Source organism: Neltuma alba, unplaced genomic scaffold, assembly GCF_004799145.2.
Source record: "Neltuma alba isolate B1F8T4 unplaced genomic scaffold, ASM479914v2 tig00004432_pilon, whole genome shotgun sequence".
In the NCBI taxonomy this organism is placed as follows: domain Eukaryota; kingdom Viridiplantae; phylum Streptophyta; class Magnoliopsida; order Fabales; family Fabaceae; genus Neltuma; species Neltuma alba.
Window position 1 is genome coordinate 1 of NW_021633704.1, and position 284808 is coordinate 284808.

Genomic DNA, 284808 nt, shown 5'->3' on the forward strand with positions numbered 1-284808 from the left:
AGAACATATATATCGATTGTAAGTTGCCTATATTTTGTCTTCCCTAAGTCACACTTTTAAACTCCTTCTGCCTTTCCTTTTCCCCCTTATCTTTCTATTTGATAAACCAACTTGTATTAATCTTCTGATACTTCAAAATTACCTATTTTATCTTGATGCCGTGTACGAACTGCATCCCTGCATGTTTTAAGGTTTGTTGAAGGAATAATTTGATATAATATTTGGTTTTGTTAGAAATTTTACTTGCAAAATATGGTTTTTTACATCCTGATCACCTAACAGATGAATTTATAAGATGCTGCTTTCATTGTATCAAATCTTTTTATTTGGGTGAAGGATTCTACTTATAACTATCTAGAGACTTAAGTTGGAAGTTAATTTACTCACTAGCATTCACGAAGGATTTGGCATGATGAATGCAGATCCCAGTTATTTGTAATTCTTAATTCTCAATACATTCCAAATTCTTGATCTAATAAAATTCTTTTCTTCCTCGTTAAGCTTCTGGAGGGAAACCTGTTTCCTTACAGAGATCGGCCTCTTCCAATTCTCCAAAAGTTGATCTCATGGAAGATTCCAAGGAAATTTGTAATTTGGGAATGCTGAAGCAGAGTCCTACAACTGGAGTTCACACAAAATCAAATGAACAAGCACATAGGAAGTCTTTCTTTGTGCCAAACATTGTACCTCGGGACATTTCTGGTGGTAATGACCCAGCTAAAACTGGGAAAGAAGCTATCAATTTTTCAAGGACAAAACCTGGGATGCTACTCAAGCCGACTCATATACGGAGAGCATCTACTGGAATAAGTGATGCAGAAAAATTTCAACAGATGTGGGTTCTGGAACTTTTGAGAATACGACAAGTAAATTAGACAATGTAGAAGATCTTAACAAGCTGCGATCTAAAGATGAAGTCAAAGATTCTTGTGAAGACAAATATCCTATCAAGAGCGTAGCAGACAAATTTGACAAGGCTTTTTCTCCACACAAACTCTCTGAACAGGATTCACGTAAGTTCTTGGTATTACATTAGAACAGGTCGACTGCTCCTATCCATGTCATTATTATCTTACCTTATCCTATTTACTTCTCTCTTCCTACACACATACACATCGTAAGTTTATTGTTACATGACATAATTGTCTAAAACTATTCTCTTGTTAATTTGATAACTGGTTATTACCATGACCCGAGCTTTATTTTCTTTCTAATTTCTATGAATTTTTTTCTACTAATCTATAATTTCTATGAAATATTTTATTTTATTAATTGATAATCAATAAAATAATAACGTTAATTAAATAATTATTAATATTTAATAAAAATAGAAAAATATTTTTTAGTGAGTTGCTACCCTGATATGGTGATATTTGTTTCTTGTGGCTGGCTTCAATTTTCTGTTGAAAAATTTTAAAAAGAAAGCTGAGATGCCATGTATAAGCCAACTCACAAGTCACAAGTATGACCTGTATACTCTGGCTGATTACTTGTTTTTTTTTTTGGTTTTACTCTTGGAAGTAATTTTCTCTTTTTATTCAGGTAATGAGTCCATCCCTTGCAATGAGGAGATTAGTCCAGTTAAATATGTCAATGGAGGTTTGCCATCTCTTACTAATGTGGCTTTGTATGTTAGAATGACCACTGAAGGTATAATATTAAATTTTGCTTCTGGCAGTTGCCGTAGTGCGAGGAAGGACCCGTTCTCTGGTTGAGAGGTTTGAAAGAAAAGATAGAACTCCCAACAACAAAGATCAAACTAACTCATCCCTCACTACCAAATGTGAAACGAGGGAAATAGTTAATAATGCCAATGATGGTCAAAGTAATCCCTCCCCCAACATGATGAGTGAAAGCAGGGAAAGAATACACATCAGTGAAGATCCAAAAATTACACTCTCCATGCCTGCCACATGTGAGGTTGATAACTCTCATTTGATCACGGTAAAACTCTTTCACCGCATGAAATAAACTTCATGAAATTTAAGAAAGTTGAATTAGTTGAGTTCAGTCAAATTAATCTTGTGCGATTTTGTCAGAAAGTTGAGCCTCAAATTTCTGAAAGGGATTTGAACTCTGCAAATGAAGGAGAAATCATTGAGGGTCTTATGCGAACTCATGATCTAACTTTAAGTAATCTTCGCTCACGTCTGACAAAAGTACAGGTAACTTTAGCTGCATGCTTGTGTTAACAATTATTATTCGCATAGTAGTTTACTGTACAATTTGTGGTTGTTGTCTGGCTGCATTAACATTGGCCTTGGAACAACAGTATTCAGCAGTATGCTTTTATGGTTTTATATGTTTGACAAGCTTCATTACAGGAGCAAAGAAAGAATAATAGACCTTTTTTTTGTTGGGTCTGAAAAGAAAGAATAATAGACTTGAAGACATTCTGGGCTTATAATCAGTGAGTGGTTCTAACGTGCATTTGCAGGTGGTGCGACATTTTTGGGAGCGGAATGATATTAAGGGTGCAATCAATGCTCTGAGGAAGCTGCCAGACCAATCTGTAAGTATCTTGAATTGTATGTGTTACAATTTCTTGTTGCCTTTTCCATATTTGTTGCTTCTAACTATGAGTTGATGGTTCCTCCTTGCACATATATTCCTTCTGAATCCCTATGCAGGTGCAAGCAGATGTTATTAGTGTTCTTGCGGAGAAGACAGACCTTCTCTCCTTAGAGTTGTTTACTTGTTTGTTTCCTGTGCTCATAGGATTGCTGGACAGCAAGATAGAAAGGTAATTCATTATAAATATAGTGGCAGGAAAACTCTCCATGATAGGTTTCACAATATGGAGGAATTGGGAACTCTTGTGTGACCCCATTTGTGGACCTTGATCCCGTAATAGGAGTGTATATATCTAAGCAAAACTTTTGCTATATATGGCTGATTATAGTTTCATTTAGAAACTCAGCAATGAAATTAATAGGAGCGTCCCTTTCCTTTAAATCTCAGCAAGATATGGTTTCTTGATTTTTCGATTGTGCAGGCATGTAAAGTTGTCACTAGATTTGCAATTGAAGCTTGTATCAGTTTTTGGACCAACAATACACTCAACTATTAGAGCACCTCCCTCTGTTGGGGTTGATCTGCATGCAGAGCAGAGGTGCTTTCCTTTGATCTCCACACACTTTTTATTGTCTCCTTTTGTTACTTGTGAATAAAACTAACTTGATGAGGTTCACTTTTTCCACATGGAATCTTGAGGGCAGACGGGAATACTGCAACCAGTGCTTTATGCAACTACAAAAGATCCAAAAGATTCTTCCGCTGCTAATAAGGTAATCGCGCAGCCTTTAGGGCTACCGATTTGTGCACTAAAAGCAATGCTCCAGACCAAGAGTTCCAATAAAGAATGAATTGAAAGTCCTTGCCACTTTTTACTTCATAACTTAGGGGGGTTTGGATGGAGTTGTTAAAAGTGCTTTCACGGTGTACGAAGTAAATATGTAGAGTTTGTCTCGTTTTGGAAAAGTGTTTTTGAGAAGCACTTTTGGGTGCTTCCAAACACTCCCTTAAAAGGTTGAACGTGTTGTTTTATAAGAACTGTATGACTATGAAAATGAAATTACTGTGTTGGAAAAAGGTTAGCATAGTACGGCTGTATTGCCCATGATCCTCGTCAATGGTCAATCCTTAATCCCTCAGTTTTATTTAAGTAAACCGGTATCTCAATCTTTCAGTCTGTTTCTTTTTATACATCAAGTATAACCTTCTATCCTTTTCGGTTTTGGAATTGGATGCATTTTACTCTAAAAATTCCTGTAAAATGATGTTCGCCAGGAATTACAAATGATCTGATTTCTGCTGCAGGAGAGGTGGTTTGTTGGCTAGGTCTGCCCAGGAGTTAAATTTAGTTCTTCAACAATCCTGAAGATTTGGACTTGATGAAACGTCAGCTAATTCATGAAGTGCCACTTGGCGCATTACTCTTTGGGAGCGCAGGATTACATAGACAAAACATGAAACCTGTATGTGTTATTTTTCTGTACTCACAAGTCACAACCAAAACAATTTGGCTTGAATTGTGCCTGTAGCTGTCATCTTTGGCTTTGTCCTCAGCAGAGCGCCGTCTTGTTATAAAAAGAGCTGAACGAGACATATCTCATATATCTTATGGACGTCTGAAAATGGCAGCATCTTTCCTCAGCTTTTCAAGGGTATATCTGTTTGTACGTATCTCTCTCTCTCTCTCTCTTCCTTTTTCTTTAGATTTTTTTTAAAAAAACTAGTTCCGATCCTTCATTGTTTAGTCAAGTGTGGGTTGAATCCTTACCAACAAATGTACCAGTCAGGTTCATGTAGATGCAATAGCAGAAGCCTTAGAAATTTGTATGTATTCTTGATGATCAATGAAATGAATTATCAGTTCTTCTGTTTAAACTGATTCAGTTCTGATTTTTGTTGGAGTTTGAATTCAAGAAATTGCTGTTATTACGATTTTGCTTTGACTGTGGTTTCTCGGCTAATAAATGTGACTGAAGGGAATGGAGATCCCTTTCCCAAATTAGTTATACAACAGTGTAAATATTAAATACTTGATCTTCTATATTACTGTTAAGGTTACGATGTATGAAGTTTAATATGATAATAAATAAAAATTAAATGTGAAGCCAGATATATATCTAGCATTTTAGGGGGAGAAAACTAATATTTTTTACGGATTTATGACAATGACAAGAATTATGAGAAATGATAACTATTGGCTATTGTTGTTTCCAATTACCTTTTTCGAGCCAGTTGTTTCCAATTTTTTTAAAGTAAATATCTTCATGATTGTTAACTTGATGGTCTTGCCCAACTTCATAATTGCTACATTATTTATGAACAATTGCAAATTTTGTGTTGGTGTCCTAATTCCTAACATAGCAGCCGAATTTACTTTATCCAAAAATACTCTACTTTTATTTTTTTAACAAAAAAAGGTTGTGTATGTGCGCGCGCATCACAGCTCTAAACTATTTATATCGCCAAACTTTTAGGGTTATTAATATATGGGGTAACTATTGATTTTATTTATATCTAGATATCTTGGAATGATAAGATATTACGAATTTTAACAGATCTCATGATAGATAAAATTTTATATTTACAAGATATATCTATTAATAAAATTTTAAATCTTTTAGTTTCTTGGGAAAATAAAAATTTATATGTCGGATCATTATTATATATATTATTGCAGAGATAATAATGCTAAAAATTCCCATAAAACGTAATATCATAGAAATCGGATGTTTAAATTTTGAATTTCATCCCCCGCTAAGAGGGAACATACAATACAATACAATAAAAATAGACGAAGGGGATATATATTTATCTATACTTGATATGATATTAGAAATCGAATGTTCGCAACAACAACAAAAAAGATATTAGAAATCAAATCACCAATCTTTTATAATCTTTTTTTTTTTCTAACAAATCCCTCGTCTTCTCACGCAAACCCTAACATAAATATTTAAGGACGCACTATTTTTTTGCATCAGACTTGTACACACACATTTACGCATACACAAACAGAAGCAGCATCCCCCCCCTCCCTCCCTCTCTCTCTCTCTCTCTATATATATATATATATATATAAAGAGACGATGATGAAGATAGGAAGATGGAATACGTGGGAAGAGCTATTGTTGGGTGGAGCAGTTCTTCGTCATGGAACTCAAAATTGGCACATCGTTGCTTCAGAACTCCAAACTCGAACTCCCTCTTACGTTTTTACTCCTCAGGTAACAACAAAACCTCCAAAAAGATTACAAAATCTCACATCTGATTTGTCAACTTATTAATTCAAAAGAGAAATTTTACGTCTTTTTCCCCCCTAGTTTTTGCTTTTGAGTCTTAACTGCTTCTATTTTTTTAATATTAAGGAACACCAATATAAAGAAAATATACATTAGAAGTAATATAATATTATAATCATACTATTTTAATTTTAGATTTAATTACATAGGATTACTTAATAATTTCTATTAACGTGCAAAACTTGTCCCTAATTTTAGAAAACATAGAGTCAACTTAATTCCATGAAAATGATCTTCCACAAAAACTATAAAATAATATATTTTAATAAATACATTGTAATTCTTCGCAGGTTTGTAAGGCTAAGTATGAAGATTTAAAAGAGCAATATTCTGCGGCTTGCTCGTAAGTATAATTTATACCTTCATTCATACATATCTATACATACATGCGTATTTGTGTTTATGCTTACTTTTCGCAATTGGGCGTTGTAGAAAATTATTTGATAATTTAAAAAGGTGAATTACTACTCTCATGTATAATTGACAATGTGTTAAAGGAAGATCATGAGACCCAACCAATGTTAAATTATTTCCAATGATAAATCAAATTCATAATTCGGTAACATATAGACATATGTATATAATACATATCTATCAGGCAAAAAATATATATTCAATACATATCTAGCATATATAAATCAAATATATATATATTGTATCTAATTTCTATTATTGTGATAAATCGTACGAACTTGAAGGACTTGGTTTGAGGAGCTTACAAAGAAAAGAGTAGCAGAGTTGAAGAGAGCTTTGGAACTCTCTGAAAATTCAATTGGGTCAGTTTTATATGACATCAAACTCTTCGGAAAGCTTCATGATTTTATATATTTCATTACAAAAACCTCAGTAATTTTACTAGAGCTCTTACTATATATTAAAACATTGATGCATATCTTAATATATTTTATGAATATTAATTCTACAGCAACACACACACACACACATGATTGAGGATGATCTGTCTTCATTAAAAGGAAAAAAAATTAAAACATCTTAATTTTCAGCTTTCTGGAATCAAAAATTAAATCCCTCAAGCCTGAGACCAACAAGAAAGAAAGCGATAGTTCTTGCGGTGGGCAAAATAATAATAATAATTATTGCACAGAAGAGACGATACCAAAAGATCATGAGTTATCTTCTGGGAGTTTCACGCACAGAAACACAGAAAACTTCTCTCCTGAGGCTGAGAATCAAGGATCATGTTAGAGACGAAGCCTGCTGGAGTTGCAGGCTGTTGTCATGAGTACGAGAAAGCTTCAAATAGTGCAGCAGACTTGTCGGCATGTTATTGTTCTGCCAACGTAGGCCAATTTCAATGGAGTAATCTGAAGACGAGGAGTGGGAAGAGGAAGAGGAAGGATTATAGCAGAAACTACAGCAGCTCAAGTTCACTCACACTTGGCAGTGTGAGGGACAGTGAGTTTTTGTCGGACACAACTTCATCAGATGACTATGATGATGTCGTGTCTGGTTTTGAAGAATTTTCAACCAGCAACAACTGTAATAATCAAAGTTTAACGACGAAATGGAATGCTTGCTCGCCATTTTCGACTCTATCATGGAAAATAAAGTGCTTCTGTTTTTAAACATCGCTTGTATAGTCAGGTGTGTGTGTGTGTGTGTTCAGTTCAAGTACTGAATCAATCTTACATGTTCATATGTTTCTGTTTGATCATTTTTAATTTCACCGTGAAACATACTCTATACTGACATCCTCGGACTGATGAATGAATCTCTGAAACAGAAGACACGCAGGTACGAGAAGATGATCAGGAGGCACATGGATTTGGATGCCATAAGATACAGAATCAGCACCAGAACCATAAAATCAAGAACGGAGCTTTTCGTAGACCTACTTGTTCTCACCAACAATGCTCTTGTCTTCTACCCCAAGACCACTGGTGAGTACCAATCTGCCCTAATTCTCAGAGACCTTGTAACCCAGAAACTCAGTAACTCACTCGATCTTCAAGATTTTACGATCAAATCATCATCCGTAGCGACCCAAAAGTATAATCATCATAAGGTCTCTGAAAAAGTATGTGCTGAGAATATTAATAATGCTTCTCCAAGGAGTGTAATAAGACCAAGAAATAATAGAAAGATTGCAGCATCACACATTATTGATACGAAATTGACATGTAAACTAATTTGTAATTCATCTTTGATTGTGAACGGAATGGAAAGAGCGAGAGTTAATTGATGATTAGGGTTTGGTTAATGATCACAGACCTTCCAAATTCCAAGGTCATCTTCGTACAAAAATTTCTATTCTTTTTTTTCTTTTTGGGATATATAAATGTCAATTGTCAACAAACTTGTACTAATTACTAGCTGGTTATGATCAATACCGCACCATTTTTTTCTCAAATTTACTTAATTTTATACTTTGAAAATTTTTTAGGGTATTTTAATCGAATTTAGACTATTTAAATCAAATTGCAAAATGATAAGTTTCTAATGCAACAAAACTTCAGATTTTGAAGCTTCCTTTGAAAAAACGGAGGAAATAAGATAAACAATATATTTTATAAATAACAAAAATATTTCATGTGCTTTCTAAAACATAAAGAATAATACTTGTTATTACATATATTAAATATTAAATAATAAAAATATAAAGAGATCATATCCCTTTTTTAAAATACAATTTTTCTATGTTGTAATCAATTAATTATTGCACACGAGACTTAAGAGTATCTTTTGTTTTCGGCTTTCCGGAGTTACCTAGCCCATTTACATTGGGCCAATTGTTGATTTGCTGGACTATAGTGTGAACTGCAGAGTGTTTAAGTAATGGAAATAACATGGGCTTGGACCTCAAGCCCAAATATCTATAAGTTTCTTGTAGAATTTTCCCGTAAATTTAATTTTGCAGTCCAGAAGGTAATTAAAATTTTTGTATCATTTTCTTTCGTTTAAAATTTATTTAATCCATTTTTACACATTTTATATATCTATTATTTCTAAAAAATTAATAAGTATCTGAAATTCAAATTTCTTTTTGATATGTATTGTGTTTTTATTTAATAAACATCTCAAAAAAAATAAAATAACAATGGAAAATATTATATTTTTATACTGATATATAGAAATGTTAAAGAAAAAAAAAAGATTAAATTGTTAGGGAGGAAATTTCTTTTGCTGGACTTGAAGTAACCATTCTAAGAATAAGAACATAAGATACATGGTTCCCTCCACAGCAAGCAATCATTTCTTGTTCTCACACACACACACACACACAAAATGTAATGGGAAATGACTGCACGAAAGGAAAGGAAAGGGACACGTGTGTATGATAAAAATGGCTAAAAACATTATTTGTGCAGAAGATTTAGGTGTGAGCAAAATCGGAGAATATAATAATAATGAAAGTTGCAAAAGAGTGCCAAAACTTGCTCCATTAGCAATACGAGACGATAGGAGAATCAAATGGACCAAAAATAAGGTAACTCCCACAATTGGAGGAAGTGGAGCTGATCCCTTACTTTTCATGAATAACTTTCAAGTCACAATTATTAGGTCCACTCAAGAGAAAAATTCAATTGCGGTTACAGAAGGTTCACCAACCTAAACCTAACATCTCATTTTATAAATGTTATATATATGATTTAATATCATTTTTAGTTTCTAATAATTGACCATATTTTAGTCCTAGTCCTTGAAATTTTGTTGAGAAATCTATTAGATAATAAACTACTGATTCTAATTTATCCCTGGCGATCAATCAACAATTTGAATCTGTTTGGAAAATAAGGTTTTAAGGCCCAAAAAAACACTGTTTCTGGAGTTTTTTTTATTTTAAGTAAACTAAAATGAAGTGAACTTTTAGAAATTAACAATGGTATTAACTATATATATATAGACACACACATGTAAATAACATCTCTTCTTTGGCAAGTCAATTGTCAAGTCACGTATGGATTTCATGTTCTTCTTTCTTCATCTCCCCCTCTAAACTTTTATTTAAACCGAGTTTTAGGTTAACTAATAATTGGAGGGTGTGTCAGAATGGTCAGTTACTCATATATTCACAAGATTTTGTTTCTCCTAATTATGCTTATCAAAACTAGAACTTTGACCCTGCACGATTAATTTAAAATCGGTCATCATAAAGATCTTAAGTGAACATAAAGATCTAGAAAAAAAAAATCAAAATCCAAATTTTAAGAAATCAAATGAATAGAGTTCAAGACAAAATTGATGTGTAACTTTATGAAGATGAATGCCTTATGTGTTTTCTTACAAAATCTGGTATATATTAGAGGGATGTTAAGTGTAAGTAAACTTAATTCAATATTGGGAAAACGGAGAAGTTCCACATCAAATAAAATCTGATTTAATAAGAGATATGTAAGTGAAAATACTTTTAAAATCTTGTGTTAAATTAGTTGTGGCGTGAAGCTCACTTTTATGTATTTTCTTGTTATTACTTGCCCAGTTAAAGAGATTTTTGATGAGCTGAGAATTAGAAATCCACCAAATTGGATCAAAGTTCTAAATACGTTTGTTTCGGCCAGAAGCAATTCCAAATATAAGGAGAATTACAATGAGGTTCCATGTAAAAAAAAAATTACAAAATAAATCTCAGAGATTGTTATTTTCCACTCTAGAACTTATCATTACAAATTGCTTTAAGTTGTTATTAGACCTTTTAGTAGTTATTTCTTTTGTATGGGATTTAATTGTAATTCTCCCTTCTAAATATTCACCTAAACTAAAACATATATATATAAAATGAAATAACTTGCAATATACTCAGGCGATAATTATACTTGTTATTTTGGAAGATTCTTATCTTGACTGGAGTGATTAGATGCCACGACCCGTGTTCAGTGGTGGCAGTTGAAGATCCACCAGATTGTGTTTACTATTAACTGTGAATAGTCAAAGTTTAATTACTTTGATTGGAAGGCTCTTATTAGCTATCACGATCATATATTTAGTCACCCAACCATTGAACATAAATTCTTAAAACGACGCCTCTCTTGTGATTTCATCAGGACAGTAGAAAGAAAATTAGGTATTAATGATCATATAGTAGTCATAAGCTACGGTAATTAAATAATTAACCATCTGGGATGTCTTTTTTTTTTTTTTTTAAACTATTCTCTCGCTCTTTCCTCGGATTAATTTTTCCCACCTCATCGTGCAGACATAATCTGACTAATGATATGTTTCACATCTTTCTAATCTTCATTGAATGTTTATATTGTCATTCCCCTCATTGCCCCGCGACATGCAAATAGTGAAATTGAAAAGAAAAAAATCAATTTCGAACTTGTCTAACAAATTAAGAGTTTATATAAATTAAGGGTTTATATAATAAATTAAGTTGAATCTAAAATTTGAGGATTTTAGTCCATAAAATTTAATTCATCTTAAAATGCTAGTACTTGGAGGTGCAAAAATGTTAAAGTCTCTGTTTAAGTGTTATAAATGATATTAAAAATAGAGATATGGACTCAACAGATGACACCTAACTAGTTTTTACGTGGATAATAAAAAAAATAGGTCTTCAAAATAGTAATATAACATAAAGAACAGTTACATATAGGATGATGAGTTCTCAAAATACATCGTGGTGAACAGTTTTGAAAAGAAACAAGAAAGAAATAGTTGGTGGGTGAACAAGATTCGATTAGGTATCATTTAGTAAGTTCCCATCACTATTTTATCACTGTTTATGACACTTTAACATATTTTAATACTAAAATAAACTCAAATTTTAGGACTAAAAATTATATGAGCATATAATTAATCACTTTTTCTTAATTTACGGCTGAAAGTGTTTTATATGCAGAACAGGAAAGAGCAACATGATAAACTAAAATAGATGCTATCTCAACAAAAATCTAAGTGGACAAATAATAGGAGTATACCAATTATTGAAGGATTGATTGCTGGAGGGAGATTAAGCCAATGGATGGCGTGTGAGTTGAGAATGGATAAGAGGGGATGAGGGTGGCGACTGAAATGGGGTGGCCATTTTTTTAAGATGGGTGGGACCCACTCCTCACTTGGACACTTGTCTCCCCCTTGACCTTTTTGCCAATGCATTGACCCTCGTGTCCATCTACCATACACCATTGTCCACCTATGAATTTAAAATTTTGACAAAAAATCATCTAATTTACTAATATTAGCAAATCACGTAATTCAAAAAAAAAGAAAAAAAGGAAGACTCTCGTTCCCGAGCTTGACAGTGCCACTTGGCTTTCGCATCCACTATTATATTAAATGCTCCCATCACATTTAACGAAGCCATTAATTAAATATTATCTAATTCACTCTTATTTAAATTTATTCTTAGTATATTTATCTTGAATACCTAAACATAGCTAAAATATATTTGTGTTTTAGCTTACCAACGCCCCTTGTGTTCCATATATAAATGATATAACAACAAAGATAGCCAGAGTTGCTACAGACTACAGTGTTCTTTAATTAGTATCTCATGTGCCTGCACAAATTATATAATACTCCTCCGGTCTTTAATATAAAACCCAATTGTTGAGTTAGTTTTAGTCTTAAATATAGGACTCATTTTTCATATTTATCAATTTTCTCTAAATTATCCCTACAGATACTCCTCAACCATAACTAAGTAAAAGAGGAAGAGGGGGTATTAAGAAAGATGATTATGGTGTTTTGGGAAAAATGTGTCACATTTCTTATAATTAACTAACTTACCTAACTTCCTTAATCTAATCAAATTAGTTAAATGGGTCTTATATTAAGGACCAGAGGAGTATATTAATTAACCACATCTGCCTTCTTTCCCATATTATTAATCATCACATATATATATATATATATATATATATAATAAGCGCCATTTTTTTGTTCAATCTAATAATAAACATAATTCAAAGTACATATTATTACCTGCATGCGTGTTGGGAAAAAAAAATTACATGCATGTGTTTTTCCCACCCAGTTGTTTAATTTTTGAGGTAATATCATATTCAGCTCATTGTTCCTCTTTTTTTTTAAAAAAAAAATTATTATTCCAATTATAGCAAGAAACCAAATACAGTATTATATATGCTTTTATATGATTTTTAAGTTGTTTAAATGATGAATATGCAGATATCGATGGGCACAGCTTCAAAGAAATACTGATGAGTATAGTATGGTATGGTATTAACAAATTTTTAACAACTATCCTAACAATCATGATCATCATGAGCTAAAAGTTTGCCTTTTGGATTATTAATTTGGTTTTTTTTAAAGTAATAAAGCCCACATTAAAAAGAAATAAGAAAGAAATAGAGAGAATGACTTGGATTCCATGATGGCATTTAATGTTGATCATTAAAGTGTTTTTAAAACATAAGGTCGGGTGCATGTATGATCATTTACTCATTCACATGACGAATGTGAATTCTTTATAATTACGCATTGAAAGCTCCTAATTGCGACAAACTACTCACATATCTTGTGTTAATATTAATTACTTTGTTTACCCAAAAGACGCCAAATTTGACTGTTATGTAACGACTCTAACGAGTACGTACTTAACCCAAAAAATTGAGAATTTGAAAAGTTAAACGCAAGAGGCAACTCTGCTTAGGGCAATGAACACTCGATTGGGTATGAGAAATAATTAGTAAGCACAAAATATTATATATATATATATATAAATAGATAAAGATTATAGAGTACCAAGACTTAATAATGAGGTTGGGGTAGGTAACGTGTGATTAATTCATTTTGTGGCATCAAAGCTTTTCTGTGGAATTGTTAACAATGCGATTAAAGAAAGAAAGAGGGAACTTTTTTTTTTATATGCAAAAGTTCTTGAGGATTTATTAGAGTCAGGTCCTACCTAGAAAGCATTTGTAAAGATACTTACAAATCGCCCATTAACAAGATCCTTACATCGATAGCAAGACGTGAATTCACGATATTATAAGTTATCAGTCGATTCTTTACCAATTGAATCAACTATTATTGACCAAAGAAAGGGAAAACTTAATCCATCATAGGATGGAATTATTTAATCTGCTAATATTCTACCAAACATTCAACTTTAAGATAGAACAAATCCAATAAGATAATATGCCGATCATAAATTTTGATTCCCGCACTCCCATCTTAATTGCGTTTTTTTTTTAATTGTGATCTATTTATGTGTGTATGTGTGTGTATGAGACTTATAAAATGTCACATTAATTATAAATTTTCAACAATGACTCATCATTAATTACGAATTTTCAACAATGACTCACTCCAAATTCCTTACAAAACACGAATAGGATGGTCATGGAGACTCACTGGGCATTCATTTTTGTCAAAATACGGCATTACATGTCTAATTAATGTATTTCTATAGTCAATAGCCTTTGTGCCAATATTTTCAACAAAGTAATAAAAACACAAATAACCGTTGTCCCAATTGACATTTTTAGCAAGGTCAAAAAAAGAAGAAGAAGACATTTTTAGCCCAGGATTCTTTTTGTTTAATCAGGTAAATTTCAAGCAGTGGGAAATCTAAAGAGAATCTCACTCTGAGCTAAAATCCTAAACATAGAATAAAGAATCAATAGTAATAATAATTCAATCATATATAGTTCAAACGTGTCATACACATTCAAAACCAAAGTAAATATTTTACTTTAGCAATAATAGGTAACTATAAAACTTTTTTTTTTGGAAAAAAAATAAGATAGCTCAAGCCTTTCCCCCTTTTCAGAAGCATTTTCAGAATATCTCAAAATAATTTTATAATTAACATATTTTAAAAAATTAAAATAATATTTCACGGTAGCAAACCTTGAATGAGACGCTGCCGGTGGGATCCATTGTAATTTGTCTGGCCTGATGATGATTCTTAAGGGCACTTTAGGTTGGGGTCACCGTCTTCTTCGTGGCTTTCAATCTCCTGGTGGCGGCCATTTTCGCCTTAGAATAAATAATTCCCCCATTTATCTCCACGCGGGGCCCTCCCTCATAGCATCCATCCAACTTGGCCAAACCAAGAATCGAATTTGCTTCCCCTTTCTTTTACTTTTCCATGAACGTTTCGGCATAGTTCTGTTTTTGTTCCACATTTGCCATTTACAATTAACATGTTAATGATTATTCAAAATTACCTTTTTTATATTAATAAATTGATATTATTGACACTATTTCATTCCTGATTTGGGTTTATACTTTAAAATACTTCTGCATTTGAGTCAGTATAAATGAATCTCAATCTCAACTAAAGCGCGTGCAAATTATTAGCGCAATATATTATGAACGATATTGACTACCGGTTGTGCTATAAAATACTAAACGCGAGAAAGCACTATGTTCTGGGAAGCCTTTATTGAATCTGCTAACGTGTTTAGCAATACTCTGTTTCTCCATAAACCCCATTTCACAATCGCAAGTTGTGCTCTGAATTGAAATTTGAATCGTTCCATTTCGTGTCCAATACTTCGTTGAAAATCTCTGCTGGATTTCAAACACGGAGCTGTAAGTCGTCACCTTCACTTGGCAAGCTTTTAGTCCTGTGAATCGCACTTAATTAATACACAAGTGCATTTGATCCACAGACATTGGAATTAAACTAAGGGTGTAAAAAAAGAAAAAAGGAAATCTATGGTGAAAGGGAATCAAGGTAGATCCTTTGTATTATTGTAGGAGTAACGCAAGATTAGATAAAAGGGGAAGCGTCAGGGGAAGAAGAAATGCCCGGATCAGCAAAACGAAGGGCTCGGTGCCTCAGTGGTGCAGACGCCGACTGTGTCGTTTGCCTAATAAAAAGGTCTCGAAGCATGGATCTTGCGAATAGTAGAGATTAAAGTTTTGATCTTCAGATTACAGATAATGGACAGGAGTACAAGAGAGGGTAAGGGTAGGTGTCATTGAACTGGTGATTGGTCGCTCGTCGGTAAACCAAAATATATACCCGTAAACCCAAAAGCCGTAGCAAAGCCACGCATGCACTTGAGAGTCTCTGTCTCTCTCTCTTTCCCTCCCCTTTAAACGTGGCTTTTCCGACGCCTTCGTTCTGTGGACTCTTTCTTACTCAGCCTTACAGGAGGGCCTTTCTCATCCCCATCATCCTCTGTCAATTTGTTTCTGCGTTCTGGTTTCACTCTCTCTGACACTTGTGTTTCGGGTCGAATCGGCGACGCCATCGTTTTGGATCGTTCGAGCTCTCTGTTTTTCTCTTTCCCTGCTGGGTTCAGCTGCCACGCTTCCTTGTCTATCTGGGGTATGTAATGTGTGATCTTTCTTCATCTTTGATGCCTCTGATATTTTTCCTTTATTTGGGCACCCATGAGAATTTTCTGGGCTCTTTTATGTGGGCATTGCCTTTTCCGTCTTTTCTTTTTTCCCTTCAAGATGCCGGGTGACAGAACATCCGGATTTCAAAACCGTTCCAAACGTCGTGAATTTTCAGTCCTGAGAAATGGTTGTTTGAATTTATCAATGAACAGCTGTCAATGAAGGATTTTATTTGTCACTGTTACGTGGGGGTTAAACTTTACTCTTCGCTGAAATGACGAGTAACGAAGTCAGAGAGTGGTTAGATCTGATTCAAATGGTTGAAAAGGTGTTTACGTGTTCTTTGATTTCTTCCTGTGAAATACAAGACTCCATGTTTTTCGTGACAGTTATTTGTGATCGATTATATTCCGAAGATTTCAGGTCTAGTTAAATCTTGTGGCCAACTTCTTTCTTTTTTACTTTCTTTCTCTTTTCTTCCCTCTTCTCTTTTAATGATTCCCGTTGTCCGGAGAATTCATTGCGGCCATGCCTGTTTCCTTGTTCTTTGGTGTTTATGTCGCAAGGCATTTGATTCCGGTCTTGGAAATTGATTTGGTGGTTTCGTTTGGATGGCCGGTGGGGTTTAATGTTATTTTATTTGCAAGTTTTGTTACTTTCGATTGCGAGTGCTGATTCAACAATCCGAAGCAAGCTTTCGATGTTTTTGTCTATACGTTTAAGCACGTTTTTAGTTTTCACTGACTTTTTTGTCTCGAGCCCCAAGCTTTCTCATTTTTTCTTTCTTGACGCACTTCACGTGCATCATATCACGCTATTCCTAGTGTTGATCCCTGATCTTCTGCACTAAAGGTGAAATTGGCAAATTCTATGTGTTCAGTCCAGTGCCAGTTGGCCAAAGAAGGAAAAGTTCGGTGCTAAATGGTTTAAGAGACGCTTGAATAGAATCCTGTGTCCTGTTTTATGCAACTGAAATTAGGATATGTTCTTTGAAATTCTGCATCTGACACCAGATCATGGTCACATGGGATTTGTATCATGAAGATATTTTGTCAATGATTTGATTGGAATATTAAATATGTTGATCTTTGTCTTGAACTGGCATCTAATACTCTCCACTACGGCAGTTTGTAATGAAGGCTAAATAAAAGATTCAGTTTTCTATGAAGCCGATCAAATCATGGAGGTGATGACCAGAAAAAAGAGTGGCTTGTCTGATGGGGTTGGTCTTCCTGCCTTACAATCATTTTAAATTTGATGGACTATTTCCACAAGAAAATTTGGATCCTGGAGACACGTTTTTGACTTTATCATTTGTGCATGCATATTTTTTGCAGCAGGGAAAATCAAGTTTAAAGATGAAACAGTTGCCTTTTATGGCAATTCTGTGTACAGTGATGTTGTTTATTGTGTATAGAACTACAAAGTATCAATATCATGAAGTAGAGGTACGTGCCATGAGAAATCTTTTGGATATCATTTTACGTCTTAACTAATGTCTGAAATGTTTAAGTGTATTTTTCTGATGCCTTATTTTGAAAATCCCCGTACGGTTTCGGTCTTCTTCTTATCAGAAAATGTGTCAAGCGGTTCCAAAACTGATAAACCGAACTCTTATAATCTTTTAAAAATGTTATAATGTTACTAACAAAGTATCTCGGCTTGGAAACCTTTGATGTTGTTTGTACATTTTCCCTCCTCTAGCTTCTAGCATGCTTTAGATTAACTTGAAGCCACTTTTCGTTTGATTGAAGTAGGCACATGGCTCAAGTTATGTCTTGTGTTGTACAATAAAATGATACATGAGATTTTTTGTTCCGATTGTGCTGATCTTTCGCCCTTTTTCTTTAAAATGATCTATTATCAGGTAGACAGAAAGTGGAGTCTTTGGGGAGAATCAGAGGTAAACACTCTGACTATAGTTTTACTTGCCGGACTGGATCCCTGATTTTCTTTTGCCCCACAAATTTGAGACTTGATGTGCTTAAAATGATATGCAATAATTTCTTTTAGAATTTGTGATGCATCTTGCATCAGTAAAATTTTTTTATCGATTTGGAGGCATGTGTTACTTGGATGTATTCACGTGGCAAATGTTGTGTAATTGTGCAGGATTATGCAGCTTCTGAAAAGTTGAAAGGCTTGCCACAAGGTATCAGACAGGCTAATTCAGATCTTGAGTTAAGACCTTTGTGGTCGAGAAGCAGTTCTAGGTCAAAGGTCAGCATCCCCAGGCTATGTCACCTGAGCTAATAAATAAGTTAAGCTGAATGATGTATCATTTTGTGAATTGATGGTGATAATGGAATTGCAGGTTAGTGATTACTCCAACCGGAACTTGCTGGCAATTCCCGTCGGTATCAAGCAAAAGCAGAATGTCAATGTAATGGTGCAGAAGGTATGGTATCAAATCATAAGATGGTCAAAATTATTTACATTAGCATAACTTATCTAATTTTATTGATTTCAGTTTCTTCGAGAAAATTTTACAATCATTTTGTTCCATTACGATGGTAATGTGAATGGATGGGGGGATCTCAAGTGGAGTAGCAAGGCTATACACATAGCTGCTCATAACCAAACAAAATGGTAAGGATGTGAATGACCATTGATGACTGCACTTTTCCATAACTTTTAATTTTGAATCACATGGCCGGTGGAAGTCTGAGAGAGGTTGCTCTACTTTTTCAATGGACCAGGAACACATATTGCATGTTAGTTCTATACCATGGAAGAGATTTTTTGAAATTCAAAACGTCTCTTAGACTTAGAATGAGCTGATCGGGCTATATAAGCATCAGAAATTGGGAGAATATTATGGCTCTTGTTACCTTAATGAAATCAGTCTTCACTTTTCTGACTGTGAAGCACTTCTGAACTTGAAAAAGTATCATGTAACCATATGATGCTTTAGATACGCTAAAGGATTCTCAGTGATCAAGGATGAAGAATTCTGTATTTTAGAACTGCCTGAATGGACGACCTTGGCTTGGCCATGTCATTGTTGTTACATTATGTATCCTTTAGGCTGTTGTGTCCTTGGTCATAGCAGACTACTGTTTTTCTTACAACACTTGCCTTAGATGTTTATTTTTCTTCTTAATGACATGGGGTATGCACATTTTACTCGTGTCTATACTTATATCGTTTATCTGTTTAACTGTGTAGTAATATTTGAGTCCCTTTACAGGTGGTTTGCTAAAAGATTTCTACATCCGGATATAGTTTCTATTTATGATTATATCTTTCTCTGGGATGAAGATTTAGGAGTAGAGCATTTTTCCCCTTCCAGGTCAGGCAGATTCTTTTGCACCTTATTGTTGACATATTGACACGTTTTAGCCTGTACTTTTTTTTTTGGGGGTGTTTGAAAATGTAATTTTTATTATTTGTATAACGTTGATAGTCAACCTTCTGGTTTGCTGAAAGGAGTTCATTAGATTGTTAAAACATTTCGTATACTATTTTGTTGAATCTATATTAAACCTCATTGTATGAAAGCTACAGATTTGATATTGGTCTTATTTTTTGCAGATACCTTGAAATTATAAAAGATGAAGGATTGGAAATTTCTCAACCTGCTCTTGACCCGAATTCAACCGAGATACATCATAGGATTACCATTAGAGCAAGAACCAAGAAAGTTCATAGGTTAGTTGCTAGAGACTAGTGATGGGCGCATCTTAAATACTAATCAATGCTTGTAATACAAAAAAACTGAAGTATGCACTGTGCATACATGCAGAAGGGTATATGAACGCAGAGGCAGTACAAAGTGTTCAGATGCTAGTGAAGGGCCACCATGCACAGGGTAAGTGGTTAGTTTGAACTTTCTAGAGAAGTTAATTTTAGCTATTCAGTTATCCTAACCAGATCGTTGAGTGGTTCTGTCCATCTTCTGCTGCTTTATCATGTTGACATAAATTACTTCACTTCATTATAATACCATTATATGTCAAGGTAAACATCTTATATTCATTTTTCTGTTTCCCCATGTAAATTGATATTTCACCTTTGAGATACTGGTGCTCTCGAACACATCATTGAATATGCTAGGCTACATGTTAATTGGAGGGGCTCATTTCCTTGAAAGTTAGACCTTGATGTCGGATAAGTTTGTCCTACCTTTGATTTGTTGGTCGAGGATGATCATGCGGAATAGGTTTGAAAAGATTGGTTTAAACCTTTGTTCTGTACCTTGATGAAGAAATGACCCTGGAATACACTATATTTGCGTTCAGTCCTGTTTATTTTCTCCTTCATCTCATACTTTCAGAAAAAGAATCAGAAAGAACAAGAACACTTTAAAACTGAGATCCTCTCTGGTTCATATTTCATAATGTGGTGGTTCATGACAGATTGTGGTATTTGGCTATTTACATATTCTATAATGACATTGTGATTGAAGCAAAACTTTGAACACAACTTTTATAGGTTTGTGGAAGGTATGGCTCCTGTTTTTTCTCGGTCTGCTTGGTATTGTGCCTGGCATCTTATTCAGGTAATATTATTCCCACGGTCCATATCAATTTTGTATGTTTTTGCTTGGGACAAGTCAATTGCTTTTAAACTTAATCATTATCTTATGATAAAATATGTCTTGTGTATTTTTTTAGTCGCACAAGTTCATTAGTTAATCATATGAATCAATCCAAGTCTGCAAAGGTGCCAAAAGGCTTTTATCTAAGTTTTTAGATGTGGGGCAATAATTTGATTTCTGCAGGAAAATAAAAATATTGGTTTGTTTTCAATTGGATATTTGCTTGAAATCGTAAACAAGTCCAAACTTAGTTTTGTAATTTTCAGGAGCTCAAATTTTCTTTCGCATGGTAACAGATAAAAACACATCAATTTTGTTTGGTATTTTTGCAAAATCATCATTATCATTGTTCTTTTGTCCAGAATGACCTTGTTCATGGATGGGGAATGGATATGAAGCTAGGATATTGTGCACAGGTGAGAAAATCATAGTTTTAGGACAAGTTTCATTGCTTCTGACGATGTGGAAACTTCTTTTCCTTCCTAGTTCTCTCTGTGATAGGGGCTGCTATGATTACATGAAGTTTGAAAAATGAGCCGCACTAATTTACAGTTTGCTACATTTCTCCTGCTTCCCTTAGCTTCATTTGCTGCATGACTATCATTAGGATTGAAAAAAACGTCATTTTTTCAGGGTGACCGCACGAAAAAGGTGGGAGTTGTTGATAGCGTGTTTGTGGTTCATAAGGGAATACAAACTTTGGGTGGGGATGGTCATGATACCCCAAAGGTACTCTGCTTCTTTCCCCACCTCTAATTTCTTTCGGTAGCACAACCAGGTTGCTGTAAACCATTAATACAGAGGAAGAAAAGTACCTCGATAACTTGATTGTCATGGCGTTTTTCTGCAAAATGATAGTTTCTTTTCTTCTCTTTTCACAGGGTTCAGATTCTAGGAAGCTAATCAAGGTACACAGTTTTTGGTTTCATTTAATTTTTTAGATGATTCTCTCTAGTACTCTTGTTTACTATTTCATCAACTTCATGGTCTTTCATTCATCTTTTGCTGATTGTCCTTCATAATCAGAAACAAAGCTCATCATCTCTCGATTCGCGAGGCGAGGTGAGGCTTATATACCACTCTTAGTAATTTGATTTAGCCTCGGGTATCTTCTTCAGTCGACGACAATTATGCTTAACGTTAAACACTGGGACTTTGCAGATACGAAGGCAGTCAACGTGGGAACTGGAAATCTTTAAAAAGCGATGGAACCAAGCTGTAGCTGAGGATAGAAACTGGGTCGATCCGTTTAAGGGGCAGAAAAGACTGATGAGAAGAAGGCGCAACCATCATCGATGACCCTGGCCACCTTTTTAAGCTATAAGCTTCACTTCACAGGCATTAACTCCACTACATATATATAGGTATACTTTAGTTTGGGTAGCTTGCCATGAATTTTTGTTCATTCAATTCTTGAAAAGAGAAGGGGAAAAAAAAATCACATTTTTGTCTTTTAATTATTTTTTATTTTGGCGTCCTCCTTCTCCATTTTCATGCTATATAATGGTCATGTAGATGCAGCCTCATTATAATGAAAACCTTTTACCACGTCTTTTTATTATTAGTACCTTTTGAGTTGGAGTTGCTTGCAGCATCTTGTTTTGTGTGTTAGAAATCTGGTAATTTTCACTGTACATAATCTAATCAAAGACACCTCAGGAGAAATGAGAACATCTATATAACAGTATCAGTTTTATCATATGCCCTTGAAGGCAAAAGGGATGAGTACATAATTTTTTCTAGAAAAAATCCCAAAAAATTTACTATTGAATTTCAAAATTCCAAATCAGGAATTACTATAAAAATATATTGTCATTTAGTCTTTTTTTTTTTACGAGTGTAGTAACTAATCCTGATTTAGAATTTTAAAATTCAGCAATGATTTTTTTTTTGTTGAGATTTTTCCTTTTTTCTATTGGTGTTTTTAAAAAATATTTTTGATATTTTATTCCTTTTAATTAAGTTTCTTAGTTTTGTGAAAGTAGTTAATAGGGTCTTGTTAAGGAAAAATATGAAGCATGGCAGAACGAGATGATCTAATTTGGAGCCGTCCTGTTGTGTCGTTCCATAATTTTGGTGAGCGAAATGCTTGGACCGATAGAAAAATGTCACCGTTTTTGTCAATGAGAACATGGAAAATCTCTTTCAAATTGCTTCTATTCTTGACCAACTCTTCTAGAATTTCTGAAAAATGTTTTTAAGTTTATTTATATCTAACCAGTCTACTCCCTGACCCCCCGCCCAACATTGCACGGGTTCAAATATGCGCGCGTGTTAAAAAAATTCACGACAACAACAAAATCTCATTACACTGAGGGGGTGTTTGGATGAGACAAAACCATGGTTTACAGAATAGCTTCTGGAGAATAGATTCTGGAGAAAATAGATTTTGAAAGAATAGATTTTTTAAAAAAGTGATTCTGATAAGGTAAGAGTGTTTGGATAATTAATGTCAGAAGTGTTTTTAGATATGTGGAAATTACTAAAAAGGACATAAGTTTAAATGATAATTACATATAAGATATATTTCATAATATATGTTTATTTTAAGTAACAAATTTATTAATAATATATATTTTGGCAACATGTGTAGAGATATTTATGGTCCACCTGATCACCCCACCAACAAAAATATCTCCCTTTCCATGCTCCTCCGATACCCAATTGTTTGTTTAACTTGCATGCTGTCAAATCTCACATTTCTCCCTCCTTTCCTTCAATGCTTCCGGCCGGCCGTTAACTCCTTTCACACTGTTACCCTTTTCATTTTAATTTATTGCATATATCATGTTCATATCACAATTCGTCGGCCTCCTCGCTCAAAACCCATACGAATGGATTCTCTTCACCGGCCCCTGCCCTTGGCGCTCTTGTTCATCATCCCGCTCCTCTTACTCCTCGGCCTCCTTGCTCAATCTCGCCGGCGCTTGCCCTTCCCGCCTGGGCCAAAAGGCCTCCCCATCATCAGCAACATGCTGATGATGGACCGGCTCACCCACAGAGGCCTGGCCAAGCTCGCCTCCCAATACGGTGGCGTTTTCCACCTCAAAATGGGCTTCCTCCGCATGGTCGCCATCTCTGACCCCGACGCCGCTCGCCAAGTTTTTCAGGTCCACGACAACATCTCCAACCAACCCGCCACCATAGCCATCAGCTACCTCACCTACGACCGCGCCGACATGGCCTTCGCTCACTACGACCCCTTCTGGCTCCAGATGCGCAAGCTCTGCGTCATGAAGCTCTTCAACCGCAAGAGGGGGGGATCGTGGCAGTCGGTGCGAGACGAGGTGGACACGGTGGTGCGCACCGTGGCCAGCAACACCGGCAAGCCGGTGAATATTGGACCTTTGCGTTAATGGGAGCTGAACGGACCTCTGCGTGCTTGTTCCCACACCATGAGCTAATGTACCGTTGGAGCCAATAATTCTCCCTCAGAAGCTACTCCCGCGAGCTTATCCCAAACCAAGGTTTTGTTGGCCAAAACCAAGGTTTTGTCACAAACCTTGGTTTTAAAAAAAAAGAGGGTGTTTGGCAAATTTTTTGTCAAACCATGGTTTGGGACCAAACCATGGTTTGGCAAAAAAGCCAAACACCCCCTAAATGAGAACTATCGCGCTTTAACCTTTTATCAATGACCAAAATTTTTGGATAGGTTGTTAACGGGAGGATTTTGCTCAATAATTTTATTGATTATTCTTCCATCTCTTTTTACAAAATTTCATATTGTTTTATCAACTACTCTTACCAGTGAATCCAAAAACTTTTGAACTAGAATTGGTAACATGAGTTGCACTTGCAGATTCAACTCACCAATCCATAAAAAATGACAGGTTAGGGTTGGTTAAAATTTAACTCGTTAGCAAACAAAACTTTTTAATCTGCACTGTACAACCCACAACTCGCTGTGGGTTAGCTGACATTTATTTTTTTTGTATTTTTAAATTTTATTAATTATTATAATTATATAATTATATTTTATATTCTATCTAAAATTTTTTTAAAAAATATCAATATCATTTATTTGATATTTTCAATTAAGTATTTGAAGGAAAAGTAAAAATTTTATTATATTGTATAAGAAAAAATATTTTAAAAATAAAAAAGTTAAAAAAAATAATAATAGTTGACGGGTTGGCATCAACCCACTATAACGGAAGCCAACTCACCATGGCAGTAGCGAACCCGTCATTATATGGGTCTTTTCAACTCGTACGGTTTAGCTCTAACCCGTCATGGGCCAACCTACAACCTACGGGTTGGCCCATATTATCACTCTTATTTTGAACATGAATAAACCATCTTGGCTGATTTTTTATCATTTTTTTCTTCAATAGAAGCTGTTCCAACCTCTTTGTGTTTATGTTTATTATCTTATTTTTTATTATATGACCGCCCATTCACTTCAATTTTCATCTCAGCTACCGTCATTTTTTGGTTTGTGTTATCCATTTGAAGCTTAGGATTCATTAGCATATATCATAACTGCTGTTATAACAGTTCAATAAAATTTTCGTTTCACTTTATTAGATACTTCGTTGACAAATAATTTTAATAGCTTTCTCAATTTAAACTACCTAGCTTTAATTCTATAATTAATATCTCCATCAATTTTCTCATGTTTTTGTATAATTATCTTAATGTGAAACGGCTTGATCTTCCAGTCTCATCTCCATGTCTTCTAAATTAAAATTGCAATGTATATTCTGTCTGGTACTTCCTCATGCCAAAACTCTATTACTTCGGCGTACCTCTCCATGACCGGTACCTTGTCATATGCTCATTAAGATATAGGATAATAAAGATATGTAATTTAACAAGCTAAATATTCCAAGTTATGATATTACTTACAAATTAAATTGGTATTTCGCACCAAAATCATCTAATACTCCCGCCTGTCCTTTTCTTTTAATGCTTGAATTAACTACTTTACATGTAAGCCAAGATGGTTAAAACTAGAGAAAATTGCAAATAATGACCCCATAATATATAAAATTATGATTTGAAACCTTTAATTTGAAAAATAGCAAATAGGGACGTGGTCCCACTTTTACAAATATGAAATCGTGATAAAATATCTGAAATGCCCCTCAGTCAAATGATAAGTTGACTATGAGAAATGACAAGTTCACTTTAGTGAATGACAATTTCAGTGAACTAAATCACAACTTGGTTGAGGATATGCCAAATAACGAGTTGATTATGAGAAATGACAAGTTCATTTTAGCGAATGATAACTTTAGTAGACCAAATCACAATTTGAATGAGGGGCACTTTGGACATTTCACCCATATTTCATATTTGCAAAAGTGGGACTCAGTTCTTATTTGTTATTTTTCAAATCAGGATCCCAAATCAAAATTTTACAGATTGAGGGGTCTTTATTTGCAATTTTTCCTTAAAATTATTATTTTTTAATTTCAAAAATTTTCTAATAGCTGTCATTAGTTATCGGTTTTAGGTTAATCAATTAGAAAATTTTGCCATTAGTTATGAATATTATGTAAAACATCACAAGAAGGAATAGTAGATACACCCTCGGTGTTTAGTTCTTTGGGATTTTTTTTTTTGTGGAATAAACAAAGAATATAAAAAAATCATTAAAAAAAAAAGGATTAACAATCCACAGCATTATGCTCCTCGCAATCATCAGCCCCTACACGCACCGTCCTTATCCATAGCCAAAAGGGTCATTAGTCATTTAGATTTGGAAGAGGGATTAGTTTCCTCCCCCATTTCATATCTAATTGAATACATGCCCCAATTAAAAAAAAATCTAATTAATAAAACCGATGTTTCTTATTAGTTTAAATAGAAGGATTACTTGTAGACAAAATAATAAAAATAAAAAAGAAGGATTACTTGATCGGAACCTCGATAGCTTTTAAATGAAGGCAAAGTACTTAACAACTTTTTTTTTAATAAAAAAAGCACAGTAGTTGACCTGTTATTTAAAAGGAGGATTTGGTGTGTAGTATGTATATTAATGATATGTTAAGGCCAAGAAGAAAATGACATTTCAATTAAAAAAATACAGACGCAGTGCCCTTTTCTATATATACATATGGGTTGCAATAATCTCTCACGCACGGCAAAACATAATATTAAATTAAATGTTTCAGCATGACGCGGTTTGAATTTCTTCCCTTAATAACAACAATAAAAACTTATTCCATTAAGTGAGACTGGTTATATAAATTGCACGATATCATTAAGCTTTATCAAAGGCTATATTTCTGGATATAGTGTTCGTTGAAAAATCTTGCTCAATAATTTTATTAAGTGTTCTCTTTGGTTTTCTTCTATTCTTTTTTGATGATTCAATACTGCTTGATTAATTCTTTTCACCAATACATTTAAAAGTCTTTTTTGTATGTGACTAAATTATCTCAAATGATTTTTTACCTTTTTTTTAATTGACAGTAGTTACTCCAAACATCTTATATCAATGTTCTCATATCGGCTGCCCTATTTTATACTGATACTGTACTTTTAAAGTCTAATATTCACTTTCATATAATATTGCTGGTGTTATAATAGTGTGGAAAACTTCCTTTTAGTTTTATTTTCTCGTCACAAATAACTCATATCGTTTTTTTTTTTTAATTTGAACTGCCCAACTTGAATTTTGTGATCCCTTCACCATGGATTTCATCCCTTAACAACCATGAAAATCACATCAACTCCAATGTCTAGTTCATCCTTTTAATAATTAAATAATTTTTATGCATGAAATGGGAAATTTGTTTTTCTTTATAAAATAGTACAACATTTACCCATGCAAATATTACTAAGCCAAAATAAAAATATTTGTAAATTTATTAGATATTAAGAACTCAATTTTTTTTTAATGTTTTGGGGAAAAGAACAACATTACAAAATTTGAATTCTCCAATTGTTTACCTTTTTGACAGCTTATGCATTTAAATAATCTTGTCGGTCACGAATGAATGATATTTTGTCTCGTTTCTGCAAATCAGGACTTGTTGATGAGAACTCACATATTTACACCTTTTTTTTTTTTTAACTTTCTTTTTGGAAGATGTTCTTTTTTTTCTTCATTTTTTTTAACTTTGGGTAATATTCTTTTTCTTCCCCTCAGTGAAAATGAAATGATTAATTCATGAGAAAATTGGAAATCTTGTTATTTGATTATTTTCAAATCATGAAAAATTCTTAATTCTTACAAATATTCAACAACTAATGCATTGATACTCATAAAATTCAAAACTTTTTCAAATTTTATATACTCGTGTATGTATGTTTGTTTATACATTGGCGCATAATTTATGCGAGCGACGACGAAAGTGAAACGTAGAGTCTCTCTGCCGCTGTTTCCTTTGTTTTTTCGAAATTTCGTAGAAAGGTGTATTATGCTATTGCTGACCGAGACCGAAGACATCTCATCTTGCTCCTAGGAATTTTTGATTTTCTCCGTCTTTCGCCTCTTCTTCTTTTGACCTTTCTCTTGCACTTGAAGAAATCCAAAATTCTGCATCTCAACATTCCTAAGCCCTCACCTTTTGAGCCTTGCTGATTCTATTTCCTCTGTAAACGTCCTGATCTTTGCCTTTTCAACTTCTGATTCTTGGGACTTGTACCTGTCACCGTTCACTTTTTTCTGATGGCTGGTCGGTACGACCGTAACCCCTTCGATGAAGAAGAGGTTAATCCCTTCTCTGTAAGTCCTTCTCTCCCTTCCTCGTATATTTTTGCTTTTCTGGTGCAGTTGTTTTTGAACTGTGCCATTTTTTCGTGTTAAATTTGTTCCTTTTTTTCCGGTGTTTTTGAGTGTGGAACAGTGTATAGATAATTTTAGAGATTTAGACTTTTGATATTCCTGTAATTGAGTAGCGGTTGACTTGTTTGATGACTTATTTCTGGGCCTTTATGTTCTCTCGTTTTGATTTATCTGATATTCGATTTAGGATTTAATGTTTTCAGCTAAAGTTTGTGCTGTCGAGATGGTGCCTTTGGGATTAAGTTCATAATTTGCGGCCGTAGCTTCTACCTGACCGGGGTTTTAGTTGCTGTTGTCGTCGAAGTTTAATGTGTTTCGGTGATGTATCATGAAGATAAGCAATCACGCCATGCTGGTCCCAAAAAAAAAAAAAAATCAATCACGCCAGTTTTCAAATTTCATTCGCATGATGAAAGCTAGCCATACTTTAAGACGTAGTGTCGAAAATTGATTACTGATTTATTGTCATACTTTTCTGATAATGATATGAAAAGAGAGTGCGAGGCGTTCTCCGCTGATCGAGTGTACCTTCGAAGCAGTTGTAAAATTCATGAAAAGTATACATTGTCACTCAGTTGAAGCTTAAGCCTATATTTTTGTGGAAGTGTAACTTAGGTTTGGGATAGCTGATGTACAAATGATCTATATTTAAACACTCAACAATCTTGTATGAGCAGAAAAATGCTTTGAGATGTTTGGTTTGCTGGTTTACGACTTATTTAGCACTTCTGGGCAGTTGGCATATCCAGTCCCACCGTTGGGCTATTGTTGCTCAGTTTTTGTGCCTCACCGCCTTATCTAGAATTGAATGTCTATTTAAATTTGATTGCTCAATAAATTTCATAAGTGTTCAATTATTCCAAAGCACCAAAAAGTAGTTAGGTAGCTCTAGGGGAGGGGAAATTGTTCCAATTCACCAAAGATTTTTTTTTTCAGCAGACTAATATTTAATATCATTTTCCATCTGCAAATGATATTGTTGAGCTAAAATGAATCGATGCTATTGCAAATTCCTCTGTGATATAAACTCGCAGGACCCAGCAGTAAGGGGAAAAACGTCAAACCAGTCAAACTATGGCGGAGGTGCATTTTACACAACTGTGAGTTTATAAATCGAAGGCTGCCAATACATGATTTTACTCATATGCTGTGGTGATTCTTTAAGCTTTAAAAAGCATAACCATTGATGGTGGTGTATAAGAGGAACAAATGAGCAATCTTAGCCATTCAAATCTTTTGAAGCCCACCACTCTTTTTTCCTCCCTTTCAACTTTGCACTAAATGTTTTCTGCCTCTATGTTTGCCCTAGCTATTTTGAAATATTCTATCTCTCAACCAATTCTTCATAATAGATGAAAAACCCTGTGAAAGGCTTCCAGCTGCTTGCCTATATCTCATGCAACTTATTTTTGTGACATTCTTAGAATCCTGGAAGCGTTGCCCCTGCTGCAAATTCAAGGCTTGCACCTCTTAATCCAGAACCCGCTGATTATGGCTTTGGCACAACAATTGATATACCTCTTGATAATACATCAACGGTATGAATAAAATTGAGGTTGTTGAAAACCTTATCCCTCTCTTCCCATCTGTTGCTCTCTTATATGTGTTGTTGAAGAATTGCCATCGGATTTTCTCATTGTCATCTTTTTCATCACCAGGACTTAAAAAAGAAGGAGAAGGAACTCCAAGCCAAGGAGGTTGAATTGAAAAGGAGGGAGCAGGTTTGCCATTTTGCTTTGCGTTTGTTTGCGGAAGCGCTTAATGTTTTTATGGGAGTTCCCTTAGTTGATATTCAATAAGACTGGGGTACTATTTTGTTGTATGTTGTCTTTTGTTTCCGCGTTTCATCTCTTCTCCCGGCCCTCTCTTATAACATTTTATTATGAGAGGGCATCTTATCCTCCAAAATTTTCTTCTATCTATCAAAAGTTCTTTTATCTGAAAGAGAGAGTGGAATACATTCTTCTTCATGGTCACTAATGCTCCTGGTGGATGCCACTACTGCTATTTTTCCCCTGAATTATGGATTTGATAAGGAAGTGTGAAATTTTCGTGATATGAAAGCAGGCTAATCCATGATATAAGCCTCGCATATTCCTAACTCTGCTTCATGATAATGCTTCATTCTATTCTTTAAACTGCATATGCATTTAATTAGTATTCTATCTGGAGAATATCTTATCTGCTGACTTTCTTATTAACCAATGATACTGGAAATTTGAATTGTATCTATTGTTTTCTCTTTTATTTTCATAACTGTTTATCTATCCATGAAAATGTAGGAAGTAAGACGTAAAGAGGAAGCTGCTGCTCGAGGTAATTTACTTTCCTTGTTTAAATGTATTTGAATATTGAGTTTGAAGATGTGGGTTGCCTCATTCTGGGCTTGTTGGAAGAGCATTACTCTTTTGTTTAAATCTTCATTGTGCATTGTGTTTCTGTAGGAATTCTTTTTTCTTTTTGTTGATTTTAGTGTTTATATTGGCGCGGATAGTTCATTTTTGAACATAAGCTGAACAGAATGTTTCCTTTGTTCCTCCTCTGTTGTAATTTCAGGAAAAAGTTTCATTGCCTTCAAAGTTTACCAATATTACATCACTCCTTGTAATTGTTTTTCTAATTTACATTTTCCTACAATTGTTTTATTGGTCCTTATTATTTCATACAGTTATTGATGGCATCTTGTATGAAATAGCAGAGAGACATATTTCTGCTTGCTATGCTGGTGTTTATAAAGTTGATCACTACATGCTAAGTCATTTTTTAGAGAACTTTGGAGTAATACTTTTTGTGCTTCGACAAAAAAAAAAACTATCTGTGGGGTAAATTTTTGAAGCTAGTCATGAGTCAATTTTTGTTTCGCAGCTGGTATTGTTATTGAGGAGAAGAACTGGCCACCATTTTTCCCAATTATCCATCATGATATTGCTAATGAAATACCAATTCATCTCCAAAGACTGCAGTACGTTGCCTTTACTACGTTGTTAGGTACAGTCCTTTCAATTCTATTATTTTTATTCTTTTTTACAATGACATTGTTTACTTGTCCAACACTTGGATATTATGATTGTGTAACGTATAAAACTGCTATCGGAACTTCAAGGAACAATATATTTTGGAAAGGCTCTTGTTCCCAAAAAAACTTTTCTTGGAAATTTTTGTTCAATATTGCATACATAGATGCCTACAAAAGTCTGATGGGCAATGGGTAAAGTTATTTCTAGTTTTTTTTTCTCCAGCTAAAGGGTTGTGAAACCCACACACCTCGCCAACTTCTGTGAATCTTAAATGTTATGCGAGAAGTTAGGAGGTGAAAAGGTTTAGTTATGCCCAGTGATTAAATTTTTGTTTTCTGTCCTGATTTTGAGCAGTTAAATTTTATTTTTCTTCTCAAGCACAAATTAAGTGCTGTTAGAGAAGTTTTGGGGGAAAAAAAAAAAAAGAGGAAAAAAAAACTCAAAGGGAACTAAAATGCATTGAGGTAAATAGTTAGAGACTGACGCTTTGTTTTTTCCCTGTTCAATTTGAATTCTAAGATGGCTTGAAAAATAGCCCATATTTAATGGCAAATAATGATATGATACAGGATTGGCGCTGTGCCTTTTATGGAATATCATAGCTGTAACTGCAGCTTGGATTAAGGGCGAAGGTTAGTTTATTTTATATGTGGAACGAGCAGCTAGTTTCAGGTTATTCAGCAGCTGGAACAAAAAATCTTATGTTTTCAAATTCTGTGATGTTGACCCTTTCCTTGCTTGTTGTAGGTGTAAAAATTTGGTTTCTTTCTATCATCTACTTCATAGCAGGGGTTCCTGGAGCCTACTTCCTGTGGTATCGCCCTTTGTATCGTGCTTTCAGGTACTTATTTCCTGTGTTACATGCATTCAGTTGTTTTTTTCATGTAACTAATTTCAAGCATCTTTACATGAATAATGTTGCAAGACTTCTTGGAGTAATATTCAGCTTGTATGAACAAGTTCAGCAAAAAAAACTTTGTTATTTGCTTAGTGATAGTCTGATAGGACCCTCTTCTAAACAGGCTTACAACAACACTAAAAATCAGAAATAAACAAGAGAGTGGGGAAAACTTGAGATCGACAATGATTTTACTGAATAACAAGGGACAATAGATGAATCTTACATACTGATACATAAGCTGCATAAGCTACGATGATGGTGAGGATTACAAACTAACAAGGAACAGAACAAGATACACAAACAGAACAAGATACAACCCAATAACTAATAGACTTGCTAAATTTTCGAGAGGGGCCAAGACCACAATTCAAATTCTTCACACCTCGTGCTCAACCAAAAGGGAAGATTTATAGTTTCACAGCCCCCAACTCGTAGACCCTGACCATAGCAGTCCTATAGCTACTCTATCGTCTACTTCTGTCTTCAAAATAGCCAGTCAAACTTCTGCCCAACAAAAAGTATTTTTTTCCCTTTTCATGCATTTCTCTAATTTTCCTTTTGCATGTCTGATCATCAAAAGCAGTCCTATCATAGTCCTTTGTTTCCTGGGATTATCTAGTCCTCCCCGCACATTTTCCTATCATTTTTAAATACGTTTTCTTTGAAAAAGAGAAATTCTATTTTTTGTGTTATTTGCCAGAGAGATTTATTATTTTTATTTCACATGCATATATGTGTCCACATGCATGGACATTTACATGAACAAAAATTTAGGCATGCGTGCTCGTATGCTCACATTTTGATATGCACATGCACATGTTGAAATATACAATGTATAATAATGTACATACATATGTATATCTATACTTGTATGTACACATGAATACATATGTTCATGAATACATAACATGTGCGTCTGGTCATACCACATGAATACTATCCACCCACAGACATGTTCATCCCACGCATGCGGGCAGTCATATGCCCTACCCATGTATTATATGTGTGAAAGTGGATGCATGTGTGTCTCTGCATGCACTTGTGGACACATAAACATGTATAGACATATGTGCATATTTGCCTGTGTTACACAAATGGATGTTAAAATGCTGCGAACTTAAATTGTGGGTATTCAGATTTCTTGCATCTTAAATCCCGTGGAATCAAAAATACCACATTCCAGACACTTAGTTTTATTATGTTCCCGGCTTCACTCAATTTGTGTATGTTGTTCCTTGTTATTTTTCCAGGAGTGAAGGTGCTATGAAGTTTGCGTGGTTTTTTCTGTTCTACCTGGTAAAGTGATTGTACTTGACACCCATAGGAAAAGAAGGGGAAAAAAGTAAAGCTAAAGCTTTTTTTTTTTTTAACATCAAAGTAAAGCTAATTATCTTCGTTCCTTTTTCTGGTTTCAGATTCACATCGGATTTTGCATATTTGCTGCTGTTGCCCCTCCTATTGTCTTCAAAGGAAAATCCCTGACGTACGTTGCTCCTTTAAAATATATATTTTCGAAGTAATGTTTTAACATTGCATAAGAGGAGCATAGTTATGAAATATCTTCTATGATCTACACACACACTTGTATTAAAAGAAAACTGCATACAAATTTAACGGAACTTGGATATAAGATGAACATAATAATCAGGTAAACCGCTTTTGTCTGTTTTTTCGCTTTATTTTCATCTGAAGTTGTTTTCTGTGTCATTCGTGCAGAGGAATTTTGCCTGCAATAGATGTGCTGGGCGACCATGTTTTGATTGGAGTAAGTATGCTTGTGCAGGAGCATTTCTTATTTCTTTATCCTCTATCTGTTTAATTATATACTTTTTGAGTAGTTCAGTCAATTTAAGATTTGTAGCAAAAGAGCTACGAAACGTGGTCTCTTGCAGATCATGCAGGAACCAAGGAACATACTCTTCCACCTTTTGAATGATTGATCTTTTTTTTCCCCTTTTCTTTGTTTGCAGATTTTCTACTTCGTTGGATTTGGATTATTCTGCATTGAGTCACTGATCAGCATCTGGGTCATTCAGGTTACATCTTACACTTGAAAACTAGAGCAATTTCCCTGTAGTTATAGGGCTTAAAGAATAAAAATTCAAAAACACGTAAATCAATAGTCAACTGTAATTATAAACTCAAATAGCCAACCTCGATATTATTTTGTCTGTTCATTACATGGTTCACTTGAGCTTGGAACCACCCATCTCTTACAGATGGGTGCCCCTAATAATTTATACTGTTTTCATGTTGATAGAATGTTGACCCTAACATCTTGTTGGTTGTGTATACAGCAAGTGTATATGTACTTCCGTGGGAGTGGAAAGGCTGCTGAGATGAAACGGGAGGCTGCAAGGGGAGCAATGAGGGCTGCACTGTGATGATTCACTGTGTCTTGGGAGTGGCTACCTTTTGCACGTATATGCGTTTACCCATCTTTGTTGTAAATCATCAGTGTCAGAAATTGCGGGTACGAGCACTGTATTGAGCGTGATTTTGTTTGTAACATGTTTTCGTAGCCTCTTTCATCCTTTAACATGTGGTTTGTTAGCTTTTAATTGTTATTATTATTATTATTATGCAGATCCATACCTAAATACCTAGTTAGAAAGATGTTATAAATTCGTTTGTTGTTGACTTGTGTGTCTATTTTACATGTTTTCTTTTTTAAATTTTTTGGTTGGCAGTCGCCTCTTTAGGACGTTTCCAAACCTGACGTCTAAAGATTCTTTCTTGGTATGTTTGGTTGGACCGCTGGAGGAATTTTAAGAGAAGTGGAAGAATTTTGCTCCCCTTCCTTCCTTGGTTAAATAAAATAGGAAGGATCAATATTCCCTTTTTCTTGTTTGGTTTTCTCCCCTCCTGACCCTCCCATCCAAAAGTGGGGATATATATATTGGGATTATCAAAATTTTCTCACTCTTATAATCATAACAAATGAGAAAATATTAAAATCTCTGTTCTTTCCTTTTTACCCATAAAATTCCTCTTGCTTTTATCCCTTAAGATCTCCTCCTCGTCATCGAACCTAACGCTATGCTCCCAGACGCAAATTGGGTTCCCATTTAGTGCTCATTTGATGAATCTGGACGGTCCAAATTAAATATTATTTTAAAATAGAAAAAATTATATTTTTAAAGAATGATAGTTATAAGATTATTTTTATTTTTTATCTTATACCTATTAAAATAATTATTTTTAAAAAATAAAAAAATTAAAAAATAAATCTGGACCGTCCAGATAGATGATGAGCACTTGTTTGGGTTGGCGATTATGAGTATTTATAAATATTTTTCAGGTTGAGATAAAATTATTTATAAGTTATTTTAAAAAGACTCTTGATAAAAAAATTTTAGAAACACTGAAGTAAATAGGAAATGCTCGGGGGAAGTTTGGGAACTTTTTAAAAGTATTTGTAAAAAAAATATTTACATGTCAAGACAAAACGTCTTTTTTATATATTTATCTTGTAAATTGTAAAATCACTTTCACGTCTTGCCGTAAAAACATTTTTATACCTCAAATTACTTCCAAAAAGTTAATTCAAGCTAATCCAAGCACTTTGTAAGGCTCCCTTTTTCATATTAAGAAAAAAGAGAAGAGGGGATATTTTCGGCTAATGTGACCTCTATTGATTGTTTTTATTTTTGGGCTAACAACCTGATGTTGAACTCAAGCTTTCAAATTTATTGTTGGTCATGAAAGCACAAAATCTACGTATTAATACCATAAACAACTTTATTAAACACAAATAGTATGATGTTGCGTTCATTCTTAAAAAAACAAACTGCAAATATGTAAGCTCTACTTTAGTGAGCTGAAGGAGGAGAGAATCCAGATTTGAACTGAACGCACGTGGATGGTAGATATAGACCAACACGAAAGGATTTAGGTTAGGCATTTCAGTGACATGATCCCTTAACACAGAAAGCAGATTTCAGCCAAACCTCTACGCACTTCACATCTAGCCTACACCATGAAAGCTGCTAAGGCCACTGCAACATGACGATTTTTCATAAGCAAATATGCACATGTATTGTTTTTGTTTAAGGCTCACGTTTGTACTTTTTATGTATAATTAATTTACTTTCTCTTTTGTTTTGGTTAAATGAATATACTTAAGTATACATATGAAAATTGATACAAGAGAAGACTGGGTCGAGAGAGATGAAACAGCAGATTAATTAATAGTAACATACAGATACTCTCTTAATTTATTATAGGCACAAATGAGTCCACAAACCCTCTGCCATCACATAATCTCCCATACACGATCTTCCTATAGAGATTATCATAAGCAAACCCCCAAAACAAGCCAACCTATAGATATAGATATATATATATATATAGAGAGAGAGAGAGAGAGTGATAAAGTAAGCCTAAGCGAGTACTAATAACGGTATATAACTCCGATAGTACCAGATATAAGCTAGGCTAAGGCCACTTTAACAATAAGCGGTGCATTTATTCTTGCAATCGATGGTACAGCCGCCGCCTCCGCCGCCGGAGCCGTATCCCTTGCCGGAGCGACTGAAGGAGGAGAAGCACTTGGCGGGGCACGTGACCTTCTTCTGGTAACAAGGGCCTTTCTCTTTGCACACAACGGTTGGTCTTATGACACCACCTCTGGAGGAGCCTCCGTTCGGACCTCCATAACCCGCCCCGTATCCTCCTCCAACAATTCCATCCCCGAATCCCTTCCCGAATCCGGGAATAAACCCAGCCCCCGGCCCATAATACCCTCCAGCACCGCCATAGTTGTCCCCTGCTCCTCCTCCTCCTTTGTCGCTGTTCCCCTTGAAGCGATCAGTAGCGGGTCGAGTTGCCAGACAGAAGGAAGATATGAAAAAGAGAATCAGGAAGACAAAGGCGGTGGTGGTGATAGTTTTCATTTTGGAGTAGCGAAGTTGAAATATTAGTCTGTGCTATATGAGAGAAAATGGAGTTTTGCGCGTGAGGATATGTGATAATGAGAGAAGAGAGGATAGTGGGACATGATCATATAATATATATATATATATATATATATATTAAATGACTGTGATGGCTAGTGGGATGATTAAGAAAAGAGGCTATGGAGCATTTATTGGGAGGGTGTGGAGGACAGTTGCTAGGGATTTATGATCTCAGGAGTTGGTGGCGTGCACTTATGGCACTCGCTCTTACCCATCTCTCTCTCTCTCTCTCTCTGTTCATGCATAATTATATATAGGAATAAGTATAAATTTGTGTCCAAGGTATGCTGTCAATGGCTACAGGTATCTGAAATTTTTTTTAAGAGTAATATCATCTAAAAGGATAAAAAACATCACAATTTTGACCAAATTACTTATGTGCTATGACATTTTGTCATCTATTTCTTTCTTTATTCCACGTCACCCTCACCTCATTATCTCCCGCTTTTTCTCTCCAGCTCGTCTACTTGGTGAGGGCAACAGTCAAAGCAACATTGCTATGTTGTTTATGCTTCCGGAGTAATATTGTTTTTAAAAAAAACTTTTGGATACCTGTAACTCCGATGGTATATTTTCGGACAAATTTGCTACTAATCTCATTATATATATTGAAAATTTATATGATGAAATGGGACGGACCATGACCATAAACTGATAAGCATGTCAAACTGGATCATGTGCGACGGAAAGCATGTCATTCTTTACAGATTCTTGGTTACGCGGATAGTTCATCGTTTCTGATATGTATATATACACATGGGTGTGATGATTGCGTAAAGCTTTAGATTTCCCTGCTCCTTCGATTCTGGTGGTTGTGAAAGTTTTTCGTCACAGATGGCAAATTGCTGGGATCTTCAATAATGCTTCAAGTTTGAAAATCTCGAAAACTTGAATTAAAATTATGGGATGGTATATAGCTTTGCCGTATGGTAATGCTCCGAGGTGAACTTGTGCAGAACTTTGGTGACACAGTCGTTAATTTATGATCAGTTTGAATTTTTCTGTTGTAAGGTTGACGTATCAGAATAAGAAAGCAAAAAAGAAAAGAAAAAAGAAAGATAGAAACTGAATGCTTTTGGGATTACAGATGGATGATGCAGCATAAGAATCGGCAAATGACATAAATGATCCTCCGATCCGTGAAGGAAATGGAGGACACTTGGAAGTTGCAAGTCAAATATTCTGATGATGTGTGGCATTATCAGCCAGAATCAGAGGACAGTACTGTGATATAATTATATATTATAGGTGATTTGGTCATTTTAATTACTTATTTAATTTCATCCCCCCGTGATCTTCTCTTGATTTTGTCTTCTGTCTTTTTCGTGTGTCGTCAGATATTGACAACCACGCCCGGTCTATAGCTAGTGCTGCGTTTTTCAACCCGAATTTATCTCAAGTTATTAATACTCCCTGATCCCAGCTTTCTAATTTGGTCTGTGATTTTCCATATATATTTCTATTTTTTTTTTTGAGGGAGATACTCCTCAAATTTTCAAGTATCACCACTTTGTCAACTTTGATTTCCAGGTGGAGCTGGCTAGAGGGGAAGGTGGGATAGAGAAGGTTTAGCAATCAATAACCCGGTGAGGTGTAGTAAATTTAGGGGTCAATTAACACCGACTATAGAAAATTGAGATGAGTTTATTGAATAAATCATCAGGAGGAAGAAGATGAAAGATCAGAAAGTGAGTTAATGAGTGAATGCATAGGGAGACAGGGATTAAATTCTCATGTGATGGTCAGGGACAGTGAGTTGAAACCGTCAGCACAGAGAGAGCAGAGGAGTTTTAATAATGTGAGGATGATGGTGAAGAGGGTAATCAAATCCATACATGTACATACATAGATATGTACTTCTTACCATCAGGTCCTCCTTATAAAGTATTTTTAACATATTTCACACGTACTAATAAAAATATTAAAACATATTATCTTTTTATTAAAATATAACAAAATTTCAATGTTATCTCTATTTAATATATACATCTTTTAAAAAAGATAATTATTTATATTATAATACATGAAGAATGAAACAGTATTGCATGTTTAAAATTTAATGAAATGACTTATAAATAGGATAAAAAATATTTTCTCTCTCTGTTTTATAAATAGGACTAAAGGAGTATGTTACTAAAAAAAAATCTTTCTCAAGTCTTCTTAATTTTATTGAGAGGGTTAGAGATGCCTTATGGAAAAAAAAAAAAAAGGATGGTCTTTGTCTGTGGGGTAAAGATGGTAATACAAGCCAATCGCAGTTTACCAATAGATTCATAACAAGTTGAATATATGCAGCGCGAGCCAAAAAACCCTATGAGTATTTTGCAGGTGGATTGGCTAACCTGCTATTTTTTATGGGTTAAACTTACGAGTCCAACTCATATTATCACGTCCATACTTTGGGGGGCAGGGAGGGAGGAAAACATGCATTGAAAGGTGGCCAAACGGGCACCTTGCATGTGTCATTCTTAACTTTCATAAAAATATGCGATAGAGAGAAGCTAGGATAACATGGAAGCAATAAATGATAGGCCTAACTTCTTAATAATGCAATAAATTCTCAGTTTCCAATTACGTTTGCTTATCTTCCTTGGCACATTCATTTCACGTTGAACTGTTCCCTAAGGAAAAGTGCTGGCCGGTGAGTTAAGTTTTGAGGGCTATGAAGGACCGAGTGGATTTCAGCTCAAAAAACATTTATTAAGACACTTACAAATTAAATTACTTCTAATATAGTTATTCTAAATTGATTATTTTAACCATGGGAAGGCTTGAATATTTGATCATTGTAATTTATAGGGCCATGTTTTATGATATTTACTTTACGCACACATATATCGATTATATAGTCTAGCGTTGGTCTCCAAATACAAAAACAAAAACAAATACTCATCAAATTCTAAATATAAAACCTATTTTATAGTATAATTTACATGACAAAATAAATCTTATTGGTGGGAGTGTCTACTAAAGTTCAATTAATCCTCCAAATGTCATGGATTCTGAATTTCTTGGAAAAAAAAAATGCTTTGACTTACAAAGAAAAAATGCTCTCAAAGTCTAAAGTCATGTCATTATTCTGTTAGACTTAACTCACCTAGACTTCTTTTGTCAACAAAAAAAAAAGAAAATCAGTATATCCATATCATTTTTAGGCCATCATCCCTGTTAGAATAGCTTATAAATAGTTTTTTTAACTATAATTTATAAAATACAAGGTAAATATGTGAGAAAAATTTTGTCTCGACTTATGTGAAACGTATATCAATTCATGAATGATAATAGACCTGTTTGGAACAGCTTATAAGTAGCTTTTTAATAATCATTTACAGAATACAAGACAAGTATATGAAATGAATTTTGTTTCAACTTATATAAAACATTCAGGGATTTTTTAAACCCTTCCAAACAGCCCAGTATTCCATAAGTTTCGGAGCAATTTTAGTACGCGTGTGATAATTTCAAAGAGTAATGACTTAACAAGAAGACATAAAATCTTATCACAACGATAATAAAATCTCTAAAATACTAAAATTAATAAGAAAAGAAAAGAAAACAAACTGTAGTAGCACGTACGGGGAAGCAATATTAATTAATGATCATTGAGCATATCAAGAATTAATGTTGAGGACAATGATTAAAGAACCGGACCGGACCGGACGGTCAGACCAGTTGAACCGTCACCCGGACTCGTTAACGGCTCGGTTTGGACCAAAAAACCGTTCACATAGTTGAGCCGGATTGGACCGGAGTTGAGCCGTTATTAAGCCGGAAACCGGAGTTGGATCGGGAACCGGAACGGTTTTCAGAAAACCGGACGGTTTTTTAGCCTGACTGAAAAATACTAAAAAATTTAAAAAAAATAGAAGAAAAATAAAAAAATTGATCCCCTTAAATATCCTAATATATTTTTAGACTATTTATAACCATATAGTATTATTTCATTGAAAATTTCATATATTGTGGTGTTAAAATCGTGAGTCGCTAGTCTTTTTGTTTTGATATTTGGTCTTTTTTTTTAAACATATTTTGATTTGAATGAATTGATAATTTGTAATATCATTAAATATTTTAAACATACATAAATTTAAATATATAAGGTTTTAGTCCTTTTTCAATGATTTCATTATAATTTTAGATTATTTAAATGCATTTCTAAATTATTTAATAATTTGATATTTTTCATATATACTAATTATATGTATATAATATTGTTTTAAATTAATTATTACGTCACCGGTTCGACCAAACGGCCTGATCGATCCGACCGATTGAACCATGACCCGTTGATCTTTCCGGTTCGACTTCTGGTCCGGCTTTTAAAACATTGGTTGAGGACATGTTTTCAAACCCGGTTGCATCAAACAACGCATAACCAAACCCTACCGAATCGCTGGCGGCATTTATTAATGATTTTTGAATACTGGACTCCACAATTAAAAGCTTGAAAACTGAATATTTTGTTTTTTTAAATCAAATATAGTAGTACATGTTTAAAATAATTAAAAGGCGATAATAAAATATATTAATATGTTTTTATTTGGATATTATCATCCAACTAATATATAACTGTTCATTTTATTTCTTTCCATGCCATATCAATATAAATTGCTTCATTCTATTAAACCTTATTTTTATAAAAATACCCCACTAAAAGGCATTAACCCAATGCAGTATTGATTAGCCTTTAATATGGCGAACATTTGATGTTTTGTGGGCTCTTAAGCCCAATTACAAAAGGATTAGGCTCAAATGGCTCACAAATAAGAGTAAAATAAATTTAATATCTCGGCAGTATTTAGCTGACCATAGTCTAAATATAGTATAATTTTTTAATCTCTCTCAGTCTGTCTCTTTTTATAAGAAATAGTTTAGAATTTTATGATATTTTAAAAGATCTTTTTAGGAACAGATTTGGAAAAAAAAAATTTGTTCAAACACAAACTAACTCTGTTTTTTTTTTTTTTGAGCACTGCACAAACTGACTCTTTGATTTGCATAATTTTACTATATATTATATATTTAGGGACGGTGGGAGGAGTACATTGAATTAAAGCTATTTTTGTTTCTCTTTAAACAGGTAATTGAAAACTTTGTCAAATTCTTCGTGCTCCGACAAGACATGATATCAAAGCAGATCATTAACCATGTAGTAGATTTCAAAACAAAAGAAAAGGTTGAGTGGAAATTTTTCATTTTTCCCTCATCTGGCATCACACAAGAAGGCCAATTTTTCAGCAATTTTGACATTCACAATAGAGTCACGGGATCCACATTCATGCATCTTTCTATCATTTCACTTTATGGTTCTATTTCCTTTTATAATTGCACTAAAAGGCCAGTCTCTTTAACTTCCTCCACCACTTTGTTTTTTTTTTTTGAAAAAAAAATACAATCATCAATTCATGTATTATTAATCCAGATTGCATGCCACTATAATTTTCATTAAAAAAAAAAAAAGAAGCAAAAGAAAACTTGATCTTGATCTTAACATTTTGTTCGCAATATAATGATCGATGACGTCAAGAGTCCATCTTACAAATAAAAAAAGTGGCACTCAACAAATTTAAAGTATCCTTTAAAATAAATCTAAAACAATGCAGATATAATTACAGAAACAGCATTGAATTGGTCGAAAACCAAGGAGGCCAATGCTGAAGGAAGGGCCCGCCTCTGATTCTTGCACTGTTAACATGACAACGAATCCACCATCCACCCACCCATCACCCTCCCTCCTTCATGTCTGTCAACTGAAGGGTTTAGACATTGCCCGTTTTATCCCAAAGCTGAGTCACACTGCTCGGTCACTCCAAGAAATGAAGTTTTTGACTTTTCTGTTCTGTGTTTCTCCAGAGGAAGAAGCCGCCCTCTCACCATTTGTTGACTCACTTCAGCTATGTGTCATTCCCAGATATTTAATTGATTATGCAGATCAAACGGAGATCATTGCTTGTTTGTGAATGTCTTGGTTACTTCAAAGTTTATGTTATGGCTTCTTTATGAAATACTATATCTGTTATTTTGCACTATCTACTTCCTCTATTGATACAGCTGGTCTTAACGACTGTGCCCAAATATCTGAATTCAACATGAATAGGCTTACCAAGTAGGTCTATCCATCTCTATTGATGAAGCATAAACCGCGAAATAATTAGTGAAACTATCCCCCGAGTTAGAAATTTTTCCCTTTGTATACATTTGAACCTATCCCTTAGATGAAAATTCTTATAATGTTTCAGTGCCTTCTCTCTGTATCAGGTATTGTTACTTCAAACCCCAGTTGATCTTTTGAAGCATCTTTCTTTAGATTTAGAGACATGGAGGGCTGGCTGGGTTTTATCTGTCATGAAAAAGTTTCGGTTACTATAAGGAAACAGAGATGCTTGGATATATTTTCAGTAGTATAGAAGTCCATAAAAGATATTTGAAATTTATGTCATTCAGAACTCGGAATGTAATGGAATTATAAATTCACAATGACTTCATTATCCATATAATGCCAAACAATAGTAATTGCAGATTCACAAACTGAAACCAGTAACAACACTCAGAAGAAAAACAAGGCTCACTTTATCTGATGTTGTAGAAGCTTAAGATAAATATTAGTACGTTCTGTATATACATTAGGTTTATAATAACTGCCTCAAAGGCAAGAAGAACCCCAGCTAGCATCCACAGCATCTATGATCTTTTCATGTAGTGAGGCTCCAGCACAAGCAACTATTCCCCTGTCAAGACCTTCTAAATATGCACCTTTTGAGAAGTCTAGTGGACGGCCTCTGGCATCTGTCACCACACCACCCGCCTCTTGTATGATAACGACACCAGCAGCATGATCCCATATCTTCTCCTTGTAACCAGACCTAGGAAACTTCATGAAAACCTCGGCATGACCACGAGCTATCGCAGCATATTTTACCATGCTGTACACTCTCAGTGGCTGCTTCCTGCATATAAGTGAATGAATGATTGATAAATTACAGCTAGACATAGATTCGCTGCTTGCCATCATGTCCTTAGAACACCATTGTTACTCAATGTGCATTTAACACCAAGTTAACATGGTTATTCTGAGAGATCAAAAGAGCATGGGAAATAAATCATGTGCCCTTATGGCTTGATACAGCCTAGGAAAACCCCACAAAGTTAAACAAGCCAATTGGGACGAATAGAGATGTACCTGAGACCAACACTATGGGCCAGTCCTTCAGTGAAAGAGTGGCTTGAATTGGCCTTCTCCACAGGTTCACAGAAAGTTGCCAACGCCGGATTGTCAATGGAAGAAACTGACACTTCTCTTGCATAATTTGGCCACACAAACTTGTTGAACTGGACCAGTGGTTGCATCCAAGCCCTGCCGCTTCCCTTTCTAGCATAGAGCACACAACCTTTGTCCCAAGTTTCAGATGTTGGAGGAGTCAACTTAGATACAATCCTATGATAGCGATGATGATAGGTTAACCATTCCTTTCTCATTGGGTAGTTAGGACACCCAAGAACTCCAAGTATTACTTCTCCATCCTCTATGAGTGCAAGAGCTATAGCATATTGATCTCCACGCACAAACCCCAGTGTGCCATCAACAGGATCAAGCGCCCAAAATCTTCCAGTGGGACCACCAACCGAGTTGCAGCGGCTGATGATTTCAAGTACCTCAGAAGCACCAAGAGCTGATTTTGGGGCTTCAACTCCGAATTGAGGCGCCTCAGCTAGACATTCATTCACAGTATAAACAACAGCTTCCAACAGTGCAGATGAACTAGTCTTGGAGAGAGTTTCAACATCTTCTTCAGCAAGAATTGAGATAGTTTTACTTCCTAAGCACTCAGACAATATCCAGCTGACAACTGCTTGGACACTCCAATCTGATTTAACAGAGATGATGCAACATGAAAGAGTCCCAAATGATCAGCATCTTAAAGTATGAAAATAAATACAACAAGCTGACAGAAAAAGTCTGATCAATCACGGCATCATGTGTAAACTGTAAAATAATAGAAAGAAAGCACACAGGATAAATTTTATGTTGCAAGCAAATATGGTATTTGTTGTGGCTGGGAGATTTATGGCCTTGCTTTTATGCAATAGAACGATAATTCTTGGCACACAAGCAAGAGTTATTTTGTATTAAGTTTTCTGCTTTGTCCGTAAATTTTTTGTTATGCCTCTTTATCTTTTTGAGGATCTAGATTAAGCAGGTACTTAGTTTTTCTTGGACTTCTGTACACATAAAGAAGAGCAAACAACTCAGCCCAAGATTCTAAAATAGGTGACATGGTATGGTAACAAGAACTGCTTTATAGATATATCAGAAAAACACTCCTAGTAAAGACATCCCAGGAAAAGAGTTTGAAGACAGTTTGTTTCACCAATAATTTTCCCCCCTCTACTGGAACTTGAACTTTCGAAAACCCGGGAAACCTCGTCAGTTTCCCAGCCAAAAATTTTGACTTTGACTTCAAAGTAGTTTAGAAGACAGAAGAACTCCTTAACTCATTAAACTATTTGTCCCTGAGTAGCAGACAAAGTTTTCATTTTCTCTTTTACTTACTGACCGCAAATGAACAAAGTTGCATATTATGATGAACAGACTAAGTATGAATGCAATTTAGGAACTTCTTTCTTCTATCCATAAACTAATTATAGAACTTTCCTGGAAAATCAGGTAACACGTGTTTGGATGGAACTTATACACACTACTGAAGTCCCTGCACTTGCATGCCACAGAAACCTCGTCCACTCCAAACTTCTCGTAAGCTAAAATAACACTAAATGCACATATACAAGCAACTCAAACGGCAAAAATGGGTTGAATTAAACCTATTAGCCTATAACAGAACATGTTTTGAAATAATTTAGAAAGTACTATTCCATCAAAATCAGAAATAGAACTTCAAAACAATATTCCAATTCAGAAACATGTACCTGCAACAGTGACTGGAGAATTGTCGTCCTTGGAATGGACCTCACTGTCACTCTTGGACTTAACAATCAAATTTTCCTGCACCTTCTGGCAGAGGGAGCAAGCCATCTGAACCGCTCTGACAGCAACATCCAATTCCTTCGAATATTCCTCTGCTTCGGACACAAAACCCAGGTTCTTACGGTCCTCCTCCATCACAGAAGAAGAAGTAGAAGAACAAGTCTGGTCGGATTTCGATACAAACCCAATGTGCCTTAATAAGTTATGGGGTAATTTATAATGGAAGGATGAGAAGCTCGGTGCTTCTAAATGACAGAAGCCCCTATTTCTTCTTCCTTTTCCCACGAGGGTACGTGGGATTATTGTTCCGGAGCTAGAACAACTTAAAGACATGACAATTATTGAACGATTTCTGGATTTCTTTGTAAGGATTGTTTGTTTCGTGACGTTGAGAAGAGGAAAGCAAACGGACTGTGAATGACCCCAATTAAGAGTTCTGAGAGTGATTTATTTATGGGAAAATTTTCGCTAATAAAAACAAGAATTGATGGATTGATGGTCCAATACTCCAATTAGGGCTTTGCTTTTGGGATTAAACTAATTAAACTCAACTTTTTCCCATTAATACCGAACTTAATTTCAAGTTTAGAAGGATGATTTCGCCCATATGTGTCCAAAATCTTTGGCACGACCTACAAAGTTTCAGACTTTGAAATCTAATGGATGGGAAACTCGGGAGCTGTTCAGGAATATTTTTCAGTAAAACGAGATAAATTTTTTATATATTTATTTTGTAAAATATAAAAACACTTTTAAAATCATAATTTAGTTTTTATCCAAACACCCTCTTGAATTTATGATTAATAAACACTTATTAGCACAAAACCTTTTTCATATATTTTGAAAATATTGTTAATTCAAGTTTCCAAGCGGCCCAACAAAGGAGTTATATGCCAACGCGTGCCTGTGGTCTGCGGACTTAGATGTATGTAAGATTATTATCACTATCTTTTTTTCTTTTCTGTTTCGCCAGCGTATTATCACTATATTATCTCTCTCTCTCTCTCTCTATATATATATATATATATATATTTATATACTTTCTTTTATTTTAAATATAAGATCCATTTTATAGTGTAAATTATATTACAAATTGGGTCTTATATTTAGAATGAAAAGAGTAGTATAAAACTTATGGAATAATTAATTCATATAGTACAGACAATTTAACTCATCTCATATATCCAAAATAATGGAGAAACTGTCAAATTATTGTGAATAATCGGACATATATGTAACTATGTAAGCATATTTGCAGGGCCTTTGGCCTTAGTACTTTAATTAATTATTAAAAAGATATGCCCACTAGTACAGAATTAGTACTACCTCTGGTTCTTAATATAAGATCTTGTTTAATTTTTATTTTAGTCCTAAATATAAAACCCTAATCTACTTTATCTCTTATATTTATTTATTTTTTTCAAGATGGTTTTTTAATAATAGTAGTTCTGGATAACAAACTTGATTATCAAGAATATTTTAAGAAAAACAACACATATTCATTACAAATAACTAACTTAATTAAGTTTCTTAATCTCTCTAAATTAGTTAATTGGGTTTTATAATTAAAACCGGAGGTAGTAATATAAACCTCCTTTTCACATGTCATCTAAAACAAGTCTATTTTTTAAACCTCTAGACTAGAGAGCACACCAAGTCTAAAGAGTAAACTTTTTTAGACCGGTTTTTTAAAAAAGAATTTTTTTAGATCGTTCCTATTTGAAAAATACTTGATTTTCTAAATTGTTCTTATTTAGGTCAGTTGTAGCTATAATCTAAAACACTATTTTTAATTGGTCTGAAAGCCTCCCCCCCCCCCCAGCGTCACTGCCGTGGAGTTAAATGTATTCGAACCATATATTCAAATCATGGTATGCGAATGTGCTTTTTTTTCTTGCTCTAATTCAGCATTTGGGGGTTTTTGGTACTGAGATTGACTTAAGCTTTTGTCTTCTTATGACTCATAGGGAAACACATGTTTGGGGGGAAAAAACATTTATTTATAAGCCACCTCTACCCCAAACTTGTAAATATAAAAATATATTACTCTTCCGGTCCTTAATATATGACCCATTTAACTAATTTGATTAGATTAAGGAAGTTAGGTAAGTTAGTTAATTATAAGAAAGATGACACATTTTTCCTAAAACACCATAATCATTTTTTTAATGACCCATCTTCCTCTTCTACTTGATTAGGGTTGAAGAAGTATCCATGAGGGTAATTTAGAGAAAATTGATAAATATAAGAAATGGGTCTTATATTTAGGACTAAAACCAACTTAAGAATTAGGTCCTATATTAAGGACCGGAGGAGTAAATTGATAATTTTTCCTACCTGTCGTCTTTGTTAAAGGAAGGGTAGCAAGAAAATAGTATAGTTTTTTTTTCCACTTATTTAAGTCAACAGATGTAAAATTAAAAAAAATCATGAATTAATTTATAAATAATTTATATTTATAAACAAAATTTTTTCCGGGACTTATAAATAAGAAGAGTGTACTTAATTTGTCGGCCTAAAAAGCCCAATCGGACATGTGGTTCATGAATGGAGCGCCTGCCATCACTTTCAGAATTTGGGCTACAAGCCTCCAATCACAAGTCAAGCCGTACTTCCCGTGTCCCCACCAACAAGTTGAAGCTTCTTATTGCTATTTTCCTCAATTATTTACTCTTCTAATTCTATTTATAAGTCACTTCTGATATATTTTATATAAACTAAAAAAAATCTTAAAATTCATTAACTCTCATTTAAAATTTAATAATTTTTTAATTTTATCCTTATTTAATATATATTATACTTCATACAAACAAAGTCAACACAATAATAAACAAAAGGTAAAATTATACATTCATACAAAAAAATTCTCTCAATCCTTTATAAATAGGATTAAAAAATGTCTCCTCTTTATCCTATAAATAGTATATCTCTTAAAGCAAATCATTTTATAGATACTTTGGTCCAAAAAAAATCATTTTATAGATATTAAAAAAATCACATTACCATCTTTTAAATTTTGCCCCCAAGATTTGGAGAGACATCTGTATCATATCCATCCAAATTACTATTTTCCAACTTTTTGCCTGTCGGCATATCCTAATGCGTTTATGACGATATAAAATATTCGCTTATTCTTTTTGCTTCTAAAATATTCGCTTGTTCTAATTTAATTGAAAGGATGTATTCTCAAAATTAATATAGCTAACACCAAATACTTTTTTTAATGTTATTTTATACATAGAGTTGTGAGTTCAAAATCTTTGAAGTATTATAAGCATGTGAGTTATGACGAAACTATAATATACTTATGGGAGTTATGTGCTTATTTACAAACCTCTTATTCCTAATATAAGATTCAGTTGATTATTTAGGGGAGATTAAGAAAGTTATTAAATTATTTTAAAATATTTATATTTATTATTTTTCTTCAAATTAATTTGCCTCACTTATAAATTAATATATAAGCTAGTGATAAGCATAAGTATTCTAAAGAAATCATGTAACATATGTATACTTTAGTCATCTAGTACTCCTTCTGTCTTTAATATAAAATCCATGTAACTAATTTGATTAGATTAAAAATGTTAGGTAAGTTAGTTAGTTATAAGAAATATGACATATTTTTTCTAAAATGCCATAATTATCTTCATAATATCATTTCTCTATCTTTTACTTGATTATGGTTGAGGGAGTATTCATAAGGATAATTTAAGAAAATTGATAAATATGAAAAATAGATATTATATTTAGGATCAAAATCAACTCAACAATTAGGTCCTATATTAAGGATCGGAGGAGTACTTTTTTTAATTTTGTCGAATTAGTCAACCGGATCTTATATTAAAAACTAGATAAAATATTATTTTACAGCAATTATTGGGGATAAAATAAAGAAATTAAAAGGGGAAATTTGTATAAATACACACGCACATATATATATGATGTAATAAGTAAGTCAGGATGAGATAAGCTAATAGCGCCTCTGTCACATCCACGTCAACCAAATGTATCTTAGTCATGTAGCAGCATAATCATAATGAATTGCATGATATTATTGAATCATGTTGTGTCTCAGCCTCTTTTGGTACCCTAAAACTTTTGAACGCTGTCAACTGAGTAGACTATCAAGTCTCCTCATATCACCTTCCCTTTAAAATGGATCTCAATTTTTTACAATTATATTTATAAATTTAATAATTAATTGTATTCCTTCGGTTCTTAATATAAGACCCATTTAACTAATTTGATTAGATTAAGGAAGTTAGGTAAGTTAGTTAATTATAAAAAAAAGTGACACATTTTTCCTAAAATATCATAATCATCCTTCTTAATACCTCCTCTCCCTTTTCTACTTGATTATGATTAAGGGAGTATCTATAGGGGTAATTTAGAGAACATTGATAAATACGAGAAATGGGTCTTATATTTAGGACCAAAACCAACTCAAGAATTGGGTCCTATATTAAGGACCGGAAGAGTATATGTTTAATTACATTCATAAATAAATATAGGTCATTCTTATAATTTATGTGATTAATTATTCCATTTATAAAATTCAAACTTCTAATTTAATTAGAGTTATTGAGTTCACACCGCGTCAGAATGACATTCTAACTAAGAATTCATATGATTTTGAAAGATCTGACTGCAAGAGATCGGGAACGGATAGCTTTCCCTCCTTCTATCTCATTATTGCTTATGTTAATCGTGAGCACTACTCTAACTTGAATAATACACGCACGCCTTTTGGTTGTGTTTTGATTGAGCAATGAGTGTGAAAGGAAGGAAAAGCAAAACGCAGCTATTTAGAGGAATCAAAGCTAAAGAAGGATTGATTTGATGGAAGCATATATACACCACAACAGAACACAACACAATCCCAAGTAATCATATATTCTGCTGAAAATATATGTTGAAAACACTGTTCGATTGGGCGGTGCCTATTTTTTCTTTCTTTCTTTGTTTTTAGTTTATTTTCTTTTCTTTCGTTTCTTTCGTTCTTTCTTTCTGTTTTGAGGTCAGTTCCAATATGAAAATGATATCACCCACCTTATCTTTTTTCAAATTTAACTGCTCTTATTGCCTGCTGCATGATGCCATCCATACTCAACTATGATCTCATATTTAATTTATCTGTCTCTACTTAATAAATTATGTATATAATTAGTTTGTTTGGATATTAATTAGGTCAGGTTTTGGTGAGCATGATGTGGTAGGATTTGGAAGAAACCAGAATTTTGCAGGTGCAAAGATCTAATCGGCTGCTTAACCAGCGTGGGTTCATGTTCCTTACTTTTACAAGTTTTGCTTTAGATCAGCTTATTGACTTGTTAATTAATTACTTAAAAGCCAATTAATTAGATTGATGTGTGCAAGCACAATTCATTACTTGCCTTCAAGTTATGCCTTTTCTCTCATCATAACTCTCACTCCCCTCTTTGATCAAGTTAATTAATTGTGACTTTTGGTTAATAATTACATATTTTTAGTGATTGCTTCAATCCAGAAGACACTGCAGTTTTGGCTTTTGGCTTTCCAACTCGTCACATATGTAATAATTAAGTTGAACTTTTGCGCTAAATTTTGAGCCGTTAATAATAATAATAATTAGTAACTGAAAATCGATAAACTGATGTAATGCATTTCTAATTGATTTAAGTGAGAAATAAATTTATTCAATAAATTAACTATCTCAAAATTTCTGGATAGCATAAATAACTTAATCCGATGGATTCAAGAACAGTTATCAGCTCTCCTAATGACACTAGAGTACTGTTTGGTATGAGGGGAATGGAAGAGACGAGAAAGGAAGAAAAATTTTAACTAGCTCTATTTAAAAAATTAGAGAAGCGGGGTTTTAAAATTTTAATAAAAAGAAGAAGCAATATAAAAAATAATAAAAAATTAATTAAAAGCTTTTAACCCCACTTTTTTTTATTTTTTAAATCAAGCTTATTAAAAAATTTCTTCCTGTTCCCTCCTCTTATTTTTCCTCATAGCAAACCCTAATATTTGTATCAGAGAGGTTGAGAGAGTTATTTAAATTAAAAAAAAAACTATATTATTCCAAAGATTAAATTGACACATTTTAGCTGTACAAGATTAATAAGAGACAAAAGAAACTAGGGGCAGTCTAGTAATTAAAAAGAGACTGTACCGTGAATGAAATAACAATGTTATTAGAACTTCTCCGCCTTACAAAATAAAATCTACGATACGTTTGATTCATAGTAGATGTGGCTGACGCCTGTATTTTATACAACATTTAATAAAAATTGTACAACTTTTGGTCCTTAATATTAAGAGCTCCTTTGACTTTTATTTTGATCCAAAATATAAGACTCCACTCATATTTATCTATTTTTTGATTTTTTCTTAAGGTAGTCTTGTAATAATAATAGTTCTAATTAATAGACTTGATTAACAATTATATTTTAGAGAAGAAAACACCTATTTATTATAAATAACCAATATAACTAGTTTCCTTAATATGTTCAAATTAGTACGTAGTATTGTTTATAACTCATGAATAATACAATTGGATATTATTTTACATATATTGATATTAATTGGAATGTTATTTTTATAAATTTTAATTTTAATTCTAATTATATATTTAATTAAAATAAATTTGGGCCGTTGAGCCACTCAAAATTCTTTATTCTGGATGTGATTAGAATGTACTTATATGTTGTTGGGTAAAAGTACCGTTGGACAATAGGGCTCACGTAATCAAAAACACCAACGTCATTACTCGGCTCAATGACCATTATCGGAATGATCTAATCCCGTTCCAATTTGGGCCTTCTTATTTTTTGGGCCTGATGGGCCTTCTAGAGTCTACCTGAAATCCTGAATCATTCTTTCCTACTAATATGTAATTTGAATATTTTATCAACAGCAATTAGGTTTAACAAAAAGCGCTAATCCTAATCAAGGTTTAAATTTTTATTAGAAGATTTATCTAATTCACACAGGTCAAAAAAATTTTTGTTATAACTAGTTGATATTATTAAAATAGTTCCGTCTATCCAAAAAAAAAAACCTGAAAAATTATTAATTGCATTATAGATTTTATAAACTCGCTTATAACTAAAGCATAAAAATGATCCATAAATATCAACTTATAACATGTAGAGCAGTAACGATATCCTTTCATTGACATAGAAACTAAAACACTAGAACTAATCCTATTAATTGCAAATTAGAAATGAAAATCAAATGTGTATCATAATTACAAGTTTTATCATCGCATTAATTATTTCTCACACGCATATTCTCCAGAAATAAAGATATTTTTAAAAATAAAATATAATTTTGACATTTACTATTCCCAACTAATTTTAAGTAATTTTTTTAAATTTATTTGTATCTTATATAAAGGATGAAAAGGACTAGATACATAGATGAATAATTAGTACCTTTTTTTTATAATGAAAGAAAATAAAGACCTACAAAGCTGTTAGACTGAAGTAGTCAAAAATATCATATTGATTATAAGTTATTTACACTCAAGTGTAATTCTAACACACATGATTAAATAAAGATAATTCAGAAAAGTTAACACACATATATTACAAATAATTAATTTAACTAATTTTCTGATTTTTTTAAATTAGCTATCTAATTCAAATATTAAAGACTGAAAAATCTACACAAGGTTTATTAGGTCTACCTTAGGACCCACAAAGATATGATCTTAGATTTTTCACAGGATCCACAGGATCCCATCCCTCATAAAATTTGCTAGTTGTGTTACAAGCTAAGTTCTTCCACGAGCCATATTTCTCTTCATATTCTGGCTTTTCCCCTGTAGACCACACAACTCAATTTAAATAACCTGCCCATAACAAGTGGGATTCTCTCACACTAACCTCTAACTACCACCAACAGAAAAAAAAAAAAAAAAAAGGCGGGGGGGGTCTGGACATACTATTAACACTACCTCCAGTACTTAATATAAGACTCTATTTGACTTTTGTGTTGGTCCTAAATATAAGACCCCAATCCACTTTGTCTCTCATATTTATACTTTTTTTTTTTCAAAATAGCCCTTCTAATAATGATAGTTCTAGTCAATATATTTTATTAGCAAGAATATTTTCTGAAAGACAACAACTATTTAGGACAAATAACTAATTTAACTTACTTTCTTAATCTACTCAAATTAGTCAACTGGCTCTTATAATTAAGACCGGAGGTAGTATTATAATCACATTGTCGAGGTTGAGATCCATCATTCATCCTCCCTGGATTATTGAAAAATAATGTCCTTGTTCAATGTAACGTCCTAATCAAACAGATAATGCATTTTTGTATATTAATTAATTCATCGAAACTCTCCACTTCTTTGTGGGCATTGCGTATTTAAGTGAACTCAGATCAGATTTGACATTTAATTACTTAGTTAATTAGTAGTACTAATTAATTATTTAATCAGTTTGCTTTGTCAGTGCTGCTGGGTTGTCGTATCGCAGAAGTGGTTTTCAAGAAGTAAAGCAAAGCATTGTGAATTGGATTTGGAAATAAAAACAAAATTAAGATTATCATTGTGGGAAGTGAATGTGAGTTGGCAGGTGGTGGGCTTTTGTTTCGACCAATGCAAATGGGATTCCCCGCGTGATTATTATCGCACTGAACACCAATATTATTGGATCTTTATAAAGCTTGAAAAAGACAATAATGTCACATTTAAATTAATCTGTTAATAACATGTGCTTAATTATTGTAATTATTGAACTCCTTAGCCTTAGCGCGTTGTCACCATTTAATTGCTATATATTACGTCACATTGTTTACGTACGTAGTTCATATCTTTTTCTCTCCACACTCGAGCATTAATTATTACTTTTTATATAAAAATAAAGGAAAAATTGGTAAAAAAAATTCCTGTTTAAAAATTTAATTAGTTAAAATGATTTAAATTTGAGTGAGTGCAACTATATTCTGTAAGTACAATATATCTTCTGCTACGTACAACACACTATCAATGATATACAACAATCATCAATATAGAAATTATTTGTATACAGCAGAAGATATATTATACTCCTCCGGTCCTAATTATAAGACCCAATTGACTTATTTGAGGAGATTAAGGAAGTAAGTTAAGTTGGTTATTTATAATAAATAAGTGTTGTTATTCCTAAAATATCCTTGCTAATTAAGTATATTGGCTAAAACTATCATTATTAGAAGGATTATCTTGGAAAAAAATGCATAAATATAAGAGAGAAAATGGATTGGGTCTTATAATTAGGACCAAATAAAAAGTCAAATTGGGTCTTATAATAAGGACCGGAGGAGTACTTACATATCATATTTGCACGCACTCAAATTTAAATCCTTTTAACCAATTAAATTTTTAAACAAGGATTTTTTTTACACCAATTTTTCTAAAATAAAATTTTTTCTTCTTACAAACCAGCGGCGTTATGAACATTAGACATCAGAACTTATTTACATACTTAAAGACTCGAGGGCCATTTCTCTATGCCGGGGAACTTTCAGTAATTAGTGTCCTTTTGTGGGACTCAAGACGGTAAGATAATTTTTTTCCCCCTAATATTAAACATATAAACAAAAAGAATGAATAAAAATTATTAATCATATTAGTCATCACGACATAATCTTAACTCTGAAGTGACATGGAAATGGGAATAAAACATAGATTCACTTTTTCAAGTGTGAAAGCCTATGTATTCATGTTTTGAGTTTAAAAATTATAAAGATACTGATAAGTGTTCAAATAATATACTTCTTTAGTCCTTAATATAAGACCCATTTAACTAATTTGATTAGATTAAGGAAATTAGGTAAGTTAGTTAATTATAAAAAATGTGACACGTTTTTCTTAAAATACCATAATCATCTTTTTTTTAATACTCTATCTTCCTCTTCTACTCTATTATGGTTGAAGGAGTATCTATAGAGATAATTTAGAGAAAATTGATAAATATGATAAATGAGTCTTTGATTTAGGACCAAAACTAACTTAATAATTAGGTCTTATATTAATGATCGGAGGAGTAACAAAATTAAGACTTTTTATTCTTACAATCTATATATACATATAATTGTTGATTATTTTTCCTTGAGCTGGTCATCTGCTATATAAACGTGCCAGAGGCGCAATGATCTCACAAGCGATTAATCAATAGTGTAAGCAAGAAAAAAATAAAACTTTATAGTTTATATAATAGGAAAAATCATTGAAAATTATGAAATTGTGGATTGTTATTAAAATCTGTACGTCTTGTCAAGTCAGTAACGAGTCATGATTTACAATTTTACAATTTTTGTTGTTGCAATGTTTCCGATATAATAAACTAAAAGTACAGAGTACAGGCAACAAAACGAAACCCAACACGTTTTAAGCCCATGGCAAACAGCAGTCAAGCATTATCTACAGCTAAAACATCCTTTATTGTAAATAAAATGGACACGATTTCGTCACAAACGATTTATCTGGTTAATGAGCAACCAAATTAGCTTCTTTGAGAATCCACTGAAAAAAGTGATTCCTACTCTAAATCCCTTCGGGTAAGCAATAATATGAACATTCTAACACACGCTATTCATAAACTCTGAAAATATGGCTCAATTTTTGGATGCTTACTGCATCCAATCTTTAATATAAGAGTTAAAGCACTAATTTAAAAATATCAAGAAAATTAATTAAGTTAATTGTTTATCACAATTACATATTGGTCTTCGTAAAATAGACTCTGTGCATTGAATGATTGGTAGAACTCCTTACAATCAATACAGATATTCCCAAATCCCAACTAGTTTTTATATTAAAGGCTAAAAATAGGACATACTTTTTCAGTTCTTAATATAAGAACTAATTAGGGAGTCGATATTGATCATATATATAAGAATTATTTCATATGTTTATCAATTTTTTCTCAAATTAAACATAGTGATATTTTTTCAATAATAATCAAGTAGAAGAGGGAGGAAGAGAATTAAGTAAGATGATTAGGGTGTTTTAGAAAAAATATACTTCTCTGATCCTAAATACAAGGCCCATTTTGTAGTGTAAATTACACTACAAAATGGGCCTTGTATTTAGGACCAGAAGAGTATTATCTTAATTAATTTAAATAATATATTTAATATACTCAAGTTAATTAAGTAGATGTTTATACTGCTCCGGTCCTTAATATAAGACCCATTTAACTAATTTGATTAGATTAAGGAAGTTAGGTAAGTTAGTTAATTATAAGAAAAATGACACATTTTTCCTAAAACACTATAATTATCTTTCTTAATATCTATTCTCCTTCTTTTATTTGATTATGATTGAGGGAGTATCCATAGAGGTAATTTAGAGAAAATTAATAAATATGAGAAATGAGTCTTATATTTAGAACCAAAACCAATTTAAGAATTGAGTCTTATATTAAGAACCAGGAAAGTATTATAGACGGGATGGAGGAGTACTATAGGCTGTATAAATGGAATACACAGGAACACTATTAATTTCAGCGATGAGGGACCCCAGATGCGCACACACGACACATGTGAAGAGTAAGCATCGTTGTGGATGGGAACCGTCCGAGTGCAATGTTTGGTGTGGAGGTCCAAATGGAATGAATTGAACACTTCCCATATTTGGAATCTTTTTAACTTATCCAACAAATCCATCGTCTTGATTTGAACCTCCAAACAGAGCAAGCACGCCCGCCAATGGGGCTCACATAACGCAAAAGTTAATGGGTTGTGACGGTGGGGCGACGGAGATGTAAAGGCGAATGATATGGATATGGTCTGGTCATGGAACATCATATGCCTATTTTTTTTAATAGAATAATAGTGATATTTATAGGAGCAGTAATGTGAGTTTTTTCAAATATCTGTGTGTGCATATGTAAGTTGGTACCAAGAATTTGCATTGTAAAATCAGAACATATCTCCGAAATTAAAAAATAGATGTCAGGGTTTGTATTCCGGCTAGCCCTAAATATCTTCTTTAAAATTTCTTCAAGTGTAGATTGTGAGTCTCAGGTTCATGCCTTTTTGGATGTCAGGATAAGGAACCTTCAGAACACCTCTCCATCTCACGCCTTTACGCGAAAGCTATATGGTTTGGATGCTTTTCAATCAACTTGTACAGTATGTCGTTTGCTGATTTCAAATGTCTGCTCAAGCAGACTATTATTAACATGTGCACGGGTGGACAAACTTGGATGTTAAAAGACATTATTATACTTGTCAATTTTTTATGGCTAGGCAGGAATCTAGCTTTATATATAAAGAAAAAATATCAAGCAGCCCACTTCGCTCATTCAAGAAATAAAAGGTTTCATAGCCTTTTCAGGCACTGCTTATCTAAGGGAATGCTCTTAAAGGGATATTGGCATCTATGGTCAAACTATTACTGAAAGCTAGGATCTTGAATTAGAAGAGTGGATAATCATTCTTCAAAAGCTTAAAAGTAGAAACAAGAAATTACATTGTAACCTCACAGTCTATTTACATGGAGAGATTTTCCACCAATTCCTTTGGAAAAAGAGTTTCCACTTAGCAGAATTTGTGTTCTTTGGCCAATGTCTTAGGCAGCTCTTTTTTGGATAAATGGTTATGCATCACACAACTGCATTAACAAAGAAAATCTTCACTTATGACGTGTTGGCAAAGCTCCTAGCTAGTAATGTAGCCTCTTTACAGGCGGAAAAATATGATGTGATGCTCCAAGATATCCAGTCTTTACTTAAGGATTTTAATTCCTTTGATGTTAAAATTATATTCTTTGTTGCTTTTGTAGATTTAGGACCTTTATCTTTCAGGTCATTCTCTTTTAGTTTATTATAACCTTTTTTTTTGGCCTTGTTTATTTTAGCCTTTGTAAACTTTATTTTTATTTATAATACATTTTGTTCTTTTATTTCAAGAAAAAGTGTAGATTGTGAGTTGGAATTTCATCAAAAAGTATAATGAATATCTGTTATAAAAAAAAATTAGAGATTTTTTATAAATAAAATTCTCACATCTATAATTAATTGCATAGTAATAATGTGGGTCTCACTTGATTCAAAAAGAGCCGTCCCTTCCCAATTCCGATTTAGACATTAATTTAGTGCACACGAAGGATGTTCTCCACGTGATTAATATAATATGACTCCCACACCTAAATTATTAACGTTTCACATTACAAAGCATAAAGTAAGAAAATGATGGGCCAGGCGGCTGAATGCCGTCAACAAGGTAGATATTGAATCTAACACCTTAGAAAGAACAAATAATTAATGCTACTTTGTGGTTGAGTATTTTTTACAGCACTTAAAAAGAATGGGACCAAAACTGACTGGTCTTGTTGACTGATGAGGGTCAGGCGGCTGAAAATTTGATCGCAATCAACGGGAATATAAAACAATCCTTGGAGCTACATGCCCAGAGGGAGTGTCTTTATTAGAATTACTTTGATTTTAAAAAAATAAAAATTAATTTAATTCCTTTTTTCAATTATTTGCAAGAAAATGATTTCATCGTGTAACATAAGATCAATATTTGAGCAGAATTTAATCTCATGAAACGTAAAAGTATTTATTTTAAGTTGACACGACTTATATTTTAAGGGAAAAAATGATTTTGATGCTTATCAACATGCAAATATGGACTTATTTCTCAACTGTGTCGGGAAAATATCATATGAAAGTAGTAATTGTTGAGTTTTGATGTGCTCGTTATATGAATAATTAAAATATTGTGTTTTGTAGGAATTAGGCCCAAATTAACCTACTCCAAATATTCCAAACTCGACCAAGCCAAAATATTTCAGCTTTTTAGTCTGGTTTCTTTTTCTCTTTTCAACTAAAACCGACACCTCACGTTGTAGCCGTCAACAATGTTATTTATATATTGGATATCAGATTCTGTGCTAGATAACTAGATATAGTGGGTTCATTCCATGTGCGTACTCTTAGACAAAGCCAACCCAACGCTTCATAAAATATACACAAAAAATGTACCGATCTGTTCCTCCTTTGTGCTTTCCCAGTTTCTCTGCCTGCCCACACGCTCTCACATCAACAATTAGTATCCGAGTTAATATTTTATTTTGCTTCTCAATTCCCAGGTGGTCCGTGGATCCGATGGATGAAGACAAGGTTAAAACCGTCAAAGTATTAGTCCTGCACAGTAAAGTGGCGGCACTTGTAATTTTAGGCTAAAGCAGTGGCATTTAGTGACACTGGTCCTATATAATCCTATCGTTATTCCCGCTTCCAGGACCACAGCCGTCCAGATCTCAGAAATCAGAGTTCGGAAGCGAAGCAGCGAACTCGTTCCCTTAGCTCCTTGCTAAAACCGATCAAGAGAAGAAGAGTAGAAGAAAGTGATAGAGATGGAAGGTGGAAGAAGAAGCTTAATCAACGGCAGGAACAGCTTTGGTCGGAGGATGCTGGCCGTCCGATTCCTCTGAGGGGTCAGGTGAAGCTCGCTATAGTGCTGGGCTTGGCCAATTCTGTGGTTTCCATCTTCTCCCGTGCTCGCCTGGCTTCTCATCTGGCCCGTTGATGTTAGATCCATAGATCGAAGGCAGTTCTTCTTCTTCCCCATGAGAACTTTTTTTTTTCCCTGTTGTTTCTCATGTACAAATTTGGGGGGTTTTCTTTCAGATTTCTGTCCATTAATTAATTTTTGTTAGTGAATCCGATCGGTTCCTTTATTTTTTATTTCTGACTCCGCTTGAATTTGTGAATTCCGCTTTTCTTCTTAGTTCATCGATCGTCGTCTTGATTGAAGATTACAATCGTCTTGTGCTGATCCTAATGAGAAGCGAAACAGAGAGACAAAGAAAATCGTTTACTCTCAATTCTGTGTTTGGTTTATCACCCTCAAAAAAAAAAAAATCTGTTTGGTATTCCGAAGTCCAATCGGCCTTCTGTGAAACGATGCCATGTCCATAACCTCGCCCAATTCTTCGCTGTTCATACGTTGCACTCCTCGGCCGAAAATACCCATCTGATAATTGGTTTTTAGGAATATTAATTTATAGTAAACTCATATTGTATGTATTTTTATTTTATATAATTTATGGGACTTAGGTGAAGCCAAGTGTTTATAGATAGAAGGTCGTATAATACATATTTCCTTTCCAATTCTTTAATGTCTGCTTTGACTCCACCATCATAGTCTTCTTTTGCCTTATTCATTCCTCTCCTGTTTTGTTACTCCGTATTTTCTTAACACCCATGGTTTTGAAATCTTCATTCTCACAGGACAGGGAAAAATGGAGAAGACAAAAAAATTACAGCATTCAATGCGCAAGTAAGATTCCCATGATTGCAATTTTTATCATGTGCTAATATATTGAATATTGGTAATTGGTACTTTCTGGTCCTCTTTCATAAGAGAGAGAGAAATGATAATTTTTTTTATCTTATTTATATGATACTGAAAGAAATTTTGTGTGTAATTTATTTTTAATTTTATGTGTTGATTTTGTTTAGATGATGTATAATATATATTAAATAAAAATAAAATAAAAAAGTATTAAATTATTAAATGAGAATCAAGTTTAAGTTTAAAATTTTTTTTATATATGTAAAATATATTAAAAATGACTTCTAAATAGAACTAGAAGAGTATTTAGTATTTGGCCGTTCCAAAAGTAAAAGGAAAAAAATTTATGGGAACCCGTCTAAGTACAACGTTGGATGTGTGCCGAACAGTCGAAGTGTGATCAATTGAGCACAACCAATAGCAAGCAACTTGTACATTTTGATATGAGGTTAACTTTCCTTCTTTCTTTGTTTTTTTTTATTATCTCTAAACCTCTTGTTCAAGATATAAAATCTAGTTTGTATTATAAATTATACTATAAATGAGATTTTATATTTAAAATCGAATGTAGTATAAGATTTAATTGACTTATTTAGAGAGACTAAGTAAGTTAGATAAATTATTTAATTATAGTGTATGTTATATGGATTTTTTTGAAACAGTTATACATATCATTAGATAATATATATTTTATAAATAGACAAATTAGTTTGAAGAGAAATGATAAATATAAATATTTAAAAGTAATTTATTTAGCTTTTTTAATCTTATTAAACTAGTTAATTAGGTTTTATATTAAGGATTGGAAGTATTGGATCTTTCTTATTAGAGTCTCTCTTAATTGAATTCATATTGTACCATTATATTTGCTTGGAGAAATTGTTGTCCTTTATTTATTTTAAAGTCAGCATAAGTGCTATTCCATGTTCAATGGAAGTTTTTTTTTTAAAAAAAAAAATTAATCGCGTGATTGTATTTTATTTCATTTGGCATGTGGTGTTTTACTATGCAAATAGTTAGATTGTACTAGTTTTAGCATGATTCAGGTGAATTGTATTTTTATTGGGAAAAAAAACTAATATCTAATTATTCGGAATCTTTGGCTTTGATTTGAGACTAAAATGAAAGGAAAACAAACAAACAAGTGGGGCTCACATAAAGAAAAAGATATAAATGCACTGTTGGTTTCACACACATGCGAGGCACTCAAGAGCGTCATTGAAGTTGACGTAGACATTAATTTAACCCACACAAAGATCATTCTCCACGTGATCAATATGACACCCACTGCCAAATTATATTAACGCGTTCACACCACAAAACAAAAGAGGCAGAAAGTAAAAGGCATCATACATTGAATCTCACATATCTTTCGCTTCAGCAGTTATTACAATTAAAAAATAGATTAAATTAATTGAGGATTATAAACAAGGCTATCTAACAAAAACTATGTACTAAACATGTTTCCAAATCGAGTTTAATATTTGGAGATAAGGTTGCAATTAGATATTATAGGAGCCTACATACATAGCCAGTCTATCTAACACTCAATAAAATATACACAACATGTCATATTTTATTTATGAGGAGCGTTGTTTATTGTAGTAACAACCTGTTCGTCCTTTGTACTTTTTAAAGGCTGAATTAAAAATTCAGATACAATTATTAATTTGCTTGTTTTTATTTTACAGGTGGCGGCGATTCTCAAGCGGCTCCAATAGATATTGACCCAAAAGGGCAAAAATTAGAAAGGGGGAAAAAAAAATTCCATTTTCCGATCCAAGAAAATGAGGTCAAAACCGTCAAAGTATTATTAGTCCGAAAGAATTCAAAAAGGAGATCGCAACCCGCCAAACAGTACAGTGGCAATACATGTAATTCTAGTTTATAAAAGAGGGCATTTTCGTACATAGCTCCTTATAAATCACGCGCCAATATCATTTACACCCGCCAGTACAGTCTAGTGGACTTCGGAAATCAGAACTGAGAAGGGAGGCGGTGAACTCGTTGTACTCACCGAAGCGGATCAAGAGAAGAAAGCAGAAGAAAGTGATGGAGATGGAAGGTAGAAGGCGAAGCATGATCAACAACAGAATCGGCTGTTGTCGGAGGGATTCTGGCCGTCCGATTCCTCTGAGAGGGCAGGTGAAGCTTGCGATCATGGTGGGCTTGGCCAATTCGGTGGCTTCAATTTTCTGCGGCGCTCGCCCTTCTTCTCATCTCGGTCGTTCATGATGATATCAGATCCAGAGAGCGGAAGAAATTCATCCGATGAGAAATTTTTGTCTCTTCTGTACAAATTGAGGGGGGGGGGTTGTTCTTTTCAGAATTTTGTATAATCAGTTTGGTTAATGAATCCGAGTGCTTGCTTCGTGTTTTATTGATGAGCCCACATGATGTTTGCGGATTTGATTTCTCTTTTAAATTCATCGATCATCTTCATTGAAAGGTTTAAATCGTCCTGTGCCGATCTAATGAGAAGCTGAACACAGAACAGGAAAGAAACAGAGACTTCGGACTGAATTCCGAATACGGCAGTTAATTCTTCATAACGGGGATGTTTTCCCTCAACCGGCTAAACCGCTGAAGTTTTACGAATTAAGAGGGTATTTTTCTTTTTCCCTCACCCTTCTCACGCACGCATCATGACGGTGGACGGGTGGTCAGTGTGATTGGGCAAGAAGGCCCATCAAGGCATCAACGCCGAGCTTTTTCTTTTTATAACCAACAAGCACATTTTACTAATGGGAACAGCCAGCACACCACAAGGCCAGCAAACGAAGTACTACTGTCAAATACGCAATCTGATCTTATAGATAAATTTTAAATAACTCATTCATAAATAATAAAAAATTAGTTAAAATTAGTAAATAGGTGAGAAATACAATTTTATTTTCAAACATGTCTTTATATAAATGAAAAAAAAAGATGAAAGAAAATGCATAAAAAACTACAATAAGAGATATTATAACAAATAAAAGAGAATATATAATTAAAAATAAAATTAAAAAATGTATTAAATTTTAAAATAAATTCAAATTAAAGCTTATAAATTGAAGTATACTTTTTCTTAAATTTAAAGCTTGCATATAGCACTAGAAGAAGTGCGAATTAACCAATGCCCCCACCATCTCCGGCACTAATTCCCATTCGTAAATTCTAATCTCTCCTTGTAGAAATAGCGTCGGTCATCAAAATCTCTCATTGTAAAAAATATATAAATTATATTTAAAATGAGCGAGTTAAAATCTTATCATGAAGAGCAATGAGCCTTATTAACTTTTCAAATACAGTTAAACCAAAATTTTTTAAAAAAGTATAAAATTAAAAAAATGCTCTTCATTTCACACTAATTTCAAATAACTCACGCCTAATAAACCTTATTTTTTTAATAAAAATATGAATAAAACATTTTTTATTAAAAAAATTTGTATATTATAAATCACGACATTACTCCAAAAATTATTACAAGTAAAAAAGAATGGAGTATTTGCCAATGAAAATGATCGATTTAACTGCTATTCATGATGTATTCTGGGACACAAGTTGCCTTGCCCTTAAATAAAACTAAAATAATCCAATTAGTTGTCTTCTCCCTAATATTATAATGCCACTATTTATATTAAAAAACACAATCCGACATGATTAATCTCTGACGATGACAATTCAATTCATAGCATTTTTTTCCTTTTAAATAGTGACATCTTTTAATTCGTGTATGCCTTTATTATATGTTCCCCACTTTCTAAAAACGTCAACAAGATGGAGATCTATATTTCTTGTTGGTGCCCACTTGTGTAAAAGAAAAGAATGATTTATAAATTGATGTTGTAGTCATCTATATGTATTTGTATAATAAATACATATATATATGGCTGGCAAAAAATATATAATAAATATATTATATTTTACATGCAGTTGGATGACATATGAACAATGTCAAGTTTTTCTCTTTTCTTCCCACTGTTGTTTTATTTGTTCTCTGTAATTTTTTATTTGCAAATAAATATGTTTAGAAAATGATATTGTCAGAGCGTGTGGGCCGTTCTTAATTGACCCTCTGCTCTTACGAATCGATGGTCCTCATCTTTTACGTTGGCTCTCCGATTTGTCTGGTGTTGACTGTTGACTGCGTGTTTCCCTTTTCCACTTTCTTTTTTTTTTTTTTAGTAAACAATCATTTTGTATCTAAAACATCTTATTAATTTGGCTGCGAGTAAGGCCAACATGTTCTTTAATCATAAATTACCGCTCCCTTGGCCCATAACCATAATGCGCGGTTTTTTTTTTCTTTTATAAAGTGAAAATTGTAAGCTAAGTTAGAAGTTGGGAGCATTATAGGATCAGTGTGTTCCCTATGAATTTATTTTAAATCTCTCTTCCTTCCTAAAAACCTAATTCTATAATATCTTATCTGTGTTTTTAAAAATTTGAGTATGCTTTGCACTTATCTTTCGTAGAGGATTTTGTGCACCAGAAAAAATTTGACCACGATCCATGAGGAGTAATATCTTTGCTCAGATAATATGATTTTAGTTTTGATGTCATGAAGTTGAGGTTCTAATGTGTGTTTCTAAAATAGTAAATTATTTTGCTTCTTTGGAAGTTTTCCTTTTTAGTATTTTCTCTTTTTATTTTCCTTTCACTTTTTTCTCCGTCCAAACATAATCTAACTTTTGTTAATTTCTTTTAAAATTTAATAATTTTTAAATTTTATCCCTATTTAATATATATTTTTAAAAATTAGTAATTTATGCAATAATAAACTAATAATAAAATAGCACATTTATATTAAAAAGTTGACTTATATATTAAAAAAATTTATCTCTTCGTTTTATAAATAAAACTAGAAGAGTAGAAGAGTATGTGACAAATTTATAACACATTCTAAAATATAAAAAGAGAAAAAATTTTAAAAGGTCATGTCAAGCAAGTGTCCTTTTATTGAAATAATTTTGTTTAAGATATTATTAAGTATTAAATATTGAGAGTTTGAAAATTCAAATTTTGCTTCGTGACATCATTAGATCCAATTTGGCTGATTGAGAAAAGAGAGTGTTGATCACTAGCAATCTGGCGGCAACTTTAATTTCACGTGTTGTCATGCCATCATCCTTGGACTTATCTATCGCTAGCAACCTAGCTACCTACCCGTTTTGCTTGCTTGAGTGGGGGACAAACAAAAAGATTATTACTATTAGAATACCGATATGCGTTGTAATTTAGTGACAGCATAAAAATACTTTCATAAATCAAAAAAATCTTTTTTTAATCTCATTGGTAACTTTAAATCATTAGTATCTGCCTCTTAAAATAGGGAAAAAAAGAAGAAGAAGATTTGATATCTCTATTGAGTATTGATAATGAATTCTTATTATGAATAATTAGTACGCACTCTATTGTATATTGCGTAATTGCTTGCCATTACTTATTTTTCTTAGTCACACTGAGATCAAGGAAATTTACTTATTTAGTGGCATAGCTACGATTGTTAAGATAACAAACTTGCAATAGTGAGTATTGGCACCACTTCTCGGTGGAGGTTGGTCCAGGAAGCGATGGATATCGTCTATATCATGAGAAGTTCTTTCCAAAAAATCAACTAATCCTATATGTTCCCTGTTAGTGTAACTATAACTAATCTACCAGTCTCAGTGGAGCAATAAATTTTTCTCTTCATCTTTGCCACTTACTTTTCATGGCCCATCTTTTTGTTCCTTAAAAAAATAATACTGCCTCTGGTTTTATTCATAAAATTTTGTTTGTAGATTAAAAACAAGATTTTATAAATATGACAAAAGAAAATACTTAGCTGTGATTGTTAAGAGAACAAACTTGCAATAGTGATTATTGAAACCACAACATTAATTCTGGAATCCGCCAACAATTTTATCTTTATTTTTTTCACTAACTTTTCATGGCCTACCTTTTCTTTTCTTTTTCTTTTTAAAAAAAATAATCTTAACTTTTCTCTTCCAGCCTGTCAAACGCCACCTTTAGGTGTTTATAATATTTTTTAAATCCCAACACTACACGTGAATGAATTCATTCTTTTTTGACCGGTGAATGAGTTCATTCAAACACCCAATTTTCAAATAAAAAATACAAATAAATACTAAAAGTTTTAATGATTCTAAAGTAGAATCTAATAATAAGCTTTAAAGTAATACACCTTCCTTTTTTTTTTTATAAGATCTAATTTTTTAAATGGGTTTATTTTTTTATAAGATCTTTTTTTGGTTTGTCTGAACATTTAATACATTATTACTTATTTTACTTTTAGTTTAATGCATTTAATACATTCTCTTTTTTTATATATCTTACTGTTACTCTCTCATATCCACCCATTTATAGATATGGATATATTTGGAAAAAAAATATATTTATTATATATTAATTGTTTTAAACTAATTTTAACTGTTTTTTTAACAGCGCAACTTAGTTAAAAGAATCTTATAATAAGGGACGGAGTATTAAGTGATAACTATTCACTTGTTATTAAGATATTAAATATGAGCATATCTTCCAACATTAAGATATTAAATATGAGCATATCTTCCAACAGAAATTTGAATATTAATTTATTATATTGTGAGAGATTAATTCTTTCTGTTAAATTTAACTGTTGGTTCACATTAATCAAATAAAACCAGGTAAGATGATCAAAACATGGATGTGCGGGGCATGTGGGCCTCTGACTAGAGCGTGTGGGCCGTCCTCACTTGACCATTCACTCTTCCAAAGCAATGCTCCTTATCTCTTATATGGTCCTTTAGCTTTTTCTAATTTCTTTTCTGGTCTTCACCCTTGACCCTTATCTCCCCCAGACTAAAACCCATTAATATTATTTTAATATCACTATCAACCTTAATTACGCGTGTGCTTACGCATTTCGCCTCGTGCTTATCTTATGCTCCCTAGTTCAGTCCACCAACTTTAATTTTCATCCATAACTTTAACTATATATCCTCAATCAGTGTTATTATACTCTATGATATGCTTTATTTATTGACCTTAATTTATAATTATACGTTTACTTTAATTTCATGCATCAATATTATCTATAATGTTGGTGCATTATGTTGATTCAATTATAGGCAACAATATATTAGGTAATTCCTATTGTATAATTTTGAATATATAATCCATATTTAACCCTACATGAGTTAGTGTATGGATATCTATGTTCTTTGTGAATAACTTTTAGACATTTGTATATTCTATTTTTGGTTTTGATAGAGTTAATTAAAAAGATCATTTCATATTTATTTTTATTTTCAAGTACTTTTTTTGTCAGTATTGACTATATATTTTAAGTGTTGTAGTGATGTCAATTATCATCCAAAACAAGAAGCGTCATCAATGACGCTGAACATGTCTTGAACAAAGGTTTTTGCAATATTACACAAATGACAAACGAGGATGATTCAACGGGCAGAGTCCTTGTTTGACTTTAAATTCGGGGAGTCTATACCCAGCAAAATGATACATGTGGTGACACGTCACAAGGACCGTTCCCAGGTGGCAAAGGATGGTCAGCATCGTCAGCAAACGGCCACTGACTTCACAATAGAATATACAAACAAAAACACAGTCAGGTGCCCGAATGAGAAAACAAAGCTACAATTTTTTATTAAGAAAATTTTAGATTAGATTGGTTTGGTGGCGTCTATATAAACCCTTCCCACTCATGAAGTTTTCTACAATATTTCTGAGTCCTTCGTGCTGCGAAAGAGAGAGTTATATAGTCTCTGTTTCGCTTTCTGAGATTGAAGCTAGAGAGAGAGAGGTCAGAGATGGCTGAAATGAGGACAACAAGAAGAAATGGCGGTGGTTTGTCGCAAAGATTCTCTGGACGACGTTTGATACCGCAGAGGGGTCAAGTTAAGTTGGGGATCGTGGTGGCTCTGCTTCACTCTTTCTCTTCGGCCTTCTCCTTCACTTCCAAATGTGTTCACTTCTCCTGATTCATTCCCCTGCTTCTAAGCCCATCCCCAGTTTTGTTAACAGAGAGATTTACACACACACACAGAGGGGGAGAGAGTTGTTTGTGTTGTATAGTAGCTTCTAGTTTTACTGTTCTAGCTGATATTTCTCTCTCAGGGGGACATTATGAGCTTCTGATAATGTTTGTCTTGTGCCTTTGTCACCCTTCACCTCTGGTTTTGTAATTTCTTTCGTTTTTTGGGAGCAAATGGAAGTTGACTTAGTGTGGCTCTGTATTTCTTCTCACGATCAACATCAAAGATTCTCTTTTGATCACCTTTGAGTCACAAATTAGCACTGCCAGATCTGATTCCAGCACAAAGTTTTATGGAAAGTAACAACAAATTGGAATATCAATAAGTTCTACCTCATCATGATGCATTGTGAATAGAAGAATAAAATAACTATGAAGTATGATGAACATTTGTGGCTTATTCTGTTCAGGAGAAGAGATAAACTTATCTTCTATTTTGCAGAGATGGGCGTGGTTGTCTAGTATAGGGACACGTAGCAGAACCTGTTCCTTCAGCTTATTACACTTACGTGTAGAGTGAGACTCCACAATTTACCTCTTCAATTTGCATTCTTTTTCGAGAGAGAGAGAGAGAGATTGTGGTCTCTACCAAACACAAGTGTGGTTTCCTAGGTAACATGTTCTTCCTTTGTAGTACACGTGTTAGTTAAGCTGAGTACTATATCAGTATACCACCCAACTTATTAATCCAGCAGCCCTCAATCCCATTGGATCCTATACAGTATATACAGAACTGAATAATCAAATTCTTCAGATCTTGGTAAGTTTCATATAACACCAACAATACAACGACGGGAACGAGAGGCAGAGAAAATTGAAAGCAAGTTGTAGATGAAACTTTGGATCTTTCTAATTGAAAATTTTCTCGGTTTTATCCTTAATTTCTTAAAACCAGATCACTAAAAATCTGTTTGAAAGAGGTATATATGACTATGTGAATGGGTAGTGCCCAAAACAGTATGAAGAACTAATCCTTCTGCTGCTTATATCAGCAGATTTTACGCACACTTGGAATTATCTTCATAGGATGCATGCACCTCTAAGACTAGCCCTAAGGTAATAAAAAACATACCTTAGTTAAAATACGCTATTTGTCTTCCACTGCATAACTTTGATGTTATAAGAATTCTATGTGAATGTTTATTGCATTAATTTTGAGTATGTCCTACATGTATTCTCTCCTTCATATAAGGCATAATTTTTCTCACTTTCATAACTTTAGAAAGTCGCTTATGATCTTCTCAAGCTGGTCCTGACAATCCTTGACAATATCATGGTTAGTACACCAGTTCTGATAAACTCTCCTTGAATTTTATAGTAGTAAAGTTAAAATTTTTCTTACATTTTTTATTTTACTAAATGATCGTTGCATGTCTTAATTCTTTTAGGCCAATAAGTTTAAGTTACATCTCTTATCTGAAGACAAATACAAGAATCAGGCATAATGACAACGAAATCATTGAAGTATTAATAGTACAAAAGAATCCCTCCATGTTTCAACTTGTTAAATTGTATAAAAAGTGGAAGTTCAAATCAAGTTCTACAACGTAACTTTTATTTGTTGCCTATGGTAGTGGCTTTATTTGATCAACTGCATTGAATTGCATCTTATGAATTTCTCATTACACGAATGAATCTGACATACTTTCTTTTTCCTTCATCCCGCTAAATGAAAACTATGATTCGCAAATACCAAATGATAGGAAATGACATTAGACAACAAACATTTGTAGTCGCTATCTGTGGTGGTTATTAGAGTGCTTTAAGTTGTAGCCACAAAGCCTTCTTGGGCGTCCCCGAACACCTGGTTCAAAATCATGGCCAATCGAATCCCACCTTGGGCTATTCGTTTCATGACCCATGGCATCCTCGTATTGAAGTAATCATCTGTATATAAAATTACACACACACACACACAGAGGCTTAAGTATCTCATAGTTGTGATGAATCTTTGTTCAGCTTTTGCTGATGTGAATGGAATAAAGATTGTGTGTGAACTTGACATTGTTAAATAATTATCTTACCTGCTAGAGTCATACCAGCTTCAACCCCTTTGTAAGCCCATTTGCAAGCTATATTTATGCTCTCTTTTGCCCACCTGTCCATTTAAAAACAAGAGCATATAAGTATGATGTGAGGGGGATCTAAGGTTTGTCTGGGAGAGGCAATATGTTGAGGAATCTCTCACCTGTCTACACACTTAGAGAGGTCATCACAGTGACTCCAAGATGGAACATCATCTGACCAGATACCCTGTTAACAATTCATCGTACAAGTGAATTTGAAGTGTTTGGTTAATTTTGTTCTATGGTAGCCCTAGTTAAGAGAACTATGTGTTGAAGCTAGTCAGGTTGTGTCTTACATCTGTGTAGTTCCCCTCTAAATCTTCCAAGAGAAGGTTCAAATCCTTTTCATAGTAATCTTTTAAAGCAGTGACAATGACCTCTTTGTCCCAGACCTGAGGTCAGACAAGAAAAATCTCCTGTCATTTGAAGTAACTTAAAAATTGGCGAAAGAATTAATGATTTTGACATTTTCTTCTTTGGCTCTTCCTCTGTTTTGGAGAAAAACTGATGATAAAGATGAAACTTACATGGTGGAGATTGGATTTGCGCCTGAACCAGCGGAGTGCTATGGTGTTGCCTCCTTCGTCACTGGTGAATCCAACATGCAATGTGTAATGAATGGGCTTAGCATTAAGAAAGATTTGGGCCATGAGAATAGGACTATTGGGCCATATGCTTATTTGAATGGGCCCAAGAGAGGTGGAATAGGTTAAGATGAAAGTGTATATAGATGGGGGGCGAAAGACTGCTGAAAAAAAGGAATTTTGCTGAAGAATCTACTCTCTCTGGCGTCTGCTTCTTCCCCTCTGCTTCTCTCTGAGTTATTTTCTACTGTCATTTCTTTTTCTGCTACTGTTTTCTTTTGTCATTGCTTCGTCTCTAGTTCATTGTCATGTACCCCAGTATATATATATATCTACCTCGAGTGGCAGTTAGTCTTTGAATCTGATTTTGAGCCCTACGAATATACTGTTTTTGCTGTCTCTTGTAAGGGTTCATCACATTGGTGCTTTCGTTGAGAGTCGGCCAACCGGAAAGGGCTACCTGCGGAGGGTTCTGACCGGTAAGAAGACCGAGTGAAGTGCCGTAGAGTGGAGCCGCCGGGAACGTCGGCTCTCGAGAGGGGTGCTCTGTTATGAGTCCCACATTGGGGAATCTCACAAGTGTTGTGGGGTTTATAAGTTCAAGGGGCTCTCCCTCCTAATAGGCTAGTCTTTTGGGATGGGCTCTCCCTTTGGGCTTATGCTCATAACATTGGTGCTTTCATTGACCTCTTGCTAAACGGGGATGGAGCGACTTTTTCCTGCAACTTACTCTCACGGTAGCCATAATGATCACCTCATTGTTGACCAGAATTTACAGTGGACCCGACTTGATGCTTCTGTTTTGCGACTACTTAATGCTTTTGATTCCTTGGTAGCGCAGATGGAAAAGTCCAACCTACCTTCAAACTCAGGCTCTGAATTGGCTGCGATACGACTGGAACTTCAAAGAGCTATCCGAGAGTATGACGTACCGTTGGCTTCGGCTGGTACACCGTCCGTGACTAACGACGGTGCCGCACCGATCTCTGTTGAAGTCCTTTCTTCCAAAGCCCGTGATGAACCAAACACAGAAGAACCGGAAGCTGCAGATGAAACTGAATCGAAAAGGGACGATACAGAACTTGCCCCAAGTAGGAAAGGCGAAGCAGATGGAGCTGCCGACGGCTTTATAAGGCCAAATCTTGCAGACTACGTGGCTATAACTACTCGCTTTGCCTTAAGTTCCGCACAACTTCACCATGGTGATTCTGTTCTAGATTCAATCCCAACCTCTGCAGCAAGAGTGACTATCGCATTTGTCTCTAAGCTTGGTAATGGAGGTGTCGATCTTAACATGTTGGTTGAGGACTCCTTGTGTTGCGAGGCAAAGGTGGCTCTGCACGACAGATTGATTCTGACGCAATCAACCCCTTACCATGAACAAACCTGGTGGACGTTGGAATCTTCAATAGGTGAGCCTCAACATGCTCTGTTCGTCCCATTTCCTACCTTTCACGGCTTCACAGCCTTGGGTGCTTATATTTTTGTGTTTGATCCTGGTGCGACATTTTGTTGGCCTTATCGCAATATTACTCGTTATTCTCAAATATCGCCAACTGTTTTGGATAGTATGATTTCAGTACTTTTGCTACAATGTGTTCAGAATGTGATGCTTTGTTTCATTTCTGATGGGGGCACTATACTTAATTGGCGCATTGAGATGCCCGCTTTGGGTTTGATATATGGCTGCCTCTCAACTTTTATCTCTGTTATTGGTCTTTCACTTTCTCATTTTCTATTCGATCTTGGAGATGCTAAGCATAATGGATTCCTGATTATCTTGGATTGGGTTTCCATGGAATGTGCTCAGATTATGGTTCTTTCTCTGAGCAAGATTCAAGGTGGCAACACTAATAAAACTATTTGTGCCCTGCACCAACCTTTTTTACGCACACAAGCAGATGCACATGAAAATATTATTGACGTGGCTCAGGTTGTACATTGGGCTGTTGATACATTTTTACCTGTTACAAATGATATTGCGCAAGTGTCACAAATTTATGCTTTGATGAGTGCAATTTGTCATGGTGACCTGTTATGCTATCTTGGCCCTGGTTTTTATTTCCACTTTCGAAGGCTTCCTGCGATTGCTCCTACGCTGCACTTTCTTTATGTTATTATGGTAGAGTGGCTCAGAAGCATTAGTAGCATGGAATGGAAATTTCTACTTGATACTACTATGGAGTTTCTGCAATCCTTTCTTCTACATTTAATGATATATGGCTTTTGGAGAAACTTGGCAAGCAAAACACTACTTGTGTGGCTCGGAAAATATGAGTATCGTTATTGGACTTGGGTATTTCATTTAGATTTTATCGAACCTACTTTAAGGCTACATGAGCATGCTTCTTTCATGCAGATACAATTTTCTATATTCAAAGGAGGATCCACGCTCTTCACCCTTGCCTTTACCGGTTGGGTTAATTGCATAGGGTGTATACTTTCAAAAATTATTTGGGATCCTTCTAGACAAGTCCTTCATTTGATCACAGTGCAGAGAGAATATCTTGGACACACAAATGCATTTTATAACGGGTTCCAAATATGTTCAAGTTTTGGCATAGTTGAGGCCTTTTCAACGCTGTTTCATTCTCCAGCTACCACAACTAAACCTTTCCATGTATTCTTCATGTCAAGGAAGCAAAGGTTCACGACTATACAGGCTACTACTTGGGAATTTCTTCACGGTATGCCAACGCAATCTTTTGACCTTGAGGACAAGGTCAATTTCGAAGGGGAGAGTAATGTAATGAATGGGCTTAGCATTAAGAAAGATTTGGGCCATGAGAATAGGACTATTGGGCCATATGCTTATTTGAATGGGCCCAAGAGAGGTGGAATAGGTTAAGATGAAAGTGTATATAGATGGGGGGCGAAAGACTGCTGAAAAAAAGGAATTTTGCTGAAGAATCTACTCTCTCTGGCGTCTGCTTCTTCCCCTCTGCTTCTCTCTGAGTTATTTTCTACTGTCATTTCTTTTTCTGCTACTGTTTTCTTTTGTCATTGCTTCGTCTCTAGTTCATTGTCATGTACCCCAGTATATATATATATCTACCTCGAGTGGCAGTTAGTCTTTGAATCTGATTTTGAGCCCTACGAATATACTGTTTTTGCTGTCTCTTGTAAGGGTTCATCACATTGGTGCTTTCGTTGAGAGTCGGCCAACCGGAAAGGGCTACCTGCGGAGGGTTCTGACCGGTAAGAAGACCGAGTGAAGTGCCGTAGAGTGGAGCCGCCGGGGACGTCGGCTCTCGAGAGGGGTGCTCTGTTATGAGTCCCACATTGGGGAATCTCACAAGTGTTGTGGGGTTTATAAGTTCAAGGGGCTCTCCCTCCTAATAGGCTAGTCTTTGGGATGGCTCTCCCTTTGGGCTTATGCTCATCACACAATGGCTGAAACAACAAGAAGAATTCCATGGTAACCGAAGAAGCTCACCAATTGGTAATAAACCAAGCAAGAATTAAGAGTTAAAGGGAAATGATTGAGAAACCTGATGAATATCTCCCACGAAGTGAGACAAGAACAACAAGGCCTCAGTCATATTCTCTGCAGAATGAAGAAGCAAACCATGAACAAGAACTGTGAAATTTTTCTTGGAAATTAAAGGAGAGAGTGAAAAGGGAAGAAGCATATACGTCGAGGATCGCCAGTGCCTTCTTTATAATGAAGAAGTTGAGAGGTGAAATTCTTGATGGCCCCAGCAACACACATGTCCTGCTCCCCCTTAGGGTTATGGCAATCCCCTATAAATTTGTGTGAAAGATACTGTTAATGAAAATTATATATGATCAGATTATAACTGATGTATGATTTTCAACGGATTGTTAACCTATCACAATGATTATAATTATGGTAAGTTATTAATTCGGTATTAGACCTGAGTTGAGATTGTTGTCTATTCCTCGTGACCTATTCATTACAGAGTGTTTACTTTGTCTCTTGCTCTTGTCGTTACAAGTACAAATGATTGAAGAAAGATTGGAGAAGAACATACGTGAATAATCAAAAGAGCATAGGTTATCAGGAGTATTGATGAAGTGAAGAGGGCTGGTCCACCTATATTTGTGGAAAATCCTGATCCTGTCTGGCCATAAGCACAGTTCTGATAAGTCTCCTTCCACATAATCAGGCAACAATTTCTTCACTGCTTCTTCTGCCTCTGCGTCTAGCAGCGACTGTTATTCATATAATGCCACTTATATTAGCAAATATACCCATTCCATTACATCTATCTAAGATACTATTTTTAAATCTATGGGCAGGAAGTTATGTGCTTATCATATTCATTTAGGATCAAACATGTATGCTTAAGTAAAATTTAGGGGGTGCTTAGTGTCAATTGAGTCAAACGACTCAATTGGGTCAATTAGCTTGAGTCTGAGACCTCATTCAAACATGAAGGGTGGCGTTGTCACTAGGATAACTTGTCATTGACAATAATTTCTTTCTAATTAAATAATCGAGTATAGAACATTTCTGCATGGAATTTGTCATTCCTTATTTTTAATATTGTTAAGATTTTATTTTTTTTCCTTTTTTTTTATAATTTCTAGAAGAGGTGCACTATATATCATCTGTTATGAGTACAAATTTAAAAGAACAACCAATTCCAGAGGACTAATATATTAGGTGGTAAAATTCCTTAGCCTCATAAACTTACAAACAATATGCCAAACACATAAATCTAACTTCCCCTTTTTCATTCACTTTTTAGGAAAGACTCAAGCATGAACTAAGGGAATAAAAACAACCTAATAGCTAATAGATTGCCACTAAAAAGACTTTGAAACCTTATCTCTGTACTAACTTCTTCAAGTAAATTTTCCAAATCATTGGAGAATTAGGACATCAGTCACTTGTAATTACTGGTCTTAAGACTGTTTTTGAGGAGAAACATTATGAGAAGGTACCTGTGCAATTTTGCAGGTCAACGTATGTCCTTCTTTGCTCCAGGCAAGAGCTCCAGGCACAGTCATGAGCAAAACAAAACTCAACACAAGAGATCCCCACACAAACCTACCCATCATTCTCTGTCTCTCTCTCTCTCTCTAAGATAAACTTCTATATCCTCTTCTTCTTCAGGAACTTCAGATGCCAGATGAAACAAGCTTTATGTATGGGAGTCCTAATTCATAGCTAAGAATATATATACATATTGAACGGTTTTGATTGAGTGCAAGTTTTAATTGTTTAAGTACTATCCCTCAAATGTTGACTTTGATGAAGGGCATATTCGATCTGGTACGTATAAGGCATCAGCAAACTAAATAATATATATAGTAGACACGAAATTCATGTGCAATATAATTATGTGTTGAGATGTTCATCCAAGATTCCCTTTGTTTAACTTACTGATCCATCATCATATGAAACTATCCGATCCAAAAGTATTTATATGGGGAAACTGATGATTAAATCATATTATATATATTATGATTATATTAATTTTTAAGCCACATGGTTAATTAATTTATTGAGGAAAAATTATTTTCTCAATTATTGATTGAATGAAAGTTTGAATTTTTTAAGTATTACCCCTCATTGTTGACTTTTGATGAGAGGCATATTCTGATACGTACTAAAACAAAATAATATACGTAGCAGACTAGAAGTTCATTTGCAATATAATTATCTCGTACAGAAGTTGAGGTTAGGTTTTAAAATAGATTTACATGTTGAGCTGATCATCCTAGATCCATATGCTTATATGCCACACTTCTCTTCTTCAATCAATATGATCATATTTATACATACTTTCTCCCGTTCTCAAGGAGAAACATTATTTTATCCTTTTTATTATTAAGACTACTACGGACGTGAGATATTTGTTACATCTTTCTGCACGTTACTCTTGTTTAATGTTGATTATTTTGCTTCGAAATTATAGTATATATGTTTATAAAATATGAAAAAAAATTGACGAGTGACTTGTGATAGTGAGATGCATGCCTTGGTTGTTATTTTTGATGTTGATAAGAATGAAATAGAATATTGTGCGAAGGAAAGAATAGAGTACCGTAATTAATTAAGACAATTAATGTCCTAATAATTCAGTAGGTGTGTAACATCCACATGTGAAAGAGAATAAATTATGTAAATTATTAGAGATAATGTTAAAACCCAACCTTTAACTTCAGTCGACCATTATTAAATGGTTTTGATTATTACAAAGAATATTAACTTATTTCAATCTAATTTGTTAATTGATTATGGCTAATCAAAATATTTGCTTCATGTGTGTGCAGTATTAAAAGAATTTGAGATTGACGAAGACATTGGTCAACGGAAGGAAAACATAAGAGGAAAATGTCCATTGCATAATGCAAAAGTAAACTTGATCAAATGCTTATCAATGCAGCGCCATGCGAAACAGAGAGAGGAAGACCGGATGATTCAACAGTGATATGCAATTTAGAACCTTGGTCTTGTATTATACTGCCTTGGATCCTAATTATAAGAGTCAGTTGACTAATTTGAGGAGATTAGGAAAGTAAGTTGAGTTAGTTATTTATTCTAAATATGTGTTATCTTTCCTAAAATATCCTTGCTAATCAAGTGTATTAACTAGAACTATAATTATTAGAAAGATTATTTTAAAAAAAATTAAGTAAATATGAGAGACAAAGTGGATTGAAGTCTTATATTTAGGGTCAAAATAAAAGTCAAACAAGGTTTTATATCAAGGACAGGAGGTAGTGTGTGTGTGTGTGTGTGTATATATATATATATATATAGTTTCTCGGGGTCAGCTGATTAATTTATCAGTCAAAAACCAGCCTCCAGGGGAATCATAGATCATCGCAAAAATGTAAACTTTTTATTGATACAATTTAATTGTCACCTAATGGAATGATGAGGAGTCTTCCAACCATCAGAGAACTACAATATATCAAGAACTTATTAACGCTGCAATCCGAAAGAGAAGAGAAATCAAAATAAAAAGCTCAGCAGAAAAGTGGAGATACTCATAGAGGCATTGAACTAATTAAGCGCGATGAAGCCTTTTTGGGGACGCTGCCTTTTTCTTTTGCACAGTTCCTTTTCCACAGTACTTGAGAAACAAGTCCACTTTAGTGGCAACGTTAAGGTCGATACCTAAGACGTTGGCTTTAAAGGCGGCGCAGAGGCACACGGCGGCTTCCAGGTCCAGACCCTGAATCAGGGAACACAGGTTCTTTGGTAGCTTCCCCAGCTTAACGTTCATGAGACCAAACAAGTCCACACGTCGGCCACGATCGGCTTTGGCGGAGCAGGTGGCGGAGGTGGCGGCTGGACGAGCAGGTGGATGAGACGGCGGCTGGAGGAGGAAGGCGACAACGCATGAACCGTTAAGAAACGGCAGAAGAGAAAAATTAAAAGAAGGTTTTAAGCGAGATGGATAAAATAGGTATGGCTGCGACAGATTATTTATCTCCCCGTTAAAAATCTCGACTTGGAATGAGAGAGAGAGAAAAGAGACAGATTTTTACCTTTCTTTCCTTCCATTTTTTCTAACCATATGCACTTGCTTCTCTTTCTCCCCTCCCCTGAATAAACCCTCCTCCAAACACTACTTTAACCTCATAATAAACCACATTTTTTTTTTTTGAGTGAGATTCCCAGGATACAACTTATAACAATGCATCTCCATTTGTCAGTTTTTTAAGATGTGCTCTTCTTTTAAACTTCTACTCACATAGTAGTAAATGAAATAGTAAATCTGTCAACTATTGTAGGATAAGATAAGTTATCCATCCTCATATCATACAATAGGCTTTCCTAAAACATATTTTGCTAACTATGATTAAAATTTGTATCACTGATTTCAGCGCACATCAAAGTCACAAGTCTAATTTACCTTTTTCACTCCCTTTTCAGAGGAAAAAGATCTTTTTCGCATGCCAAATATGAAATACCACTTAAAAGACCTAGAAGCCACCAAGTCAATTTCCCAAATCACTGGAGATATAGACATTACCTGAACGGTTTCAATCGCTTGTAATTACTGATTTTAAGACTTAATCAATTTATTGAGGAAAAGCATTATATCAGAAGTGTACGTACCTTTGCAATTCTGCAGGTCAGCTCACGATCCTCTTTGATCCGGCCAAGAGCTGCAGGCACAGTCATGAACAAAATAAACCCTACCAACGCAAGAGATCCCCACACAAACCTGCCCATCTCTCTCTCCCTCTCTCTCTCTCTCGCCACCTCTCTCAGCTTAGACAAACTTTTTATCTCTTCTTCTTCAACAAATTCATCAAATGCAAGATGAAACAAGCTTTTAGTATAAGACTAATTTATAACTCAGAGAACATATAATACTACATGTTGAAGGGTTTCCAATTCGCTGACGAGGGGGAAGCACGGGGCGCGTGAATTCTGGTGTGAATCAGTAAGCACCACTTGCAAGGCTAAATACACCAAAACTAAATATAATATACATATATAGCAGACTAGAAGTTCATTTGCGATATTATTATCTTGTATACAAAAGTTGACGTTTAGGTTTCAAGACCTATCTACATAGGTAGCCAATAAAATTCATTTATAGACGTACTCTTTCCGGTCCCTGAGGACACCGTGTGAGATATTTATTATCCTTTTTTTCCCATGTGATTACTCTCATTTAATGTCGGTTCATTTTTGAAAGTTACATCATGTGCGTTTAAATGATGATAAGGTTTGGCTTTTCTTTTTAATTTTCAGCTATAACTAGTGAGTTTTAAGCCTCTTATTGTTTCGATGATAATATCATAATCGTCTGATAAAAAAGATTAGAGGAGGGTTTATATATGCTACTTCTGGTTCTAATTATAAGAACTAGTTGATTAATTTGAGGAGATTAAGAAAATAAGTTAAGTTAGTTATTTGTAATGAATATATATTGTCTTTCCTGAAATATTCTTACTAATCAAGTGTACTGACTAGAACTATCATTATTAAAAAGATTTTTTTTAAAAAAATATAAATATGAGAGACAAAATAGATTGAAATCTTATATTTAGAATTAAAATAAAAATTAAATGAGGTTTTGTGTTATGGATCGGAGAGAGTATTTCGTGACTTACAAAAATGAAGACGCAAGCTAACCAAAAACGCGTTATTCTTTTTATCATCATCATCATCCAGTAATTCAGCTTGGAAGCATTTAGCCGCCTGGAAAGAACGTGGTGATAAACTTCGAGAAGTTAAAAATAAAATATGAAAAAGGAATTGACGAAAGACTTGTGAAGTTGAGATGCCTTATTGTCATTTTTGATGTGGACAAGAATGAAAGAGTATTCTCCGAAGGGGGGAACATGCTCAATTGATGTCCTAATTAATAATTTGGTCGAAACATCCACACAGTTGGCTGGCCATGTGAAAGAGAATAAATTATGTAAATGCTTAGAAATAGATAATGCTGGAATTCAACCATTGAATTCAGCCGATCATTAAATTCAGACGAGAGGGAGAGCAAAGTGAAAGCTGAAAACGAAAGATTGGAGCTTTCTGATTGAAAATTTTCGTGTTCTTATTCTTATTTTTTTTGTTAAAAGGAGATTAAATTAAACCATCTATTATTCCAGGCAAATTATCAGAGTGCTTTGGCCAAGAAGATAGAGGTTTCATCTTTGCTTCCATCTCTTTGTTAAGATTAATATCAGCATTTGATGAATTGGTACTTCATCTGTATTTTAAGTTACTTCATCTATATTTTAAGTTCAAAATCCTTTCATGGGAAGGCAGTAATGGTTATACTTGAGGTTTTCAGTTTTGACAGATATAAAAGATTAACTTGGTCAAGTGTTTTCTTGCAGATTGTTGTAGCTAATATTAGAAGAACATGAAAATATCTCATTCTCTTACACAACAGAAATTTGGGCAAAGGTTATATAAGAACATCATATTAATCTCTTTATACAGAAAAGATGTCAGAATCTGGAAACAACTTTGTTGCCTGTGGTAATTGGCTTTATTTGATCAACTACAATGAATTGCATCTTTTTATGAATTTCTTATACACGAATGAATACAACACACTCTTTTTCGACAAGGAATGACATAAGTATAAACTAGGTTAGACAGCTAGTTTTTGCAGCCCCCCTACCTGTGGTGTGGTTAGAGTTCTTAAGTTGCAGCCGCAAAACCTTCCTTAGAGTCTCCAAACACCTGGTTCAGAATCATGGCCAATCGAATCCCTATTCACTTCATCACCAAAGGCATTCTCGAGTTGAAGTAATCATCTGTATATAAATTACACATACACACGCATAAGCATCTCTCACGGTTTTGCTGATGTGAATGGAATGAAGATTGTGTAAGCTTGACATTGTTGAATTGTCTTACCTGCTGGAGTCAAACCAGATTCAACCCCTTTGTAACCCCATTTGCAAGCTATTTGTATACTCTCTTTTGCCCAGCTGACCATGCAAACACAAGCTCACATCATATAAATAAATACATAATTTGAGGAGATTTAAAATCTGTCTGGGAGAGACAATGTGTTGAGGAAGCTCACCTATTTACACAGCTAGAGAGATCTTCGCAGTGACTCCAAGATTGAACATCATCTGACCAGATACCCTGTTAACAATTCATCATACAAATTAATTCGAAGTGATTATGGGATAAATCAAATCAAGAAACTATTTGTTGGTGTTTGACAGATTGTGCCTTACATCTGTGTAGCTCCCCTCTATGTCTTCCAAGAGGAGGTTCAAATCTTTTTGATAATAATCTTTTAAAGCAGTGGCAATGATCTCTTTGTCCCACACCTGAAGTAACAAGGGGTAAAAAAGAAGAAGTCATGACGCATGAAGTAACTTGAAAGTCGGCAAAATCTAAGTTGCTATCAGATCCTTTACCAGATAAACAGAGGACCAATATACTCAAGAGTTAAGGGTCTTGACTTTTTCTTCTTTGATTGTTCCTCTGTTTTGGAACAAAAAAAGCTATGATAAAGATGAAACTTACATGGTGGAGATTGGATTTGTGCCTGAACCAGCGGAGATCTACAGTGTTTCCTCCTTCGTCACTAGTGAATCCAACACGCATTGGCTGAAACAACAAAAAGAATCCCATTATAACAGAAGCTAAGAGATTGGCAAGAAGCTAAGCAAAAATTGGAAGTCGAAGAGAAACAAGCCAGAAACCTGATGAATATCGCCCATGAAGTGAGACAAGAATAACAAGGCCTCAGTCATGTTATCTGCAGAGCGAAGCAGCATCGGAATTGAAGCAACCCATTAACAATAAAAGTCAAAATATTTCATTGAAACAAAGAAGGGAAAGCGAGAGTGAAAAGAGGAGCAGCATACGTCGACGATCACCACTGCCTTCTTTATAATTCAGAAGCTGAGTAGTGAAGTTCTGGAAGGCGCCAGCAACACACATGTCCTGCACACCATTGGAATCATGGCAAGAGCTCCAGGCACAGTCATGAACAAAACAAAACTCAACACAAGAGATCCCCCCACAGACCTGCCCATCATTCCCTCTCTCTCTGAGATAAACTTCTATATCTTCTTCCAAGCTCTAGATATCAGAGTCCTACTTCATAGCTTAGAATATGTATACATATAGAAGGGTTCTCAATTGATTGAGTGCGACTTTTAATTGTTTAAGTACCATCCCTCAAATTTTGACTTTGATGAAGGGCATATTCGATCTGGTGCGTATAAGGCATCACCAAAATTAAATAATAATATACAGTAGAGACGAAGTTCATTGCAATATAATTATATGCTGAGATGTTCATCCAAGATCCCCTCTGTTTACATCGTCACATGAACCTATCCAATCCAAACCTTTTTATAAATATAGGCAAAGTCAAATTAAATGATATTTTATATATTTTATGATTATTATTTCAATTTTTCAGCCACATGGTTAATAAACTTATGAAAATTGTCTTCTCAATTGTTGATTGAACGCAAGTTTTAATTGTTTAGTATTACCTTGCAATGTTGACTTTGATGAGGGGCATATTCTGATACGTACTAAAACTACATAATATTCGTAGTAGACTAGAAGTTCATTTGCAATATAATTATCTCGTACAGAAGTTGAGGTTAGGTTTTAAAATAGATTTACATGTTGAGCTGATCATCCAAGATCCATATACTTGTATACCATACTTCTCTTCTTCAATCAATATGATCCTATTCATACATGCATACTTTCTCCCGTTCTTTAAGGAGAATCATCACTTTATCCTTTTTATCATTAAGACTACTACGTACGTGAGATATCTACTGCATCTTTCTGCATGTTACTCTAATTTAATGTTTATTTGTTTTCTTCGAAATTATAGCACATGGATTTATAAAATATGGGGGAAAAAAAATTGACGAGAGAGTTGTGATGGTTAGATGCGTGCCTTAGTTGTTATTTTTTGATGTTGATAAGAATGAAATAGAACATTGTGTACGAAGGAAAGAATATAGTACCGTAATTAAGTGAACTAATGTCCTAATAATTGGGTAGGTGGGTAACATCCATCGTTGGCTATCCATGTGGAAGAGAATAAATTGTGTAAATGATTAGAAATAGATAATGTTAAAATCCAGCCTTTAACTTCAGTCGACCATTATTAATTGGTTCTGAGTATTACGAAGAATATTAACATATTTCAATCCAATTTATTAACTGATTATGGCTAATCAAAATATTTGCTTCGTGTGTATAGTATTAAAAGAATCTGAGATTGACAAAGAGATTGGTCATCAATGGAAGGAAAACATAAAAGGAAAATGTCCATTGCATAATGCAAACGGAAACTTGATCAAATGCTTATCAATGCAGCGCCATGCGAAACAGAAAGAGGAAGACCGGATGATTCAACAGTGATATGCAATTTAGAACCTTGGTCTTGTATATTATATATATATATATATATATATATATATATATATATATAGAGTTCCTCGGCGTCAGCTGATTAATTTATCAGTCAAAAACCAGCCTCGAATCATAGATCACTGCAAAAATGTAAACTTTTTATTGATACAATTTAATTGTCACCTAATGGAATGATGAGGAGTCTTCCAACCAGCAGAGAACTACAATATATCAAGAACTTATTGACGCTGTAATCCGAAAGAAAAGAGAAATCAAAATAAAAAGCTCAGCAGAAAAGTGGAGATACTGAGAGAGGCATTGAACTAATTAAGCGCGATGAAGCCTTTTTGGGGACGCCGCCTTTTTCTTTTGCACGGTTCCTTTTCCACAGTATTTGAGAAACAAGTCCACTTCAGCAGCAAGGTTAAGGTCGATACCTAAGACGTTGGCTTTGTAGGCGGCGCAGAGGCACACAGCGGCTTCCAGGTCCAGACCCTCAATCAGGGAACACAGCTTCTTTGGTAGCTTACCCAGCTTAACGTTCATGAGACCAAACACGTCCACACGTCGGCCACGATCGACTTTGGTGGAGCAGGTGGCGGAGGTGGTGGCTCGACGAGCAGGTGGATGAGACGGCTGCTGGAGGAGGAAGGCGACAACGCGTGAACCGTGGGGAAACGGCAGAAGAGAAAAATTTAAAAAAGGTGTTAAGCGAGATGGATAAAATAGGTATGGCTGTGACAGATTATTTATCTTCCCGTTAAAAATCTCGGCTTGGAATGAGAGAGAGAGAGAGAGACAGACAGACAGATTTTTACCTTTCTTTCCTTCCATTTTTTCTACCCATATACACTTGCTTCTTTTTCTCCCTTCCCCTGAATAAACCCTCCTCCAAACACTACTATAAAGTTTAACCTTGTAATAGACCACACTTTTTTTGAGTGAGATTCCCAAGATGCAACTTATAACAATGCATCTCCATTTGTTAGTTTTTTAAGATGTGCTCTTCTTTTAAACTTCTACTCATATAGTAGTAAATGAAATAGTAAATCTGTCAACTATTGTAGAGGGGAAGATAAGTTATCCATCCTCATATCATACAACAGGCTTTCCTAAAACATATTTTCCTAACTATGATTAAAATTTGTATCACTGATTTTCAGCGCATATCAAACACACGGTCTAGTTTTACTTTTTCCGCTCCCTTTTTAGAGAAAAAAGGCTTTTTCGCATGCCATGAAATACCACTTGAAAGATCTCGAAGTCATCAAGTCAAATTCCCAAATCGTTGGAGATATAGACATACCTTGAACAGTTTCAATCACTTGTAAATTGTAATCACTGATTAGGGAATTAAAAACATCAGATGAGAAGTGTACGTACCTGTGCAATTCTGCAGGTCAGCGCATGATCCTCTTTGCTCCCGCCAAGAGCTGCAGCAGGCTCAGTCATGAACAAAATAAACCCTACCAACACAAGAGATCCCCACACAAACCTACTCATCTCTCTCTGTCTCTTCCCCCCTCTCTCACTGAGATAAACTTTTTATGTCTTCTTCTTCCTCAACAAATTCAAATGCAAGATGAAACAGGCTTTTAGTGTAAGACTAATTTATAACTCAGAGAGTATATAATATGTATTGAAGGGTTTTCAATTCATTGATTGTAAGTATTAATTGTTATTAAGTATTACCACTCAATATGTTGACTTTGACGAGGGGGAAGTATCACCAAATTAAAACCAAATATAATATACGTATATAGCAGACTAGAAGTTTATTTGCAATATAATTATCTCATACAAAAGTTGACGCGTTTAGGTTTCAAAACCTATTTACATAAGTAGCCAATATATTCATTTATATACATACTCTCCTCGGCACTTGAGGAAACCGTGTGAGATCTTTATTATATTTTTTTTCCATGTTATTACTGTTATTTAGTGTTGGTTCTTTTTTCTCTTTTCAAAGTTACGTCATTTGGGTTTAACTGGAGGTAAGGTTTGGCTTTTCTTTTTTATTTTCAGATATAACTAGTAGGGCTGCATAATGGACGAACCGGACCGGACCAGAGCCCAATCCGAAGGCTAGTCTGATTTTTTGGTCTGACTGAGTTTGATAGTCTGTGGTCTGGTCTGGTCCAGTGATGACCCGAGGTCGGGTTGGACTGGACTTGGTCTACCAGACTGGTGGATTGGTCCAGACAGTCCAGTTGTCCAATTTTCTTTTTTTTTTTTTAATTTTTTTCTTTATGAGAAATAAGATTTCAACATGATAAGTACAATTAAGACAATAAAAAATACCTATAATCATATGCAAATCGTCCTAAAATATTAAGACTTCATCATAAATACATAAAAATATCTAAAAACATTAAAAACAATTAAAGGCACCATCTAAATTATAAATTATTGAAAAATAAAAAATTCACCTAGACTGGACTGGACCAATCTAGGTGATATGATCACTTGGTCCGAAACCCAGTCCAGCCCGACCAACTAGTCTGGTCCAGTCTAGTTTAATTCCATTATATAGTTAATTTGGACTGGACTGGACCGGACAAGACCACTTCGGGTTGGACTGGACTGGACCGGACCACCGGGTTTTTGCACACCCCTAATAACTAGTAAGTTTTAAACCTCTTCATCGTTTCGATGATAATATTAGAATTGTATTATAAAAAGGATTAGAGGGGGTTTATATATATTTCGTGACTTACAAAAATGAAGATGCATGCTAACCAAAGACGCGTTATTCTGTTTATTATTATTATCTGCAAGATTCAGTAATCCAGCTTGGAAGCATTTAGCCTCCTAGAAAGAAAATGGTGACAACTAAAAAAAAAAAAATTAAATATGAAAAAAGAATTGACTAAATGCTTGTGATGTTGAGATACCTTATTTGTTATTTTTGATGTTGATAAGAATGAAATAGAATATTGTCCGAAGGAGGGAGTATAGTCAATTAATGTCCTAATTAATGATCTGGTAGGTGTAAGCGAGCATCCATATCGTTGGCCGGCCATGTGAAAGCGAATAAATTATGTACCGTAAATGTTTTAGAAATAGATAATGTTGGAATTCAACACAGCAAGACAACACAGGAACGAGAGGGAGAGCAAATTGAGAGCTGAAAAATCAAAGATCGGAGCTTGCTGATTGAAAATTTTCTTATTATCATTTTTCTTAGTCTGTTATAAAGAGATTAAATTTAGCCATCTAGTATTCTAGCCAAATTATCAGAGTGCTGTGGCCAAGAGTTAGATGTTTTATCTTTACTTCCATCTCTTAATCAATCAAGATTAATATCAACGCTTGATGAACTGGTACTGCATCATTATTTTAAGTTTAGAAGCATTTCATGGGAAGTAGTAGTGCTGATTATATTTAAGCTTTTAGAGTTTTGACAGATATAAAGTATTACCTTGGTCAAGTGTTTTGTTGAGTATTGTCGCAGATAATATTAGAACATGAAAATATCTCGTTCTCATACTCAACAGAAACTTGGGCAAAGGTTAATAACACAATATTAATCTCTTTATACAGAATAGACATAAAAATATGGCAACAACTTTGTTGCCTATGGTAATAATGGTCTTATTTGATCAACTGAAATGAATTGGATCTTTTCATGAATTTCTTATCCGCGAATGAATACAACATACCTTTTCCCGACAAGGAAAGACATAATTATAAATAAGGTTAGACAGCTAGTTTTTGCAGTCCCCCTATGTGTGGTGTCGTTAGAGTTCTTAAGTTGCAGCTGCAAAACCTTCCTTAGAGTCTCCAAACACCTCGTTCAGAATCATGGCCAATCGAATCCCACCTTGAGCTATTCGTTTCATCACCAAAGGCATTCTCGAGTTGAAGTAATCATCTGTATATAAAATACATGTACACATGCATAAGCATCTCTCGCGGTTTTGCTGATGTGAATGTAATATTTGTGTAAACCTGACGTTGTTGAATAAACGTCTTACCTGCTAGAGTCATGCCAGATTCAACCCCTTTGTAACCCCATTTGCAGGCTATTTGTATACTCTCTTTTGCCCAGCTGACCATTCAAACACAAGCTCACATCATATAACTAAATACACAATTGTGAGGAGATTTAAGATCTGTCCGGGAGAGACAATGTGTTGAGGAAGCTCACCTATTGACACAGCTGGAGAGATCTTTGCAGTGACTCCAAGATTGAACATCATCTGACCAGATACCCTGTTAACGATTCATCATACAAGTTAATTTGAAGTGGTTATGGGATAAATCAAATCAAGAAACTATTTGTTGGAGTTTGACAGATTGTGAGTCTTTACATCTGTGTAGTTCCCCTCTATGTCTTCCAATAGGAGGTTGAAATCTTTTTCATAATAGTCTTTTAAAGCAGTGGCAATGATCTCCTTGTCCCACACCTGAAGTCGCACCAAGAGGGGGGGGGGGATCATGACGCGTGAAGTAACTTGAAAATCGGCAAAATCTAAGTTGCTATCAGATCCTTTATCAGATAAAAATCAGATAAACTGATGACCAATGTACACAAGAAATAAGGGTCTTGACATTTTCTTCTTGATTGTTCCTCTGTTTTGGAACAAAAAAAAACTACGACAAAGATGAAACTGACATGGTGGAGATTGGATTTGTGCCTGAACCAGCGGAGATCTATAGTGTTTCCTCCTTCGTCACTTGTGAATCCAACGTGCATTGGCTGAAACAGCAAAAAGAATCCCATTATAACAGAAGCTTAGAGATTGGCAAGAAGCTAAGCAAAAATTGAAAGTCGAAGAGAAACAAGTCAGAAACCTGATGAATATCGCCCATAAAGTGAGACAAGAACAACAAGGCCTCAGTCATATTATCTGCAGAAGGGAGCAGCATTAGAATTGAAGCGAATCCATTAGAAGGCTAAGAAGAGTGAAAATTTTTCATTGAAACAAACAACAGAGGGAGGTTGAAAATAGAAGAAGCATACGTCGACGATCACCCGTTCCTTCTTTATAGTGCAGAAGCTGAGAAGTGAAATTCTGGACGGCGCCAGCAACACACATGTCCTGCACATCATTGGAATCATGGCAATCCCCTGTACATGCGCGTGTGATAATTAAAGAGAGATTATGAGTAGTACAAATTACTGAAGAAGAACTGGGGTTGATTAATTAAAGTAATAAGAACATACTGGAATAATCAAAAGAACATTTATTGTCAGGAGTGTCGATGAAGTGAAGAGGGCTGGTCCACCTGTACTTGTACCAATGCCTGATCTGGTCTGGCCATACGCACAGTTCTGATAAGTCTCCCTTCACGTAATCTGGCAACAAATTCTTCACTGCTTCTTCTGCTTCTGCCTCTAGCAGTGACTGTCATCCCCATTCAATACCACTTAATTAACACCTCTCAAATAAATTATAGTCATTTAGGTCAAATATATGGATGCCCTCTAGTGCCTTACATTATGCCGTGGTCAAGTGTAGTTGTAAGATGGTAATGCTTTCTATAGTTTAGTCACAGGAAGCTATGCGAACTTATGAACTGTGCAGGACGTGGGACAGCTCTAATTTATACAATTTAGGATTTAGGATTTGCAAAGCATGCTACGCTGTACTGAGTTTGATTGTGATTCTGTTCACCTTTCAAACTATCATCGCCTGTTGTTTATGCAAAGGATTTTTTTTTATCTTACTATTTTTTTTTTGCAGGACCACCCTGTTAATTAAGAATTGCACGGATAACTCAGATTCAGTACCAATGGAGAGGAGTGGAGAGGGGATGTATATAAAGAAAAATGGCACAGAAGAAGTAAGCAATTTAAAAAAAAAAAAGTGCACAAATAGTCTAAGGGAATGGAGAAAACCTAATAACTGACAACTGAAAACATTTCTAAACCATAAATGCATACTATTTTCTTAAATTCAATTTCCAAAATCATTGGAGATTCATATATATATATATATCGAACAATTTCAAAAGGTACCTGTGCAATTCTGCAAGTCATCATGTGACCCTCTTTGCTCCAGGAAAGGGCTCCAGGCACAGTCATGAACAAAACAAAACTAAACACAAGACATCCCCACACAAACCTGCCCATTTCTTCTAATTATTCCTCTCCCTGATCAGCTACTTTTATGGTTGGTTCTTCTTCTTCCTCTTTGTCCTTCTTCTTCAAGTTATCCTAATGCTAGATGAAACAAGCTTTAAGTATCAGACTCAAAAGATCACAACTCACAGTAATATGCACATATGGAGTGGTGAAGAACACGTTGAAGGGACCTCAATTGATTGAGTGCAAGTTTCAAATATCAAGCGCTCACATGGATTACACCTTCAATGCTGATTTTGATATGTGGGTATATTCTGGAATATATAAAGCATATTTACCTCCAAAACTAATTAATATATATATATATAGAGAATAAAAGTTCATGCGTGATTATCTCATCCAAAAGTTGACGTTAGGTTTTAGAAAAAAGTTTATATGTTGAGTTGATCATCCAAGACCCTTCTTCTGGAGCACTTTTCATCGTCAATCAATATCCTATTGGTCCCTCATCATACCAACCTTTCCAAACCTATTTACGTATATAGGGAAACTCATGGGCTCATGGCTACATCATTTTCCTTTTTGCCCACTCATGACTCTATATATATATATGAGATGTATAGAGTGACTTATTATGCAAACACGAAGGGGCTAACCAAGACGCGCTATTCTGTTCATTTATCTTCAAGTTTCAGCAATCATGCTGCGAAACAATTATCAGCTTAGAAAGAAAATGATGATCAACTTTAAGAAGTAAAGATAAAATATTTATAAAAAAAAAATTGACGAGAGACTTGCAATGTAGAGATGCATTTTTCGTTATTTTTGTAGCTGAAGGAGAGAATATGATCAAGTGAATTTATGTCGTAATAATCTGGTAGTGGTAGGTGTAAGATCCTTGGCAATGTGGAAGAGAATAAATTATGGAAATAATTAGAAATAGATGACAACATGTGTTGGCATATATTGAAGAAGCTGCGATTATTCAATGTGGAAATTAAGAACACTTTTTTTTTGTTCAAAAAAATTAAGAACACTGCTATTTAATTATTCATCATGTGATAACTTTCGTAATTAGAATTATATATAGATGAGGCCACAGTCTTAGTTATTTAGAATTAATTGGAATTGATATTGGTCGATGTGTGTTTTATTTAAGTATATATTTTACATATAAAGTTAATTATCTAAAAGGAGTCTTTCTACTGTAGAAATGTTATAAATGAGGAAAAGCAATCATTTTTAATAAATTTATCCAAATTATTTATTTTGGTTAATTTTATATCCAAACATTTATATTTAACGTTTGTGTGTTTATGTAATTTACAACTTCCGTATTATCCATTCCAAAATAAAATGTTAAGAGTCGAGTACACGGTGCCATTAGCGAAATCCCTAAAAAATTATCCGAACTAAAAACTGTAAAAAAGCCCAGTCATTTCAACAGTAGCAAGCTAAAAATTCCCTTTCAATTTGAAACCCAGTTGTCAAATTCGACAATAATCATATTGAACATTGGAGGGAAAAAATCAACTTTAAATTTAAAATGAAGATATATCCTACCAACAAGGCCTACTTAGGGGGTGTTTGGATGTAATCAAACCATGGTTTGGAGAATAGCTTCTGGAGAATAGGTTTTGGGGAGAATAGATTTTTTGAATAATAGATTTTGTGAAAAAGTGATTCTGAAAAGTGAGAGTGTTTAGATAGTTGTTACCAGAAACACTTTTTACATGTGCAAATTACTAAAATAGACATAAGTTAATATGATAATTATATAAAAGATAGATTTTATAATATATTTTAATTTGAAAGAATAAAATTGTTAACAAAATAATTTTTACTAACATAATTAATAATATATAAGATAATATAATTAATAAATAATTAATATGTGTATATATATTTATAAATTATGAGATTAAAAAAAATTTGTAAAAAATGAATAATTTTTACCAACAGAAAAATATTATTTTATTCTAAAAACAACAAGACATTTATCCCATAAGTTCTTACACTCTTTCTTTTTCCTCCAAAAGCAGAAAATTTCTGCTTCTGCCAAAACCATGGTTTCTGGGCCAAAACCATGGTTTTGGTTTTTTCTATGGTGTTTGGGTAATTTTTTCCCAAACCATGGTTTGGGTCCCTAAACCATAGTTTGGGTAATCACCCAAACACCCTCTTAGAAATCAACGTGTGCAAAAAATAATCTATTAAAGCTAACTGTTTCTTCTTAACTAAACAGAAATAAGGACATTACGGACGGGACAAGCCAGTTAGGATCACTTACAGTTGCTTCAGTTATTTCATTTCAGTGAGCCGATGAACATCCGAAACACGTCTTCATTGAGTGCAAGTTTCAAATACTTGCCTATACTTGAGTATTCTTAACACAGTTTGACATTAAGCACAAGCAAGGTGAGCATATTGTGGCATATCCACTGGGCAATTATATCCACTTTTCCTTACACTCAACTGAATTTGTAGGTCAGCAATTAATTCCTTTAGGTTTTGTATCAAAGAGTTGGCATTTGGCAAGCAAAGAAGAAACATAAAAGCATTTGACACTATTGGTATCTGATTTACATAATTCAATAGTGAATAATATATACAAACATTTTTAGTTTTGTTGATGGAAGACACTGGTATTACATAATTCATGTAACCGATTTCACTTGATAGAAAAAAGCTTGTTCCCGGTCTCTAATTTGCCTAATACACAAATAAATGCCAATATCCATATTTATCTTTAAGCTTGAGCAATTCTGGCCTGAGGAGCAAATATACGGTTTAGGGTTGCAGCCAACCGCACCCCACTCTGAGCCAGTCTTTTCTCCACTATAGGAAGCCGAGAAAGGAAGTACTCATCTACGCAATCAGATACAATGACATATCAGAGTTTATCAAGATATGAGAAGATTTCTCAAGTAGACTCGTTTTACCCAAAACAGATTAAAAGGAAACAGCAGAATGTACAAACACGACTGCAAGGCATGGGACTTGGATTCCCATTCATAAAGTTTCGAAATTTCAGCATGAGGTTTATATGGACTTGAGGCTTCACCTTTTGAGGTGCAGGTCCATCCGAGGTTCTTACTCATAAGCCAAATCAATTATTAATAATATACATTAAGCATACTGCTATATTTTGCCAGGGAACACACCTATTAATGCGTGTACATTTCAAGAAAACTCACTTAACATGCACGAGATTAAACTCACAAAGAAGATAAGAAAACAAGCATATCCCACAAGGGGAAAAGCTTTCCGGCTAAGGAATCTGCCATTGTTTGTGATGTAGAGTAGATAGGTAAGAAAGCGGAAATACCTTCCAAAGTGCTTCCCGGCGTGGCATTCCTGTAAGCAAACTTGCATGCTAAACTAACACTCTCAGAAGCGTACCTGATTGATAGTTTATTAACCAAGTTACAGGATGTAAAAAATACCTCATATGCTTGCGAATCTATACAGAAACAAACATCTTCTTTCCATCACTTCAGGGTCATCAATTAAAATTAGAATGATATATAGAAATATATAACTCCCATAATCTTGTCAATCTCCCAGCTCATGAGTAGACTATAGGTTTGAAGTTTCAACTGCTCAAGTAAAGAAAAATGCAGCAGATAGTTGAGGCAATAAAATCTATTGAATGAGTACATGTTGGGAATGGGCTTTTCTTTTCGGGCTTTACTTAAAGTTCTTTTTCTTTATGATGTTTATAGATATTTATTAACTTCCTTATATTTTATTTATAAGGAAATATTCTGTTTTATTTTCAATTATTAGGATCCCTTGTTTTTAGGCCTTTTATAGGGAGTGATCAGGTTGTGATCAAACCTAGGGACTCTATATGTATCAATGCTGCTGAATGAGCAAAAATAATGCATCCAAGGCTACCTTCCATCGGTACATAATATCTATCAATACAAATTCACATAATAAAGTGCATATGAAAATATCTATAGCAGGGTGGCAATACAAAACATAACAAACATATTACCATTGTGAAAGTGTAACGCAATAAGCATTCATAGGGAAAAAGAGACAAGAAAAGTTGAATGGAAATTATAGTGTATATACCGATCAGGACAAGCAGTGTAGTTATGTGCACAGTGTCCCCAAGTTGACATATCACTGAACCAAGCATCCTTCAGAAAGCGAGTAAGAATAATAGTCAGTCTCTAGCTGTTTAAGAGCACTTACAAGTCGAGGCAAAATATAATCATGGTAATAAAACATGAAATTCACTTAGATTGTTTAGGATATTTAGTATTTTAGGACATGTGGAGGGATTTATTTAGTATTTTTAGTAATTTTTTTATTATGGCTTTATTTTGCTTCCTATCAGGTTCTTTTAGACTGTTCCTTTTTATGTTTTCTTTGACGTAAATTGAAGTTAGGTTTTACCTTGTTCTATTTAGGTTTAAGTTGTTATTATTTTAATACTTATGTTTCTATAAAGAGCATTAGGGTTATTTGCATGGTAGATCATTTGATGAACTGAATAATATTGAGAATATTTCACCATCATCAGCCCAAAAAAAAAAAATCTTTCTACCTTCTCCCTCCCTTCCCCACGTCCTCCACCAATAGTGTATATACTGCTAATTCTAGTATATAGTTGGCACAAATTTCTGCAAATAAAAAGGAAGTTCAAAATGAAATGCTGCATAGGCTGCATTCTGCAAAATAACATAGTGCAACTTGGGCTCCCTTTTCTATTTTTAGCTGAGGGATATAGAAATTGAAAGATTTTGAGATTACAATGGCAAAAAGATCAGGAACAGCCATATTGTTTTAGGATAAATTTCTAAGTATTAGTAAAGTCACACTCAGAAACACGCCCCCCGGGGGGGGTTAAAAAGAAAGCAATCCATATACTGCATATAAGCACTTGCGGACTTAAAGAACTAAAGCAAAGATGCTCTACATCTGAAAAATCTGACACCATGAGTCATTTAGGAATAATGGATTAATAAAATTAGCAGAGTGAAAAGGATCCCCAATAGCATGCAGTCTTTAGGTAGAAAGTTATCACATTCTTAAGCTGTTGTAATAAATGCACACAATATAGAGCATAAAACTTACTGTAATGTTCGTCTGGATGGCTTGTATCATAGTTGAAAGATCTGAGTTATAGAATTTTTTCAGAGCAGAATCAATAATCATGGTATCCCATACCTGGACCAAAATCAAATTTACTGAATTTGCAGCATTAATGACTAACAAGAAAGCGGACCACTCAATCCTAATGACCAACAGATCAAAAAGGTGAAGAATCAGAAGAGAGCTTGATGGAAAAGTAATTGACATGCTAGTTCAAAAGCAGATGAATCATTCACTACAGATACTTGAGCTACAAAACTTGGATCCACAACTTTTTTCCAACTCATTTTGCTCACATTCATTAAATAGGTAAATAAAATCCCAAAGCACTGACATAGCAAGATAACAAACTAACACTTACATGATGAAGATTTGTTTTCCTGCGGTACCAACGAACTATTATTGTGTTGCCGCCTAGGTCTCCAGTGAAACCAACATGTAAGGGCTGCAGCAGAAAATGGGAAAACAGTACATCCTTTAGAGCAGAAGTTTGGGTGACAACTGACAAGGATAGGCCAATCAAAGTAAATTATATTTTTAACAATTTGCAAGTAATTTGGACGTTGAGGAATAAACAACAATCCAGCCAAAAGACACTGAACTATGGTACCCATAAATTTCCTTCCATTTCATGTATAATATACTTTGCAGGGTTGAAAGCTGTCATTTTTTAACTCATCTACCAAATAGGTAAACTCAGAGTAAAGTATAAAGTGCTGACTAAGGGGTTTTGTTTATCAAATATTTTTGGCATTCTTATATCAGATTCCAATATGGCAATATGATGATGCCCAAACGGAGGGACAAACCCAGCTACAAAACAAGTCTGGTAAGATAATATACATAATCTTTAAAACAAGTATATTATGTTGTTCATTAGAGTTCCATTAATCCATTTTTGAATTGTTTATTTATTGAATACGAGTTGAAGTACTCAGCAGTCAAAAGCGCTAAGGAAATCAAACCTGATGAACATCTCCAACAAAATGTGACAAGAACATAAGTGCCTCGGTCAAATTGTCTGTAGTTGAGAGAGGAAGAACAGTAAATGCAAAGAAACTATCGGATTATTCAATGAGCAAGTTAAGAATCGTCCTCCACAGGTGCTTACATCTTAAATCTGAAGTATTGCCGACATAAGCTGATTTGAGTTGCATTGTATAGTTGTATATTGCTCCGGTGACACATCTATCTTTATGTCCATAAGAATCATGGCAGTCTCCTGTAAGAATTATGACACCGTCAGGTATTTGAGAAGCTCATTACCATTAAGCGGTTCAAATGAATAACAAAGTAGAATAAAAACTTTCAAACGAGATAAAGAATTAAAGGTCCTAACTTACTGCAGTATTTATAGTTGCATTTGAAATCCGGGGTGTCAACATAATGTAAAGGACTACTCCAGTGATAATGAAACCGAACCGTATCAGCCCAAGGGCAAACTGCAGCAAAATCGCCTTCAGCAGAATCAGGGAGCAACTGTTTCACTGCAAATAGAGCATCTTCACTAAGATACTCCTTCAAAACACCGGAAGATCTCTTTTTAGTATCCCAAATTCCGGAAATTCTTATAAAATGACCCATCCACACGAAATTTATCTAAAAAATCAGCACTCAATAATATCTCAAGTCCATATCTTCAGTATATCCTAGTCCCTTTCCAATCATCTTTAGAATTTCTAGAACCAAAAAATGATTGATAAAATTGTAAAATTTCACCACTACAGAACCAAAAGAATGGAAGATTAAGCTCACCTCTGCTATTTTACAAATCGCATAGTGGCCTTCATTTCCCCAACACAAAACCCCTGGCATCAACAACAGAAGCGTGAACAGTCCCCCATTCCACAACAGCAGTGGCCCTCCCATATCATACAAATGAACGGTAATCGGGGAAAAGTACTCCTTTTCAAAAGCAAAATAAAATAATGGCTTAGTTCAGACAACACCATATACTGCGCAACAGAGAAATACAATCAAAGGGTTTCTGCTAATCGCAGAATGGAATGTAGAGGGAAGAGAAGATCTGGTGATAAAGCTTGATCGACGTAAGTAGTTTCTTAAAATTTGATCATGATTGTATCTGACGCAGTAGTGGGAAATCGGACTCGGAGACTGGGAAATTATTCGTACATATCCTTTCTATATTTGTTTCTACAAGTAAGTTCCAAATAAAAGTTAATTATTTTTCCATCATATTTATAAGTCAAACTTATATTTACAGATCAAACTTGGATATTTACTAGTAATTGAGCCTTGTAGGTAATTAATTTTCTTATCATTTCTTACTTGAAATATATTACCTTCTGTCTTAAATATAAAAAATAGTTGATAGTATTAAATATAAAACCTCAACCTATTTTATTTTTTAAATTTATAATGTATTCTAAAAAATGTTTATGTTGATTATAAGATATTTTTATCCAAGTATAATTTTATTGTACATAATTAAATAATAATAATTTTAAAAAGTCAATACATATTTACTATAAATAACTAATGTAATTAATTTTTCCTAGCTTTAGTAATAAATGTAGTGTGTGTATACACACATCATTCCCCCCAAAATTTACGTGTTTTAGAGGAAGATTTGAGGGTGTCACTAATTATTACTCTTACCTCATTTTCTTCCTTAAGAAAAATCATTGAACGATTAAAAAATCTTCAAAATAATACTCCTCCGGTCCTAATTATAAGACCCAATTGACTTATTTGAGGAGATTAAGAAAGTAAGTTAAGTTGGTTATTTATAATAAATAAGTGTTGCTATTCCTAAAATATCCTTGCTAATTAAGTGTATTAGCTAAAACTATCATTATTAGAAGGATTATCTTGGAAAAAAATGCATAAATATAAAAGAGAAAATGGATTGGGTCTTATAATTAGGACCAAATGAAAAGTCAAATTGGGTCTTATAATAAGGACCGGAGGAGTATTAACTAACTTAATAGAATATACCTTATTAAAATACATATATATATATATATATATGTATTTGAAAATGCAACTCAATAAATCTTAATTCGTTATGAAAATTTATTTAGATAGAAATTAATGATAATTAATTGGCTAAATAAGTTACCAACAAAGATTTACAGAGGTTTTCAAATGACATTCATGGTTGTAATTAGTGTGTCCTCAATAATGCTCTTGAAGAATAATAATTAATAAATAATTGAAACCCACATCATCAACTCTTTTGAAAAAGATACCATGAACAGAAGAGAAACACTTAAAACACACGTACATAATAATTAGGCTTGTCCCAACATTTTCAGACATCCAACTACACTCTTCTCCACTCTATATTATATAGCATACTGAACTCTTAACCAATTTACCGAATCACACTGCGAACACTAATTTCTGACTACAAGCATTCAACCCACATAAATTCGCAGACGCAGTTTCACACACAAATGACAAAACCAAACTAGAGGACTCTAATACTCATTAGTTGATACAATAAGAACTGCCATATGCATATTTTGCTTTAAGCTTGAGCAATTCTTGTGTGAGGAACAAAGATGCTGTTTAAGGTTGCAGCCAAGCGCACACCACCTTGAGCCAGTCTTTTCTCCACTATAGGAAGCCGAGAAAGGAAATACTCATCTACATTATCAAATATACAACAAGTGAGAGCTTGTTAAGAAGAACCAGTTCACCCAAAAGGTCAGAACATGACGAATATATAGGTGAGGAAGTGGAAATACCTCCCAAAGTGCCTCCTGCTGTGACATTCGTGTATGCAAAATTGCATGCTAAACTAACGCTTTCAGAAGCATACCTGATTCATAGTTATTAGCAACCAAGTTACAAGATGAAAAATTTCTTAACACATTTCCTAATCTATAGAAATGAATATCTTCTATCTCTTTGAGGATTATCTAGCAGTAAAGGGTAGAGCATAGCCTTTAACTGTTGAAGTAAACAAAAATGCAGCAGATAATTTAATTAATGTAGTCCTTGAGTTAGTTATGAGACAAGGCAATGAAATCTTCTGAATGGACACATAATATCTATAATGGAAATTATATATACCGTTCGGTACAAGCAGTGATGTTATGTGCACATTTTTGCCAAGTCGCTACATCGTTGGACCAAACATCCTGCAGAAAGCAAGTCAAAGTGAAAGTCAGTCCTACGCTATTCATGAGAACATACAAGTGAAAGCGAAGTATTATCATGGTGATAAACTTCAATTTGAAAGAACTTGCATAACAAGATACTCGATATTTCTTATAGACTATATTTGGCACATAAGTCTGAAAAGAAAGAAGTCTAAAAATGAAAATCAAATGCTACATTCTGCAAAGGAATAAAGTAAGATTGGGCTTTTTTTTTTTGGGGGGGGGGGAGCTGAAGGATACTGAAATTGAAAGATTTTGACGTTACAGTGAGAAAAGGCCAGAAATGTCAATACTGTTTTAAGATACTGTTCTCTCTATCAAAAGTAAATCCACGTCCTGATAAACTCAGAAGGGGAAAGAGATAGAAATGAATCCGTACATTGCAGACAGGCATATCAAATCATTTAGGAAAAATGGGTTAAAGATTCACAAATATCTTGCAGCCTTTGATAGAGCATTATCACGTTTCTTAAGCTGTTCTAAAAAATGCCAGAAACTATAGAGCATAATACTTACTTTCATGTTCGCCAGAATGGCTTGTATCATAGTTGAAAGATCTGAGTTGTAGAACCTTCCCATAGCAGAACCAATAATCATGTCATCCCATACCTGGATGAAAAGCCAAATTTACTGAATTTCTGTAGCATTAACAAGAAAACAGACTGCTCAATCCTTATGATCAACTGATAAAAAAAGCAAAAGAATGAGAAGAGAGCTTGATGGCCGTGTGATTAACACTCAAGTTCAAAAGCAGATGAATCATGAATCTTTCACTATTGGTACTTGACCTACAACAAGCTAGATCCACAACTATTTTTCATCACATTCTAATCCATATATCAAGACAATAAACTAACAATTTTTTTTTTGGCCAGAAATAAACTGACACTTACTTTATGAAGATTTGTTTGATTGTCGTACCAATGAAGTTTCATTGTGTTCCCTCCGAAGTCTCCAATGAAACCAAGGTGTAAGGGCTGCAGAAGAAAATGGGAAACAGGATATCCTTTAAATCAGAAGTTTGGTTGACAATAATAAGCAAATGAAAGTATATTACGTTGTTAACCATATGTGTAATTTGTACATTGAGATAGGAAATAAGCAAGAATACAGCCAAAAGAAACTGAACTATGTAACCATTTAATTTCCTTCTATTTCATGTACAATCTATTTTGCAGGGTTCGAAGCTGTCATTTTTTGAACGCATCCACCAAATAGGTCAACTAATACAGTAAAATGTAAACCTGTGAAATGCCAACCAGAGGGTTTTGCTTATCAAATATTTTTGACATTCTTAGACCAGATTACACTCTGATGATGCCCAGAGGCAGGCAGTGGAAGGACAAGCTTGATTGTAGAACAAATATGGTAAGATAACATAAATAATACGGGTATATTACGTTGTTCATTAGAGTTCCAATTAAACCATGTTTGAATTGTCTGCAGAAGAAAGTGGCTTGAAGTCCTCAGCTGTCAAAAGGGCAAAGAAGAACAAACCTGATGAGCATCCCCAACAAAATGTGACAAGAACAAGAGTGCCTCAGTCAAATTGTCTGTAATTGAGAAAGGAAGAACAGTGCACGTAAGATAAACTATCTGTTTACCGGATGAGCAAGTTAAAAATCCACCTCCCATAAGTGCTTACATTTCAAAACAGAATTTTTGCCTGCATAAGTTGATCGGAGCTGCGTTGTATAGTTGTATATTGCTCCGGTGACACATTGATCTTTATTTCCATAAAAATCATGGCAGTCTCCTATAAGTATAATAAAATGTACCCTTAAGTTATTTGAGAAGTTCATTATCATTAAAGCAGTCTAAATGAGTCATAAAACCAAAGCAACACTGTCAAAAATAAAGGAGACACCAGATCTTACTGCAGTATTCATAGTTACACTTGTAATCAGGGGTGTCAGCAAAATGTAAAGCAGCACTCCAGCGATAGTCAGGCTGACGTTTAATGTCATCAGCCCAAGTGCAAAGTGAAGCAAGATCACCTTCAGCAGAAGCAGGAAGCAATTTTTTCACAGCAAACAACGCATCTTCACTAAGGTATGCCTTCAAAACACCAGAAACATCTCTTTAGTACCCAAATCTCTGAGTAAATAAAAACTTAAAAACTTCACCGCTTTGAGGCTACATTTGGGGGAAAAAACGAAGATTAAGCTCACCTCTGCTAATTTACAAAGTGCATAGTGGCCTTCATCTCCCCAGCCCAGAACTGCTGGCATAAACAGGAGAAGCAGGAAGAGTCTCCCATTATACCACAGTAGTGGCTTGCCCATGTCTAAAATCAAGTGCTCTCTTTTGGGGGGAAAATAGCCGAAGATTGAGACTGGCCTTGGCTTGATGCAATTTATATACTGCAAACCAGTTTTGGAAGGGCAAATTCTAGCCGCAGATAATAGGCCCACTTACCACATTTGGTTACAAAAATAGTAGACAACTCGTGACACACGTTGGCCATCAAATGGCATCAAACAGGACACGTGCGATCAATTGATATGTCATATAAATCTTCAATATCAATTTCTCTAAACACTCAACTTAGGTAGTTTAAAAGTGAATGTGATGCTTCTGTACTGCACCAGTGGTTTGGCTATGTTGAATGATTAATTAGCTGTCGAGAAACTTGAATTTTTTTTCATTATTTTTAATTTTAATTGTTTCTCACATATACTTCTGTCTCTCAGTTATCTTTTGTATATATAATCTCTAGAAAATCAATGCTGTGAAGGGCGCTCTGTCGAAAAAAGCACATGCGATCAAATTTGATACTCATCAAGAGAAGCATGTGGCGTGGGAAGGTATTTGAATGAAAACAAAATTATAGTTTACGGTTCACGGTATACGAATTAAATACGCAGAGAAATTTGTTTTGATTTATATAAAAATATTTTTCAAAAGTATTTTTATAACTTACCACACACTCCGTTCAGGCTAAAAGTTCATCATAGCCGAAGATTGAGACTGACCTTGGCTTGATGGAATTTATAGAGAAAATCACCAATAAAAACCTTTAAATTATCAAAATTACACAGAGATCACTTGAATAGGCAAAATTACTATAAAAGACTCAGTCTTATATAGCAAATATGAAATCTTGATAAAATATCTGAAATACCACTCAGTCAAATAACAAGTTGACTATAGGAAATGACAAATTCACTTTAACGAATGACAATTTCAGTAAACCAAATCACAATTTGATTGAATATATGCTAAATGACAAGTTGACTATGGGAAATAATAAGTTTACTTTAGCGAATGACAACTTCAGTAGATCAAATCACAACTTGACTAGGGGCATTTCAGACATTTTACTAAGATTTCATATTTGCAATATGAAACTAGATCCTTTATAGTAATTTTATTTATTCAGGTAATCCATGTGTAATTTTGATAATTCAGGAATCTTTCTTTGTTATTTTCTCTAATTTATATACTGCAAGCCAATTTTGGAAGGGCAAATTCTAGCCGCAGATAATAGGCCCATTTATCACATTTGGCTACAAAAAATAGGAGACAGCTCCTGACACACGTTGGCCATCAAATGACATCAAACAGGACGCGTGCTATCAATTGATATAAATTTCCCGGGTGTTTGGAAACCATCGAAACACTTTTAAAAAAATAAAAGGTTTTTACGCAAATTGAGAAAAAATTTTTTAGGGGTATTTGGTTTCTTTCAAAAATACTTTCTAAAAACACTTTTATGAGTCGAAATAAAACTTTTTTTATATACATATTTCGTATATCATAAAATTACTTTTAAAAATATGGTTTAGTTTTTATCGAAACAACTTTTGGTGTAGTTATTTCATATGTTACAAAATTATTTTTAAAACTTGATTTGATTTCACCGAAACACACTCTTCTTTGAACACTCAACTTAGGCAGGTTGACAGTGAATGTGATGCGTCTGTAATGCACCAGCGGTTTGGCCGTGTTGAATGATTCTTTAGTTTTCGAGAACTTTTTTTTCATTTTTTTTAATTTTAATTGTTTCTCACATATACTTCTGTTTATCACTAATCTTTCGTATATACTTTTTTTATCCTTATTATAAGACATATTTAACTAATTTGATTATATTAAAGAAGTTAGATAAGTTAATTAATTATAAGAAATATGACATGTTTTTCTTAAACTTATAATTATTTTTCTTAATATCCTCCCTTTCTCTTCTACTTGATTATGATTGAGGAAGAATCCATAGGGGTAATTTAGGAAAAATTAATAAATATGAGAATTATGTCTTATATTTAGGATTAAAATCAACTCAACAATTAGGTCCTATATTAAGGACCAAAGGAGTATAATATAATCTCTAAAAAATAAATATTTTGAAGGGAGTTTTGTCACACAAAAAAAAGTACTACTTTCAGTTCTTAATATAAGAGCTAGTTGACCAATTTGAGTAGATTAAAAAAACTAATTAAGTTAGTTATTTGTAATAAATAGGCATTGTCTATTGTTACAAGGATTACACTTGAAAAAAAAAAGAATAAATATGAGAGATAAAATGAATTGAGATTTTATATTTAGGATTAAAATAAAAATCAAACGAATTCTTATATTAAAAACTAAAAATAGTATGTGGGATTGAATTTGATGCTTACCGAGATAAGCATGTGGCGTTGTTTCTGAGACAAGATTCGGCTAATGGGAATAAATATTGTAACCTGGAACCAATAAGAGTTGATCCAGTTGATAAGGAGTCGGTTCATAATCCATAAAGTCATGAGTTCGAATCCTGCTGCCGATGTGAGGACCTTGTTGGTGGACGATCTGTAAATACCTCTATAAACATTCTTTGAGTCTGAAGGCATATCCTGATTCTAATAAGCTCTCAGATCCAACTCATCTAAACTTTACTACTCCCTCCGTTCCTTATTATAAGAGACATTTGATGCTTATGACATGTTCCTATATATAAGAGACACTTAAAAGTTGTCTCTACTTTTTTGTGTTGATTTCCTATTTTACCCATATTTATTGTCTCTAACTCACACTCTCTCTCCTTCCCACTTCTCTTTCTTTTAATAATTTACTATTATTCTCTCTCATGTTCTCTCTCCTTATTAATGAGGGTATTTTTGGGAAATTATACTTTTTACACATTGATTGTTCTTAACTAATTTTAACTGTTTTTTTGATCAACGTAATTCGGTTATTCGTCTCTTATAATAAGGAACGGAGGGAGTATATTGTAACCTGGAGGCCATTTTGGTAACAGAGGTTGGTGCCTTGATATGGGGAAAAGAGCCTTAAAAGCTGGGATAAATGAAGCTCCATATCCATTTATGGAACCCCATTCCAATACTGCCACCCGTTATAGAAAAGCATCAGAGGCCAGATAAGAAATTCATGATCAAATAACAATCTTCTCGCTTTAAGCATGGGGCCCTCTTAGCACGTTGGGGCATCATCAAAGGCATCAAGTCATCAACACAGATTACAATAAAGGCGCATAAAAGGCAATCGGGACAGAGAACACGTTCTCACCACTGTTGGCCAGTCCATAACAGTCATCACCAAGGTCAGTAATGCTGGTCCATACATTGGGCGTTAGTGCTGTATCCCTGTCCTCTTGTCCTTATCCATTGCTTTTCTGTTTGTGTTTGGCTCAAAAGGGAGATTTAAATGGAGAAGAAGGAAAGAAAGGAGAAAGATTTAAATATTATTTCTAATTTTTAATATAAGATTTTATTTAATTTTTATTTTAGTTCTAAATATAAGATTTTAATCTATTTTGTCTCTTATATTTATTTATTTTCTTTTAAGATAGTCCTTTTAATAATAGTAATTCTAATCAATAAACTTGATTTATAAGAATATTTTAGAAAAAATAATATTTATTTGTTACAAATAAATATTTTAATTTATTTTATTAATTTACTCAAATTAATCAATTAGTTTTTATATTTAAGATTAAAAATAGTATTTTCTTATTTGAATTGATAATGGGAGAGGAGAGGGGCTTTTTTACCGAAATACGATAAACAGTAAAAGTTTTTACCAAAATACTGCACTTTTAAAACTATTTACCAATATACTACACTTAAAATTGTTCTTGGCAAGAACGATTTTCAAATTACATACAAGTCGTTCTTGGCGTGAACGATTTCACTTTTTTTTTTAATTTTAAATGAAAAAGTGAAATCGTTCTTGGCGTGAACAATTTCAAAAATCGTTCATACCAAGAACGATTTCACTTTTTCTTGTTCACCCCCTGCGTCTGAATTGCTGCCAATTAATTCTCGTTCAACATGCCCTAGTTGTGTTGATTATCGAGATAGGGTTGCTCGCGACCAGCGTAACATTTTACTTGCACTTAGAGAACAACGTTTTAATGTAAACCCTCAGCTTGCTCCACCAACAATTGAGTTGCCTCGGCCACAAATTCCTCGTGATAGACCAAGCAAGCGACGAGGTGGTTACTTGTCTACCCAACCTATAATTGAAAACGAAAATGCAAGGGAACAGGAACCTCCAATTTTTACTCAGGCTTCTGACATATCACTGTCACCATCATCCCCCTTCATCTCTATCGATCCTACACAACTTGAGTCTCATTACATGGCACCCTCATTATCATCCCCTTCCAACTCAGCCAATCCTTCTCAATTTCAACCATTCATGACTTTATTAGATAATCCTGCATTATTTTCAGCTGAATACAATGCTTCTACTTTTGAACATGGTGGACCATCAAATGAAGCATTTGTCACTCCTCGACAATCTATACATTTAAATGAATCACCCTGGTTTGATTTGAACACGCCAACTACACAAACAAATGAAACATTTGAAGCTCAAGAAATTGACATACAACAACAACGCCCACAACGTATGAGAAGAAGGCCAAGATGTGGTACTGGAAGTCACTATCAGTAAGGTGGATAATTTTTTCTTTATAAACTTAAACTTTATTTATTACTTTTTATTTTAATCTTATACTTATTTCACAATTAGTTTTAACATCATTATAACATTTTTCTCTCATTATATAGTCATGATTTTGTCATTCAAATGATTGATAAATCATTATACTAATCATTTTAATCAGGAGAGAAGGGGAGAAGTCATTCAACAGCAGATGAAGTTTTGAAGTTGTTCACTAGAAGAATGATTTTCATTCACCTCATGCACATCAAGGACAGATTATGAAGAAGTCGTTCACCAGATAAATGACTTTAAAAATTATTCACCTGAAGACCGATTTTAAATGTAATATATTAGTAAATACTTTTAAAAGTGCAGCATATTGATGTATAATTTTATAATTTGTAGTATTTTGGTAAAAAAGCCTGTCGTGTGGTATTTGTTCGGTTTGACAAGAAATCAAGTATTGGGCATGGGTCTTTTATGCCTGTAATAATAATGTAGTCTTACAACTTAATTGCTACAATTAAAAATTTACAATCAAAACATAACTTTTTTTGTTACGTACTGTTTGGTATGAGATAGATAAAAAGAAGAGGAAATGATAGAAAATTTCATCAAGCTCTATTTGAAAAAAAAATTAAAAAAAACTGGGGTTTTCAAATTTTAATCCAATATAAGTCAGATGAAGTAAAATTTACTATATATGTTATATAGCCTTACTGGAGCATCATCAGGGATTCTTATTTTTGCATGCAAGAGTGAAATCGTTCTTGGCGTGAACGATTTCTAAAATCGTTCACGCCAAGAACGATTTCACTTTTTGATTTAAGAAAAAATTTAAAAGTGAAATCGTTCACGCCAAGAACGATTTCTGAAATCGTTCACGCAAAGAACGACTTGTGTATAATTTCAAAATCGTTCTTACCAAGAACGATTTTAAGTGTAGCATATTGGTAAATAGTTTTAAAAGTGTAGCATTTCGGTAAAAAGTTTTACTATTTATCGTATTTTGGTAAAAAAGCCGAGGAGAGGAGATGAATTTTTTATGACATGATATATGATATAATCTAATAAGAGTGTACCAGTGACCATCATTTTCCCGTGTAATGTGAGATTCAGAAGAATAATATGAAAATACAAAATAAGCTAAGATATTATATTTTTCTCCTCCATTTTGGCAGCAGAGGTTACGAGGGCAGAGGAAGAAAAATTTTAAATTCCCTCTTAAAAACTTCAGAAACCCAAACAAGAGCAATATCTCCCCCGCTTCTCTCCTCTCCCATCACTGCATACCCGGTCCCTGGATTCTGCACAGTGCACCGAGGGCTTCTCTCGATATCCTATTTTCTTTTCAATTTTTTCCCTATTTTCTTCTCTCATATAAACAAGTAAACCGACTTTTCCTTTTATTTTTTCCCCCTAATTTTCTTTTCTCTCCCATTTTCTCTTGATCCTAGAGTTCTCCTGCAACATCTCATGTAATTATATCCATATACGCAATAAAAATACTTTATTTAAAAATTTATATGTATTTCTAACATTCCAAACATGTTATAATTTCAAAATATTTTTCTAACATAAAGAAATAAACTATTAAAGTCTTGTAGTTGTGGCAAATAAAAATATAATATAACATGTGTTTAAGAAGTATAGAAGTCTTTATGGTTCACTCTATCAGTGTCTTTTCTTGATTCATATTAGATCCTTCACCTGAAAATGTTAATACAAGTGATGAGATCTAACGTTTCAGTAACTATTAAAATTCTAACCTATACAAACAAACCATATATGGCAAATAAAAATCTGATTATATGTGTATATATGTATTTGTGTATAAAAATCACAGATTTATACATTTAACTCAATTTTATTTTTAATTCAACAATATAATAACATCATTTTCCAGTATAATGCAATATGCATTATCCCTTATATCACCATCCATCCTTATACCATTAACTGGAGCCATATACTAACACATAATTTACTAGGAACTAATCCATTTTACTGCATTATTCCAAACTCACCAAAACTGGAGATATATTTGGCCAAAAATATAAAGCTCAAGTTCATACCATAGCACCTCCTTTTGCGAATAAAATAAGGAGGTGTCACATGTCTCACAGCTCTAATGAATTTCTAGCCAAAGAAAAACACGAAAGAATGAGCATTGACAAGTGCTATCTACTATGTACCGAGCGATGGCATATTACGTGGTAATTTTATATCCATGCAAATCTTTTTCTATCCTTAGCGCCACAATGCAAATGTCATATGCAAATAATATTATATCATAAGTACGCCCTCTATATTATTAAAAATAAGATAACAATAAAATTTATGTATTAATAACTATCAATACATTTAAATATTAATAATAATTAATAGCAATAAATATTAACAAATTAAAATAACATATGAAAACATTTATTAGAAAAGTCATAATACATACATATATTTCAATATGGTATAATAAAAATTAGTAAATCTATAACATAATCATACACAGTTCACATGTACATAAAAGAATTTTCAGAATTATCTACTACTCTTTAACTTACAAATAATCACAATACTCCAAAATTCTCAATAAGAGTCTACAAAATTGCACACAAATATTTATTAATAAACTCAAAATTATTCCAAAACTACTCTAAAATTCTAAGACTACCATCTAAATTAAAATTACAAAAATATATTAACTCTCCTAGATCTAGCTATTTAATAATAGATATAATATTATTTGCGAATAAAATTTTTTCATACCAAACAATATTTAAATTTAATAACTTAAGTATATATATTTTTTGCCCAAAATCAAAATACTTCACATTATAATTTTATTTATTATAGTCTCATTTAAAATTTTCCTCAAACTATACAACTTCTATGAATTATAAATAAACCTAAACTTTATTTAATTTCATAAAATTCTCAATTTATAATTTTTTAAATTTTCAAAAATTATTTCAACTATATATATTTGACTTATTCAATATTCCAACCAATTAAAACCTTAGTAATACATTAAATAACTCAAATAAATTATTTAACTTAAATTTAATAGGTAAAAACATTTTGTATGTCTTGAATGACAAATTTTTCAACTAAAATCTTAATTTAAAATTCTCAAACTATCAAGGAACAAATATAAACTGATTAAATTTTTTTAACAATGTATCTTTAAATTTCTACGATCATATATTGTCAAAACTCTATATTTATTTCATACTTAGATATTAAAATTTTCTCTAAACATTATAATGATACTAATAATATAATGCTCTAAATATATAGAAAATACTCATAAAGAAAATTTAATAAAAAAATATAGCTGTGTATCTAAATGATTTTTAAAACTTATATTACCCTTTAAAACACTAATAATTCTGCTTCTCTCACGCTCTCTCTTCCTGCGCCCTGCTCGGCTTTTGTCTCCTGCTCTTCATTTTATTCTATTTTCGTTTATCTTCCAACCACCCAGTCTCCATTTTTTCTTCTTTATCTACAACTCCTCTCCAAAATTCTTTCTTCCATTTAATACAATTCGGTGGAAAAGATGGTTTTTTTTAAATAAAATATTATTTTATTTATATATATTTTATTATAATTTTTTTCCTCAAAAGTATGTTACATCTTCCATTTTCCCTTGATGCTAGAGTTGTCGGCCTCTTTTCCATTCTAATGCTCTGCCCTCGCTTCACGTTGTTGTAATAAACAAACAACACGTTTTTCTCTGCGCTCCGGAATTTGAAATAACAGCGCAACAATGAGAACCGGAGAAAGAGAAAGAAGGAATCGGTTGCCTTGCCGTGCACTCTGCTACCATGCTCCTTTCATATTAACCTTGGATGACGCTTGGCTCTGCCATCGAAACACAATTAAGAAAATAGAATTCATTTGTCCTCATCTCTATTAATCCCAACGGAGTGTATTGAGGAAAAGATCTCAATTAAATCTAATTAAAATATTTATATTTATATTTATATTTTTAATAAATTTCTATTCAAATCAAGAGGTCCAATTAGATTTTTGAATAAAAAGAAAAGTTAGAGTGGATATAGATCTCATTTTGATTTTAATTATTTCAACATGATTTAATTGACTCTATTGCTTTGTTTTTACCTTTTAGCTTGTTTGTTTATTTTTGCTTATGCTTTTTTTTTTCCTTACTATTTTTGCCCATTTACCAATTATTTTGGACAATCAAATTACCACTTTTCATAATCAAACAATTGCAAATTCCTTCTTCTCTGCGTGATTTGATTAAAGTTATGCAGATTATATTTACATTTGTTATTAAAAGAGAATTAAGTGAATTTTATTTTATTTTTTAAATACGAAATGTATTTTTAATTGCCTATCCTCGCACTTACCCTTCAATTTTTATTTAACGCGAGACTTAGAAAGCTTGTACATTTTACATACTTTGGTACCAAAGGGACCAAGTAAGATCATTTATCCATAATGTATAGGGAGAGAAGAAGGAACATGACTGAAGTCCCAGTGAAATTGTTAATTGAACTGAGAGCACCGGTGGCCATGAGAAAACGGAGATACGCCATTTGGTTAATTAAGAAATAGCACACCATTAATGCACAACGCTATCTAGAAAGGGGCCAGCAAATTTAAATATTGGGACTCAATGCGGTGATATACACATTACACATACATAGATATAATAGTAGTTCGGTGCTAAATATAAGAACTAATTAACTAATTTGAATATATTAAAAAAAATAACTAAGTTAATTATTTGTAATAAATATATATTGTCTTTATCTTTACTAATCAATTATTAGTTAGAATTAGAATTATTACAAAGATTATTTTAAAAATATATAAAATAAAAAATAAAATAAAAATCAAACTAGTTTTTATATTAACAACAGACTTATCCTGTACTAATTAATCATGTCTCTCTGGCTCTTCGTTCATGTTAACGTACATTTAACAAGTAGCATGAAATGGCCCCTCTTGACTGTTTCATCCCAAGCTCTTCCCTACAGTAAGAGGCACAATCTTGCATTCCATTCCTACAAAAATAATATAAAAAAGAAAGCTTTGCGTGTGCGTAAGACAGAGGGGGTGGGGAATTCCATTGCTGAGGGTGTAGTCTGTTTTGGTGCGACACAAGCAATGAAGGCGGTGGTGATCACTAGACCAGGTGACCCAGAAGTGCTTCAGGTACGGGATGTGGCAGAACCATTAATTAAGGACCATGAGGTCCTCATAAAGGTTGCTGCCTCTGCTTTGAACCGTGCCGATACCTTCCACCGCAAAGGCTTATATGAGCTTCCAAGCGGTGACGCCCCCTTTCTGGGTATGGAATGCTCTGGCACCATTGAAGCCCTCGGTAAAAATGTTACCCGCTGGAAAATTGGTGACAAGGTACATTTTAATTTTCACTTGGAACTTCATTTGTGTTCTTGTTAAATTGACAATAATCTATGAAGCAAGACACTTCTAAAATAGGGTCGGATCATCCCATATACTAGATTGTAGTGCTTATTTGATGATAAGCTGGGACTTCCTTAGTGGGATCGAAGATAAAATGTCGTTAATGCGTCATCTCTGAAGGGACTGATTCGGGTTGTTCATGGTAGTGATGAGTTGCACTCAATTGACTCTTCATTGATGCATAAATACCATGGGTAATTCCTGTGTTTTCATATTTGCTAAGGTAAATCAGATTTACTAATGTAAATGATGTAATTTGAGAAATCACCGTGTGTCTAAGCTTCTTGATAGAACGATTGAAGCTGAGTCTTGTATACAGAATTCTGTTATAAATATATGTGCAAGACTTGTTGATATGTGCGAAGAGCCTTGTGATTCTTTGTTGTTTTTCTGCAGGTATGTGCTTTACTCCATTGGGGAGGGTATGCAGAGAAGGTAGCTGTTCCAGTAGAACAAGTTCTCCCTATCCCACCTGGTGTCTCTTTGGAGGATGCTGCTAGCCTGCCTGAGGTGGCATGCACTGTTTGGTCAACGGTTTTTATGACCAGTCGACTATCAGCTGGGGAGACATTCTTGGTAACTAATTGTGCCCAGCCCAAAGTAGTTTTTGAATGAATGATTGCATCATATGGCATTGGAAAACTGGGGATGAGTGGGGAATGTTGTAAATACCATGAATGTTTCTGATTTTCAGCATGTAAGGTTAAATTCTTATGATCAAATATCAGAATGAGCTGCTTATATATATATATATCTATATATATATGTATGTATATGTATAGCTAATATATATATAGATAGCCAAGTCTCCATAGTGCTGTCATTCGTGCCAAGTTTTCCTTTAAATAGTCTAAGGACTAGTAATCATCATAGCATGTTTGGATTTTGTTTAGAACATATCTTGGCGGATTATATTGAAATTGACATGCTAAATAAATCAATTTATAGTAGTCATTAGGACTTGACCCAATGACTGAAATGGTTAGGTTCATGGGGGTTCCAGTGGAATTGGTACATTTGCTATCCAAATGGCTAAATTTCAAGGAGCAAAAGTCTTCACTACGGCAGGTCCGACTCTGCTTCTGTTTTGTCTTATATCTTATTACACATGTTGAGTTTTGCATATACTCATGAATCTTAATAATTAAATTTCAGGAAATGAAGAAAAACTAGTTGCTTGTAAAAATCTCGGAGCAGATGTTGTTATCAATTACAAGACAGAGGACTTCGTTGCTCGAGTAAAGGAAGAAACTGGCGGGAAAGGTATATCACCTTTTTTTTTTGCATTTTTCTATATCAAATAGAAAAACTATTGAAGCTTTTGCATTTAGCCCAACTTTTTTAATCTTTTTCTTTACATTCTTGTTCTTTATCTACGAAGGTTACTTCCCTCGTGCTTGTTATGGAGAAGATTGAATACTGAAGTTACCAATTGCAGGTGTTGATGTCATTCTGGATCACATGGGAGCATCCTACCTGCAGCGAAACCTGGACAGCTTAAACTCTGATGGAAGGCTTTTCCTTATCAGCATAATGGGTGGGGCTGTAGGAGAAGTAAATCTGAATAGTTTGCTCACAAGGCGCCTCACAGTACAGGGTATGGTCCAAAATCTTCCATTGTTATGTTATATGGGCATCAAATCCTTTGGACCTGCATAGGTCATTATAAGCTCAATTCTAAGAATTTTCTCTGAGTATCACCTCAGCTTCGTTAGAGTATTCTTCCCCATAATATTATTCCTTATTCAGCATTTTTTTAAATATCACTTTAGCCTTACAAGATTCTCCTGCTTTCTAGGCAAGGAAAGTCATGGATATAAAGGTCATAGATGATTACCATAATTTGATTTCTTTGTTTGTTGCATAACATGTATCTCTTTATCAAATCTATATAGCAAGTTGTATTGTCAACAAACTGCAAACAGTACCGTTTCATGTGGTGATTTTGAACACAGCTGCTCGCTTGAGATTCAGAAGTCCGGAAAAGAAAGCAGAGATTATTAGAGAGGTGGAGAAAAATGTGTGGCCTGCCATTGCTTCAGGGAAGGTGAAGCCTGTTGTGTATAGGTACTTCCCATTATCTGAAGCATCAGAAGCTCATCGACTCATGGAAACCAGCAAGCATATTGGAAAGATATTGCTCCGACCATGAATTTGTTAAACATAAATGTTTGAGCTTATGGTCCCTACTTGTCACATAAACTAATCCCTTTTTATTTTTATTTTTCATGTCGGAACATCATCTCCTATGTGACGGAATATTTTTAATTTTGAATTGGTTTCTTTTTTCCTGAAAAAAAATAATAATTTGTACAAAATATATATTCACTAAAGGTCTAATAAAACTTTGGCACGGAAAAAAAGGTCTAATAAAAATATAAAATTAGCACGGGCATTGTTTTAAACAAACGTAAAGTATCCCGATCAGAGAAAACCGAGACGTCGTATGGCAATCAGGACGGCGTGATTGTTGTTGAGGAGACGACACTGTATTATTTTGCCATGATGCGTGCGGAGGAACACAAGTAACGCTGCTAGGAAGTTCTGCCTTCGGCGAGTGACTTTCCAGCGACAGAGGCGACGAGGTCCTCATCAGAATAACAGTAACCGCGCTGAATCGAGCCGATAGCCTTCAGAGGAAAGGTTCGTGTCCACCCCCCAGAGGTGCGTGCCCTTACCCAGGAACGGGGTGTTCCGGAAGTGTTGAAGCCGTTGGCAAAAAAGTTTCCAGGTGGAAAATCGGTGGCCAGGTACTTAACATTAATTCTTCTGAGTTTTGGGTTTGCAAGGTAGTGATATATCTTTAATCTACTTTTTTTTTGAGAAAATGATGAGATGCGAAACATATCAAGGGAACATTGCATCCCAGGTGCCTGGTTGTTGGGTCTCTCAAAAATGGAAAGTTATTCTATTGCTTGTTGTGATACCTTCGCCGTTTCCGTGAATGATGGACCTTTCTTAGTTGGAAACAAGCAGAGCATATGCCTTTCATAGGAATAACCTTTGTGTGTTTTTATGCTATAGTACGCTTAATTTGATAGCTTATTAAATAAGACAATACGTTTAACCTCAGTGATGACTGATGATCGAATATATGGTTATTGGGTTCCTTTATGTTCCTTTGATCAGCATTAACCTCAAGGTTCTGTTTTACTGAGGTGGTGGAGACCTGTTAGTCGTGTAGTGTATGAATAAATTAAAACTGATTTAATAAATAGATGGGGTTTATAGGTATGTACTCTTCTTGGTGGAGGGGTTTATGCTAATAAAATGGTAGTTCCTGCTGGGCTAGTTCTCTCCGTTCCACCTGCAGTTTCTCTGAAGGATGCAGCTGCTTTTCCTGGGGTTGCATGTACTGTGTGGTCTAATGTTTTTATGATGAGCCGGCTATTCAAAGGAGAAACGTTCTTAGTAAATTTTGAGTCTAATAATTAATCTATGAAGAGAAAATTATATTTTTAGTTAACATTCAAAAACTGTGTTGTTTTGAACCAAGTCATTGGATGCAGCATATCTTGTGACTCCCATCTTGTTAATTCTTACTACTCTGAACGAAGCTATGCAGCGTACCAGTACCTTTTTGTATTCTTCTGTTTAATTAACTCTTGTTTGGGTTAGTAGTATACATAGAACTTAGCAACTCGGGTGTTACGTTTGGTCTTCACCATTAATTAGGGAATGCAAGACATGCTTGAATTAGTTTTAAGACTCGCAAGGATGTAAATATAATATTGGATAACATCCATTCATAACTTGAAATATCTTCTATCAATGTATCTATACTTCCTGGAGTATCTTTGCAAAATTATAGATTGCTCAAGGTACAGGTAAATGGCCTGGATTTGTTTTCGTCGGCAGTGCTGTATGACCTTTCTGGAGTCTGTAGTTGTGACTTAATAATGGTTTATGCTAACTTGAATCCTTCAATTCTCAGGTACATGGCGTCTCTGGTGGAATTGGTATATTTGCCATTCAGACAGGTGAAGATCATGGAGTAACAGTATTTGTCACAGCTGGTCCAGTAGTTTTTATACAACTTTTTTCTTGAAAATTAACCTTTATACAACTTTTTCCCTGGAAATTAACTACCTTCAATAGATCCGTTAAAACTGGCCCGTCTCATGGAGCTAACCATGCATCTCTTTGATTGAAACTTCTGAGTAGTGCTTGCCAAGCACTCATTTTTTGAATATGGATTAGCAAACAGTGAAGAGAAATTAGCTTTCTGCAAGGATCTTGGTGCTGATGCATGCATCAATTACAAAACAGCGGACTTTGTTGCGAGGGTAGAGGAAGAAACAGGTGGTCAAGGTATCATCGTGGGTGATTTAATTCATTTCCCAACATAACTTCAATCTCATATCATTATGCTGCTGTTGCTTTATGAACTATGCACTTTGTCTGGGTTTATAGATGAGCCTGAGTTATATCACATGGTCAATTTCTATGCAGGTGCTGGCTTGGGAAACAAAAACAATGGATAAGAATGTGTGACCAGCAATGAATTATTGCCAGTGGTGTACAAATCATTTCCTCTCTCTGAAGCGGCAGAGGCTCATCGGCTAATGGAAAGCGGCAAACATATTGGGAAGACAGCTTCTTCCATGAACCTGAACAAGCCATTCCAACCCAAGCTCTTGACATTGTGACCTCTTTCTATCTATGATCGAGGAGACTAGTGCCGTGCACATAAGAATTTGTAATGCTTATAGCTACATGGTGGTTTTTTAAAAAATAAAGCATCCCGTAATGAATTGATTCTGTACGATACAGCAAATGTAACTACTGTATCCATGAGGATTCTCTTAGGTGATTTTATGTGCAGAAGATGATGGAGTTGTGCATATTCAAGAAAGAATGGAGTGCTGCTATTGACTTAAAAAAATGAAAATGAAAATTAAAGATATTTTATCAAAGATTTCAAGAACTCCAAGGATATTTTTATCTGCACTAGTTTCTCTTTTCCTTCATAACCAACATGACTCTTGAATGCACAATTTGTTTACGAGCTAGGCCATTCGCTTTATGGGTTAAATTGTCAAATTCCATCTTGGGTTTTAACTTCATTTGATCTTTGACTCTGGTTCAATGTTTTCCCCTTTTACTAAATCTAAGTCCACAAACATGAAACTCATACTAGTATCACCACAAATTATGTTAGGAAATGTCTATATAGAACTTGAACTGGACGCAATAAAATTAGTAAAATAAATATATCCTGACCATATAGAGCATTTTTTTTTATCATTATTTTGAAAGAATACTCCTTTTTGATGAGGCATTATTGTACAAAGTCATATAAAGTATTAACTCCTTATGCTAGGAAAGTTTTGAAGTTCTAGCAACAAAATTACTAAAACAAATCACTCATGATCATCAGGTCTTCTTATCTATCACTCGTACTTGTCAATCTAATTTCAATAAGGAAAGGTTGCAGGGCATTTTTAAAATCAGGTTGATCCCACTCTAATGAGTTCCACCATGTTCTGGTTGCTTTGATTTCTTCAAGAGCAGGCGTTGTTAACGGATCAAGAGGAAGCCTTTTTAAGGCTTCACAGGATGCTATTTCAAGACTTCTCAAAGAAGGGCAGATAATGGTTCCATCATATATACTCATCAAAAGGGGCATGAATTTCAGTTTCATCCTCTTCAACTTCGGAAACTCAATTCCAAAATTATTACCTCCCATGAAATCTCCCTCTTCTTCTTGCATCACATACTCCATACCAGTACAACTGCGGACACTAATTTCTTCTAGATTCTTAAGTTGAAGTAAAATCTGCCCTGAGAATAGAGTCTTCAGTTTTGGACAGTATTCCACAGTAATGCTCTTCAAGCTCATAAGAGTGCCAGGTCTCACTACGTCCCTACATATCATCTTCAAGTTTCCTAGAACTAAAAGTTCCATCCTTTCTAACATGGATAAAGTATTTTCCTCTTCCTCTGACTCAATTATGCATACGATGTCATCGCACCACCTGATTTTACAGGATTTCAATTGTGTCACATTCACTAGGCACATGCTTAGATTCTTAATATCAGCACAGTCATCCAAATGCAGCTCTAAGGTATTTGGTGGTAGAGAAACTGGATTTCCTCTTAGAACAAATCTTCCACTAAAAGCTAAGCTTCTCTCTTCACAAAACTGTACTTGGGGCTGCCCAATTGTTATCCTGAACTTATCCAGCTGAACCCAATGATCAGATTTGGCATATTGATCAAACACATCTGTATTCCACAAGTCTAGTTCAAGAGAAGACAGATTTGAGGAAATGACTTCTTCTATGGAAGCTCCACCGCTAATTGCTTTGACTGTCATTGATCCCCACAAGCTACCACAACCACCTATCAGCAAGTCTTCCAAAAGGGTGTATTTGGATATTAATCCAAATGGGAAGATTTCAATTCCAGTCTTGGAAAGGTTTAAGCGTCTCAAGTTTCCCAAATTTTGCATCCCATTTGGAAGTTCTTTCATCCTTGGAGAGCAGGAGAGGTCAAGGACCATCAGCTTATTCAATTTTGCTAAAGAAGGAACTGTTGATAAATTCCAACAGTTACTCAATAACAAAGCAGATAGATTCTCTAAATTAGAGACCGAGTTAGGCAAGAAATCAATCCCAGTATAGGAGAGATCCAGAACTTTCAGAAACTGCATATTTTCGAAGAATTCATGGGATATATTTTCAGAAAATGAGTTGAATTGCAACAACAGGGAAGTAAGTCTAGGGCACATGAGGTTGTAATTGAAGGGAATATATTTCAAGTCATTTCTCATAAGTGAGACCCTTTGAACATCTTCTGCCCATTCCTCCATCCATTGATGTTTTGTCATTCTAGTCCCCGCTTTACTTATGCAGTGAGGGCTCGTTCTCATGATTGTAATAGCCATATCTCTGATCAAATCGTGCATTCTAACGAATTCCACCGCATTTTGAGTTAGACCTTCTAACAAGCACGCATGTTTTAATTCATTCAATATCATTTTCCCCCTCCTCTTGATTGCAGCCATTCTTCCAACATAACCCAATAAACCTTCCCACATCCAATATTCCATCAGCTCATTAGTATCAATTTGATGACTTTCAGGGTATAAAGCACAAAAGAGGAAACAAGACCTGCTTGTGTCATCCTTTAGCTTGGCATAGCTAAATCTCAAATGTGCAAAGACTGCTTCTTCCATCCTTTCAATATTCGCTGTCGAGGCTCTTAACTCATCTAATGCACACTCCCACTCTGATACATCAGCAGCATTTCTTAAGGCTCGTCCTACTGTGACAATAGCAAGAGGCAAACCTCCGCACTCTCTTGTCACCTCCTTTGCAATCACCTCTACTTCTGCGGAATTTGACACTACTGGTCCAACTTTATACCTTAAGAGATCCCATGCCTCATCATCTTGAAGGGCCTTCACTTCCACGTCCTCATCTGTTTCCATACCTCGACAAACGCTCAACAATCGCGTTGTGATCACCAACTTGCAACCATTTTCGACTGTTGGTATCGGTATTCCAACCGTTTCAAGAGAGAAAGGCTCCCATAAATCATCCAGAATCAGTGCATATTTCCTCCTCCTGTTTAAAGCCTCAAATAGCTTGGCTGCTCTAGTAACATCATCATCAATCATCGAAAGATCTAAATCCAGCTTCTCTCCAATACCCTTCTGTAGTTTTGCAAGACTTGGCCCTTTTGGTGCAGAAACCCACATGACAAGATCAAAATCTCTCCCTTCTAAAAGACGATTGTTGATTTCTGTCATGATAGTTGTTTTGCCCACTCCTCCCATCCCATAAACTCCAATCCTTTTCACACTCTCTCGTGATAAGCATTCCAAGATCCTCGTTAAACTCTTCAACGTTGTGGCACACTCCATTAATGGAGATGCAGGAAGAGTGTACCCTACCTTAGGCAAGTTTTCAGCCACCGAATCATCCAAAAACTGACCCTTGTCAAGAAGCTCTTTAACCTCACTGATCTTCTCTTCTACTACTTCTCCGAATTTTATTCGTGAACAAACAAAGTTGAAGGAACATCCATTGTTATTCTCCGTGAGGCTGCTCACTTGAATTTTAACTCGATCAACACTTTTTATCCATAGCTTCACCTCTTCCCGTGGATTCATCCCTTTTCCCAGCCACATTTGATCTAGTTTAGTGTTCACATCTGATTTCCGAGCATCTAGCTGTTCCACTAAATCTTTTAGCTTGTTCAAATTCTTTCTTGGTTTTCTAAGATGCCTACACTGTCGTTCAAGCGATTGTTGCAGTGAGTTCTGAGAGAACAAGCAGCTCAGGATGCTTGCTAAAGATCCAACAACATCCATAATCAGTTGCAGACAATTCAAGAAGCATGAAACCTCGGGACCAGTATATAGCAAGGAGCTAAGGAATCATGTTTGTGTTAAAGCATGTTCTGCATTTTTAGCATCGACTGGATAAATGGGTCCTAAGTACACGAAGGTAAATATTCTTGGGAATGATCATTAAGAATCCTAGATGAACGAAACGTGAGCAAGCTCAGCTTTAAGCTTACTTGAGAACGTGATGTTGATTGTTGAAGAACATATCGAACAAGTTGCAGCAAATGGGTTGAACTTATCACTGGGCAGCTGTGCTTCGATTCTGAAATTTTCGTTAGCTTTCCTTTTAAAATATCTATCCCAGTCTAGTCGTCCAAACAGACTTTTCAAAACGTTGACTTCCAATCCCAATTTACCCACCATAGAAATTATAAGAGTAAACTAATACAAAGTTTATATAAGTATTGGATTTAATATATTTAAATTTACATGAAAAAATCAAATAAAAGGGAAAATCTTAAAAAGAATGGTTTTTTTTTGGGCGGGGGGGGGGTTGTTGGGGGTGCGGAGCATCAAGCATGCAACGTAAAACGAATAAAAGTTGTTCATATTTTGCGAATTCTTCTAAACAGAATGGTTTTAACAATTTTTTGACCAACAGCTTCAGCGAAATTAAACTATTGAGAAGTTACTAACATCACCAATCAACAATTTTATATAAAATCGCATGCAGTTATTTGTTTGTAATTTAAAAATAAATAAATAATTTTTGCTCTTAATATACATTGTTTTATCCCTTTGGATGTAAGAAGCTTAGTTAAGGAAAGTGGAATGCATTTCTGTGTTTTATAGGGGTTTGGATGGCTGAACCGTGATATTATTCATTCACAAGAAAAGATCAAGTACTTGATCTATATAAATTGCAAAGTGGTTTCCTGGCTAGTTGTTTATAGTAAGGAAAAATATAAAAGAAAATATTTAGCTGCCCTTTATCTTTAAAATTCAATATTAATAAAGAAGAATAGAAAAGTTGCGTTGGCCCCAAATAAAAAAGCAAAGGCAAGGTCAGTCAATAATAAAAAAAATTATGATAAAAAAAGTTCTCTATTAAATCATTGGATTTTTTTTTTCCTATGAAACTCAGGTGCAGTGTAAGGAAACTATTCAATTTTTTAGGATTAAAAAAAAGTAAAAAGTGCTTAATGTGTAAGTGTAAGAAAACGTTAATTTAATAAATAATAAATGAATATTTGATTTAATATTGATATAAATAATTAAAGGGTTAAAGTGCGCCCAGCACCCCGAACTTAGTACTGGGAAAACGGGCCGGTCCGGCCCTGCAGGGCCGGCCCGTGACGGCTCGGGCTTAAACGGGCCGGCCCGTTTAAGCCCGAGTTTCAAAAATAAGTCATTTTTCAAGCCCGCCGTGAGATGATGGGCTCGGGCTAGCCCGCGGGTTTCTGGTCTTTTTAATTAAAATAATTATTTTTATTTTTTTTGTATCTTTTATCAAATAATAAAAATGAAACAATAAAATTACTAATAAAAAGTATAAATATAAATAAAATTGAGTCACAATATAAACATTATTATGTCTAAACATTATTACAGTATAATAAAGTCTATTGAATAAACAAACTAAATAGAGACAGATATAAACAACTAAATAAGCATTAAGTTCAGTAGATAATTACAATGCGGATGATCTAGTTTGATTATAAATAATTAACAAAAAGTTTAACTAACAAACATAGTATACATAAAGAATAATCATTTATCATACGACAAAAAGAAAAGAGTCCATCATTCTTAGTTCTAAATTTGTTTCTACTATAAAAATGATATAGATCTTTATTTTAGTTTAAAAGATTTTTGATCAATTATATTTCAAGTATAAAAAATATGGGAGAATGATAAATAAAAACTGTAAAAATTATAGATACAGTATTTTAATAGGTTTTGACAACTTATAAATAACAATATATTTTTATGAATACCTAGTTTTAAATTTTGCAATTTTCATGTTTTTTTGGTTATTTTTCCCACAGCTATAGTGTTCTTTTTTTTCTTTTTGTGAATGCTATCTATGTGAGCTACCAAGATAAGTAAAACTAGAGTATGCTATGTTTAAAATGTTAGGGTTTTCTTTTTTAAGTTAAGAAAAAAAGACAGAAATTAAAAAAAAATAATTTGGCGGGCCTAAACGGGCCGGCCCGTTTATTTTTCGGCCCTACAGGGCTGGCCCTTTTAAGTCCGACTTCCCTTTCAAGGCTCCAAAATATAAACCCGGCCCTCGACTTAAATGGGCTTAAACGGGCCGGTCCGACGGGCTCGGCCCGTTTTCCCGGCTCTACCCGAACTATTTATCAAAGTGCGTTCAGTGGCCCAAAGTAATTTTGGGTGCATCCAGTGTCCTAAACTAATTAAAATGGTGCATCCATATCCCAGGCTAACAGAAATGTTATGTTTAACTATTACTTTCCTGACTCAGCTTAAAGTTGACCTCAAATATTCTACATGATAGACACATGGGCACCCGATGTGTATTATTCTTACTCAAAAGTCAATTTATTTAGAAGAAGAGGAAGGAAATAAATTCAATTTTGAGTAAGAATAATACATATCAAATGTCCATATGTCTACCATTTAGAATATTTGGGGTCAACTTTAAGCTGAGTTAGGAAAGTAACAGTTAAACATAACATTTCTGTTAGCCTGAGATATGGACGCACCATTTTAATTAGTTTAGAACACTGGATACATCCAAAATTACTTTAGGCTAGAGCCAGGAAAACGGGCCGAGCCTGTTTAGGCCCTGAAATTATGAGGGTCGGGTTTGATATTTTTCTCTTAAAATGAGAAATAAGCCCTGGAGGGCTGGCCCTGGAGAGCTGAAGGCTTAAAAGGGCCGGCCCTGGAAGGCCGCAGGCCAGCCCTTTTAAGCCCTTTTATAATTTTTTTATTTTTTAAATTTTTTATATAATATTAATGTTATTAATTTTTTACATTGTTAATAATATTTCAAATATTTAGTTATTATTATCATTTTAAAATTAAATTTAGTTTTAGACAATAATTTATCCAATTAAATTTTTAAAAAATGGATTAATTTGGACTTTAATAATGATTTGATTTATATTATATGCGTTGATATTTTTAAACTATATATATATTTGGTAATAGAATATTTTTATACTTATATGACTTGTGATTCTATAATTTGAATTAGAAATTCATGAGTTTCAACAACAATGTTTCTCACATTAAAGTAAAATAATAGTTAGATTGCAAAATTTAAAAATAAAATTCTTATAAAGAAGAAAAACTTGATATTTTTGTTACGAAAGAAAAACATACTTATAAAGAAAAGTAATTAATTATAGTGATGATGAAGTTTCAAAAGATTAATGATAGTGTTTATTTATTGCACAATTATATTATAGATAAAACTTTTAGATGTTGTTATCTTGTTAATGAATGTTTTAGATGTTCTTACATGTTGATGAATATTTATATATGATGATATTTTATATTTGTGACTTAATTTTATTCATATTTATGTCTTTTATTAATAATTTTATTGGTTTATTTTTATATTTTTATAAAAAAAATATGATAAATATAAAAAATAGTATTTTTTCTCAAACGGACCAAAAGCCCGCGGGCAGGCTCTGGCCCTGTAACTTAAGGACCGGGCCTAGCAAATTGGGATATTTTTAAAATTTCAGCCCTGGAGGGCCGGTCCTTTTAAACCCGTCAGCCTTGAAGGGCCGGCCCTGATTCCCAGCTCTACTTTAAGCCACTGGACGTACCTGAGTAAATAATTCAGGGTCCTGGGTGCACCTTAGCGCATAATTAAATTGACTATTACCTAATTTTGTATGGGAAAAAACAAGAATAAGAAGAAGATATATTGCAGAGGTCTTGACCAAAAACACTGCAGCGGAAAGAAGCAGAGCACTGTCAAATTTGTTCGATCAGCTCGGTCTGAGGGTGAGTGCGCTCCACTTACTTTAGAATCGCCTCCATCGTTTCATAGATCATGTTTGGTTTATTTAAGAGAAGCTGGATACAATTAACTTTATACGAAGAATTAGCCTGACATTTGACCTAATGGTTTCACGATTAAAAGCAAATCACAGCAGCTGTGTTGATGCTGAAAGGCAATTCTAATATTTTGGGCCCCTGTACATAATCTTCCTGTTTCTATCATATTGCGCATCATCCTCCTTCAGTTTCTGAGATGAAAGGGGCTTCTTTTGTAATCTTTTTGCAAACAATTCTCTCTAGTAATAGCAGTGATGGCAAAAACTCATTTTCTACTTGGTTATCTGATAAGCTCTGCATAGCTGAATTGTAAACGATTAAGTGAATATGAGGAATTCCAGTTGTTGAATATATTCCATTACATAAATCTCATAAGGAGGTAGTTGCGGGGTAAATATGTCTTTCTGTATAAAATTTGAGCTTGCGCATTTGATTCCACAGTAGGTTCCTGGCCTCTCGACCTGAATACATGGTCTGTGAGACTGTCTAAATATTTCTCAACTCACTTGATAAACTGAACTTTGGAACTGATCTTGTGCAGATTCTATCATTACGTTTCATCTTTTATCCAATCAATGGATCTCAGTTCGTTGAGTCCTGAACAACTAACTGTGATGGGGTCTGCATTTTGTGTGATGGCCTCCATGCATTTCACAGTGCAGCTATTATCGCAACATCTCTTCTACTGGAAGAACCCTAAAGAGCAAAAGGCCATCATAATTATTATCCTTATGGCTCCCATATATGCAGTTGACTCATTTGTGGGCCTCTTGGATGTCCAGGGAAGCAAAGTATTTTTTCTGTTCTTGGACTCAGTGAAAGAATGCTATGAAGCGCTGGTAAGTAACATTCCCTGATTAAAACATCTGGCTTTGTGACTTTCAAGATGCTACTTTTGTTGGCTTATCAGAACATGCTATGTGGTTCTTTCTTCAGGTGATTGCTAAATTTATGGCATTGATGTATAGTTACTTGAACATATCAATGAGCAGAAACATTGTGCCTGATGAGATTAAAGGGAGGGAAATGCACCACTCATTCCCAATGACAATTTTTCAGGTACATTGTGCATTTATGCACATAGTTGTAGTTTGTAAATTTGTTGAACAAGAAAAAAATCATTGAAAGTGTGTTCTGATTTGATTCTTTTGTTGAATTTTCTTATTATATGTAAGTACCATTCATCAGTAGAAGCATTTTATCTGGAATATTTATTGACACTTAAATCTTGCACATTTTATCAACGTTAATACCTTTTTATGATGAAAAGCACTATCAACCTATCAGATTTCTGTGCAGTAGATACATAGCAGTTCTATGTAATAGCTGATGTCATAGAATTTACTATATTATAATATTGACGTTCTGCAGCCTCGCACTGTTCGGCTGAACCACAACACGCTGAAGCTTCTGAAATACTGGACATGGCAGTTTGTTGTCATCCGCCCAGTTTGTTCCATATTGATGATAACATTACAACTACTTGGGTTTTACCCAAGCTGGTTGAGTTGGACATTCACCATCATTCTCAACATTTCTGTTTCATTGGCCTTGTATTCTCTGGTCATCTTTTACCATGTGTTTGCAAAGGAACTGGAACCACACAAGCCACTTGCAAAATTCTTGTGCATCAAAGGGATTGTTTTCTTCAGCTTTTGGCAGGTAATTTTGCTATCCTTTATTTTCGACATATAAACTGAGTTCAAAGACCACCTGGAGATGTGCAGAAGGTGTGTGTGTGTGTGAGAATGAGAGAGCTAACCTGTAGAAATGATGCTACAGAAAAGCAAAAACCACAAGGACCATCCTCTTTTAGTGAATTTTGGATAGGATGTGTAGTGGGAATGTTGGCTGCATGATGACTAGTATATGACTGTAGCTTCAACTGTTTATATGTTGTATGATGTCTGTAAGTAGTGAAGTTTAATGACTGCCTTTTTACTTTCGAGCGATAAATACAATGTAGACCACTACCTGCTAGCTACATTTTCCACCCTTGTCTTTCTTTATTCATAGTGGAGGGAGAAACTCTCCCAAGTAGTGAATAAGCAAACTTGCTGAGCATAATTTTAGCTCCAAATTGTATTTTCTATGAGCGCTACCGCTCAACTAGATGCATTGTGCAGTTGGATCTCTTTTAGATGTGAATCTGTAATTATTGATATGTCTGCAGTGTAATGGCATAAAAGTTCACTATAATTCAGCTTTCGATTCACCAATATCCGTGTCTCCTGTGTTTCCCTGTTATTGCTTTACCTTCTATCTAGCCCTTCTTCAGCATCATATCAGTTTTCCTTTGTTTGTTCGTAATGAAATCATTGCAGTTAATATGGCATCATCATCTGAGTTCTGTTTAACATAGGATAACGTCCTTTGATCATACGCAGGGAGTTGTGCTGGAGATTTTGGTGGCTCTAGGGGTTATTCGATCTCATCATTTCTGGTTAGATGTGGAGCACCTTGAAGAGGCAATTCAGAATGTCTTGATATGTTTAGAGATGGTTGTCTTTTCTGTTCTTCAGCAGTATGCATACCATGTTTCACCATACAGTGGAGAAGTAGAATCAAAGTATAAACTAAAGAAAAACGAGTGATACAGTATGTTCAAAGAAAAATAAAAGAGCTCTGAGAATAGTAATGAAAACTGAATGTGTTCTTTCTGCATTTTCACTGGGGTACCTCATCTTATATGCTAGCTCTTTCCTTTTCTTTTCTTTTTTTTTTTTTTCCGCCGGTAATATGAGCTCTTTGCTCTTTACCATGTGGAATTAGAGGGATGTTTTGGATAAGATATGTAAATGGTTTGAGCTTGTATCAGTTATGAATTTAAGATATTATGTAGCAGAGTTTGAGAATTCATTTTCGTAGAAGCTAAGATTTGGATAATTTGGTGTTAGTGGCTTTCAAACCATCAATATTTGAATATTGAAATTAGCTCTTTTTTGTGGTGGTAAAGACGATTATTAGTCTAATATCTTTTGGTAGCTTATGGGATACATTATTAATATGATGTAACATGTCGTGGCATTCTACAACACTGTACATTTCGTACAGTTTTGCTACCGCACAGCTGAAGCTTCTACGAAGGAACTGACAAATATTTTCAGCATTTGTCTTTTTTTTTTTTAAAATTTTGGTAATTATTTTTAGGTTGAATTTGCGAAAAGCCGAAACGCGTCTCAAACTTGGCTAGACATTTCAAAACGCTGAAAATGACTCCGAATATTATAAAATGCAATTGAATGGTCAAAATAGTGATGCTTCTTGGAAAAAGTTATGCATCACAGATGAACAGTTTACCCGTCTCTTAATTGTATACAGCAAACCATTATTTTTATAAAGATATCGTCCGGCACTATTATCTTTTTTAGAGTGATTATAGGGAACAGACTAAAAATGGTCTTATGAAATGCAATCTCTTTCAATACCCTTCTTTAAAACGATCAATATCATAATTAAAAAAAAAAAAACGAAATATTACAGAACAATAGGTCTAAAGTAGTCCATAACATCAAATATGTCTTGCAAAGTTGATTATTCCCGTAAAGACAGTGAGTCTTTCTTTTCCCGTTACATTGCTTGAGCTTGACAGAATAATTGACAGAGCTCTTTGCAAAAGTTTTTGGCCCTTTATATTGTAAATGTGAGGAAGAAGAAGGAGCTGTAGATAACTCTTGGTGCTGTTGACCATTCCATCTTCTACTCTCTCTGATCCCTCAGTCTCATATGAGGAGTGCTCATTTGAAATAGTGTTCTGTTTTGGACTTTGAAAGGATCCACCACAACCCCTTGAAATAGGTGTTCAACTGATTCAGGCCTCATTTTGCAGATGGGGCACATAGATGATTTAGCACATTCCTCTCTTAAAAAATTAGTTTAATTCTTTTCTACAATCGATAATAACTGTTGTTAAGTGCATTATTTTGATTACGTCTTTATTCTCATCTTATTCCTGATATTCACCGGATCAATCCCCCATTGTGCACGTATTGGTAAAATAAAAAATAAAATACATATAAAAGGCTAGCCCTTCTATTCCTGAGTTGGTAGAGGTTAAGAAAATTAATTAAGTTAAATATTTATAAAAATGTATATTAATTTTCTTGAAGTACCTTTTGATTATTTGTATTGAAAATTACTCTCTAGATATAAGCCCACTTAATATGGGTAATCAATAAAAGTTTAGGGAAAAAAATTATAAATTTGAAAGATAAAATGAATTGAAGTTTAATATTTAGAACAAAAATAAACTTATTTACTTATTCTTACATCTAGGACGGGAAGCAATAATTACACAAGGCTAACTAATTCTAGTTTTATACCGGGTAAAAAAAAAAAAAAACTTGCTTTTTTAACTTTATATGACATAATAATTTGGAAAGAAATGTTTTTATACATGGCTTGTTTATTTTTCTATCTTGAATTTTACTGGTTCAATACATATAACCACAGCACAAGAGCTTGTAAACTTGTTTTAAATAACATACGAGGGTAAAAATTATTGGTCACAATACACCAATTTCCCTCCCTTTTGGCACAATCCCTGTTCACTAACTGAATTAACTAACTTCCCAAAACTATACCTCAACGGCATTTTCCCCAGCGCCCTGTGAAACTCCCTTATACACATTCCTCTTCTTCTTCTGTGCTCGCCTCTCCTGCTGCTCAATCCCACTTCTCTCACTCCCTTGTTCTGCTTCTTCTTCTTCTCTCCAGTACCTTGGTCATCGTTCCTTGCATCTCCATAATCCCTAACCCTCTCTGCTCCCACCAATATGGGCCCCACATTCGTCCGATCGGCCACCACGAAGTTCATCAAGATATCCTCACAGTTACGCATCTCATCCACGGTCCTCCTCGTCTCCGCCATCGGAGCCCCACCTTCGCAGCTATAACTGTGCAGATACTCGCTTCTCAGTATCATGAACTTGGTCAGTATGATTGAGTACTTGTCCGGGTGTACCGTGTAGATCCACTCTTTCCTCGACAGATCCAGATCGTGCGATCTGGCGAAGAGGCCGATGATACGGTGAGGATTGGATGCCCAGACGTGGAAGGCGAACTCGAATGACTTGTGATCCACCGATACGTCATCGTCGCAGATCAGGACGGCGTGGGTCTCGATGGAAGATCGAGGAAGGAATCGGGCGTTCAGGGAGCTAGATGGCTGGCGGATGAGGGAGATTGAAGCTGAGCCGAGGGAGGAGATGGAGAGATTGTGGGCAAGGTGGGTTAGAACGTTGGGTGGGGTTGAGGGGTTTCCCCAGAGGATTAGCACGGAGGATACCAGCGGCGATGCAGAGTATGTGGCGGAGATTGATTGGAGAAGAGGAATGCGGGACTCGGAGTAGCCGTTGATCAGAACCGTGATCTGATCAGACCGGAGGGTCCGCGGATCCCGCTTCGTTCTGGGATCGCACGGGTCCTCCGTTGGCTTTGTCAAACCCGAATGCCCAAGCAGAGGAGCGAAATAAAATACCACAATCACGGCTATCGCCCGCGAATTCATCGTTCCGGAGATAGGGGGTCAAAATGGAAGAAGGTCTGCAAATTTATGAAGGCATGGAATTATCTCAGCCCACCATGATCAATTAACGGAATGGCGAGTTTGGTATTAACGCATGATCGAAGTGCGATTTCATGTTGGAAATGACAACTGCGTTATTGTACAGAAAATTGAGGTTAAAGTTTTCCTTATTAAATAATTAGGTGATAAGGAAGAGTAGAAATAAATTAATCTAATATAATAATGTGAAGTTGATTTTGGATATAATATGTTTATGGTGGGATTGTTAGCTTCATGATGGCTAGTATATGACTGCAGATTTTACTGTTTAGGTGTTGTATAATGACTGTAATTAGTAGAGTTTTTAGATAAAGTTAATGACTTTTTCTTTTACTCTCAGCTATAAATACAATTTTTCATGAGGATCAGCACACACTAACTACTACATTTCCCCAGCTTATATTTCTTTATTCATAGTGGAGCTGGAAAGTAGAAACTCTATTGAGTAATGGATAAGCCAGGCAAGCTTGCGGAATATGATAATTTTGCCTCAACTTTGTATTTTCTATGAACACTAGCGGTCAACTATAGATATGCATTGTGCTGTTGGGTCTCTTATACATCTAAATAGGTTGTTAAGACTCCTGCCTTTTCATAGCGATGGGTCACTACTTTGATCATAGGGAGATGACAGGGCATAAAAGCTCACTGTATGATCAGCTTTCAATTCACCAATAAGGGGATCTACTGTTTCTGCTGTTTATAATGAAATATTTATCACTTTGGTTAAGATGGCATCATCGTCTTGAAGAGGCCATTCAGATTAATGTCTTGATTTGTTTAGAGATGGCTGGCTTCTCTGTTCTTTAGCAGTATGCCTATAAATGTTTCGCCATACAGTAGAGAAGTAGAATCGACTTACAAACTTGAGGAAAACGAATGATACCGTATGGTCCAAGAAAAATAGTAGTGCTCTAAGCTCTAGGGATAGCGATGAAAAGTGAATGTGTTTCTTTCTGCTTTTTTTCACTGGAGGACCTCACTTTTTACTGAGTTGTTTGCTCTTTACCATGGGGCATCAGAGGAATGTTTAGGATGAAATATTCTCATGGTTTACGATGTACTCGTTCGGTCCTTGTTAAATGTAAAACTCATTTTGTACTATAATTTATATTACAAAATGAGTCTTACATTTATAATCAAAGGAGTATTAATTTATGAGGTAATACAATATAAATACCAAATTACAATAATTTCTTTTTTATTTTCGAAGGGATAAAAAGCCAGGATTAAGATAAATTGGTGTCCCTGACACTCAACCATCAATTTTGAACACTGAAATTAGTTATTTTTTATGGTGGTCAAGACAATTAATCAAATGTCTTCAGGTCGCTTGTAGGATATATCTCTTCATATGATGTAACATGTGGCATTACACAACACCCTACATTTAGCTTCTAGGAAGAAACGGACCCATATTTCTCCTCCAGGGAAAAACCTACTGAAGCTAATAAGCCAAAACACACCTCAAATGTGGTTTCTGCAGGTCAAAACCCTGCAAACGAGTGGAAAGGGTGACGATCACCCAGACATGGTCTGTCCCAATTTAATTTTTTACTTTTATTTTTTTAAGAAGAATTTTAACATGTATGTAGTCTAAAATAAAAATAATTAGTTAAAAGTTTTAAATTTGAAACTGTATTTGTAAAATAGCTATGCTCTTGTTGGAAAAATTTATATATCGTCACAATTTTAAAAATGAGTATAAATATTGGTAAATTGGTGGGTTTGGTTGTGTTATGGTCAAGGTTTTCAGATATGATCTTACCCTCCTTAGGGGAAAAAAAAAAATACAAGGAAAAGGACGCTTTTATCTTTTAGCTTTTGACTTGAGGTCGCTGGGTAATACGCGAGAAATTGATTAGTAATTGACAGAGTGATTAAGACAAGGAATCCAAATCCAAATCCAAATAGTTAGTTTTTGTACACACCAAACCGTAATTTAAGGAGTTTCTGGACGAGGAATATCAACCATGCGATTCTATTCTATTTTGCTCCGAAAAGAAACAAAAAAAAAATACTAAAATAAAATCACGGGGCTTGAGGTGTTTCTGGGATGTTAGTGTTAGAGGGTAAAGGGATAAAATGGTCGGTTGATTATAAAAACAAAAAAGGGTATGAACTTTAGCTTTCTTTATCCCTTTAAATTTGACTAATCTTACTCACTCTCACTTTCCTCCCACACGTAAATACAAATCCATTTAAGATCCATACAAAAATTTTAAGGATGTGATTGTTGATCTCACCTTCTAGGTTTAGTATCAACGGCAAGGTCAAGGAAATCTTCAACACCTTATATTCACTTATTGGCAAGCGATTTTCCCGAGTCATCTATAAATTCAGTACGATAGATGTTACTATATTAGCAGAAGTTGTTTAACCATGTTATATGAAATATTATATATTTAATATTTTCTCCATGCCTTTAATATAAGAACAGGTTAGATTTCAAATTTAGTTATAGACATAAATATCAATTCACTTTATTTCTTATATTTATATTATTTTCCAAATGATTTATGTTAATTGCATATATTAAGAGAGATTCCATCTAGAAGTAATAATCATAAGATGATTAAGGAGAGTATTTCAAGTAAATTAACACAATTGTTTCACTAATAATTAATTTAACTGGTTTTGTTAATTTTATGTAACTTTTATATTAAGAACTGAAGGGAGTAATAATTATTATCATTTGTTATACAATTTTCTGAAATCTAATATTACTAAATCATATTTGAATATTGTGGGGCACATAATTTTTTTAATATAATTTTCTCATAAACAAAAAGGTTTAAATTTGTTATCTTGTTTAACGTGTGGGCGAGTAGGTTTGGAAGGAACATTGGAGAATGAAAGTTACAGGTTATGTCTGGCCCCCAAAATTAACTTTGGAGGTAATGTGCTGTAAGTGCGTGTCGGCAAAAAATTGTATGTCTCCAACTGGAGAACAGCTAATTGTGAGCAATGAATCACACAAATTACAAAGCAAGTTTGGTATTTAATTTAATACCATATGAAAATAAACCACCTTATGTTTTACCTACGTGGTCCATAATCCATACACAATTTATAATTCATAGTTCATGAATGGAATTATAAGGTGAGCAAATAAAAAAAAAACTATAGAAACAAGAGTAAAAAAATATTTAAAATGCTGTTTCTTTGCCAATGAAGAAATAAATATCAAGAGAGGCTGCTTTAACAATTTTGACATTAAGAAATAAAAGGAAGGCAAGTGTCTTAGAAAAATAATATTCCTCTGTCTTAAATATAATACTCGTTTTGTAATGCAAATTACACTGTAAAATAGGTTTTATATTTAAAACCGAAAAAATAGAAAAATACTTATTAAATTTTAAAAAGAGATTACTCTTGTAATAGTTTTAATTACTTAAAATATGTCAAGATTACTTATTTGTCATTTTAAAATTCAGCAGGTTTTTTTGTCATTTTTTCTTAATATTTAAAATATATTTACTCAAGAAATAATTTTAAGTTTCAAGGAAATGAATCAACCCTTAAATAAATAAATCGTATATGAACTTTTTTAGAAGCAAACTTTTCCCCAAAAAAAAAAAGTATATTATTAATTGGATCAAACGGCTACGAAGACTTTTTTGGGGGCCGAAAATGACAGAAATAATATTAATACAAAAGCAGCTTCCAAGACCAAGACTAATTTTTTTAAACGAGAAACGCTTCTGAGACTTAAGGATGAAGGTCTCTTTTTTTTTTTTTTTGGTGTTTCAACTTCTAAACTAATGTCATAGTTAAACGTCTTTTCTCATTCACTTTGAGGAAAATATTTTTTCTCTTCTTGAAATCTTAAAATGTCCCTTTCCTTCAACAAAATACAAATTGTAGAAAAACATAAAATCCACAAATAAAACTTTAGATGTTAGGAGAATGATCACTAGGTTCCAAAACATTAGTACTTTAATAACAATTAGATCCTCGACAGTTTTTTCTTCTTCAAAGTTTATAAATATCCATTTAAACAAATGTAAGTTCAGGAATTTCCATTAATTAACATGTAAATTTAAAATGTAATTCTTAATTTACAATTGAGATTTCCGTCTGCAACGGGTTGTTAAGAAGTGTCATGAAATAAGTTTTTTTAGCATATCCGTTAGCTGAAAACTACTACTAATACAATGATGTTCGTCCAATGTGAGCGAAGTACGTGTTGGATCACAGCCTGGGGGAGAGTATGTGAATGCATGCAACCCCCGTAACTTTCAATTTGTCAGTGGTTTCCAGCCTTTCAGGTGCAATTTAATTATATTTCTATATGGTGGGACCCATATTATTTAACTTGAGATAAGGTTTAGTAGTTCGTTTTTTTGTCAGATAAATTAGATGAATCATCAAATGACAATGAGCTAATATTAAACATTTAATTAAAAAAGTAGTAGTTAAAAGTGATTATTCCTTTTAATTTTGTCAAAAATTGAGTTTGCTTTTCTAATATACCTTTTGTTTGTATATTGTGGGAAGATTTTTGTATTATTAATTGATACTTTCTCTTCGTACCTCCATCTCATTAAATAAGATCTCAAATGAGATTAAAAAATGATTGTCTATTGAGGTGTTCAATTTTGTTCTAGATCTCAATCTATTTTATATCATATATTTATAATTGTTTTCAAATTACCTTACTCATAAAAAATATTTATTATAATTAATTAAATAATTTTATTTTTTTTAATTTTTCCAATTTAATTAAGTAATTCTTATATTAATATATTCTAATGCAAGAAGCCAACAAACTTCCCTAAAAAATTACTTATATATATTTATTATAATAGTTACTTCTGGAGATGGTTCAAAGATCATGAGCCAAACTGCTTCATATGTATAAATAAATAACCCCACAAATAAATTAAACTTAAACCATGTGCAGAAAAACAATTCATTTTATTAATCAAATAACAAATAGATTAATGATTATAGAATTATCTCCACCATAAATTTAATAATTCTATGAATTTATTATTAATTCTTAAAGTTTTAAAAAAATCTACATTGATGGGGAAAAAAATCTATATTCAGCAACTCAAAATTTAAGAAGCTTACTGTATAGTATAATTAGGCATAAAATAAATAAATTACTACTAGGGTAATATTGGTGACAAAACCATTTATTGATTATTGCGATTAGTTGGGAGCTGGTCAGCATTTAAACAGTCAATAAAAAGGTTTTGTACTTTTGGTCCCTTTGGGAGTGGTCCTCAAGATTATTGGACATTGGTCAACACCGAGTGGACGGATAATGCCCTAGAATAACGGACTTAACTGTAACCGGTGACCTAATTCGTGGTCTTCTATCCTCTCTCTCTGGGGTTTTCTCCCCCGAGGTGGATAATTTATTTATATGGAATCTTTTTTATATTTAAAAATTTAAATTTATATAAATAATTATTTCCTAATTTTTGTGTATTGTACCAACCGCTTTATTTGAACAAATTTATAGAAATTAGTTGAACCACAGTACAGTAATTTTTCAAGGAATCCGTGCGCTTCTCTTCCATCCTATATATGCGATGTCCATGTGTCCCGGCAACGAAAAAGAACAAAAAATGTACTTTAATTTTTTGGATTCATTTGTTAGTTAATTCGTAAGATAAATTATTAACGTTCAAGATGTACGTGGTTGTTATGTTACCAGAATAATCTATGACGTACAATTGAAGCTAATGCTTTATCTATATCGTTTAATAAAATATATATAATGTAATATGAATATATTGGGCGTTAATGTGTGTAGAGAAACCCATACATATATGTACTCTATGTATGTAGCTATCATAATATTATGTGTCCACATGTGTATGGGAAATGCATAAGTCAATAGTCTTGTTCTGTATTTGACTTTATCTGCAGGGTATTTAATTATGGTCTCCAGCTTTTTTGTTAGCCTCACTAAAAAAATGATAAAATTAAAAATCACAAAACTTCATGGTTGAAATTACTTACATTTAATTCCATTGGCTGTAGTACAAATATCTTTTTTAAACTTATGTACAGCGATACGGAGTTTTTCTAGATTAAAATAATTAGCTATTTTCAGTTTTTATGGTTTATCAGTATAATTTATTAATTACAACAGTATCATAGTAAATATTAACAATTTTATTAATTTATAGTTGTCGTTTTTAAAATAATTAACAATGTTAAGTACACACTTCCTCTAATTCTAAATTTAGAAGCTAATTAATTATGGGACCCATTTACAATTTTTCTTTCAAACTAATATATCTGAACCCATAAACTGCTATCTAATGTAATGTCACATACGGATATTTTAAGGAGATCAAATTACATCAAACAAAATTAAATAATTAAATAAGTAATAAACTTAGTTCTCTTGATTTGAAAATATAAACTACTGGTATAATTCATTGAATATAGTTTGTGCGTGCTGGCACAAGTTAGTTAAACTTGAGACATGGGTAAGTGAAGTCAAGTTTCGTAAGAATAATAAAAGTGAAGGGTTGCATTAAATCAGGGAATGATAATGATGAGTAAAGTCTTGTGGAAGGCAAAGATAACATGCGGGTTATTAGAGTACTTGACCCGCGAAGTTTCATATATCAAGTGGTCGGTTTATCGGTTAAGGCTTTGACTCCCTCCCTCCTAGCCACGTCCTCATTCCTTCACTCACCGCCCCGCCACCTATAATCTCACCGTTATCCCTCCTTCCCGCCCCTTACCCTCCACATTCCTTCCTTTAATTTCTTCGACTTTTTCCTGGAAATTAATCCAACAAATCACTGATTTTCCTTGCATGTATAGTCAGTCTTTGAGTCCATTATTCTGGATTCTGCTTAGTGAAGAAGGTAAAGGGGAAAAAGGGTGTACCATTTGTGAAAGCGCGGTTTCTCATTTTCTATGACTGGCTCCACCATCTCCTGCTTTATTTATTACGCATTATCACTCCCCACCCTCATCCACATCCAGTATTTAATGTTACTCTCTTTAATTTAGTTCCTAATTAATTTAAAAATTAGATTAAATTATTAATTTAAAAAATTTAGCTTAGTTAGTTAGTTATTAAAAAATTAATTATTTAAATTTAAAATATATTTTAAAAATTATAAATTTAAAAGATAAAATAAATTCAAATTTTATATTTAAAATCATATGGTGGAGTAATATTTTCCAAACACAATATATTAGCAGGAAATTCGTGGGCCACCGTATGAATGCCCTTGAGCGCGAAATGAAGCTCCGACACTAGTGGGTCCCACTTCACACACCCTAAATTATCCCCACTCCCGGATTCCGTATATCCAACGGCTCAGATCTCGTCATGAATCGCATCCCATGCTTCCCTTCTATAAATATTCGAACTCGTACCTTATCCTCCCCCACGTACCAACCCTAGATACTAATCATATACCCATCATCACCTACACTCTTCCAAGACGCCCTCCATCTTCATACTACGCTCAACCACTAGGCACTATCCCGCAGTGAAAGACTGAATTTTCCGTTGCCTTCACCGGAAAAAATGGCATGGATTCTGTCTCTCAAACTCCTTCTCATTTCCACTGGTGTTTTGTTCACCGCTCTGGGAGTTACAGTCTCTGTTCCAATGCTCTTAGAGCACGCGCCTATCATGTGGAGCTTCTGCCTTTTGTGCTTCAAGCCTCCCTTCCTTTACGTCATCGTCAACGGCATCATCATTTGCATCGTCGCCTCATCCAGATTCCAAAAGTCCACAGCCGATGCCGTCACTGCTTATGAGGTGAGGGCTCCGCAGGTGTCGGAGATTCCAGCACTTCCGGCCGTGGATGAGCCGAGAGAGGAGCCGCCGGTTCTGGAGGTGAAGGCCGTCATGGTGAACGGTTCAGAAGCGATCGAAGATGAAGAAGAAGAGAAAGAAATCGACGACGGAATAGAGTCCAAGTCGTGGACACCGTTGAGAAGGATGGACTCACCCGAGATTCCCGTAGATGATCTTTTACCGCCGGAGAAGCCTCTGGTTTCCGCACGATTTGGTCACCGGAGACCACCGAAATCCAGTCCTGACGGTATCAATCTCAACCTCTCTCTCAGACTGATAATTATATTTTTTGGTAGAAATTGACTTCAACCGTTAAAGTAAAATCCTCTTGGCGCTTCCAAAACTTTTGAAAACTTGAAGCGTCGGCGACACGGCTGAACGCGGTACAGTAAGAAAACGACGATACTAATATTATTATTTCGCAAATATCAGTCAATTTTCGCGTTCCAAAGCAGAGTTCAACAATGGCGTCTACCGGTCTATTTGTCACTGTTCCCAGAAAGGCAGAAAAAAACTCGTTTCAGAAATTTTTATTTTTAAAAAAAGTAATTTACTTAATTTTCGTTGATCTGATAGGTGGGAAGTCGTTGAGGGTGGCGAAGCCGAGACGGCACGAGACGCTGGAGAACACGTGGAAGGCGATAACGGAAGGTAGGGCCATGCCGTTAAGCAGGCACATGAAGAAGAGTGACACGTGGGAACATCGGGAAAACGTGGGCCCAACGGAGACGACGGCTGTGAAGAAATTGGAGACCGTCGAGGACCGTGCGAATCAGCCGTCTCCGTCGTCGTCACCGCTGATGAAGCTGAGGAAAGAGCCGTCGCTGAGTCAGGACGAGTTGAACCGGCGCGTGGAAGCGTTCATAAACAAGTTTAATGAAGAAATGAGGTTACAGAGGCAAGAGTCATGGAATCAGTACATGGAGATGATTAATCGTGGCAGCCATTAACAACTATGGTGGGGATATATCTTATAGCAACTAGAAAATATCTTCTTCTTTTTTTTTTCCGAAGAAGAATTCCATAAAAGCTTTTGGGTCAGGTTTTGATGTTTAGACTTAGATAGTAGAAAAATACTGGATTATGGCTTGAATCTCTTGATTCCCCCCCCCCAAATAGTTCAAAAACGGAAATGAAGTTGGACATATTTTATTAGAATTTGTAAAAAGATAAAAAGTGGTACGAGACCAGGCATGGATGTTTAAATTTTTATATGTACATGGGTCATCTTGTATGAATGGAAAATTATTTTTCTAAGTTTAATCTCTTCTTTATATTCTTTTCTTTTTCTTCCCCCATTTGGTTCCTTTCTTTCTGAGCTTTATGGTTCTCTTTTGCTCACTTTGCCATAACCAATTGTTTTATAATCAGCTTCTTGTGTTTAACTTCAACCTTTCTCATTTTCTTGTGTAATTTCCATTAACATATACTACCTTCAGTTCTAATTATAAGACATTATTTATAGACTATAAATAAGGTCTTATATTCAGAACTAGAGATAGCATCAAACTTAAATTGTTACAGGTTAAAGGATGCACTTCTTCAGTGATCAAAGCTTAGCTGCTATTCTTCAAAACCTGTTTATATCTTAGCCTCAGTTCGATTTTTTTTTCCCGGACCTTCAGCGTTAGATCCAAATCCGAGTTTTCTTAGAAGTGTTAAAAAACAGAAAGGTGGAAGTCATATTGTTGTTGTGTTTTTTTTGGAGGGGGGGCGGGTTGGGGCTGGGAGAGCTGGGCCAGACTTTTGAACAACAGGCCCACTAAATTTTTTTGCTATCAGCCAACTAAATAAATAATGATTGGGCTTAAGTGATGAAGCTCAAAAACTGTGACGGCACGAGGTTGGATGCACTTGCCGCGTCAAAATATGTAGACTCTTAATATAAAATTAAATAATTACTCTAAATATATTTAAAAAATTAATTAAATTAGTTATTCTATTTAATTATATTGTTAGAACTATTTCTTAATGGGAAACACCTTACAACCAATAAAAATATCTTTTAAAAAAAAATTCATCTGATTCTGAATATAAGACCTATTTTTTTAACATATTTAGAACTAGAGGGAGTGTAAATTTAGAAGATAAAATATACTAATATCTTAGAATTGAATTCAACCTCAAACTAATTCTTATACGCACAGAAGGAAATACAGTAAGCAGGAAAGAAAGGACAAATGTCATTTCAGGATCTCAAAAGCGCAAAAGCGCCACTAAAGGATCGTGAGTATGAGCAAAAAAGGATCCGCCCTAAAGATAGATGTAAGCAAGACTCAAGAAAATCTAGTATGTTAGATTGGTTTTGTTATTTTTCTTATATGATATTCCTCCGATCCTAATTATAAGACTTAATTGACTTATTTGAGGAGATTAAGGAAACAAGTTAAGTTGGTTATTTATAATAAATAAGTGTTGTTATTCCTAAAATATCCTTGCTAATTAAGTATATTGGCTAAAACTATCATTATTAGAAGGATTATCTTGGAAAAAAATGCATAAATATAAGAGACAAAATGGATTGGGTCTTATAATTAGGACCAAATAAAAAGTCAAATTGGGTCTTATAATAAGGACCGGAGGAGTATGTTATTTTTATTTTAATTCCTTAGGTTCTTTAGTGCTCTGCAAATTTCATATGCATTTAATGCTCCGTAACGGTCAGATATTAAAGCAAGGGCTGGCTTTTTTCACAATACGACCAAGTTTTGTGCTTCGATTTTTTTTTTTTGGTGACAAAATTTTAGGAAAGGGATTGGCTAACCCACGATCTAAGGGCAGGGCAACTAACCCTTGACTCCAGTCCAACCCAGCGCCGTAGCTTAAACTGGGACTTTGTTTTACGGGCTGAAGCCTTGGCTCCGAAGATGCCTCCCCCAGTGCCGTGACTGGAGCCACACCTAAGTGACTTTCCCCAGGATCGAACCCCCTCCCTTAGTGAGAGTGTCCGACCCCTTCGCCAACTGAACCCACGGACGAGGGGTAGTTTTGTGCTTCGATTTTGATTGACAAAAAGTGTTGCTTGGTTGTTCTTCCCCAGTTAAACTACATTTTGGACTATAGCCGCATTTCAGCTCTTTTAAATGCCCAACTACCACTGTTTTAAAATAAATTCTTGTCTGGATTCATAGTATCCTATCTCACATATGATCATCTAATTTAAGGTTATTTTGAATTTTATTATTTATATTTTAAGATTTATCAAATCTAGATTATATCTCATTATTATTTTAAATAATTGAATTTAGTGTTCTATAATAACCTCATATTCATTTGCTCTCTTGAGTTATATGATTATATTTCGCCATATTTTCTCCCCATACTTTTATTTCTCCCTTCTTTCAATTTTAAAATATTGTATGAACCGATGGACTAAATTGCCCTCGCTGTCCTCCTTCTTTCTTATACAAATTCCCATGGACCTTGTGTGATATTTCACAAATTTGTGTACTTCAAGTGTCATTATTGATTATCGGAGGTCCCGAAATGACATTTACCCAAAAGGAAGAGTGCTCCTTTCCAACTGCTACACGTCGATGCCGTAAGCAGCAATAATAATATGTGCGAGCCCACACGCAACCCTCTTCTCTCTCAGACACTGTACCGCGGGTTGTCACGTTCGCAGTTCTCTTCTTTAGAGCCACGGAGCTCACAGTTCTCTTAAGCGCGTTTCGGTTCCTCTATGTAAGCTTCTTGTTCCCTCCCCTCTCTCTTTCCCTCTTTCTCCATCCCTATTTGTATCTCTCTCTGTACCTATCTGTATTTATGATTACGATGCTTGAGTGCAGTTACCCCCAATCTGTGCAAATGTTTGTTTTGATTCGTGATCTGGGGATTTGGAATTTAAAATTTTTGGATTTCACGGTGTTTCTTCTGATTTTGGTGATTGGATTTGGATGTCTGATGATGTTGGTTCCTGAATGTTATTCATTGTTCCCCTTATTCGTTTGGGTTACGGAGGATTTTCGGGGAAAATGACAGAGACCCGGAAATTTTATCGCATGCTTTTTGTTTCCTTCTTTGCTTTCTTGTTCAATAACAATATTTTGGCCATTTCTAGTCGATCCTGAAACTGGGATGAAGGTTACAGTATTTCGAGTTCTTCTGGCGTTGTGTGTTCTTGTTTTCATTTATTTGCGGTTGTGATTTTGGGGCAGCAGCTCTGTTTAAATCTTTTGCTATGGCGTTCTTTTTCGTTTTTGAGACAGATTGAGCTTAGATTCCATCTGGGCTTGTAATCTTAGAAGTAGATTTCTCACTATATCATGTCTCAATTTATGGTTTTTCTTCAGTAAAGAAGGACCCTTCTCTTTGCGCGTGTCCCGTCCTCTTCTCCAATCCTCCACTATCACAAAAGCCCTGCATTGCCTATACCGTTCTCATCCTCTTTGCACCATAAAAAAATGGAGGTCAAGCTTTGGAGCGACAAGCGCGAGAGAGAAATGTACGAGAACTTTGCGGAGCTCTATGCCATTATCAAGGCGACTGAGAAGCTTGAGATGGCCTATGTTCGAGATGTAATCTCATCTCAGGAATACGAAGTAGAATGCCAGAAGCTAATAGCCCATTTCAAAACTTTGGCATCTACCCTCAAGGATACTGTGCCAAACATCGAGCGATTTGCCGATACATACAAGATGGATTGCCCAGCGGCTATCAACCGCCTTGTGGTATCCGGGGTCCCTGCAACTGTGGAGCACCGAGCTGCTGCGGCTTCCTCTACATCTACGTCAGCTGCCATTGTTGCAGAGTGTGTGCAAAATTTTATAACAGCCATGGATTCCTTGAAGCTTAACATGGTGGCTGTGGATCAGGTCCATCCTTTGCTCTCAGACCTTTATGGTTCACTGAATAAGTTGAGCATTTTGCCACCGGACTTTGAAGGGAAGACCAAAATGAAGGAATGGATTGCCAGGCTGGCCAAGATGGGAGCAGCAGATGAGTTGACAGAGCAACAAGCTCGGCAGCTTCACTTTGATCTGGAGTCTTCTTACAATTCCTTTATGGCAGCTCTACCGAATGCTGGCACATGATTGAGTGGGGGATGCTTGTAAATAATGTTGAATTTTCCTTTTGTTCTGGTGGTCTTGTATTTCTTTTGTTGGGTTTACTACTATTCTTGTTGATTGGAGAGGAATATGCTATTTGGTAATAGCTTTATACTTTTTAAAGGCTGAATATTGCCATTATATAGCTCTATGCTGATCATTAAAGCTTTATCTCATACCATGAGCGAGCTTTCAGCTTCTGTTTCGTCCTTGTATTATTTGGTCTGAGCTTCCATGTCCTTTTGCGGAGGGACAGAGAACAGTCGTTTGTCTTCATATCTTTGATATATTCTGGAAGGGTTCTAATTTGACTTTATCACCACCAGATGTCAAATTAATTGAGATCATGAATATACCTTTTATGTGCGCAACACCTGTGCAAATCATCAGAACTTTTCCATCATGCAATGATTAGGCTGATCTTTTTTGAGAAGATATTCTAAGCTTATGCCTAAAAGTTAGTACCCTCTCTCTTTTTCTGCCTCGCCGAACCAAGTTACTAATGAAGGTCATAATTATTATTTGTTAGCAATAACCCGCCAATGAACACTTCAACTTCTTTATGGTTTAGGGTTGGCCTCTAACTTTGAGATCTCTTTAATGTTCCTGGTGGTTTTATCAGACTCATGGCTATGATCGAAGCATGAGTAGAAGAATATGCCGTGGAAGATCAATTACAGTCAAACTGATGTTGATTTTATGTGGCTTTGGCAGTTGAAGTGTTAAAATAAATATCTTAATAGAAAGTCTGATGTTGAAAGCTTGACAAGAACACTTGATATCACTACACTAATGTGTGAAAAAGAGAATCAGCCTAATGATATATTGAATACAAATATTTATAGCATGATCACTGTACAGGCTTAAAGGGTAAGAGCAGCAGATAGAAGCAGGAAATTTTGAAAATAAAAAAAGATGGTTCAAATGTGTTTAGATTTCAAGAGCATATATGTCAAGCTATTGTTACAACATGGTCAATTTCATATCACTTGTGGTTCCTTGGCTATTAACAAGTGGATAGGAATCTAAATTGCAGACTAGCTCTCTTCTATAGTTTTTTGGGCTCAGGAAGGCCTTCTGCCTGAAGAATTTGAAATAAAGGAGTCCTGAGAATGATTTTTCTGTTCAACATGAAATCACCACTCACCAACTCCCCTTTTCACTGCTGCAGGCATGCCTGCTTGTCCTAGGCATAAAAATAACGCTAATTTCACAGTTAAAACATTCTCAAGGCACCCTCAAATGAGTGTCCAAGAATCTCTCCATGTCTCAAAATACAAAATCTGAGAAGCATTTCTGGGGATGAAAAATACTCTCAAAATTCTTCAAATGGTCCACCTACACACTTCATCATCTCCATCCTACCTCAACAAGTGAGGTACAATTTGAATCAAGATGGGAAACAAGAGCACAATGATGAGGACTAATCCAAGAAGCATGGCAACGCAGGTCCACTTCCTGGACTCCTTCTGGTGCTCTCTTGCCTCATGAAGCTGCTCGGTGCCTCTCCTCACGAACGAACTGGCATGCGCCACGTGGCTCTCTATGTTGTTGAGCTGCTGGCCCTGAGACTCCACCAGAGCCGCCATGTCCAAGAACACTTGGTGCAGCTCAATCAAATTCTTCTCTATCTCCTTCACAGCATCATGCCTCTCTTGAATCTCTGATATGGTGTCCATTATCTGACCCCTCCCTTGTTCTTGAATGGCCCTTTGCAAGAAGCTTTCACTCTCCCCACTTGCTATCAAGTTCTCTATGGTCTCTTCATCTGCTTTCTCTCCTGTGATTGTGAAATACCTGCATTTTCAGTTCAATGATTTCCTTTATTATATTGATATTGATGATTAGATAATACACATGATATGTTATATCATACCTGCGTTCGACTGTTTCCTTGTATTCAGCTTGCATCCTGGCTCTGAGACCCTGAAAATCATCCATCAAGTCCTTGAGCTTCTTCCCCAACCCACTGACCACCGAGGTTCGGGTGCGGTCAGCCGATGAACCGGGGCCACAGCCGGGAACGTTTCTCTGGGCGGCATTAGACCTCTCTAGAGCCTCCAGCTTGCCCTTTATGATCTTGACCCTCTTGAGAACCTGTTCGACGTCCTTGTCCATTCTGGCTCGAAGCTCCTTCATGGTCTTGGAATTGTGCACGACCTTGCTCTCCTCATTAGCATCCTGCAATTTCCTGTACAGTTTCTCCACAGATCTCATGTCCTCCTTCACATTCTCCACATCCTCGAAGAACTTGTCCAGGTTTATACTCTCCTTCCCCGCCTCCACATCGTCCAGATAAACCTGCTGCTTCAAGTCTGCGTACTTCTTGAAGGACCCTGAGATTAGATCGTTCATTTTTACAGATTTTTTTCCTGAATGATTTCAATTTCAATATGCCTTTTTCTTTCCTACTTCTCTGTTCTGGGTAATAGGAATGATAACAAGTCCAGTAACAGAAATATGATGAACTTGTCTTATATAAAAAAATTAACTTTAAAAAGGTTCAAAAAAAGGTTCATCCTCCTTTCTGGATTTATGATTATATCAGAATTGGGTGATGATGAGGAGGAGGAGGAAGGTTTTGGTGACAAAAGCTTAAACCAATTGTCACCAACAAAGCCGTTGAGGTGAAATTTCCTCTCTGTTTTGCTTGTAGAGAGGATTGAACCTTTAGAGGCTTCTGGTTAATTAGAACAGAGAACCATATTAAGAGCTGAATGAGCCTCAGTTTGCTCTCAATTTTACAAGTGTCATTGCTTTTTTTGCTTTTTTTTCTTGGGGATGAATTAATTAATTTGAGATACTCCAACATTATCGGTATTCATAATAAGAGAATGAGATTTGTGTTTTAAAATCCACTTTCTTAAGTTGTTTTATGACTTCGTCGTGTTTTTTCTATCCTCTGAAACAGTTTTCTCCCGTTCATATTTAAGGACTATTTGGATGAACTGAAATTTTTTAGACTGTTTTTATCGCAGGTTTTGTTTTTCCCCTTTTAAGTCAACCCCCCAAAAAGAAAAATCTTCGGCGTTTAGTTAGTAATTTCTTATGCATGAAAAAAATTTGGACTTTTTGACTTGTAGATTTACTGAAAAAGAAAATTCAAGATAATTTCTTCTTGAGAAAATTGTTGCATGATCGTTTGGTTTGGCTGTGTTGTAAAATCAGTTTATGTTTACATTTGTTGAGATAGGTACTAGAGATCCTGAAGTTGTAGTGATATGATTATTAATAAAAATAAAACAAAATTTTAGCCGTTTTTATTTTTGGAACACGGAAATGTTTTTTTTGAATCATCATTTTGGATTATGACTTGGGAAGAATATTTTCTTTTAAAATTATTCATATACAAATGAAAATATTTTTTTCTTTCTAATTTATAAATGAATACTACCTTCAATCCTTAAAACTCGCTTAACTGGTTTAAGGAGATTAAGGAATTTTGTTGAGTTTAAAAGAATATAAGAAATACTCAGCTCAATTACAATAAAACAGAGGTTAAATATTGACGTTGAATATGTTTGGAGCAAAATCTAATAGAGGTTGAGGCCCAATGTGCAACAGGCGACCCGGCCCATATCTACAACAAGCCCACTAGTACGATGAAGAAGGGGGGATATGTGACGTGGTCAGAAGGCTACTGACACCTATAAATAGGGCGGCAGCAATTCGATGCCCCAAACTCAAAACACATATTTATTGCTTCCCGCATTCGAAGCTTTTTGCTCCCTAGGACACTAGTCTGAGGATTACAAAACAAGCCTGGCTCATATTTTATTGAATATAAATTATCTTTGTCTCAAAGTGAGAAAATATATGACAACCCTTCTTGCCATAAGAGCCATAATTATTTTTTCTCATATTGTAATGTCTTTATCCATTTTTGAAATTAGTGCAATGGAAAGTATCACAAGGTTTTCTTAAAAAGCAGTGGCAAATGGCAACAAAAGGTGGAAGATGGTCAAGACTGAAGAGGGAAGCGCAGAAGAAAGAAAGGTTTTTGTTTAAAGGACAATTCCAGATGTCTTCTCCCTGAATGATTGATCATTCATTCACTCATTGCAATTAAATTCAAACTAACCTTTACTCAATTTACTGCTACTGCCACTACGTAGCAATTCCTCAGAGCATTTAATGTCCAATTCTCCGGTCTCTGCCACCTTCTCTCTCTCTCTCTGCCTTTTCTCCTTGCGTGCTTTAGGCCCCAACAATATTTATTGCATCTTTTCCGCTTCCGCTCCAATGGACAAGAGTCACAAAACACCAATAAGGCTATTTGCCCATCTCAAGAAAATATATCTAAATATAACATCTATTTTGTAGTGTAAATCACAGTACAAAATAGGTCTTATATTTAAAATTAGAAGAAATATGTGTATGTGTAAATAAATACATACATTGCCTGTTCAGTTCGCCTCATCTGATCAGTAACTAGAGTACAGTCAGACATATCAGATCATCAGCGTTACAAGAGTGAGTTTATCAGGTAGTACTAATTTATAGATCAATTATCATTAGAAACATGTCTACTTCTAGACCACAATTTTACACAGCGATTAAGTGTTCATTCATTCTACCGCACGTATTGGTAGTCACTAGCTAATCTCATGAGCGTTTTGTTTTTGTTCACTCCAGACATCAGATTATCAGAATAGGAAAAAACAAGTGTTTCTGAATACAGCAAGTGATGTTAGTGACTTTTGGATTGAAATAACAATTGCCGTTATTCGGCATAGTAAATTAAGCTTTCCACAAGATCACATTAGAACTTTCTGAGCATACATCATATTGCTTCCAATTAAGCGAAGCAAAGCAGCAAAAGTAAACTAAATTCATCAGACACTTTTCTTAAAGATAAGAATGGGAGAACAAATTAAGCTTAGTTACATTTTCGTTGTTGGATGATGGTGGCAAGGTGAACTCTGAAATGAAAATAGCTTCAACCTGCTACCTCATTCACCTGCAATTTCAGTAGTTTTTCCTACACAAGCCGCTATGCTGTCCACTTATATTACTAGAACAAATTGTTGGTTTTTCCACCTGCTCGTTTTTTTCCCTACCCCTCTTTCTGTACAGACCTGAAAAAAGCAAGAAGCCGAAGTGGATAAATGTACAGCAAAAAATTTCCACACTTCCAATATAGCTTTGCAGGATCATCTCACTCAAAGCTGTTCACACATTCATAGACAATGTTTGGGCATGTTCCTTGTCAGCATTATGATTACTACTGCCAAGGGCTACACCATTGCAGAGTTTCTCTTCCCTCGCATCATCTCCAGCTTGCTGTGACTGTCCACCTGAAGTATCTCCAGCAAAAGAGTTCACCATACTCTGCTGCCTCAGATACCTCTCATTAGCATTGTGGAGCAACTTAATCATACTTCCAGAATCTGAACTGGGAGACAGCTCTTCCTCGCGCTCTGGCTGAATATTGAGGTCAATCTGGCCTTTAAACGGCGAGGCGGATGACTTTGTCTTGTTAGGGTCATCATCAGAACCTTCATTGCCTTCCCTGTTCTGATTAGGACTACTGCTATCTCCTGTGTTACTGCAAGGCAGTGAATCATCATCAAGCAATATGTCCGACATAGGTGGTGGTGGCTGAGGTGGCTGGGGCTGCTGCTTTTTACGTGTTGTCTCCGCTTCTCTCTCTGATTGTTTCTTCTCACGCCGTAACATCAAGGTACGGAAACGGCGCTTCACTGTTAAGCAAACATTACATGTGCAAGTCTGCTTATGCTTGGGCCCCTTCCCACTAGGAGGCTGAATGCAAACAATGCAAGAACAGCCAGGTCTATGCCGGGGGTGTTTTGTTGTGGCTTGGGAAGATGCTGGGAGAGCCTCCCCCTCTCCCAAGATAGCTAGGTTAGCAAGGGTGTCAAGTCCTTCCAAAGCGTCAACGTTATCAGGATCCTGCTTGGCTGTCTTCATTTTCTTGGATACAACTATCAAAAATGAAAATAAAATATCTCAAGTTACAATAATCTTCAAAATGTTCTCATATGCTGTTATAGAGTATTTGTCAAATAATAGCCATGCAATTTCCATATAAAGCGCCTACAATGTATGACAAAGATTCCACATCTAAAAGCTTCAGCAAAATTAAAATATAAAAGACTCAAGAATTCATGCAAATCAAACCTGAGTTACAAGGGGGAAGCAAATCTTCAAGCTGTTCTGCTGTCAACTCCTGTGCAGCTGAGCATGATCTGGAAGCATGGAGGATTCACCAAACGACGAAAATGGCCAGAGATATTGGTTAGATATTAACATAGATTTATAATTGAGCAAAGTATGAAACTTAATGAGGCTGCTCGGGCACATTGATAGTGTGCTTAGTAGGGCTGATAAAGAGGCAAATCAAATAGAAAAAGAGAAATAGCCAAGCTTGCCTCCCTTAACTCCCAAAAGATCCCCATCTCCCTCTCTTGAGCTCTTTCCATTTTCACCCCCACCAAATGACAAATAAATATAAAATAAATCAAGGAAATAAAGGTCATCCCCACCCCCAATCGTCAGAATCCATGGTACTGTCCACAATCTAGGAATATAGATATCTTTATATCCATTTGAGGTTTAATGGAACAACCTCTAGCGCATCGAATACCACACTTAGCACACTTCTAGTGCATCAGACATCACACTTGAGACAGTTATGATCAGCATGAATGTGCTGACTGAAACGCATTATTGTGAGAATGCTGACTGCTTTTCTATGCAAATTTGCCCCAAAAATCTAAGGACAGCATGCCAATAGAAACTAAAACAACAGATATATATCGTACCTTTCTGGGTCCCATAGATTATCTGAACATGTCCATCTTGATGTTAGAAGAGCATTAGCTGGCAATTTGCGCCATTTTTGACAATCTTCACATTGAGCCCACTGGATCTTTTCACTGGCACACATAATATTCATTACTGGGGATGAATTACACCATAAATTAGCAAGAACAATTTTTCCTTTTCTTTCAATCAGCCATGCCATTTATAGAACAGGAAATTTTCCACTGTCTGAAAAAAGTGTGCAAGTCATTAACAGATTGACAGATTTGGGCAAAACAAGCCATACAGCCAAAAATGGATTCACGTGCAACTACTCAAGGAGCAGTGATTCAGGCAGGGGGGAAAAAGAGTCAAGGAGAAGTGATTTACCCAACACTGTCGGTAGTGAAAATTGTTGGTTTCCCTAGCACTGGAGCGTCCTGTAACCACAAGGTCAGCACAAGGGCTTTTAAAACACATGAAGATCCCCAGATCTTTAGAAGAGACCAAGACAACAATAATAGATTCAGTCAAAATAGTAGAATGTGCATATTAACTCTTCTCCATTTTCTTTCTCCTAAATTTTTAATTAAGTTATTTTCCAATAAATCAATTAATCATTCTTAAAACCTCATGTTAGATTTACTATATTTCACCCAGCTAAAACCTCATTGTTGACTAACTATATCACCCGCACCGCCACATCCAAATTGCCATTTGGTTAATTTCATGACCACAGGAAATGCAAGAATACTGTGCAAGTGGAAAGCACTCGCTCATCATTGGTTCCAAACATTTGAAAAGGACAGTTGGTGATTTGTGTTCGGCATATGCACTCTAAAAACAGGTCTGAAAAATTGGTTTAAGATTGTTATTCTAGATTGTCGTCACTAAAAATTGGGAATGAGAGTTTCCAGAGTCACAGGGTCTAACAACTTCAGTGGTTCTGTTCAGGACCACAAACCACATAATGCATCAATGCTATCAAAATTTGCCATCCAGTGTTTCGTCACTGAAAAAAAAAATGACGTTCCGCAGTAGATATCATTTAAAATGAAAAAAGACCAACGTACCTCATACTCCTCAAATTCAAAACCTTCAATCACTACAATGCTGGGAACATGGTTAGGAGGGGGACGGAGCAGGCCTTGAGCTTCTTCCCATGTAATGTTCAACTCTATTAGATCCTCATTTTCAATTCTTAGTCGCTTACTCTTTGACCCCAAAGCGTTACTCTTTCTCTTCCTAGAAATGGAAGATTTGCTCCCCAGTGCTTCTTTTGCTATATATCCTGATTTGTCAACTTTGGACCATGAACTAGGATCCAATTCAACCTACATAGCACATGAAAATACAACCGAATTGGAGAATTTCTTAATTATGTACATTATCAGTTACATCAAGATTAATTTTGCACTACTAACATCACCGTGTGTAGAATATCCATTTCCAGTCTTGGTTGTTTCGTTGTCCTGCCAAAATGAAATACAAAGCCAATATATGTAAGTTTTCCGTTGAAAGTCCAAGAATCCTGCAAACGCTGCATTCATGGATAAGTTATGTGTGACAAAATAACCAAAAAAGAAAATGCACTGCTATATCAAATTGAAGCCTTCTTTTATTTATTATAAAATATTTACAATCAGATTTTTAGCCACAGTTAATTAGTTACTAGCTGAAGTCCAAATCTGGCATAATTTAAGGCATTAAGTTCCCTGGGGCATTTTAAAACCTTCAGTCTATAAACCTTGTGGTTTATGGTGTGCCTAGGTCCTATTTTCAGGACTTCTCTAGTTATCTTCCATGCAATTCAAAGGGCGAAAATCATTTACAATCTTAAAAACAATTTCATGCGATAATTTTCAGTAAAAGCACCTAGCTGAAGTTAAATTAGTAAGAAGGCTCTCAATTAAACATATAATTGACACCCTACAAAATGTAATTACACGTAGAAGAATATCATTATACTCGGACATGGACCAAGGTCATACCTGATCAGATTGGGTAGCACTTGAAGCCTTTCGAAATCCCATGACCAACCTCCCCTCTGGCTCCAACCGACTAAATGTTACTGCAGAAATAATTTCAAATCAGCCACAAAAGACAAAACAAGATAATTTCAAATCCTAATCATTACATCATAAGACAACAGGAATCAATGCAGGCTTATCTTTGATTTTTAAATCTAGTAAGAACTGATTACCTGTAGACAAGCATAATTAATGTAGCACTATTATGCTTTTAACACAAAACATATTGTATAGTAAAAATATCCTGTGAATTAAATGAAGCAGAATTAATTTCAGCGGAAGAACTCTAAATTAGATGAGGGATGGCTAGGAAGGTTTAAGCCATTTCAACGCATGAAAATGCTGTAAGCAAGAACCAGGAGTATTGAATCATATATTCCAATACATGAGTTGCCTTCAGCATGGCATGTTACCTGTGTCACCAGCTTGCAATTGCATGGACTGTATGCATGGAGTTACGCCTTCTAAAACATACATTCTACTGTTATTGTTGGGCCAAAAGCGAAATTGAAATATCCATTCCTTGCCTTTTGCATCAAGGATTTTAAGTGGCAACCCTTCAGGCTGAGAAATTTGTGGAAAGTAGGCCTATCACATGGGAAATTACATAGCATTATGCAATCTTTGATTGGATTATACTGAAGCCCATGAAATAATGGCACTGAAACACACATCAATCCAAAAATGATTAAGACTCTTACTATTGAAACTGCACTTGAATAACAGCAAGGACACTCAAATATTTTTTGAAAAATTACAGGTATATGATATATCATGCTATGTATTAGACACTATTCCTGAATCCTGATCCTGTGAATGCAATCTCACCAATCCAATTTTCTCCAATCATCACTATCCTCATGACTTTCCCAGCAAAAGACAACGAAAAATACAGCATTCTACAACAAGACCCTACAATGATAATTAGCACCTGAGTTGGCTCCATATGCTAATGGACATGTGACGCATGTCAAGCAAGCAGCAAAACATTGTGTAGTATGCCTTGAGAAAACATCTAATGGGACACGACAAAACACATGGACAGTGGGAAATCCAAGCATTTTGAAGTGTCATGTCATGTTTTACTAGCATGCCATACACAGTGTACAATCATAATTCCCTTTTACAAATTTCAGTTTACCTTGAACATGAAGCATAAACTATAGTCAATCCAAAGGTACCCTTTTCCCCTACTAATTGTTCAAAGAAAGAAACCTCTTGACTAACCTCAGCACATTTTTTTGGTAGCACTAGACGCCCAATTCGCCCAGCATCACTAGCACTCAACGTTTTTTGGAACAATGGAGTTATAACAGAATTAGAGCTGAAACAATGTCAAGGCTCCCTAACTTTCTTAATGGTAATCAGACAAAACTGGAGAAGATGATGCATTAGAGTTATGGATTAACACACTAATTTACAATATATAGGATACTCGAGAGATATCTGGTGTAGCTCCTGATCAGTGCACCGGGGCCAGTACCGGGGCAATAGCTGGTTCCTTCCTCGGGCGTCTCCTCTGGGCCGTCCATTTCGTGCCTGTGATTCACCTGATGAATCAAGTGCAACGTGTACAGGGCCACTAAATTGCTTTCCATGGGGAGGTGGAGGAGTTTGTTGTGGATGACTTCCAGTTACCCCAATTTGACCATTTCTTTCATTTTGATGTGCATAAGGTACAGTCAGACCAAATGGTTGGGTTGATGAATCCTCCTTCAGAGAAGTTTGCTGGCACATATTCAAGCATGAACTAGACTTTTCATCATTCCGCATTCCTGAAACATCGCAATCATGGTAAATAGCCATCTTAATAACATACTTCATTCTCTCCCATCTCACCAAAGAATATGCAAAATTCTTACCATTTATAAACATCATTTCCCGTGTGCCAATCTTTACATTCCAATTAGCTGGTATTCCAGAAAGATCGTCACTTTTCTTTTCCAGAGATGAGGCAGATATCCTCTCATTTCCATAAATATTGTCAACACTAGATATTTCAACTACAGATGGCATATCCGGGTGCCGGTCAGATGAAGAATTTGTATTGAACAAACTGGGAGCTTGCTTCCATGGTACAGGACCAGATCCAGCTAACTGACTCCAATTTTTTGAAGACAGGTCTCTAAAACGACTTTGAAGAGAAAAAGGTGGTGACCAAGGTAGACTAGGTGGCTGAGATACAGACAACAAAATATAAAGTCAGTGTGCAGATGTTATATCCAAATAGACTATATGAAGTCTGGGCAACAGCCTTTTTTTCTTAAGGAAAAAAAAAAAAAAAAGAGGGAGAAAACCTCAAACAGAAGCTTATCTGCTCATGGAGAAGTTGAAGATTAAGAAATTTAGTTTACACAAGAAATTGCAGGAGAACAATATCTTTTAAGTGATAATCTTTTTCCCTTGAGTTAACTTTAGGGAGAAAACGGAGCAAAAGCCTATAGTAGATCAGTATATGAAAAAATGAACATCACAACACTATGACAGATGAAGCATCTTTAAAAGATGCACAAACGGGCAATAAAAATGGAAAGAAAGGGGGGATTGTGCTTCAAGATAAGTGTCAATGAGTGATGTCTCAATAACTGACACATCTTGAATATAATTTTATTTCCACAGACTTAAAGTCAGAATCAAATAAAGAGATCAAGGGAACAATAATGCATGCAGTAAGTTTATCCCTGCATACTAACACTACATTTATAATAATTGATTCCAATGAAATCAACAATTTCTTAGCTCATTGCCAGACAGAAGAAAAGATTTCAAGCTCCAACATCTTATAAATATATGAATGGCGATCACAAACAATACCTTTCTATCTCACATGCTTGTCAAATGAATGGTCAATATCCTTTTCAGATTAACTGGCTAAAAATATTTGGTTCGCTAAGGAGAAACTTATTTTCTTCTCCAATAATAATACAATTTAACAGTTCTTGAGGTCATTTGGCAGAAAACAGTGTGAAACAGAGATGGCGAACACTAACTTGTCACATGATTTATCTGGAACTCTGATGGGACATCTAGCTAGATTTATTTCATGTTTCGGTAATTTTCACGTTTTTAGCAACTTCTTTATGTTTTAAGTGATTTCTTTTACTAAGTTTAGGTTTTCTTTCACTTTGGGTTTAAGTTGTTGCATCAAAGGCTCTAATAAATGGCTGTAAATTATTCTCAATGTTGGGCTTTTGATTAATTGAAGTTGAGACTGGTTATTATGTTCCAAATTTCTCCCTTCTCCCTCTATCTCTCCAAACCCCCATCCCCCTCTCCTTTCCTTCTCCCACATCACACTGACTGACAGACCTTAATCTTCCTCATGCTTTGCCTCAAACGGTCAATGTCCCTTCCAGATTAACTGACAAAGCAATACTTGCCTTGCTTTCATACAGGGAGAAACCTTTTTCTTCTACAATAACAATACAATGAACAGTTTCTGAGTTCATTTGATAAGAAAGAATGTGAAATAAGGATGCACATAACACAAGTATCAGGCAGATTAAATCATGCCATAATAAAACGAACAAAAAGTGAAGAAATGAAAAACTACCATCAATATGCTTAGAATGAAAGAAAAACCAACCAAAATAATACTCTTCCTGGCACATGCAATGCATTCAATGCCTCCAGGATCCAACATCATAAAGGCTGTACTTGAAACGATACACCCACAGTGAATCCCCTGTAAAGGAAGACTCATCATCAGATAAAAGTTCCAGACTCAACGTGGGGGACACATGTCAAGTTATATGGCATTTAGCAGATATAAAGCAATTGAACCCATTACAATTTAAACTCACCTTCCCACATGTCTCACAAGTCCTCCAACCAGAAGCTTTTGAATGATAAATGTCACAGAACCTTCCTTCCTCAAAAGCAGAACTAAGTGTCACAGAAACAAAACCAAAACTTACAAAGGGAATGACAATAACATGCATAGCATATAGAATGAAATCAGAATAAAAAATTGAAGGATCAATGGGCATGATTATTTTAAATAAGGCCAATTCACTCCTCTGCCCAGATGCATTAACATGTATAAACCCCAAAAAAAAAAAAAAATCAGTTATTTATTTCCAGCATACACAAACAACCAAGAAAAAAAAAATACAAGCGAGCAAGAAGAAAATTTGTTTGACCTAATAATATGTGGGTTCTCATCTGGAGCCCATTTTGGCCAATATATATTCCAGTAAAAAAAAAAAAAAAGGAACTACAATGTTCAACCAGAAGAAAACACACATAAAAACATGCCCACATGCATGGAGTCCTCCTTATCAGTTGAATGAACTAATATATCAGCTGCATCAACAAATCTTCTCTGCAGCTTAAAAAGTTTCTACTACCCGCCGAATGGCATAATTACAACAACAACAAAACCTTATCCTACTAGGTGGGGTCGGCTACATGAATCGCATGACACCATTGGATTCTATCCAAAGCCAAATCTTTGGATATATTGTTAATTGAAATATCTCGCTTAATGACTTTATTAAGTTTTGTTTTCGACCTTCCTCTACTCTTTTTTAGAAGACTCTATACAGTTTGATCAACTCTTCTCACCGGCACGTCCTATGGCCTTCTTTACACGTGACCAAACCATCTCAATCGATTTTCTACCATTTTCTCATCAATACCAGCCACTACAACCTTTCCTCGTATATGTTCATCACGGATCTTGTCTTTTCTTGTATGACCATACATCCATCTCAGCATTCTTATCTCAACAATTGCCACTTTATATTCATGTTGTCCCTTTAAAGCCCAACACTCACTCCCATATAGCATTGTTGGTCTTATAACAGTGTGCTAGAACTTTCCTTTGACCTTATTAAGTACTTTCCGATCACAGATAACTCCTGTCGCTTTTCTTCATTTAAACCACTCAACTTGAATTCTATGAATAGCATCTCCATCAATTTCACCATCTTTTTGGATAATTGATCTCAAATATTTAAACTTTTTCACTTGTGGAATGACTTGATCTCCAATTTGACCTCTAAATTTGTTCTAACTTGTCTCTTATCAAAAATGCAATACATATATTCTGTCTTGCTTCTACTCAAACTGAAACCCTCGATTCTAAGGTTCTTCTCCATGTCTCAAGTTTAGTAGTAATCTCTTCTCTTGACTCAGTCAATAAAACTAGTTTATCAGCAAAAAGTATGCACTTTGGATTTTTTTTTATTTGCTCACTTAGAACATTGATAACTAAGTTAAACAAATAAGGGCTCAAAAATAATCCCTGATGTAGGTCAATCCTTATAGGAAAGTCCTTTATCTCACCACCCGGCGTTCAAACACTAGTTATGACCTCCTCATACATGTCTTGTATGATTTTGATATAAGCGACACGCACACCTTTCTTCTCCAAAGCTCTCCAAAGCATTTCTCTAAGCATTCGGTCATGAGTTTTTTCTAAATCAATAAAAATCATATGCAAGTCTCTTCTGTGGCTTCGATATTTTTTCATTAACCCCCTCAATAAATAAATCGCTTCTGTTGATCTTCCTGACATGAACCCAAACTGGTCTCCAATCTCAACCTATGTTCTATCACCTTCTCCCATAATTTCATAGTATGACCCATGACCTTAACCCCTCTGTAGCTAGTACAATTCTAGATATCTCCTTTATTCTTATAAATAGATACTAAAGTACTTTTTTTCCAATCATCAAGCATTTTCTTGGAGCGCAATATCTCATTAAATAACTTAGTAAGCCATAGCACACCATCTTCACCCAGACATTTTCAAACTTCAATAAGAATACCATTAAGTCTAACTGCTTTATTGTTTTCCATTTTCTTGAGAGTTTCCTTAATTTCAGCAACTCAAATTCTTCAATAAAAAGCTGAATTGTGTTCCTCTTCTCCAATTGTCAAATCTTCAAACTCATAAGTCAATCCTTCACCCCCATTATTAAATAGCTTATAAAAATAGGCTTCCCATCAATCTTTAATATCACTATCAATAACCAAAACTCTACCTTCTTCGTCCTTTATGTATCTTACTTAGTCCAAATCTCTTCTTTTTCTTTCTTTATTCTTTGTAGTCTTGTAAATCTTGCATTCCCCAGCCTTAGTCCCTAAATCGTTATAGAACTCCTCAAAAGCTCTAGAACGTGCTTCACCCACTGATCTCCTAGTCTCTTTTTTGGCTAAACGGTACCTTTCCCAATTTTCAGCATTATTATACAAATGTATTGCTTTAAAACAACCTCGCTTATGCTTGATTTTCTCTTGCACATTCTCGTTCCACCATGTCTCCTTATCTCGCCAACCACGACCTTTCGATCAACCCAAAATTGTTTTAGCAGCCTTCTGGACCTTCTTAGTCATTTCTGTCTACATAAGATTAGCATTTCCTTGTAGCTCCCAAACCCCTTCCTTTAAAAAAGTCTATTTGAAAGTCTCTTGCTTCTCTCCTTTTAACTACCACCATTTGACCCTTGGGGTTGACACTTATTGGCGCTTTTGTTTTACACACATCAAGGACCAATACCCTCTGTTGTGCTGTCACGCCATCTCCAGAAATCACTTTATAATTTGTGCAAAATTTTCTATCAGGATTCCTTACCAAAAAGAAATCAATCTGCGACCTCGAGATTCCACTCTTGTATGTCATTAAATGCTCCTCCCGCATCTTAAAACAAGTGTTAACAATCTTGAGGTTGTACGCGAGGGAGAAATCAATAATAGTTTACCCTTCATTATTACGCACTCCAAAACCCATACCACTGTGAGCCCCTACATACTGTCCTGCTCCTTTATCAACATGTCTATTTAGATCACCACCAATAAAAATCTTTTCCACGAGTGGTATGCTTTGAATCAAACCCTCTATATCCATCCAAAATTTCTCCTTAAGATGGACATCTGCCCCTACTTGAGGTGCATAAGCACAAACCACATTGATAGTATCTCTCCCCATGATTATTCTTAAAGAAATGATTCTGTCTTCTATCCTTTTGACTTCCACCACATTCTATTTCCATTCATTATCAACGATAATACCAACTCCATTCCTTATGCCTACCTTTCCCGTATACCAAAGTTTGAATCCATTAGTAAATTCAAAAGCCTTCTCTCCAACATATTTAGTTTCTTGGAGCCACAAAATATTAATCTTCCATTTGTCCATTATTTTCACCACCTCCCTTGATTTACCATATAGGGTCCCGATGTTCCAAGTGCCAAACCTGATCTTGCTTTCATGAACTAACTTTTTTAACCACCTCCGTCCATAAAAGTGCGATAGCCCTTGCTCATTTAACACTACATTCGGGCGACAATGCGACGGCTCTTGCTCACTTCTCATTGTACTCGAGCCATATAACGTGTTACTTTCGCAACGACCTAGCAGTAGCACAATTTCTTTGTGGATCCATATCATAAAAGATTCGACAGGATTTTATGTTAGCTGTTGATGGCCTAACACAACCCTCCTTCTTTACCCGGGCTTGAGACCGACTATGCAACATAGGCTGAATGGCACAATTATAAAATTATAATTCTTATGAGGGAATTTTTTTAGTTCAACAATATAGAGAACCAATAACATATCATTACATAATTTTGAATGCTGCTTTGATGGCTAATAAAACTGTGGAGGATACTAGTTGCCATAAGCAGACAAGTCTGTTGTTCAAGTTGGATCATGAAATGACCTATGAAAGGGTAGATCAAGGTTCCTTAGATGAAGCTTTTAGCAAAGAGTTTGAGGATAAATGGCAACAATGGAACAAAGGTTGCCTTTACTCTATGGTGTCCACAAGGTCTTAGTATCAAGGTCAGCAAAGAGCAAGGTGAGGCAACCTCGTTTTTCTCCATTTCTGCTAACCCTTGTTGTGCATGTGCACATAAAACCATAAAATGGTGTAATATCATGTGGCCAAGAAAGAAATCACTTAGAGAAACTATAAAGTGACTAAATCAATCCGCGTACTGCTTAATTCACATAATCACTCTTGTACACATTTTATCTCTAATTATACACAATTAACCAATTAACAGGCGTCAAAAGCCTAAGATTAGATATAGAAATATATGAAATAATAGGATTTATCAGGGTGTTCTATGTTTCAACATGAGCTTCATAGATGTAGGGTCTGATGAAACATTTGGACTTTGGTTGAGAGGGCTGAGAGTTTGCTCACATAAAATGACACTATTCATTGTCTTTCTAAAGGTAGAAATAGCGTTTTGATCACCCATCCCGGGTTCAAGCCTTTAAACTATGTTTGAATCAATGTGTTACAAGGGAACGGGGCCAAATGGATAGATAGAAAGTTAGCCCTATTTGGGAGATTTTATAAAAAAGGGAAAAGGAGGAGACAGTCAGGCAATTTAGTTTACTGTTTTATCCTTTTTCTTATATACGTAGTCACAGTCAAATAGGGCTTATCTTGGGAATTCAACGGATATGCCTCGTTGTTCCTACCATTCACCCCTCCTCTCCGAAACTACCAAATCTTAGTGGTTTTAAGCCTAAGTTAATCTTGCTAAATGTGGCCTGGTTAGTATTTCAATAATGTGTTGCAAGCATCATAGCTAGGTACCAAGTTGTTTATCTTTACGGTGGCCCTTCATCTATCTAGGAGTCCCTTTGCTGGCAATCCCTCATGCATGCTTCGGGATCTAATGGTTCAGACAATAACCAAGATGCTTGACATTTATCACAAATCCTCTCTGCTGCCTTTCTTTGCTCAGGAAACCTAATGAAATAGTTGAGAAAGTTAACGCATCCAAGTTGGATATTCTATGGCCAGGTTTTGAGGATGGTGAGAGATATCATCTAGTAAGCTGGAAGGATTGTCACGAGTAAAAATCAATTTGGGGTCTTAAACATCAAGTACTAGACCATGTAGTTAATCCTCCGTGACAAGAAGCAGTAAACAGTAAACAAACTGCATGCTAAACTGCTGAAAATCCTAAACTTGATCAGTACCAGTCATGCAAATCCTTGGAAAGCTAGAACTGTTAAAAACTGCCTTCCAAATCACTAGTATTTTTCCTACTTGCAGTCTAAGATGGCCCAGAAACATACTCTCCTAATGGAAATATAGAAAATTTTACAGAAGCGTTCCTGACTACTTAGTAGCATTAGTGACAAGGAGAACTAAATGTGTCAATTTCAGTTGCTGGATACTTTCGTCCTGTTTTCTATTCATCTCTGTTCTCTTCATAGTAATGCAAAATAAATAAAGATGCAGTTTCACAACTAAAGGATTGGGTTATTGACAGAGCACGATGGCGTCGTGTGATTCATGTAGCCGACCCCACCTAGTGGGATAAGGCTTGTTGTTGTTTGTTTGTTTGTTTCACAACTAAAGTTGTTTTGTTTTACATTCACGAAGCAATCCAAGAGCAACCGAGCAGAAAATGAAGGCAAAACAACATTGTTAGTGTCACCTCAAGGAATAGTATGGTACTAGGGCCCAACCGCTCCAGAGTAAAATATATTCGAAAAATTATAAATAAAATAAAATAAAATAAAAATGGAAAAAAAGATATTCCGGAGGAAGTAAAGAATTTCGTCCCAATATCATGCCAAATGAAAAGGGGAACTACAATCCAGTGACAAGGTTATGACTGAAAACAGCTCCTGCCCTTGTAAGGGATGCCTTGAAGTCAAATTCCAGAAAACTTGAGACTAACCGCAACATTTTTAAAACATTAAAGGAGGGCAAAAGATCCAAACTTGTTATTCAAATTTTAGACTTGCTGCTGCTAAAATAGAAGAGACCCACGCATTAATAACAAAGCCACTATCAAATTTCACTCCTTTGGTAAAAGTGATACGCAATACAAAACAAGCAAAATGCACACTTTCGCCATAACAGCCATTCATACGGCAAAATTTTAAAATAGAGAAGCTGGAAACAAAAGCGATAGCAAAACCCAGAAAGCTCGAGTAGTCCCAATCTTGCACATAGCGAGCCACATAAAATTTGGTAAAAAAAAAAAAAATCTAAACATGACCCAAAAAAGCACACTGTTTGAGTCAACAAAATAGTAAATTAGTCACCCGCATCGATCACAGAGCTCAGCGAAGTCTCCAGTACGGAGTCTCCAACCCTTCTTAGGTCTGTCTGACTTCAATTCTTTACACTCGGAATTGTAGCAGACCTTTGACGAGGAAGAAGAACCCACAGTGGCCATTGGAACTCAAGGACGTAAATATCAAGCCGAAGAAACTGCGGAAGACCTCAGCTTGATGCGTGAGGAAGGCCAGAAAAAGCTCAAATGGTTGGTGCGTCCTGATCTGTAATCATGGGCGTGAGAGGAGGGGGGCGAGGAGGTTGGAGAAGGGTTTTTGAGAGAGAAAAATGCTCTCTTTTTTTTTTTTAAGGGGGCCAGTGAGGTGAGAGAGAAAGTGGGGCTCGTTGCAGTAACAGTGTGTGTGAGACCAAGAAGAGAGAGGGGTCGCGCTTGCGTGATATGAATATCTACGGTAAGTGTGCGCAAGAAAAGAAGCATTTATTCGGCGTCGTCGCTTCTCTCCTTTTCAAAACTTTTTCTTGCTTACCATGTTCGTCCCTTCTCGGTGTTGGCACTCTTCTAAATTATGGAAACAGTTATCTACTCTTACCTAATCCCATCTTCAATTCTCAATATCCCAATCTCAATCTGCGATTATTCCCCCTCTTCCAATTACTTTTCCTTCTATGCACACTGCACTTTGACACAAAACTACTTACACTTTGCCAGTATTTTATTATTCTGACAATAATATCAATTAAAATTTTATACATGTTTTTTCAATTAACCATGTGCATCTTTCTATCAAAAGTAGTCTGTTCAAGTCATTATGTGACTTGAATGTTGGCAGTTTCTGCCAACATGGTTTTATGCATATTGATATAAATTAAAAAAATAATTAATGCCGTAGATCTGTCAAGCTTTTTTGTCATATCCTTAGGAGGATTTAAGTTAGGATACACTTTATCTCATCTTTGCTATTGGAAACTGTGTTAAATATAATTGATGTGAATAAAAATAATGAATAAAAACATTCCTGAATAAATTGGTCAATAACATACCTTAAGGTTTTTATTATTATTTTTGCACTTGACATATGGAAGGGGGGAATAAATTAAAATAAAGAAAACAGCGTAAGAATCGGGCTTATTTAGGAACGAATCTCCTGAATACTTACGTACACCAGTTCAGCCTCCCGCGCATGAAACCTTAGTTTCGCTAAATACTTATCCATTACCTGTTTAATAAAAATGCTCGTGTGGGATGGGTCGGAATATTTTTTATAATTTAAAATTAAAGAAAACAAGGGGGTGTTGGTGAGAGGTTAAAGGAGTGTTTGGATGGAAACCAAACCATGATTTTAGAAGTGATTTTACTGTCTATAAAATAAATATGTGAAGGAATTTATCTCGATTTGTGAAAAAGTGTTTTTCAAAAATATTTTTCAGGATATCCAAACACCCTTTAAATTTGAATGCGGGTTGACTGGTGCCGGGGATTGTGGTGTGGCGTGTCTGGCTGCGAGATATTTACGACCGGAGAATAGCCCACGTGAATTAAGCGGGGACGCGGCGAGTGAAGTTGAAGGCGAGGGAGCATGGCGCGTGGGCGTGAATCTGCGTTGAATGTGATTTTGCCAAATGATCGTGCATGGCCCGCTCATGTCATGCAATCACGTAAGTCGCAAGGCCCCCTTCCCAATAGGTGCTCGGCTCCGGCGTCCTGGTCCACGCGCTTTGACAAGTTCACTTCCCAAGTCATCATACTTTCCGCCAATCCTTTTCTTTTTCCGTCCTGTACTTCTGTTTTCCTCCCCCCTCCTCCGCGCTCCTTTTTCCATTTTTCTCCGTTTTACATGACGTTTTGCGTTCAACAACAGATCTCTTTTTCCATTCCCTCCCCTGTCTTTAACTTTATTACGAGAGACCGCGGATGGATATATACAGTGTGGATGTATGACAAATTAGCAACAGCTATTTTCATGGGTCATCACGAACCCTTAAAATTTTCACATTTTACATATCATAATTTATGTATAGTATTGACGTGTCTTTATATATATACCATCTCTAATTCTTGATATTAGTAAGATACTTTAAAAAAGACAATACATATTTATTATAATCAATTTTTTTGACTTAACTATTTATTACTCCTCCGGTTCTTAATATAGGACCCAATTATTGAGTTGATTTTGGTCCTAAATATAAGACCTATTTCTCATATTTATCAATTTTCTCTAAATTACCCCTATAGATATTTCCTCAACCATAATCAAATAGAAAAAGGAGAGGGGTATTAAAAAAGATAATTATAGTGTTTTAGGAAAAATGTGTCACTTTTCTTATAATTAACTAACTTACCTAACTTTCTTAATCTAATCAAATTAGTTAAATGGGTCTTATATTAAGGACCGGAGGAGTACAATTAATTAACTTAACTAATTTTTTTAATCTATTCAAATTAATAAATCAGTTCTCATATCAAGTATCTAATGTAGTATATAAGTTTGGAGGTACAAATTCTAATTTTGCAAGCTCAATTTTCATCCAATAATTCTTGTTTGGCTCCCCCCCCCCCTTCTAATTTGAGTTTTATTGCTCGAACCTTGATTTTTCCAATGTACGTAGTCGAATGTTTGCTTTTACCAAACCGAACTTCATGAGTAGAGTTTTCCCAACACTATTTTCAATAACTCATATCCAAGCATGTTTGAGCTTTAATTTTGAAATTTCTTTTATCATGCATAGACATAAATCAGAAAAAAAAATTGGAGAAATTTTTTACATTCAAAATTTATATTGATAAGAATAACTTGAATTAAAGCACCGCACTCTGTACGTACAAAGTTTGTAAGGTATTAATATAGCCTATTTATAACAATTTATTAAGTATTTATTATCATAAAATTCTTAATGGAGGAATTTTTCTCAAGTTTTCATGTAAATTACGAATAGATAATTAGATACATTTTTTTTAGTAATTAGAAAATACAGCTTAGATCAAATCTAGTCTAGTCATTATTTAATTGAAAAAATTGACGTTTTATTTAACGCGTGTATGTGGGCGCGTGAGATGTTGACCTCCACATTTTATTCATGTAATTAAATTTGAAAACGTATACACGTAACACGTTGCTCATATTTTATTTAGAAAGCAAGTATATACCGCAATTAAGTTATTGGATGAACACGGTTTTACGTTATTGACCCGTGGGGATAATTATTATTTATAGAATCATTAATTATAATGATACACTTACTAAATATAACAATTATCCTCTTCTGCATGGGGGAGTAGTTGATTACGTGTTACTCTATCAGTCAAAAAAATCAGAGATAAAATTAGAAATAAACCAGAATAATCATTTCAAAATTAAATATTGAATTGTATATTTATGTATCTATGCGTCCCAGTGAAAAGGAAAGCAAAGAAAAAAACACACACAAAAGCACACAGCCAATTATCCACCCGTGTAGAATACGCAAAGTTAGCAAAAAGTATCATGATTCTCTGTTGGTTGGGAGAGCAGAAACTTTATGTAAATAATAAGAAAATCCAAAGGAATTTGATCAAGGAGACTTATTAAGTTGGTAAATGAAATGCATGGTACTTCGAACGCCCTTGTGTAATTTTCAGGGTTTTGGATATTATGATGAAATTACTCTCTAAATCCGTTTTTAAAATAGCTAACTTAGCTTTAAGATTCGTAGATATTGAGGAAGTAGATAAAATTAGTTATTGTCTTAAAAATTTCAGTTCATTTCCAATTTTATTCATAACTTATTAGAGATATACTCCGATCCTTTAACTTTATTTATAAGCAAAAGGAGAAGGATTTTCTTAATCCTAATATCACATCATTGAATTTGTAACATAAATGTACTATTTTACTTTTTATGTATTATTGTGCGGTATATTATGACTTTCTTAAACAGGGGTAGGGTTAAAAATTGTTAAATTTCAAAACATACTTAATACTCCTCTTGTCCTACTTATGAGGCAAAGAAATAGAAAAAATTTTGGTCCCATTTATAGGACAGAAAGAGAAACTTTTAATACGAATGTACTCCTCCGATCCTAAATATAAGACGTCTTTTGTAATGTAAATTATACTATAAAAGAGTTTTATTACACTACAAGAATGGTTTTATATTTAAGATCAGAGGAGTACAATTTTATCATTCATTCATTATTATATTAACTTTATTCTTAATGTATATAATGTATATTAAATAAGAATATAGCTAGAGAGCTATTAAATTTTAAAAGAAAGTTAATCAATTTTTTTTTGTTTATATAAAATCTGTTGGAAATTACTTGTAATAAAATTTCATGAGGCGTTTTCCATTGAAAAGGATGCTAAATTCTCAAACGTGGCTCGTGTGCTGGGGGCGGGGAATTGGATAAGGAAAGAGAGGTGAGGAAGTCAGAGGAAGCGACAAAAAATGGAAGAGAGAGAGAGAGAGAGAGAGAGAGAGGAAATGGGGAGGAGGAGCGTTGAACGTAACTAATGGGGAGAGGACAAATTAAGCAGAGCGGTAATCGGCATCATTTGTGGAGGAAATGTTCAACCAAATTACTATACCATTCCCTCTTGTCCTTCCTTCCTATTATTATTATCCACAGTCCATTATCTGTTAACTCTAATTAATTCTCTAATCAATTCATTAATTAATTAGTTATGGGAGGCTAAACTTCTGACACCTCAAATCTTGTCTTTCAATATTATAGGGGGCAGTGTATGTAGAGAGAGAGAGTAGTTTCTAGTTACGTAGCGTGTCGGTATGGAGTTTTGACATCATTTGACCATGATTTTTTCCATTAATTTCTTAATTATCTCTGTCATAATCATTTTATTTACATAAAAAGAAAGTGAGAGTGCAGCTCATTATTGCCTTTTTATTTTCGAATTCTTCAAGTGTATGTGTGTGTGTGTTTTCTGTCTTCTTTTCTTTCGGAAATGAATAATTTACTTTTCCAGGTTCTAAGAAATTGTCAACAAAATGTTACGAGTGTAATCTAACCCATTCCATAAGAAGAAAAACTACAAAAAAACGTGATCAGGTTTAGTTAATTTCAATATTTTTTTTGAAAAAAATAATTAACCTCTTTATAAATAATTTTTTTTAAAAAAAGTTCATGTTGTAGAATGTATCCTATGCGGCATATGCATCATACGAAACTAAGGGAATGTTTGGTTTTAACAAAAATCATTTTTAAGAAGTATTTTTACTACATCAAAACAAAATTCTACTCACATAAAATCACTTTTAAAATCATGATTTGATTTTCATCCAAACAATCCTAAGTCACACCTGCAAATATCATCTTCTACTATGTCACAATTAAAATTTATATGTAAATTAAAATATATGATGAATCCCATAACAATCACAGATTCAGCGCCCCCCCCCCCCAAAAAAAAAAAACATAAAGATCAGCCGGTGATAAAGTCTTCAATACTACAAACAAATAACTTTCAATAGTTATTGTAAGATTCATTTAATCCAGCGCTTGAAAAGACAACACTACTTTGGTCTTATATATAGCGAAACACCTAAAAGCATCTTTGATCCATTTTTTTCAGTTACCTTATCAATTCGTCATAGTATTATTGATGTTTTCTATATATGTCCTATATATATTATCTCTGATCCTGATTATAAAATCTCGTTTATAGACTACAAATAAGATTTTATAATTAAGACTGGAGATAGTATATTAGAAATTATGATGTTAGAGGAGAGAAAATAAAAATTAGTAATATGATGGTGGAGTTTAATGTAATTATAAATACATGTTAGAAACTAGAAAGCAAAATTCTTAAATTATATCTCCCTCTCTCTCACTCTCACAAGCGTCTCATGCAACCACATAAAGAGCTTCTTTATATATAATTCAATTCACGTTCTATTTTTCTTCAAAATATCACTCATCATCAGTTTTCAAGCAAACAGATAATATAATTAAAATGCCAATTATCTCTACAATATAATACATATGTTGACTTGACTCAAAAGTAAACAAAGAATGTATATATTCCCGATCATGGATAGGTAGTGTTAGAGTTACGGCTGAAATTAAAAAAAAAAAAAACTCAGTGGAAGTGGATATGTATGTTCCATACAAAGGAATTTATATATTACTCCCTCCGTTCCTTATTATAAGAGATGAATAACCGAATTACGTTAATAAAAAAACAGTTAAAATTAGTTAAGAACAATTAATGTGTAAAAAGTATAATTTTTTTCTCAAAAATACCCTCATTAATAAGGAGAGAGAGCATGAGAGAGAATAATTAAATTATTAAAAGAAAAAGAAGTGGGAGGGAGAGAGTGTGTGAGTTGGAGACAATAAATATGGGTAAAATAGGAAATCAACACAAAAAAGTAGAGACAACTTTTAAGTGTCTCTTATATATAGAAACATGCCATAAGTATCAAATGTCTCTTATAATAAGGAACAGAGAGAGTATTATATATATATATATATATATGGTAGTTTAAAAAAGGTACGTAGAAATACACTCAAGACTGAAAATGACAGGACAATGTATTATTATTGACGCGCACAAACACGGAGGGAGGCGTGGAGAGGGAAGATTCGAGAGAAGGAAATGAAGACAAAGACGATAATTTATTGGTGGGGAAATGTGATAAACACGAAGACAGACACAGATTATTGTGAGACTCCGGGAAGAGCACGTTGTTTCCCGCTTGGAGGATTTCTCAAATTTCTGTCTCGCTCCTTCTCCACCACATACATCCCCATGTGTGTCTCTGTCGTTATTGAAATTATGCCACACGTATCCTGGTTGGTTGTCCATGAGTGATGATACTAGCTTTCGTCATTTCTTGAACATAAAGATTAGAGAGAGATTTTTCACCATTTACTCCGATCTCCTTTTGACTAAAAATAAATATAATACTGCATCTCTTTATCGGTTTAAGAACTAGCTAATGATTTAATTTGATATTAAATGTAACTTACTTCAATTTATCTTTATTTAGCATTATCTATTTTTTCTCAAAGTAATTCATATGTTAATTGTACATGCTGGAAACTTCATCAAAGAATGGTTCCAGATGCATATGATTAATAAAAACATTTTATGAGCAATGCTTATTTATTACAGATAACTAACTTAACTAATTTTTTAAATATTTGCAAATTAGTTATATCTAGCTCTTATATTAAGGACTGGATGTAGTATTTTACTCCATTTAGCCCATAATATAAGAAGTTTGTTAACTTTTCTCACATATCAAGAAATAAAAGTTTAGTCATTAAACTTGTCTTAAAATAGTAGATTTTTCTTATTTTACCCCTAAAAAATGATAAAGTTGTCTTTCTCATCTCTCTATTCTCTCTCCTATAAATAGGAGAAAATTTGAAAAAATTTATATTAATTATCCTCACAATGTCTTATATTTTATATCATAATTTTGTTTTAACCAACACCTTATATTATGATTAGAATGAGTAATTCACTTTGTCTCATGAAATTATGACTCTCTACAAATAATCATATTAATTGCGCATATTAAATTTAAAGGGGCTTCCATTCATGGTGATAGCTAATCTCTAATGCAAATGATTAAATGAGATATTTTAGGAAAACTAACACATTTATTACTAATAACTCTTTCTTGTCCTTTAATTTGTATAAGAGCTACTTAACTAATTTTGAGTAAATTAATAAAGTCAAATAAATTAGTTAATTGTGATATAATTAATATATTATGATATCTCTAAAATATTTATATATAACATTATAAATTATACATGAGTTCATAAGTTAGATAAAATAATTTGGAGGAAAATGGCAAATATGAGAAACAAAATAAATTGGGATATTATATTTATAATCAAATTTCAACTATCAACTAACTTTTATAGCTTTTACATTAAAGACCAAAGAAAGTTACTAATTATATCAAAGGAAAAAAAATATTTTTTTAAAAAAAAAGAATAAAATACTCTGATTATCCTTCTAATTTACATCGATTACATAGACATTTTCTCTATTTTAAAAACATATAGTTTAGTTCAACCAATTAATATCGCTAGGAATATTCTAAAAAGATTCCCAAAATATTATTTTTAACTAAAATTTATATTAAAATAAATTTTATTTACTATTTTACCTCTCATTCTAATAAATTTTCAAATTATATTTTTACAGTTACACAAATTTCATTCAATTAAGAAAAACATAAAAGACTTGATTTAAAATTTAACTAATTTTTAAATAAATATGTATACTTGACTAAATATGTTCATAAATTTTTGTAGCAAAGATATGTTTGAAATTTTTGAAATTATAAATTCAAATAATTTATAAAATCTTTCAAACTTATATCATCTTAAAATTTATGATAAACAAAAGCTGTGCATTAGAAATATGCTTTTACAATTTAAAAGAAATCAAATTAAATAGTATAGAAAAATCAAAATTATAAAATTTTTATGTTTTAAATCAAAATTAATAAATTTTATAATGTATTAGAAATTTTAAAAATATATGTATTAGAATTATTTTTTGATTTTATAAAAAAATTTTGGAAAATATAAATGTCTATATAATTATTAAGTTAAAAAGGGACATTTTGGTTAAAAAAAATTTAAAGTAAAAAATAGTCCATTAACAGTTTGAATAGACAGTAATGAAATCTTAAATATAGGAGGCAGGTTTGTGTAATATTTATATTTTAATTTTAAGATATGATTATATATGTTTTCAAAATAGAATGGAGGTTTTTATAACTAAAGTAAAATAGAAGAGTGGCTACTGTATTTTACTCCAAAAAAAATTTAGGCACCGTGTCTCGATGTATTAACGGACTTGAGATGCCAAGGAGCAAGGGGTGATGAGGTGCATAGAAATATTAAGGGCTCACATTGATGTGAGGTTAAAAAACAAGCCACACACACACACACATATGTACATTCCCCTGTTGTCCTTGTTTCTTTCAATTTCGTAAGCGTTGTTCATCGATAGACTTTGCTTTCAGTTTAATTAACTTTTGGGTACACTTTAATCACTTCCATACTGGTTTTCACGTCAGAAGTATTGATCGAATAATTCATTACGATTAATAATTCGCATTAAAATATGATTTGTATACGTTACCTAAAAAAGTTGTCCGCTTTATCCATATACAACATTATCCTCCACGAGGCTACGTACCTGCTTCGTATTTATATATGTGTGTGAATGGAATTGAGTAAAACAAGAGAATAAGATGAGAAGCGTGATGGCGATGCTGACTCATCCTCAATAACATGGCTGTGGCCCCAACACTCCTAAGTTTTTCCCATGCAATTTTCCCGGAAAATTCATCGGAGACGACAACGTTGATGTCAACGTTGGATTAATGGTCATCATCGTCAATTTCTCCCGGCCCCTTCTTTTCCTTGCTGCGTCTTCAGTTTAATGTACCATATGAAACACACACACCCGCCCCATACCAACTATTTTCATATATTTTGTTTTCAACAAATAGAGTACAGCATCGTATGTATTTAGAAAAGAAACTTCTTTTCAAAATGCCAAATAAATTACTATATTTATATATATATATATATATATATATAGAGAGAGAGAGAGAGAGAGAGAGATTATTTTTCCCAGAAAATTAATATCATAGAGATGTTGAGATGCATCCAATGTTCGCGTGTGTCTTTGGAAAAACAAACTTCGTGACCTTTTTCTTTTTGCCAACGAACAAACTTTGTGATCTTGAGTGGTGCATAGTAACAACAATAATAAATTAGATGCATGTAATATAATACTCCTTTGATCTTTAATAAAAAACTTAATTAACTAATTTGAGTAGATTAAATATATTAGTTAAATTAGTTAATATCATATATTTTTTCTAAACACCATAATCATCTTTCTTAATTTCATTCCTTCCTCTCTATGTGATTATTGTTGAGAAAATATCAATAGTATTAATCTGGAAAAAATTGATAAACATGTGAAATAGATCTTACATATAAGACCAATACCAAGTCTCAAATTAGGTCATACATTAAAGACTAGAGAAGTATTGAACCACAGGGTTGGAGGATGGGATTTATAAATTTCTCCAACCATATCATTACTACAAAAAAGAGCTTTCACGCTAATTTACGGCGGTTATTAGAAAAAACACTGTAAAAATATGACAGTGGCATTTCTATAATTATAGGCATATTTTTAATGGTGGTTTTTTTAAATAACCGCTGTAAAAAATCTATCAAAATTTTAAAATCCATCACACAATAGTTTTTACTTTTCAGAGCGAGAACTCATAATCCCCCATTACCATCCTTACTCGGTTTTCTCCCTCCTCCTACTTTTGTCGGCGTTTATCTTTTGCTTCTATCATCTCTGCCATTTTCTTCTATCACCGCCATTGTCGCTGTTATCATCGCTATCGCCTCATCCTTTTCATTCTTATTTGTGAGTTTTTCACCTCCATTCTTTCCGTGGATTTCGTAGTTTTTGTAGTTTGATATGATTATTTTCTTTGGTTAAAAATATAATGTTTAATTCAAGTTTAAAAAGATCTGATAAAAATCATATCTGAGTCTTTGATTTTATCAGATATAAGTCTTTGATTTTATTTTTATTAAATCTTAATGGTTTCGATCTGGTGGTTGAAGGTGAAGCTAAATAGCGCTATTACCGTAGGAAAGAATCTACGGTTGCTCCGGCCATTAGAATACTTTTAACTGATGAGAGATTATTGGTTAATTGATTTTTAAACCCCTTCCTTTGAGACTTTGTTCTCCCATTCCATCCTGATCAATAAGGTGAAACGTAGACTTAAAAAAAAAAAAAACTTTTCATGGCGGTTATTTATATAACCGCCGTGAAAAGTCACATGCCACGGCAACGGTTCTTCAACCGCCGTGAAATCCTCTACATTTTACGTTGATCGCATAGATGTCGCTTTCAAAACCGCTGTAAAGAGCTTATTTTAACTGCTGTTAAATTTTTTTATAGTAGCGTGTGTTGTGTTGGCAAGCTTAGACAAGGTTCAAGCAAGTGTTGGCAAGTGCGGACAACGTACTTGCATTGTTTGACAAGTTTGGATAAGGTCTGAGAAGATTATGATTTGTCAGATTTGTCATAAAGATTAGATAATACTACATTAATACCTTAATATAAGAGCTAGTTGACTAATTTGAATAGATTAAGAAAACTAGTTAAGTTAGTTATTTGTAAAAATAGATTTTTTTTAAATATCTTTGCTGATGATCAAGTATATTAAAACTATCATTATTATAAGGACTACTTTAGAAATAAATAAATAAATAAAAAATATAAGGTGGATTGAGATTTTATATTTAAAACTAAAATAAAAATCAAATAAATTTTTATATTAAGAACCGGAGGCAGTATCATGAGATGATGATGATCTAATTTTTCAAATATCATAACTAAACAAATTTAGTAATCTCAGTCACGTGGCATCCCAAGTTCACAACCACTCTTCTAGCATGATCTAATGACCTGACAGCCCGTAATTTTCACTTCAACATTTTTTTTCGCATTTTTTTAACTTCGGAGTATCTAAATCCTTAATTATAAATTTTAAATATTAGTTTGCATGTTCATGATTTTTTAAAAAAAAAAATAGTATAAAAAAGACCTATATTTAATGTATTTATAATTATGCATACATGCGCGTTCAAACTCATTGAGAAACTCAATAATTTGTTTGGACAAGTAAAGGATATACGGAGGGACGTCAACCAAAAGAAATTAAAGAAAATAAAAAAAAAGTTTTCTCTTTTATATTTAAATAAATCACACACACACACGCATATATGCTAGTTTTCACCAACACAATAGTGAGCCCAGTGTCGTTTTTTTATTTACTTTGGAGCAATTTCAGAAAACATTAAATCCCAAATCAGAATTGTTTTCTACAATTTAACAATTTTTTGACTACTAATAATATATAGTTGGGGGAGTTCCAAGCGATTTAAAATTGAATTATTTTCAGATTATTTTTGGATTTTTCCTATTTATTTTTCCTCTAATTTAATCATTTATATTTATTTATTCTGTTATCTAAACAAGAAAAAGTTTATATTACTTTTTTTTTAAGCACAAGTATTTTTTTTATTAAAAATAATTCTGTTTGAGATATTATCAAATATTAAATGTAAATATGACTCTAATAGGAATTCAATTTTTGATTTACTATGCTACTACGAGAGGCTAGTTTCTTCTGTCAAATCCTTCTCGTCTTCATTTTATTTCCCCATCATCTAAACACATACAAAGGTGGGCGAGTACGAGAAGCTTCCAAGTGCCCGCATGGCACATAGCTTGTCACAAAAATAAGCTGTACAATTGTACGCACTAGCAAAGGGCGAAAAACACCATAAATTCAATATGTCCATATATTTTTGTATTTTCCTGCTTTTTTCCGCCCTTAGTTCCCAGTTTTAAAATGTCTTTTCCTTGCGGCTTGTGTAAGAATAAGGATACAATATTCATCGAGTGGCTTCGCACTCCACAAAATACCAAGCAGAATCCCTCAAAAATTCATAGCGTGCTGTTCATCTAGATATCCATAATGTACTTATCCGGTCTTTAATATAGGACCCAATTGTTGGGTTGATTTTGATCTTAAATATAAGACTCATTTCTTATATTTATTAATTTTCTCTAAATTACCCTTATGGATACTCCCTCAACCATAATCAAATAGAAAAGGAAGAGGGGGTATTAAGAAAAATGATTATGGTATTTTAGGAAAAATGTGTCACTTTTCTTATAATTAACTAACTTATCTAACTTCCTTAATATAATCAAATTAGTTAAATAAGTCTTATATTAAGGACCTGAGGAGTAAATATATATATATAGAGAGAGAGTCCAACTTCGCCATTTTAAGTAACAATTGATCAACAATGTTAATAGTTTCTTATAATATTAAAAAGGTTGAATTCCCAAATGACCAAAAAAAGTTTGGATTTCCGACAATAAAATTTGCGCGAGTGATCGACTTTAAAATTTTTTAAAAATAAATATAGGTTGTAAATATCCATTCCGACCATTACAAACCAAAATACTCCTTTGTTCTTAATATAAAACCTAATTGTTGAGTTAATTTTAGTCCTAAATATAAGACTTATTTATCAAATTTATTAATTTTTCCTAAATTATCCATATAGATACTCCCTGAATCATAATTAAGTAGAAGAGGGAGAGAGGATATTAAAGAAGATGATTATAATGTTTTAGGAAAAACATGTAATATTTCTTATGATTAACTAACTTACTTAACTTTCTTAATCTAATCAAATTAGTTAAATATGTCTTATATTAAGGACCCGAGGAGTACTAGTTTTAAATTAAAAATTATATTTAAGACTTACATGTTTTATTTGAAATCAAGATTAATGAATTTATAGTTACTTAAGATTCTGAATCGCTATTCACGACTCATTTTTCAGAAAAATTTGGTACGAGTTGAACTCTCACTGATCTTTTGAGACCTAACTATCATCATTTTCCGTTGATAATATGATTCGTTATGAATTTTATATTTGATGATGATATAAACAATCCGGAAAAAAAAACTACTAGATCTCTTAATGCAAATCCCTGACCTTTTTTTTTTTTTTAACCTTCAAACCCCTCTTTCTTCATTCTTTTAATTTTTGTTTTATTGTCCGTATTTTTGGTTTTGGCCGTTAAAAATCAAAGTCCAAGCAGATTCATTGTTTCGGTTTCTTCCTTTTCACGTGTTATATAATAAGCTGCATTATTTATTTTCATCATATATTCACCGTATAGCCAGGTGTACACCTTCCGTCCCTTAGTATAACATCTAATTTTTTGAATAGGTTTGTCCCTTTTTTTAAGATCTTTTTTTAGTTTGTCTGAATATTTAATGTGTTACTATCTATTTTACCCCTAGTTTAATACATTTAATATATTCTCTTTCTTCATTTATCTCACTGTTACTCTCTCACATCTACCCATTTATATATAGGGGTATATTTGGAAAAAAATTACATTTGCTATATATTAATTGCTTTTAATTAATTTTAACTGTTTTCTTGAATTGCACAATTTAATTAAAAGGATCTTATAATAAGAGGCGGAATAGTAAGTAATTAATAGAAGTCACATCAAATTTGGGGTGTAATGTAATCAATTTATGGGGGTAGTAAAGTCCATGAAAAATCAATTATACTATTACGTATTCCCACATTATATTGTTTAACGAACTCTCCAATCCCATGAGCATTCACTTATGCGACTCTAAACCTGGAAGCATGTATGGACGCAGTTTACCAATGGAAAACCCTTTAATTTCCACGCCAACTTCTTTTTACACTAACACTTGGAAAAATATATTAACTCAAATATTAATTATAAGATCTCGTTTGTAATCTATAAATGAGATCATATAATTAGGACCGGAGGTAGTATGTAATACTTCCTGTTCTTAATATAAAAATTAGTTTGATATTCAATTTATTTTTAAATATAAGATCCTAATCCATTTTGTCTTTTATATTTATCTATTTTTTAAAGTAGTCCTTATAGTAACACATTAAAAGTTTCATTAAATGGTAGTCATAGTAAATACACATGATTAGTAAAGGTATTTTATGGCAGACAACACTTATTTGTTATAAATAATTAACTTAACTAATTTTCTTAATCTATTTAAATTAATCAATTTACTCTTATGTTACGAATTAGCTATTTATAAGGTATTCTCAGCTTCCACCTTGTATATTGGCTTTGGATCTTGTCTTGTAAATAGCTAGTATTATATTGGACTAGTAAGAAATCAGAGCGTGTTATGATCTATGCTGCCTTAATAGCCAAATGAGTTCTCAAAAAACAAAGCAGCAGCATAATACTCCGTACACACAATGGATGGATGGTGTAGTTTAGCCACAAATGTACTTTTAATAATTTGGTTAGAAGATTGTTAATAGAGATATGGAAGAGGTAACTTCACAATCATCACCCAACAGAGCATCTTACAAAAATATTTATAAATTACATACTAAGGAAATTTCTATATAAATTATACCACCCGTCGTTAATATAAGAGTTGATTGGACATTTAATTTGATTCTAAACATAAAATATCAATTCATTTTGTCTTTAATATTTATCTATTTTCCTTGCAAGTAATCCCTATAGTCATGTTAAGAAATCTATATTAAGATGTAGTTTCAATACACATGATTAATAAAGGTGTTTTAAAAAAGACAACATACATTTATTATAAATAACTAACTTAACTAATTTTTTAATATTCGTAAATTAGATATTTAACTCTTATACTACTTACAGTTCTTAATAGTTAATATAAGACTCAATTGATTAATTTGGAGAAATTAAGAAAGTTACTAAACTACTTAATTATAACATATCTTATATAATCTTTCTAAAATATTTATGTGGATCATTAGATTATATATCAATTTACAAGTGAGAAAAATTAGTTTGAAAAAAAATGATAAATATATAATTTACAGTCATTTAGGAACTTTTTTAATTTTTTTCAAATTAATCAAATGAGTCTTGTATTAAAGATCAGATGTAATATTAAGGACTAGAGGTAGTACAAAATACGAGTCATATTTATATTAACTAAACTAATCTTCGTTAATCATTGGCTCTTCACATCTCCCCTATTTATTTATCTTTTTACTATTGTTTTTATCCCATTTTTGGGAATATTACTCCAACATTAAAATATATTTCAAAATGAATTAATATTGCTAAATATGTGGGATAACTAATAAGAGAAACTTGTACTCAAATCCAGTTCCGCCATACCTAATACATTGCTTCTTCTTTTGAACTTTATTTGCCTTTCACTTTCTTCATAATTTGCGTAAAATAGTCCTCCAACTTCTGATGATATAATGACTTTTGTCGCCAATATGAAAACGAGAAGGAAAACTATTTTCTGGGAAATTTCTTGCAAGCTACAATCCTTGGCATCGTCACTGTTTCTTTGACAGTCGATACCAACTTTATCAGACTCGGCTTTTCTGGTTCTATTGCAGAAGCTTGGATAGTACTACTTGTAAAATAGCCCAACAAATCATTGCATTTGTCTTTTATTCACAAATATTATTTACATTATAAACAGAAGTTAGATCTAGTAGAAATGACTAATCTCACACAACACGACAAACTAAAGCTCAAATTCTCTTTAGGAGAGATGCTCATAATTAGTACCACACAGTGTCTCAAATAGAATTGCCCCTAATAAGAGAATATGTGTGACTAACAAAAAAAAAAGGATAAATAAATATTATTTATATTGTACTGTTATTACGCATCTCATGTTCTCCACCTCAAGTCAAGCCATCCAAATTTAAATCTACTCAAAATTAACAATACAAACGTGTTGTCACAATCAGCAAATATATAATCTCATTGCTTCCATGAGTGTACAAGAGCGTGTGGAGCATATTCCAACTGTGTGGTTGCCAAGGGATTGAAGCTTGACCATAAAGAAAGATCAACCCAAGCTTTTCTGATAAAATCCCAACGAAGTTTTTCAGTTGGGAAAGATTAAACAAAGTTTTGGATAATAATACTTTTCAAGGGGAAAAAATCCAAAAGCTATTCAAAACTGCCACTTTCAAGGCCTAAAAACAAACCCTGCAGAGGGAACTAACTCAGCTTTCCATTTTATTTGGTTCAGTTCTGTACAGGATACACAATGTCATATTCCATGGAAGATTTTATTTTGTCATTATTAGTGAAACCATAACCAAGAACAAGAATGGAATGGACCTAGAGAAAAAGAAGAAAATTCAATTTAACCACTACACTGGGGTAAAAATTGTTGCTAAACCTTGATCCACAGTTATTTGAAGTTGATCATATGCCATCAAAGTCATATTGTCACACTTGTGCGTTCCTTTCCCCCTTGCCAGAACTTCCCCATCAGCATCTATGATACCTTCTTTATCAGACCTCGCAACTAGTGGGCCCGGTTCCAAGATGAGAGCTTTCACCTGTTATTTGTCGCAAAATAAAGAAGCTGTTTTTCTTAGGCAGACGTAGTTAAGGCAAAGAGGGGGAGATAAACTTTTAGGGCTTCTTGTGACAGATAAGAAAGTCATGTTACTTCTTTATATGCTGAATCAAACTGATGAACTCACCTTAAGGTACATTACATATGGCGATTTCACATGATTGCCACTGCCTAATTCTGACATCAGTGACAGCAAAGCTAATTTTGGACATCTCTTGACAAGGATCAAGTCTAGGCAACCATCTGATAACTGCATTCATGAGCAAAGCAACTCTTCATTATCATGAATGATAATTGAAGATGTCTCAACTAGGGAGAAAATAACATTTTTTTGTTATTTCACGGGCTCCAGATGTATTTCCCAAGAAAATGGCATGTAGAAGAACATTGTGGTAGTATGCAGACATACTTGAAGGACAAAACTTAAGTACAGTTTCTTACATGTTTGTCTCCTTCAATAAAAATATAACAAATGAAGAAACTTTTTTGAAAGAATAAACTAAATGGTGCAGAGCGGATAAACAAATTGTGATAATTTTACTAAGAATCTGATATATCAAATATCTAAAGAACTGCATAAACTCTAAATCACCCCACTCTCAATCAGTTTACTCCCTCAATCAAAATCCTCTGCATTCACAGAGTGGGCATGTGGGGGGGAGGATATTGGGTATAAAGACGAAATGTAAGTCCCACACAAAGTTACATCTTTTGGCGTTTACCCCATGCAATAAGTAATAAACATAGAGGATAAAATTTGCTAAGTTAATCATCAGACACCATCCATCTTTTTTTCATTGCTATAATCGTGTTCACCCAGTTCACACAGCTCTAGCAAGCTAAATTTCTGCCAGAAATATCAATCAAGGCAATACCAAAATATCACTCCTTTTGTATTAGCCTCCATAAGGCGTGTCGGACACTTAATTGGCGCCCTCATACACATTAATCCCATCAATTGAGTCCAAACTCCAAAGAAGCTAATCTAAATTTCTTAAAACACATAAACCTACCTACCTTTGCATCAGGTGCTGCCAAGGCATCCTGAGAGCCCCAGGGAACATTGTGAAGCCAAACAGAAACAAAGGGTCCATTTATGGCTCTCCAATTCAAATTCTCTAAGTTAATATCAGGTCCTCGATAACAGGAGCTTTGTAACTTAATATATTCTGCTTCTTTAGGATCATGGTTGTTGTCTTTGCCCGCAGATTTTCCATTGTAACTCGTGGGCTCCCCACAAGCTTCAAACCCAGGCGCAGGCACAAATGAAATCCATCCGGTGTATTGCCTCAAATGTAAGATTCGATTGAGAGCCTAACACATAAGATGATAGAGCTTAAACTACTATACAGAAAATCAATGACAATGAGCAAAAGGAAACAATAATTAGTAAAGTCAATCACTTATCGGTCAAGTTAATTGCAACGCAAAAAATGAAACAAAAAACAGAAGTCAAAACTACATCAACTTAAAATGTTTGAAAACATCATAAGTATATCGCGCAATGTCTTATTTATTTGCTCACACTTCAACAAAATTCGACAGTCATATATCCATTAACTTAAATCAAGGTATTAGAATTTCGATCAAAGAATTAGAATAAACATGTCATCATAAATAGTTAAGTTGAAGAGAGAAACCTCTCAACAACAGAAAAAAGTCATAAATAAACATGTCGTTGTGTTAATGTCGCTTACTAACATAAAACCCAAATCGAGCACTTCCCATCCATCGATACTTTTCAGACTCAATGTCAATATCTGCAACGAGTCCTGTAAAAGAATCATGCCTTTAGTACATATTCATCATTATCTCCAAGTAACAGTCACAGGAAAATCAGATACTACTAGTGTGTGATAGATAATTAAAGAAGGTAGCAGTTGAGATGTGTTTTTGAGTGTCAGCCACTGCTTCATTGGCATAACCCAACATATTGTAATTACCCCATGCAAGCATCAATACACTGAAAAATCTGGTTTCTCCTTGCTTGATGGTAGTCACATCAAGAGATCGCTTATGACCTGTCAAGATTTGATACAGAGCTACCTTGTCAGCAAAAGAAGCAGCATATTGGTGAGGTTATAACATACTAGGACAGAAATGATCTCCAACCTCGAATAATGGAAAGAACAGCATTAGCAGCTGTGCAAGGATCACCAACAGAATCAAGAAGAGATTTTGCCATGCCATTGCCCGTACCTTCAGATAGAATCATTTAAGATGGGTGGAAAGCTTAGTTAGAAAAATTCTATATTAGCCCCATCGATGTCTATAAAATGAGATTGTTGGCAAAATCTAGTTAATAATATTAGCTCCACGTTACCACCCTTCATGCTGCTGTAAGTCTATTTGAATGGAAAACTGTCACAAGCTCTCGCTAACAAGTGAGGGCAAAAAAAAAAAAAAAACTCTTCATAAAGAGTTGATTGCTAAGGTGCAATACATGGCTTCTCATCAAATTAATTATAACTCTACGGTTCAACCTGTTAGTGCATCCTCCTCCTAGAAGATGTTTAAAAAGGTTAGATGTTAAATATCATATTTTGACTTCTATGCTTCATCTAGAAAAAATGAAGCGGAAAAGAAACTAATCCTCAAATGTTTCAACATCAGATGTTTAACTCATTGGCGGAGACATCTGGTACCATTACCGTGCAGAAAAATAGCAATCATTGGATAATAACTTTATGTGTAACTATTGAATTTTGAAATGTAAGGGTAACAAATGAGTGATAAACCTGCAGGAATTACTCCAAGGGGTATTTTTATTGCGGTATCCCAATCCTCTCTTTCTAGCAGTCCATTCACAACCTATCATAATGTAATAAAATTGTAAGATGAGGGGAAAAACGGAAAGACGTAATAAGTGAGATGGTACAGAATTAGTTTGGGTGCATGCAAAATGCATAAAGAAGTCGAACCAAATACAATGAACCATAATGGGGTAGACTAGGCACAGATGTTATAACTTCAACTCGTGCGAGAACAAAAGGGAATGGTATGTTATATCAATACATCAAATCAATAAACCGGTAGCCAGGGGACTAGAGAATTCACATCCCCATTCCAGAAGGCCATATGTGTCTCAAGAAAGAAGTGGATCAAGATATTAACGATAAATTATCTTTCCATAATTCAATTACCTGGAGCCAGATATCACTACTCCATCAGCAAAAATTTACAGATGTCTCAAGGGTGTACAAGCAATGAATGGCTGCTTCGAATTTCATTCAATAAAAAGATAAGGTTAACTTTAGTGTCAGATTTTATCATGAGACTACAGTTTGCCTGTGAATAGAATGGCTCCAATACATACACAATTAATAGTTCAGTCTATTAAAATTGACTAACTTCAATATCACCTCCAACCTTTTGTTTCATTCGTTCTCTCCTTTTCTTCTTTTTCTCCCCAGAAGATAAATACAACTTTTAAATTTAAACTTTTAGGGGAAACGATAAGGACTATCAATGTTAACTGTCAAGTTATCCACAACCATAATGGGACTCACTGCAAAAGAATATAGTATCAACGAAACTAACCTCAACCAGAATTCCATCACCACTAACACAAACAATCCCGTCATAATTTGAAATATCTAGTGTACGAACAACTTCCAGCGCATGGAGCTGGTATTTGGTTTCTGAGGAGTACATAATACAACATTAGTATGCATAGATATAAAGAGAAACAACTACTAAACTAATGGCAGGTTGAGAGAAATGGCCAAGCTTAATAGACAAATCAGAACCTTGAAGAGTGATTTGGATTTCAGCATCATCAAGAATAGGTTTCACTTGATGAAGAAAAATCTTTGTAGCAGCTTTCTTTCCCCCATATGGATTAAGAAAAATAAAAAGCCTCTTAGGGCGACCTGTAGTAGAGGTAATTAACTTCAGCTACATCTATACATCTCAGAACAAAACACAATAGCCAGGGAAATTAAATCCCAGAACTTATTTCTTCGCCGATAACTCCAAGAGGCAGTGTAGTTCAAATTTCAAAATCATTAAATTTTAAAGTAAATAGATGGAATAAAAAAACCAACTTGGTGAACCAAATATATGCAAAATAAGCAATTCGTTTGCAACCCGGGGGGGGGGGGAATTATTCTTCAACAATGCCAAAATCAAGCTTTTTAACAGTTTGCGCGCGCGCGCGCACTCTCTCTCTATGATTGATGCCGCAGTTCATTTGCAACAGAGGATCGTAAAATCATTCAACAATGCCAAAATTAAACCTTTTCAATAGTCTCACACACACACACACACTCTCTCTACAATTGAAGTTAAAACAAAAAAAAAACATTTGGGAAATCCATTGAATACCAATAATGTGCTTAAATAGCGCACCCTCTGTACCATAGCACAAGTATCAAACAGCTTAAATAGCTCATGGCCCTCACACACCTACATATACATATACATGCATATACAGATAGATATATATATATATGTAGCTTAAATAGCCTTGAGAAATCGCCAGAACGTTTACCGAAGGAATCGAGGAATTCGCGAAGGTTCTGGCACCACAGCCTCTGAGATTCCTGGGACAACGATTGAAACACGACATCTTTTCTGACAAGCTTCCTTCTGTTCCGCGGAGAGCAGCCACTCTGGCCATCAACGAGGCATCTGATCTTTATATCAGGGCCATCAGTGACGAACCCAAGAACATCTTTTTCGAGATGCAAACACCGTTGACCTCCATCCAAACACCATAATGTGCCGTCGCTGAATAGAGATACAGGGGTGACGGTGCCGTTGACGACGACCCGGTCGGAGAATACAGGCTGCTGGCGATGGGGCCGTTCCATTTCTGGTGCGAAATGAACTCAGACAAAGCCGACTCTGACACTCATGCGGAAATATATAAAATGCTAACGACAAAGCAGATGCTTGGGAGCGCACGCCAACGATTCCTAATGCGACTTTATCCCAGCAAGGAAAACTTGGAGCTTCTCATGGCTGCGAAAATCAGTGAAAAAATATTTTTTTTGCAAGTTCGAAGTCTTTCATGAATCATGAACGACATAATAAATGCGTAAATTTTATTGTAATAAAACAAAATATTGATATAATATTCTTTGACCTTGTGACACGATAATACTAAATATCTTTTTCTTTTACCAAACTAAATATGCTTTGAGAATCTCAGGTCAAAAAAAAAATGCTTTGAGAAAAATATAGATAAAATAACAGTTAAATTTTAAAATAATAAATAAGCAATGTTGATTATTCTTATAAAGATTTTGACATATTAAAATCGTTAAATTTTGAAATTTAATGAGTATTATTTTGTTATTTTTTTTCATTTCTTCTAAAATCTTTCTGACATGAGACTGCAAATTTGATTTTTGAGGATATAAGATGATAATATTAGGTGAAGGATGACAAAAAATACTAATTAATATTGTTGGGTCTGAATGTTAAGCAAGAATTCAAATAAAAATAAATGTATAATTTGATGCTTGATTTTTTTAGTGATACAATTTCATTCATAATTCTTTTATAATTTTATTTTAAAGATCAGAAATAAAATTATACTACCTCCGGTCCTTAATATAATATTTTATTTGATTTTTATTTTAGTCCTAATATTTTATTTTTTTAATATTTTAAATGAGTATATATATTTTTTCAAAATAGTCTTTTTAACAATAATAATTCTAACCAATACATTTGACTATTTTATGAAAACCAATACCTATTTATTACAAATAACTAACTTAATCTTTTTATAATCTTCTTAAATTAATTAACTAACTCTTATAATTAAGATCCGAGAAGGAATTACATTCAAGTTTTTGTTAGAAGGATTGTGTAACGAGAAACCTTTTGAGAACAGAATAATTTAAGTAGCTATGGGGAATCTGGTACAACAAGTTGGGCAAAGATTGGGGAAGTAAGCATTGTGTAATAAGATAAGATTGTACAACTGCCCATAAAAAGATAATGTACAGGTGCATCGTCATTGTCACCCACGTATACTTTTCGCTTTTGCCAACAACAAAAAATTATAATATGTTGTGTCCGTGCACATCAAATACTTTAAACGGCACATTTCATTCCAGAATTTATTGTCTCATACTCTCATCGGTGTCTTATATAAGTTATTTAAAAATCAAAATTTACGTTAAGATTAAAAATTAAAAAACCTAAACAGCGCATTTTATTTCAAAATTTATGTGACAATAAAAACAACTTAATTTTATTATGGTTTGTAAAAGAAACAGGAAAACTTGTCACCTGGCATATATCAAAAGACAAAAACATCATATTTTATTCCAAAATTTAATGACTCTTGTGTATATTAAAGATGTAAACAACATGACGTTCTAGTTTATAATTTATTATTTTATATGCATAATTGAAAATATACTACCTCCCTTCCTAAATTACACTATCAACTAACTTTTGTATTTAGGATCATATGTGAATGTGATATCCTATATGTAAATAGAAACAAGACTAAAATATATATTTATTTTTTTAATTTTATAAAAAGTTTCAATTTGGTCCGTTAATTTTAAGAACATAGTTTTAGTCTTGTAATCCTAAAACTGTAAAAAAAAAATGATGATATTAAGATCCTAAATGTCACTAAAACATTCTTAAATGCTAATATCTTAAGTTTAATTTTCAAAACAACCATGATTATTATAAAAAATATCAATTACACTTAATGACTTTAATATTAAAAGACCAAATGTATGTTTTTTAAAGTTAATGGATTAGATTGAAATAATTTGTTTTATTAAACTCTAAAAATGAAAAAAAAAAAGAAGTAAAGAAATAAATGGCAAAAAAGCAGGGAATGGAAGAAAAAGACACCAAACCGCGCGACCCTTGTTTGTTATTCAGCTTTTAGATATGAAAGTGATGATGATTCATGCTTTTGTCCAGATCTTCATTATTTATAATTTATAAATTTTATATTATACATTAAATCAATGTAATCTAATACTACCTCCGGTCTTTAATATAAGACCCTATTTGACTTTTATTTTGATTCTAAATAAAAGACCCCTAATCCACTTTATCTCTTATATTTATACATTTTTTTCTAAAGTAGCCCTTATAATAATGATAATTCTAATCAATACACTTGATTAGCAAGGATATTTTAGGAAAGACAACACCTATTTAGGACAAATAACTAACTCAGCTTACTTCCTTAATCTTTTCAAATTAGTCAACTGATTCTTATAATTAGGACCGGAGACAGTATCATAAATATATGTATAATTGATTTGAATTATACACGCAATATTGATATTGTCATATTGATGATTGATTTTTTTTCCAACATGAATGTTTTGAGAAAACAATATGAATATTATTAGCATCCATATTAGCAAAATGTCTATAAAGGTTACAAAAACTTGCAACATCCATAAGCTATAAGTAGTACTAGATCTTGTTTTTAATATAAGAATTAGTTAAAAATTTAATTTGGTTTTAAATATAAGATATCAATCCATTTGTTTGTTTTTTTTTTTCTAAAACAATTCTCATAATAATTATACATGTTAAAAGGTTTCTATCAACAAATAATTTCACACTATTTATTACAAATAATTAATTTAACTAATTTTTTTAATATATATAAATTAGTTATCTAGTTCCTATATTAAAAAATAGAAGTAACATGACTTAATTATCATAATTTTTCTCTTCTAAATGCGGTGCACTCCATGATAGTAGACTGTTCAAGTTGGTGTTCATGTGACGAAACTTGCCCCAGTCAGATTGATAATTAGATGTCCATTTTTGGCATGTGCAAGTAGTTGAAACTATGCTTAAAATTAGGTCTGATTTTTAATATAAGAGTTAATTAATTAATTTGAGTAGATTAAAAAAATTTGTTAAGTTAGTTATTTGTAATAAATATGTGTTATTTTCCTTATAATACTCTTATTAATAATGTATGTTAGCTAAAACTACAACTTAATGAAACTTTTAACATGTATAACTACTACAAGAATTACTTTAAAAAAATAAATAAATATGAGAGATATAATGAATTGGGGTCTTATGTTTATGATTAAATTAAATGTTAAACCAGCCCTTATATTAAGAACTGAGAGTAATATTTCTGTAAAAAGCAAACGTATTCCCTTTGTATTGTATACATGGAATTTTCTCCCTTCATTGTTCGAAAATTGATAAAAAAAATTTACATCATTCGTAATTATAAATAGCACAACCTACTACACATTTTATATCTTTTTATTGATTGATTATACAGATTAGTTGGGACAAAGGCAATACTGATTAATATGACTCCACCTAAAAATCAGGTGAAAGGTTGAATAACGCAGGTGTGATATGGCATATTTTGGGTGAGACGATATAGCTAATTTTTCCTTTTTGTGTTCATGATCTTAATAATTGTAAAGCCGCCCTTTTTGATATATTGTAATTCCATTGTTGACTGGTAAAAAATAGGGTCAATATCATTGCCATTCTTGACAGTTTGATGTAATTTTGATTTGGGTCCTTGCTCCTGGTCTGAGTTTTTTTTTTTTTTTTTTAATTTTTTGGTACTCCTTCCTTCCGGTCCTGTTTGTAACCCTTAAATTTGGAGAGAGGTATTATCTATTTTATAAACTTTAATTTGTGTTCATCTTAGCATTTAATTTTTTTTTATTTTGGTCTTAATTATTTATTCTCTCTCTTTTATCATACTACCTCTGGTTCTAATTATAAAAGCTAGTTGACTAATTTGAGGAGATTAAGAAAAGAAGGTAAGAATAGGTGTTGTCTTTCCTAAAATATCCTTGCTAATCAAATGTATTGACCAGAACTACCATTGTTAGAAGGACTATCTTGGAAAAAAATGCATAAATATTAGAGATAAAGCGGATTGAAATCTTACATTTAGGATCAAAATAAAAGTCAAACGATATCTTATATTAAAGACCGGAGGTAGTACTTTCTTATCACTTTTTCCCACGTATTCTCTTTTATGAGAGAGGGGTGTTTGCCCCTCCATGTTGCCCTCTCTGCTTCTCCATCATTTTTCCTTTCTTCCCAAATATTTTTTTTCTCGTTTCTTTTGATTGCTGGATTCTACATTCAAGGGCTAACATTTTGGTATCTTATGGGCAAAAAATAAAGCTGTTTTCAATTTTTTTTATGATTTTTTAAATATTTGCATAAAAATCTGTGTTGTTTTGAGTATTTTTTGTTTGAAAATACTTCTAAAAAAAAATGAAAACAGCTCCATTTTTTACCCATAAGATGTCAAAATACCACTCATTGAATTTAGAATCTGTTAATCAAAAGAAACAAGAAAATAATATTTGGGAAGGAAGGGAAAATGGGGGGAAGGAGGGAGGGGACAACAGGTACTCCTCTCTCCTCTTTTAGCCATTCTCTCATTTATTATAAAGACATATTTAAAAATAAAAATATATTTTTAATTAATTTGAACCAATTATTTGTAATAGGTGAATTAATTATTTAGAATTTATAATAAGAATAGGGTGGAGTATGAACGGAGGGGTAAGAGTCCAAAATAAAGAGACAAACTAGGTGGGAAGACTTCCCAAACAGTCACGATGAACAAGGCGCTTGAAATAAGCAGCAAGCAGGGCCCAAATCAAAATCAGAACATTACGCGACTCCTTTCTTCGCCTGCATGTCAGCTACATTGATGCAGGATCCAGGAATGAACTGCAAGCTGGCGTCCTTCCCAGTAACGCTGCAGCATTCCTTGTATTTTGAAGTTTGAACAACAGCAAACTGCACTTTGAAGGCTCCATGTTGGAAATGGGCATATCAATTAATAATTTGGCATCTGATTGGACAATTAGGACTTGTTTGTTCTTGTTTTGTACGAGTATTTTTTTTCCTCAAATTCAAAATAAATTTGACAAAAAAGTAAATTATATCTGTTTGGATAAGTGTTCTAAAAAAATTTTATGTGAAAATAAATATACTGATATTAAAAGGAAGTTTCAATTAGAATTCAAGTTTCCAAATAAAGGAAAAGTCAATAAAAAGTGTCCCAATTTTCTTAAACAAAAAATAAGAAATGTAAATACAAAAACAAGAAAACAACTAAAAATTGATTTGATTTTTTTATTTTTAAAAACAGATTTTTGTTTTTACAAACACTAATTAAAAGCAAATTACCAAACAAGTTTTTTTGTTTTTAAAAATAAAAATATTTTTAAAATAAGGAACTAAACAAAGCCTTAATTTCCTGACTCCATAATCTCAAGCCAAAGTTAAGCTTTTGAGGATAGCCCACTGTTTCGCTTTTAAAGTATAAGGATTAAAACTAAAATTCCTTAAAAGTATAAGAACTATTTGTTAAACTCAAACCAAAAAAAAAAAAAAAGAAACTATAGAGATTGAAATCAATAATTTGAAACTACAAAAATCAAAATTAAAATTGGATTAAACTATAAAGACTGACAATAATATTAATCCTTCCCAATTTTTATGTTTAATGACTCAAAATCCATAAACTTTTTTTTAAAGGAAAAATAGGTAAAAAAATTTATTTAAAAATTTTATTGGCAACCAAAAAGGATGAATCTAGTTGAAGGGGAAACGCGCTCAAAACGTGATAAATTAATATTCTTTCAGTTTTAAATGTAAAATTTATTTTGTAGTATAATTTACATTATAAAATAAGTTTTATATTTAGAATCGGAGAGAGTATTTAAATTTTTATTGGATGACGTACTTATATTTAATGTCAAACAATATTTTAAATAGGCCTTTAATAAGAAAATATCTGCGGTTAATAAAAAAATTTAATCAAAGCAACTTGATATGTTTTTATTAATAGAAAGTATTGGTTGGTATTCTACAAAATTTCGTGTGGAGAAAGCATCAACTTTTCAACTTAGATATGCTTGTAAATAAGGATTTTTCACCGATTTCTTTAAAAAAGTATAAATCTCAAATTTTTTGGGGGCCGGAACAGAAGGTCAGCATCATATTAATGAGAAGCGTCCAGACTACGTAAAAAGACAAAACGCAAAGAAACGACTGACAGTACGAGAAGAGTAATTTGCAAGCAAACGACGCCCCACGCCACCAACAAAAATAAAATACTAATATACATATATTAAAAACAATAATATTAAAATGCCCTTTTTGGGCCCACAAATATTTCGGTAACGTGGACCCCCAGACTAGTGCCTTGCCCTCCCTTCTCTCGTTACTTCCACGGTCCCAAATCGAAACCCCAACCCCATCCGGCCATCCCCACACAATCCTATCTCCTAAATATTGGGTACTACAGCTTAAAAAATTATAAATATATAACTTAATAAATGTAAAATATATCTTGTGAATAATTAAATTAAATTAAATATATAAATATAAATTTCGAATATATTTCAAATATATGTGTGGATAAATTGTAAAATAGAAAAAATTCCTTATAAATCATTTACATTTTAATTTTCTGTGTGGCAGATATAAAATTAGATGCCCGTGGAAAAACTATATCAATGAATATACTCCCTGCTCTCATTTATAAGTCAGAAAGAAAAAAATTTTAGGTCCTATTTATAGATGGAGAGATAAACTTTTGTCATAAATATAAAATTTTACCTATAATTTATTATTGTGTTGATTTTGTTTTCATTATGTATAATGCATATTAAATAAGGAATTAAAAAGTTATTAAATTTTAAATGAAAGTTAATAAAATTTAAAATTTTTCTTAGTTTGAATGAAATATACTAAAAGTAACTTATAAATAGGATACAAGAAATATTATAATGTGTTAGTTTTCTGCTTCCCAAAGCATTTTGACAAAAATTGCTGCGGCACTAAATATTTCACACCTCTTCTTACGAAGATTATTTGGCTATTTGGGAGTCCTTATTTTGGCTCATCCCTTATTATGCATTTTAAAATTTAATTCACTCATTAAATTTCACTTCGTTATATTAAATTAATTTAAATTTATTATATTAGGTAAGATTTTTTTATCATGTTTTATTATTTATTAAAACTCCCACTCATTTTGGTAATTTTATAAACAAACTTACTTTTATTCAATCATAATCCAAACCACCTTTTACTCAATCTAACTTGTACAAATTAACTTTTTAAATTCCAATCCAAACATAATTCACCTTAGCCAATTTAACTTTTATCTAATCTTATTTTTCTAAAAGTTAAATTGAAAATAAGTTTTTTTTTTTTTTTACTGTGAATCCAAACGGAACCTATAACTTCCATACTTTTTTTTTTGATGTAAATAACTTCCATACTCCATGTTACTAAAATAAGAAGCGGGGTGGTTGCATGATGGGTGTATGGGTTTTCTTACAGGAAAGGATTGTTAAATTGTCTATTTTTTTTCCCAGAAAAATAAAAATTGCCGTTAAAAGAATCACTCAACTGTTGTGGTTAAGAAAAACTCTTAATTATATCACTACGGTTCTCTTTTTTTAATTACCTCGAAAACGCGGTTCTGTCAATTTTCCATCACATTGTTATTCCTACATTGCGCGTGCGAATACCGGATTTGGGAATTATAGGGGGCGTTTGGAAAACTGTATGGCCCGAAATAATTTATAAGCATGTTGGGAATTATAGGAGGCGTTTGGAAAACCCTATGGCCCGAAATAATTTATAAGTATGTTTCATGTTAGTCAAAATAAAATTTTTCTCATATATTTATCTCAGGTTTCATAAATTATGATTAAAAAGCTGTTTATAAACTATTCCTCCGGTCCTTAATATAGAACCTAATTTTTGAGTTGGTTTTGATCCTAAATATATGACTCATTTCTCATATTTATCAATTTTCTCTAAATTACCCTTATAGATACTCCCTCAACCATAATCAAATAGAAGAGAGAAAGGGGGTATTAAAAAAGTTGATTATGGTATTTTAGGAAAAATGTGTCACTTTTCTTATAATTAACTAACTTACCTAACTTCCTTAATCTAATCAAATTAGTTAAATGGGTCTTATATTAAGGACCGGAGGAGTATTACAAACGAGTTTTATAATTAACTAACTTACCTAATTTTCTTAATCTAATCAAATTAGTTAAATGGGTCTTATATTAAGGACCGGAGGGGTACTTAAAAACTAAAAAAAGTGTTTTTATATAACTTGAGACCAAATTCCTCTTATATGTTCTGTAAGATTACTTCTAGAAAGCTAATCCAAAAAGCAATGCAAATTTTCTGCCGGCAGGTAAATATACTTCTGGCAAAAAAATGAGATACATATTACTGGGCTGATTTTTGGGCCTCATCTGGCTGTAGAATTCACCGGTGGGTTTTGCCCCAAGAAAGGTTACGCGCGGCATTGTTAAACGGATCAATGCAGTGCACAGTACAGTCACTAGTATTATTATTTTTTAATATAAAAACTTATTTAATTTTTATTTTAATTTTAAATATAAGACTCAAATCTATTTTATTTTTATATATATATTTTTTAAGATAATCTTTGTAATAATGATAGTTTTAATCAATACATTTGATTAGCAATGATATTTTTAGAAAGATAACACCAATTTATTACAAATAACTAATTTAACTAGTTTCATTAATTTACTCAAATTAGTCAACTAGTTCTTATATTAAGTACTGAAATTAGTAGATTAAACCATAATATTTAACAAAAAATGAGTTAAATGTGATAATTTATTTTAGTTTGGCTTAATCAGTAATTGTATTTAATTTTAATTAAGAATAGGAACTTACTCAATATTTAAACGAATAAATTGGTTCAACCAAAATATTTATCGGGCGATTTTTTTCTTACCAACGCTGATATAAATTCCCCTTCACTTCTCTTTGAAAAAAAGTTTAAATAAATGCAAAACAAAAAATGCATTCCAAATATAGTAATTATATTTTACTCTCTCACTCAGACGGACATATGTTGATTAATAATTAAATAATCAGCGTTTCAATGAATAATTAAATATTAAATGTAAACTTAAATGATGACACTTATCTCAAGTTAAGTATTCCAATACACACATTTATGTATTCTATTTTGAAAATATTCATATCATTTGATTATAAATTTTTTTTTTTGGAAAAAAAGAAATTCGAGGTTTTTGTCGGAGTCTCCGTTGAGGGGCTGAGCGGCTGAGCCGTGTTCCGGGCAGGGTCGTCCGTTCGCTGTTTGTGGTTCACGAAGCGGCGCCTAGGTTTTGGAAGCCGGAATGGGAGACAACGTGGAAGGGGAAGTAGTTCCGCAGGAAGGGTCTCGAGGTCGCCATCTCAAGAAGAGGGCTTTGAAGAACAAAGCTGTGGCAGTAGGTTTCAACGAGAAGGACCTTAGGTACTGTGTCGCCTCCCTATAAGACGATTAAAGCTCGAATTGTTTTGATTCTTGTGTACGAGTAAAATATTGCAGTTTTTTAAATTGATGATGATGGTGGTGTGTGGTCGTGTGGGGTTTGACATTTGAAGGGATTACGTGTCTGGGTTCCACAAGCGGAAGAAGAAGAGGAGGAAGGAAGCCCAAAGGAAACAAGAGGAGGCGGAACGACGGAAACGCATAGAACTGCGCAAAAAGGTACAACAGTTGAAATATGTTCCTAATTCTTCTGCTTGCAATTATGTCCTTGAGTCTTTCTAGTAGTAATGGGCATTCACTGTTTAACTGACATAGTTATATGGTTAACCCAATGAGTCCTGTCTTTTTTCTTCCTGCCATTAAGTCCTCTTATTTGTGAGGTCTTTTGGTGTATGATGGTACATTCATTTTTAATGCATGATTGGAACATTCTAACTACCAAGTATACGTGTTCTTGGGATCGAAGTAGTTTATTGTGAACTATTGGATTTGAATGTTGCAAACTTCTGGACTTAGTTCTACAGGGCATGTGAAATTCAGCTCCTATGTTGACTTAGATTGAGAATTGTTCTTACATAAATAAAACGCCACTTAATGTAATAAAAATGTGAAAGGAAGAGAGACTGGAAGGGGGGAAGGGGGTTTTCCCCCGCGCGCCGGCGCCTCCCGGGGGGGTGTTGGAGCACACGAGTAATGTAACAACAACTGAAGCTGATAAGATTGGCAACTGCAAAGACTTGATGCTGTGCAGGCGACATACATATGTATACACGTGGCCGAGTGCCTGAGTTTGCATTCCTTAATGGGATCCATCGTAGTCTTGTATGTCCAGATTTGCAATCATTAGACACATAAAGCCTATTGCCCGAGCATTAGTATTAGACAATTCAAATTGAGGCATTGGACAATAACAGCATGTCTGTTAGATGTTTGGTGGTCTAATGCATGCAATAAGCAAATTTACCTTGAAAAGCTCTAAACTCATTTTCTTAATATGTGGTGGAAGAAAAAAATGGAATATAGTTTTATCCTTTATTTATTGGAAGGTTTGTGTGAAGCATTCAGCCTTGCCTTATTCGATGTCTTCATGGATAACAGTATAACACTTGAGATTGGGAACATGAGTTATAGGTTTGTATTCCATGTTTATTTTGTAATCTTTCTGGTTGAGCTATTCTTGCAGAGAAAGTTGGAAAGGGAATTTGCTCTGTATGGTGGGGTTCTGCCTACCGCTGACCCAAAGCCTGGTGATGAAGTTGATGAGAATGAAGAAGATAAGGAGCAAGTTGAGTCCATTGCTGGTAAGATATTATGAATGCTGCAACCATTCATTTGATTTTATTTTAAAAAATATTTGTTCCTAGAAGCAAGATGCTTTTGTATGTTCCACCTGTTCTCTGATGCCTGAAGATGTTTCCATTGTTCTCTGATGCTCAGATTCCATGTACTAGGCCTTTAGGCTTTTTTGAGATGATTTAGTACAACTCCTATATAATTTCAAACATTATCTTAAAGAATCTCAGTCTGACACTTCAGTTAAATACATAACAAAGGAAAGCTGGCAGTTTCCACATGTTTGTTAAAGAATTGTGCAATTAATTGCTTTGGAATATCTTTTGATTCTTGTCCTGAAATTTTGTATTATGTGAAATCCAAAGCTTATTGTTATACTCATGATAGGGGCATTTATTGCTTAAAGCTTTACTAAAACCCCCCTTTCTCTCTCTCTCCATCGCCTTCAATTATTTTTGTGATTTTCTTTTAGCTTTAAGTTGGCGACTTGTTGATGATTGGATTCACCTTCTTCTGTTGACAGGGACGAAGACGTATGAAAATGATGATATGAAAGTTACTGTGATAACCAGTGAGATTGGGCAAGAAGAGGAATGTTATCGTAGTGAAAGAAAGGTGGCAGTTGTCTCACAACCTGTTGGGGCTGATAAGAAGCACAATGTACCAATCAAAAGTAAGAAACCATTTAAAAAAGTTACCAAGCACAAGTCACGGCCAAATCCAAAAAGAGGTAAAAAGAAGGGGAAAAAACAGGACAAGAAAAGGTAAGGGGATTTTGCCCCTTCAGAAGAACTATTGAGTTTAGGAACTTACCTGTTGAAAACTTCTACGTGGGTGTTGACATTGTGGAATGTGAGCTTCTGTCACAGTTTATCTTGTACTTTAAGCTTCAGTGCAGAAATTTTGACACACGACACAAGCAACTTTATTATTACGGGATTCATAGTTCTTGTGAAATCACTTGCTCTGTGACCATTTTGTATCTTCAATTTTCATTCTCATATATGCATTGTATTATCTCTCTTATTTGTCATGCTGTGCTTTTCTTTCCGGACTTCATCATTGAACATCTGAACGTGGCCTTTATTGAATTCTACTCACGCGCATTTAACGAACCAACTAGTTGTATGGAGTAATTTGGTGGTTAAGTAGCTGATAAGGATTCTTCAAAGAATCTAAAGCAGATGTCGGTGTTTAAGATGATGAAATAATATTCCCTGCGAAATAGCTATCTTATCTGCCACAGTTTATGAAACATATAGTGAGAAGAATAGTGTTCCATAAATATATGCTATTTCAGCATCTTTTACAGTTTAAGATGTCAACATTATCCGCTTTTTTCTCGAAGATTTGTTTTTGTTCATTTTTTGGGTTGCTTTGAAAAAGTAGCATCAGGGAGGTGTTTAACTTTAAAGATGAAACCAAGGCTTGTCTTAAGACACTGTATCCAGGAGGGAAAAGCAGTTGAGAAGTATGCCGTCAAAATTATCGTTTAAGAACATGTTTCATCATTATGTTATTTAGAAGCTACTTATTATTTTAAATTTGACAACATTATTCCTTTTTTCTAAAAAAAAAAAAATCAATGTAGTGACGTTATGTGCTAAATACATAAATATTCAAAAGAGCTCTTTTGATCAGTTTTATGATGATAATAATACTTAAAAGAATTGGACCACTTGTTAACAGGCTTATCACCATAACTTTTGAGTACCAAAAAGAGGCTCCTTACAAAAGAGAAAGTGAAATATTCTTCACGTGCAAAGTAATGATTCCTATCCTGTCTATTTAATAAACTTTAAGCAAGATCTTTTCCGTAGCTTTAGCCGACAAATATATTTAAATTAGACCCCTTGGTATGAGTTGAATTTATTGAGTATATTTCTTTGATATATTAATGAAAGAGATTATATTTGAATTCTGCTTGCCTCTATATTTTTTAAATTACATTGATTTGATCTGGGTTAAGAATTAAGAGAGCATTCCGTGTAATGTAACGACGATTTTTAACTTATAAAATTTATATTTTAATAATTGAACAGGTGTTTCAATTAAAATTTACCCTTAAAAAGGACAAAAGTCAAATTTGTTTGAGGTGAAAATCTGATATTTTACGTTAGCTAATTTATCAATATCATCATCAATGTATAAATTAACTGCAATCCGTACTATTGATGAATACTAAACAATGCACTCAGTCTCATCATAATGCATAAGACCCACATCTAGTTTTTTTAGTTATTTGATGAGACTGGAGCTAATAAAGCAGTAATTGTTTTTATTTGACAGTTGAAATTTAAGAGATTTATTTAGAGTATTTAGATTTTTAAATTCATTATTTATTATGGTTGTTGATGTTCGGAGGATATCGGCTGTTGCAAAGAACGCTAATCCATTTTTTCAAATTTACTTTGAGTGACATGTTAACTTTGTGGGATTTAAGTTCCAAACTTGTTTAAACAACGTAAGTTATTAAAGTTTTACCCCAAAAAAGGGTAAGTTATTAAAAGGAATAGCTTTGACACTTTAACAACTCTAATTTTAAAAAAATTAGCCAATATAATTTTTTTTGGTAGGTACAAGTATTATTTTATTAAAAGCAATTTTGTTCGAAACCCTGTCAGATATTAAATGTGGGTGCTTTTCCTAGTGAGAATTTAAACTTTAATACATCATGTTATGAGAATTAGCCTCTTCTATTAGACCCAACGTACTGTGGTTGAGATGTCTATTTCAAACACAATTGCAGAAGGAGCTAGTGGTGTGAATTTGGTTTGCAAAGAATGCTAGGTATTAGAGGACAACTCTTTTTGTGAGCCATCATTTTATCGCAAAAAGTCGACTGAAGGGTTCAGCATTTCCTATTTGTCCTCTCTTTGTGGGGTTTTTGTTTCATTTGAAAAAAAAAAAAGGATAAAACATTCAACATTTTATTTTTTAATTACATCCAGTATTCTAATATTATTTTTACTATCTAATCTTATTTATAGTGCGTTTAACACACTAAAACATAAATAGTATTAGAGTATTAGATATAACTAAAAAAATAATATTAGAAGACGCTGGATACACTAGAAAAAATAATATCAGTGTACTAAATACGCTATAAATAATATTAATGTGTTCGATGCTGCTGAAAAGCAATATTATGATGTTGGATATTACTTTATGTCCTTGAAAAACTTAGGGTTTTATCTCTCATTGGGCCATTACACTTGCACTCCTATTTATTCAAGCATTTTTGCCCATGCAAACAAAAATTTCTATATACTAATTACAAATAACTACTTTATTTTTTGTCCAACAAATAACTACCTCATTTACTTGTTTAGAGTTTACAAATTAATTGAAAAGAACACATGCTTAAGACGGAAGGAAATAAGTATATGCGTTGGCACTCATTCCTTTTGTTTTTAGATACATTGACGGGCTACTTACCACACCCAACAATCATTTAGAAATGTACGTTGAGGCCAATGGCATGTACCTCGTCTTTTGATATCAGAACTCGTTTGATTTTTATTTTGATTTTAAATATAAGACTTCTAATCTACTTGTCTTTCATTTTTTTTTAAAAATAGTCATTATAATAATGATAATTTTAATTAATACACTTGATAAATAATGATATTTTAAGAAAGATGACACTTATTTATTACACATAACTAACTTAATTAGTTTTTTTTAATCTACTTAAATTAATTAACTAGTTCATATATTAAAGATCGAAGATAGTAGTTTAGTAGCTTAAAAACTCTCTTACAAGTAAAAAGATATGGGTTCACTCTTGCTTATTATTCGGAACCACCGGTGCCCAGCCTTCTAATTGGGGAAAAAAAAAAGAATGATATAGGAAAACAAAAGGAAATTAACATGCAAAAACTATGGCATGTTTGATTCTATCGTTTTTTTTTAACATTTTCAGAACAATTCTATAGAATAATTTGATAATTTCACAACACGTTTTAGAAACAAAAAAATTAAAAAAATTGTTTGAATTATTTTTTTAAAAAATGTATATAAAATGATAAATTGATGGATGAAAGAATAGCTTATTTTATTAACATGACTGTCATTAATGAAAATGTAGTATTATCCACCTCTTCTTTACTTTTCGAGAACAAAAAAGTAATAAAAATTGAAAAAAGTTTTGGTCATCTGACTTCTTATAGACCATTTTAATTTTTTAATTTTTAAAACACATAATCGAAAACACATTTTTATTTTTCAAAATAAAAATTACTTTAGAACAGAAAACTAAACATCCCCCTAAATTTTCTCCTATTGGAACACAGAAAAAAGGGGAATAGACAATTGAGGGAGGAAAAATAATATGCTGGATTCGCATTTTCTTCCGACACTTCTCTCAAAAATGGGAACATGTTGGGTGCAAAAACCTCTTTGAACATTTGTCAAACAATTTTCTTATTCTCGCCCATTTATATCTCAAAAAAGGGTACATGTTCTTCTTCTTCTTTTTTTTTATTGCTCATCCAAGCATAAGAAAAAAAATTATTTCCCCACTTTTTTTTTTCTTTTCATCTTCTCTCCCATTTTCTTTTCTAAAATCTTAGACTTGGTGAGGAGTATGTTTTGCAATCTAAGCTCGCTGCATTGCTTCGATCTCTGTTTCTTTGATATTTAATTTAAGAAATCGTATAAACTAGCAATAACCTGCGGAAATAAATTATGAATACCATTAATATATGCAATTTAAAAATTTTATTCCACCTGAACAGGTGGGAGGGGATGGGGACACGTCTTTTTAAATAAAAACAAACATATGGTAAAAAAAAAAAATTATGTTAAGACCGTATCATGCAATATCTACTGATGTTATAATTATAATTAAGTTAAAGTACACATTTAGTTCTTTAATTTGGTGTAAAGTTTCAGTTTGGTTCATTAATGTTAAAAAGTATACTTTTACTCCTTTAATCCCAAAATTATTAGTTTTGAATGATATTTTTCTTGTAACAATCATAGTTATTTTGAATATTAAACTTAATATGTTAGTATTTAGTAATGCTTTATCAGTATTCAAGAGTTTTATATCATCATTTTTTCTTAACAGTTTTAGAGTTAAAAAATTAAAAGTTTACTTTTTAAAATTAAGGGATTAAACCTTATCTAAAATTAAAGGAGTACTACAAGTATAGTTTAACCTTATAATTGTAATGTAACAGTAACGTGCATGTGGCTGGTGCCTGCCGATGGGCATTGATAATTAGCCTTTAGAGCCAGCCCAACCATTCCTATAATCCCACGTGGCAATCATAGTAAAATATTCCAAAAAGATTCCGAAATCGGATGGCTGAGATCGCCGGATCGGGTGGTGCTGCAGCACCCAAACCTAGCCCCCTTGTCCAGCCCCACCGCGGTCAGATTCGCGACTGTTAAGAAAAGCCGCCATTGTTCATGCACTCTCTGCTCTCTCTCTCTCTATATTCTCTGAAAATAAAGCAACCTCTTTCTCTCTCCAGCTCCCGACTGCGACAAAATAAGCGTCAGCTTCACATACAAATACGCACAGAAGAGAAAATTCGCAGTCCCTTCGGCGAAATTTCCCACATATTCCCCTTCATCCATCGTTTTGCATCTTTCGCCTTTCTCCTTTGTCTCTCTTTCCTACTTTTTATCCCTTTCGTTTTCGGCTTCAGATTTTCCTTCTCTCTCCTTTTTTATTTATTTCGACGATCCGAACTGGTAAATTCGTCTGCTCTATTAACCGTTTGGCTGCTGAGAAAACGAAGGAAAAGTCCAATACTTGAGATTTTCTTTGGTTTTTTGTTCTCCGAATACTCGAGAGTTCGAGTCAAACTGAATTCTTGGGGATTACGTGACTCGGAAAGTACTTGTTTTCTGCTGCTGCCGGTGCTCTTTTCTTTCTCTTTCTCAGCACACAAACAGGCAGGTGACGTGTTGGAGGTGTTTCAACGGGGAAATGCAAACTAGATATTTGGAGAGATCGGGTAGTATGGCCAGGGAAAAGCGAAGTCTGGATTCGACTTCGTCTGAGGAAGATCAGCCCGATAGGAAGCGGCCGGCTTTAGCTAGGTAATTTGCTTTCGTCAATCTTTTCCCACTCTTGAAGTTCCGTCTTGTTAAGTTGTGCATCGTGAACATTTCACGGGTTCTATGCTATTTCTTATGTTTTCTATATTTTTTGGCTAAAGTGTATATTTGGTCTTATAATTTTATACAAATTTTAATTTCAATTTGATTTTTTAACTTTAAAAGGTATATTTTTAATCTTTTAACTTTAAATTTTTTTAAAAAATGATAACATTAAGATCTTAAATGATAATAAAATATTTCAAATGTTAACGTATTAAGTTTAATTTTCAAAGTACTCATGATTGTTACAAAAAATTATCATTGAAACCTAATGATTTTAGGATTAAAAGACCAAATGTATGCTTTTTAAAGATAAGGAACCAAATTGAAACCTCGTAGACCAAGTGTATACTTTACCTGTTCTTTTTATGAATTATGTGGTTGTGGTTGTACTTTATTGGTCGATGTGATGATTTACTATGTAGTCATGTCTTTGCTTTCGTGCTTGTAATAGCGTGTGAGGTGTTGCCTAATTAAATTATATGCTTTGGCAAATTCTGGTAAAATACACAAGTTTCCTGATTATCTGTTGCTTAACAGGTCTTTTAATGCTACTGGGCGTTGTTACCTGGCGATTTGATGTTCGAAACATAGCTTAAATGTTAACATGAAAGAAGGAAGTAGGAATTTAAACGAGTTAACTGTTAAAACAGAGGAAGTAGGAATGTTCAAATCTTGGCATGTGCATTCTAAGTCATTTCATTTTGTGAGTGTAGGAAGAGTAATTGACTGGAAGGGTGACCAGCTACAGCCATGGTTGAATGGAATAAGTAGATAAAACTGTCGTAGACAACATAAATCTTCTCAAATTATTGTTACAGTATTTTTTCTGATCAGAAGTTAACAAATCGGATGAATTGGGATATGTCAGTTATTTCATTCTGATAATGTCATGTTAATCTATATGCATGGGACAACTTCATTAACATCTCTTTTAAAAGTGTTACAAAGGTTTCAATCTAAGCACTTTAGAGAGAGGGAGAGAGCACAATGATGGCTGGGAGAATATTAAATCAGTGAAAGAATGTGAAAAAGCAAAATGAAAGTGTAGCCAATCTCCTTTGAAGTGCGTGATGCATTTCATACTGCCGCTGTTTGCAATCTTATGTACTTGATGTTTTACATACATCCCCTTGTGATGATTGAGCACTGAATCTAATTAGCTAAACTAACTTTTAATATTAAGCACTAAAGCTGTTCATTTGTTGTGTTTAAATTGATGTCTTGAATTTGTTGATGAATGCATTTATTGTTTTTATCTTTAAATTTATATGCAGTGTAATCGTTGAAGCCCTCAAAGTGGACAGTCTGCAGAAACTTTGCTCATCACTGGAACCAATTCTACGGAGAGTTGTAAGATAATTAAGTTCACTGTGGTATTGATCTTGAATATGGAAATCTGATGGGCATGATTTCATGTTTAATTCGTTCAATTATATGAGCTGAAGTAATCACTTGCATCTATTACTCACACAATGTGTGCTAAAAATAGTGAAATCCATAAACGACAACAGAAGGTGTAACACCCCTCAGGATGGTAGGCCTTAAGTTGATGGAAAGGTATATTTCTTAGTTTGAGCTCTCATTTTTAACCCACCCTGAACTGAAATGGGGAAGAACAGAAACTTTTGTTATTAAATGCTCTTAATTGGGATGGAAGGAAAATCGGACTTGCATGACAATATATTTATTTGCTTTGCTCAGGTTTGTTTGTATCATTGCAAAGTGGTCCCTGATATTTCTTTATGTCTTGGTGTTGTCAAATATTACGTGTTGGAGAACCTTTGTAAATCATGGTTGCATTTGCACCTTAGCATGTATAAGCCGTGGGCATATCTCTTTTCTTACTCTTGCTTGCTACTGAACAGGTTAGTGAAGAAGTGGAGCGTGCTTTAGCAAAATTAGGCCCTGCCAAGCTTACTGGGAGGTATTTTTAATTCCTTAATCTTATTATGTAGCAATAAATTTATCAAGTTCATTTTCATAACAGATGACTTTATTATGGTTGCTTGCTGATTTGCATTCCTAAAGACGCATTTGAAGGGTATGGTTGCCACATGAATCTGATGGTATCTGAAATTGAAGTTATTCCACTCCATCATTGTTTGAATCTTTACTTTCATGGCATGGTTATCCCATTACAATAACTTGTAATCTTGTATCGCTGGAAGTTAAAGTTGGGCATATGTTTGAAATCTAACTTATTGAGTATACATTGCCCTTCAAATGCAAAATTGAATGGCCCATGTATATCTATGATGTTCTTCTAATGAACAAGCTATAATGCAGGACATCTCCTAAACGTATAGAAGGCCCTGATGGTAGAAATTTACAGTTGCACTTTAAGACCAGGCTATCCCTTCCCCTCTTTACTGGAGGGAAAGTGGAGGGGGAACAAGGTGCTGCCATTCATATTGTTTTGATTGATGGAAACACTGGCCATGTTGTCACATCTGGCCCAGAGTCCTCTGCGAGATTAGATGTTATTGTGCTCGAAGGGGATTTCAACAATGAGGATGATGATAATTGGAGTGAAGAAGAATTTGAAAGCCATGTTGTCAAGGAGAGGGAAGGAAAAAGGCCTCTCTTAACTGGTGATTTGCAAGTCACTCTGAAAGAGGGTGTAGGAACACTAGGTGAGCTCACATTTACTGACAATTCTAGCTGGATAAGGAGTAGGAAATTCAGGCTGGGGCTTAGAGTTGCCTCAGGTTGCTGTGAGGGATGCGTATTCGTGAAGCCAAAACAGAAGCCTTCACTGTTAAAGATCACCGTGGAGAATGTAAGTTCTTAACATTGTACTTATTTTCACCCATTTTGCTAGCATTTTCCCTGACAAAACTTACATTACATTATAGTATACAAGAAACACTATCCACCTGCCTTGAATGATGACGTCTGGAGGCTAGAAAAGATTGGAAAAGATGGGTCTTTTCACAAGAGGCTAAACAAAGCAGGAATATTCTCTGTTGAAGACTTCCTACGACTTGTGGTCAGAGATCCTCAGAGGTTGCGAAATGTAAGCATAGACTCCTTTTGACTGTTTGGGTTTCAAATATAATTTTCTATGGTGGTGATTTCTATCAAATAATTAAATTTCTTTGTGTGCTTACGCTTCTGATTTGAGATGATTCCTTATATCAAGGTTTTTCATGTCAATTATATTTTTATGTAGATTCTTGGGAGTGGCATGTCTAATAAAATGTGGGATATTCTTGTTGAGCATGCAAAGACTTGTGTTCTTAGTGGAAAGCTTTATGTATACTACCCTGAAGATGCAAGGAATGTTGGAGTTGTTTTCAACAACATATACGAGTTGAGTGGCTTAATTACTAATGGACAATATCATTCAGCCGATTATCTCTCTGAAAGTCAAAAGGTAAGGAGACCTGCAGAATTGATTTTGAATTTAGTCTATATATATATATATATATGCTATTTTTATTGGTGTAATGGATTCTCTTCTATAATGCAAAGAAATGTAAATTTTATATTGGGATTTCTTTTGAAATTGATGGAAAGAAAGGTGAAAATGCACATGATCACTGTTCATGACTCCCTGTAGGTTTATGTGGACACATTGGTGAAGAAGGCATATGACAATTGGATGCATGTTGTAGAGTATGATGGGCAGTCTCTGATAAATTACAATCAGAATAGGACTTTGGGTAATTCTCAACCTCAGCTGCCGATGGGCTCCCATGATTATTCAAACTCGCTTGATCAGCAGATCTCCATCCCAAGCTTGCCTGTTCCAGTACCTGCGGGGCAGCCTGCAATGGATTCAGGAGTAGCAATTGGAGGTATATATTTCCAAGCATCATTTTGACGTACTCGCAGTCTCGCAGCAGAAGGCAAAGTCTTTTGCTGTTATCTTTTGTGCACATAATTTCCGAACTTCTTGTTCTTCTTCCCCTGCCCTTCTCTGCGCACATACGCACGTGGGTTTGAGCGCACACATGCGTGTGCCTGTGTTTATTTTATTTTATTTCATTTGGCACCCACCACGCATAAGGTTTCTCTTGTAAGCCCATGCAGATTCTACCCTCACTTTTTCTTCAAAATGTCATTTTCACCCTTTATGAGTATGGACTGATTATTTTCTGCTGTCCACTTATATATGTCTACAGGTTACCATGACGCTCCAGCTGCCAGATTTTCGTTGCCACCACATCATGCTAATCTCAATTCTTCGATTCAGTTTGATGGCACTGACATGCAACTACAAAACCAGTTGATGGGCTCTTCAAACCAACCTCAACTTCCAAGGAATGAAGATGGACTGACTCGTGGTCCATCACAGTCAGCTACACCAGGATTCCAGAGTGTCAGCATGTCAAATCCTTCTTATAGAGGCCTTGAAGACTTATTCCCGGAGGAGGAGATTCGAATTAGAAGCCATGAAATGCTAGAAAATGAAGATATGCAGCATCTACTGCGTATTTTTAACATGGGAGGCCAACCTCATACTTCCTTTAATGCTCCTGAATATGGGTATCCTTGTTCATCTGCTTATGTGCCAACTTCCCCCATGAACTTTAACTATGAGGATGATCGAAACCGCTCCTCAGGAAAAGCTGTTGTGGGCTGGCTCAAGCTCAAGGCAGCTTTGAGATGGGGCATTTTTATTCGCAAGAAGGCTGCTGAAAGAAGGGCCCAACTTGTTGAGTTGGATGATTCATAGAATACAATCTAGAAGGCATAGCTAAAATGATCTGAACAACTTGTCCGGTTATATACCATAAAAGACTCCTCTTTCCTGGTATTTGGAATTGCTGGGGTGCTGAAGTTTTTTAGCATGAAGCAAGGGCAATAATCCGGGATTAAACGGTGGGGTGCAGGATCTTAGTTCGACTATGCCTTAATTCTTTTGAACAGTTAGGCTGAGACCTCTGGCTTTACAGGAATAATCACCCTGCAACAACTCACTTGTAGCCGTCTTACCTGTAATGTTTTCGTCTCCACATTAAAGCCTGCAACTTCTTTAAGAGACTAGCGGGTTCCTGGCTCGATGGAAAATGCTTGCAGCTGCTGAAACTGACGAGTTCAATGTGGAGTTACGGAAAACTCAGGTCTTTTTTCTTTACGTTTGAAGTAACTATGGTCATAAATGACGGGCAGAATGGCCTTGACCTATGGAATTTTGTGCTGTACGTTAGGTGATATTCAACTAGTGTGTTTTATGTAGTTTGCCTTGTGGCCCAATAATAACATATTCGTCATTAGTTAAGTTGCTAGAATTGAATTTATGCGTGTAGAGATTGTATCTGTCAGGTGCCTGCTTTGCATCGACGTCTGTTATGCTCTTGAATGATCTCTTGAATGAAATTTTTAACTGAGGGTTGTACATGCATTTCATGTGCGAATCCCCTCAGCTTTCAGCTTTACCATCCATTTTCTCGTTCTGTGGCTTACGTTATCCTATTGTATAGTTAAACACTTCAATTAAAGGATGCAACAGGAAAATATCGATGCGCCAGTATATTAAATCTCAATAGATATAATGAAAGGTTAGGAAGTTCTAGTGTTTTACTAAAAAATTATGATCAGCGCAATTTATTTCTCAAATTTAGCATTAACACAATTATTTACACACACACACACACACGTCCTTCCGGACATCTTGCATTGTTTGGTACCCTTTGAAGAGAGGTAAGAATAGGTCAAAAATAAATACAATTAAATGATAAAATGTTCCACATTGAATATCTATGACCCCTTTGGACTGGAATAACTCATTTAACTCTGAAAATAATCCATTTAATTACATTCAAGAGATCATTCAAGCGCATTAAATAAGCGATGTAGCGCTGGATGCAATGATGATAGGTGTTGATGGGAAAATGGCAGATATCCATTTTCTGCATATTTTCTCCTACCCAAGATCATACAAATAGATGAAATGAAATAAGTGGACTATTCTGCATCTGAGGCTTCGTCCTCGTCCTCATCCAGGATGTAAACCAAGGCTCGTTTTCTCGCAGCAAATACACAAGCCACGCCTCTTGATGCTGTTAGCAAGATAAAGTAATAGCTAAATACATACACAAATGCATAGATAATAACTTGATTCACTGGATAAAACAATTTGTGTGTGTGTGTGTGTGTATTTGTGTGGGCGTGTGCGCGCAATATAATTGATATTGCTCATTATTGTATATTACTGTTCCTGAGGTTACACCAAACAACACTTTTCAATTTTGCTGTTTATGCGGGGATGAGTTATTCTAACTTGAAAATAAAAGCAGCAAATTTTGATACTCTTCCAAATTCTAATGAAATCATATGCTTTTTTTGGGTGGATTAACAAGAAGAATCTTGCATCCAAGTAATAACATAATGTATTAATAGAGATAAAAAGAATGAGGCAACTTACCGCTCACTGCCAAGGGAGCTATTACAGAATGAGGAATGGTGCGAGCTTTCTCGTCCTCAACATGTAGGCGCGCAACAGAATCCTAAATGCAAAATTACAAATAATTTCAAGCATGATTAATTATAAAGCACAAATGTTTCCTGAAGTTCGAAGACCCTAATGTTATGTTTTGGACTAGTGTGGATTTGGATTTGAGCCAAATCCATTAGTTGGACGCATAAAATTTTATAAATTTGGATTTTATCCAAATCAAAGCAAATTTAATTAGAATTCCTTTGGAATTTCAAATACCTAATCTACCCTAATTGTTTTAGATCCCAACCATCCTCCTTCAATACTATCCAAACATGTGGACAAGTCCCCCAAGTAGGACAACTCATTTTTGTTGGTGTGGATCTTTTTATACTACCCCAAACAAAGGATTTTAAATATATAAATTTTAAATGTAATATTTTAAATCTAAAACCCAAATCCATCTATCCAAATGCCACCCTAGTATATTATTTTTAGTGATTTGATTCCATAAGTAGAATAACTTTGAACCTATTGGATAGAATGAAAGAATGGAAATAGCGAGACTTGCCTTGAGTTGTTTTAACCTCCAGACATCTGTGTAAGCAGATCTTGATATAGAAACAAAGGGCAAATCACTTGCTTGCAGAATCATCATACAACCATCTCCTGTGCTTTCTGATGTAGTTGTGGCTTGGTTTAGTAACAAGACGATTTGAGTATCCTATTTCAAACAGAAAAATTAAACTGCGACTTCAACAAAAGTAAAATTGAATACTGCTACTAGATAGGTTTTATATCCTTTATCTGGACTTCACCTTATACAAAGACAGATCCACGCATTGATAATCACTAGGAATGCATAACAAAACAGCTTCCAAAGAACCATGGCCCTTTTTAAATATTCCAGGTCATGCATAAACCCCCGCACTATGCATATGCAATTCTTAATATCTGAGAAAGACTCGTCAGGTACTTTGAAAGATATGTAATCAATAAACTGCTGCTGACAAGTTTGATGTGACAAAGAAGCTTTGGAGAAATCCTACAGAAAGATAAGTGAGAGATGTAACTGATAATGTAGGACAACAAATTGGAATGAAATCCAAGTAAAATATGATGATCCAGAAAGGGCCTATATGACCTAGACTCATATTATTAAAGAGATTCTATCACGAATATGTACCTCATAATACGATACTGAAGCAGGAATTCTAACGGATGAAGATGCTTTTGGCAAAGATGACAGAGGTAAGAGTGGTAACAAATCCTCACAAAGTATTTTTCCTGAAATTGTAATAAAAGGCATTTGGAGAGCCTCTTTAAAGCTGAAAGACATTAAATTCACAATTAGACTTTGATAAATACAATAGAATAACTAGAACAATGCGCCAAAGCTAAAGTATGGGCCAGTACGCTGTTTAACTCATTAGTATCTTGATCATTATCATTGGTGAGGGTAATAGAAAGAGGAGTATAATACCTTAATTCCAAGTTAGCGAAGGCTAGCTTAGATGGTAAGGGTAGGGAGGGGTATATATAGTCATCTGGCCGCAAACTCTCCTAATGTAAACTAAAAACTTAAAAAGAGAAGAGAAGAAAAGAAAGAAAATAATACCTTAATTCCATCTGTTGAAATTCTTTGGCCAACGTTCTTTTTAAATATTCGGAGTCTGCAAATCCCCCAAACTGAACTAACCCTCTAACTCTTTCCAATGTTTCCCTGTAGAAATTGGTAAAATCAGATCAACATCAGAAATCCATATTCCAATAAGTATGTTATCATAACCCCACATTTCTGTGCATATTATATTTAAGGATGCATATATTTAAGGATAAAGAAGCCATCCACTTTCAATCGTCTGAAACCTGACTAGCAGAGATACGAAATTAAATTTTCATAGGAGACTTAGTTCCCTTTTTTTTAAAAAAAAAAAAAAACATTTGTCAAGAGTAAAAAGGGAGAGAGAGGGAGTCGAAACAGTAAAAATGTGTACATTGACTAGACACTGAATACGTCTTTCAATTCCCTATTTATAGAGATACTATGCTAAATTCCCAAACTACCCTCTTACCCCCTTACCATTCCTAATTCCCACGTGTCAACTTTCTTAATGCAGGTACGGCATAAAAACCAAGCCTAATATGCTGGAAAATACAAATATCAAGAGTCAGGCACCAATATCATATAAAATTCTGTTATAGCTGTATACAAGCTATGGATGAGCCAATGCTTTAATGAAGCAAAGATGGAATGCGACTGTAGCAGAAACTGGCGATAATTTAGGACTAAATGTTGAATACGATTTGAAGGAAGAAAAAACTTACAAATCAATTTCAACACCATAATCCGTTTCTGATATCTCCAGCAATTGCCTAACTGGATCTTGGTCATACAAAAATTTCAGGAATATTACAACAAGTTCACTGCCAAATTCAAAAGTAACGTCAGAAAAATAACACCTTTTATAATCAGAACATTAGGAGATTGTAAAACAAACCTGTTATATGGTAGAAGCTGGTCACTAGGTTCTGACATGAGTAACTTTATACATTTCAAGAGCCAGTTGAAAAAGTTTGAGAACTGGTAAAAGAAAAATTATAAAAAATTATAAATGAACCATGAACAAAATATGCATACTAAAGAAGATTCTTGGGGGGAAAAAAGAGCCAGCATGCACACCAAATTGTTTTTGTTCAGACACATCAAACCATAACATGCTCTGCTTTAATCATTTCAGTAGAAGCCAAGTTCAAAATTTCTCCTCCATCCTATCCTCTTCATACGCGAGGAAAATCGCTTTCAAACATTAATATGTGCGTGTGTTTCATGGTTTTGTAGGGAAGGGATTTATCAACCTAGAAAGTATCGTTTCTCCTGACTAGTAGAAGTTTTAAGCGTAATAGACTTCTTCCCATCAAATACCTGTAGGCTTTGTACAGAGTAACTAATAGCTAACGCATGTGGTCACAACACTTATTGAAGAAAGATTGGATTGAGACCGAGTAGATGAGATGCCAGAGCGTCATAATCCAATCAATTTTTCAAAGACATATAAAAACGGAGCAATCAACATATGAATCATCAATATTCACAAGCCATGAATAGTGTGGCTCTTCTTGGGTTTTGTGCAACCTTTTTTTTAATTCTTTCAATTGTACTTGACACATTTCATACAACTTTGTCCACCCCCCCCCCAAAAAAAAAAAAACCAAAAATTCCAATAAGAATTTAAATGCTAAAAAGATGAGTATAATATCTGAGAAACCTTCAAGTTATTATTTCGCTCATACACCATATGGGGAAAGGATATCTAGTTAGTACGAAAACCTGATAAAATGGTATCCTAACATTTAATAGAGGCCAGTTAAATAAAAGTAAGAATTGCCCCCCGTTACACTATTGAAAACAGTCAGCCAAGTTTTCGCGTCCAATATCAAAAGCATTTAAGCATGTGTTGGTTCCTATCCACTGTTCTTATCCAGTGGTCAGAGTACCATACGGATGTGAAGGAGATGCTATGTATAGTAGATGAATTGACGAGCGCTAGACTTGAGAGTCTACAACAGTGTGAGTTTAGGATATGTTGTATTAATTTCATTGTTGAAGTTTGATTAGTCATAAAGAATTACAGATGGAGGATTTATAGATGATAAATTAATAATGGAATTATTATATTTAATTATTACATTATCCTATTATTCTGGAGACTTGTTATTCATATAGAAAACTACTTGACATGTGTTAAGGATTCTAATCCCACAGAATATATTTTGGCCCCAAGAAAGTACATGTAAACAAGAGTTACTTCCACTTGGCAGTTATGCTTGCCTGCCCATCATAGTAAGTTTGGACTAATTTTAGATGTAGGCAAGAATATCCATGCAACTGAAATCTAGATCTGATGAGTGACTGAATCATGGAGATCAATTAAATCTCTTTCCACCTCTTCCTCCATCTTCCCTCCTATGACTCTTGCGTCTCCTAAAATTTTCCTTCTAATTATTTGTCAGAACTTAGAAGGGAATGCTATGCTTTAACAGTAGAAGCAAATAAAGAATTCAGTGTAACCACACAATATATATGTAGTTAACAACTAGTGACAAAATTTATGACAAATCAAAACGTTAAAAGCAATAAAAAATACATTAGAAAGATTGAAGCTAAACTTCAAGATAAATGTATAATTTTAAAAATGGCGAACCTGCTGCACAACAGATGAAAGAATCCTCATAAATCGTTCAACTTGTACAAGTAGCATACCAGCCTTTTCTGTTGCATTGTTAAGAAGAGACTCATCCAAGCCAATGCTGTAGTACCGTGCGCGCCATCTTGAAAGCCCTCTTAGTTCTCCCATCCTGAAGGCAATAACTTCTGCAGCAGGCTGACACATGTACTGCTTCACTTAGTTTTCATCGACAATACAATTGTTTGCAAAGCTTGTATTTAGAATACAAGTTATTTAGAACAAAAAGTAGCAGCATATTTTCACAGGATATGGCTGGCATGTGGCAGTGGCAGTTGTTAAAGGAAAGAGATAAAATACAGGTTTGGGGCTCATTGCCTTCTTCAGCCTACATAGCTGGAACCATTTTGGTATGTAGCATTGACGCAAATTTTTCGCCCAACCAAATTACTTTTATGAGGGGGAGAGGAATAATACTGAGTCAGAGAACAATGAATCCTCCTAGAGCCGAAGCTAATAAAAGAATGTGGGAGAAAGTACAGAAGATGAGCAAATAAGCATAAGAATGCTCTTTAATCTCTCTACATACCTAACATAAAAGTATTCCTAAAGCAGCTAACCACATATAAACAATATCTACAATGAAGCAAAGAAAAACAACTGTATGCCTTAGTATAGAGATTCAAGGAGTAAAATGTCAAATGGACCTTCAAGAGAGCCATGCTTTAGAAGCTAAAATGTGAGACTGAAGAGGTCAAGACAGAAAGATAACGTTGTATGGTGAATTTGGGAGAAGACAAAGGGAAAATTGCAATAAGGTCCCACCCAAGAGAATTAAATACAAAAAAGTCTCTTGAAATCATCACATTAATCTAAAGTTCCAAGGGACTTCATTGCAAGAGATTCTACTTGTTTAATTACTAACGTACCCTTATCTTTTTTTTTTTTAATATACATTGACAATTAAAAGAGCGGTCATTAATAACTTAAAGCATAACGATTAACAATTATTGCAACAAGTATTAATAACACATATTCTCAGCGTATCACAAAAATGTAATGTATGAGTTGTCAATATTTACTGCGATAGTTTTTAATCGTTACATTTAAATTGTTAATCGACTGCTCTTTCAATTGTTAATGTATTCTTTTAAAAAAAAAAAAAAAGGCAAGTTAGTAATTAGACAAATGAAATTTCTTGCAGTGAGGTCCCTTCAGACTTCAGATTAATTTGATGATTTTAAAAGACTTTTTTGTATTTAATTCTCTTGGGTGGGGCTTTATTGCAATTTTCTTGAAGAAAAACTTATAGATCCTTATATATTGAATACTATCAAATTATCCAATTGAAATATAAAAGGTGGATTTTTTTTTTTTAATAATAACATGGCGAGTATATAGTTCTTGAAAAAATAGTATCATTCTTCAATTAAATCATATGTCATTTTATTATTAGAGGACTATGCACTTATCAAATTCTGATCGGAGAACCTAATAATAAAGATGTAATTTAATTCATTTGAGCTAGGAATTGAGATTTGAAAATATTCAATTTTTTAGTTAATTAAGGTTAAAATATACAATAGTTTTTAATTTAGTGTATTTCAGCCATATTTTTATCATTATTTTCCATTCCCCCATTTATTCCATCTAACCAAGTATAAAATAAAATGGCATTCTGATTCCTTTATATATCATGCCAAATGTGACTCTGGGCCTCAAAATTGTATTCCATTCTCATTTTTATTTGTATAAAAACCATTTCAATGTACCAAAAAGACAACATCGTGTTAACCAATTCCTGTTATCTATAGTATTTTACTCTATTGTCTGTTCGTGTGAGTGTATGTGTTTGTTCAGGTTTACATTAAAAGTTAGAAACACTGGCCAACCTGGTGAAGGTCAAGAAAGCTATACAATTAAATTACAGGAGATCACAATATCGAATTTCTAAAACAAGAGATTGTTAATGAACATCACTCGCATTCACAACAAAAAGAATTTGGACTCAATGAACAATTTCACGTTGGTCCTATTAACCTCAAATATAATAACGTGGGCCTTAAATCTCTTATTTGCAACATGTAAGTTTCTAAATCCTAGTTCTACTTGAAAACAAAACGAGGATCTCATGGGCTTTGAGAATTATATTCAGATTTATTAATTACTAATTGTAAGGTTTTGTACCTCTTCGAACCTAAACTGCAGAATTTAGCTATAAAGCTGCACATCAATTTTCGAACTGTGATACAGAATAACTTTTAAGAATAGAATAAAAGGGGAGGGATTGCAACAAGCCAACAACTTCTTGATGGCATAGCAGTAGCCATTAGAGTAGTTAGTTAGGATTCCTCCAGACTATAAAGAGGAGGTCCTTTGATCTCTAACAGTATCAGACTAATAAGAGAGTATTACTGGGAATGAATTCTGTATCAAACCGTTTACTGCATAAGGATTTCAATAAGATATGCGTTCAAGCAGTGACACATTCAGTAGCTATTACTACACAAGCCAAATGAAAAAGAACTTGCACCTGGAGATGGTCCAAGACAATACGCTGAAGTTCTTTTCCTGCACCACAGAGAAGCTTCGAAACACGCTTGACACCCTGTAAAGCAGTAACATGCTGACTAAAAATGACAATTACAGACAAATTTTGAAGAAGCAAATAAAAGGCTATCTGTGTACCACTTCACCAAGGGAGTTGACAAGAAATTGGTGAACTGCTGGACTGGTCCTTGCACCACCCAAAAGGCTCAGAAACTCTTCTTGAGGGGTTGAATCAATTCCTATCATGAACGATGTAGAGTGGAAACAAATGAATTTATGAATTTTGCACAAATATTTCCTTAAACTTTAAATCAGTTACCATGATCTATAATCAGGGATGATAAAGAATTGAACTTCTCCCGAAAAGTGTGCATGGCATCAGACCACTGCTTACACATAACTGATATTGATGTCCGTACAACCTCGGTCAGGTCCTCAATGTTAGAAGCCTGTTGAGCTACCTGATGGAGCTCATTTTTCCTACACAAATAGATCATGGAGAGAGTCAAAGTCTAAAGGGCTTCTATTAAGTAAGCATTGATGATCGCTTTCATCTTCATGTGTGCTGGGTAAAAGGTCATATAATCAACCAAAAAAAAGAAAGAAAGAAAGAAAGAAGCATAAAGAGAAAGACTTTATATGTTTCTATATTACACAATTTAGTTTACATCAATTTACTAGTAGAACAACCTGTCTTTAGTAGAAAGATTACCGATTCCAAAATATGGCAGTATTTAATGCTAAGCAGTGCAGGCCATGAACATCTTCATCCATATGAATTTGTCTTGAGTCATTGTTAACTTCAACAAGGTCTCCTGAGCACATGACTACCAAACGGCAAAGATCTTTTGATAAAGAGGCCTGGAGATGTGTAACATCAGATTCCAAATGTAAATTGCTAAGCTATATGTTTATTCCAATTATTCTGTTAATTTTATTCTTTATTTATCAATATGTGCCAAAGTTGGTATCCCACTTTCACCTCATTTTTCTCTAAAATTTTTTCTTTTCTTTCTGTTTTCCCCCATGGGGTGGAAGGAATGGAAGGGATAGTAAGGGCAACGCAGACTATATTTTGCCATTTTAAACCCAAACTATGAATTGGTTAAAATGTAAAAGTGTTTTATCGAAACTTCAAACTTATTATCTTTTCCATTCCCCTCCCTCTTTTGATCTTTCAAACAAGGGTTACGCAGCTAAATTCCATCTCCTTCCTTTAAGACTAGCATAAATAGCGCAAAAGCAGAACAGGTAGCAGAAATATTAGATCCAATAGGTCATAATATGCTAGAGGAACCGGGATTTTGAACAGAGACCATAATGGTTGGTCTCCTTCGCACAGTTCATTATCTCACTCCAATGGTTATTATTAAGTGATCTGTTTTCATCTCCACCAAGTGGACCATACTTATTCATGTTGTTAAAGAATCATACTAACTAGTGTCAAGCATCAAACTATGTTTTGTTCTTTCCCACTGCTGCCCCTGCTTTGGTGAGAGAAAAGAAATTTACTAATCAAAACAAAAGAGTTTACCTTGTGAATAGAAGCATTTAAAAGTTGGTATGCTGCCTCTGCACCCGTACAGGAAGCAGGAAAAGTGAGGTTGTGTATGTTCTGAAACACCAACGGGGATTTAACCCAAAAATAAGAGTTAAATGAACGACGAAGTAAAAAGGGAACTAAGCAGCAATAAAAAACAGAATGATGGAATGAAAAACAAATAAACAGAATAGGGCACTTTGATAGCTTCCGTGGTTTCTTTTTCAGCTGCAGTTAGTTGGAGCATACAATATTTATCCAAAAAAAATATTGTCTTGTAAAAGTTGTAGAGTACTATCAAGAATGTATATTATATTGTAAACTAAGCATGCTATAAATAAAGGGAAAGAAGCTCACATGCAAAGAAAATGAATATATCATCAGTCTACCAGCTACATGTTATTGATTTCCCAAGTACAGAACAGTCAACATTACCTAGATCAATCCATTCTAAACTCAAAAGCCTGCACAAGATAGCATGAACTTTTTTCATATAAAATAAGGGGATAATATTGGGGTAAAATCAAACTTCTAAGTTTGACATGCACGGATAGGTTAAATGTCATAAACCAGCCCTAGATTAGTGAAGAAATCAACCACTAGTTTAAGAGCATTTGCACTTATTGTGCTGAGCCCAGCTATCCCATACCTCCCTACAAACTATCCTAATCAACTGTTTTGAGGGCCAGAAATGTTATCAGCAGTTGAGAATAAATAGTTGGCTACTAGTTTCTCAATGATTGTGCTGTCAGTTTCTGGTAGTCGGAATATAGCTTGCAGAAGTACCTTACATTACACCTCTATGATAAATAGGAGTAAGCACGTATTCTGGTTGTTGTTGAATAATGTACTTTATATTTATCTCTGGTGTGACACTTAGCATTTAATCTTGAGCAGTCAATTTCAATATTTGAAATTGAAGATAAGTTTTTCAAATGTAAATTAAATTGTTCGGAGGGGGAGTTAGTAGTAAATAGGCAGATAGAAAAACACCAGAGATCAGAATTTGTACTCTTTGAACTTATCATGCGTCAGATACGAATATGCATAAAAAAAAACAAACACCAGGAAAATCAGTGACTTACAATTTTTCCTATGGGGAAGATGCCAAATATAGTAAAACAGATATTTCCATCTTGATCTCCGCTGCATAGGATATTAAAACGTCGATGAGAAGAATTTGACAGCTCCTGAAATGAATCTTCACCATCCTCCATGAAGCCACTATCTCCAGATACCAATCCAGGCATCCGAGGAACACTTGGAGCAGGAGGGAAGAAACGAGGAGTTCTATCTTCATACTTTGCCATGTGACCACAGTCATTCTGAAAGACAATTTATGGTGGGGAATACTTACAAAAAAAAGAAAACTCACACCAAGAGAAAGTAAAATAACAGGCACACTAATAAAAAAAAAGGCCCTTGGGCACACTTGAGTACAGTTTCTGTTCAAGTTCAAGGTAAAACAATGCCTCAATAGGTATGTTTGGACAAATTTTATCAGTCAAAGAAAACACGAAAGCAAATAAACCAGGAAAATGTATTTTGTTTTTCGTGGCATAAAAATATATTCTTACGCAAATTATGTGCTTCAAATCCTTTAATTTCAAGTCCAATAATATATGAAACATAAACCAAAGTCACTGACTAATCCAATAACAATACCTGTGATATGATGTTAAAGATTATATTTTATCACAGCTACTTTTGTATAGCTGGATTCTTTCTTTTTTTCCTCATCTCAAGCTATACTAACCAGCATATTTTTATGTTTCATTCAATGCAAGCAAAAGTCAGACCACTGCATGAGAAAATAAATTCCATAGCATTGACACATGGCTGTTGCGTAATACTAATAACATTTCATAGATATCAGTGATTCAGTGTACATATGGAAACATTCTTTTTCTAGTGGACAGGAAAGACCAATCAATAAAGCATAAACCAGCCATTAGACAGGAAGAAGCATACTGTAATGAGGTGACTGTCTTCCCCCCAGTTCAGACATGTGACGGCAGCGCCATGTGATTTTAAACTTCTTAACAACTTCCCATTCTGTTAGGATAAAAGTACAATAAGACCAAAAACTCCAAAACTATACATAGTCAAAAGCACCACTACAAAAAGAACAGCTCCTCTTACCCTATCAGCAAGACATTTCTGAGGCATAATCACATTTTCCTAGGAAAATCAACAAAAAGACCAACCAAAATGCAAGCATTTTGAATCTTTGGGCTTCTACTGGATTTTTGTCATTGGAATAAAAACTATAGCATTAATCACTTGTTAGACTAACCATTTTTCATATATCTTACAATCATTGTCAAAAGTACAGAGAAATAAGAGACTCAGAATCATGTACCTCTCTAGAATGGGAAATAAGAAACAAAGCCTTATTTGGGACAGTACATATAGCTTATTTACTCTGATATATTTCATAACAAAAATAGCCATTCCAGGGACTCCTTCAATCCTCCAGAAATGCTTTTTTTTTTTTTAATATTCAGGAAGTTTATGAGATAAAAGCTTCATCACACAGCCTTAGCTGCATAAGCAAACTAATGAGGAACAAATGAGTAAGGAAAAAAAAAAATCATATCAGAAAATCAAAAACTGCTACCCACTTCAACATCATGCAGTGACACTGTTCCATCTTCAACTCCAACAGCTATTGCTTTACCATCAGGACGCCAACACAAGGATGTTATGCACTTCCCTACAGGAAGAAAGGCACTAATCTATCACACAAGCTAGCAGTTGTAGCAAAAGTTAATATTCAACAAATATTTCAAATTCCAAATATAAAATTAGAGCAACACAGAACCAAGTGTTTGATGTCCAGGCAATTTTATACAGTTTGCAATTCATCGGAAACATGACAATAATAGAAGCAAATTATGTCATCAAGGATTGATTCTAAGGGGAAGAATATTTAAGGACCACTTTAGAAGCTTAACAATCTTGTCTTCAACATTGATTTCATATCCTACATAAATAACGTACTAGAGCCAAATTGGTGTGAAGTGTGATAATACCCTAACTCAAAAATCAATGAGTCTTGTCACTGGGAAAAAAGAATCAGTAGTCAAGAAACTCATTTCACTACCAGACATGTCAGAAAATACTATAGCTGAATCAACAAAATGAAGTTTGAAGAAGGGGTGCTCACCTAGTGCTATAGTCCACAATCTCTGCCAATTAAAACGATGTAGCAAGATCTTTGAGTCCTCTGTAACCATGGCCAGTAGGTCCTTCTCTGGATTCCACTCTGCAATTTTTATCTATGAGCCAAATATAAAACATTAGAAAAAATGCAGGAAGAGAGTCAAGCTAACATGTTGGAAGATAAAAAGAAAACCTGGGAAGCAACAGGCTTATCGAATTGTAGCTGAAAAGGAAGCACCCGAGATGACTCATCGGTTTCCATATCTACCACTGAGTTCAGGAAATATAAAACCTTGAATAAAAGAGAAACGGAGAAACTAAAATGCGATAATCAAATATCTGTAATAAAGGTAATCTTTCGAATTGGATTTCTTAAGTCAGAATTCCACCCATACATTTATCTAATAAAATTGAAAGCCAATTTGAAAGGTAAGTAGCAGAAAACCAAACTCAATTGCCGAATTTATCGTAGGTTTTTCTTATCCCACATTTTTTTCTCCCGACTTCAGCCTGCAGACACAGATAAAGGTATGTACCTACGAAGTTGCACGCCAAGTGGCTGATGGAATCAAGGAGCGTGGTTGAATCATTATATCAAACAGTTAAAGTGCACAATTTTTGGATATAAACAGTACATTGGAAGCCATAAATGAACTACATTGAAGCTACAAAAAGCACTAAAATATTGGATAGGATGTTCTGGTAAGACAGTAGAGTGAGCATGGGGACAGAGATATCTTCATTTCATTTCCCCCCTTTTGCTAGTGTTTAGAACCCAAATTTCTGTTTGAAATGACTCGTTATTATGGTTATTATTGCCGGGTCATCAATCCAGACGAGGTAATTGACCAGAGTGAATTTTGAATGCCGCTAAAAAGATAAATTCATGTTATAAAGTAAGGTATCCACTAAGAAATCAGTAAGCAGAGAAATGATATCATGAGCATGATGGCAGTGAGGCGGTGCAACCTGTGAGACTTCAGAAATTAAACAACTGAAAGTAGAAGATAAATTCATTACCTGGAGACAGAAACGTAGATGGAAAGTAGCTGAAGAGCGGGAGGGCTTAGCTAGAGGGCTGGGGTGGGCGATCAAGAATGGCGGGATTTTTCCGCGTTTAATTTCCCGGCGGAAGTGGATGCCCTCTCAGCAGGGCGCCACAATGCGGGCATCTGAAACGTTAATCGCATCCAACGACTCTCAGTTGATTTGCTCCAACCACGCTTTTATTTCTAAAATTTATACTCTCGTGGTGCAAAATATAAGCTAAATTTTTTTTAAAAGATTGATTTTTTTTATCATATAACATTCACTTTTATCTAAGGATTTAATATTTTTTTTTAATTTTATTTCCATATATTCTCTTTCTTTTTTAATTCGTTTATTACATCTTTGACTCATTTTCTTCATTAATAAGGGCATATTAAGAAAAACAAATATATTCTTTATACATTTATTATTTTAAATTGATTTTAATTAGTTTCTTGATAAACATAATGAATAAAGTTTAGCTTATATTTTAATCAGGAGGAAGTATTTTAGCTCAATTTTAATACTGTAAAAATACTTTATTAAAGATTCTGAAATAAGTAATTTTATTAATTGAAATTATGCTAAAATTTTAATTATTAATTTACCCTCATAATTGGTTTAGGAGATGTCAAGCTTCTTTTGCCTTGCTCAACAACTGCAGATATTTTCAAAAAGGATTTTCATTTGATGTCCTTTTTATACATTTAAAAAGATAAACCAGTATTTTTAACTAATCCAAGTTGATGTGAATAATAAAAGCTTTCATCACTTAAATTAGTGATTGAAAATTAGGATCACGATCTATGTACATTTATTTTTTAACTCTCGATAAAAAGAGATATCTTTCTTGTTGGTACAGATTATTCCTGAAGTTAAAAAAAAGGAGACTTTTCTAATGACAAATGAGTCAAAAATTTAAATCCGTATAATGAAAATAAATGCAACTCCTGCTAAATCCATCAAGAAGATAATTCTTGGGGTTATATTTTAATGAACATATAAATTCATGTCACAATATAAAATCTGGGATCCTTCTGCCTTCGGGCTTGGGCTTAATTAGGGACATTGGAATGTAGTTATTGTTATCTATACATTAATAATAATAATTCAAGTTAAATTAATCTATAGGAGTTGAGTGTAGCAGAAATAGCTAATCTCCATGATGTGTGAACGAAGATTTAAATGCCTATATTTAGTCCTTTTAAATAAAATTATTTCTAATAAAAAGATACTTGCGCCAACAAAAAAAAATTCAAGTTAAATTATTCTACAGGCTAAGGTTCAAATTTTTTGTTGTTCCCCGAATGTTCGAAGTTTTCACGGCAGCCGGCTTGCCGAGAGAGCAGGAAAAGATTAAAAACCACAATCATTGTGCGGCTATAGCCTGCAATTGCCACAATGTTGGATGTATAGCATAGCCCTTCAATTAATTAATGTCAAATATATTCATTAACGAACTAGCTAGCAAGTTATACTGCTATTAATTTATAATACCAAGGTAATTAAATTAATTACAGTAAAGCCGGTGCTCTCTCCTATATAAACCAGACCCTCCACTATTAAAAACCATCTTAACAATTGGCTTACAAAAAAAAACCTAGATTGAAGGGCCAGTTTATAGTGAGGAATAAATCAGAATGGCTATGTCTGCTCATATTGTTGGCCTTGCTTTGCTTCTTTCCTTCCTTCTTGCCACAGTTTTCATTGCTGAGGGCAGACCAACTCCGACTGACGGTAAGTCAACATTTATGCAATAAATCCATATTCCGCAACAAAATTTAAAATTTGTGATAGAATTTATGCAATTTTCCTTGGCCAAAAAATCCTGTGTTGTTGCTCTTATTTGCGATGGAACCAACCGGTACATAATTAAATTGCAGCAGAATTCTGTCACGAATTTTTCTTTCATGCATTGCCAAATAACGTCTTAGAAGAGGTTATATACCAGTTCAGATATTAATAGGATAATGCATATTCACTTTTATCTCCGTCTCCATTTCCCCAAAAAAAAAAAAAAAACTCTTCCTCCCTAGCTGCCAAATGAGAGGTTAGGACGTTAAGTGTGAGTAAACTTGATCTAATACACAAAGTTATTATGTAAGTAGAATAACCCAGAAACTCATTGTTGTTTTAAACTTCTGAATTAACATGTGATGTCGAGTTCATTTATATATATTATCTCATTACTGAGTTCTCAATGTATTTTTATTTATCTCCACCAATAATTTCGGATTTTGTAACGGTCAAGTTTATGGTAGTTTAAATTTGAAGAAAATAACATGGTGGGGTGTAAATTCGAACTCCAAACTAACTTTGCATGAATTGTAATTTTTGTAGCTGCAGTGGCAGCATGTACGAGCATTCATGGAGTGGAAGAAGATGAAACTTGCAGCTCCATCGCCCAAAGTTTCAAGCTGGACCTACCTCACTTCCTTTCGATCAATCCCAATATCAACTGTGAGCATATCTTTGTGGGTCAATGGGTTTGTGTTGCTGGCACAGTGGCTTGAGCTCGCTCCCACAAAATTAGCTACCTACGTACTACGTATATTTACATCGTCATCTGGGAATAAAGATGCCAATAATTAATAATATATGATAATCTAAGGGGCATCCATGGGTCCAAGTTAATTTCTTAATCGTCGATCGTATCATCGTTACTTTGTTATTGTTATCTTTTGTAATTTCAAGCGTAATATGTGCTTGTATGAATAAATTCACATCAAGAAATGTGATATATAAATATGGTCGTCTTCTTAATTTGTCATCCGTACGTAGATTGCTTCATTATATATTCTCGTAATTAAACAAGATTGAACAAAACGAAGAAACCGTATCCATTTGTTGGAAAAAACTGTCAAAATAACAAACAAAAATATTGTTCGAGTCATGCCCAATAACACTATTTTTAGGAGTTATTTCGCCACACCAAATTAGAATGATAATAATAATAAGAGGCGGCACTCTTTGTGATTAAACAAACTCTTCTTGCAAGAAAACAGAGTGATAGAACAGCAGAAAATATAAATAGTGAACTCAGCATTAAGTAGATAAGAAATGAGTAAAGATAAAAAATTTAAGAGTTAGCATATGAAGTTGAGCCTCAAGTCCCCTTTTATAGGCTATTGATGCCTGTAGGATAAGAAAGTAATTAGCAAAGTGACAACATTGCCAAGTAGGATATGAGTTATCATTAGCTTGGGAAAGAAGAAATAAAATGACAAGAATAGGAAGCATTTATTGAAGTGACAAGACCTGTTAAGTAGAGAATATATTACATGGATAAGATTATTAAGTGGATTATGTATCATGAAAAAGTGAGAATTTTAGTTTTCTTTGACACACTTAAACATAATAATTACAACACCATTAACCATGAAAGGGCATTAAGCTCATATAACATATACAAGAATATAATTCATTATAAACTCATTTGCATGGAGATAGAACTGACCCTTTTTTCCTAAGGAGCATCCAAGTTAGTAAATGCAAATAGTACTTGCAGTGTTATCGTCCTTTAACACTATAATTGATAATGGATAATTAAGAGGGTGTTTGGATAGAAACCAAATCATGATTTAAAAAGTGCTTTTACAGTATATAAAGTAAATATGTAGAAGAATTTGTCTCGTTTTGCGAAAAAATGTTTCTGAGAAGCACTTTTAGATGCTTCCAAACACCTCCAAATCTGAAAAGTGAAAACACTAAACCTAATTACAATAATAATGTCTCAACATTGTCGATTACTTTTGATGATTCAAGGTTTATCATGGGAATTCCTTCGCCAAGTTTGTCACGACCAAATAAAATCTCGTGCATATATTAGAATTTCAATACATTTTGAAACATACAAAAGTAATTTGTAAAACATGTAAAAGAATGAAAGAAGATGATAGTAGGTTTAGAAATTAATATGGGTAAGATAAAAAATGAGCTTCCCCCCCCCCATTTTTTTTGTCTAGCTAAACGTGGGCCGCCCCGTGTTCATTCATGGTGATTTTGAAATTAGCTTTCTAACCAACCAATAAGAATTATGAGTTCAAATCTCGCTATTGATATAAGAACTTTGTTAGTGGGTAATTTGTAAGTATTTTTGTAAATGTTTTATAATCCTAAAGGCATGCCCTAATCCTGATACGCCATTAGGATCAAACTCACCTAAACTTTTTGTAAAACCGAGAAAAAAAAAACTATGTATGTTGCTGTGACGCATTAATAATTTACTAGCAGGGTTTAAGTAGAGTAGAAGGAATTAGTCTTTTGCAATATGACGAACTAATGTTTAAATTCCCATTAAAAGATGTGCTGACGTTTAATATCCAATAGTGCTTTGATTAAGATTTTCTTTAATAGAGAGATACCTATGTTGGAAAAAAAAACATAAATAATATAAATTTGTTAATGGATGGACTGTAAATTTAGAATTTTCTGCATGCATGCATATACATGTGTACGTACAACGCCAAGTGAGAAAATTTTCCACGCTGTATTAGAAATTGTGAGAAACAAAACGAATGGAGTTTCACAACAATCTGTCTTTTTCCAAACGTATAGAAAATAGGTTTATAACAAATGACTAAAGAATTTAAACCTATATAATACTCCTCCGGTCCTTAATATAAGACCCATTTAACTAATTTGATTAGATTAAGGAAGTTAGGTAAGTTAGTTAATTATAAGAAAAGTGAGACATTTTTCCTAAAACACCATAATCATTTTTCTTAATACCCCATCTCCCTCTTTTACTTGATTATGGTTGAGGGAGTATTCATAGGGGTAATTTAGAGAAAATTGATAAATATAAGAAAGGGGTCTTATATTTAGGACCAAAACCAACTTGAGAATTTGGTCCTATATTAAGGACCGGAGGAGTAATTAAATAGCCACATTTCTCCTTAATCAGTTATATATACTTCTTTGGTTTGTAATTAAGTTCAAAGTTAGGCGAAAGCCGGCTTGCAGAAGGATATAAAAGGTCAAGATAATCGTTGGATATTATTATTCCCACGTTGTTTAACGAACTCTCCAATGTCATTAGTATTCACTTATATGATTGTGAACTTGGGAAGTATTGACGCGGTTCAATTAATTAATGAAGGTGAGGCCGGTCTCCTCTCCTATATAAACCAAACTTCTTCACTCTTTTAAACCCATCATCTTAATTAAGTAGAGTTACAAATATACTGAAGAGTGAGTTTGTTGAAGAAATTAATTAAATGGCCAAGTCTGCCCACATCAGCTATGCCTTGCTTTTCTCATTCCTTCTTGCCATGTCACTCGTTATTGAGAGCAGGGGCGCAACACCACAAGGTAAGTGAAGAATATCTTAATTGGGCAAGCAATAATATGATTGGATCAATCTTTTAATTTCTTCGGCTATTTTTTCTCTGGTCTTAATTTATTTAAATGCAACAATTAAAAACATGAGGTCGATTTATCGATCGACATAAACATGTTAGAATGATCATTTCATATAAACACAACTCAATCAGAACCAATTTACATGAGAAAAACCCACATCCAATATATTCACACAATACAATATTACATAGTGATAATGTGGTTGGACTACTTGAGATAAGTATGCATAATATATGATTGTGGTATGAGTTCTAAACTTGTATGAATTTTGCAGTTCTGTGTACTGGCATTCATGGAGTGGAAAAGGATGAAACTTGCTCCTCTATTGCTCAAATGTTCAGCTTGGAAGCAGGTCACTTTCTTGAGATCAATCCCAACATCAATTGTAATCAAATTTTTGTGGGTCAATGGGTGTGTATTGCTGGGAAAGTTAATTGATCAGCTCCCACAAAAACTAGTTAGTTAGATGGATATTATACATGTGGGTAGTAGGTCTCGTTCTCATTTGTTCACCTCTTAGAGTTCTGTGTTTGGATTAATGTTAATAAAAGGGACTTTTATTCCAATTAACTCTCGCAAACTGAAATTGGGATAAAAGTCAGATAGATGTCTAGTCTCGTCTTTTATATTTGGATTTCTCTTATTATGTGAACTCGTGTAATCTCAAGTATAATCTCAAATTTCTAGAGAATACAACTTCCAGCAATGCGTTAACATTACATTCCAGTCACATTTTGTATTTGAGTATCTTGGAAATTTATTATCTATATGAATGTGTATTATGTTTGAGGTTTCTGGACTCTATTCCTGCATTTGGAATTACAACTTCAATGAATCTATAAAAATAATCTGTAAAACTGGAAGGTAAGCAGGGAAGATGACATATTAGAAATAATATCGGTGAAGAATACACTAATTACTTCGCTTAATGTTAATGCCAATGTTTAATAATTAATTAAGGCAATGCCGTTCTTCTCCCCCATGTAAACCATATCCTCCATGATGTTGAAAACCTTCTCATTACGCAAGAGTTGACAAATAAAGTGATGATGATTTGAGCAGCTCCCACAAACTACCTAGGAGCTAGCTGGGTATTGTTTCACTAAAATAAAAAAATGACAGTGATATAGTAAATTAAATGGAATCAAGGATTTGTTTTTCAATATATGGTTATCAACCAGGATTCTTTATTTTAACTGATTTTTGCATGTATATGAACAGATTCATATTAGCTTTGATATTAAATATAAACTAATACTAATTTCTAACATAAATTAAGAGCTATTTTACAGTATAATTTGCACAATAAACTATTTACAGATTCATATTAGCTTTGATATTAAATACTACCGCCGGTCTTAATTATAAGAGCCAGTTGACTAATTTAAGTTAATTATTTGTCCTAAATAGGTGTTGTCTTTCCTAAAATATCCTTACTAATCAGGTGTATTGACTAGAACTATCACTGTTAGAATAGTTACTTTGAAAAAAAATGTATAAATATGAGAGATAAAGTAAATTGGGATATTATATTTAAGACCAAAATAAAAGTCAAACAGGGTTTTATATTAAGGACCAGAGGTAATATAAACTAATACTAATTTCTAACATAAATTAAGAGCTAATTTATAGTATAATTTGCACTATAAACTAGTAGCTTTTATGTAGAGTTTTTTTCAATTCTCAAGTTACTTTGGTTTTTGGATTAATTTCTATCGGGTAGGGGAGTATTAAGATTAAAACTTCTTAATAAGTGTGTTTATCAAGATTTAAACTCATATTCATCTCTTTATGAGGGTGAGATCGCTTAACATCTCAGTCAAAGAATCTTAATTTAATGTTGAATTTTTTTTTGGTAAAAGTTCGGTACAGAATTTTATTATAACTATATACAATTTCTTCAATATTATATGGAACTTACAATCCCAATACACGTAACTTATAAAAAATGTAATTTTCTTTAAAAAAAAATACATGTAATAATATCTTTCAATTATTTTCCTGGCTGAGACATAACTGATGATATTTATATATTGATTATTGATTAATGATTGAAAAAAAGAAGGGAAAAAGACAGAAAAATACTATTTTAACTTCAGAATGACCAGAACATCTGCTGAATTTGCAAAATGTCATTTTGGTCACATGAGACCAAATTGGCATTATTATATCAAATGAAAAGACCAAATTACCTTTTCTTTTAAATATTGTTTTTAAAGTATTACAGTCCCACTAACGGAGCTTCGGCGACCAGCCGACAATTGGTCACCGGAACTCCGTCGGTCAGAATTTTTTTTTTGAAAATTTTTACAATTTCAGTATAATGGTTAATAACTTTTGTGCCACTATTAACAACTTCAGTATAACAGTTAACAACAGGTTTATTGAAAAGTTCAACAAGTTCTGGCAGCCGGAAATAAATTTTTTGAAAATTTTTACAACTTCAGTGTAACAGTTAACAACTTTTATAACGCTATTAATAACTTCAGTATACCGGTTAACAACAGGTTTTTGGGAAAATTCAATAATTGGATGCTGGAGCTCCGGCGATCGGAAATAATTTTCTTGAAAATTTTTACAACTTCAATATAACGGTTAACAACTTTTGTAATGCTATTAACAACTTTAATATAGCAGTTAACCAACAGGTTTTTTGGAAAATTCAACAAGCTCCGGTGTCCGGAAATAATTTTTTTGAAAATTTTTACAACTTCAGTATAACGGTTAACAACTTTTGTAACGTTATTACAATTCAGTATAGCGGTTAACAACAGGTTTTTCAGAAAATTCAAAAAATAACATTTTTACAACTTTAGTAATGCCGTTAACAAACTCAAAAACTTGTTGTTAACTGTTATATGAAAGTTGTTATAGAGATACAAAAGTTGTTAACCATTATACTGAAATTGTAAAAATTTTCCAAACATAGTTGTTAAAGTTATAAAAATGCCATTTTTCGAATTTTTTTAGAAAACTATTGTTAAATCCTATACTAAAGTTGTTGATAGAGTTACAGAACTTCTTAACGACATTATTGAAGTTGTAAAAATGTTACTTTTTGAATTTTGTGAAAACTTATTGTTAACTACTATATTGAAGTTGTTAATAACATTATAAAAATTGTTAACCGTTATACTGAAGTTATATTTTTTTTTTTTTAAAAAATTGTTTCTAGTCGCCAGAGCTCTAGCGACCAATTGTTGAATTTCCCAAAAACCTGTTGTTAACCGCTATATTGAAGTTGTTAATAGCGTTACAAATTGTTAATCATTATACTGAAGTTGTAAAAATTTTCAAAAAAATTGTTTCCTGACACCGGAACTTGTTGAATTTCTCAGAAAACCTGTTGTTAATTGCTATACTAAAGTTGTTAATACGTTACAAAGTTGTTAACCGTTATACTAAAGTTGTAAAAATTTCAAAAAAATTGTTTCTGACCGCCGGAGCTCCGACGTCTAATTATTAATTTTTCCAAAAAACTGTTGTTAACCGTTATACTGAAGTTGTTAATAGCGTTACAAAAGTTGTTAAATGTTATAGTGAAGTTGTAAAAATTTCCAAAAAATTTATTTCCGGCGGCCGGAACTTGTTGAATTTTTCAGAAAACCTGTTGTTAACTATTATATTGAAATTGTTAATAGCGTCACAAAATTTGTTTACCATTATACTGAAATTATAAAAAAATTTTTTAAAAAATTTTCCGACTGACGGAGTTCCAGTGACCAATTGTCTGCCGGTCGCCGGAGCCGGCCAGTGGGGCTGTGATGCTTTTAAAACAATATTTAAAAGAAAAGACAATTTGGTCTTTTCATTTGATATAATAATTCCAATTTAATCTCATATAACCAAAATAGTATTTTACAAATTCAGCAGATGTTCTGGTCATTCTGAAGTTAAAATAGCATTTTTCTGTCTTTTTTCAGAAAAAGAATAGCTGTATTGATTATTATTTTGACTCTTCCCCCTTTCCCCTCCCGGTCAGTGGCCGCAGCTAGACGGGGTTCCAGAAGGAAGCTGAGCGGGGAACCGTGGCGGCCATACTGAGTGTTCACTGTTGGAGTCGAGACTCGTCTGTGCATCGGCGTTTCGGCTCTTGCAGGAGAGAGATATGATGGAAGAAGAGAACCTTCACCACGGTTTGGCCGACGAAGGTACCGAAGCTAGCAGGCAAGAATACTCCTGGCCTGTGCTTAACTTCAATGTCCCTCCGCAGCGGATTTACCATTTTCATCAACAGTTCGCGACTCCTACAAACCCTAACAATTTTCTCAAGGGCGTTAAATGGTACCACATTCTTACGTTCCCTCGCTCTTTGCTATCGCCATTTGTTGCATGAGCAAAAGCAAGCGAGCTTTGTTGTTTTACTTTTTCCTTTTGCTCTCAGTCACCTGATGGTTCATCCTTTCTTACGAGTTCCGACGATAATACTCTCCGACTTTTCACACTGTAAGCCTGCTTAACTGCTCCGTCTTTTTCACATTTTTAATTTGATATTTAGCTTGTAAAAGTGGATGCAAATTTTATTTTTTGCCAAGTAAGAGTGGATGCAATGAGATGCTACTATGCTCGTGTGTTTTATATTGAAGAAAATTGAAATGTAACGAGTGCAGATGTTTGATATTGCTGTCAACCCCTCGTCATGACATGGTTCAGATGCTTTTATTGATTGTAGCATTTAATGCTTGGATTCTTTGATTCGAGTGTTTCGCCTTTTCAATTGCATTTATTTATTATTCCTAGTATCTGTATGTTTCAATATCAGCATATTACCATGTAATGACGTAGTATGTATTCTTACAGACCAGAAAAATGAAAGCGGAATCCTCCTGATCCTTATTCTGTAGCTACAGAAGATGGTAAACCCTCCTAAAAGTTTCAATTTCAAATTTGACTAAACTTCTAAATTTTGAAGAGCATTACACTGTGTTATGATTACTGTTTGCCTGCAGATTCATTTGCTGCAAATCTAGTCATGGTTGAAGGAGAGTCTGTGTATGATTATTGTTGGTACCCCTACATGTCTGCCTCAGGTGCTTCAATAGAATGTTCTTAACGTGAGAATATGTATACTTCAGTTTCTACTGGACACTAAAATTCATTCTCCAATCTTCAACTGACATATCTAGTAAGTTTGGTTATGTTGCAGATCCGGTGACCAATGTTTTTGCAACTACCACCCGAGACCATCCAATACATCTATGGGATGCTAGTTTAGGCCAGGTACTATTGTGATGGACTTGGATATTCTGCTCTTCTGTGTGCAGCACTCCATCCAACCATTCATTTGTTGACATTGTTGTTGTTTTTTTTTTTTTTGCCCCCCTCCCTTCCTTTGTTGTAAAATATGTTCTGCTGTGTAGTACAGAGGCTATCCGGTATACTCACTGATGGGAGTCATTTTAAATCATTATCTATTCAATAGGATAGGAGTCTTGTAATGTGCCAGTTAATTTATGATCATGTTGTGTTACTGCACACAAACGTACCATGTGAAAAATGTGCATACACAAGGACACTCAACAAAATCAAACAAGCAGCTTGAATCATGTCTATCTAGAAAGTGTTCAACAAGTGTTGAACATTGAAGTTTTACCATTTAACTCACTAATTTTAAAATAGAGGGCCTCACTGATGTGACAAGCACAATTGAAGCCACACTGGTTTTTGTATTGTCATGGATATTATATTTTCTGACTGCTGCTTTCACTGAAACTTGCAGTTACGTTGCACATACAGAGCCTATGATGCTATGGACGAAATCATTGCTGCCTTTTCGATTGCATTTAACCCTGCTGGGACTAAGTATGCAAGATATTTCTTTTCAAGGATCAATAGTTTTTACGGAGTCATTACATATGTAATTTCTTTTTCTTATCAGTCTTTTCATGCAAGATATTTCTTTTCAAGGATCAATAGTTTTTACGGAGTCATTACATATGTAATTTCTTTTGCTTATCAGTCTTTTCATGAACCTCCGTAGAAAATTAAACACTCAACAAAATCAAACAAGCAGCTTGAATCATGTCTATCTAGAAAGTGTTCAACAAGTGTTGAACATTGAAGTTTTACCATTTAACTCACTAATTTTAAAATAGAGGGCCTCACTGATGTGACAAGCACAATTGAAGCCACACTGGTTTTTGTATTGTCATGGATATTATATTTTCTGACTGCTGCTTTCACTGAAACTTGCAGTTACGTTGCACATACAGAGCCTATGATGCTATGGACGAAATCATTGCTGCCTTTTCGATTGCATTTAACCCTGCTGGGACTAAGTATGCAAGATATTTCTTTTCAAGGATCAATAGTTTTTACGGAGTCATTACATATGTAATTTCTTTTTCTTATCAGTCTTTTCATGCAAGATATTTCTTTTCAAGGATCAATAGTTTTTACGGAGTCATTACATATGTAATTTCTTTTGCTTATCAGTCTTTTCATGAACCTCCGTAGAAAATTAAAAGTTTAAACCAATGCTGTTAACAAAAGATACATGCCTTACTCCACTGAGATGACAATATTAACATCATGGATTTTTCCATTTAAAATTGTCCTGTAATTATGATTTGTCGTCTTAATTTCCAGTTTCATACAATATTTGGTCTCTCTCTCTCTCTCTCTCTCTCCTCTCTCTCTCTCTCTCTCTCTATCTATGTACACACACACACACACACACACACCTGTTGGTGTATACCCAGACTTGGTAGATAGATGAATGCTTGCATCGTAGTCCTTAGATGAACTAAAAGCTATTGCTCTTGCTTCATCATGCAGGATATTTGCTGGATACAACAAATGTATTAGGGTGTTTGATTTACATCGCCCTGGCAGGGATTTTGATTTGCATTCTACAGTGAAAGATAACAAAGAAGGCCAAATGGGTAAGTTTTCTAATTGTAGCTACTGGTGTATTTTTTGGCAATTATTTGGGACAAATTTTCTGGTGAAATGCTAAAAATATTAGTTATAATCCATTTTCATTAACTCAGGCATTATATCTGCGATGGCTTTCTCTCCATCTCATATGGGGATGCTAGCTATGGGTTCATACAATCAAAGTACTGCCATATACAGGGAAGATAACATGGAACTCTTGTACGTTTTGCATGGGCAAGAAGGTGGGATTACTCATGTAAGTCAAGATTCCTTGTCAATGACTGGTTCTCTTGATATTATCACATTGTAAGCAAAAGCTTGCCCCTCATTCAGGTCCAGTTCGCCAGAGATGGAAACTATTTATACACTGGAGGCCGGAAGGTAATGTTTAATTATTTTGCTTTTTTCACTTTATCTAGACTAAGGATAATAAAATGCTACGGAAGAAATAATCCTTGGAATGTTTGTTAATGTGCTTCTTAGAGTTAATTGCTCTGAGAACAATCCTGTTACCGTGAGCTTATGACTAAACCTTAAAAAGTGAATTCCAATCATCACCAGATATAATATAGAGTGAAAGCATCGAATACACTTGCTTTATTTTTTTGCTGATTGTTGTCTGAATTCATACCTCCATTATGGATAAACAAGGAAAGTATTTTCTCGTAAGTTAGCATTTCCTTAAGTAAATATGATGGAGAAAGCGGGGACTTTTATTTTCCAACGGCAAAGCTCTGCTTTTCAATTCTTTCTTGTGGTGCATTACGTTGTACGTTCCTTGGTATTTGAGGTAAAGTAGGGATGTACCTACCTTGGGTTTGATCTTAAATATTTAGACAGTGAACCACAAATATAATCTCAAGAAAATCTTTAAACAATATTGTCAAGATTATATATTTTGTTTCACCTCTCTTACCAATATTTCTTTGATTTATGAGGCTGCTAGTTTCGCTTGTGAATATAGAGAAGTATAAAACTTCTGTGCTTGGTAGGATGATGGGATATTGATTCGGCATAAAATTATTATACAAGTTTAACACTTGAATCCTTTCATAATCTTCAATCGTAGAGTCTTAGATGCCATTTCAATTTGAGAAATCTTTGCTGCTGCTTAAAATTAAAGATGGTGAAATAAAGAAATGCGATCTGTAATCATGGTGCTAAAGATAGTGCTTTTGAAGGTGGAAAATGAATACATAGTTTCTTATTATTACTTGCATGGATTATAGATGTTATCCTGATTTGCAAAATTTGAATTTTGATTGTCGTTTATATTTGATTGCCATTTGCTTCGACTTCCATTTGCAAACTCTCACAGCCTAAAATTCTTTTCAACTATGCAGATCGTATTCTTGTTACAGATAATTGGTCCTCTGACCATACATTCTCTGACAAATATAGCTTTTTCTATGTCAGCATTTTCTAGCTTCTTATATCCTATTGGCTTATTTCTAACACTCATTTCTTGAAGGACCCTTATATACTCTGCTGGGATGTGCGCAAAACCGTTGATTGTGTCTACAAGTACTATTCTCTAACTACACTTAATGTGGCATATGTATGTATGTTTTATATGAATGCAAGAAAATTATGAGGTATATGTATGGGATTATCAAGTGTACACGATCACATGCGGAATCATTGGGAATGTAGGAAAGTTATGCCAAACTTCTTGATGAAATTCAACCACAATCTAGACTGTATTTTTTAAACAGGGAACATATGCTTGTTTGGTATCTCATGATAACCAAAAATTAATTATTAAACTGCATTGGTTTTCCTTGACATTATAGTGTTTTTGTTTAAGATTTTTCATTTATTTTGTTATAATACCTGTTGAAATCTGAGATGGCTGCATGTATGGACCTTGTTACTAGGTTATAAGATCATCAGAAAACACCAATCAGCGGATACTGTTTGATATTGAGCCTTCTGGACGGCATCTAGGTACAGGTGGTCAGGGTAAAGCATGTTAATTGTTCCTATTATGTAGCAACAATTTTGCCTTGAAATCCGTTTTGGTGTTCTAAATAATTTTTGCATGTTTTGGTGTCAGAATGGCTTAGTTCATATCTATGATCTTCAAACTGGGCAATGGGTTTCATGTTTCCAAGCTGCATCAGGTACTGAAATCTTGTATCCTTAAAGAATGCTAGTGGCTGTAAGCTTTTGTGTCTTCTCAAATGGCTTTGATCTCAAACTTGTTGCTTGTGCAATGATCCATCTTTATATTGTTTTCTCTGCTCACCTCTTCACTCCTCGGAATTAACAGCCAAAGGAATAACAAAGAATCTCCGTTAACTAATTGCATAACATTTCTCCCTCATGGTTATGCAATCCTATCTCCAAAACCATCTTGATTGCCTGTCCGTTTAATCTCTCAGCGTAGCTCAGTTTTGATGCTATCCCCATTTTCAATTCTGATCCCCATGTTGCTCTCCCTTGTTATGCTCAATTTGTGAATCTCTCATTTTTACAGTCTAGTAAAATAGTGGACATACAATGAACTATGGCATTCAAGATTTTGCCAATTAAATGAATGTTCCTGTGAAAAATATAGATCGTAACAGTGCTTTAGTCTCATGACTTTTTTGCTGACACCTTTCATCCTAATTTTATTGAGCATCCCCAAACCCCCCCCCCCAAAAAAAAAGTGTAAATTTGCACGACAGCTTCTATTGTTGTTCCTGCACTAATTCGTATATACAACTTTGTTAGCGTGTTAAATATCTACTTGACTACTTTATAGCTGGTTGAAAGCAGGGGCTTACTGTACTATTTTCCAACTTAACGAGCTTTTCTGATTGTTTCTTTTGTAGACACGGTGAATGGCTTCTCTTTCCATCCATTTCTGCCACTTGCAGTATCCTCCTCAGGACACCGAAGATTTATAATCCCTGACGATGATGACAACGAGGATTTGTGTTTGAGTGGTACCTCTATTGGCCTCCGTTCAAGACACTTTTCTTTTCTTTCTTTTATTCTTTCGGGGGGAATTCAAGCCGTCTTCACTGTTGGGCTATTTTGAGTTATTAATCTTACAATGTACTGATGTGATGGGTTGTTTATATGGGTTGTTTATCTGCGCGTGCGCACGTGTGTTCTGTGGGGGGTTCTTTTAGGCCATAGATTGGATTGATGGGTGTTTGACAGTAGATTGTTTGCAATCGCCACAATAGCCGTCTTTTATTATTTGTTTTTTCAATATAATTTTGGTATAATTCAAAGGTTTAAGTTATCTTGGCTTGAGGCTCATTTGTTGAGCCGAAAACGATAAAGTTCTTTCAATAAGTGTGTTTTTTAAGATTTGAATTTGTGTGTGTTTTTTTTTTTAAGGGGTCAAGACTGCTTATCATTTTATTAACAGCTTGTAGTCACAGTAGTCTTTTTTTAGCCAGTCTTTTTGGTGCCCTTAGCTCTTATTATATTACTTTCATTTTAGATCATGCCAAAATGGAGGATAATAATTTGATCATGTTGCGAGTTTGGGCGTTGGGTATTATTTTTCACGAGGATAATAATTTCCATGATAGGATAGATATAACGAATCAAACCGGCATTGGACGTAAATCTTGCCATTAAATGTTTTAACATATTTTTCTCTATTCATTTTTTTCCTGAATTTGTAAAAAAAAAAATGGATTGGGTAATTTTTGGTTCGGAACGTCTGGTCATGGGTCCGCAATTATCACAAGGAAAAATGCTGTTCTTTCAACCCTTTTTTTTAATAATAATCGAAAGGAGTTTTTTTTTTTTTTTGCTTTTGGTGCAAAACAAAACAAAAGGATAATAAATTATGCTTTCACGTCCCGTTAAAATTCTATATTTATTCAGTTTTAAATGTTTTTAATTTGTAATTGATTTATTTATACTAAAGGGTTTTCGATTTCATTTTGTAAATGTTTATCAAGTTTTTGTTGAATATAGGGAATTATATAATATTTTATATTCATGTATAAACATATAATTTATTATAAAAAGCAATAAAATAATTTTTTTACTGTAAATATTTTATTTTCAATTAATAGTATAAAATTATAAATTGAGTGAACGAAAATCCATTTCAAATTGCCTAATGTTTATTTATTTAATGTGATGTGGCAGCTTTTATCAATCAGTTAAATAAGGGGGTTTTATGTTTAGTTACCCTGGAGGACATAAAACAATTAATATTTATTACAAAGGATTATAAAACTTATAATTACGTTAGAATGTAATCAACACAGAATTGTTTATGAAATAAATAATTAATACACTCATACCATTATTTGAAAGAATCAGCAATTCTGGTGTTTGGTATTTTTAAATGATAAAAATTTTTAAAATTAGAACTTGAAGTCATACGCAACCAATTAAAAAAAAGAAGGAAAAAAACATAAAAAGAAGTTAAAAATTCCAATTGCAATATTCTAATTCAGGCATCTGAGACTTCAAAATCTCAAGAAAGAAAGTGATGCCCGATAGAATATTTTGCAAATATAGTTAAATGACAAAAATATTCTAGTATCGAAATGTTTATTAACAAGTTATAAACTAGTAATAAAATATATGGAACAGCAAATGACAAGACATGTATTGGTAATGATAAGTTATCTACTAATAAATTGTGAACTAAAAATGACAAGTGTTAAACAATTAATTACTAAAAATGTATTGACAATAACAAATTTAATAGCTTTTTTAAAAAAAATGATATTAGGGTATTTTAATTATTTGACTATATTTACAAAATATCAAATCAGACACCACTTCTTCTCAAATTTTGAACTCTTAAATACCTGAATTAAAATATTGTAATTTCTAATTTTTTTAATGTTATTTTTCTTTTAAAAAAAAATTGAGGGGTAGTGCATGCTTTTGGCCTTTTATAAAAAGGCGAAGGGGATTTTCTCCGCTGGAGTGCTTCTGACTCGGAAAGACACCAACGAACGAGAAACCAACTGCCGCCGGCAAATAAATGGTATTTGATGGACGGTTGTGATTGACTTCAGCTGGTCGCAGGTGATTAGAAGAAACCAAATCGAGGTTGTTTATTCCTCCAGGCAACGAATCCGGAAGCGTCCATGGAATATGCTGCACATTCAGGGCTCTCTCTCTCAACCAGAAAGGGTGTTACTGGTAGGTGATATTCTGTGTCGGTCATAATTCAATACAAACCGCGCAGCATTGGAATCTCGTGATTGATAGGAATCTTGCCTCTAGCACTTCCTGCTGGTCCTTCAGTGCGTGCTTTCAATCTTAATGATGTTTGTTGCTTCGGGACCATACTTCTGTGTTTCTTCGCCAATTTCGACGTTTAAGTCAGTAGTTCTGTCTATGCTCGGTTTTATTTGCAACCAACCAATGTTTTGAATTGTTTTGGTGTCGTCGTCTATCTGAGTGATTATAGGACGTAGGGTACTTGCAACATTGTTGTGCAGTGTATAGAATTTCTGTTCTGCAATCATCATATAGCTTTTTTACTGTGGGTTGGAACTCCTGTTTGATAACATGGCTATTCTTTCTTCCCCTGATTGTATTGCAATCCTATTAACCAGTGTGAACTTAGATGCATGATTATCACTCATGGTAAACTAGTCTACATTTTTTGTTTTGCCCTCCCTCCCCCCCCCTTTGTTTTACAAACTATACATGTATATGGTTCTGTTAGTGCAGCTTTTATGATGGAATTGTGAAGGATAATTATGTGACTGCTTGAAAGATAATTTTCGTTCGCGGTGAAGTGGGCTAATTTCCTGTATATGAAGTATTGGCCTGTGTATGGAATTTAGAAGTTTCGTTATACTACTGTCATTGACTAATCTAGATTCTTTTCTGTTTCAGGATCCTCCAATAGGAGCATTGTCTCTCAGCAGTAGATAGTCTTATGGCTGAGAAATTGTCTATGACCGAGCCTTTGAAGAAATTAATAAGAGGTGTTATTCTTGATTTGGATGGCACTTTGCTTAACACAGGTCAATCACTGCTTATTAATTTTAATTGTATATACGTCCTTGTATTATTCTTACATTGTGCGATCAATGCTTGGATTTGGTAGCTTCTTCCTCTTCCTATTTTTCATTTAGGGAGGGGTGTTGAAGCGGTATCCTTTCAGTTTACTGGTTTCTTCCTCCCAAAGCAATTATTGATTTAAAGTTCTTAAAACAATTTATTTCGCAGAAAGTATCAAGTCCTATTCTTTACATTGAGGCATAGCATACAATTCATAAGGACTTATGTTGATTACATGTTTCTTTACACGAGTGATGTTGGCATAGAATCAAGTAAATTGATGCTTTTTTCTTGTTGGTGTTCTGTCACTTGTTAAATAACACAAGTTCATTATTGATTGATGATGACAGATGGCATCGTAGGCAACGTCTTAAAAGCTTTCCTAGGTAAATATGGAAAGCAATGGGATGGAAGAGAAGCTCATAAGATAGTAGGAAAGACACCATTTGAAGCGGCTGCCGCAATAGTGGAAGATTATGGTCTTCCTTGCTCAACTAGTGAATTTCTCTGTGGAATTTCACCAATTTTTTCTGATCAGTATGTAGCTGTTATTCCACTGTTTCTGTGCATTTCATTCATGGGCCAAAGATATGGTATTATTATGTAATTTGTATTTCCAATTTTTGGTGCTTGATGCTGCCAGTTACCGTTTACAAACTTCTTCAAATAAGTGGCATGTGCTGTATCCAGCTTTGCAAGTTGCTGTTCAATCTTGCCTAGCCTTTCTTCCATCTCACGTGCTTTAGTTTGCGACCTTTTTTTCACAACTATACACTAAAGAGCCCAGTTCAGATGATTTATACCATTATTTTTCTCATTAGTTAACTCTCTGCACCTAGGAACAGTTCGATATGTGGGTGTAACTGGCCCCTCCTGTCCAGGGTTATTTATTTTATTTTATTTTATTTTATTTTTTGCAAATCTAGACAAGCTAAGAAAATGTTTTGGAACAAGCTAGGATATCTTCCGAAACTTCATTATGTATGATTCAAGTAATGCTGCTGTACCTTTGTTTTCATTAAAATTCTTTTCTTCTCTTTGTTTATAATTTGCCCTTTTTTAGCTTCTGATGTTGTTGCTGTGAAAATTACTGTATCTTAAACTGGAGCTTGACCTTGAGCTAAAATGGAAAAATACCGTGCAAAAAATATACTTAATTTTCGGTGCAGATGTTTTTAGGCTTGAATTTGCCAGTTTTATGACCATTACATCAATTATATTAGTCTTTTTTTTAAAATAATAATAATAAAAGTTGGTGGTTTTCTATTAAAGAGGCTTTCAAGGGCTATGCTCTTTGTCAATAGCTTCTAGATGTAAGATGTGGTTTAGCCCCTAGATCCATTTACATGAATGATAAACTTGTTTTCCCACTATTAGGTGCCTTTTCTTTCAAGTTTCTTTATCGGAAAGAACTGAATATTTCTGTATCTTATTCCACTGATTGCTATATTACATAAATAGGGATCAGATTTCTTACAGAGGGCATGAAATCTGATCATATAAATGGAAATAATATGGGTAATAATGGGTAATAATCTATATTTAATCCCATGATTCTAGGTTACTAAGGAAAGAGCATATAATTAGTGATAAGATTCTAACGGCTAGGAAATCTGTTGCAATCAATTCTTCGATTCTAACATTCTTTATTCTTATTTTAGGTGTGGTGCAACATCAAAGCACTTCCTGGTGCCAATCGGCTGATTAAACATTTGAGGAATCATGGGGTTCCAATGGCCTTGGCATCAAACTCTCCAAGGGAAAGCATAGAAGCCAAAATATCTTACCATGATGGTTGATTTGTATTTAAAATCCTTCATCTTATTGTGCTATTTTTTTTTTTTTTGGGAGGGGGTATTCATGATCATTTTTCCTTTGTTTACATGTAGGATGGAAAAATTCTTTCTCTGTTATACTTGGTGGAGATGAAGTCAGAACTGGGAAACCTTCTCCTGAAATGTGAGATACAATGAAGTCTTTTTTGTTCTCGTGTATTAGATTGAGGATTATTTGTCTCATATTATTTTTCTTATAAACTCTCAAATGTTATGCTTAATTGTGTCAGATTTCTTGAAGCTGCTAAGAGGTTAAATGTTGAGCATTCCAGCTGTCTTGTCATTGAGGACTCTCTGTAAGTTGCTTTATCCTTGGTTTTTTTCCTGCTACTAATTTTCACAAATGATTTCCTGTTGTTGCTTCCTCTCCTTTTTTAGAGGTACATTTTCGATTGGAATAGTTTTATTATTATTATTATTATTATTTTTTAAATTTTAGTTACACTTCCCAGGAGTTTAAAGACAGTTGTCCATACCATAATAATAATAATAATAATAATAACAAAATTAAAAAAAAGAAAGAAAAATATATTGATAATATAAATTACCTTTACTTGTCCCATCCTCCCACTCCCCGGAATAAAAACTACTCTTCCGGTCCTTAATATAGGACCTAATTGATAAGTTAACTTTGTTTTTAAATATAAGACCTATTTCTCATATTTATCAATTTTTTTTAAATTACCCCTATAGATATTCTCTCAATCATAATCAAGTAAGTAAAAGAGGAAAGATATCAAGAAAGATGATTATGGTATTTTAAAAAAAACATGTCATATTTCTTATAATTAACTAACTTACTTAACTTCCTTATAATTAAAGATCGGAGGAGTACTATGGTAGAATCTCTTGCCCCCAGTAGTTTTGGTTGGGATTTGTAGCCTAGTCATTACGACTTTAAGTTGATGATCTGCTTAGGTGAGATGTTTGACTGTCAAATAAATCTCCTATTGGCTGAGGGATGCTTCTGTGTTGATGGCTTGGCCAGCCAAAAGGACATGACTGACAAATAATGTTTTTTTTTTTTTTGTGGTTTCTGATTTCTTACTCGCATAGCTTTTTTTCTTTTTCTTTTTCTTTTTTTTGGTTGGAGGGGTAGAAAGGGGAAAACTGTAAACCTGGGTGCAATAAAATTTTGGGCTTGTGATAGAATATTGAGAGACATTGTATTCTGGTTTGCTTATTAGAGTTTTTCATAATTTCAACAGGGGAAAATTGGTCAACCTGAATTACTGTGTGCTATTATTTATTATGATTTTCTCTTTTGCTTTAGTTCTCATTTATTTTCCTTCTTTTTTGGTTGTTTGTCTTCAGTGGCTATTTTCTGTGGCCAACCCTCTATAGATAGATGTATGTATTTTCTGTCTTCAAATCAATAAGGTAAAGTGCTGGATATGAAACTAGGACTGTGCCTGTGTTGAACGCTTAGCCTGTTGTGAAGAATTATTCCAGCACTATCTGTGGTGTATCTTTGCTGTTAATATGATAGACATGCTTATTTTAATTGTTCAATTCTGATTATGTTTTGGGTGAAACTTTTCTAATATGATCTATTGTGGTTGTTGTGTTTTACGCATTTTAGGCTTTTGCTCTGGGATTATTCAAGAGAGCTTGATTTTTTTTGGCCAAGAGTTTCATAAAGGAATTTCATACCAAGTTGTTTCTATAGGGATTGTTTTTATTCTTCAATATTTTTCTAAGTGCCTCTATATTTGGCTACTCCAGACCTGGTGTTACTGCAGGTAAAGCGGCTGGAATGGAAGTAATTGCTGTACCATCACTTCCTAAACAGTCCCATCTCTACACTGCTGCAGATGAGGTGATCAATTCGCTGCTTGATTTACACCTTGAGAAGTGGGGTCTGCCTCCATTCGAAGATTGTAAGATCCGAAGGCCTTACAATGTCCTTTTTATATGTATTATCTTTCTTTTGTCCTGTCTTTTCTTGGTGCCTTCTACCTCTTGGGACAAGTACCTTTCTTATCTAGAGGTTTGACCTCTTCATCTTCTTACAAAAGTCATCATACAACCTGTAGATTGAAAGAGCCATCATCCTCTTCCCTTGCACCCTTCCAAGCCGTACTTGCCTCCGACATTGGATTTTATTAGGATTCAGGAAGACATCAGAGTTTTTGGTGTTCAGTTGAAATTGTCAATAACATTTGGGATGTGAAAGATCATTTTGTCCTTCCCCCTCCTCCCAAAATCCTTTTTTCCCCCCATATGTCATTCACATTTTTGAGCTAGTATTCTGAATTTTTGCAGGGGTGGAGGGTACTTTGCCAATAGATCCTGGGCGTATTGGTGGTCCTGTTATCAAGGGATTTGGTCGTGGCTCAAAAGTACTGGGGATCCCTACAGGTGTGTAAAACACTTTAAAATTTTCTGTTCTAGAGGTGTCCGTGTCTTCTTAGGATATCTGGATTGAAATGGAGCAATGCATGTTGCCTATTGTGTAATATGATGTTACAACACAAAGCAAGTGGAAAAGCACACTGTCGACTAAATCTATCCTCCTGAGAGGTTTTATGCTTGTAGCCCTTCTATTTTGTGGGTGCTTGTTGAGACCATGATTTTTTTTCATTTGCCCCCTGAAGCATTTGGATTAAACTATCTTGAAACTTCTTTTTATTAATTAATGTACTGATAGTATTTGGCACGCTGAATTTTCCAGCTAATTTGTCAACTGAAGGCTACTCAGATCTCCTTATGGAACATCCTGCGGGTGTTTATTTTGGGTGGGCTGGATTATCTACAAGAGGTGTTTACAAAATGGTCATGAGCATAGGCTGGAATCTATATTTCAACAACAAGGAAAAGACTATAGTAAGTGCATTGTGATCAAGATCAACACACCACCTCTATCTTTACCTTTTTCCCTAAGAATTTTCTTATGGTGCGCTTGTGATGTAGGAACCCTGGTTACTTCATGACTTTAATGAGGATTTCTATGGCGAAGAACTGCGGCTTGTTATCGTTGGTTATATACGTCCTGAGGTACTTTCAATGTTCTTCTTGTCATTGCTTGTCCTAGTCCTGCTCTCATAGTTTCACTGAACTTCAAGAACGATGAATGATAGGCCAATTTTCCATCCCTTGAAAGCCTGGTGGCTAAGATTCATGAAGATCGCAGAATTGCTGAAAGAGCCCTTGATCTTCCCTTGTATTCAAGTTACAAGAATGACCCATATTTAAGAAGCTCATAGCGATGTGGTGCAGGTCATTCATTGGCTTCACAAGATTAATTCTGTTGATCTCTTGGGTAAGAATCCTTTGAGCTCTCAGATTTTATTGTCCCAGAAAGCCTGCTATTTGGGCTAGAAATACTGATTTACTCTTAGTTTCAAAACTTCTTTCTTCTTCCCTGTAAACTGACTGACTCAGTCAGATCAAACTGTTCGAATGCCATGCTCATTAAATTATAGAACATGCATATCCAGAAATAAATCAAAATCACTTTATTTGAATTCGATAATTTGATTCTCTTATGGGTGCTGGTTTTGCCTGTTGATATATCTTTAATCAGCTCTTGACAAATTTACTGTGAGAAATAATCTGAAGGATTATTTTTTGTTCTGATGGCGATGTGATTATTCATTCATTTGTGCTATGATTATAATTGAAAAATAAATGACAAAATCACAACAATTGAAAGAAACTTTGACAGAGTTTTGATTATTGGATCGAGACTCTAAATGGGCTCGTTGAGAATCCACTCGGGAACAAACATTGGATCAAGTCGTTCTTGCTGGGCCCCTCTTTTCGACATGGACCGAAAACATTGTTAAACTGCAAGTATTCAAATTTTCATACTGTATTATTCAATGCAGAGCGATGATGGCGACCAAATATGGGAAATTTAACCATAGGTCACAGACAAAAGTATTAAATACAAATATGTTCGTTGATATTAATATGTTCCCAAAAAAAATTAATATTTATAAGTCAAACTTTTTATTTGCCATCAGGGTTGCATTATTTGCAAGTCAATTTTACAAATTAATGTTTTTGTTTTTGGGCCAAATACAAATTCATGTTTATAAAATCAAATTTTCATGTGTACAAGTTGACCGTTGTGTCGTTTATAAGCTAAAATTGTAGATATTAAATTCTTTGAAACCTATTAATATTAAATAAAATTCAAGAGATCGATTTATATTTAATTTTTTTATTTAAGACCTATGAGTAATTTTTTTCATAAAATATTCCTACAGTAATGCAAGATGAATGCTAAAAGGAGCTTTTTTTTTGGGATAAATCATAAATTTGACGAAAGAAACTCACTGTCTATCGTACATACAGAGAGTGGCCGTAATTTTATTAAATGTTGAATGAGCCACACTGCTTTGGTGTTAAAAGAAGCCAAGGCCAACTGAAATGTGAATTATTAAATCAATACTACTTAATCATTGAAGATTGACTATTAATGAAAGAAAGGAATGATGTGTGTGAGTATAATAGCGACTTTTTCTCCCATATGCGGCTAATAAGTAAGAAGCATCTGAGACAAAGATGTGAAGAGAACTATTCGTCTTCGTCTTCGTCTTCCTCTTTGAGTGAAAATCAAACTATTTTATGATATACAAAACAAGTATATGAGTGTAGTTTTGTTTTAATTTGTGGGAAAGCACTTTCTCAAGTGATTTTGGGTATTTCAAACACCCTAATGAGATTTGAAGTATTCTTATTTGTGGTGCCTTTACCTTTAGTTGATCTTGTTTAACTATCCTAATACTCAATTAAGGATCTCTTGCTTGAGGCTTAATTGAAAAATACTTATTTGATCTTATTTATAAGAAACTTTCAACATATTAGATCAAAATGAAGAAAAATCTTAATTTCATTAATTCTATTTTAAAATTTTATAACTTTTCAGCTTTACTCATATTTCATGTATAAGCTAGGTTTTTCTTGATTTTTGGTAAATAAGAATAGAGGAGTATTGATTCTATCTTTAAAAAAGTTGTAACTAGTTTTTTAATGCTATTAGATCGTAATTTAATGGTTAATATCTACTCCTCCGATCCTTAATATAAGATCCATTCAACTAATTTGATTAGATTAAGAAAGTTAGGTAAGTTAGTTAATTATAAGAAATGTGACACGTTTTTCCTAAAATCATCATAATCATCTTTTTTGATACCCCCTTTTTCTTCTACTTGATTACGGCTCAGGAGTATCCATAAGGGTAATTTACAAAAAATTGATAAATATGATAAATGGGTCTTATATTTTTATTATTTAGAACCAAAACCAACTCAACAATTAGGTTCTATATTAAGGGCCGGAGGAGTATTAATTAAGGATCCAAATCTATATCTTTCATGTGTTTTGGATTCCATCAAACTTGTTAAAAGCCAAACTAGGCTCGATATTAGAATTTTAGAATTTGTCAACTGGGGAGCCAAATTCTTATGAGTGGCTTGTGTAATAAAACTATCCAACGAAATAAATTCACTTACATGCTAAAGAAAGATCGTGAAGGAAGAGGTGAGGTATGTTCAATTCTCCCCCTCTAAGGCGCTGGCAAGTGAAGTGAAGTATGGTTTTCTTTGACACGAAATATTGAAAATTAAGAATACGAACTAGGATTGTAATTAAAAAAATTATTAATTTTTTTAATATGAATAATTGTTTGTTACATAGGATTAGACAAATCTATGAAAGTAAGATTGAAGAATACCACTTTCTCCTATGATATTTCTCAATCTCATATATATAGATTTGTCTAATCCTATGAACACTATTTTCTCAATATCAATCACAATCCCTATTCTTTATTTTTAATGCTTTGTACCACATATGGTAGCTATAAATAATCAATATTATTTATTTATCAAATTATATTATTATAAATTATGTATAGTATGATTATTTATCAAACTTGATAAAATATGGAACCCGCCTATTTATTAATGCTAAAAGAATGAATAATCTAGCTATATCTTAAATAAATAGAAAGAAACAGAAACTAACATTTCTAGGATCGTCAAATTAAACGAAGATTTAAATTTGCTGGCTTTAAAAAGCACAAGTAATCACCGTCGATAAAATTATGATCTGAACAATTTAGAATTGCATAAAAGAAAACTCAACTAGATACAAGTAAAGCACCTATCTTTTTTCTAGAACAACAATATATAATATAGAATCCAAGGAGTAAATTAAAGGACCTAAATCTAGAATTTAATTTGGATATACATTTTCATGCTGCATCTTTAATTTTCTTCCCCCAAGAAACACAATTCAGTTTCTTGTGTGCGAGCAAACAAGATTACTAAACAAATTTTTTAAGTAATTATGCTGTTTTTCATCTTCCCAGATACAGTCTATCTGTAAATATTCATGACCAAAAATAAAAATTCATTCACAATAATTTTTTTGGATTCTGCATCTGTTCTAAAGGCATTTAATACAATTGTAAAAAAGAATAAGCCGTAAATGAAATTTCACACAAGAAAAGCCTCTTTTTTTAAAGCAAATATACCATATAATCCGTTCTCTAGCAAATCTTGGCGCATACAAACCCCAAGCCAGTTTCGAAATAAATTTTCATTTTCACCACACTAAAATGGATCCCTGGTTCAGTAAAACTCAAAACAACCCCACCCTTCTTTTTCTTTTTATACTAACAAATAGCTGTATAACTAATTTGTGGAGAGATTAAAAAAAAATTAAATTAGTTATTTATTAAAAATATGCTGGTTTTCTTAAAATATCGTCTTTAATCATTTGCATTAGAACTACATTTTAACAAAAGCCTGCTTAACAGGTGTAATTAATATAAATAGTTTGAAAAATTGTAAAATTAAAATATAAAATGGATTGAGGTATTATAATTTGAAACAAAGTAAGTTTCCTAAGTAGCTTTTATATTTAGATTGGGAGGGAGCAATATTAATACATATAATTAAGTCTACAACAAAAGTTACCCTCTTCATAAGTCAAATGTAATACAAATCATTTTTTTTAATTTTAAATTCAGTACAGTGTACACAAAAACATGTTGGTGTGAATGCTATGTACTGAGCAATTTCCTTTGTCCACAGAAATGTCAGATAAGGGAGATTCCCCATTGGTTTTTCCTTTTAACCTTTAATAACCCTCAGAGAGGGTCAATGAATCTGCAAAAAGTAATTAATTCTTTCTAAACAGACAAATAAAGTCAGGTATTATCTTTTGAAAAAGAAAAAAATATCCAACATAGCCCTAATTTTTCTCACTGGGGGAGTATAAATAGTTTCTCTCAGCTCTACTTCCTTTTCACTCTTACTGTACCTTTCATGTGAATTGAGAAAATTCCCAAATGATGAGTCGTCAACCTCAGAAAATCTGCAAAAAGTAATTAATTCTTTCTAAACAGACAAATAAAGTCAGGTATTATCTTTTGAAAAAGAAAAAAATCCAACATAGCCCTAATTTTTCTCACTGGGGGAGTATAAATAGTTTCTCTCAGCTCTACTTCCTTTTCACTCTTACTGTACCTTTCATGTGAATTGAGAAAATTCCCAAAATGAGTCGTCAACCTCAGAAGAAAATAAAAATTGAGATTGATGAAACTGTGCATGATGATCACTTATTTTCCTTCTTACCCATCAAAGAAGCAGTCCAGGTGGGTCCTGTATCAACCAGATTCAAGAATGCTTGGCATTTGAATCGAATGTTGCTGTTTGGCACAGAATTTGCAAGATTTGATCAACAAGAGCTCGTGGATTTGATTGAACGAGTCTTCGATGTCAATAAGGCTCCAGAAATCCAAGCTTTCTGCCTGCACATCGATCCACAGGGAGTAGGAGCATTCATCGAGAAATGGCTTGGGATATGTGCTCTCAAACAAGTCAAAGAACTGGAACTCCAATTTTCCCAGCCTTTTCTTCTCGAGTCTCATTTTCTCGACATCCAAACACTTCGGATCCTGAAGCTCACCAACTGTGAAATCCAACTGCCACAGGTCTTAACTGGCCTGCAATTCCTAAACACTATTGTCTTCTCAAGAATCAACCTCACTGAAAATGAACTCAAAACTTTGTTATCAAACTGTAAGCTTCTCAACACTTTAGAGCTATCGGAATGTTTAGGAATAAGGGTTATGGATATATGTGCGAGGGACAGTAGGTACTTTAAGACCTTAAAAATTGCTTATTGCCCTAGCGTGGAGGATCTTAACATCGATGTCCCAAGCCTTAGGTCCATATTTTATCGTGGGGCTGTCATCAGAATCGAATTTAAAAAGGCTTTACCATTGAAGGAGGCTTTCTTCAAATTTTTTCCTACCAGAGGATACTTGCTGTCTCATAAGGTGGATCGTTTGGTCATCGACCTCTTTTACGCCACTGTCCTCACAACCTCCAGCACTTTTATTGAGGTATATAAACATATATGATCTATATTTTATTGAGTTCTTTTCATATAATAATTGTTTTGCTAGATCGACTGGATCATTTATTACAGATTTTGTTTTGTTTTTAAAAGCCTTTGGCGCCGAGGATGAGAAATGGAGAATATAAAGAAGCGCCTTTTTGCTTAGCGGGGCTGAGAGAACTTCAGATATTCATGGAGGGAGGAATTTTTTGCAATCCATATGATATTGCTGTGTTTCTGAAAAGCTGTCCAACTTTGGAGACCTTGTTCATCGATGTGAGTACTACTATCAATATTGTTCTCAACCCAAAGTAATTCATTTGATCAATTTGATCGCTCAAAATGATTTCACAACTATGCATAATATTCATATATATATATATATATATATCCATATTTTATGCATATAATATTCTTTTGAGTAATGAGATATCGGATTTGGGGTACCGGCTGTCTTATCTCTCCTCAATTTTCCCTTACTTTCCAAATGTTTTTTTTATTGTTTCTTTTTAGCATTCGATTCTACATAAAATGAATGGGATTTTAATACTTTATGGGAAAAAATGATGCTGCTTTCAATTTTTTTTATGATTTTTCAAAGAAAGTGCTCTAAATCGTTTTAGTTTATTTTTAATTTAGATATAAATCCCTTGAAAAATTGAAAAGAGTACCATTTTTCACCTATAAGATACCAAAATTTCACCCATTTTATGTAAAATTTAATGATAAAAAGAAACAAGAAAAAACATTTGGCAAGTAGGGAAAATTTGAGAGACAATAGTAGAGGGGTAACAAAGATGAGGCAGTAGCTGACAACCCAAATCCTGAGATATCTCTATTCTGATTGAGTCCTTGAGTGTTTTGATGTGTTAATCCATGTTGGACTGTGGTTTGTAGCTGAATAATTACAATTTTGAATGTGGATTGTACTGGAAACTGCATGAGAAACCTATGCTGGACAACTTCGCATATGAGTTCAGTCGGCTGAAGTTCGTGAAGCTCATAGGTTTCAAGTTTGCAGAGTATGAAATAGAGTTGGTGAAAGTTCTTCTTCAGAAGTCTGTGAAGCTGGAATCTATGGTCTTCGTTCTACCCAGAAACAACCGTACGACGTTGGTTCAAGCGGCTGATGCAACATACTACAACCACCTCTTTCGCTCCTGGACTGTGTCTCCAACAGCCAAAATGTTCTTGTACGAACATCGTAATGATCAAAGCAAGTGTCCAACCCACCCAAAGTTTTAGACTGATCGATCAAGAAGAAATGAATTAAACAGCTGGTGGGCTGCTTTTCGTGGGGATTTCATTCCATCTTCACAGGTCTCATCAATAAGGAATGATATATAAGGGTTTTAATATGCAGTTTAATTAATGAAAGGTTTAGAGTGTGTGTGCTTTTTCTGGTTATTTAGTGTTGTTGTTATGATCATTAGGAAAACATATAATAGGACAGTGATATGTGCTGTACTGCTATGTCGAGTGTTGACTGTACTGTGCTGTCCTATATATTTATATATGTCTGTTTCTGTTATGAACATTACTTTCTCTTCTCGCTGATCTATATACAAATATATATATATATATATATATATCTATATGTAGATATGTATGCATGGTTTAACTAATTTCACACGCAACAAAAATTTTATAAGAAAATTACGTTAATTTTCACTGTTATCTCCATCAAATTCTATAAGATGCATTGGTTCTCTTACATTTAATTACAAGCAAGGATAAATCATGTAAAAAAAGAATTTGATCCCCCCTAAATATTAGGATCAAATAAGACTTTCAGACGGTAATAAAATTTAGAGAAAAATTTAGATTTTGGGACGGAGCAGTGCATACTGGCTCACAAAATTGATCAGATTTGAAAATCTAAAGAACTCAATAGTAAATAAAAAATTAAGAAGTATTTCAAACATAAAATATAGATATTTACCAGAAAAAAGCCTGAAACAGCTACTTGCTACATAAGTCCATCTTGTCTTTTGTCACACAAAAAAAAAAGTCAGTCTAGTCTTTTACTCGATTATATTAATTAATTCCAAATATTTTAAACTGTACTCAACCAAAAAAAAAAAAAAGCCGACGATATAAATGTTAAAGTTTGCTATATATTGAATACTGCTTGTTAAGTCTATCTTGTCTTTCTCTCTCTCTCTCTTTCTTCCCCTTCCCCCCTCTCTCTCTATATATATATCACAGACAAACAACGAGAGAGATATATATACACAAGTTTTGGCCAGAACAATCCAGTTATCTTTATCTAGACTGTTTCAAGGGATTTATGTTTAAATAATGAATGATTTTATCATATCAAACACTTCCTTAATTTAATCACGCAAAAAAAAAAAAGGAAAAAAAAATTAAGTGAAGGATTTAACGTAACTATTCTACCATACGTACCACCACCAGCATATATATTCCCACTGAAAAAAATGATTAGGACATGTTCGAATTTTTTATATACTCTCAAAATATTGAATGGATTACGATTCAATTTTGGTATTTTCAGTTAAAAAAATGAATTTGATATTATTCAAAATGAGAACTCTTGTGAAGTAAGAAAAATCATATCAGCTCACTAACATGTGTTAGTCCAACCAGAGAGTGTGATGTTAGCAAGTAACTTGTGTTCTTAATATAAACCCCAAGTAGCTTATGTGTTAGTCCAACCAGAGAGTGTGATGTCAGTAAGTACCTTGTGTCCTTGATATAAACCCTAAGTAGCTTTTATATTAAGAATTAGGAGTAATATCTTGTTTAAGGGCTTGATTCACATCAATCCTCAGTGGTCAAAATTTAATGTGAATTTTGATATGGATTTTTTTGCATTAAAAAATTTTTAAAAAAATGGGTCTCGTTGTTGTTAGAAAATCCTTTTTTGTTTGTATTTTATATATATATATATATATATATATATATTCGCCGCTTAATTATATTGGTGTGCTGTTGTTTGGTTGATTTTAAAATTTTGATGTAATTGACCGTATATATGCAAAATACAGAAAGGAGATGGACCTTCATTGAATCTGCCATGTAATAATTATGTTTTATTTGTGGTCATGAATAAATGATAAATCTTTCAAAGAACTCTAAGCAAATATTTATTACTATTATCTATATTTTATTTAAATATAGATAATAGAATTATATTTTCAAAATACATTTTGAAGCCTTTAAAGTTTTGGAGCCAAAAAAAATTTGAGAGGTCGCAGCCGCATAAGTTCAAAATGAAAATTCCATAAAATATCAAATATAATATTTTTTAAGGGATCCAATATGTAATTATTCTATTTCTGTAAAGCTTATTTTCATTTAAAATTTCATTCTTCATTCGAAATTGCTATTCAGTGTGAAAATTACCGCGCAAAGCAAATTGCGCCTTTAAATCAACTTGCGTAGCATACAAGGCGATTCGGTTTTCCCCTCTCGCGGCAAGCAGAAATTGAATCTCTCTCGCTCTTGAATCTACGAGACTAGGACCTCTATTCCAAAACAAGTTCGGATTCCGTCTCATTGATTGCGATTTTCTTCCCATTCTCTATCAATTTCTCACCATAATTTTCTGGTATCGCAGCTTGGAACGACTCGAATTTGCAGAAATTTGAGCGCTCTGCTGTTGATTCTTCAGAGTGAATTGGTCTTTGCTTATACAGCACAATGATTTGAGGATTGCATTCGATCACTTAGCAGGAAGAGGATTGCGATTTCAGACAATGGAGAAGCTTCTCCACTAGATTCGAGTTCTGTGACTCCATTGCAGAGAATACCTAGCGATACTCTCTCTGTATGATGAATCGTGGAAGGTCTCGTCTCGAGGATCTGCCTCGGCACATTCTGGTAAGTACTATGAACAATTCAAGTCCAGGTTTGATTGTGTTTTTTTATTGCTACGGATAGCTTGAAATTTCCTTTTTGTTTTGCTTTCTAAATCGCAGGTAAAGATCTTGTGTGGGGTAGATCATGAAGATTTGGAGCAGCTGTATCGCGTATCCAAAGCAATAAAAGAAGCAGTGAGTAGTATCATTGTATCAAAACAACGCTGTTCTGTTCATGTTAGTTGTCGGCACATTCTGGTAAGTACTATGAACAATTCAAGTCCAGGTTTGATTGTGTTTTTTTTTTGCTACGGATAGCTTGAAATTTCCTTTTTGTTTTGCTTTCTAAATCGCAGGTAAAGATCTTATGTGGGGTAGATCATGAAGATTTGGAGCAGCTGTATCGCGTATCCAAAGCAATAAAAGAAGCAGTGAGTAGTATCATTGTATCAACAACGCTGTTCTGTCCATGTTAGTTGTGATTTAATTAGTCTTTAATTAATTAATGAGTCTAATTGGTAAGTTTTGGTTATTGTAATTTCAGGCTATTGCGAATCAATCTCATTTTGAGTTTGTCACGCCAAAGAAGAATGCTAGTGCTTTTTCAATTCCGATTGAGATGGAAGATGAATATAATTTCTTAGCTCCATTGAGGAAATTTGAGCCGAGGCTAAGTGGGAGGAATCTAGCTAACATTACCGTTGCCTTATTTGCTTCCCCGGACGAACATAAGTGGCCAAGAAAGAAAGCGTTTGATGGATCAGAAAGCTTGAATTGTTTATGTGTAGATAAAAATAGATAGATTGAATCTATTGTTTCTAGATTAAATAGGAATATATACGGGAGGATCTGAGATTTACTTGAGCAGATTTAGCCAGCCATATCTTCAAATCCTTCGTTTGAAGATTACGCATGCATTGCCTGCTTGATAATCTTGTTTGGAGGGTAATCTTTACGAGACCCTTCTAGTCTGATAAATTCAAGAGTACATATTTTTTAAGGACTTGTTCGAACTTACATTCAAAAACATTTCACGTAAATCAAAATAATATTTTTATATATATTTATTTTGTATTTAGTAAACCATAATTAAAAAGTTGTTTATATATAAGTCATCACAAGCCTTGATTCTGCTTGCTCTCTGTACCTAATAGATTATTTAAGTTTCATATTGAAATAATCCATCTCAATATAATTTTCGGCCATAGATGATAATTTTATGGAGTTTGCTTGATTGAGCAAAAGCTGTTATTTCCATGATCCAAAAAACAGCTGTTAATTGGTCAAGACAAACTTGGCATATCGGTCCGATTCATGAAATCTAATTAAATTTAACAAATTAATTTTGAGCATAGCATAATCCAATCCAACCTGCATAATCTAAATTCTCAATTACGAAGGAGAATTAAAATATAAAAAAATAAACTATTTAAATTCACCTACCATAACAGAGGGATCTCACATCTTAAAGCTCTCCCACTTTGACCATGAACTCACCTTTCCCAACATGAAAAATATACGCCCTTCGTGCGACTCCATCACGGTAATATTAAATATTCTTCTGCACTCTTTGACGCAGGTTGACCCATTTCACTTGGCCCCGCCAAAGGTTGACCCGCTTTGCTTAAAATGAAAGGGAAAAAAAAAAAAGGTAAATAAAAAGGCAAAATAAGCCTCGGATTCGAAATAAGGCACCGTGTAAAACCTGTATAAGCCAATGCCAAACTAGCAACAGCCGCCAGCCGTCTATATAGAATTCTCCGTCAAACCATAGTTGGGTCCGCCTGCCCACTAAAGCCACCACCGGCCCCTCCTAATCTTTGTTCACCCACTTTATTCATTCCCAGTCGTCTTTACACGTGTCGAAACCACAATGCATCTCCATTCTGTCACCCGCGCTTTCACCGTCACCATATCTTTACTCCATAGCACGTCCATGTACACGGAACTTGTTCGAGAAGCTACCGACAAAGCCGACTCAGACCGACCAAACCACCACGTCAGCCCCACTTCCACAATACGCCCTCTCAGTCCTCGCCACGTGTCCCATTACAACGGCTAGTTTTTTTCTCCCTCCTTACTCCATTTTTTTTAACCGCCAAAGCTATAAGGATAAACATAAACCCTGTACAGTAAAACACACCCTGGGCCAAGATTTTTTCTTGGAAAGTTCCCGTAATTTCCTCACGCGTTTTTATAAAAAAGAAGAAAATAAATAGAAAACAGTCATTTGTTGGCTGGGATTGAAATATAAAGGGCCCTTCTTCTTCTTTTTGACGCAACTTGCGCAGTTGAAGAAGGCGATTCTAGTTTCCCCTCTTGTGGCAACAGGAAGAAGTCGAAGCTCTCTCTATTCAATCCAGCACCTCTCATCTGAAACAGGTTCGAATCCTGTCTTATTTATTGCGAGATTTCCTTACCATTTTCTCTCCGGAAGAGTCAAGTCGTTTTAGGAAATCAATTAATTGTTTCCCCAAATTGGATTTCACAGTCTCCTTTTTGAGTTTGAATTTATGCTCTAGGTTTGTGGTTAAGTCTCTGATAATTAATATTATTGTCAATTCGGTAATGCAGATTGGAACGGCTTGGTTTTTACTCGGTGAAATTTTAGTGTTCTGCTTCTGGCTCTGTTTGAGTGAAATCGGCATTTGGGAATATGGCTCTAGGGTTTGGCGGTTATACTCGATCACTTAGCAGGAAGAGGATTGTGGTTTCAACCAATGTGGATACTTCGCCCCTCGACTCGAGTTCAGTGACTCCGTTGAAGAGAATGCGTAGCGGGACATTCACTCTGAACTCTGAAAAGTCTCGTCTCGAAGCCCTGCCTCAGGACATTCTGGTAAGTATCATTATTAACAGTTCAAGCTCGGGGTTTGATTGCATTTCTAATTTATGTAACGGGTTGCCTAAATTTTCTCTGTTTTCTTGACAAATCGCAGATAAGGGTTTTGTGCGGGGTTGATCATGAAGATTTGAAGCAGCTTTATCATGTTTCGAAAACAATAAAAGAAGCAGTGAGTATCAATAACTTTGTTCTTGCTCATTGTGATTCATTTAGTTTTTGGTGGTTCTGATTGGTAACTTCTACTTCTTGCTATTTCAGGCTCTAATTGCGAAGCAATGGCATTTTGAATACAGTACTCCGAAGAAGAAAACTTTCGCTCTTCGAACTTCAATTGAGTTGGATGATGAAAATGAGATCCCAGAGATTGAAGCTCCAAATGCTCCATTGAGGAAATATAAGTCAAGGCTAAGTGGGAAGAAGCTGTCCGACATCTCAGTTGCCTTATTTGCTTAGAGCAATGATGGATCAGGGAGTTAAGATTCTGTGTATGTAAATAGATAGGTCGAATCTGTTGTTTGTAGATTAAATAGGCATACACTGGAGAGGATAAGATCTCCTGGATCAGATCTTCTTAGCTGATTTTACACTTAAAAAGAAATCTTTTGCAAGCCGGTCATATCTTCAAATCTTTCATTTGAAGGTTGCGTTGCTCTGGCCTGTGTATAATGTTTCAGACTTTCAGTGTATAGGCAGAGAGAGAGAGATTGTGGGGATTTTGTTTGGAGGGCAGTCTAATAGGCGGGGCCCTTCTTGTCTGATAAATTTGGGAGTGTACAGTTGATTCTGCATGCTCTTTGTACTTAATAAATGATTCTAGTTTCCAACTTTTATGATATTGAGCTTGTTCCTGGAATTTTTTTCCTAAAGGATTTCTTTCCTTGATTTTTTCTGAATATATCATTGCAGCTACAGCTTATGCTTCGATAGAGTTTATTTCAAAGAAATAGTGATTATTATGTGAACAGTTCCCAACAAGTGTTATGAGGAAAAATTGATTATAAGCTGTAATTTTTGTTTTCTTAGTTGAGAAGCCAGCTGCTGTTATGGGCGTGAGACAACTATGACCTATCTGTCAAATAACTTTCCAAGCGATTTATTCTTTTTAATTTTTTAAATAAAATGATAGTTCTGGAAGGCAACTTTAAGAATTATATGTGTAGTTTGGACTTGGAATCTGGTCCGACAGAGTAAGCTATCACTCATGGCTTTGTCATCATGCATCTTGTCAATGATAGTCTAAAGCTCACCCAAAAAATGATTGCTGACATTGTTCTAGAGAATGCTCGGGATTGTCCGATGTAAGTCTTCACGAATGTGAGATTTTGAGTAAGCTTCATGAGCATTGAGCAAAAAAGGTTTGAATAATTAAAGGATTGAAAAAAGGCCGTGATTTTGATACTTTATCGGTTAAGGACACAGCTGGTGTTTTCTGGAGACAGCTAGGATCTATCTATCTCATGCAAATTCTCTGCGGAAAAATCGGGGCAAACGTAAATTTTGATCATCAATTATTGGCAGAAATGCTCCTCACCCGGATATATCATTTGAGAGTTTTGAATTCTTTCCGTTCATATGATAAATTTGAGTTGACTTTTAATATTTATGCTGATGGTTCAATTTATCCTTTTTTTCAAATACAAGGCCATGAAAAACTGTGCGAGAGATAATGAAATGTATTTGCTTTAAGAAGATTCCTACACCATGAAGGTGGATTTATGCAAGATTTTAGCATTCGTGTAAAAAGTTCCCCCCGGGGGGGGGTGTTTGCTTATAGAGAATTCATCGTGGAAGTAAGATAGCTAAATTTATCTTTTTTGAAGATCAGATTTGCTGAAACCATTATTTACTTAACTCTTTAGAGTGTTCTGGCGACAAAACAAGAAATACAAACAGGTTCGCTGAATCAGAGAATCCTAGGCACAGCGACCTTTTTATGCCCTAGCTTTGTGACATGGAAAAAAAAATCTAATTATTTTTTTGTAATTGTTTGTTCGGTCACAGGGATGGCAATTTTTGTCCTGATTGCTTGGCTAATAATTAATAATATATAACTGTGCAGATAGGGATCTTAACTTTTATGAGAGACGGGATGCTTCACGTTCCTCCTGAAAAATCAGTGCAAGATGCAGTTAATGGATTTCACCTTCAGTTTCTTCTTCTGAGTATTTAGGCCTTGACCTCCGCATGTTACTTTCGTAAAAGGAAGCGATGACAAAAATCATCTGTTTTAATATAACAAACTAATGCTTGAATTTTTATTAAGAGAGATGTCCACATTTAGTAATCTGTAATACTTCGAATAAGATTATTTCTAGTAAAAAGATACTCGTACCTAGAAAAAAAATGATGGGAGATATTAGTAATGTCTATAATTTTAACTTAATTAGAATTCAGTTTTTGAGTTTTAAAGTCATTGGACTCGTTTTCTTAAATTTTAGTCATTTAATTATTTGTTTTCTACATTTTTAAAAAGGAAAAAAATTTTGTTCAAGTACCTTATATTTATTATGTTAAGTTTTCCAAAATACACATGATCATGTATTCTTTTTTGTTTCATTTGAATTTTTAATTAAATACTAATATCATAAAAATAGGACACATGCTCATGTATGATTGGAAAATGTGACATAATGAATATAAGAAACTTGATATAAGTATTGCTTTTTTTAAAAAAATATCTAACTTGTCAAGCGTTGAATTTTAACTGAGTCATATGAATAGTCACCGAGATTATATATTTATATGGTCAAAAGTTAGAACATAAAAGAATGAACTATATCAAGTTAAGTTTTAGAAAGTGAACTGCAATGTAACGGAGTATAAATCATGTGAATCAAATCAATAATTCTGTCATGAAAATTAAAAAAGGGTTTTTCTTGTGTGAAGAGGGAGTCTAAATGGAGAGAGAAATAAAGACATGTTATGGACCACCAAAATTTTCATCCTCTCTTTCTCCCTACGTGGATATTCTGACTCATGGGGAGAAAATCCAATGTGTTTGATTTCTTTGCGGTGAAGAGAAAGTGCCCTTGCGTAGGGGACGGGGGAGAGAGAATCTAACGATATGTAGGCCCATTCAAGTGAGATACGTGGGTCCATTAAAGCGCGTTTCGCTTAAGGAATTTAGGCTGCGTTTGGATGACCAAGCAAACCATGGTTTGGAAGCTGAAACCATGGTTTGCTCCTGAAGTCATCCAAACAGCCCTGCTCCAGCTGCAAACCGTGGTCCTGGCTGAAACCATGGTTTCCACCGGTGAAACCATGGTTTCAGCATAAGCCAAAATTTTTCGCTTCCTGGCTCTAATAATTGAAGGCAACCTCTGATCCCAAAATACCCTGACCGACACTTCGCCCGCTCCTTCATCCGCTTCGTCCGCTCCTTCATCCTCAGGCTCTTCTCGCTTTCTCGTCGCGCCATCCGCTTCGCTCGCGCCTTCATCCTCAGGCTCTTCTCGCTTCGTCGCGCCATCCGCTTCGCTCGCGCCTTCATCCTCAGAGGAAGCTCGCTCTGCTCGCGCCTTCATCCTCAGAGGAAGCTCGCTCTGCTCGCACCTTCATCAGAGGAAGCTCGCCTCTTTCTCTACTCGCCGGTTCGCTCTTCTCGTGGAGCTGCTCCGAATTCCACCGTCGATCTTCACTTCACCGTCGATCTTCACTTCGCCGTCGCTGCTCGCCGTCGATCTTCACTCAGCTCGTCTCTGAGCTTCATCAGCTGAGCTCTTCCCCCTTCTTTCGCCGGCCCTGCTCCGATCTCTTACCTCGGTAGTTCGCCCAGTCAGGCCTTCGATCTTCACTCATCTTCTGAGTGCTGCACCTCCGCATCGAAGTCGATAGGGGCAAAGCTCAGTGGAAGGCCCGATCGTGGCAACTCGTCCTCGGGTTGGTGAGGTCGCCGTTGGTCAGGTAAGCTATCTCCGGTGAAAAAAAAAAATTTATCGCTGGCTTCAGTATTTTCCCTGTTAAACCGAACGATTGGCTTCAGTATTTTCCTCCCACTTTTGCTTTTGAAATTGTTGATGACTGGCATGTTGATCGAAGGAATGAGATATTATTGCTTGATTGCTGATTGCTTGATTTTGAACGATTGGCTTCAGTATTTTCCTCCCACTTTTGCTTTTGAAATTGTTGATGACTGGCATGTTGATCGAAGGAATGAGATATTATTGCTTGATTGCTGGTTTATTGCTTGATTTTGAACGATTGGCTTCAGTATTTTCCTCTTTGGTAAACCGAAAATTTGATTGCTGGTTATTGCTTGATTTTTGTATGAAACGAATGTGGTTCTGGAGGCAGGGAATATATTTGGTGATATTGTTTTGGAGACGATAAAGCCTGCGAATTGAATTCCACTGGGTATATAAAATGCAAATTCGTTTTGCTCTGGTTGCTTGGCGTGGGATCCCTTTTTCCTGTCCAAATTCGCCCAGAAGAAGCCTGTGAAGTCGAACAATATATTGGGACATTGCTTTTATTTTTGGAATGTGAGGCAGGAATGTGTTGTCATGAATTATTGTATTAATGACTTTGATAAATTTATGGCTAATTTTTGAGAGCCAGGACAAATAGAATCACAACTCAAATCCGTGTATATATTGAAAGAAGTGATTTGTATTTTGGTTAGAGGTTTATATTGCTGGTGTTTTATATTTTCAGTTGACAAATCAATAATTACATTCATCATGAATATTTGTATTAATTACACACATGAACGAATTTTTTCGAAAATTATTTGTAATACACAGTTGTTGTAAAAGTTGAGTACAATATGATTTATGGTGCATGATGGTTCAAATATGATTTATCTTATTATTTTGTCTTTCAATCATCTTTGTACAATAGTTAAGAAAAGGAAAAAATATATATATAATTATTTAGTTAGTTTTGACGTTTTAAAAGTTAGTATTTTTAAACAAAAATAGATAATGAAGTTCCGAATAGAAAGGGTGTATTTTTTCTGGCCATTTAAAATTACAATTTTCTTGTGTTATTTCAATTGATTTTGAGTTGATCAACCTGTGATGACTGAAGAGCTATAATTGTGCTATAGCATAATGCGTAAGAATACGGTGAAAGCTTCCTGGGACCTACGAACCACAAAAGTGTTTATTGACCTCTGCATTGAACTTGTGCAACAAGGGGAAAGAAAAGGTACTAGCTTAACAAAGAAAGCTTGGGATATTCTTAGTGATAACTTTACTGCCAAAACTGGAAGAGTGTATGAAAAATCTCAATTTAAGAATAAATATGATTCCCTACGAAAGGAGTGGCAGACATGGGATAGGCTGCTTCGTGAGACAGGATTGGGATGGGATACTGAAAGGAATACTGTCAGTGCAACTGATGATTGGTGGGAGAGAAAAATAAGGGTAATTATTGAACCTTTTGATTTTACATTTTCTCTACTTGTTAAAATTTTGTGTATATTTACTGTTTTTGGAATATTTTATGATATTATTGGTGTCTAATGTGCAGGAAGTTCCAAACTACGAAAAATTCAGAGAAAGAGGACTTCAATTTAGGGATGAATTGACTCAACTATTTGGAAGTGTGGCTGCAACTGGACCACAAGCATGGGCACCTTCTTCCATGACACTTCCAAGTGAAGGAACACCGAATGAAGATTTGGAAGAAGGGTCCGGAGATAGTGATGAAATTTTAGGTGCACCAACTGGTATAAGTGGGGAATTTAACACAGTGAACTTCAATGATAATAGTGGAGGTAGTGGAGGCAACACTGAATTGAGGCAGGATACCAGTGGTGGGGGTACAAGCAGAGGTAGGAGTCGACCTAGTAGCTCACTGGGGGTCAGAAGGAAGAGTGAAGTCAAGAAGAAACGCACATCTCCCTCTATGAAAATAGCGGATGCAATTAGCAAGATTGCTGAAACAAATATTTCTGAGGCCGAGCGTGGAAATGAGGTCATTTCACGAGCAGAAGCTAGAAGGTTGGAAGAAGAAGCGCGTGCTTATGAGGTTTCAATTAGGGGAGTCCTGTCTCACCTGAAAACAGTTCCTGAAGTTGTCAGTGATCCTGATTTCTTTAGACGGTGCACACAACTCCTTATGGAACGGCAGGATGCACGAGAAATGTATGCAGCTCTGAAGGATCAGAAGGAACAGCTTCTACTCATTTTAGAGCATTTTACTAGGGATTTATGACTTGTTTATTATATTAGACAGTTCCATATGTGTATGTTTTATGTGACCAGTGGATTGTTATATGAATCAGACAACTCTGTAACTTTTATAAATGTTTCGTAATTTCTACGTAGGAATTCTAAACTTTATGTGTATGTGCACAGGATAAAACGAATATGGATGATGAAATTAAACATGTGGAAGAGCATGCTAAGGGACGGAAAAAAAGAGTTAACAAAGTTGCAGCATTGGTTGGTGCATACGCTACTTTGAACTTGTGTAAGGAGCCTCGGCATACAAGTGCTTATACAGGCTGCATATGGGTAAGGGATGTTTTAGATGGCAACTCCAGTCGTTGTTATAACATGTTTAGGATGGAACGGGATGTGTTCTTAAGTCTGGTGGAACAATTGCAACAACATGGTCTAAAAGAAACTAAAAATATAGGGATACATGAATCAGTTGCAATGTTTTTACATACCGTTGGGCATGCACTTAGTAGCAGAATGCAGCAAGAAAGATTTCAACATTCAGGGGAGACAATTAGCAGACATTTTCATAATGTCCTAATGGCATGCTGTAGACTTGCCATGTCTAATATCAAACCAAAAGATCCAACATTCCGGCATGTTCATACAAAAATTCGGTTTGGTAAATACTGGCCTTTTTTTAAACATGCTATTGGAGCAATTGATGGCACACATGTTTCCTGCGTTGTCAGTGCAACAGATCAAACTAAATTTATCTCTAGGAAAGGAACAGTGTCACAAAATGTCATGGCGGTTTGTGATTGGGACATGTGTTTTACTTTTGTCTTGGCCGGATGGGAAGGTAGCGCACATGATGCTCGGATATTTGATCATGCCCTCACAACTCCTTCAATGAACTTTCCCCATCCACCTGAAGGTATTTTTTTATTTCCTATATTTTTTTTATATTTAGCTTAACAATAGAAACATAATTTACAATAATTTCATTTTTTATATAGGAAAATATTATTTGGTGGATGCTGGATACCCAACACCGAATGGATATCTCGGCCCATACAGACGGGAGCGTTACCATTTGCCTGATTTTCGAAGGACATCTGGGTTTGAAAATGACAATGAAATCTTTAATTATTTCCATTCAAGTTTAAGGAGTACAATTGAAAGAACTTTCGGAGTTTGGAAAAAAAATTCGCAATCTTACAAAACATGCCATCTTATGATTTTGAAACACAAGTTAAAATCGTTTGTGCAACGATGGCTATACATAATTTTATTAGAACGACATCTATTACTGATCCTGGATTCGTTCAGTTGGAAGAAGAAGGTACTTATGCAGAAGATGATGATGATGGGGTTAGATTTTCACGTATACATTCATCAATTCAATCTTCATCTTACATGGCTCAGGTTCGTGACAGCATAAGAGACGAACTTGTTAATTCAATACGAGGATAGTAGTCATGTCTTATTTATTTCCTTTTATCATAGATTGTAATATGTAGTTAAAAACAAAACCTATTACAAATGCTTTGTATCGATGCATCATCTTAATGATTATGACACTTCTTTATTTATATTTCTCTTATTAATATTATGCCTTATATTCTCAAGCTAATTATTACTTACTTGAATAATTAATAAATTATTTTAAGACGTGTTTATTCTATTTTGCAACAAAATAATTCATCTTCTCTAAAAATATTTTTCACTCTAATATTTTATGAATATATATGTGTGGTGACAATTAATTAATTAATTGTATTAAACATCAGAGGTTATTATACATGTAGTATGTTATTACAAAAAGTAGTTATGAAAAAATGTTATGGGATTTCACGTTTACAATCTTTAAACAAAATTAATATTTTTCTGTTCTAAAAAAAATCATTTTTCTATAAACATTTAATATTATGTTTTATAAATATATGTACACATATTAATTATGTATTAATTATATTATCTTATATATTATTAATTATGTTAGTAAAAATTATTTCATTAACAATTTTATTTCTTCAAATCAAAATAAATCATAAAATCTATCCCTTATATAATTATCATATTAACTTATACCCTTTTTGGTCATTTCCACATGTCAAAAGCACTTCTGGTAATAACTATCCAAACACTCTCACTTCTCAGAATCACTTTTTCTCAGAATCTATTCTCCACAGAATCTATTCTCCACAGAATCTATTCTCCAGAATCACTTTTCCAAACCACGGTTTGAAGTCATCCAAACACACCCTTAGAATATGTTTGGATGAAATCAAACCGTGGTTTAAAAAAGTAATTCTGAAAAATAGATTCTGAAAAGAATAGATTTTATGAAAAAGTGATTTTGAGAAGTGAGAGTGTTTGGATAGTTGTTATCAGAAACATTTTTTATATATACAAATTACTAAAAAAAAGACATAAGTTAATATGATAATTACAGAAAAAATAGATTTTATGATATATTTTAATTTGAAGGAATAAAATTGTTAATAATATATTTTTTACCAACATATTTAATAATACATAAGATAATATAATTAATAAATAATTAATATGTATATATATTTATAAAATATAAGATTAAATATGTTTATAAAAAATATGTTTATAAAAAAAATAACAAGATACATATCCTATAAGCTCTCACACTCTCCCTTTTTTCTCCAAAAGCAAAAAAATTTTGCTTTTTCCAAAACCATGATTTTGGTTTTTGGATGAGTGTTTGGGTGATTTATTCCCCAAACCATGGTTTGGGATGTCACCCAAACACACCCTTATGTACACGAAAAAGACCAAGCTCTTTAGTAAAGGAGACCAAGCTCTAATTCAACGATGAATTGAGTGTATAATTGAAGCACAAACAACAAACCCGCCACCAATGGCATTAAGTCTAGCATTAGGAGCTAGTTTCTCACATATGATAAATCAATTTTCAACTTTCAATTAGAAAAGGTGTTCACATTTAGTACTGGACAGTTCCTTAAATAGGATTGTCTATAATAGGAAGATATCTATATTTTAAATTTAAAATAACAAATTATTGATAAGTCTCATGGAAAAAAAATTAAATTTATAGTGACCCCAACAAATATATATATATATATAAAAGTCAAACTTGCGTATTTATAGATTATAATTTAATTTCTTTAGTTTACTAGTCAAATTTATAAAAATTTGAAAGCACTGATACTTCTCTATCCTTTAATGTTTTTTATTTCAAATCTATGAGTAATTTTTCATTTAAAATATAATAATAAGGCCATTGGTGATAGCCTAATGCCTTTATTAGATATGTAATCATATACTAACAATGAGTTCATGATTCGTGAGGGAAAAAAAAAAGAAGCATCCTCTTTAACATGTCATTTTAATCCCATAAAAATTGATACCCCTCCGGTCCTAAACATAAAAACCATTTTATAATGTAATTTTTATTACAAAATATTTCTTATATTTAGAACCAGAAAAGTATCATATAATCTTGAAAGCTTTAAAAATCATGATGCACTTGTCTTTCATTGAATCAATTACCAATTATTTATATATATATATATATATAAAATAAACGTGTGTGCATGAATGATTATTTTCTAGCGATTCCATTTAAAACAACAACTCTGTAATTTAGAATTAACTTGCAGATCCATTCCCCTGAGATGCTGTCTTATTGGTCCCCATTGTATGTCCTACTGCCGGACCACACTAGGAAACAGGGAAGAAGGCGACAAAATGAGCGATTTTTTTTTGGGGTCCTTTTAACCTTGAAGGGTTTTTTTTTTTTTTGGTTTGGAAAAAAAGGATTTAACGGCAAAGACAAAGTCAACTTTATTGTATCATTTTTTTCTCTGAAAATATAATTGGGCATTCAAGCATTATTTTAGCATATAGTTTATAATCTATACTAGATTTTTTCAATAAATGGCACATGATGTTTTTTGCAACAGCACTTATAAAATTTAAATTCAAAGGGAAGGTTGTTTTGTAATCAATTTTCAAGAATTTAATACGCTGCATGTAAATATTATGAAAGCGTTGCGGCAGATACATTGATAATTACATAAAAATTGATATTATGTCCTCAATTTAAAGCCCAAAAACAGACAAGGAATTTAAAATATATAGCATTATAAGTTTATAACTATCTTAATTGTTTTATTAATATAAAAATGAAATCATTTGAAAAAAATATTAAAAAAAGAGTTAAAAGACTACATGAATACATTTATTAAGATAATCCTATTATTCTATGACAACATGGACTCATCATGCATGACACAAATTTTGGTGAATGAACTCTATTCTTGGTGAATGAACTGTATTAATGATATCTGAAAATTAATATTATGGCTACTAAATTTCCTTATTTTTATGCTCTTCTTTGTATCTTATTTCTCTTGCTTCTTTTTTTCTTTAATTTTCATAAATATTTTTGTCAGATACATAGAACAGTGTGATTCATGTATCTTACTGTTTTTGTGGGCCTCATATATACAGAAATGATACTCCGTTACTTTTCACAAGTCTATAAGTACAACATACATCCTGTACATGTATCCCAACTCATTTTGGTGTTCTAAATCTCTCCATATAGTTCAGTCTTCTCTTTAGTGTTCCAAATCTCTCTTGTCTTGTTCCATATTGCCATGGATCCTCAACACCCCACTGAAGGTGATTTGAACAATACCGCCGACAGATCTGCCGATAATCATGTCATCAACCCATCATCTTTAGGTGATGACTTGGTTAACATTTTCGATATGTTGGCTTCTTTTCCTATAACCGCCAATCAACTTGATATCCCCGACGATGGACATGTTGGTTTTGATGCATTAATGGAGGAATTGATGAGGAACCAAGAAAGAAACATTAGACAAGTCCATGATGATATTGGTAGGTTTGTGCAACAAATGACGACGACGGCCACCCAAAATGAAGATTTGACGATAACGAACGATGAAAATGAAAGTCAGAGATTGACCAATCCTGCAACTGAGTCATCCATTGAAGGATTGGAGAAGTTGATTGTTGAACAGAAAGAAGGAAGCTCAATGGCGAAGTGTGAGTGTCCTATTTGTTTTGAAGATTTCTCCAACGACAATGAAGCCACTCGTATGCCTTGCTCCCATTTGTTTCACACAAAATGCATCACTGGCTGGCTTCATACTCGCAATACTTGTCCTCTTTGTCGATTTCAAATGCCTACAGCTAATGACAATTGAAGACAGAGAATATAAATTGGGTTACAATGAATCTGTTGTCTCAGAATATTAAGCTCTTCTTAATGCAAATTACATGTTTAAGAGTTCTTGATTCTAAAGTATCGTCTTTTTACTGCGTTATTAATGAGTCATTTCATGTCATTTGATGAATGAGTTTGGTTTTCAATTACTAGATTTTATCTCTTGTTATCAGTTATTTTAAACATTTGGCTTTAGCAGTAAACATGGCCAATATCAGTATATCACTCATAAGAACCACGCGTTTGAGTGTGGTTATGTCAATCAGTCAGGCTAATAATTATATATTGAACTGGTTCTTGCAAATAAATCACCAATATCAATGAACTGGAGAGGGTGAATGTGTGTGTGTGTGTGTGTGTGTTGAAGTAAAAGAAGCGCATATATATGACAGAAAAGCATAACTGCGCCATTAGTTCTCAAGAAGTTGTTCACTGTTTCTGTCGCACGTGCTTATAGTTGTTACCTAAAGCTTTTTGGATTACTAATTGGTTTCAGAATCACAACACTTATCCTTTGTTTCATTTTCAAATGTCTGCTGGTGACGATGAAGAAGGGCAATGCTATGCCTATGCTAGCCAGATTTAGTTGATAACTTTGGATCTCTGCAAAAGGCCCTCATATCACTTCCAATTGACATTTAAAAACTATTAAATTTGAAACAAAATATTTAATGCTGCCCCATCAACTATTTAAATTATATATTGATGATATAGTACGTTACTCTTTACACAAAAACCAAGGGTAGGAGGGCCTACAATACACGTTTTATACGGCTACTTCAAGAAAGATAAATACATAGAACGATGGGATTCATATGCGTTTTAGTGTTGCTGTGAGATCCATATATGCAAAAATGGCGCTTTTTGCACATATGCCAACTCATTCTGTCTTGGAGGACTACTCTTCTATTTTGGGATCTGTTTTTGTAGCTCTATCTTTTCTTTAGTGTTCTAAATCTCTCATCTTGTTCCATATATAGGATCTTCAGTGAAGCTTATTTAACAAGCCCATATAACATTGTTATTGCCAATGCCAACATCACTATGATGAACATGCTATTGATGACAATGGTGAGATTGAGGAGGAACCGATCTAAATTAAATGTTTAGAGTTATATATTCTAAAATATTGTTTTTTTTACAGCGTTATTGATGACATGTTTCCTGAAATTTAAATTTGATTATTTTTCAATTACCACATTTCATTTCTTTTTATCAATTAAGATACCAACTACTAGAAAATTTATTTCGATAAAAACTTAACCATAATACTATAATTACTGCAAACAAGTACAAGCATAAAAGAATAGAAAGATTGAATGAGAGACAGAAATAGAATAATATATATAACATCACATAGAAATTAAAAATAGAAACGAAATTTAAATTCAAAAGGAAGGTTGTCATTAATTTTCAAGAATATGATACGTTTCATCAACATATTGAAAAGGAATTGCTAATTGCGGCAGATACATTGGCACTTACATAAAAAATGACATCGTGATCTGAATCAAAATGCCAAATAATGAAACAAAAAGTATTCATCGTATAACTGCAGTATTCATGAATTAGTAAATAATTGTGGCTTATTATAGAATTTTTTTTTTTGCCAACTGGCCTATTATAGATTTTACATTTTATTTCATACTCTCCCTTGGATCTCTCTCTTTTTCCTTTTACTTGTTTCTTTTTTGAATGTTCTTGAATATTTTTGCCAAATTAAAGTAAATATCATGTCGCCTAATAAGTTTTAATTTGTGCAAAAAGACCCTCACCTCACTTCCAATCACCATCTATGAATTGTTGAATTTGAAACAAGATATTCAATTAATGTTGCCCTGTAAACTATTTGAGTTATATTGGTGACACAAATGATACTTAGGTTCTCTCTAACAAATGCACCTATGTGTAACCCCCTCTTGTTTTTTTTTTTTAATATTTTTTGGCCAACACACTGGACACCCACTCTTTCTTGTAGGATGGTACATCCACATGAAATAGAGGGCAAAAGGGGTCCACAAACACATGTTTTATACGGCTATACCAAAACAAACAAACACATAAAACGGTAGGATTCATATGCATCTCAGTGTTTCTGTGGGACCCATATATACAGAAACGGCACGCATGCCCATCTTTATTACTTTATATAAGTTTATAGCATATGTACGCCATTGAAGGACTCATCTACTTCTCCTTGTAATGACTCTCTCTTTTATTTAGTGTTCCAGACCTCTCCTCTTGTTCCATATTATATTGCCATGGATCCTCATGATGAATACTCCAATGGATCTTATTCAACAAACTCCAACACCATTGTTCCTGCCGATTATTTCATCTCATCATCACCTTCAGTTGATCAATACTTTAGCATTGAGGTTGAATGCAAAATCTTTTATGCTTCTAATGGTGTCATTATGGATGCTGCTACCGATACTATTGAATGTGGTGTCACAATGGTCCCAAAGGAGAACATAGAACAATTCATATATATGGTTTTTGCTTATTTTGATGTTCCTGAAAATGCTCAACCTCACATGGCGGCAAAGATCTTGCGATGTGCAGAAGAGATTGTGAATGAGGCGCCCAAGAACCAGCAGATTCTGGATTTGTATATTGTTTTAGTCCATACTAGTCATGTTCATTACTATGATGATGATGCTGCTGCTGCTGATGATGATGATGATGGGGCTGTAGAGGAATCGATGAACGAAAATGAAGATATGAGAATTATTCCAGCAAGCGAGTCATCGATTGAAGGATTAGAGAAGGTAAACTTCGAACAAAAAGAAGGAAGTTCAAAAGGAAAGTTTAATTGTGCAATTTGTCTTGAAGATTTTTCAACTGATTCTGAAGCTGTTCGTATGCCTTGCTTTCATTTATTTCACAAGATATGCATCACTACCTGGCTGCATAATCGCAATACTTGTCCTCTGTGTCGATTTCAAATGCCTACAGAAGATGATGAATGAAGACGAAGCTGGTTTATAATGCAACACAGAGATGATAAGCTGGGTTACGATGAATCCTTTTTTTTTTTTTTTTTTGGGTTTCCATTTGAAGTTTTTCATTATCCAAATTATATGTTTAAGATTTCTAGATTCTAAAATAATGTATATTACTGCGTTATTGATAAGAAACTAGTACAGATCCTGTGCAATGCACGGGTATCGGATGAGTATGGCACCCGTGTGAAAATAAATTTTTATTAATATAATTTGAAAATAATTTTTGATAATATAAATTAGAAATAATTATTAATGTATGAGATAATTTACTTTTAAAGAATTCTAATTTTATATATAAAAATTTAATAATTTTTAAGAAATATTAACGAAGATTAATCTTATAAAAATATTGGTATATTTATTTTATATTTAATGAGATCGTTGTCATGTATTTTTAAGTTTAATAAATCTTTTAAAAAAATTTAAAAATTTAAAATTTGAATGAATCAATTTAATCCATTTTTTCTGCGTCATTAATTAGTTCTCACCCCATCTACTCTTTGTGATTGATTAATAATATAGAAAAAGAGATTGGGAACGCTGGACAGAAAATCAAAGGAAGACATAACAAGATAGTTACATATCTAGTGCGCTTTAATTTTAATTTTTTTTACCATTTGCTGCTTTAATTTTGATTAATAATAATCATATCAACAAATAGTAAAATAACAATAAAATTATGTATATCCTTTATAAAACATATTAATTTTTAAAATTTGAAACAAAACATTATTTCTTATGAGTTATTTTATTACTGTGTATCATGATAAGATATTTTTTCAGCTCCAAATCATGAAAAGATATTTTATGCTGTATATTTTTTTAAAAAATTTTCGGTTAGAACTTAGAGGGCGTTAACCTTTAATATTTCCAAAAAAATACATCCAAGAAAATTAGAAGGTGGTGGGACCCACAACACACCGTTTGCAGTTACGTGAAAAAAAAGAAGACAAATACATAGAACGGTGAGATTTATATGTATCTCAGTGTCTTTGTGGAATCCATATGCATAGAAATGCGGCCTATCGTGTGCCGATCTTCATTGCTTTGGCTAAGTGTATAGCAACATGCGTTCTATACATGAATGGACACCAACTCATTCTGTTCGGATGGCTCCTCTGTCTGAGACCTTTCCTCGTATACGTGGTTCATTCTCTTTTCTAGTGTTCCAAATATCCCGTCCTAGGTTGTTCCATATATTTAACTGGCATGAATCCTGAAGACTTTAATGAAAGCTTTTCAACAAATTAGACATCATCGATCAATATGCCTTAGTTTTCATTTCGAATGGTGCTTTAAATTATTTCGATGCTTTTAGGTATGGTTTCTCAAATACTATTCCAAGGGAAGCAATCATCAATAGAACAACATCGCTACTCATCACAAGAACCACAAGATTCTGTTTGGAAAAGGAGTTATGTCGACAATAATGTATCAGTCAAAACACATTACATTTACGGTTATGAGCTGTTTCCTGCAAAGTAAATAATGAAATGAGGACTTCGAGAGGGTGAACGTTTATTTTTGACCAGAAAGAATAGCGTTTGAACTAGCTGGTCAAAAAAGATTTGTCGTTGAATTTAATTAGGTTTTCGATTTCATAAAAAATATTTCTTTTTCTGAAGAAATCGATCGTGATGTGACAATTACTCTAGTTAGCAAGTACAAGCGTCAAAGCTCCTAAAAGAAGTACAAGCACAAAAGACGATCGAGACGGGCAGAGAGAGAGAGATCATAGCTAGAGTCATATATACACTCACACACTATATATGAAAAAAAAATACATAAAATTGCGCCCATGAAATTTAAATTCAAAAAAGAGGTTGTCATTAATTATTTTTCGAGAAGTATATTGCATGAAAAGATTAGAGTAATTAAAAGATCATAAAGGAACAAAAAGTTAAAAATAGGTGACATTAAGGTATCTTAAATGTTTAATGAATAAAAATAAATAAATTGTAGGTAATATTAAAACGAAGTAAAGAAATTAAGGAAGGAGTGTACTAACCCTCCACCCCTTCCCCAAAAAAAATACATTTATTCATATGACCTCTATATCATATTCCATAACTAGATAGATTTACATATCAAGTCTGTTTGGATTGGCAATAAAAAAAGTAACTTATTTTCAATCTAACTTTTAAAAAAATGAGATTGGATAAAAGTTAGATTGGGCAATGTAATTTGTGTTTGAATTAATTTTTATAAAAGTTAATTCGTAAAGTGAAAGGACATGGGACTCACAACACGCATTCCATATAGCTACAACAATATTGTGGGACCCATATATACAAAAATGATACTCGTATCTTTTTTTTTTTTTTAACTTTTTATAAGTTTATATCAACATGCAAACGCATTTTACATAACTATTGTGGGACCCGTATATATACAGAAATGATCCCCATATACCTATTTTTCTTACTTTCTATAAGTTTGTATCAACACTAAAAGCCAACCCATTTTCTTTTCAAGTGATATTTTTGCCATATCTCTCTCCTTCCCTCCCTCCCTGTAGTTTTCCCTTTCTTTAGTGCTCCAAATCTCTCCCCTCTTGCTCCATTAACACCATGGAAATGGAACATTCATGTGAAGTATACCCCGCAGACGCCAGCACCATAATTTCTTCCGACAATTTCATCTCATCTTCTTCAAGCGAACAGTACTTTAAGATCGAGGTCGAATGCAAACGCTATCTTGTTTGGGATGGTATCGGTGTAGACCGTTTTACTAATTCCACTGAGTGTGGTTTCTCAAATATCAGAAAGCAAGACATAGAACGGTCGGTACATATGCTTTTGTCTTACTTTAATGTTCCTGAGAATGATCGACCTCGTAGTGCAGCAAAAATCTTGGCTTGTGCCCAACACATGGCGAATGTGACGCACAAGAACCACAGGATTATGGGTATGCGTGTTGTTATAACAAATACTACTCTAATTTATCAGTATGAATATCGTCTTCGTAGGATTTTGGAAGAATCAATGAATGATGAAGATGAAGTTCTGAGAGCCGACCCTGCGTGCAAGTCAGCCATTGAGGGGTTGGAAAGGGTGAAGGTAGAGCAAATAGAAGGGACCAGTGTGGGAAAATATGGTAACTGCACAATTTGCTTTGAAGATTTTGCAATTGATTCAGAAGTTCTTCGATTGCCATGCTCCCACTTATTTCATGGCAAATGCATCATTAATTGGTTACAAAATCGCAACACTTGCCCTCTGTGTCGTTTTCAAATGCCTACAGCTTATGATCAATGAGGACCAGGCTGGCAATTATGCGGAGAAAGAGGGGTAAGTTTTCTGCAGCCAATTTTTTAATTTTTTTCCTATTAATCTAAATTATTTGGTTAGAGTTATTCTACGTTTTTATGATTGTTTTGTTAGTTCGTTATTTATAAGATGTTTTATGTAGATTGAATTTGATTTTTTTTTAATTACTAAATCTTGGCCCTTTTTATCAATTGTTTGAAAATTTATTTTCGATAATGTTGTGATAAGTAACTACAAGGATAAGCGATAAACAAGAAGACAGGGATCAGATGTAAAAAAGATGAAGAGTAAGAGACATACATAGGGGAAAAAAAGGATAGTTTGAAATAGAAAATAAAAATATCACTTAATGAAATTGAATTTAGAAGGAAAATAGTCATTGTATTTAAAGAATTTAATGTCGTGGGGAAAAAATGCAATGCATGTCTATCAAAGATCATAAAATCAATGAATGTTGGTTTACTTAGTAAGGATTTAGTATATACCTATAGAAGGCATGCATGAGTTCCTATATATTGTTGATACGATAACTTCTTATTAATCAACCAAGAGATAAACTATAAGAATACATAAATGGCTTACTCTTTTTGGGGGATAAAATAACCTCTATGCCTGAAGGACACGAATCGGTATATGGTTAAGTAAACGTAGATGCCTATAAAATAGTGAATTCAACTTGCGGCAAGACATAATTTTATGGAGTAATTTTGAGGCAGTTACACAATCTGTATGAAACAATAGAACTAAATAGTAGTACAGTATAAGTTAAGAAGATGAATCTTTATTTTTAGCTTGTTATAGAGTACAATTACAATTAGCTAGCTTGAAACTTGCATGAACCAAGAGCCAAAAAGAATTAGACTGAGAATTGTGAGAACAGAAAGCAATTGAGATGTAGAAATTTTGCAATGACAAATCTACTAGCTCGTATATTTATGTGAACAAATTAAACCGGAACAGCATGTAATCAATTTGGTACAAGATAGATGTGTTAATATTGATAGATATTATACATTGTATGCAACGGTTACGAGAAGAGACAATATAAACAGAGAGACGTCTGGGAAAACCTTAGACAACAAGAGAACAGAAGATAATAGACTCGTGTGCTTTTGAAAATTCTCTGGAATTACAAAGATCAATATGGACAATTAGGTAACGTTTGATATGAAGCATTAAAAATGAGGAATAGGAATAGGGATAGGGATTGAGATTGAGAAATTAGTGTTTAGCATGAAAGATTGCTTATTACATGATATTAGACAAACCCATATATGTAGAATAAGGGAATATCATGGGGGGAGTGGTATTTTTCAATCTTACTTCTATGAATTTGCTTAATCCCATATAACAAATAATTACTTATGATTATTTTAATAATTTTTTTCAATTGTGATCTTAATCCCTATTACTTATTCTCAATGCTTCATATCAAACGGGATCTTAATTTATAGTATTGTATAACTAGCTTCAAACTAATCATAAGCTAATTAAATCTATTAGTTATAAGCTAGTATTGGAAAGTTTATTGTATGAAGTAGTGCTTTTAGTTTAGAGAGAGGAAGAGGAAGGACCACAAAGAATTTATCATGATTGGATAAGTGTTCTATACATGCAATACAAGATGGTTTTTCCAAGCTCACCAACTTCTTATGTTTTACTTTTCACCTTCAACGAGTACGACTCATCCGGCTTTAATTTCGTCTAGTTCTTTTTCAAGCTAGCTCTATATATATAGACTTCGCCCTCTAAGAAAGAATATTGCAAAGTGTAAGAATTAGAATTTTTGGGAATCTCAACACTAAGGTAACACACAATTACATGGCCTTCTCTTATATGCTGATAAAAAAAAAACTGACTCTGCCCTTTCTACGCACTGCATAACTCGTCTGCTTCTCTGCCGCACAACTTGTTTGCTGAGGGTAGTAAGAAAAGGAATTAGTATCCGAAGTTTAGAAACTTAAGAGACATAGAGAGAATCCCCCTACACACACACACAAAATACCGATGCTGATCGTCACCAAGTGAGCTTCTTTAATTTGTTACACAGCAAAGAAGCCAAATCCAATGAACCTAGCTGGGTCCGAAGCTTGTTAATTCTGTTGGTTTTCAAAGATGTTGGTTATAAGAGTTTCATATACTTAGTTATTGTGTTCTTTTGCGTGCTGAAGTTATGAATGCAGGAACTAAGCTATCCAGTGCAAAAATGGTTGTGGGGCCATCAAATGAGTCTTGAGAAGACTCATTTATTTTCGCTGCTATCTTTTGGAGTTGTTGCGGACTAAAACTTGTAATGGAGACATATGTTTCTGTTTCGTCATTTTGCGTTTGACTGTTTGCAATTTGCTGGAGTAGGTCTTTTTTCTAAGTGTTTGGTTCCCAACTCTTTCAGTTTCAATCGTTTCGTTATTCATGTCACATCTTGAATTGTGCGTTTAAGTTAAATTCGCCAGTATTTTAGGGCAAGCCATGTCTAATATCCCATTCTCTCGTGTCATTTGTAATGTCCCAAGTTCTCAGATGTATTTTTTTTAATCAATTATCACATTTTAAGTAAAACAAGTGATATTTTAATTTATTATGTGTACATACACTATTTCATGTACATAATATATTAAAACATCACTTATTTTATGTAAAATCTAATTATAAATGAAAAATATATATATATATCTGGTACTTGGGCCATTAGAGATTGGGATTAGAGGCTCCTTTGCCTATATTTCCTTTCTGTCTCATATATATCTTTGAATTCTTTTGCTGACACACACACATTAATTATGGATGAACGTTCTAGGAAATGTACATATTTTTCAAAATTTAACATGGAACATGTTAGGAGAAGGGCAGTTATATAATTTGATTTTATTTTCAAGGACCAAAGGTGTTTTATTAAAATTTCGAGCAAAGAAACCTAAACAGCGCCCTTTAATTTGTTGTTTATGGCCTGAAGAACATTTAATTAATATTGGAGTCAAATTAAAGTTGAAGGAAATGGTCTAGCATAGAGTAGGTAATAATTAATTAAGTCAAAAGGTAAAACGGCTGTTATGGATGCATACTATTGTCTGTGTGTGTGTGTTCATCATCTCTCATAATTCAATGAATCTAATTATGATTTTCATGAATCAATTTATTCTATACTCTTATTCATGAATCTAATTTATTGAGGGACCTAATGCATTCATGATTCTTTGAATTTAGGAAATTTATATAATAAATATTCACATAGATCCCCTGTAATTCTTGTACAAATATAGATAGATAGATTAAAAGGACTACTCCCTATTCCTCTTTTTTTTTTTTTTTGAATATTTTCTATTGTTCTGATCAATGAGTTTTTTTATAACATACAATTGCATTGTTGACTCTCAGACTCCATTCTTCAAGAAACAATGCTTCACTACTGACTATGATTATATTAAGAAATGTCAGAGAAAATATTATAAATATTCTTAATCTTAATTGACCATACCATTTGACTCAACTAATACTAAACATTTTTTAAATCTTACGTAAATATGAAATTGTGTATTTACGTTGACTCTGTGAGTTTTTCCCCTAAATGAAAGATGACAAAAAAAATATTCTTAATTGTCCTCGATATGTTCAATTTCATTCTTATGGTATAAAATATTTAGTAAATATAAATCCTTTAAAGTTGTGATGTTCTGAAATTGACAATTAAATACAAAATACTACTATTTCACGTTATTTTTATTTACATATACATTAAAAAATATATGACTTACAATATTAGTACTTTATGCTTAACTTTATCAACTTTAGATTCAGATACTCTCAAAGTTTATTCAATAAGTAGAAATTTTTTTGAGCAAATGCCTTGGCAGGTAATAAAGAAGAAAAGGAAATGTGGTATGATCTGATGGGCCTAAACAATCTAAAGACGGGCTAATGAAATGTGAATTTTAATATTGGCACTCTTTTTTGGCCAAAAAACTATGGGCCAGGCTTGTGCATGCAAAATATAGAGTCCAACCCTATCTAAATTAATGTGTTTAATTTGGGAAAAATTACTTTTAAAATTATATTTTAAATTATTATCTTAGTTTAGGTCGTGTAATTTACAAGTTTGTCTTAAATATAAGATAAAATATTGGTAAAAACATCATAAAATATAATAAATTAAAAAATAATTATATCGTAAAGACTTGATTATAAATTTTAATATTTAGATATTGAATTTAAAATTTAATAACACTGATACTTTCAACATGGAATCAATAGAGACAAAAAAAAAAAAAATTCAGACATCCTTTTTAAATGTATCTTATAAATTGTACCATATATATCCAAAAATTATATCGTATAACTGGGTATTATTGCCCCAAAAGAGTCTTGGGAAGGAAAAATAAAAAGAGAAGTAAAGGGCTGATTTTTGGGAGATAATGGAAAATCATTTAATTAAAACATGAATAACCTAATTGTAAATCGAGGCTTGTTTGGCACGAGGGGAGAGCTAGGGAGGGGAGGGGCTAGGTAGGATTTTACGTACTCTCCTTTCTTTCTTTGGATTGCTAAAATTCTAGGAGATGAAATTTTTTTAAAAAGATTTTTCCTTCTCTCTCCTCATAACCCTCCACTCTCAAATTAGAAGATTTGGAAAGAAAAGACAATATTTTATTTTGCTTTAATTAATATGTCTAATATTAACTTTTAATATCTTTATATTACCTTTTTGATCTTATGTCGGGAACATAAAAAATTCCTACTATTTTCTTTTCCCTTATTAATTCAAATAAGATAATATTAAGAATTTAAAATTCTGCTTTTCTTTTCTCTTCTCTTCTTTTTCCTTTTATTAAAATTCTTCGCCTCTCTTATCCTCTTTTGAGCCCAACACAAATACGTCTTCTTACTTGTTACTACCGCCTTGGGTAATAATACGAATTGCACCGCAATTTCCTCACTTAGGTTTTGGTCACAAAAGTCAATGCATCAATTATAGAAAAATCTTAGATTTATAATAATTCAAATCATTGGCAAAACTGCAAAAGGGAATATGAAGATTTCTTTCCTCACAATAGGAAAGATAATTTCCCAGAAACAACGTGCAGCATCAAAGGAAATCAATGAACCGCAGGTCAAAATAGAAATTAAACAAAAGAATATATAAGATTTGTAATATCATAACCATTAATAGGATTTATTCTTGAATTAACGCCTTTCTGCAGAATCTGTGAATCATTTAATCCCTCTCCCATAACAGACTAAATGATCGTTTTCAATCGACCCAATTTCTACGTTCAGTTATAAATACCTCAGTTTCCACAATTCGCATGCACTACTCAAATTCATAATCAAGGATATATTCTTCTAAATGAAAACAATGAAACTCCCTTCCCTTGCCATAGCGATTCTAGCAGTTTTGTTATTCGTTGTACACTCAACTTCAGATTCTTCGTCCCTGGAAAATTTTCTTCAATGTTTCCCGGACCATATTTCCCAATCCTCTACTCCAATCTCTTCAGTAATTTCTACGCCAAGCGATTCCTCATTCACATCTCTCTTGCTCAATCGTACATCTAACCGCAGATACACAACACCCACAACACCAAAACCTCTAGCCATTGTAGCTGCTCAAAATCCATCACACGTTCAGGCCACAGTAATATGTGCCAAGTCTCATGGCCTGCAGATTCGGATTCGAAGTGGAGGCCACGATTATGAAGGCCTTTCGTATGTGTCACAAGTTCCCTTCATTTTACTTGACATGTTCAATCTTAAGTCTATTCAGATTGACGTCAGAAACGAGACAGCGCTGGTTCAGGCAGGAGCAACAATGGGTGAAGTTTATTATAGTATCGCCAAAGAAAGTCACGTTCATGCCTTCCCTGCTGGTGTTTGCTTCACCTTAGGTGCTGGTGGACACATTTCTGGTGGAGGCTATGGAAATTTGATGAGAAAATATGGTCTCTCCATTGATAATATCATTGATGCTGAACTTGTAGATGTTAATGGCAGAATCCTCAACAGGAAGACAATGGGAGAAGATCTATTTTGGGCCATCAGAGGAGGTGGGGCTGCGAGTTTTGGGGTTGTCGTTTCATGGAAGATCAAGTTGGTTTCTGTGCCTCCACAAGTGACTGTGTTCCGAGTGAAGAAGACTTTGGAAGAAGGTGCGACTGATCTTGTTTACAAATGGCAACTCGTTGCCAGTGAATTAGATAAAGATCTGTTCATAAGGGTAATGCCATTAGTCAGCAATGGAACTCAAGAGGGTAAGAAGACAATACGAGTTTCTTTTATTGGCCAATTCTTAGGGACAATTGATAGGTTAATGCCTTTGATGAAGAAGAGCTTCCCAGAATTAGGTCTAAAAGAAAATGATTGCACTGAAATGCCCTGGGTGAATTCAACTCTCTTCTGGTATGATTACCCAATTGGGACCTCAGCTGATGAGTTACTTGTAAAGCACAAACAACCAACACAGTTCTTCAAAAGTAAGTCAGATTACGTTAAGGAGCCGATTCCAAAGAGTGCATTAGAATCCATGTGGAAGCTGATGATTGAAGGTGAGAACTTATGGATGCAATGGAATCCTTATGGTGGAAAGATGAGTGAGATTTCTCCATCAGAAACCCCATTTCCTCACAGAGCTGGAAACTTGTTCCTGATTCAATACTATACTTACTGGAAGAAAGAAGGGTATGAGGAAAGTAACCATTATATGAACTTTTCAAGGTCATTTCATGAATTCATGGCTCCATATGTTTCGAAATCTCCGAGGGAGGCTTTCCTCAACTACAGAGATCTTGATGTTGGGGCCAATCCTAGTAATGCAACGAGCTTAGATGTTGCTAATAGCACTTATGGGAGAGAATATTTTAAGGACAACTTTGAAAGATTAGTTCATGTGAAAACCAAAGTTGATTTAGACAATTTCTTCAAACATGAACAGAGCATACCGCCTCATCAGTTCTTGTAGTTACAAAACTGATGATATTTTTCCTTATTTTATGAATAAAAAATATATAATATAATGTCCACTTCTATTTTTTTGGATCAGTATTTAAGAGTTTAGACTTGAGAGTAGTGTTTGCCTATAGCATATTACAAGGTTTTATGAAGGAATAATAATAAGCCGATTGCCAATCCTTAAACATGTCAGACAATATCTTACTGGAATAAAATTTATATTTATTACATATTTAAAGTTTTGTAACTGGAATTACCTACTTTTCTTGATATGAGAAAGTATGTATTCGTTCCTAATAAAAAATAACAAATGGATTAATATATAATGATTGAATTGAGTGCAGAGAATTCAATTCTTTCTACCAACGTTGAGAGTTCAAATGTTTTGGACACAAAATTCACATTGAGAGAGTTATTTCGAATCTAACGTACTAATATTGAATATCATATCATATAATTATACTAAAATATTTAAGGAAGGATTACAACAAAGTCCTAAGAAAGGAATATAATTACTAAAAAGTCTCAATAATAACTGAGTAACTTATAATGACAAATTATAAAGTGAAAAATAACAACTTCTAATTTGTTATAAGGAATTTTTAGTAATTATGTTTCTTTGTTAAAACCTCGTTATAATTCTCCCGAAATTCTCCCGATATCTAGTGACTTGGTATAGGAAGGTGCCGGAGAACTTGTCCGACAAAGAAGATCTGAACAAGAGCAAGAGAAATTCATTTTTTAAAAAATGTTAAAAATAATTAGAAGTAATGTAACTATGGAGAAGACAAAGAAGATGATATGTAGAATTAATATGATATAGGTGCTTTTATACCTTCCTACGACACTTTCTTGAAAAAAAAATAATGAGTGTTTTTGCAACATACAAAAACATGTATTGAAAAAATAAAAACATGGGAAAATTTCACTGTAGGACCGCACAAGACAATTAATCTCAAAGAGCCCCTAAAACTTTCTGAAACCTCACTGCAGGACCAAGGGGCCAATCTGATATTAATTCCACAAATGAAATGACGCCACTACCCTTAGCATCAGGTGAACCAGTCCACATGTAAACGGACTGATTCCACGTGTGAATATATGTATTTCTTCTGCAAATTAGCTAGTTCCCCGTGCAAATGCGATCTCCCGCACTTGTTCCCTCACGGACACATGCTTTAGGTAAACCAGTTCACATTTGAACGGACTGATTCCACGTGTGAATATATGTATTTATTCTGCAAATTGGCTAGTTCCCCTTGCAAATGCGCTCTCCCGCACTTGTTCCCTCACGGACGCATGTATCAGGTGAACTAGTCTACATGTGAACGGACTGATTCCACGTGTGAATATATGTATTTATTCTGCAAATTGGCTAGTTCCCCTTGCAAATGCGCTCTCCCGCACTTGTTCCCTCACGGACACATGCTTCAGCTGAACCAGTCCACATGTGAACGGACTGATTCTACATGTGAATATATGTATTTATTCTGCAAATTGGCTAGTTCCCCTTGCAAATACGCTCTCCCGCACTTGTTCCCTCAAGGAAATAAGTTTCTACTAGGGGCAGTGGCGTCATTTTGTTTGTGGAATTAATATCAGATTGGCCCCTTGGTCCTGCAGTGAGGTTTCAGAAAGTTTTGAGGGCTCTTTGAGATTAATTGTCTTCTGCGGTCCTACAGTGAAATTTTCCCTAAAAACATACGTTAAGAGGAATTAACAAAATGACTTTTTTTTGCTTTATTTTAAAAAGTTCATGTATATTTTTGTATTTGAGATTTGATTAATGTGCTAGCTGCATTTTTTGAAAAAAAAAAAAAGGGTCTTCTTGGACTCTCACCCTTTAAAACTGAATTAAAATATTATTTATATATTGTTTCTTTTGTTACACTATTTATACATTGTTTACATACACATCTGTTTACACACAACTACTGTTTAGCATAAAACTTATTAGCCCAATTCCAATGTTATTTAGCTGTCATTGGCCCAAAAAAAACTGTTATAGAAACCAATTGTTATATTCCAAAAAACTTGAAAACCTTGATTTATTATTCAATTTAATTATCTCGAATTTGTGAATTTTTCATCCCAAAAGTCCAAAAAAATATCGTTTACAGAAAATCATGATATATTAATTCGAACTTATTATTAGCAAAATGAAAATATGAAGATCTATTTCCACATCATCATAAAAATAATTCTAGAAATGCATAGTGCCCATAGAAATTAACAGGCCATTGATAAAATAAAAATCAAGTCAAATAAAAAAAAGATTCATTGTTTCCAAACGATGTGTCTGAATTATTCACCTAATTATGGCTTTCTCTGCAGAATCCTAAACATTTAATCATCTCCCCAATTCAAGACAACATTTACTATAAATAGCTCTGTTTCCACAATTCAAATGCACTAAAACTCATAATTAAGTACTTCCCTTCATCTCAAAAGCAATGAAACTATCTTCCCTTCCCATAGCGATCATAACAATTTTGCTATCAATTGTTCACGCAACTTCAGATTCCTCATCCCTTGATAACTTCCTTCAATGTTTTCCAAACCATATTTCCCAATCCTCTACTCCAATCTCTTCACTGATTTTTACACCAGACAATCGCTTATTCACATCTCTCTTGCTCAATCGTACATCTAACCGTAGATACACAACACCCACAACACCAAAACCTCTGGCCATCGTAGCTGCTCAAAATCCATCACATGTTCAGGCCACAATAATATGTGCCAAGTCCCATGGCCTGCAGATTCGTATTCGAAGTGGAGGCCACGATTACGAAGGCCTTTCGTATGTCTCACAAGTTCCCTTCATTGTTCTTGACATGTTTGATCTTAATTCTATTCAGATTGACATAAGAAACGAGACAGCACTGGTTCAGGCAGGAGCAACAATGGGAGAAGTGTACTACAATGTTGCTAAAGAAAGTCACGTCCATGCCTTCCCAGCCGGTATCGGGCTCACTTTAGGAGCTGGTGGACATATTTCTGGTGGAGGCTATGGAAATTTGATGAGAAAATATGGTCTTTCAATTGATAATATCGTTGATGCTGAACTTGTTGATGTTAATGGAAGAATTCTTAACAGGAAGACGATGGGAGAAGATCTATTTTGGGCCATAAGAGGAGGTGGGGCTGCGAGTTTTGGGGTTGTTCTTTCGTGGAAGATCAGGTTGGTTTCTGTGCCTCCCCAAGTGACTGTGTTCGGAGTCAAGAAGACTTTGGAAGAAGGTGCGGCTGATCTTCTTTACAAATGGCAACTCATTGCGAGTGAATTAGACGAAGACTTGTTCGTAAGGGTAAGGTCTTTAGTCATCAATGGAATTCAAGAGGGTAAGAAGACGATAAGGGTTTTCTTCATTGGCCAGTTCTTAGGGAAAATCGATAGGTTAGTATCTTTGATGAACAAGAGCTTCCCAGAATTAGGTCTAAAAGAAAGTGATTGCACTGAAATGCCTTGGGTGAATTCAACTCTTTTCTGGGCTGATTACCCAATTGGAACCTCACTTGATGAGTTACTAGCACAGCACAAACGACCAACAGAGTTCTTCAAAAGCAAATCAGATTACGTGAAAGAGCCTATTCCAAAGAGTGCAATAGAATCCATGTGGAAGCTGATGATTGAAGGTGAGAAAATGAGGATGGAATGGAATCCTTATGGTGGAAAGATGCATGAGATTTCACCATCAGAAACTCCATTTCCTCACAGAGCTGGAAACTTGTTTCTGGTTCAATACTATACTCATTGGGACGAAGAAGGAGTTCAAGAGATTAATCATTATATGAAATTTTCAAGGTTGGTTTACGAATTTATGGCCCCCTATGTTTCGAAATCTCCGAGGGAGGCTTTCCTTAACTATAGAGATCTTGATATCGGGGCCAATCCTAGTAATGCGACAAGCATGGAAGCTGCGAATATTTATGGGAGAAAGTATTTTAAGGACAATTTCGAAAGATTAGTCCAAGTGAAAACCTGGGTTGATCCAGACAATTTCTTCAAACATGAACAGAGCATACCACCTCATCTCTTGCAGTTACAAAACTGATGGAAGGAATGGAATTTTCCTCATTTTATCAATAGATAATATATATTATAACGTCCTCCTATGCATTCATGGATCGAGCATTAAGAGTTTAGAATTGCGTTTGCATATAGCATATTTCATGTTTTTATGAAGCAATAGTAAGGGCGATTGAATTCTCAATCTTCTTTTTTTTATGTCCACAAAATCTTACTATTGATTCTGTGCAATAAAAAACGTCACATTACTTATAATTCTATAAATAGTGCCGATTGAATTCTGAACTGTTTTTTCTTTCCAGCCCTTAGCTCGTGCGTCAACAAAATTTGAGAAGATCTTGTGCAATTAGTAGTACATATACTACCAAAGAAGAAAAAGTTTCCATCTATGTCGCCTTATTATGTTGGTTCTAAATAAAATGGTAGTATTTTTTTAAATAAGTTTGCAGTATTAAAATAATATTCTTTTGATCCTAAATATAAGACCAATTTTGTAGTGTTTATAGTATAATTTATACTACAAAATGGGTCTTATATTAGAATCAGAGGAGTATTACATTAGTTACTTATGAAACCAATGTATCTTATAGTATTTAAAAACAAAGAAAAGAAAACCAAAAGACTAGGTCGCTTACTTATAAAAAGTAACATAGTCTTGATTCACTTGTTATTCCGTAAGTAACGCAACTTTCAATAATTTATTTATGTAATTTGATTCCATTTGAAATATTGTAATACTACCTCTGGATTTTAATATAAGATCTCATTTGACTTTTATTCTGATCCTAAATATAAGATCCTAATTCATTTTGTCTCTTATATTTATGTATTTTTTTAGTATAATTCTTCTAATAATAATAATAATTCTCACCAATACACTTAATTAGCAAAAATATTTTAGAAAAGACAACATATATTTATTACAAATAACTAGTTTAATTTATTTTTTTAATCTACTAAAATTAATAAACTATTTTTTATATTTAGGACCAGAAGTAGTATTTGATGTGTGTGTGTGTAAGTTTCAAGGGGTTGGCTTCTCCCATGCTCTCTATATACATCTGTCTATATATGGCCATGCCATATCCCATAGTCACCCCCCTAAGTCAAGTGTACGTTCATGATCATATAAAGACGATAGGCATAGTTTAAACTAAGTCTTGGACATATCACACACTTCCAAGCTAACCGCAATTGCATATTATTGGCCACAATAGTAAACGCCTCATTACAGTTATATACTACGCATATATTCAAAACCATATGTTGGATCCAACATAATAACACATACCATGTGATGCTAGCTAGCTACTTAATTAAACTAAAAAGAGGACCGACGATAAAATCATGTTCAATGTTCTGCATTATTTCAAACTCAAAAGTCTGCAATTTGG

At 34.0% G+C, this 284808-nt stretch overlaps 31 protein-coding genes, 1 long non-coding RNA gene and 2 pseudogenes across 44 annotated transcripts; 20 read left to right on the forward strand and 14 right to left on the reverse strand.

Moving 5' to 3' along the window:
• The first annotated feature begins 5 nt into the window (after positions 1–5).
• On the forward strand, positions 6–4389 carry LOC114744707 (katanin p80 WD40 repeat-containing subunit B1 homolog; annotated as a pseudogene).
• Positions 4390–15630: 11241 nt separating this feature from the next.
• LOC114744705 (uncharacterized) lies at positions 15631–22144 on the forward strand. Of its 3 annotated transcripts, none has more exons than XM_028932876.1 (16): positions 15631–15654; positions 17165–17259; positions 17375–17485; positions 17905–17940; positions 18150–18257; positions 18352–18435; positions 18508–18626; positions 19228–19329; positions 19572–19688; positions 19783–19848; positions 20472–20538; positions 20940–20993; positions 21211–21306; positions 21459–21485; positions 21604–21639; positions 21739–22144. In XM_028932876.1, the coding sequence occupies exons 2-16, from the start codon at positions 17218–17220 to the stop codon at positions 21874–21876; spliced, it is 1203 nt and encodes a 400-aa protein (XP_028788709.1). In that variant the 5' UTR covers positions 15631–15654; positions 17165–17217; the 3' UTR covers positions 21877–22144. The 3 variants fall into 3 exon arrangements, with proteins under 3 accessions (XP_028788709.1, XP_028788708.1, XP_028788710.1); XM_028932875.1 differs by lacking the exon at positions 15631–15654 and adding an exon at positions 15661–16023; XM_028932877.1 differs by lacking the exon at positions 15631–15654 and adding an exon at positions 15661–16023 and having other exon boundaries at positions 17378–17485.
• Positions 22145–23411: 1267 nt separating this feature from the next.
• On the forward strand, positions 23412–23933 carry LOC114744723 (cytochrome P450 84A1-like). The gene has a single exon (XM_028932894.1). It carries the CDS (start codon positions 23412–23414, stop codon positions 23931–23933), a length of 522 nt encoding a protein of 173 aa, XP_028788727.1.
• A 4017-nt stretch (positions 23934–27950) lies between these two features.
• LOC114744714 (secretory carrier-associated membrane protein-like) lies at positions 27951–34875 on the forward strand. Of its 2 annotated transcripts, XM_028932884.1 has the most exons (13): positions 27952–28255; positions 29350–29415; positions 29740–29853; positions 29974–30036; positions 30598–30631; positions 31181–31303; positions 31902–31964; positions 32080–32173; positions 33484–33529; positions 33649–33716; positions 33950–33998; positions 34204–34269; positions 34531–34875. In XM_028932884.1, exons 1-13 carry the CDS (start codon positions 28199–28201, stop codon positions 34615–34617), a joined length of 930 nt encoding a protein of 309 aa, XP_028788717.1. In that variant the 5' UTR covers positions 27952–28198; the 3' UTR covers positions 34618–34875. The 2 variants fall into 2 exon arrangements, with proteins under 2 accessions (XP_028788718.1, XP_028788717.1); XM_028932885.1 differs by lacking the exon at positions 29350–29415 and having other exon boundaries at positions 27951–28255.
• Positions 34876–36400: 1525 nt separating this feature from the next.
• LOC114744721 (glycine-rich cell wall structural protein 2) lies at positions 36401–37147 on the reverse strand. Its single transcript, XM_028932893.1, has one exon. The coding sequence runs from the start codon at positions 37126–37128 to the stop codon at positions 36682–36684; it is 447 nt and encodes a 148-aa protein (XP_028788726.1). The 5' UTR covers positions 37129–37147; the 3' UTR covers positions 36401–36681.
• Positions 37148–43612: 6465 nt separating this feature from the next.
• Positions 43613–46570, reverse strand: LOC114744700 (PAP-specific phosphatase HAL2-like). The gene is made up of 3 exons (XM_028932869.1): positions 46117–46570; positions 44372–45056; positions 43613–44138 (listed from the first exon to the last, which is right to left on the reverse strand). The coding sequence occupies exons 1-3, from the start codon at positions 46505–46507 to the stop codon at positions 43835–43837; spliced, it is 1380 nt and encodes a 459-aa protein (XP_028788702.1). The 5' UTR covers positions 46508–46570; the 3' UTR covers positions 43613–43834.
• A 24357-nt stretch (positions 46571–70927) lies between these two features.
• Positions 70928–77222, reverse strand: LOC114744690 (endonuclease 1-like). The gene is made up of 9 exons (XM_028932859.1): positions 77047–77222; positions 76131–76311; positions 75772–75879; positions 75627–75682; positions 72079–72174; positions 71848–71943; positions 71674–71738; positions 71510–71583; positions 70928–71372 (listed from the first exon to the last, which is right to left on the reverse strand). The coding sequence occupies exons 1-9, from the start codon at positions 77161–77163 to the stop codon at positions 71248–71250; spliced, it is 918 nt and encodes a 305-aa protein (XP_028788692.1). The 5' UTR covers positions 77164–77222; the 3' UTR covers positions 70928–71247.
• A 5081-nt stretch (positions 77223–82303) lies between these two features.
• Positions 82304–84086, reverse strand: LOC114744724 (endonuclease 1-like). Its single transcript, XM_028932895.1, has 8 exons — positions 84058–84086; positions 83419–83525; positions 83254–83309; positions 83075–83158; positions 82780–82875; positions 82620–82684; positions 82448–82521; positions 82304–82344 (listed from the first exon to the last, which is right to left on the reverse strand). The coding sequence occupies exons 1-8, from the start codon at positions 84084–84086 to the stop codon at positions 82304–82306; spliced, it is 552 nt and encodes a 183-aa protein (XP_028788728.1).
• A 1078-nt stretch (positions 84087–85164) lies between these two features.
• On the reverse strand, positions 85165–86439 carry LOC114744689 (putative lipid-binding protein AIR1). The gene is made up of 2 exons (XM_028932858.1): positions 86324–86439; positions 85165–85576 (listed from the first exon to the last, which is right to left on the reverse strand). The coding sequence occupies exons 1-2, from the start codon at positions 86390–86392 to the stop codon at positions 85268–85270; spliced, it is 378 nt and encodes a 125-aa protein (XP_028788691.1). The 5' UTR covers positions 86393–86439; the 3' UTR covers positions 85165–85267.
• Positions 86440–88438: 1999 nt separating this feature from the next.
• On the reverse strand, positions 88439–91071 carry LOC114744688 (endonuclease 1-like). Its single transcript, XM_028932857.1, has 9 exons — positions 90906–91071; positions 90111–90291; positions 89907–90014; positions 89738–89793; positions 89559–89642; positions 89254–89349; positions 89091–89155; positions 88918–88991; positions 88439–88814 (listed from the first exon to the last, which is right to left on the reverse strand). The coding sequence occupies exons 1-9, from the start codon at positions 91017–91019 to the stop codon at positions 88690–88692; spliced, it is 903 nt and encodes a 300-aa protein (XP_028788690.1). The 5' UTR covers positions 91020–91071; the 3' UTR covers positions 88439–88689.
• A 2446-nt stretch (positions 91072–93517) lies between these two features.
• LOC114744686 (endonuclease 4-like) lies at positions 93518–98138 on the reverse strand. Its single transcript, XM_028932856.1, has 9 exons — positions 97836–98138; positions 97424–97598; positions 97192–97302; positions 97046–97101; positions 96442–96525; positions 96063–96155; positions 95055–95122; positions 94300–94373; positions 93518–93839 (listed from the first exon to the last, which is right to left on the reverse strand). The coding sequence occupies exons 1-9, from the start codon at positions 97947–97949 to the stop codon at positions 93721–93723; spliced, it is 894 nt and encodes a 297-aa protein (XP_028788689.1). The 5' UTR covers positions 97950–98138; the 3' UTR covers positions 93518–93720.
• Positions 98139–99307: 1169 nt separating this feature from the next.
• Positions 99308–102512, reverse strand: LOC114744685 (endonuclease 3). The gene is made up of 9 exons (XM_028932855.1): positions 102382–102512; positions 102088–102268; positions 101856–101966; positions 101708–101763; positions 101104–101187; positions 100727–100819; positions 100122–100189; positions 99794–99867; positions 99308–99692 (listed from the first exon to the last, which is right to left on the reverse strand). Exons 1-9 carry the CDS (start codon positions 102493–102495, stop codon positions 99574–99576), a joined length of 900 nt encoding a protein of 299 aa, XP_028788688.1. The 5' UTR covers positions 102496–102512; the 3' UTR covers positions 99308–99573.
• Positions 102513–112228: 9716 nt separating this feature from the next.
• Positions 112229–114824, forward strand: LOC114744692 (quinone oxidoreductase PIG3-like). 2 transcript variants are annotated; one of them, XM_028932861.1, is made up of 6 exons: positions 112229–112492; positions 112958–113137; positions 113548–113629; positions 113717–113824; positions 114000–114158; positions 114457–114824. In XM_028932861.1, exons 1-6 carry the CDS (start codon positions 112241–112243, stop codon positions 114711–114713), a joined length of 1038 nt encoding a protein of 345 aa, XP_028788694.1. In that variant the 5' UTR covers positions 112229–112240; the 3' UTR covers positions 114714–114824. The 2 variants fall into 2 exon arrangements, with proteins under 2 accessions (XP_028788694.1, XP_028788695.1); XM_028932862.1 differs by having other exon boundaries at positions 114517–114824.
• A 32-nt stretch (positions 114825–114856) lies between these two features.
• Positions 114857–117443, forward strand: LOC114744698 (uncharacterized). Of its 3 annotated transcripts, XR_003740136.1 has the most exons (4): positions 114857–115311; positions 116496–116541; positions 116660–116872; positions 117014–117443. It is a non-coding gene; the product is annotated as an uncharacterized LOC114744698 (long non-coding RNA). The 3 variants fall into 3 exon arrangements; XR_003740135.1 differs by having other exon boundaries at positions 116496–116872; XR_003740134.1 differs by lacking the exon at positions 114857–115311 and having other exon boundaries at positions 115321–116872.
• A 504-nt stretch (positions 117444–117947) lies between these two features.
• Positions 117948–120881, reverse strand: LOC114744725 (probable disease resistance protein At4g27220). Its single transcript, XM_028932896.1, has one exon. It carries the CDS (start codon positions 120879–120881, stop codon positions 117948–117950), a length of 2934 nt encoding a protein of 977 aa, XP_028788729.1.
• Positions 120882–124770: 3889 nt separating this feature from the next.
• On the forward strand, positions 124771–127876 carry LOC114744695 (transmembrane protein 184C-like). The gene is made up of 5 exons (XM_028932865.1): positions 124771–124850; positions 125446–125743; positions 125841–125963; positions 126276–126566; positions 127292–127876. Exons 2-5 carry the CDS (start codon positions 125480–125482, stop codon positions 127496–127498), a joined length of 885 nt encoding a protein of 294 aa, XP_028788698.1. The 5' UTR covers positions 124771–124850; positions 125446–125479; the 3' UTR covers positions 127499–127876.
• Positions 127877–129312: 1436 nt separating this feature from the next.
• Positions 129313–130835, reverse strand: LOC114744693 (glycosyltransferase family protein 64 C3-like). Its single transcript, XM_028932863.1, has one exon. It carries the CDS (start codon positions 130411–130413, stop codon positions 129403–129405), a length of 1011 nt encoding a protein of 336 aa, XP_028788696.1. The 5' UTR covers positions 130414–130835; the 3' UTR covers positions 129313–129402.
• Positions 130836–137829: 6994 nt separating this feature from the next.
• Positions 137830–139525, forward strand: LOC114744694 (uncharacterized). The gene is made up of 2 exons (XM_028932864.1): positions 137830–138509; positions 138839–139525. Exons 1-2 carry the CDS (start codon positions 137987–137989, stop codon positions 139210–139212), a joined length of 897 nt encoding a protein of 298 aa, XP_028788697.1. The 5' UTR covers positions 137830–137986; the 3' UTR covers positions 139213–139525.
• A 2317-nt stretch (positions 139526–141842) lies between these two features.
• On the forward strand, positions 141843–143629 carry LOC114744696 (vacuolar protein sorting-associated protein 28 homolog 2). 2 transcript variants are annotated; one of them, XM_028932867.1, is made up of 2 exons: positions 141843–141942; positions 142555–143629. In XM_028932867.1, exon 2 carries the CDS (start codon positions 142666–142668, stop codon positions 143293–143295), a length of 630 nt encoding a protein of 209 aa, XP_028788700.1. In that variant the 5' UTR covers positions 141843–141942; positions 142555–142665; the 3' UTR covers positions 143296–143629. The 2 variants fall into 2 exon arrangements, with proteins under 2 accessions (XP_028788700.1, XP_028788699.1); XM_028932866.1 differs by having other exon boundaries at positions 141849–141946.
• Positions 143630–144671: 1042 nt separating this feature from the next.
• LOC114744727 (syntaxin-124-like) lies at positions 144672–145665 on the reverse strand. The gene is made up of 2 exons (XM_028932897.1): positions 145187–145665; positions 144672–145107 (listed from the first exon to the last, which is right to left on the reverse strand). The coding sequence occupies exons 1-2, from the start codon at positions 145663–145665 to the stop codon at positions 144672–144674; spliced, it is 915 nt and encodes a 304-aa protein (XP_028788730.1).
• Positions 145666–148008: 2343 nt separating this feature from the next.
• On the reverse strand, positions 148009–162518 carry LOC114744704 (B3 domain-containing protein Os07g0563300). 2 transcript variants are annotated; one of them, XM_028932873.1, is made up of 14 exons: positions 162136–162518; positions 155909–155990; positions 155692–155790; positions 153968–154280; positions 153541–153880; positions 153333–153429; positions 152519–152693; positions 152067–152146; positions 151500–151547; positions 151149–151409; positions 150466–150515; positions 150096–150209; positions 149452–149519; positions 148009–149255 (listed from the first exon to the last, which is right to left on the reverse strand). In XM_028932873.1, exons 1-14 carry the CDS (start codon positions 162267–162269, stop codon positions 148483–148485), a joined length of 2634 nt encoding a protein of 877 aa, XP_028788706.1. In that variant the 5' UTR covers positions 162270–162518; the 3' UTR covers positions 148009–148482. The 2 variants fall into 2 exon arrangements, with proteins under 2 accessions (XP_028788706.1, XP_028788707.1); XM_028932874.1 differs by having other exon boundaries at positions 153968–154268; positions 162136–162517.
• Positions 162519–178735: 16217 nt separating this feature from the next.
• Positions 178736–184029, reverse strand: LOC114744684 (sphingosine kinase 1-like). Of its 3 annotated transcripts, none has more exons than XM_028932852.1 (10): positions 183621–184026; positions 182878–183000; positions 182669–182769; positions 181867–181939; positions 181241–181327; positions 181072–181149; positions 180830–180900; positions 180146–180442; positions 179256–179378; positions 178736–179108 (listed from the first exon to the last, which is right to left on the reverse strand). In XM_028932852.1, the coding sequence occupies exons 1-10, from the start codon at positions 183940–183942 to the stop codon at positions 178917–178919; spliced, it is 1467 nt and encodes a 488-aa protein (XP_028788685.1). In that variant the 5' UTR covers positions 183943–184026; the 3' UTR covers positions 178736–178916. The 3 variants fall into 3 exon arrangements, with proteins under 3 accessions (XP_028788685.1, XP_028788687.1, XP_028788686.1); XM_028932854.1 differs by having other exon boundaries at positions 179039–179108; positions 180142–180442; positions 183621–184029; XM_028932853.1 differs by having other exon boundaries at positions 179044–179378; positions 180142–180442; positions 183621–184029.
• A 9165-nt stretch (positions 184030–193194) lies between these two features.
• Positions 193195–195757, forward strand: LOC114744717 (ribosomal RNA-processing protein 17). The gene is made up of 4 exons (XM_028932886.1): positions 193195–193415; positions 193547–193652; positions 194617–194734; positions 195250–195757. The coding sequence occupies exons 1-4, from the start codon at positions 193297–193299 to the stop codon at positions 195492–195494; spliced, it is 588 nt and encodes a 195-aa protein (XP_028788719.1). The 5' UTR covers positions 193195–193296; the 3' UTR covers positions 195495–195757.
• A 4438-nt stretch (positions 195758–200195) lies between these two features.
• LOC114744708 (calmodulin-binding protein 60 B-like) lies at positions 200196–206233 on the forward strand. The gene is given in 9 exon segments (XM_028932878.1): positions 200196–200783; positions 202121–202196; positions 202712–202770; positions 203133–203560; positions 203563–203625; positions 203702–203862; positions 204019–204222; positions 204409–204646; positions 204974–206233. Coding segments are annotated over 9 exon segments (1896 nt in total). The 5' UTR covers positions 200196–200670; the 3' UTR covers positions 205528–206233.
• A 265-nt stretch (positions 206234–206498) lies between these two features.
• Positions 206499–219797, reverse strand: LOC114744699 (anaphase-promoting complex subunit 4). The gene is given in 22 exon segments (XM_028932868.1): positions 206499–206854; positions 207220–207301; positions 207803–207955; positions 208050–208132; positions 208135–208276; positions 208418–208559; positions 208850–208954; positions 209560–209658; positions 209733–209815; positions 211437–211616; positions 213952–214026; positions 214107–214207; positions 214288–214448; positions 214681–214829; positions 215503–215583; positions 216594–216833; positions 217480–217563; positions 218133–218224; positions 218678–218789; positions 218867–218943; positions 219124–219232; positions 219694–219797. Coding segments are annotated over 21 exon segments (2337 nt in total). The 5' UTR covers positions 219125–219232; positions 219694–219797; the 3' UTR covers positions 206499–206759.
• A 9253-nt stretch (positions 219798–229050) lies between these two features.
• LOC114744728 (telomerase Cajal body protein 1) lies at positions 229051–234973 on the forward strand. Its single transcript, XM_028932898.1, has 14 exons — positions 229051–229350; positions 229450–229512; positions 229677–229713; positions 229883–229922; positions 230016–230096; positions 230213–230286; positions 230786–230868; positions 231844–231950; positions 232059–232201; positions 232279–232326; positions 233417–233494; positions 233823–233906; positions 234002–234068; positions 234765–234973. The coding sequence occupies exons 1-14, from the start codon at positions 229175–229177 to the stop codon at positions 234971–234973; spliced, it is 1290 nt and encodes a 429-aa protein (XP_028788731.1). The 5' UTR covers positions 229051–229174.
• Positions 234974–236879: 1906 nt separating this feature from the next.
• LOC114744719 (bifunctional riboflavin kinase/FMN phosphatase) lies at positions 236880–243255 on the forward strand. Of its 3 annotated transcripts, none has more exons than XM_028932891.1 (11): positions 236880–237063; positions 237769–237899; positions 238287–238473; positions 239600–239730; positions 239826–239895; positions 240002–240067; positions 241497–241651; positions 242037–242132; positions 242446–242597; positions 242685–242768; positions 242852–243255. In XM_028932891.1, the coding sequence occupies exons 2-11, from the start codon at positions 237812–237814 to the stop codon at positions 242975–242977; spliced, it is 1155 nt and encodes a 384-aa protein (XP_028788724.1). In that variant the 5' UTR covers positions 236880–237063; positions 237769–237811; the 3' UTR covers positions 242978–243255. The 3 variants fall into 3 exon arrangements, with proteins under 3 accessions (XP_028788724.1, XP_028788721.1, XP_028788722.1); XM_028932888.1 differs by having other exon boundaries at positions 236881–237245; XM_028932889.1 differs by having other exon boundaries at positions 236881–237167.
• A 4029-nt stretch (positions 243256–247284) lies between these two features.
• Positions 247285–249377, forward strand: LOC114744729 (putative FBD-associated F-box protein At1g61330). The gene is made up of 2 exons (XM_028932899.1): positions 247285–248136; positions 249030–249377. The coding sequence occupies exons 1-2, from the start codon at positions 247285–247287 to the stop codon at positions 249375–249377; spliced, it is 1200 nt and encodes a 399-aa protein (XP_028788732.1).
• Positions 249378–249604: 227 nt separating this feature from the next.
• LOC114744730 (F-box protein At1g61340-like) lies at positions 249605–252758 on the forward strand (annotated as a pseudogene).
• A 1481-nt stretch (positions 252759–254239) lies between these two features.
• Positions 254240–255654, forward strand: LOC114744712 (F-box protein SKIP27). The gene is made up of 4 exons (XM_028932883.1): positions 254240–254338; positions 254531–254795; positions 254896–254970; positions 255060–255654. Exons 2-4 carry the CDS (start codon positions 254613–254615, stop codon positions 255252–255254), a joined length of 453 nt encoding a protein of 150 aa, XP_028788716.1. The 5' UTR covers positions 254240–254338; positions 254531–254612; the 3' UTR covers positions 255255–255654.
• A 9915-nt stretch (positions 255655–265569) lies between these two features.
• On the forward strand, positions 265570–266145 carry LOC114744731 (E3 ubiquitin-protein ligase Praja-2-like). Its single transcript, XM_028932901.1, has one exon. It carries the CDS (start codon positions 265570–265572, stop codon positions 266143–266145), a length of 576 nt encoding a protein of 191 aa, XP_028788734.1.
• Positions 266146–271743: 5598 nt separating this feature from the next.
• Positions 271744–272430, forward strand: LOC114744732 (putative RING-H2 finger protein ATL37). Its single transcript, XM_028932902.1, has one exon. The coding sequence runs from the start codon at positions 271744–271746 to the stop codon at positions 272428–272430; it is 687 nt and encodes a 228-aa protein (XP_028788735.1).
• Positions 272431–277792: 5362 nt separating this feature from the next.
• LOC114744733 (berberine bridge enzyme-like 4) lies at positions 277793–279391 on the forward strand. Its single transcript, XM_028932903.1, has one exon. The coding sequence runs from the start codon at positions 277793–277795 to the stop codon at positions 279389–279391; it is 1599 nt and encodes a 532-aa protein (XP_028788736.1).
• Positions 279392–281834: 2443 nt separating this feature from the next.
• On the forward strand, positions 281835–283439 carry LOC114744734 (berberine bridge enzyme-like 17). The gene has a single exon (XM_028932904.1). It carries the CDS (start codon positions 281835–281837, stop codon positions 283437–283439), a length of 1605 nt encoding a protein of 534 aa, XP_028788737.1.
• Positions 283440–284808: the final 1369 nt, after the last annotated feature.

Bases quoted from the DNA above. Each gene is read 5' to 3' on its own strand.
- LOC114744705 (XM_028932876.1), top strand. From the start codon at position 17,218: ATGGAGGTGATGACCAGAAAAAAGAGTGGCTTGTCTGATGGG. The intron at 17,486-17,904 runs GTACGTGCCATG...ATCTATTATCAG, and splicing joins ATCAATATCATGAAGTAGAG to GTAGACAGAAAGTGGAGTCT. The intron at 21,307-21,458 runs GTACTCTGCTTC...CTCTTTTCACAG, and splicing joins ATGGTCATGATACCCCAAAG to GGTTCAGATTCTAGGAAGCT.
- LOC114744723 (XM_028932894.1), top strand. From the start codon at position 23,412: ATGGATTCTCTTCACCGGCCCCTGCCCTTGGCGCTCTTGTTCATCATC.
- LOC114744714 (XM_028932884.1), top strand. From the start codon at position 28,199: ATGGCTGGTCGGTACGACCGTAACCCCTTCGATGAAGAAGAGGTTAAT. The intron at 28,256-29,349 runs GTAAGTCCTTCT...ATAAACTCGCAG, and splicing joins AAGAGGTTAATCCCTTCTCT to GACCCAGCAGTAAGGGGAAA. The intron at 31,965-32,079 runs GTTAGTTTATTT...TGCTTGTTGTAG, and splicing joins AGCTTGGATTAAGGGCGAAG to GTGTAAAAATTTGGTTTCTT.
- LOC114744721 (XM_028932893.1), bottom strand. From the start codon at position 37,128: ATGAAAACTATCACCACCACCGCCTTTGTCTTCCTGATTCTCTTTTTC.
- LOC114744700 (XM_028932869.1), bottom strand. From the start codon at position 46,507: ATGTCTTTAAGTTGTTCTAGCTCCGGAACAATAATCCCACGTACCCTC. The intron at 45,057-46,116 runs GTACATGTTTCT...CTGTTAAATCAG, and splicing joins TTCTCCAGTCACTGTTGCAG to ATTGGAGTGTCCAAGCAGTT. The intron at 44,139-44,371 runs GTACATCTCTAT...ACTTATATGCAG, and splicing joins GCCCATAGTGTTGGTCTCAG to GAAGCAGCCACTGAGAGTGT.
- LOC114744690 (XM_028932859.1), bottom strand. From the start codon at position 77,163: ATGATGGGTAGGTTTGTGTGGGGATCTCTTGTGTTGAGTTTTGTTTTG. The intron at 75,880-76,130 runs GTATGTTCTTCT...ACAAATTTATAG, and splicing joins ATGCTCTTTTGATTATTCAC to GGGATTGCCATAACCCTAAG. The intron at 71,944-72,078 runs GTAAGTTTCATC...GTCTGACCTCAG, and splicing joins GCAAATCCAATCTCCACCAT to GTCTGGGACAAAGAGGTCAT.
- LOC114744724 (XM_028932895.1), bottom strand. From the start codon at position 84,086: ATGCCCCTCATCAAAGTCAACATTGCAAG. The intron at 83,310-83,418 runs GTATGCTGCTCC...TTCGCTCTGCAG, and splicing joins AGGCAGTGGTGATCGTCGAC to ATAACATGACTGAGGCCTTG. The intron at 82,876-83,074 runs GTAAGTTTCATC...TTGTTACTTCAG, and splicing joins ACAAATCCAATCTCCACCAT to GTGTGGGACAAAGAGATCAT.
- LOC114744689 (XM_028932858.1), bottom strand. From the start codon at position 86,392: ATGACTGAGCCTGCTGCAGCTCTTGGCGGGAGCAAAGAGGATCATGCG. The intron at 85,577-86,323 runs GTACGTACACTT...CTCCTCCAGCAG, and splicing joins TGACCTGCAGAATTGCACAG to CCGTCTCATCCACCTGCTCG.
- LOC114744688 (XM_028932857.1), bottom strand. From the start codon at position 91,019: ATGGGCAGGTTTGTGTGGGGATGTCTTGTGTTTAGTTTTGTTTTGTTC. The intron at 90,292-90,905 runs GTACCTTTTGAA...TGGGGATGACAG, and splicing joins TGACTTGCAGAATTGCACAG to TCACTGCTAGAGGCAGAAGC. The intron at 90,015-90,110 runs GTATGTTCTTAT...GCGCATGTACAG, and splicing joins ATGTTCTTTTGATTATTCCA to GGGATTGCCATGATTCCAAT.
- LOC114744686 (XM_028932856.1), bottom strand. From the start codon at position 97,949: ATGGGAGGGCCACTGCTGTTGTGGAATGGGGGACTGTTCACGCTTCTG. The intron at 96,156-96,441 runs GTAAGTGTTAGT...ATTTTGGTCCAG, and splicing joins GGAAAACAAATCTTCATCAT to GTATGGGATACCATGATTAT. The intron at 95,123-96,062 runs GTAAGTTTTATG...CGCTTTCTGAAG, and splicing joins CCATCCAGACGAACATTACA to GATGCTTGGTTCAGTGATAT.
- LOC114744685 (XM_028932855.1), bottom strand. From the start codon at position 102,495: ATGGGCAAGCCACTACTGTGGTATAATGGGAGACTCTTCCTGCTTCTC. The intron at 102,269-102,381 runs GTGAGCTTAATC...GGTGTTTTGAAG, and splicing joins CACTTTGTAAATTAGCAGAG to GCATACCTTAGTGAAGATGC. The intron at 99,868-100,121 runs GTATATATAATT...ACTATGAATCAG, and splicing joins ATCACTGCTTGTACCGAACG to GTATGCTTCTGAAAGCGTTA.
- LOC114744692 (XM_028932861.1), top strand. From the start codon at position 112,241: ATGAAGGCGGTGGTGATCACTAGACCAGGTGACCCAGAAGTGCTTCAG. The intron at 113,630-113,716 runs GTCCGACTCTGC...ATTAAATTTCAG, and splicing joins AAAAGTCTTCACTACGGCAG to GAAATGAAGAAAAACTAGTT. The intron at 113,825-113,999 runs GTATATCACCTT...TACCAATTGCAG, and splicing joins GGAAGAAACTGGCGGGAAAG to GTGTTGATGTCATTCTGGAT.
- LOC114744725 (XM_028932896.1), bottom strand. From the start codon at position 120,881: ATGGATGTTGTTGGATCTTTAGCAAGCATCCTGAGCTGCTTGTTCTCT.
- LOC114744695 (XM_028932865.1), top strand. From the start codon at position 125,480: ATGGATCTCAGTTCGTTGAGTCCTGAACAACTAACTGTGATGGGGTCT. The intron at 125,744-125,840 runs GTAAGTAACATT...TTCTTTCTTCAG, and splicing joins AAGAATGCTATGAAGCGCTG to GTGATTGCTAAATTTATGGC. The intron at 125,964-126,275 runs GTACATTGTGCA...GACGTTCTGCAG, and splicing joins TCCCAATGACAATTTTTCAG to CCTCGCACTGTTCGGCTGAA.
- LOC114744693 (XM_028932863.1), bottom strand. From the start codon at position 130,413: ATGAATTCGCGGGCGATAGCCGTGATTGTGGTATTTTATTTCGCTCCT.
- LOC114744694 (XM_028932864.1), top strand. From the start codon at position 137,987: ATGGCATGGATTCTGTCTCTCAAACTCCTTCTCATTTCCACTGGTGTT. The intron at 138,510-138,838 runs GTATCAATCTCA...TTGATCTGATAG, and splicing joins ACCGAAATCCAGTCCTGACG to GTGGGAAGTCGTTGAGGGTG.
- LOC114744696 (XM_028932867.1), top strand. From the start codon at position 142,666: ATGGAGGTCAAGCTTTGGAGCGACAAGCGCGAGAGAGAAATGTACGAG.
- LOC114744727 (XM_028932897.1), bottom strand. From the start codon at position 145,665: ATGAACGATCTAATCTCAGGGTCCTTCAAGAAGTACGCAGACTTGAAG. The intron at 145,108-145,186 runs GTATGATATAAC...CTGAAAATGCAG, and splicing joins AAGGAAACAGTCGAACGCAG to GTATTTCACAATCACAGGAG.
- LOC114744704 (XM_028932873.1), bottom strand. From the start codon at position 162,269: ATGGCCACTGTGGGTTCTTCTTCCTCGTCAAAGGTCTGCTACAATTCC. The intron at 155,791-155,908 runs GTGAGTTTAAAT...CTTCCTTTACAG, and splicing joins CTTGTGAGACATGTGGGAAG to GGGATTCACTGTGGGTGTAT. The intron at 152,694-153,332 runs GTTAGTCAAGAG...CCCATGTGATAG, and splicing joins TACCAAAAAAATGTGCTGAG to GCCTACTTTCCACAAATTTC.
- LOC114744684 (XM_028932852.1), bottom strand. From the start codon at position 183,942: ATGGAACGGCCCCATCGCCAGCAGCCTGTATTCTCCGACCGGGTCGTC. The intron at 183,001-183,620 runs GTAAACGTTCTG...CCTCTACTACAG, and splicing joins CGAATTCCTCGATTCCTTCG to GTCGCCCTAAGAGGCTTTTT. The intron at 182,770-182,877 runs GTTCTGATTTGT...TGTACTCCTCAG, and splicing joins AATCCAAATCACTCTTCAAG to AAACCAAATACCAGCTCCAT.
- LOC114744717 (XM_028932886.1), top strand. From the start codon at position 193,297: ATGGGAGACAACGTGGAAGGGGAAGTAGTTCCGCAGGAAGGGTCTCGA. The intron at 193,416-193,546 runs GTACTGTGTCGC...TGACATTTGAAG, and splicing joins TTCAACGAGAAGGACCTTAG to GGATTACGTGTCTGGGTTCC. The intron at 194,735-195,249 runs GTAAGATATTAT...TTCTGTTGACAG, and splicing joins GCAAGTTGAGTCCATTGCTG to GGACGAAGACGTATGAAAAT.
- LOC114744728 (XM_028932898.1), top strand. From the start codon at position 229,175: ATGATGGAAGAAGAGAACCTTCACCACGGTTTGGCCGACGAAGGTACC. The intron at 231,951-232,058 runs GTAAGTTTTCTA...TCATTAACTCAG, and splicing joins TAACAAAGAAGGCCAAATGG to GCATTATATCTGCGATGGCT. The intron at 232,327-233,416 runs GTAATGTTTAAT...CATTTCTTGAAG, and splicing joins TATACACTGGAGGCCGGAAG to GACCCTTATATACTCTGCTG.
- LOC114744719 (XM_028932891.1), top strand. From the start codon at position 237,812: ATGGCTGAGAAATTGTCTATGACCGAGCCTTTGAAGAAATTAATAAGA. The intron at 238,474-239,599 runs GTATGTAGCTGT...CTTATTTTAGGT, and splicing joins TCACCAATTTTTTCTGATCA to GTGGTGCAACATCAAAGCAC. The intron at 241,652-242,036 runs GTAAGATCCGAA...GAATTTTTGCAG, and splicing joins TCTGCCTCCATTCGAAGATT to GGGTGGAGGGTACTTTGCCA.
- LOC114744729 (XM_028932899.1), top strand. From the start codon at position 247,285: ATGAGTCGTCAACCTCAGAAGAAAATAAAAATTGAGATTGATGAAACT. The intron at 248,137-249,029 runs GTATATAAACAT...TGTGGTTTGTAG, and splicing joins CCTCCAGCACTTTTATTGAG to CTGAATAATTACAATTTTGA.
- LOC114744712 (XM_028932883.1), top strand. From the start codon at position 254,613: ATGGCTCTAGGGTTTGGCGGTTATACTCGATCACTTAGCAGGAAGAGG. The intron at 254,796-254,895 runs GTAAGTATCATT...GACAAATCGCAG, and splicing joins CCCTGCCTCAGGACATTCTG to ATAAGGGTTTTGTGCGGGGT. The intron at 254,971-255,059 runs GTGAGTATCAAT...TTGCTATTTCAG, and splicing joins CGAAAACAATAAAAGAAGCA to GCTCTAATTGCGAAGCAATG.
- LOC114744731 (XM_028932901.1), top strand. From the start codon at position 265,570: ATGGATCCTCAACACCCCACTGAAGGTGATTTGAACAATACCGCCGAC.
- LOC114744732 (XM_028932902.1), top strand. From the start codon at position 271,744: ATGGAAATGGAACATTCATGTGAAGTATACCCCGCAGACGCCAGCACC.
- LOC114744733 (XM_028932903.1), top strand. From the start codon at position 277,793: ATGAAACTCCCTTCCCTTGCCATAGCGATTCTAGCAGTTTTGTTATTC.
- LOC114744734 (XM_028932904.1), top strand. From the start codon at position 281,835: ATGAAACTATCTTCCCTTCCCATAGCGATCATAACAATTTTGCTATCA.